The sequence below is a fragment of the Barbus barbus genome (genome assembly GCF_936440315.1).
Source record: "Barbus barbus genome assembly, chromosome: 2".
NCBI classification, from domain to species: domain Eukaryota; kingdom Metazoa; phylum Chordata; class Actinopteri; order Cypriniformes; family Cyprinidae; genus Barbus; species Barbus barbus.
In genome coordinates, this window is record NC_136730.1 from 6,715,586 (window position 1) to 7,003,943 (window position 288,358).

Sequence of the window (288,358 nt, forward strand, 5' to 3'; positions counted from 1 at the left end):
AAAAATGAAAGGAAGGAGAAGGGGGCCAGAAAGCTTGTAAGGGTTTATCAAAGAAGTAATTTTAACAGTAACAGACAAGTGTTCCCACACAGGTCAGAAAAGACGGCTGGGTTTACCACTCTGCCAAATGCTTGTTTATTTCGCATGCCTTCATCTAAAAGAAAAAAATTGATGGAAAAAGACTTATGATTGGCAGTGGTAACATTTTACGGTAAGGTTCCATTTGTTAACATTAGTAAACACATTTAGTATTATGAACTATAATGATCAATATTTTTACAGCATTTATTAATCTAGGCTAATGCTAATCTCTACAAACAGTACACATTTTTTACAATTCATGTTGTATAAATTAACATGAATGTGGTATGATTGAAATAACAAAACAATGGTACACTATATCATTCAATTTTTGTAAATTAAAAGTAGGGTATGTGATTTTGGTGAGGCAAACAATAGCAAGCTAGCTTTGAAAGCAAGCTCCCCACTCTCCCTGAGTAATCACTTTGCAAAGCCATGCCTCCCCCAAAACACATGAACGCACTCAGGAGACTAACCTGTGACACGATGAGAGACGGCATTGGTGGAGGACAAAATGCAACGCTGTTGCCTCATTCACAGGTGACAAAACATTACAGTACAAAGCGCTTAATATTACAATAATAGCACCTTTCAATTGACACTAAAGGCTGAAGTACATTTAAAAAAATTATTATTTCACCATATTAGTGTTTTTGCTCTGTTTTTGATCAAATAAATGCAGTTAGTTAGTGTATGATACCCAATGCATTAACTAATCTGAACAGATTTGACAATTTAAATTTGACACCACTTTTTTTTTTTGGTAAAAATGGCTTTTTATGTTAATGGACAAATACAAATACTAAGTTATAGCATGAAACTCGCTCTAACTCATTATGACAATTACATTATCAAGTCACAGCTGATTGGTTCTGTGCTTGTGGTAGCAGTTGCAGTGCACTTCAGAAACACTTCACCTTCCCTAACTCCACCTGTATAGATCTGCTACGGGGGTTATTCATGTTATATGTGCAGCAGCAGTATTCATGCTCACAGCAGCATGTTGTGGATGTATTGGCAGTTGCAAGTCTCGGTACTTGCTTTGCCACAGTAGCAGCAACATAGCAGATGTATTCCACCAAAACCAAATGCATTAATAGACTAACACTATGATGTACATTACCATGCCAATCCCTCAGAGAGTTGTCATGACAGAACTACAAAAAACAAAACAACAAAAAACACTTTCAACTCATCTACAAATTGGATGAACCAGAGCATTTGATTAGCCATGGCTATATGAACACATCAGTGTATGTAATTATGAAAATAGATAAGCCACAATAAGAAATGAGATCTAATATAAAAGAATATAAATGAAAGATTAAAGTAACACTGAAGAACAGAAATTCTCGAGGTTATCAATGAACACACATTTCTCAACCCTGTCACCCGCATGAGTGCCGCAGCTCAATCAGTCCAGAGCTCATACTGTATGCTTCACAAGCAATTCTGCATTAAAGATCTTGGGCAGTCGTGGCCTAATGGATAGAGAGTTGGACTTGTAACCTGAAGGTCGTGGGTTTGAGTCTCGGGTCCGGCAGGGATTGTAGGTGGGGGGAGTGAATAACCACCACTCTCTCCACCCTCAATACTCAATACCATGACTGAGGTGAGACCCTTGAGCAAGGCACCGATCACCCAACCGCTCCCCGGGCGCCGCAGCATTAGCTGCCCTCTGCTCTGGGTGTATGTTCACTACTGTACTTGGATGGGTTAAATGCAGAGCACAAATTCTGAGTATGGGTCACCATACTTGGCCACACACCACTTCCCTTTCCCTTTCCCCTTCCTTGTAGTCTCAGAATCAATAATTAAAACTTCAGCTTAATTAACACCAATGGAGACAAGATGAGACCGTAATCACTGAAGTGTCAGAATATTCACTGGAGTTTCTCAGAACTTAATAAAAGTAAAAGGTGTGAATGTGTGTATGTGTTTAAGTTGGGCAAGTAGTATTCCCTTGCCTTCATCTCGACAGCAGAAGGCAAATGGTGTGTGCGTGAGTATTCTCTGCGGTACGTCTGCTGTGACTCAGGCGATGGAAGCAACAGAAGGCAGAGGCTGACGCTTCATGTCTCAGCACCCTCTCCTCGGGAGGATAATAAAGTTTTAAACTCATACTCAAGCAAGCAGGAACTAATGAGCAGTACAGACACACAGCCCTACTCAGCCTCAGACTTTACATTCATACCACACCAAATCTACCCTGAACATCTGTAAATAAATGAGAAGATCCTCTGATGCTCAGCGGCCTTGGTTAAACTCGTTTTGTGCACAAAATATCTTAATAAAACCCTGCAATTCATCATTTTAATAGCATAATTCATGTTATGTTGAATAAAAACTGTTATTTTCTATCATGTTATTATTAATTTTTCCCCCCATTTTCTGAAGAAAATATTAGAGATGCTTGCCCGTGCCACTATGCTAAGGTGTTCTGCTAGGGCAGGCTTTGTTGTAATATTATTACGATGTAAATGTTATTACAGTTGAAAATAAATGTTTTCTATTTTAATATATTTTCAAATGTCATTTATTCCTGCGATAGCAAAGCTGAATTATCAGCAGCCATTACTCAGTCTTCAGTGTCGTGATCCTTCAGAAATCATTCTGTTATGCTGATTTGATGCTTAAGAAAAATGTCTTATTTCTTTCAGTTGAAAATGGTTGCGCTGCTATATATTTTTGTGGAAACTGTGATTTTCTTTTTCAGAATTATTTGACTAAGAGAAAATTCAAATGGACAGTATTTATTTGCAAATAAAATGTTATGATTTTACGTCTTTACTGTCACTTGACGTTTTTGCTTTAAAAAGTATTCATTTTAATAAAAAAGCAAAACCTTGCTGAGTTCAAAATTTGTAATGGCAGAGTAGCATACATTTTAGTTATTATATACAATAACAATAACAGTAAATAAAAATATCAGCGCTGTCAAATGATTAAATCGCAATTAATCGCATTCAAAATAAAAGTTTTTGTTTACGTAATATCTGTGTGTGTACTGTGTATATTTATTATTCATATAATACATACAAACACATTAAGTATATATTTTGAAAATATTTACGTTTATTTATATTCAGATAATTTATTATATATAAATATATTTAATATATAAACATCACATATTTTTCTTAAATATATACAAGCATGTGTTTGTATTTATATACACATAATAAATATACACAGTACACATACATATATTACGTAAACAAAAACTTTTATTTTGAATGCGATTAAAAAACCCAGCATAAACAAAAATAACTCAGTGTACATTTAATTATCATATGGATAGCCTGAATAAATGAAGCCCTATGAAATGACAAAGCTATATTAATGGTGACTCGCACATTGACTATAATGGAAAGTCCTGGAGGAAATGCTGGAGAGTTACATCAGTCAGTGCTGGCGAGATACAGATAAGACAAGGTATGAGTTTATCCAACAACTGAGTAAATGAACTTAGTAACTACAGATGGGCTGACAGTGATAATGATCGAAATGGCCAGGCAGTAGAAAAACAGAGGAAATGTAATTCAAATAAGTCCCATTTTGTCCCCTAGGAGAACAATGGGAAGAGATGAGACTGCCAAAAGCAAGCAATCACAGAGAGAGAGAGAGAGAGAGAGAGAGAGAGACTGCATGAGAGTAACCTACAGAATCACATCCCAGGACAGGGAGAGATGGGAAACATCTCAAATCAATAAACTTTAATTGCATTCAGTAGAAAAAATGACCCACGTCACTATGCCCATCACTAATGCCTTCCATCCTTTTCTTATCTTATCTCCATCACATGACCCCTGACCACCAATCAGGGCCCACAGCAGCTGGGTAAATGTAACTGTATAATACAAGACAAGCTGTTTTTAGACTCTAAACACACAGAAGAGGTTCTGCTTTTTTTTTTATCCATTTTTATAAATTACAATTTTATAAATGAGTAATGTGAAACAGTCAACATAGGCTGCCACTCTATGTATCCTTACAATAAATACATTCTGATACGCATAAATATACATAGTATAGATTACTATAGAATACTTATATTTTTTATAATTTTTAAACACACACACACACACACACCTACACATACATACATACATACATATATTAAAAGTTTGTGGTCAGTGATTTTATGAAATTAAATAGCTTTTATTCAGCAAGGATGCATCATAAACTGATCATCATAGGAGACAGTAAAGATTTTACATTCTTACATCTTATCAATGCTGAAAATTTTATATTGTTAAAAAAATCTATAGCTTATTTTTTTTTTTTCAGCTTTCCCATCACAGGAATAAATTACATTTTAAAATATGTGACCCTGGAGCACAAAACCAGTCTTCAAGTCGCTGGGTATATTTGCAGTAATAGCCAAAAATACATTTTATGGGTCAAAATTATTGATTTTTCTTTTATGCCAAAAATCATTAGGATATTAAGTTAAGATCATGTTCCATTAAGATATTTTGTATATTTCCTACTGTAAATATATCAAAAGTTCATTTTTGATTAGTAATATGCATTGGTAAAAAATTCATTTGGACAACTTTAAAGGCGATTTTCTCAATATTTTGAATTTTTTGCGCCCTCAGATTTTCAAATCGCAGCCAAATATTGTCAGATCCTAACAAACCATGTGATGTATGCATCTCAATTTTGGAAAATTGACACTTATGACTAGTTTTGTGGTCCATGGTCACATATATTAAAACACCAAACAGTTGTTTTTGCAATAATACATTACAATATTACAGTTCGTACTGTATTATTGCTCAAATGCAGTCTTGGTGAGCATGACTTTGCCATTTATTTATTTTTTTCTTCAATCTCATCATACTGCATTATGGGATTGCAGTATCAATGTACAAAAGATACATGTGGCACAGCCATAGATTTTGGCTGAGTTTTAGATGGCAGTGTAATTAAGATGCCTAACTTCTGGAGCAGTGCCTGTGATAGCTTAAATGTTCACTAGATGTTGGAACAGAGCAAAAGTGTGACTGTAAGAAATGTAAAGATCTAGAAACAAGAAACACACATGCATAAAGTGTAATACCAGCACAATATTCCTCAGGGGAGGCTGAAGGACAGTGATTCATATCACCTACAAACTTTCTTGAAAGGAAAAAACTGAACCTTCTATCCAACAAAATCTAATGAAAACTGTGAAGCAATGATAAAACTAAAGCAGAGAACCACTGAGTAAGAGAGGCGAGACAGAGCTAAATAAGGTTACAAGGGGAAAAGAAGACAAAATTACAGTACAAGTTCAAGACTCATGGAAGAAAGCCTCCATGCCTTATGTCTTTTTGTTTTCATAGCAAACAGAGGGAAAGTAAAAGAGAGCGATGAACGATCTTCTCTTCCCCTCAGACCCTCACTATTAATACATGTGCATCTCTAATGGAGATAAATGTACACCAGTAAAAGAGCAGGGGGGTAAAACTGAGAGAGAGAGAGAGGAGAGAGAGAGAGAGAGAGAGAGAGAGAGAGAGAGAGAGAGAGAGAGAGAGGGAAAAGAGACGGATGAAGGGGGGCTGGGTGGAAATAGAGAAGGATGAAAAATGGATGGAGCGAATTAGTTGAGGGAGTGAAAGAGAGAAACATTGCTGTGGAGGTGGAAAAACACAAGTATCTCCATCTAACATGAAAGAAAAATGACAAAACAGCATGTGAAAAAGATGTGCTCTATATCAGAGATGTCGCTTGACCTGTGCTAAAGAGGCACAAAGATACAGACAATCAGTTCACTTTGACTCTATAGATTATGGGTAAATAATAGACTAGATATAATAAATGACAACACTATTCAAATTTTATTTAAATTTAACATTTATTTGAGATACACACGGTAAATTAAATTATATTTAATTACATCCCTAGGTAAACATTTATTTCATTATCAATGTCCCTCTGTTTTAATAAACAGGCATACAGTACAGCTCACAAATCATATGAATATTTGTCCACACTTAACTTATCTCAATACGGACCTAGAAATGGTTCAAATAGGTCTAGCATATGGACACAGAAAATAACAGTCCTTGATCTTAGAAGAGTCAGTATTTGGAGCTATAGGAATAGAGGCAAACTATTCAAATACAGCACAGGAAAATGAACTACACTAATATTGGCCAAGTAATTTGATCTCTGTGAGCTGAGTTAAAGTTACACAGTGGCCTAATTACTCAGAATGCCCAGGGCTCAGTTCTGGCCCAGTCCCCTTTACCTGGAACAGGTAACAAAGCTGGCACTCTGTGGCTAGACAAAAAAAACAAAAAAAAAAAACAGATAGTACTAATGGCCTGTTGTCAGCATAAAGAGCTAAGGCAGGCCTAGACAATGCACCTGTATTGCAAGATTGGAAATTTGCTGCAGAGTTATAAGGTGTGTAGTCCAAAAAATCTGTTTAGGATGAGGCTGGCAAGAAACTTCTGCACTGTGTTACAAAGAAACATCTCTAATTACGAGAAGAAATGCCATTTGTTTGTGAGTAGCATGACGCCAAACATGTTTTAGTTACAAATAACATTACCCACTATATGAAACAAACAATTAAAATGCAAGAGACATCTCTTATAATGAATTTGCAAGTGTTGAGTAGACAAATATATATTCATAATGTCACAAGCTCTGTACTTTTATCCCAGGTGTTGAATGCTAACAGTTTTAAAACACGTTTTGGAGTTGTTTGGATGGGTTCTTCAACACCTATAACTACTGTTACTGAACATTCAAGGCAGTTGCAAACAAATGAAGAAGTTTACCTGTTTGGCAGTGAATGTGGATGTTTCTTCACCAGTGTCATTGGTTTGATCCCCAAGGAATGCATGAACTGATAAAACACCTTGAATGCTATGCAAGTCACTTTGGATAAAACTGTCTGCCAACAAGTAAATGTATATGGACAAAATTAAAACCTTGAAAGATTGTAAAGCAATTTTGCACACAACCCAATACTGTGAGTCCAACCAATACTGTGAATTCGATCAAAGTATTTCCTTAAGTTTTTTGTTAAGCTATTAAAACCATAGCACAGTAATGCTACATCTCTAAGAACTAAGAATCTGAAGACCTGCAATACTCTGATTTCAGTTTGCATTTATTAATTTAGCAGACGCTTTTCTCCAAAGTGACTTGTGAGGAATAATACAACAAAAACCATTCATCAAAAGGAAATAATAACATTAACAGTACTTCAATACAAAATTGTCCAGAAGTGTACAAGATAGTGCAGAGATCCAACTACAAAGATATTAGAAAACAGTTCAGTTAAAATAAAAGACTATGAATGGCTGTGAACTGAGTACTTGAGGAAAAGTTGTTTTTTTTTGAGAGCTGTTCTAGTTGAATTTGGAAGATTGTTTCACCACTGCAAAACAACTCAGGGCTGCATTTACCAAAAGCATTGTAAGCCTAAGCAAATCAGAAGAGAGGAAAGAAAAAGAGAAAAAAAAAAATAACAGCACCAATGGTCTCTACAATCTCACAATTATTTTGGGAATTGCACCCAAGAACATTCATCACCACTGTTTTCATCGTGCAACTTTTTTTGTCAGGTTCATATTTTTTTCATCATCAAAATTAGAACTGATTTGGCCCCTGGGCCTTCAGTTTCTGTTTAATGACTCCACTACATCAAGGGAAGGAGGGGAGAGAGATCACTGTCATTTATATTAATTCCATTAGCATCACACATCATGCCGAGAATACTGAAACAGAATTACACTAGCAGAATGACAAAAACAGAGACGTCCCTCCCCTCAGTGACCCTGGAGGATCAAATCTCACATCTGTCCCCTGCTCAACCTTGAGGGGGATGAGTCAAGTTGCAGGTTGCAGTGAAGAAATGTCCGGCAATAGCAATGTTACCATGGCAATGGCTGAATGATTGACAGACAGGCAACAGACAGGATGTGAGTGTCCCATTCTAGGAAATCCCCTCGTGCCTGATGTGTAATCCTCTTTATGAAACAGGACAGACTGCTGACGTATCAGTGAGACCATGTGTGTGTGCGTGTGTCCAGTATGTGGGTAAAATATGAGGCTGCAACTTCATCATCTTTCTCAGAAGTGTCTGAAGCTCTTCAGCATCGGCTTAACATCATTCATTCATCCATCCATCAACTACAGCTAAAGTGCCCTTCAGCCGCTGCTGTGCTTATGAGCTACACGGCCTTAAATTATTAAACACTAGACATCATATGCAATAAGAATAACAGACAAATTAATGTGCACTAAATAAATTTGTATCTCAGTATAATGATGTACACTCATTAGTCAATCTCAAAAACAATCAACCTCGAACAAGCACATCTTGACTTGTGATCAAAGATCAGCTAACAGGAGTGTGAGTGTCAACGGAGATGAAATTGTGAGGAGATTTTGTCATTTGGGGGTATGCAATGTCAAAATGAAGGACAGCAAAACATGACCAAACCACATTACTAGGGATACATAATGTAGCTTGGTAAATTCACATCCATCACTCGAACCATCAGCACTGGAGCTCCTCAGGGCTGTGTACTCTCCCCACTGCTTTTTTCCCTCTACACTCACGACTGCACATCTAAAGACCCCTCTGTCAAGCTCCTGAAGTTTGTAGACGACACCACACTAATCGGCCTCATTCAGGACGGTGACGAGTCTGCTTACATACAGGAGGTTAAGGAGCTGGCTGTCTGGTGCAGTCTTAACAACCTGGAGCTGAGACAAACTGTGGAGATGATAGTGGACTTTAGGAGAAACCCCCCTGCTCTCCCCCCACTCACCATAATGAACAGCACTGTGACTGCAGTGGAGTCATTCAGATTTCTGGGCACCACCACCTCCCAGGTCCTGAAGTGGGATATTCACATTGACTCCATTGTCAGGAAGGCCCAGCAGAGGTTGTACTTTCTTCGCCAGCTGAGGAAGTTCAACCTGCCACAGGAGCTGCTGAAACAGTTCTACTCTGCCATCACTGAATCCATCCTCTGCACTTCTATAACTGTCTGGTTCAGCTCAGCGACCAAATCTGACCTCAGAAGACTACGGAGGGTAGTCCGGACTGCTGAGCGAATCATTAGTACAACCCTCCCCCCTCTCCAAGAACTGTACTTATCCAGAGTGAGCAAAAGGGCTGGTAAAATCACTCTGGACCCCTCACATCCAGCACACTCCCTCTTTGAACTGTTACCGTCTGGTCGACGCTGCAGAGCTCCGTGCACCAGAACGACCAGACACAGGAACAGTTTCTTCCCTCAGGCAATCCATCTCATGAACACTCAACAATAAACGTGGAACACACAACTATAATACATTATCCATTCACCACACTCACTAATTTTATCTTTATTTTCTCATTTCTAATTTGCACATACTTGACCTGTACATACATGGTTGTCTATATTATATATTGTGTTTTTGCCACTGTACATTGCCTTTTGGTTAATTGTTGTTATTCTTTTATGTGTCCTGTCCTGTTGCTGTCTTTCTGTTGCACTGTGGAGCTTCTGTCACTACAACAAATCCCTTGTATGTGTAAACATACTTGGCCAATAAAGCTCATTCTGATTCTGATAATGTCTTAATTCATCAAAAATGTTAAAGCAAGATAATTATGGTTGGGGTCAGTCTAGTTAATGCAATTTTATATTAGGAATAACACTGTTCCAAATGTCCACTAGTGAGCGCACTTCTATTAGGGCTCCTCTATAATTTAATATTACAAAAATCACAAATTATAATATTAGTGGAGTAATTTGAGGGGACGTTTGAATGTCTTGGTACATCTGCCTTTTGCTTGAAAGACAGCAGCGCTCAAGCTGGCATGGACGCCACAAATTTGTGCAAATCCATGTTATCCCAGATTTATTTTATTCCAGAATTAACATGGTAAACACCACAAAGTACATTTGATTAGCGATGTAGAAATTGTACAGAATCTTCTTTCTTCTGCATTTTATATAACTTATCTTGGTTAAATCCTAAAACTTAATTTTCAAGTTTATAAATGACAAGAAAATAACAGATTTTCACTGTGGAGTCTTTTGGAATCCACGGTGCATACATCTATATAGAAATACAGAATAATGTGTTGTGAGACTGAGCAGAGATATGGCAGTTACAGTGACATCTTGAATGGGTAGAGGAAGAAAGCTTGCAGTTCAAGCTAACACTTTGTAGTCAAACAGCATCCTCTGTTGGACCAACATTGTATTTCACAAAGAGATGGCACCAAAACTTCCAAGACTTTTTTTTGTAGGATTATTCTGCTAAATCTTATTTAGTATGCCTTCAAATTGTGAAGCCCAAATGCACTTTGTTTTTAGGTGTGATACTTGCAAACTTTGACTCCTAGCATGTTTTAGTCCAGCATACAGGTAGTTTTCCCATAGTCATAGACACACAAAAATGTATTTGTTAGTACAAAATTATATATAACACAAAAATATTTAACCAGGCTGAAATTGGTCTTTAGTTACAGATATCTTTGAGATTTGAGATGAGCAACATTTATACATATTAAATATAAACAGTACAAATTCTCATAGATGTAATGTTTTATTTCATGCTACGACCAGCATCATCACACATAATTACACAGAGGGCAATTGCCCCCCACCCCAGCACACAGAAGAAAAATAAAATAAAATACAAAAGCCTTCTGAGAAACATTAGAGAAATTATATGAAATATATAAATATTTGGTACCATTTAAATATGCATCATTCCATTTAGGGAATTTGAGTTGATGACAAGATTAACTCAAGAGGTAAAATAAGTTGACATTCATATTTTCTTTTCCACTTGAGGGCAAAAAAACCTTTTGTACACAACAGCATGACACAAGGGACTATGCTGTCAGATAATGAAACACTGGTTCCACATCATTAAAAAGTTGGGAAAGGAAAATTATGTGCTGTGGCTTCCTTCAGATATTTCACCTGAAATGCATCCGGAACATTTTATCATGCCCTGAGGCAGGAACATTAATTTTTTCCCCAATGAATTCATTGTATAAATGCTCTCGGTAATGATCACAGACATGGTAGGCCTTAATATCTCATTCATAGAGATGATTCCGAAGTCTTGCATAGTACCACTGTTCATTCGATATCAGGCATTGTGCTAAGCAATGGTCAATATATGCAGAAAAACATTTAAAATAGCATTACAAATATCGATTCAAGCATTTTACAATATTTAAACCTACTAGAGAGGCTTTTTAAGGTATACAGTGTCAAACCCTGACAATATACAATAGAGATACATCCGGTTTCCTTCGTGACATTTAATCTAAGCAATCAGTCTTTTAAACTCTCTTTGGTGTCTTTTCCTTGGCATACAGCAGACATTATGTATAATAGCCTACTTGTATCATGTGCAACCCTACACAAACTCTTTTCAGTAGCACATCTCCTGTCTCACATATTGGAATAAGTAATCCACTAGAAAAAGCCTTTTTCTCGCCATTTTGCTGTCATTCAAAGGCAACGCTGTTACTGATTGCTCTGTATTTGCGCAGCAGCCATGTCAGCAGCACACACGAATGGTCTGCCAACTCCCACAGGGCGCTAATGCGATTTATGCTGAATACACATGTAACATTGTTCTTTAATCCTTGAGCACAGTCAAAGAGGTAGAGATGGATCAAGAACAGCCAGAGATGGAGGCCGATGAAGAGGGAAGGATTTAGGAAGAAGACAAAGCAAAAATGAGTGAGGGAGAGCAGATGTCTACAGTCCCAGGAGTCCCATTGGTTCGGCCTAATCTATCCAGTGGATGTCGTGTTTGACTTTCTTCATCCATCTCTGCCTCCCACAGCTACCAATGCAAATCTGTAAGAGCGAGATACTGTAGGACCCTTTCACAAACACAAAAAACACTGGGATGCATTCCTCTGTCTTTTTACACGTTCCTTCTTATCCTTTCTCTAAACTTCTGTTGCCTGCTGATCTTTCTTTCTACTATTCCAGTACATAGTGCTGGCAAACCTTTATCACCACAAAATCCCACTTTCCAAAGCATCTTCCATATTTTGTTTTATCCAGACATATGCAACAATGATTGACAAAGAAAAGCCCTTAGAATAACACTAACACATACTGCTTATTTAGGTGCAGATTAGAATCCAAACAGGAACCAAGACGACAAAATCTGCATCAATCAGTGTTGTCAGTTTAACCTATGACTAATCAACTAATCTAACACGGTCTCTGAAACTTGATAGACCATCACCTGCATCTAACTTAAGAATAAAAAAAAAAAAAAAAAAATAGCTTCAAACAGCATTTGTTTAAAAAAAAAGATTTCTACAGGCTGTACAACAGCTTCTTATACATAAAGGACAAGGCCTAGATTTGCGAGTTATGCCTCATGTTTCTCGCTTTCTGTTTTTGTTGTTTTTGACTGTAGAACAGCTCTAGACTCACCAGTTAAAAGAAAAAAAAAAAAGTACCTGAGAAAGGGAGCAAGCAGGGTAACTGACAGACTAAAGAAAGAGAAGATTATGTGATCAATAGTCGCAAACTTCTCCACACATACACCAAATAAAATTACATTCAATTTCATCATAATATACCTTGGCCTAGTTGGTTTTCCAGTTCTACTGCCTTCGGGATTTACTGTGGAACACAGCAAGAAAATACTAGTTTCCTTTCTCAGTAGTATTGAGTAGCAAGCAGAAAAAAGAACAAAAAAAAAAAAAAAAAAAAATTTCCTTAGGATGCGACTGAATTTCGATTTCATATGAGTCGAATAACTAAAATCTATCCTTCCCCTGTTACTTTTGTTTTCCCTGACATTGTGACACCTGTGAAACTCATACAATCCCTCATTGGAGTGTCAAGCAACTTTGATTGTAGTCAGCCTTGTTGAGACAAACAGAGGGAAGAAACCCCTCTGTGAAGACTCTGTTTTACTATTTGGTAATACCGTAGCACAGTGACATGACTATGTCTTCTAGAAGTTCTGTCATATAGGGTTTCTGTACCCTGGGCAGTGTGTAAACCAGCTCAGTCCACTCAGTAGAACTTGTCGTCAATGCGGAAATGGGGGCGTGTAACGTCATCTGGGTTGAGGAAGACTGAAATAGACTTGCCAGGGTTTTCTGTCACCAGCTGTTGTAGTCGTTGTGCTAGCCGGTCATCCTGTGGTGATCCCGCACCATATCCATGGGTAGGCGATGATAACCCATGGCCATTGCTCGCAGCTACTGCGGCCTCACGTTTGAGCTGGCATGCCTGTTGTGCCTGCTCCAAAGCGGCTCTTAAGTGCTCTGCGGGATCGGAACGTAAATGTGCAAGTTTTCGTGCCACTAAAAGAGCAGCACGGTCCGTAAGGTGCTCGAGCATGTTGCACTGGGGGAGGAAGTAATTAGGACAGTTTTTGCTCAGAATGCAGTGAGCCAAGTCATCAAGTAGACCAAGAAAGAGCCGTGCAGGAGTCTCATGATCTGGACAGCTAAGGTAGGTTGTAGGCAAGCGATCACAAGCCCAAAACATCAAGGTACGTAGGTGGTAGAGGCTAAGGCCGGTGCGAGGGCGAGCTAATAGTCTTGACAGTATAGCTTTAGCTGCTTGGAAGGCTTGTGCCATTGGGTAGGGCACGCATTTCTTTAGCTGAACCTCACTGCGGGAGAAGGCAAGTCTCCATTCGCGGTCAGGTCTGGTTGAGGGGCTGGCAGCTGGAGAACAGCAAGGAAGCAAGTAGAACCCGCTGATGGCCTCCTCCTCCGTTATTTTGCCATCCCAGAAATGGTTGGTCGTGAGCCAACCCTGTGCGACGGCCGGCCAGCCACGAAACGACACCACTGGAAGCAAGTCGTAAAGGATACGGCTAGTTCCTGCAGTGAGAATCAGCGTTGTTAGTGGACCATTCCGCTCCACACGATCAGGAACAGGAATCCCTCTTTGAGGATTTCTTTTCAACTCTTCTACCGCCGTCCCAACTACACTCCAGAACCAGTCGGCGACCAGCAATGGAGAGAAGTAACATCCATCTAATGATTGAGTAGGCAACAGGGATGGGATTGAGCCTCGTACTGCTTCAGTTTCTTCCTCCTCATCTTCCACATCTTTATTCTCTCTATTATTCTCATCTTGACAGCAGATACTCCAACGCGTCAGCATTGTAGGGTCGCAGAGGCGCAGGCTCAGCCAAGAATGGCATGGTGGGGAATGCCGCATGTCCAGAGTCACAGGCTGATTTCGGTCATGCAGTTTAAGAGCGGGCACCAGTAGAGTGAAGTCCAAATCAAAGTCAACACCTTTGGCGTAGTCGCCTAGGTCCTCTGGGTTAAGGTCGAGAACACCTTCCCTGGCTCCACCTGACAGCAGCAGGTATTCATTGGCAACCGGCAATCGCTTGTCTACCTTCTGCACCAGGCCTGTGGAGATGAAGAATATTTATGACAAAAAGAGGTAATATCACCTGTCTTTAAAAAGACAAATGGAAGGGTGGGTAAACATTGAATGGGAATGACTGAGGGTACGTTATCACTTTTGTAAACAATTTAAAGGGATAGTTAACCCCAAAAAAATGTCATCAATTACTCACACTTATGTTGTTCCAAACCTTTATGAGATTATTCTGTTAAACACAAAAGATGTTTTGAAGAATGTTGATAGCCATTGACTTCCATGAAAAACATTGGCTACTGTCAACTGTTAGGTAACCAGCATTCTTCAAAATATCCTCTTTTGCGTTTAACAGAATTGTGTTTAACTTGAGGGTGAGTAATTTTTGAGTATACAATCCCTTTAAGCTGAAAATGCTGGGAAATTCTGAAAAATAAAACTTTGTTAGTGGCTTATAATGTCTATTAGTTCTCCTTGTGATCACCTGCCAAAAAAAATAAACTATTTCCTTACATTATTGCTCCCAAGGAAAGTGCACTAAGAATAATCTTCACCCTACTAATGAGGAAAAGCAGCACCTGGCCGAACTTCCAGTTTGTGTCTTGCTAAACGACCAGAGGTGAGACAAAGGGCAGAAACATTCTAATGTGCAGCCCTATGGCACACAACTGATTAGGATGCAGGACTCAATTTAAAGAAAATTCCTTGTGCTTAGATACATTTAATTCTTTTAAATCTATAAGAATATAAGCCTTTTGAGTAAACATGGGAGATCATTTATGCAGAAACCCACTACAACAGCTTTTATTGAATGAACCATGTCAAAGAGCAAGAAAGGTCACTTATCAGGAGTCATAAATCATATCATCAGAAATACACCTTTCAGAATACAATCTTGAAGCACAAACATATATATAAAATATGCAGCAAGTGTTAAATAATTGGTTTCTGAAATGAGTATGGAATAAAATCAGATAAAAAGAAGGGAGGGAAACAGAGGAAGATGACACTTTTCCTAAGACCGTAATCTCCCTAAACCTCTTCTCAGTCTAAGTCAGATAATTCCAGCTCATTCAAAGTGAAAGCTATAAATTAATAGTCTCCCTCAATTCTGTTTTGCAATTCAAGCCATTGCTCTTTTTTTGTGGACCCAGATCTTTAAAGTCTTTAAAATGAACATTTAAAATCTCCAGTGGAACCTTTTTAATGAAAATTAATGTCTTGCCTTTTAATATTTTATGAAGGCAAAAACTGATCAACACATTTCTTTAGGATTATTTACTACACACTCATTTAATTTCAATCCACTGTAATTAAAAGGATGCTTTTACAATTACAGAATACTGTAAGCATAGCTGCCATATGGATGTTACTTAATAGTGCTTTAATGACCCATAATCTGAAGCCAATCATTCACTAGGGAATTAAGTAAAAGAATTGTTGTCTTTCTGGGGGTGTTAAAATCATGTCGTCTAACACAAACAGCAACGGCTTTACCAATCACCAGTTTGTTTATGCAAATTAATTCATTATGTTCATTAGTCCCTAAGGCAAAAGCCATTAGCACCAGGTGCATTTCACTCATCACTTACATTTACACATTTACATTTATTAATTTAGCTGACGCTTTTATCCAAAGCGACTTACAATTGCTATATATGTCAGAGGTCGCACGCCTCTGGAGCAACTAGGGGGTTAAGTGTCTTGCTCAGGGACACATTGGTGTCTCACAGTGGATTCGAACCCGGGTCTCTCACGGCATGTGTCTTATCCACTGCGCCATCACCACCCCACTTCCTCATATGGTCACAATTATTGACCACTTGAAAAAATAAATAAATAAAACCTTCAATAAGAAACATCACTCTCCATGACAGATGCCAAAGGGAAGCTGGTTAGCATATATGCTTACTCGTTATATACCAGTGGCCAGCATGCACTGCTGTCAAAGCATGATTAACACATAGGCCTACAAGAGTTTGAACCCATCCACCTCTACGGGACATTTGTGACGTTTCTAAGTTAAAGAACTACAACATGATTTAAATGACACAGGATGCAGTTATAATAATGCAACATAGTCTGTCTGTCCAAGCATACACGACACAGACACCTACACTATCATTTTCCAATTAGCGTGTATGATGGATTAAGCCACACTATAGTTGCATTAACTTAGACTAGTGTTTACATGACATTTTAAAAAAAGACTAATTTGTCTGAAATTGAATGCATAAAGGCCATGTAAACAGGTCTGTTTGATGCTGACAGCAGCACAGAAATCTTTAAAAAGATACACTGCCATTCAAGAGTTTTGGAACTGTATGATTTTTAATGCTTTTTTAAAGATATTTGTTATGCTCATCAAGGATGTATCTATTTGATCAAAAATACAGAAACAAAATGTAATTGTGAAATATTACTGCAATTTAAAATAGCAGTTCTCCATTTTAATATACTTTAAAGTATAATTTATTCCTGTGAAGCAAAGCTGAATTTTCAGCATCATTACTCCAGTCTTCAGAAATCATTATAATATGCTGATTTATTATTAATGTTGGAAACAGTTGTGCTGCTTAATATTTTTGGGACCTGTGATCAATTTTAGGATTCTTTGAGGAATAGCTGAAGAAAATTCAGCACTGCATCACAGAAACAAAGTATATTTTAAAGCACACTGAAATATCTCCAAACCTGTATGCACTTCTCTCCAAGATGATATTTTGAGGAACACTGGGTTCCAAACAATATTGGATCCCAATTGACTTTCATTGTACTCTTGGCCAAATAGAAAAAATTGATGCTGTAAATGAAGAGCTATAAGATTTTTTTATAATTCCTTCATTTAACAGCATTTCCCGAGATAAATAGCACATTTATAAGATTTCAATTTGGTCTCAAACCTAGAGGAAAACCAACATGACTACACACAAAGAATAATACATGTTTTCACAATTTGAAAATTGTTGACGGTGTTTGTTGCGGGGACTCCGTGACCTTCACTCCAGGACAACGAAGTTCAGTGCTTTTTGTTTTTCTACAATAGCAATGATCCATTTTGCCCTTTACATTTTTAACACCGTTCCAATTTAATTAGTTCCTCTGGGAGAAATACGTTTGCAGGATCGTACTGAGTCTAGATTGTACAGAGTCTAGAGAGAGGCTGGCATGCAGATGGTATGTTAATGTTTGCAGGTCATGGAGGTGTGAAAAGAGAAATAATGATGATTGCTAAAGGAAGCAAACATCAATTGCAATTTAAATCAAGGCACTTGCTTTACATTAATCTATTTGGGTCTTCTGAAATGAATTAACATCTAAATCCTGATGGACAGGTAAGGGTCATCAAAAGATGATTTTTTTTTTATTCATTTGTAAGGAGAATATTCCAAATGAATGCTAAGGAGCACCCCGCCTAGCATAAAAATAAAAAGCTGTCTACCCATCACTCTCAGCAGGTGTGTGATGGATGTTGCTTTGAAAATGTATGCATATTTTTGGAGAGCGAGAGATAGAAACAGCGAGCAAGAAAAATAAGTAGGCTTTTGGCTGAACATCAAGGGGTTAAAGCCTAGAGAAAAAGGGAAATGAAAGCAACAGGAGGCAGACAAAAAGAAACATAAAAGTTGCACTGGCAGGATGGCAGAAAAAAATCATCCATGTCAGTAAACAAAGGTCCAAAAGTAAACCAAAGTACTGGAAGATTCACACATAATGCAACATGCGAAACAAAACCAAAAGACAGCTAGAGGCTGAAACTTTCTACGTAGGAGAGTGGCGGGTAAAAAAATAGCAAATGATGGAGGAAAAACAGAATGAGAGAGAAAAAGAGAGAAAAACCTAATCCAGCATTTGACAGGATTATGTGATGCAGCTCCAGTCATGTTTTAGAGAACAATGCACGTCTCCCTCACTTGCATCACACAAAAAAAGGCCAAAAAAGAATGACATTTAGAGTGTTTACACTGTAGCGGGGCAGAGCAAGTGATTAGAAAAGGGTGCTGGGGAGACCTGGTGGGATGTACCGAGGTGGAAAAAACAACAAACAAAAAAAACAAGGGGAACTAGAGACATCTGCTGGACAAACAGCTTCAGTCTAGGTTTGAATCAGAGGCCTGGATAAATAAAGCTCATCAGTATAATGAAAAGGTCCTTTAAAAAAAATGTATTTCTTAGAACTGCCCCTATATGCCATATTCAGTCTTTCACATCTGTTTTATACAATTCACACTTGCTATGAACATCCTAACATCCTGAATGTAAAAAGAAATATGATACAATTTATAAAACATTATTAACTTTATACACAGATAGATAAATGGATAGTTAGCTGGACGATGGCGTCACTGAATCAATGATGATAATTGAGTGTTTCTTGCATTATCAACACTATTTTCCTGTTTTAAGGCCCGTTCACACAAAGGACGATAACTATAAACATAATGATAATACAAAAAAATATATATATTTTTTAAACACTTACACCCAATCAGAATCCATCCTGCTATAATGAGCTTGAGAATTTAAAGCAGCAGACTATAGTATGCACGGAGAATAAACAACAGACGATATAGTTCACTGGTGTGGAAGCTAATATAGATATTGCTCTTGGTGTGAACGGGGCTTTGCTGCTTTGACACAATCGGTACATGATTAAATAAAAGTGCCTGTATATAGCCTACACACTAATTTGCCATTTTTGAATTTGTCCTAAAGTTCACCATGCTTAAATGTATAACATGGAGGTTTTATTTTGCTGACTTTAACCAGACAGCTACAGCAGTACTTTGGAGGACAGAATAAACAAACAAACAAAAGTTGTAAACACTGTGGGTTTCACATTATTTGTGTGTTTACTATGATATCCTCACCCAGCATATTAAAGATGAAGTCTTTGGCCGTGTGCACCTCGAGTGCGGTCTGGTCTCCAAACTCGCCCTGTTCCAGCTGCACCAGCTCCTGCACCTGAGCCGACAGCTGCTCCAGAGTCGTGCCCGAGCGGAAGTCCACCTCGGACACCCGCTTCACCGTCGCAGCCGGTGCACGCGGGGCCACGGCGCTCATGAGCGTCTCCATTGAGCATTACCTGAAAGAAACCACATCAATATTACCAAACTGTAACAAAATCATCTCACTTATGATTAGTCTTAAAATAAAGGCTTTTTACTTTGCTAACTATTTGAGTGTCTAGATGTGGATTTTTTTTTTTTTTTTTGGTATTTTGCAATAGGATCCACTTTTCATTTTTGACATTTTAATGATTAGTCTGAATTATTTATTACTTGTATTAAACATTTCTCACCATTAAATGATAAACACACTAACTGCTGATGCAGAAACAAAACAGTATTTACTCAGTACCACTAATTACCCAACTCAAAACTCAGATTAATTTTTAATACCTCTTAAATAGTTAAACGCAGGTTAGTTATTCATAGCGGCTGAAGCGAAATGTGGGTCAGTGGGCAGATTAATCAGCTAATTAGCCAGCTAATGTCTCTCTAGCGAAACAACTGATCCACTTGGCAGGTCATTATTATAAACATAGCGACACCTCTGAAATATGTCATCTAAGCAACAATTCCCCATGACATGTGCTGTGTGAGAGGGAATAGGTTGTTTTCTTGTTATAAACGAGCATGAGATGCCTGAAGATCAAGCAGCCCAAATGAGCCGACTAGCAGGTGTGGAGCGAGCTAACGTGCTAACCAGCTAAACACCTCTAGATTCAGCGATGACATTCGTTGTTTATAGTTTACACTTACACACACACCCGGTTTACCGCTGGCTCGGCGTGCTCTGCTTTAGACCCCGGGTTGTTTGTAGTGATTTCTTTTCTGAAACAGGATTTCAGCTCGCGTCATTTCCAACAGGTCCCCTGCGCGCACCTTCCCACTGGCAATAAATATTCCCGGAAATTATGGACCTCCACCGAGGATCTTGGGATTAGTAGTACTTTTTTAACGAGACGCAAATGTATCCACGTCATCAGCTTTAGGTGCAATTATACAAAAGAGTAAACTAAGTGCACTATGTCTCACAACAATCATTCGCAGCTGTTGGTAAATTATATTCTGTAAAACGCGATTTAAATGATACGTTTTCCCCCTCTTATATTATAAATCTATTATAGGCCTATTATATTAGCTGTATTATATTATATTATTATTTGGCAAGAATATAAATTATCAATGCAACTCCTAAAAGGCTGCTATATATATTTTTTTTTTTTTTTTTATTAATTATTTAATTTGAAATGTAAACTTTTTTGAAAGACATTTATTTTATGAAAGATTTAAAATCAATTATATTGCACTTTCTATTCTTCAAAAGAACCTTGATTAAATGCATCTCAGTTCCCCCAAAAAAAGCAGCACAGGGGTTTTTAACATTAACAATAATAACAACAATAAAAAAAGTTTCAGCATTAGAATGGACCGTGTGACACTGAAGACAATTCAGCATCGTCATCCCAGAAATAAATTACACTTTAAAATCACTGAAATAGAAAACGGCAATTGTACAAATATTTTACATTATTACTGTTTGTCTTAAATTTTTTTCAAAAACAAAAAACCTGAATGCAAAATTTTGAACAGTGGTGAATTTGTATCTGACTAAAACACAAACAAAACTACTCCCTAGAAAAATGCACAAATTATATTAACTGTAATTATTTGATTAAACGATATAAACCAAGTATAACTTCTGCACTAATATATGTGATTGCTTTAAGGTGGCTGAATGTTTTCCCCAAATTTGGAGTTTTAGGTGGACTGAATTGCTTTGTTTGTGCAACCGGAGAAAAGTTTGAGAACCGCATATATGCCCTTTAGAGTGAGGGAACAAGACAGACACTGTGGACTCCAGTCAAATGCTCCCCTGACTCCTTCTCTTCTCAGCTCTAATACTATTTTCCAGGAGATGAAGAGTGATCAAAAGATTTTCAAAACCCTCGCCATCTCTTCCCGTCCCATTCCGACCCCCTCTGCTGTGGTGTCACCTTGAAATACCTCCCCTTTGAAGCAGCATCTGAGAGGCTGACAGCGGAGATAATTGATTCCGTGGAAGAAACGGAGGAGGCCAAAGACAGCGAGGTGCTTTAAATTCTTCACTTCTGCAGCATCATCCTCTCTGCACCATCCCCAACAGCTCTACACCTTCTAATTAACGCCTGAACCCTGTAATCTGATACGCATATAATTATATCTTAATTTATAATACAAAACTCTAATGTATTCAGTTCTTTAATCAAGCTTTTGTTCTAACACAATCCACTTGCCTCTCACACAAAACTGCATGGCCATATTTATGGCACAAAAAGGCTGGACGGCAGTTCAAATGTGATTTTAATATCGAAAAATGTTAGTGACAGCTTTTGAAGCGCCACATCAGAAAGAATGACAATCTTTTTGGTGCAGGGTTAAAAGGAGACTGACATGAAATTATATTACCAATCTTCTCTGGGATGTGCTGTTATGATTGACGCCTCAAAAAATGGGAGCGGGAAAGCGAGAGTTTAGGCAATCATATCAGTACGTGTGGGCATTTCATTCAAAGTGAAAAAAATCCTAACCTCACACACCTTCAGACGACGTCGCTTTCGACAACCGGGGTCGCTCTACATCAGACTGGGAAATGAATTGGCACTGCCCACACAAGCGAGGGTAAATGCGAAATGTCAGTTGGTGTTCAGGGGAGGAAGTTAAGCCACATGAATACAGTCAAAGAGAGGCTTCAACTCCCATGAGTCGCAATTAACAGTACCTACCTCACTGCCACTGACCGCTTCTTACCCAGTTGAAGCAAAACCGAGTTAAAAGTTGCTTGCCCACAGCGCTGCCCCTTAGATGCTGGTTCAAACACAGAAAGATCATCCAAACACGATGAGAATTTAACGACCGAATGACCACAGGGCCACTGCAATGTATTGGTTGCTTTAAACATCGATTTTTACTGGCTGCATCTATCCAGACAGAGCCAGGGAGGAGACACTTAACACGGCCTCATGAAGCAGAGCGCGATACGCCTTTATGGATTTTAACGAGGAGACCCTGATCTGACTTCAGTAATGAGCGACTGGTAGAATTCCCAACGCTACTGAAATGTCAGGAAGAGGAAACAAAGAAGAAACTTTTCAAAAACAGGCTTCGATTTGGAGATGCCAAAATCAGATCTAATTATAGGCTACATACATAACTGAAACTGCCTTTATATTGTACGGTCCTTCGTATAAGCATGGATGTCTGTCTTTTTAGAAGCACAGAGAAATTTCTTATTCTTCCATCAGGATAGTGAAGAGGAGACTAAAGTGGTTTGATTGCCTTGCCCTGATTTGCACGGCTCTGCTAATAGCCCAAGTTAATGAGGGTTTTACGAGTGGTGTGATCACTTTATTGGGACGTGCGGCATCAATAGAACCCTTTTGCCTCAATAGTGTTGGCTTATGAGGCTGCCCTTGCAAATTGACCCGAGGATTTATAAAGCAATTTTCAAATGTCCCCAACCAAGCTACATGCAGACAGTCACAGGCCCTAGAATTAGAACCTCATTGGATTTCACTTTTCATTTGAATAAAGATAAGTTTGGACACTAGAAGCGCTAAAAGTGAGGTCGCGATAATGAACTGCTTTGTACTGTCATACTTACAGGATCAAAGCCCGAAGGCTATTGAGAGCTTGACCTGGGAGAGCCGTTCAGAGAAACATTTCCTCCAATATTAGAAGGTCAAACTGGCAATCAGCTTTGCAGACAGCTTTATTTTTTCAAACAAAGGAAAAGTACGTACATACACTTTCAAGACATGAACAAACCCAGAGTGTGACTCATTCACTCTCAGTAATAAGCCATAAAGGAAAGCGTCTCAAAAGTTTTTTTTTTTCCCATGCTGATAAAATAAAGATGCCTGTGACAGTGTGGAGAAAAAAATAATTATGTTTGATCCCAAGGCCTTATCATCCCTTTCCAGACATGACTGAAAAGGGGTTAGATAAGATGTGAAATTCTCCACCCCTTTCTTCTTCACTCACCCTATAGCTCCTCTTTTCATGTTCAAATGACAAAACAGAACATAATCGCTGAGAATGTGAAAACCACATGGGTCAAGGTCTGCCAAATGGAGTCAAAGTTTAAAGAGCCATCGCAGCCCAGCCAACGATGAGCAATGAGCCTCCTATTGGTGCCAGCTTGCTGAAGCTGGGGTCATTGGTTAAGGCCTGGTGGTAGAGGGGTCCACAGAAGCAGCCCATGCCAGCGAGGAGGACTGCCCCCGCCTTAAAGAAAAAAAAGAAGTAGTATGTGTTAAGTTATGTGACTGCTACTGGTTTGTTCCTTATCAAAGTCATTTGGTTCTCAATAAAAACTCTACTTAAGCTCTGGTGCTTTATTCAATTCATTTAAAACCAACAGACATTTTGTTCCATGGAGGTCATCAAGTAAAGTACAGCATTATGATTATCATTCTTCTACTACTCTATTCAGTTGCTTTCAGCCTGACAATAGTCAAAAGGTCTTTATTGTGGGAATTTAAACATGAAATTAATATAGTTTAAACACTACAGTATAGACTGATAATACATGCAGACAGGGTATCAAATAGGGTGATATCAGTGATGTTCAATCAGTAGAAACTCATAAATAAGTGACATTTGATGATGCAACTGACATGCAGCTCAGGAGTCAAAGAGTGGCAGGTTAACATGGGCTGCATCTAACAGCGCATACTTTATACACTATATAGCAGGCAACTAACTGTTTACGAAAAGAGTTGAATGTCCCAAAAATAGTATAGCGGGCAAAATAGTAGGCGAAAAATACCCCGATGACTTGCTAGTTCTGGTGAGATTCTGAAGTGCACATCCCGATAGACACTTTACTATCCCATGAGGATTTATGAATAGCAGTAAAGTGACTTATTCTGATGACATTCACACTACACACATTCATACCACCAAACAGAACATTTATTTTGCGGCAGTGGACTAATTACTTTCTTAAAAGAAGTACCTAATCAGAGAATATGCTATTTCAGATGCAGCCATGGTCCAGTTTTGCCTTGAAGGTGGATGCCATATACACCCTTCTAAGGGGGTGAGAGCATATTTCTCTACTGATGTACATTTTAAAGTATCCAAGCACTGTAATTAAATTATTTATTTTTTTGTTTCACAGAAAATGTAACAGCATACAGGTTTGCAATGACATTATCACAATGATATTATTATTCACCATCACAGATAGATTACAGTTTAACGATGCACAAAGTGCAGGGGACTTGTATCACCCTGTCCCTAAAGGGATTTATTTTATAATAATGAGCGGCTGACTGCGCATTATCCTGCTTTTTTAGAAGGCTACTTACCAAATAAATGAATAAATAGACATGATATATTGATCTGAGATATCTAATATTTAATAATGAGAGAAACAAGAGACCGCAGAGGGATAGAAAACAGACAGACATAAAATGCTGCTATTAGGAAATCGGTTGCCTGGGACAACTGCTAATTTATATGACAATTAAGACAATATTACATTGCAGAATACTGCCACTGGCGGTCAACAATAAAATATCTCAAACAGCCATATATTTGAAAGGTATAGTAGACATAAGGGTTATAATGTAAAAAAAAAATGAATTCAGATAAATTTGAGACAGTTAGGTGACTGAATTTACCTATATTTTCATGATATCAGTAATTACATTAGTTATCATTACTCCCAATTTCCGTTTAGATCTAAAAATGTTTATGTTAATGTAAGAATGATGATAAAAGGTGTTTACCAGAGCAGGTTTTCTACAGCGAGCAGCTCCTAACAATGCCAGACTGTGGTAGATGTGATACTTGTTTGCTGTATCATACAACTGAAGAGACAAAAACAACAGAAAAAAATAGAACATGGGCTAAAATTTTGGGCTAAAAGTGTTGGACCTTATCCTAAAAACCCCCAAAAACAAACAAACAAAAAAACCACTACAATGCATGACATTCATAAGGTTTCCTCTGTTTTAAAAGTCAGTAATGTAGGTTATGTAGTGAAAATATTCAGTCTATTACTCCCAACCCCATACTATGGAAACCTATTTCCACCAAACAAGAAAAAAGAAAACCATGCATTGCTAAATCAGAATTACATAAGAAGTTGACATTATAAGATAAGAAGTCATAATTATGATATAAAATAAGTCATTCGTGAAATATAAAGTAACAAATATTACATAAGCATAAAAATTACGATATTAAAACCCCTTAACTGTCACCGTCCCGTATACCTAACTTTACTTCAATATATTACCATTAAATCCTAATCTAATCATGACAAACTATATATCATTGGAAAGGTCCAAGACTCCTAAATAGATATTTCACCACTGTTTGTTATAAAAAATTATGTAGGAGCAGTAATAGATTAATTTATGACAAGAGCGCACCACAAAACATATACACCATAATAGGAGCGCTGACCTTTGACACAAAAATTCTATTAGTTTCCTTTTTTTTCCTATCACATGTTTTAGTAATCATCATATATTATATATCATTTGAAAGCTTAAAATCTCAAAATTCATCCTGTGAAAACCGTTTTGAAATCGGATATTGCGTCACCATAGCAATGGTACTTTAAAATCTTTTAGCGGGCTCCTGGTGGTGACTAAATGTATTACGGTCTTATAGAATCACAACTTTTTATAATCTTGACAAAATACATATCATCGGAAAGGTCTGAGTCTCAGGATTCCATATTTGGTGGTTATTTTGTGATAGGAGTAAGAGTGAGAGAGAAATTGATCCATTTGTTACAGAAAAGTGCATAACAAAAACTTCAATGGGGTTTGAATGGCACCCGGTGGCTGTTTGTGGTATAACGCCTAAACAAAATTGCATAGTAACCTCAATTTTTTTTATATCAACTTCAAATTTGGAACACAACATATTTAGACATATGGCTTTAATTTTATGCCAAATCTGGATTAAAATATATTTTGTAAAATATTTATTTTATATAATATATAATAATAATAGTATCGTACATGTTATTTACAGTAAATTTAAACTTTTATAACTTTTTTTACTTTAGTATTTTGAAAATATTTCACTTCTGCAATAATCTGCTGATTGTCTTCTTTAAAACGAGACCAATCTTAGGTCTGTATTCAAAAGCATTCATGAATTATTACAATTTAACTTTAAATAGTGCACTTTCAAAAAGTTTTCAAAAAGGGGGGGTGACAGTTAGTCATAACTGAGTTAAGTCATAATTTGTCACAATTATGACAAACATTCTTTTTTACTTAATGTCTTAATTATTATTAATAATATTTTTTTTTTTCTAATTTCGAGGAAACGGACTTCCACAAGGTCCTGTCTATGTAACATTACAAAAAAAAAAGTTTTCCATTGAATAATTTTGACCAGATGAAAAGAGTGGCAAAGCAACATAACATAATAGCCAAATATACTCACCTCTCTCTGATAATCACTCGCTTCACTGTGTCTGAATCCTGCCCAGGAGAGAAAGACACGAAAGAGTTGCAAAAAAGCTTTATAAAACTTTCAGAAAACGCTCATTGGCGTGCGCTCGGTCACGTTCGACCTGTCAAGGTCCCAGTGAGTAGTGTAATACTTTTGAGGCGTCTTAACGTAGCAATCGCCTGACGAGACGCATCAGCCAAATAAAACACAATCGATCAGAAAGGAGACCTACCGTGAGCTCCATATGCACCTGCTGCCACAGCAAGAGCTCCAGAAATCCCTGCTACCCTCTGGACCAGCGAAGCAGCGTTCATGACTCCTGAAGTAACCAGGGAACAACTGTAAGCGCATTCAGGAAACTGATGTCATTACGGATCTAACAGGAAGAATGGCGCTATCTACTGGTAATTATGAGCGTTGAGCCAAGATGGCGTTCAAAGGCACAGTTTCACATCACGTGAGCGTTCCGATAAAGCTTTTCAGTGAAGTGACAATGAACTAGTTAAGATCAAACAAATTACACAATATGGTAAGTGCAACAATTTAAATAGAGTTATTTGTTTAAAATAGTACACTTTGCGCAAAGGTGCTTTTTCGTTCAAGGTCACAGAAACACGTAGGCCTTAATAACAATATATATATTTATATATAATTTTCCCTCTTAGATATGCAACCCCATCTTTTAAAACCCCGACATGCGACTGCCGTGACCCTCATTCACTGTTTCATCAAACAAGCTACCTTGGCCGCCGAAAGCCGCCGCACGCATAATGTGGTGCGTATGAATTATTAATAATCCGCCATTTCACTTCAAAAAAGTTATTAAATCTAATTCTCGTGGTTCATATGTTCGTGCACATCTCTATATTCTAGACAAAACGCAGACTTGTTCATGCACATTCTAAATCCAGAAAAATTATATGAAACCAATTATATTTTCTTATGAATATTTAGTCTTTTTAGAGTACGGTTTTAATTTCTCTGTTCAACTGTTGGGGGAATAAAGCCATTTTGGAGCTTGTTTAGAATTTGTCTCGGTGTACTAAAGCAGGCACGATGGCTTTTAGTGTCCAGTGAGGGGCGCTATTTTACTTTGACTGTTGCTAAAACGCAGTCTTTCAAAACTCTGCAAAACTTTTGGAGGTGTACAAAATAAGCCCTTAATATCTGGAAAATTACATTTTTAAAAAGCCTGTCCTTCTGTAAAAACAAGGTTTTGGTCCAAATTTGTGGTGCACACAAAATAATTAACCAAACCACAAAACAAAACAAAAGTTTTAGGCCCTACATTTGCATTTGTGCAACAGTGCTGAGGTAACGTAGGATGTAAACATTCTAACTGCTGTCAATTAAAACATTTCCATGCCTTCTGCACTTTCCATATTCTGTTTACACAAGTGTACGGGAGTTTTGAGTAAGGGTTATATTTAGGTTTGAAAATATGTATAGTTGGCCTTCAGTATGTATATATATATACAGTATATGGCATTTTTCTTAGAACTTTCCATTGTGTTTACACTCAAATCATTTAATTTTTTTTGTAAGTTGTTATGTTGTTGTTGTTTTCCATGTGATGGCGGTTGGCTGGTCCCTGTGATGTAGGTGAGTTCATATTTTACTGTCCTAGTGGTAAGATTTGGTCCCCAAAATATAGGCAAAGCCTGACCCACTTGTAGATGAACCTCTTTGGTAGTATTAGATGATGTTTGTGTGCTTGTGTCTGCTTTATCTGTGTGCTAGTTTGCATACTCTTGTTTAGCAAATTCTGTACTGTCAAGTACAGTTCTCTTAACAGGCTATATAATGTTCTTTGTGCGTGTGGGAGCGAGGCAGTCAGGCGGATGCAGAGAGTTGTACAGTATGTGTTTCAGAGTACATTAAGAGACTACACCTGACAGTCTGTTCCAGCGAAATGGCTTTGTTTTCTCACTTGCGCTATTTAGCCACTAACAGTAGACAAAATGACAAGCAGAACAGCACAACTGTGAAACATTATAGTATTAAAACCACATGCACTTGATGCAATGTGGCTGTCTCTGTCAAGGCTTTCTAAAGCAAACACTAGTTTTCACTGAAGCAATTCCTCCTGCAGTCTACCCACGTTTTTGCCAGGTTTCATCAGAATCCACATCTGACAAGGTCATTTCTGTTTGTTAAAAGTTTATTTGGATTCTCCCAAAAAAGACCAATGCAATAAAACACTTAGACCTTCAGAATGATTGATGAAACCACAATATGTCCAGTATTGCAAATCTGCTTTTTATATACTTGTCATCAAGTTCTGTAAATCATCTGTCTTCTAATCAAAAGGCAACATGTTGTTAAAGAGAAAGTTTACCCAAAAATGAAATTTGTTACCCTGAACCGCAAAACCAGTCATAAATAGCACAGGTATATTTGTAGCAATAGCCAACAATACATTGTATGGATCAAAATTATAGATTTTTCTTTTATGCCAAAAATCATTAGGATATTAAGTAAAGTATATGTTCCATGAAGATATTTTGTAAATTTTCTAACCGTAAATATATCACAACTTAATTTTTGATTAGTAATATACATTGCTAAGAATTTCACTTGGACAACTTTAAAGGTGATTTTTTTTTCAATATTTAGATTTTTTTGCACCCTCAGATTACAGATTTTAGATTGTTGTATCTCAGCCAAATATTGTCCTGTCCTAAAAAAAACACACCTCAATGGAAAGTCTATTTATTCAGCTTTCAGATTTAGAACTCAGATTTAGAAAATTGACCCTTATGACTGGTTTTGTGGTCCAGGGTCACATTTTTCATCATATTCTCAACCTTATCATGATCAGAATGAGCTTTATTGGCCAGGTATGTTTACACATACGAGGAATTTGTTATTGTGACAGAAGCTCTACAGTTCAACAGAAAGACAGCAACAGGACAGGACACAGATAATAATAAAAAATTAATAATATACAAATAGGCAATGTATAAAATAGCAAAATATATAATAGACAATTATGTGTGTACAGGTCTGATATGTGCAAATTTGAAATGAAAAAAATAAGTATGTGTGGTAAATAAATAATGTATAATAGAGTTGTGTGTTCCACGTTTAATGTCAAGTGTTCATGAGATGGATTGCCTGAGGGAAGAAACTGTTCCTGTGTCTGGTCGTTCTGGTGCTCAGAGCTCTGTAGCGTCGACCAGACGGTATCAGTTCAAAGAGGGAGTGTGCTGGGTGTGAGGGGTCCAGAGTGATTTTACCAGCCCTTTTGCTCACTCTGGATAAGTACAGTTCTTGGAGAGTGGGGAGGGTTGTACCAATGATTCGCTCAGCAGTCCAGACTACCCTCCGTAGTCTTCTGAGGTCAGATTTGGTAGCTGAGCTGAACCAGACAGTTATTGAACTGCATAGGACGGAGTCAATGATGGCGGAGTAGAACTGTTTCAGCAGCTCCTGTGGCTCTATTCTATTCTATTCTATTCTATTCTTCTACTTTGATTCCATGACCACACTCATGTATTCCATTTTAACAAGTGGTTATTGTATTGTGCAACATTTGCAATGTATATTCTTCCTTTGAAAGACATCCTCAGCATTGTGAATTCCACAATGCATGCATAAATCTTCATCCTTCAACATAGACAGCTTTCTCAAATGCAGAGCTTCAATAATAATGAGGTTCTCTTGCTCAATCTGTCTTTGTGTGCAAGTGCGGCAGGTGTGTGAATGCAGCCCCCTGTATGCTGTTAAATTATAAAGAGCCCTCGCAGAGTTCAGCAGACAACCCTGACCTCCGGTAACAGCAGGTTTGAGAGAGAGCACCACATGAGTTCTGCAGCAGAAACAACATGGTGCCAATAGCTGATTCCGAATCAGTGGATTGTTTTAGCACATGGTGTGTGATTGGCGTAGCTTTGGTCTGAGATCAGCTTTCTTGGTCTATTGTTATGTGGAAATTGAGGGCTTGAGGATGCACTGTAAGTTTTGCAAACTCTTACTTTTGCCAAGTCAGGGAGTGTCAGAGCAAGAGAAGATACCGGTTATCAGCAGGGATCAAGTTGTTGATAGATACTTGGCTGTCTTTATGACTCTGGGCTTTGAGCTTAATACCACACAAACGTCTGTCTCTTGAAACTTTAGTGGTGCGAAACAAAAGCTGATGAATCCATAGTAGCCTCTTGGCTTTATATAGTGGTTTAACGTCATCTTGCTCACCGCTAACATTTGCACTACTAACTTCAACTTAAAGGGTCACACCAAAATGACTATTTTGGTTATAATTTATCCTTCTGTTATTTCAAAACTGTAAGACTTATTTACTTCTTTGGTACACAAAAGAAGATATTTTGGAAAAATATATTATTTTGTTCATACAATGAAAATAGCTTTTAAAAGGTCTTAAATTTCTGTTTATACAGAAAATCAAAGGGGTTCAAAACAGCAACGAATTATGAATACTGTTGGCTCTGTGGAGAATTGCTTTTGTTCCTCTATTGTAAGTCACTTTGGCATACAGTAAATGCATAAAGGTAATTGTGCAGAATTTCTTCTTTTGTGTTCCACAGAAGAAAGAATGTGACAGATTTTATTTTTGGGTGAAATAACCCTTTAAGATCAATTGCCATCATCAGTGTCATGCTGTCAATTTCCACCAAGAAAATCCCAGGAGACCATTCCATTGGCATTCCCATTAGTGGTGTGTGTATAAAGACATTGCTGGTTTTATTTGCAAGTTTGTATAACACATTTATACAATGAATGCAGGATCAGCATTCATGCTGACATTGTCAAAAATCCAACTTTGCTAAAACAATTAACTACTTTTTTGGTTGTCTGTGAAGAAATAAATTGTCTACCAGCAGGGAATAATTGGGCTATGTGCACCAGCCAAACCTTGACCCCTTGATTGCTACAGAAAATCATTTTGACCCGTCCTTCATCTTGTAGAAACAAAGGAAAATCATGTTTACAGTAATGTAATTATGGAAGCCTTGTAAACTTGATATCTTATTACGGATGAGAGCAACCTTAACCTTTGCTCAGAGGCTTTGTACAAAGATAGTTTATGAAGATTTAGACGGTTTATGGAAATTTGTTTTTAAAATTTAAATCTTTCTGGCCTTCCCTGTAAAATTTGGCCTTCACAAGCATTTAAATTATGCTGGAGATTAAGGCATGCACACTGAGTGCATTGGAGATTCCGGTAATGCACTCTGATCGAAGTACTGAAATGCACCGTTTGCACAAAGTGACTATATGCTAGCGGTAGTCAAAGTGTGAAATAGGGAGATGTTAGAGACAGCAAGAAAAAGATAGGGACAGTGATCAGCACAGTAATTAGTAAAGCTCATTAGTCTCATCTCCATCCTGCTTCAAAGGCAACTCATGCAAATTGACAGGATTTAACCACCAGCTCCGTTTTGAAAAGTTCAGTGGTGAACAGACCTGTGGCGCTTAGCTGCTTAGAATGCCATAGGAATGTTTGTAATTAAAGATTTTACTAGTTAATCCAAAATGTTCTCTTCTTTTTCAAGCTGATTTCTTGGTTGTTTTTGAAAGAATTCTCATATACTTACTAAGGCTGGATTGTTTTGTTATCAGAATTAATGTATTGCATTATTGTTGCTATGATGAGAATTTTCAGTAACAATCACTTCTTCAGTGACACATGAGACTTCAGAATTCAATCTAATGTGCAAATTTTGTGCTTAAGTAACATTGCTTAGTATCTGTGTTAAAAACAGTTGTGCTGCATAATATTTTCATGGAAACCATGCTAATTTTTTCAAAATTATTTGATGAATAGAAAGTTCAAAAGAACAGCATTTATTTGAATGGAAATCTTTTGTAACATTACACATGTCTTTTGATCAGTTAATGCATCCTTTGTGAATAACTGTGAATTTCTTAAAAAAAAAACTGCATATAAAATATATCTAGACACACTACAAAGAGGTCCAAAAGGCACCTTTTTATTCAGTTGGTGATACAGCAGTCAGCCAGCTGTGGTCTCTGTAGTGACAATTTCCTATTGCTATGCAACCCGTCTTGTGGATCTAAGGATATTTGGATGGGCTCCATGTGACGCTCTCCTCATACTGAGTGACCTATCTCAGGGCTGGGATTCTTAAGAGGCTGTTTGCAGGAGGCCATCATTTACATCATCTGACCAGCCTCAACCTGTGCTGCACACAGAAATAATGATGTCCCTGTTGAGTTCTCACCATCTCTAAGATAAATTCCAGTAGAATCTGAATTGATTTTTCAGAGATGATTGATGGGCTATGAGGGTCTTAAGAGAACCTCTTGAAGTTCAGATGCAGCCTCTTAAGTAAGATGTCATCATCGTTTGGAAAAAATAATAAAAATGAGAGGCGCCTCTCAGTCCCTTTCATCCAAGTATAGTGGCTTTCATTAACAAGGTTAATTAAAAGAGGAAAAAGATGCTGTATTGTTTCCTGGGGCAGTGGGCCGATGTTGGTCATGAGGATGTAGCTAACATTGTCCATGAAACATTCACATTCATCCGCATACACATTCATACATGCATATATGTTCATACATATTATATATACATGCAGACGACCCCCTAAACACCAACCCTATACTGTATCAAAACACACAAACACCCAGAGAGGCAGTCACGGATTTGGAGACAGACTTTAGCAGCACTGCTGGGCAACAATCAACACCTTGTTTATTCTGATAAAAAGACGAAAAAGGGAGAAGAACAAGTTCTGCTGATTTTCACTGAGCCCCCTTCAGGGCGCTTCCCACTGCTGTTCGTCCCTGGCTTGTTAAGCTGGTTCCGTAATTGCACTACAAAACTCGAATAGAACTTCTGCTTCTGTAAAAACATCCATCTGGATAGATTCACATCCTCATAAAATTATGTTTGAGAGTATATTTTGCACCTTCAGCATCACTAAGGCTTGTTTTGTTGCACAGCATCCTGCTGCTAGACTCTGCTAGACTGGTTTATTTATTCTGCTCAGCAGAGTCGCACTCTTCACCTGCAGCATTGCACCCTGGAGGCGTACTGTACATTATATTGCATATCATATATTGTATTTTTGTGTGTTGTTAAACCATCTATTTGGTTAGGCAGGTTTACTGTGCCTTTGGAGCAAACCCTATAGTCAAATTCCTTGCAAGTGCAACATTATTTGGCTTATAATCTAGAATCATGATTCTGACAACCCAGTCTAACATGAAAACGTATCTATTTTACAAGGTGGCAATTCTTTATGAATTCCTAAAATGTGAATTGTACAAAAACCAACAGTTCACCAAAGTGTAAAAAACTGGCATGAGATTGTGTTGGATTTGGATTCATTTACAAAGCATATTGGCTGTTTATTAGTACTTATAAAGCACACATTAATGCCTTATTCTGCATGGTTTCATTCTAGATCCTTTAATCCGACCCCATACCTAAACTTAACAACTACTTTACTACCTATTAATAAGCAGCAAATTAGTCTATTGAAGGGAAAGTCGTAGTTAAAAATGAAGTGTTCCCTATTCTAAAGTGTTACCAAGATTTTTAACACTACCACCTTAAAAAAAAAAAAAAAATCCTGTTTTACTTTCATTGTAATAATTTTAGCCCATTTGGACATCATTGTACAGATATCACTGTAAAAAAATAATTTCTGAAGTTGTAAATTAAACAAAGATTACTGAAATATTACAAGAATGCAATTTCATTCATTCAACTCAAAGTTTCACATTTGCTTCAACATGTTACTTGCTGTTTCTTTGTAATTATTTGTGAAATGTAGTGGAAAAAGTGAAAATATTTTCTACACCAATTTTATGGATTCAGAAAGTGTAAAAAAAAATATATATATATATATATATATTCTTGATAAATGAATCAGAATCACTATTCTAGTTTATTAATCTAATTATTAGCCAAATAAAGTTACAACTATGTCATCTGAGCATTTTTTGGGTGAATAAATTCTGCCATGATCAATAGAAAATGTGCATCTCTTATAAAGAAATTCCATTGCCTTTATGTAAGCACTAATAACATTAATTGCACCAGACAAATATAGCGCTGACTTTTATTAATGAGAGTCTTTGTTAATTAATCTATAATGAGCCTAATTTACATGGAAAGGATATGAGCTGAAAAGAATGACAATGACCCAATTTAAATATGCTTGCCGCAGTGCTATACCAGCACAGATAACACCTATCATTTAGACTGAATGGTTAGTGAAAAAGACTTTTACCGTAGCATTATTTTACTGGTTTGTTTGAGAAGGCCAGTGTACACTTCTGGCTCAACCAGTGTCATGAGTTTGGGTAGTGGAACTACTGTTTGGACCAGTTGTATTTACTGCTAATAGTGACTCATGCAATACACGTTTCAACTTTAAATCTAAGTTTAAGGTGTTTTATCTTTAAATAACATTACATATTGCAATGTGTGATAACATTATCCTATCATGCAAGATGCAGGTTATCCTATTTGGCATTCACAGCAGACTACATTCGGAGATAACCGTAATATCTGTAGCTAGATAAATAGCCTATCTGAAACTGCTGGGCAAAGTCAGAGGGATTGGGGCTCTCTCTAAAGAAATATTTACATCTTAGAGGACTTATGGCAGATTATTGTTTATTGTGCCAATGATATATCAGTTTCAACTAATCTTACTTCATCTGTCTTTAGTTTGTCCTGTATATTTTTATCTCCCTTTCCCTTAGATCATCCGCATTTCCTTTCATCCCTCCATGCATGGATCCCTTTGGTTTTTTTGTCTATTTAAATAAACGCAGCGTTGAAATCATCGCTGAGTTTGTCATGATTTATTTTAGGCTATTGCTTCATTATTTAGCCTACTCTGAATTCTCATTTGCATCTTTAATATTCTGCGAATGCATCTGACTTACAAATGCACTGGATGAAATAACTAACTATATAAACAAATAAATAAATGATTATGGTTAATTACCATAGCAGGATGAGCTGACTTAATAACCTGTGAAATTATGCTCTATTTAAAGTGGAGCTGTGTGAACAAACGCACACCAAAAGACAGAAATGGTAAAACAATGTGCAGCATCCGTTTACGCCGTCATAAATTGGAACGAAAGCAGGAGACAAGACCAGTCATAATGATTAGCATCAGCCAGTATGTTAGAACATCACGGTGGTGAGATCAAACTCTTGGTTCCTGTTTCTTCAGAGAACTGGTATGGAGAGAGTTCCCTTCATGGAAATATCAAACAACCATATTTCCTCCTGCCTTGATTTTTTTCTTTAACAAGATATGTATGATGAATAATTCATTGAACCAGGGATTCTTCCCCAGAAGGGGAAAGTATGCATGAGGGTGTGAACATGCGCTAACATAGGTGCACGTACACACACATAGACGCACAATATTCACACCCACATGTACACACACACACACACTTTCATTCATGAAGAAGGTAAAGTGTATATAGGAACGCAGACTCACACTGCGCATCCTAACCCACCTCAAAAAAATCTGATTCCATCTTTATATCTTTTTGTTGTGTTTTTAGGAAACATCTAACCATCTGCAAAACAAGCCATAAGAGGATAGAAGAAGAGAAACAAACAAACAAAAAATAAGTAGGAAGGCCTCAGAGTAAATGATTTAAAAGTTAATTATAACTTTGTAAATTCATAAATTGTGACTTTATTTCTTGTGATCATGATTTTAAATTTCACAGTTGCAACTTTATATCTTGTAATTGTACATTTATATCAAAATTGTGACTATATACCTCAAAAGTGTGACTTAATTTCACATAATTACAACATAATATCTTAAAATTGCAATGTTATATCTCACAATTATGAGTTTATATATAAGAATTATGAATTTACTTTTCACAATTTCAACTTTATATCCCACTGTACATTTATACATCAAGATTGAAACTATTAGTTTATAATATTATATAGTGTATAATATACACATATTATATTTGGAACTTAATATCTTGTAGTTGCAACTTTGTATTTCACATTTATTTTATATCTATCACATTTAGTTCATATCTAACATTTAGATTTTTTTTTTTACTAACAATTGTGACTTTATTTCTCATATTTTGACTTTGTGCCCTGCAATTGCAGTTTTATTTCTTGTAATAAACTAGTCTCGTGGTGTTTTCAGACCTTTGTATTGGAACCTGCCATGTGTTCAGAATTTTTTAATGTTTTCTGGTGAAAGCGAACCAAACCAAGGAAAATGTATAACGTTGTAACAATGATATACAGATCTGAAAAACCCATAAATGTGGCTGACTTTTTCTTTTTTTTAATCTCACAATTACCTGCTGTATTTATTTACTGGTGGAAATAGCTTCCATAATTAAGACACTTATTTTAAGAGTCTAATTTTCTTAAAGCCATTTGTTCAGAACCCACACAAGAACTCATTAAGAAACCAAAGCATTGCTCATACTGTATGTGGAATGAATACACAAGTCACTACTGCTGTACACCCTGCTGTCTCACATAAATGCATATTTGGTATGAAAAATGACCATGAAAAAGGATTTTCCTGTCTTCCTTTCCTTTCTTTATCCCTATTTATCTCATCTCTCTTCTGTGCCTCTCTACACTTCTCCATTTTCTCTGTATCTCCTTCTCTTATTCCCCTCCATCCTTTACTTTTTTCCTGTGAGTGTATATTGAGGGCAGGCGGATGTATCTGGTATCCATTTCTCCTCAACTAACTCTGTCTATTTTCCTCATGCCAGATCTCATATGGGCTTCAATTATGAACACATGCCAGGAAAGTGCGAGACACACGCACCCATGCACTGTAGAAGCGTGTCCCACCTCGTCCTGTTAGAGCTGCTATATTAATCTGTTTCTTGTCATGCAAGCTGAGAAAGAGGAACAAAGAGAGAATGGCAGGAGAGAGAGGGGGACAGCGGGATGCCAGTTTTCTTGCCTGTGGTGACTGCCCTGTGACCCTGCCAGGTGGTACTGACTCATGGACACCTGATGGCTGCTTGTTTGAAGCTAGTGGAACTGGCCTCAGACTGGCAGAACTCAGACGAATGTAACTAAGATTTAAGAAGTACAGAGAGGAGACATGTGCTCACCCGGCTAGAGATTGAAGACTGGATTGTTGCCAAGTACAATGTGTTCCTGGACATTTAGTTTGTCTTGAAATTTCAGCAAAGAAACTAACCCAGTGTTACCCATTAACCAACTCTTAAAATAACAAGGAAATTATACTGTAGATCCTAAACCGATCCCTAAAATCTGATTGGTTGATTCAAATGTTGTTCCAGGACCTACGGGGATGATGATCCAGGAACATGTCCTACTTGGCAGAATCACATTAAGATCAGACACCCTTAAGACCCCACAATAAAATGTCTCCACTCTCCACTATGGTTTTGTCAATCCAACTGGCCTCGAATGTAATGAAAGTTATGTATTTCCAGCAAGATAAAAGCACGAGTGCTGTTTCATCCAGGCTCTTGTTAAGAAACCCATCCAACTGCCTTGGAGGCTACTGAAACTATTATAAGTTTTTATCTCTGATTCTACCAGTGTGCAGTCCAGTGTCATGAATAAAGGCCTGTTTGCACCAAGGGTAATAATTATAATGATAACAATATATATTAAATTTGAGTAATTATTCAAATTTGATGAGAATAGTGGAGTCCACATTGCAGCTATAATGATATTGTTCGAATCACTTCCAGAACAATGTTCTTCCAGCTTATTAATGCTAAATAAAAAGAAAATAATCATCTGAATCTGATATAAGAGCTCAAGCATTTAAAGTGGTAGCTATGCCATAATTGCAAGCATGCTTACAATAAACAGAACTTTAACATGGCTTGGTGTGGATGCTAATATTTTTAGCTAAAATAGCTGTGTCCCAGTTCAGGGGCTGCATCCTTAAAGTCACAGACTTCCATGTCTTCAAAGTCTTGTCAAGGCCATGTCTTTGAAGTCCATGAAGTTCAAACCAAGCCTTGTTGATAGTCTAGTCTATTGAGAATTGCTCGTCACTTGGCAGTTGTGACAGTGCAGTTGACAAGTGGCAGTAACGACTGTACTGAACTTTTCTCATAGTGATATTCAGCTGACAAAACAGGATTCACATTGAGTTCCATAGATATTTTAAAGAATGTTGGAAAAACAGTAGCCGTTGACTTCCATAGTATGGGAAAAACATAACATAACTTTGATTACAGCATTTTTCAAAATATGTTCTTTTGCATTCAACAGAAGAAAGAAACTCATACAGGTTTGGAACAACTTGACAGAATTTTCATTTTTGGGTGAACTATCCCAGAATCAGTTATGCAAACTGAACTATGCAGACAATTTTTGCTGTAAAGCAGCTCTGAAAGACAGTAGTGTCATTATTTATCTCAAGTCAGTTCAGTTTTGGTTCAGTGTATATATCCATAACCATTTGAAATATTGTATCAATTTGAAATAAGTTTAGTTCCGCTATAAGCAGATCTACAAAAGGCAACAATGTTGATATTAAGTTCAAGTCAGATAAGTGATGATTCAAATCAGTTTATTACCAGTGTTGATGTTGAAAAATGTGATTCAGCTGTCTTTCTGCCAATGAAAGCACTTTGGTTTCCCTGTAACGACATACCAATAACCACTCAAACAAAACCTCAGCATTCATTGAACATGGCTTTTTGGTTGCTAAGATTTAACACCCAAGCATTGCGACAATGAGGCAAAGCACTGTTTAAAATCTAGCTCTGATAATACAAACATACATGTAATTAGTAAACCCACAATTAAATCATAAGAACATCACTGTTACAAACAAAATTAAACATCGACAAATGCGCTACATTTGTTTAACATTCTGGTTAATTATAGCATTTCATCACACATGGTCTTACTCTCAGTATGAACCCAGGCTTCATTAACGTGTGTCTCAAATGCTCTGACATAAGTTTCCATATTTATGTCATATTAACGCCATGCCATCTTTCTAATTTTATCAGTCGCCGGCCAATTTACATTCATTAAGCACGCAATTCCATTGTGTACGTCATACGCAGCACTGAATGCTTCTTGACAGATGATGCTATACTTATGAGATGCTCAGAGTTTTGACAGGCGTCACCCCACCATTCAAATACTGTGTGAGAAGAGACCTGTCAGATTGTCTGTCTAAAACAAATTTGCCATCAGCAAGGTAATGAAAGCCTCATGAAGTTAATGTTTAAAGATAGATTACATTTTCGACCGCCACCGTTCTTTGATGCGTCACCACCAACGGGGTGTAAAGAGGAATTTAGTCCCGCGTGTTGATGGGAAAGTGTGATGCTCACACATTCGAACACATGCAGGTCTGGATGTGTGATCTTTATATGCCTGTTCATGTTCTTTTGCCAGCGTATGTGTGTGTACATGTGATACAGCCCCTTGCATACGCTTTGACTCAATCGCATTTGTGAGGCATTTGAAGCGTGACTGGTGAACATAGACAGAGGGGTGAGAGTGTTGTTCCAGGGAGCCATTGCTTATTGAAACTGAAAGAAAGAAAAACAATTCCCCGGTGTGTAGGAGAACCGACTGCTTTCACAGGATCTCACCGCTTCAACAGTACATGTTTTGTTTTTGATAAACATGTCGGATGGCAGATAATGTGGAAGGCGGTGACTAAGTGGATTGAAAACTGGTCCCAGACGCCCGAATAGGCCTAGCATTTAATCTGTCTTAAACCTTGAATTCATTCTGCAATTGATGCTTCTTGACTTCATCTCAGGGGTCACTGAACTGTAGTACAGGGAACCCTGTGCTCTGCCCCCCAGCAGCATGATAATTACATCAGTGATAGAGAATGTCATCCCATCTGAATGTAAATGCTATTACTGTAAAGTGTAATAAAAAATCTGTATGGGTGAATTTCATAAATAAATCAATGAATTCATATTTCACCTTGAAATTAAAATGTAAACATTTTTGAAAATTATTATTTTACATTATTTTCATTTCAATATATATGCACTTAAATTTATATTTACCAGAATTACCAGAATTATATTTTTATAATTGTATTATTATTGCACAAAATTTCCATTTCATAATTAAACCGCTATACCTTAATGCTGCTAATAATAATAATAATACTTTACTTGAATTAAGTGCATTTCTCTGTACTTTAATGCATACAGATGCATTTATATCTACCAGAATTCTTTCCACAATCATATTTTTAATATATTTACATTTCATAATTAAATTACCATACCTTACTACTACTAGTACTAATAGTTAGCATTGTTTTTGTTGTTGTTATATTATTTTTGATTGTTTTTGCATTACATTTTATTTGATTTACAGACAATTATTTGTATTGCAGGGAGATAACGCCAAAAAAGCAACAACAGCATAAGAATCTTAATGGCACAAATTCTTTTGTTTTTGGGGTAAAATATGACATGCATATGTACTTGACAGATCTACACATACAGGCAATATTTTGTATTGTGAAGATTTCCTGTATATGGTAAGCAATGTATATACATTTAGTGTTTTGGCAATCAGTTGCCAAATGTTGCAAATTATATTTGTCAAAACACAGATGGAAGATCATAATGACTTAAAGCATCCAAAAGACCCTGCCCACCGAGTCTATAAATTCAATATAGCTTATTACTTTACCATTGTATAAGAGCAATGATGATTGTATACAAAAATGCTATTAGATTACAATGTGAGCATGAAGCTGGATGAATTGTTGAGAGTACAATCTGTAGGAATGTGTGCATGCGTGTTTGAAGCATCTTTGTCAAACAAAGCCCCCTCAGCCTCTGGGGGGTTGACAGCAGCAGAGGATCTTATAAGACACTTCAAAGATCCTTCTCACTGGTCACTTACTGAGAATGAGACAGATCAAACGTCCCTCAGTAGAAATGAGAGCGAGAGAGAGAGCATGGCAGAATATTTCTTTATAGTATGTGCAAATCCCCCGGGGTTTCCTGTCCTGTTGTAGATGACCCCCAACAGGCAAACACTGTGTATGTGTGTGCGATGTGTGTGTGTTGCGAATATCAAAGAGGTCATGTGGCTACATCAACTCTAGCTCTGTACATATGTTAGTCTTTCTGGTGTGGACCATTACCTTTGATGGCTGATTCTTATCCACTGAGAATTGCCATGCATCCTCCGCTCTGAACTCTCAGTCTTTGGTTCAGTGCAGTGGACATGTGAAATAAAGGTGATATGTCTCAGGGACATCAGCTTTGTTTCTGTTTCGGACAGTATCTTGCTTGTCACCATCTTGAGTAGTGTCGTCAATCATAGTCCACCTCCCCCTCCCCAACCTAATTGCTCCTTTCTGTTCACTCCCTTACATCCATCTAAAACCTTCCTCCCTTTTTCTCATCCCTTGACTTCCATGTTTTTCTTTGTCTTCATCACTGATAATATGCCAGCATGACTGTTAAAAGATGCTGTGGCAAAACGCCATATCAGTCATTATAGAAATGTTACCAAAAACGGGAACGCAAAAGATGGATGTTTTTTTAGCTCTGTTAAAATGCCATTTCTCCAAGTTATTCTGGAACAAATCAAGCTTCTGAAAAAAGTTATTTCTTCAAATATAGTCATTTTTGGATGAAAGAGCTTTGGAAGTTAATGTTCAGGTTTTGTTTTTTGCTTTAAAAACAAATATGGTGAAGGTAAATGGGGATGATTTTTGGAGGATTTAAAAGCAGAAATTTAGAGCTCATAATTTTGTCAGAAGACTTATTCATTTCTTTATTAAAATGTGTATTGTTCGAGCTGTAAAGCATTTTTACAGTTGTTGTAGGGTAAACAAAGTTGTACACCGAATATAACTTTACACTGTTTAAATGTTAAAAGCCTAAAAAATATATGTGCCTGCACATGCGAATCGATCATAGATGATGAAATCTAGATATAGATACAGATATAGATTCTGCACACTACTCATGTTTGCATCATAACAGAAATTTGAATGAGCAATGTTTCAGTCAATTGGCCTTCCTCAGGCAAACCTGAATAGTGTGTGATCTATATTATGTTTTTTTTTTCTTTTAAAGAAAAGGAGGAACAAGTGAAAATAATTTTTGTTCTAATCAACTTTATGCCACAAGTGCTGTAAACACTTTAAATACCTTGTCAGTATTATATTATACAGTCGTTTCAGTAAAGCCACACTATTGTAATTTGTAAATTGTTAATTGGTTAATAAGTTTCCTTAATATATATAAATTAAAAAAATTGACATTCCCAAAATTACCTTATTACATTTGATCGTTTTTAGGATTTCATGTTACTTCTTATGTAGTTTACCTGATGTTTACTGCATTTTTTTGTGTGTCATTTTAGTTTGTTGCTTGTGAGGAATTTTGATTCATTATGTGCCTTTCTTTTTACCACCTGTGTTATTATGGTGGATATCATGCATGTGTTAAAGGTACAAAGCAGCAGAAATGGTTATGCAAGTTCAGAAGTATTTTACAGTTTTATACTGTAAAATTTACAGGTTGCTCTGTAAAGTTTTTTATTTTTTTTTTAAACAGAATTTTTCTTACAGTGCATGCTGAGTCTGGCTTCCACACTGTAGATAAATACTTGTCTGTGGAACATTTGGGGAAGTGCCTCTGTTGTTTTCTAGTGTGTATGGTCTTGTAAGGTGGGATACTGTGGCAAGGCAGGCCAGTAAGTGCCTCCCTCCTGCTGTGAGAGGCAGGAGGAATGAATCCCTCTTCTGCCCAGAGCAGATGTTTCCGGTGCTTTAACAGATTTAGACACACCTGCTGCCTTCAGCTTCAGTTCAAATTAAAGTGAGACCGGTCTGCATGAGTTTAAGATCTCCTGAAGTTGTTGTCTGGAGACAAGTTAGAATGTGATCTATTTCTGTGTATCTAACTGGATGCGTTTCAGCTGGGTCTCACTGACGCCCATGGTGACGCTCATCACATCATTCTGTAGAGCAGAATTAGAAAATAGATATTCCCACATGAGTGCTGAGATTTTGCTTATTGCTGTCTCTAAATTCCCGTTTTCATGAGTGTACTGCAGTTTGTGCAACTGGAGCAGAATCAAAGATTATTAGATCATTATTTATCAAACTGCTTCTTTCTCATTATAATAGACTGATGTTAAGTGATTGTGAAATAATTTCATGTCATGTAGTTTACAATTAGAGTCTACTGAGTTAATTTTAGCTGTGCAGAAATTTAATGATTAAGTAATAATAGATTGTGTTTCCTTTCTTTTTTGTAAATGTAAACAAACATCTGACAGTCTTATAGGCAGGTCGTTGTCAGGTGCCATTTGTGAGCCATGGTACTATTTGACTGATGTGAATTTTATTATAATTTTTTTAATAAAATATACATTGTTTCAATGGTTTATTACAATATCAACCAGTTTGCATGTCCTCATTAATCACTATTATATTTTAATGGATTATAGAATTAGAAAAAAAGTATTGTACCCACGTTTTGCTTTTATTTAAATACATTTTACTTTATATTTTACTTTATAATTTAATTAATTATGAAATGTAATGTCTAAGAAAAAAAAATTCAAAAAGTCAATATTTTTTTCAGTGTATTTTCTGAGAAAATATGTTTTTTTAAAAATGGTAAAATATTATATCACTGAAAAAAATATGACTATATATTTGCAGTGATATTACCATTATACAAGAACAACAACAAAAAAATCGGTCTATAAATAGTGTAAGTCATTGCATTTTTTAAATAAAACGTATAGCCTAATATTTGTTTATTTACTAATATATATGCTATTATAATACAAAATTTTATGGTTACATATGGTTATTTATTTTTAATTCCTGACTTTTTAGGGACCGTTTTCTTGAGAATGACAAGTGCAATCTTTTGGGTACCAAAGATACGCGTCTCCATCAAACCAATAAGCCTTCGCACATCATGGATATAAAAGAAGATCCCCCATCATCCAGCGCGGTTAAGATAGTGTGATGGTGAGCAAGAGGGGCTTCTGCCACTTTAATATGCCCTGACGTCATTCTGATGCAAGACTGAAGATGACCTCGTGCGCGAGGAAGGGGAGAGAAATCAAACGTATCATATAGTATAAAATTCAGCCTTGGTTTTCTGGCAGCACTACGGCCGTCAGCACGCCGTTATACGCCGGGGTCTGTTAGTGCCGTGTCCAGCAGAGCTGTATCACACAGGAATGCAGGGATGCTGAGAGGCCGGCGCGTGGAATGCGCGTGTTGTCACAGCGACAGAGCAGCTTGGATACAGAGCGTCACAGAGCGCGTGAACGCGCAAAAGAGAGAGAGAGAGAGAGAGATGGACAATCAAAAACCCCACGGCATCTCTCCCATCGCAAAGGCTCCCGGAATCACGGGGAAACGACAGCGGAGCCGGTGAGCACCACGACCGCCTTCAGTAGCTGGAATCAGACGCTCGAGATGCCGATAGATTAACACGAGACTTCACTGCTAAAGTCAGCGCGTTACGTCGGCGTTTGTTCCCGGAAAACCGAAATAAATCACCTCAAATACGTTTAAACGGAAAGAGAGTGTTGATTAGACTCATAGAGGGGGAAAACGGGTCATAGAAGTGAATTCGTGTTTGTTGTTTCGTTTTTCCCCCATATGCGCTATAATGTGAGAAGCCGGCGGTCGTTTCCAAACAAGCTTTTCAATGGACAGATCCAACTAGACTTCATTTAGACGTTGTGTTGATCGAACTGCGCGCGTAAACAATTCTTCACTATTGAAATCGTTTCCTCTGAATCTGTCCTATGTCTGGGTGTTGAAACCGTGAAACATTTCCTGCTGTTCTCGGACAACGGAGAACCGTTTGGTTTATCCCGAGCTCAGGCTGATGGAATTGCGCTGAGCAACGCTTGAGAAAACGAGGAAATACCCACAGAGCTACAATATATAGACCTCTGATTTCTGTCTGCGACTCATTCCCAGGTAAAGGCACTTCTATGGAAAATATATTATAAATTCAACTCTTTCTGCTCTTGCTGTTTATTAGGCTGTTGTATAGTAAGCGGGGTTTCCATTTGGAAAGTACATAAAATGTTGTTGGGATAAGGGGAAATAATAGGAGCGCTTTTTACCGTTTAAACTGTGTGGGGCTGCAACCTGTTCAGGAGCCTTTTCCGAAATGCAGAGCGACAGGCGCTTCATCCGCGCGCGTTTCAATTGGGGCATAACGGGCACGCGCGGATGGTGCTGTAGCGTGCATGATTGTTTGTGTCGGGATATTAAATGTGCATATTGACCCATTTTAATACTAAGCAAAAAAAAAAAATGCTTTAAATTTGTCTTTTCTTTTTGGCCAGGGCAGATCAATATCTATGTCTATATAAATTCCCTCCAATTCCAAAGCACTGTTTTCACACTTTTTTAAATTATATCTTTTCTTCTTATTATTATTATATCTCAAACATTGATGTAATATACCCACATTTATTTTCATACAACTTAGACTTGTTCAGAAATCGACCAAGTAAACTGTAAATTAATGTCATGTGCAAAGAGCAGCCTCACTGAGTTGTAACACCAGTTGGAAACATGGACTTTTAATTCTTTCCAGGAATGTATTGTGGTTAAATATACTCTTTCTGATGCATTTACTGTACATGCCATCCCATTACCCACCCCAACATTTTAATTCAAATTCAAAACAGCAAATAGAATAGGAATCCAATATAGAAATGCATAAGCTGATCAATCTAAAATTATGTTTTCCATATATTCATTTTGTTTCTAATGTAGGCTTGGATATTGTATATATGGATACCCTATATATACTGTATGTCATATCACATATATCATAGTATTCATTAGAATGATCTAAAATTCAATTCAGAATCCAGATATGAAATTTGTATTTTTCATTTTTTTCTTATAAATAAACAACAACAAAAAAGAAGCATACATGTGTTCTGTTACATGTTTGTTCATGTACAGTAGTGATTTCACCCATGTAGACAATGTACAATTTGTTAAAGTGGTGTTACAACACTGCTCGGTCTTCCCTCAGTTTTTTTTCTTAGTACATTTGAAAATGCTTTGACGTCATAAAGCATGAAAATTAGATTATCAAAGAATCACTCTGGCCCCCAGCATCCTTCTCTGTCCTCCTGCAACACCACACTTACACACACAGTGGAACATAAACCTATCACCGTATATCAAAGACAAGTAATGGCTGGTCCACTGATGTGCTGAACATCTGTCAGAGGTCGAAGCAAGAGCAGCAGTTACCACACACACACGCATAGTCTGAAAGAATGGGCCACATTTATATGCTATCCTAGTATGGCCATTCCAAACCTAGTGGACAGCAGAATTGAGAAGACACAGAAGCGCTCTGTTCTGTGAGCAGGGAATGCTGAGCTCTCTCTCTCTCTCTCTCTCTCTCTCTCTCTCTGGCCGAAATAGCAGATATGGAGCTCACTGTGTCATTTGGGAGCAGGGTAATGGATGGAAGCAACCGTGTGACTGTCCTTGTGTTGGACTGATTTGTTACTGTGTATATTAATTTTTCCACTTGCTGCAAAACTGTAGACTTTAAATTGTGTGTGTGTGTGTGTGTGTGTGTGTGTGTGTGTGTGTGTGTTTTGGACTGTATTTTATAGACTGTACCCAGACACCACCCGTATTTGTTTGGTGAACTTTTCATTGCAATCAATTTACGTTGCTGCTATAACATGTACCACTCTTCTTGGAAGACTTTCTGCTAGATGTTGGAACAGGGCTGTGGGGATTTTCTCCCAATCAGGTGTGGTAGTCTTAACGAGTTGCTGATCTTGAGCAGGAGAGCCAATTCATCCCAAAGGTCTTCAGTAGTTCAGGTTTGGTCATTGTGAAGGCCACCAATGTTATTTATTTATTGATTGATTTGACACTTTTTGAATATTTTTGTTTTTGTCTTTGAAGAAAACGTTGAATAAATATAGAATAAATTATTTCATCAAATTATGCATTAGTTTAAACAAGTATTAACATTTAACAGCAGTATTTGAAAACTTGTTTTTAGAGTGTTTTATGGAAAAAGCATGACACAGTGAGAACAATGTGACACATTCTGACTTATCAGTATAAGTTAAAGTGTATTTGTTCTTTTGTGTCATTTTGTGGAGATAAAACAATAACAAATAACATTACCTTATCATATATAGTTTTTTAAAGAGAGTTTTTTTTCCTCCTTTTTTAACTTCTTCATTGTCATGGATGTCAACTAACAATTTCATCATTGATTTTGTTGATTATCAACACAACAGGCCAGTCAAGTTCTCTCATGCCAGACTTGAACCATTTCTTTATGAGCTTCATTGTCAAGCTGGAACATAAAAGCTCTTGGAAAGCACTGTACTCCGTCACAATAAGATATATATTTATATTTATGCATTTAGCAGACGCTTTTATCCAAAGCGACTTACATTGCATACAAGTTACAGTTTTTACATTTTTATCAGCTCTTGCTTTCCCTGGGAATCGAACCCATGACCTTGGCGTTGCTAGCATGCCATGCTCTACTATTTGAGCTACAGGAAAGCTACAGGATTCATCTTCACTATAGTGAAACCCATTCATAAGGCAGTTTCAACATACTTTTGGCCATCTCCAAGAGCATATTTGTGTACAGTAGTGCAATATGTGGACGTGTCATTTTAGCTTTTTGCTGTGTGTGTGTGTGCGCGTGTTAGCAGCAGCACCAGCCAGCATGTCTTGTTTATTCATGCAGAAGCATCGGATCAATGAGCTCTAATTGATTTAAATGAACTGATTAAAGACAGGGAGGCAGGAGGCCACATCATTGGAGGATATATGAGCATGTGTGCATGTGTTTTATTTGTTTGATGCCTTGCAGGAGTATAGACTCTGTGATCTCACTAGATGGAGAGCCCAAACATATGGGTGTAGATGCACACAGAAGTGTATGTGTGTGTGTGTGCTGGTCTCGTACCCTATAACAGATGGGCTGAACTGAGCCAGATAGGGAGTTGGACACCAGGCTCTTGAATCTCCATGTGTTCATCTGATAGTTACTGATTTCTCTGTAGTCTAATACTAGGACTGCGTACGCCATATTTACCTCTCGTTCCTTCACTTTGCCTGGAATCTGTTCATTCAGAATAGCTCATCGGATTCGTTTATGCTCCGATGGGGCTGTATTGTCATGGATGAATTAAGCCGGGGGATAAAAGGTGGAGCTGTCTAAAGGTCAGATTTGATGGTTTCTCCTGGTTTATGTCATTTCTATCTGCTTTTGTTGTATGTGTGGGGGCTTTCGTCTACAGAACCTATCCAGGTGTTTAGTGGTCTTGGATCAGAGAGCCTGTGTGATGTTCAGATATAAGGGATAGATTGAGGGGGAAGGTGAACGAGATAAAAGCAGTATTCTCTCACAAACGTACACACACACACCACACATCCTGGATTCTCTCTGGTCATGCATCCCAGAGCTTTAAGTCAATGCTGGCCATCATGTCACCACTCGGCAGCCATTTTAATGAGATCTGTGTCCTCACTAGGGTGTGATGGTCCTCCTGTCTCCTCTGGTTTGTGTTTCCCTCCCTCCCCCTTTGATTGTTCTATTCTTTTTGTTCACAGCACCTCACTTTTTCATAGGCTCTTGTTTTAAGGTTAGAGGAAGGTCAAATGCTCAAAAGAATCACATTCACACACACGACTGCCATGGTGTGTGAAGTATACTCGCACATCGGTGTTATAAAACAGACCAGTGAAGAGGGCCAAGCGGATTAAAGACATGAATGAAACCATTGGACACACACATAGACTTACACACACTCGCATTCACATCCCTCAGTGTGTGAGGTACCTGTTGGGTTGTAAGACTTAAAGGTGATGTGTGAAGTGTAGCAGCTCTGTAGAAATTCAATGTTTCTAAACAGAATTCTGTTATATATATTCCATATATATATATATATGCCACAAAGTTTTAGGTTGGTAAGATTTTTTATGTTTTTGAAAGAAGTCTCTTACGCTCAACAAGGCTCAATTTGTTTGATAAAAGTAAAAAGTTACAAAAATGATTTAGTCGAGCACTGAGAGATTTTCCCTCTTCTGTTGTTTGATTAATATGAATGACAGACAGCAGGAATATTAGACTGCTGCCACTTTAAGAGCTGCCCGGATCCAATGTACTGTTACGCATGTGTTTTCTTTCTCAGCTGTTTGCTTTCAATTTAGACCTAAATTACTGTGTTTATGAGGATACTTGCAAAGACACATACTAGTGGGTGTATTTAACCATTCAAGACCTACAAAGTGGCAAAAATAATCTTCAAGTGCACGCATCTCTCAGACAGTGTGCACATATAGCGAAATGAGTTCTCTTTCACTGCTGATTGCGTTTCACTGGCTTAAAATCACTTGTTTTAAACCGTTATGATTAAAAATGTACACAAATGTCAAGTTTCCTTGACACATGAGTGTGTAACCGTGATAGAGACTGTAGTCCAAAATCTCTATCAGCTGACAAATTTCTACCTGTTAATGTCATGTCTTATTGACCACTCCTAACATACATAATGAGTTTCCCATACAGTTCTACCACCCACATTGTCTCCCAGGAAATAGCTTACTTTTAGCTGTCTCTGCATTGGGATAGAAATATCTTAACATAAAAAAAAATACACACTTCACTTTTAACTCAAAGTTTATTATGGCAGATTTGTCAGCTCCCAGAGTGTGTTTGACAGGACAAATAAACCCACAATACAAGCAGCCAGAGCAGCTCGCAGGTTTTCAGGGCATGACGCTGTGAAATTCATTCAGTGTTTATAAGAGTCATCTAAAAATATAAACACTCAGGTGGGGATGGTGTTTGGTGACTTTTTTGTTTCTTGTTTGTGTTTAGAAATCTGTTTAAAATGCAGTGTTTAATTCATCATCTGCTGTTCGTTCATTCTGTCTATCTATCAAATGGAAATCGTTGCAGGTTGAGCACACAGGTGTCGCTGAAGCATCAATCGAGACGTGACTTGATGGCATCGATCCGCATTGATATTCAGTTTAGTCACCACCACGCATCACGTGACCAACGCAGCAAGGTCACTGCTCTTCTATGGCCTGAATTCCTCTTCCTGCTGTTGAAGGGATTTGAGTAAATCCGCATTGCACGATGACGCTCAGCTAGATTAGTATATTTATTATGTAAGACACGCATATACACACAGACACTTGCACTTATATCTGTAATCATATTCCGTCAAATTTCGGAGATATAAATAGAAGCATTAGTTGCCAGTCTGTCCTCGAATGGAATTCAAGCAATGAATTCACCATCAGAGCAGTGGGTTGAAATGCATCGAGTGGGCTATTACACCACTTCCTTCCTGTTCTGTCAACAAATGCACACACGCACTAAGACACACACACACAGAATGGGACTATTAAGCCAAATGGCTTCTCTTATGGTAAGTGGACTCTGGCTACTCTTGGTAGCGCTGTGAATTCTGGGAAATAGATATAGTTTGAGTATTGATGTTAATCTGGTCTGATGGACACAATAAGATCAAGATCTAGCCATTTAATTGGTACAACAACCACTTTTCTTCATATTTCTCTGTCTTTGCTCCTCTGTCCGATCAGAGTGTTTGTTTAGCGTGTGTGTGTGTGTATTTTGACCGTCTGCTGTGGATGCCTGGGTCTGTCTGTGCCCTTGTCTGAATGTTAATGTATAATAGGCGTTAGACAGCACACAGTAAGTGCCACCACCATAACGGCCAGCGATATGACAACCGACCGTCACAGGCAGGTTTCCGGGGACAATAACGAAGCACTGAACATTCTCTCTGTATTTTCTATTGCCTATTTCCCCAGCTTTTTCTCTCTCTTCCTAAAGTCAACATGAAATGACATTTGCACTTTGGGAGGGGGGGGGGGGGGGGGGGGGTATTAGATGTAGTCAAGGACCTGGTTGAACTATGAAAACAATCTGGAGGGCAGGGACAGAAAAAAAGTTCAAATTTCTGATCATTTATTTTGATGGAAAAAAGACAATTAAAACAGTAAATTTTTCATAGTATTTTTCTTGAAATCCCAATTCTTTCCAATACCTCAGGTTCTGTTTGCAATATTTTAATTTGATTCTGTGATTATGGTCTCATTCTCAATAGTGGTCAACCGATCTTGACTGATAGTAGGCACTTTTTCAATTATCGGCTTCAGCCAATAAGCTTTGGCCAATAATCTTGCTTGGACAATGTGTTAGAAGCTGGTCTTTTATTTTGACAGTGCTAAAGTTTTTTTGTTTTTGTTTTTTTTAAAGAGTTTTAATTCCTACTAAACATTTAATTTGATTATGAGAAATTAACACTGCATTGTGTTTATTGAAATAAATAAATAAATACAAATTGAGTGCCTAGTTATTGTTGGTTACAGTGTTTACTTCTATTTGATGAATATTTTTACAATTTGTGAAAAATAGGTTTACAGAACCAAAACTTTGCCAACTAAATAAATCTATTTTACTTTTTTCTATTTAATCTGTTTATTTTTTTATTCAGTTCAAATTATTGTTTCATTTATCCATTTTCAATGTATTTATTTCTAATTTAGTAAGTATCATATAAAATAAATATAAATTTAATTTCAGCAATTCTTATGCATATGTTATTATTATCCTTAAATTAAATATTGTGATTTTCACAAATTACAAATTTTCAATAATTTAGTTAAGAAGCAAGTTGTTTAAATAACGGCATGTTGCTCAAGTATAATATTATTATGTGTATTGTATCGTGAGGTAATTGGCAATATACTTTCTCAGACTCCGCTTTCTTTTAGCTTCACTCGCTCTTTTTACCCCCTCTCTTCTTCTGTGTCTAGAGGCATTTCCACGCTGAAGACATGACCGTGTGTCTCTGGCTGGCTGGTTATGTAGGTTAAGGAGGGCGACGGATGCATTGAGGACTGAGCGCAGTGCTGCACTTTGGGAGGATGATGTGATGGCTAGAGCCTCTCTCGCTTATTCTTTGTCTCTCTCTCTCTATCTCTCTTTCTTTTTTCTTCCTTAGAGCCCTGCTGGTCCGAATACTCCTCTGCAGTGCAGAGTTGGCCACTTGACCTGTGTCAATATTAGAGCACAGCAGCTGGTCCTAGATCAGTGCAGCAGGTGTATTGGTTGAACCTGAAGTGAAAGAAGAGAGGATGGAGTATGGAGCAGCTAATCAAGGATCTGCACTCACTCCCTGATGCACTATGTACTCTTTCTGAAAGTACGCTTTTAACCCCCCATTTCTGTCTCTCTCTCTCTCTCTCGGTCTGTCTTGCTCTAGGTGCTCTGCTTCAGACTCTAGTACTGTATGTAGCTATTCTTTACAGATGAAAGTCTTGTCATAAGTTTTTTCAAGAACATAGTCTGTCAAATTTCACCCTAACTTCAAAAGAGAAAAGAAAAATACATTTTGCATAATGTAAAGGGTTTTTTGTGCCATTAAGAATTTTTGCAAATGCAAAAACAATGTTTCAAATGGTAACTTTTTAAGGTAGTATGTGCAGTACAGTAATAAATACACAAAGCATTTAAAGATTATGATTTGACAAAACAGGGATTTCAGTGCTTAACTGAATACTGTGAATCATTTGTAACTTTTTAAAAATATAAATATTCATTAAATATTCATAAAAATAAAAATAATACAATAATAAAAAATACAATAACAATGTGAATATATTTTTAAAATTAATAAAATAAAAAATGTTCTATTGGTTTGAGGTTGATCTATTACCTGGACATAGGAATGAGAGCTAAGAATGGTGAAGGATTGCCAGTTTGTTTTGTCTTTTTGTTCATCCTTGTTGCTGTTACAATCAACGGTGAAAAAAAATCCACACTGAGCAAAAGAGACAGAGGGCAGGATTCAGAGAGAAAATAGGAGGGAGGGAATTAAGTGACCTCAAGTCTCCAATAAAAAAAAAAAAAAAGCATGACACGGTTTTCTTGGCCGATTCAGCTTGAGTTGTTCGTCTCTTCCTTCTCTTTAAGCACTGGGCGTTGTGTTTGGTGCTCTGCCATTTTTTGTGTGAAACCGTGGCTTTTTCAAGATTCATTAATCAGAAGGCTCTTTCTTTCCCTCAAGGCCAAATCAATTCAGTAAAAGAGCATTGGAAAAAGATAGGTGGATACGGTGAGTGCTTGTATAGATGAGTTGGCATCAGGTTAAAATCACTTCACTCGCTAGAGTTCAGTTCTAAGTATAGTGTGTTAATTGCAATATCAATAGTTGCTGAATTCAGAAAATATAACAACAGCCATTTGTCTCTTTCGCTGTTTGTACATTTGCTTGGACACACAAAGCTGTGTTGTGTAGGTGGATAATGCAAGTTTGTATGCAGTGATGTCTATGAAAATCTGTTGGTTTTTTTCAACAATGTTATTGTCTGCCAGGTGAGTGTGATTGCTTACAAAACAAAAGCACATTATCATTAGCAAGCACCACTCTTAAAAAGGGCAAAAAATCCTTTCCTCCCCAAAAAAGCCATTTTCCCGCACTAAGAATAATGGGCACCTGGCAGTTGGTTGTGGTGCATCAGATATTGCAGCTTGTTCTGCCAGCACCACCAATTTCAGAGTGACAGTCATTTGGGTATTCACAGTATTCAAAGTGTGCTGCATCAGAGACAGACACGTTAACAGAGGACAGCGGAGGATGTTAATGTCACTCACTGACAGGCTCATGGGAATGGCACATAATATGTTGCAGCTTTTTTTCTTCACAGCACATGTCACTTATGCAAACCCACGGCTGGCTAAAACACCAGAGACAAGGGGAAGATATGAGATGGGCAAGAGTTTTTGGAAGTGGGAACGGAAATTACGTTTGAGCCGGGGAGGGTGGAAACAAATACAAGTCAGCAGATTTATTTTTTTTGTGAGGGAACCATATATGTTTTCAAGAATCAAGCTGATTCTTTGAAAATCATGCCTCTCGTCTGTGAAAAGAGGAATCGTATGATCTTGATAGTCTCTCTCCTGCTGTAAAAAAGTCAGGCTATTTTAATTACTTCCTTAAATTATTTTAAATCATAGTGGTGCCAAAGTTACAACCTGCAGTGATAAGTACATTACAGAGTTTTGACCTCATTTAATGTAAAAACATTAAATCAATTTGGAACCCTTTTAATTGAGTAGAAGTGTCAGAGATGATTGTGGCAAGTTAAAGGTGAAGATGGAAAGGTTTATAACATCATGATGAAAACATCTTTGTATTGATCTCGTTTTTGGAGGGAATATTTTTCTTTCTCTCTCACACACCTTTATGTTTATTTGAATTATTGAAACCTTGCCTTATAAATTCCTTGTTAGTTAATCACACAGAGTAGGTTCATGCATCAAGGAAGCACAGAGGCAGCCAGACTTAATGAATCATTTGTAAGCTTTTCTTGAAGCCCATCAGATGAAATGTCAGCAGTTTTAATATTAATTTCAATGCCAATACGGCCAATGTAAACAACGTTGCAATTACAAAAGACTAAATTTCCCATGACCACCCCTCATTCTTGCAGCTTTTCTTTGCTCTTTCACCTCTCTTCCCTTGTTCACACCGCTCAGTCGCTCGTCTTAATTAACCATTGATCAGCATGCTCATAAATTAGGCCTCCAGAGAAAGGCTTTCTAAGCCTTCTACTTCATCCATTGTTCCCTGTAATTCAATAGACGGGGCTCGAGCTGCTGCGTTTAACCACAGATGTGTCATTTTTAATGGACCAAGGGACATTTTTCACTTCCTTAACCTTTTCTTATTGTCTTTTTAAAACCTTGTTTGTTATTTGTAGATGTATGCACTTTCCTTCAGGGCCATAAAAGGTTAATCAGCAGTGTTTTCATTCATTTCTTCCACTGGGATGGGGGTTGAGGTTTGAGGTTCAGTCTAATTAGGATAGACTGGTATCCCCCTCACCCAAACCAGCTCGCTTCCCACTTAACTATTAGCAGATTCTTCACACACACACACACACACATACTAACACATACACGCTGTCAGAACCTAATGAGCCAAGCTGGTTGCTAAATGGATCAGGACCAGGAACATGTGTATGTGGGGGCAATCAGCAGACATGATTTAGTGGGGCGAGGCCTCCCTGAGCCGTCGAACTCCGGGTTTAATGCTCAGATGTACTCAGAGGGGACTACAGCCCTGTGAAGCACATTAGCATGTCAATTTCACCATATCTCTAATAAGCTAAATGCATCACGGTGTTGCTGTGATGTATAGAGGAGTTATTTTGTTCAGTTCCGAAGGGGAATCTTCTAATGGCGGTCCGTTGCCGTTGTTCAATGAGGAAAATATAATGAGTCAGGCATCCACATCATCTGTATCACCTTGCTGTAGTGCACATGCTGGAATTTTTATTTCCATTTGTTTCCCTCCTTTCTTCTGCAGAAGGATGTTATCTGGTGTACAAATGAGGGCTCATTGATAATTTTGTAGCTCCTCCGAGCAATTGTTGAGTTCTTGAGTGTGTAACACCACGCTTCAGTTATAGAGTAGTGATATTCCTTTAAACTATGAATAGACTTGTTTTTTTTCCATTTATTACTGAGTATTACTGAGATTATAGAGGAAACGTGTTTTTTAAAATGTTTTTCTGTTATGTCTTTTTTCCCCCCATTTAATGAAAATATAAAGTGTGCGGTTGGGCAACGGTTCTGATTTAGCTTCAGGACCCAAATATTCCATTGGTCATCAAATGGCAATCCAAAATTACATAGAACAAAATTGTTTATCATGCAAAAAATGTAAAACAGGCTACTGAAATGTATTAATTACACTGTAAAACAATCTGTAAAATTGACAGTAAAAAACGGCAGCTGTGTTGCCAGAATTTTTTCTGGCAGTTGGCAGAATTTTACCGTAAAAAAATACGGTAGCAACATTTTCGGTTTTACAGATTTAACTTAAATTTACTGTTAAATTTCATTAATTGAAGTGCTGAAATCTTTTTTTGTTCCTTTGTAATACACTGATAACCACCAGAAGCAGGTGGTGATGAGAAAGTCACGCGATGCACCAAAGCCCATCACAAGCAGCTTTTAAATATTATGGAAGGTGTACAGTGTCATTCACACACTTGAATATGAATGATGGCCTAGAGCACATTTATATTAGGTTAACGCTATGTGTGTGGGATCCGCATTACAATAAATCCTCACCAGTCTACATCCGAGATAGATGCAGTTATAACCTGCAAATTGAAGGCTATTTGACGTTTTAAAATGATCTAACGGGCGATGCTGCTCCGATTCGTTGAACATTGTTGTTGATCAGGATTAAACGGATGTCGCAGTCATAAACTTGTTTTAATGAGTCTCATAAACTTTTTTTAATAAATCGCTTATGCATTAAATAGCACAGATACAGAACAGATTAAGTTAAATATGCTGATAGGCTATTGTACAAATAATAAAATGCTATAGACTGCGAATAAGATTTCAGTTTCACAAATGTCTATAGCATATGCATAGGATAGTGAATTATTTTTAACATGCAATGATACAAAATAAAACCAAACAATATTTGTAATGAAGAAAAATATTTAGACCAGTAAGAAAGAATGTAAACCCACAGCACACTCAGCAGCACGCGCGCGCCGAACACGCTAAATCTTGCTCTCTGCATGAATGCAGCGCAGATAGACTCAAGACACAAGTTATTTGAAACACATTGAATGTTTAAATAAGATAATATTGACAATGAACATTATATGACATTTGACGAGTTTTGACGATTTGTCCTCCAGTCCGCCTGTGCATTTCTTGCCCGCACAGTAGGCTCATATCTCCGCGATGTTCGCATTGAGAATGCAATTTCTTACATGTTAGAATTAATTAATTTTTTAAATGATATGATATGGAAAGCCTGAGACAGATCTCAGCCGTATAGCCATACACAGACTATAAGTTATCAGCAAAGAGGTAAACATGAGTGCCAGTATGCATATGATTTAATATGTAACGTCCATAATGGTCACATCCGTAACGCATTTTTATGGTGGATAAGAGCAAAGAATGGAGATGAACTGTTGATCATAATTAGCATGGCCATAAGTTAGCTTTGTACAGAACGTTTCAAGTTAACTGCATTAACAATTACTATAAGATATAAACTTAATCTTTAAAATGTTATGGACGTGACACAGCACTGAAGCGTCCAGACCTCATGAATCTAGCCAGAGCCGATCCTCCCTATACGCAGAATACGCCAGCTGCGTAGGGCCCCCGAAACACCAGGGGGCCCCCTTGCTCTCAAAGATGTTTTAATTTTCGTTTCGTTTTTGATTTTGGCCAGCGGTTATGAAAACATGAATGATCATTTATTTTAATGTGGTGCACTGCTCTCTAGGTAAAAATCAGCCAAATCATATAACGTGAATGTCGTACAGTCTCTTGCTCTTACTTAAAAAAATAAAAAATTAGTTGAAAGCATAACGAGCCGCGCAAGAGGTACTGTTTCTCGAGCGCTTTCCGCGAGCGCGATTCGAAACAGAGTGAAACACAGACAAATGTGTTTCATCCAATCATTCATCCCCTCATCCCATAAACCACCCAACCTGATTCTCTGGGAATGAACCTGTGAGATGCATGTCTTGATTGCAATGAATGTCAATATACATGGGTCTCCCAAATGCATATATAATAATTTTATTATTAACTATGAATGGTTATTTGATTAGCTACATTTAATCATTTGTATTCAGCATTATTTTTTTCCCTTCTGTCCTTGACCCCATTGGAACAGACCAGTTGAGAACCTCTGCTGTCGCGTATGGATATTTTGTCTTCGCAGTGGTTGGGTTCTGGCAGGTGCAATGGAAAGCAAATCAACACCATACACTGGGTGTACATGCACATTTCCACCTATTTGATTGATGGTGGGGGCAAAGAAGCTAAATGAAATCTGTCAAATTAACTTAGTAACACAGTTTTAGTTGTTCAGTCTCTCACTTTCCTAGACTCACAGAGTGGAAACCTCATGATGTTATTGTACACCATGTAACCAGACGCAGCGCAATAAAGTGGCAGGCTGTAAAAGCTATATTTTCCATGAAAATCATAGTTTTTGTCCTAACCAGCCATGACTGCATCAAGCGACAGAACACTTTGTGAAATCCCATTGGATGAAATTCCTCTCTACTGCATATTAAACATTAAAAATATGTTCAGATCACCTGTGATTATATTGCATCGTGCAGCACGTTTGCTTCCAGTACAGACAGACAAATGACTTGTTCCTGGAACTTGTCACTTCGCATCTGATTAGGACATGGTGTAACAATCCACCTTAGATGCTGTGAATGAGGCTGTCAGGATGTTGAGGATTGCTTTAGTAAAGCCTATTTCAGCTTCTCTGTCTGTCACTTCACCTGATTCTCATTTTCTCTATCTTTCTCACCCCCTTTCTCTTCATCTCTCTCCCTTTCATGTGCCCTTCCGAAGCTCGTGTTAACTGCCTGGAGAGTTGTCCGTGTCTCTGGGGAGTACTGTTCACTCTTTCATTCTTGTTTACTGCCGAGGCTACGGCAGGGCCACTCTCCCTCCATTACTAGATTGCTGACTGCCGTCAAAAAGGCCGAAAGGTTGAGATCTTTCCCACAGATCTGCAGAGATATTTCTGCAAGCACGTGCTATGGCTGGGGTGCCCATCCACCATTCTTAGTTGAATTGGGAATGCCTTTCAATCCCTGAATTTTAACAGCATGATGTGCAATTGCAATTCAAATTTGAATGTAAGGAAGTAGATTTAAAATTAACCGAAATCCTTTAAACTGTATTTTTTAACTAGATCTAGGAAAGTAAAGTTCATCAAGGTCAAACCCTGAATGTTGGCTTGCCAAATATTGTTTTAAAAGTTTTAGGTTTGAAGGTTAACATGCTTCACAACCAGAGAGACAAGCTGCAGACCTATATTAAAACAGACATAGTAGCTCCTGAGAAGCATTCATGGTGTTACTGTAGTCCTGTTTGGCAGTGGGAGGCCTATTTTTGAGGATCAGGTATAAGGTGACTATGAACATATGGCAGATAGGCTGTTAGTCACAGGACAATGCTAAATTTGTAGACCGTCTGCACCAAGGAGGCTTAATGGGAACCAACCCAACACTGCCACCTACAACATAAAAGTACGAGGGGACTGGAAATTTGAGGCTCTATTCATCTCTTGAGAGCTTAACTTTACTAGACAGCCTCCGTTCTGCTGTGTCTACACATTCTGCCTTCTGTCTTTCTTTCTTCACAAGCAACATTCATTGTAATGATGTATGAATTGGATGTTGTATTGTACTGCAGGGCATTGGACAGTGAAGTTTCATTTGCTCACATGAATCTATATTACAGACCGCCAACCTGGGACAGGATTATAGCACATTGCTGTCAAATGAAAAAAACACTGGAATAAGATTAAATGTGACTGTGCAAAATAATAATTTTTAAAGGTAAAGTGGATTGTTATAAAAGACTGCAATCCTGATGATAGTATTGAGGAGGAGAAAGTGCTATTTCACTGTTGTATCAAATTATCAAGCAAGGACAAATACCGTTTTTTGTAGAGCTTTGTAGAGTCAATATGCAATCAAATTCAAAGATATGTATTTTCTTATCACACATTTCCGGTCTTATTGTGAATTATTCATAGTTGCATGTTATTACAAAGGGAGAAAAACATTTGTCTATGTAGTATTTCAACAAAATATAATACTTTATTTTTCCACTGACATCACTTACATTAACCAGCAGCCAAGTAGTTATTTGCTTTAACAAACTGACAATCAGATAGGGGTTCATTCTGGGATTAAATTGAAATTGATTCTTTGGGGATAAAATCAAGTTCAGTGCTACTTTTTCTTTTTACTTTTAAAACCATTTTCACTCATAAATATGATACATTCTAGAAGTAAAATGGGTTGTGCTGTTTAATGTAAAGTGTTTTGAAGGTGTAGTGCATAACTTTTCTTTAAAAACAGCCTTTTCTGAACACATGAAACAAATCATCATTTTGTTATTTATCTGTAAACACAATTATATTTCTAATTAATTACAAATTACAATTCCGTTAATACCGTTAATAATATAGATAGATAGATAGATAGATAGATAGATAGATAGATAGATAGATAGATAGATAGATAGATAGATAGATAGATAGATAGATAGATAGATAGATAGATAGATAGATAGTGTAGTCTTATTTTAAATGGCAAGAAAGCAATGGAAATATGTTGCAGTATGACAACACTGTAATGTAGATTAATATCAACAAGTTTTGTTATAATTTAAAAATAAAGATGATAAAGCATGTTTATATTGTATTTAAAAACTGTATAAAATATTTCTGATCTCTCTTAAAATAGCTTTATACAGCAGTAACCACATTTTAGCCTGAAGTTCTCCCTTTCTATTTTTAACCCAGCTTGTTGTTCCCTCACTGCTTCATATTCACAATCATACACCATTTTCTGACCCAAGAGGCACACACAAACATGCGGGACCTACCTCACAGCACTCTGGCCTTTTTCCACCAGGCGATATGGACACTCTAGGCTGTCATTCAGCTCAGAAGGTGGCTGGCCAGAGGGATTGTGGGTAAAGGAGCGCTCCCAGGCGGGCGTCTCATCTGTCATCCAGTGCATGTCAGTGATGGACCGAGTGTGTGTTGCCATACAATCGCACAGGGTGCATGTCCCATTATACTCAACATCAGCACACCCTACACAGAATAAACAGCCCGGCACTTTGATGAAGAAAAACGACAGGCACCCTGGAGTGAGAGCTTTAGAAAATGAATGAAAAGAGGGGGAAAAGGAGAGATGGTGGAAAGGGGAGAAAGTGCTCAGCACCAGGGGTTTTTATGTAAGTTGCTTTGGTACACAAGCACTTTCTAGGAATATAAATGTAAATGTTAACATAATCTGCTAGGCAGAAGTGCATACACATAATGCATGCTAAACGTAGTTTGTGGTGGCAGATAAATGCCCCCACACACACACATGCAAGCTGTATGTAATTGGAAAATGCTTACACATGCTTGACAAAACCTGGCCTGCACACACACACACACTGTCTCGCACACCCTCGAGGGCATTTTAAATATCTATGCGGTTGACTGTGCCATAATTGTTCAGTGATACAGGTGTTATTCGCATTGCCATGCAAGCTAGGGCATCTCATAGAAAATGAACAGTTTGACAAGAGCATGATGATTCGCCTGCGGTTGATTGGCACTAATTATCCACGTCTCTCTTATTTGTTTATTTATTTTTTTTCAAGCTACTCAGGCTAAATGCACCTGCCAATCAAAGCAAAATAACACCATTAAGGCATTTTCAGTTGAAGCGTGTAGGTCAAGTAGACCATGTGCTATGAGAGCGTTTTCATCTAAACAAATAGTCACAATCAGGCCCTGGCACAATAGAACACAACATAACCTGTAGTGTGGAAAAGGCCAAGTGGGAGACAGTAGATTTTGGAAACAATTTTTGGTTACACATGCAGACAAAATATACATTTTTAGTACCTTTTAAAAGGGTCCTGCCCCAGTGACAGTACCTTTTTTTTCTAAGATCATATGACTCCCCATAGATTGAAACCCATACATTCAGAGGTCCCATACATGCTCCATCTATCAAAGATCTGTCATATAAGTGAGCAGATTTGCTTGGGTGATCATCGGGGCAAGGCGACTGTAATGTCACACAAGATTAAAGGAACTTGGGTTGCATAGAGGAAGGCGACTGCTGCTGTTTGTGGTGGTACGATTTGTGATAATATGGAATGAAAGTTTGCCACCATAATGTCACATTTCATTGCAGTTTGCTAATGAATTATATTCACACAGCAGATTCTGTGCTAAAATGGACTGTATGTCTGCCTCCATGACACTGGGGTAAAAGCAGGGGTCCCAATCTATCAGCCCACAGGCCACGTTTGGCCCACAAGATTTAATTTTATTAGTTCAACTTTAAATCTAGGCTTTAAATTCAGCTGGTTGGTTTCACAGAAAAAATATATATACAGTCGTGGTCAGAATTATTGGCACCCTTGGTAAATATGATCAAAGAAGGCTCTGAAAATAAACCTACATTATTAATCCTTTTGATCTTTTATTTAAAAAAAAATAAATAAATAAAATCTTACCTTTAAATTAATTTAAAATGGGGGAAATATCATTATGATATAAATGTTTTCTCTAATACACATTGGCCACAATTAACGGCACCCTTTTATTCAATAATTTTGAAACCTCCATTTGTCAGTTTAACAGCTCTAAATTTTCTCCTATAATGCCTGATGAGGTTAGAGAGCACCTGACAAGAGATCAGAGACCATTCCTCCATCCAGAATCTCTCCAGATCCTTCAAATTCACAACTCCATGATGGTGATATCATATTGTGAATATGATTGCAATTTAAAATAAAAATTTTCAATTTTAATAAATGTTTTTTTAATTGTATCTTATTCCTGTGATGGCAAATCTGATTTTTCATCATCCATTACTCCAGTCATTAATATCACATTATCCTTTAGAGATGATTCTAATATGCTGATTTGGTACTTAAGTAACATACTGTAGGATATTGTAACCCCACATTATTATTTATTATTTATTTTAGCTTTTAGGGAATCACTCTTACGAGTCGATGGTCATATGATTAATTGCTATTAATCAGAATGTCCAACTTATACCAGGTTAACGATACCTTATTAACAACTTGTCCAGCAAGTATTAAAATCAGCACGTTTATCTTTTAACCATTGTATTTATCTCATTCGTGGCCAACGATAAAATAAACCAAATAGTTAACTTTAGTTATCAAGCTCATGAGCATAGGTAAAACGCGATCTTTTGGCAAATAATTATGATCTGCAAAATCACATAGCACAGACAAGAGATTTCTTAATAAAATCAAAGTTTATTCACTACTCTAACACAATACTAACTAGACAACACAAAACAGACGATTTAAACAGACATACATACAGGTAATGAGTTGTTTGTATCTGAAGAGAGTCTTAAGTTCTAATGCTCGTTTCAACCTGAGGGAAATCATAGGCACAGAATTATTTTATCTTTACTCTTAAAAGACAAATACCAGTTTCAGCCAATTTAAGAGATTCTGCTTGCCTTACTGTTTCTTCAGTTGTTTCCGATCGAACTCAGTCTTTTCGGTTGAAGACGTCTCTGCTGAAAACCTGGCTCTCAGTCGAGATCGGTTCTTTCCGGGTTCGCGACGGACCGTGCGCGGATTGGCGGCTTGGGAGGTCGCCGTCACGAAAACACTCTTCAGTGGTTGGTTGGCTTCGTGTTGACTGGATGACGCTCTCAGGAAGTCTTTCTAGTTCTTAGCTTCAGATGTTAGTTTCTCTCAAAGTTTAACTGAGTCTTGGTCTCAGTTGCAATGCTCCGCCGTGATGTTCGTGGCCAGAAGCGCTCTGCAGTGCGTGAGCAGAACGAGAGACGAGCGAGGCGAGCGTGAGCCCTTCCTTTTCAGTTTTCAACTCCAACACAAACTTTTCAGTTGCGCATCTGTTTTAACGGGCCGATTTGGGATCCGCCCACGAGAGTTTATACCTATATTGACTATAGTGGTTTTGTTTTCGAGTATAATTTGTTTCAGTATAACTTTATACTAGTTAACTACTTGTTAACTAGTATAACTTTGTTCCCTTTTAAACTCGTTTCTAATTCAAAGGTGTGGTTCTCTTTGTTAGATATCACCACAGAAAAACAGGCGCGTTTCCCCCCTCCTTTGGGTCGTAAAAGTCTTCTTCAGCGATTACTTTCTTGACTTACGGCGCTCAACGGAGTCAGATTCAGGGGAGTCTCTGGCGCCACGTAAATTAGGATCCGGGAATATGAGTTCTGTTTTCTTTCAAAATGACAAAACGGGAATTTTGTCGAGCTGTTGGAAGAGATGTTAGTGAGGCCAGCAGGGGGTGCTCACCCTGTGCTCTGTGTGGGTCCTAACGCCCCGGTATAGTGACGGGGACACTATACTGTCAAAAAGCACCGTCTTTCAGATGAGACATTAAACCGAGGTCCTGACTCTCTGTGGTCACTAAAAAATCCCATAGCACTTCTCGTAAAGAGTAGGGGGTGTAACCCCGGTGTCCTGGCCAAATTCCCTCCACTGGCCCTTGTCTATCATGGCCTCCTAATAATCCCAATACACTTGATTGGCTCTATGACTCTCTCTCCTCTCCACCTGTAGCTGGTGTGTGGTGAGTGTACTGGCGCTGTTGTGCTGTGGCTGCCGTCGCATCATCCAGGTGGATGCTGCACACTGGTGGTGGTTGAGGAGAGACCCCCCCACATGATTGTAAAGCGCTTTGGGTGTACAGCAATACACAATAAAGCGCTATATAAATGCATCATTCATTCATTCATTCATTCATTCAATTTTATTTCGCTAGATCCTGGTTTTATGGTCTCAGGAGATAAGGGAGTTAATTCCAGAAGAGCCAGGCTGTCTGTTGAGTTAGGTGTGTGCGTTCAGACTAGGGACCCAAGCACTACAATACAATAACTTAAAGGGATAGTTCAAAAAAAATAAAAATCTGTCATTAATTACTCACCTTAATGTTGTTCCAAACCCGTAAGACCTTCCTTCATATTTGGAACACAAATTACGAACTCGTTTTTTTTAAGATAAGTGCAAAAGACACTAAAAATACTCTGTTGATTTTGGTCACACAAATAAGTGTTATACATCAATCGAAACTGTTAAGTGTCTACTTTTTTTGAGTACACTCATGACTACAACAAAACTTTGTGGTTTTGGGGAAAAAAGAAAACAAAAAGGGTGCGCTCTCTGTCTTCTCAGTCTCCGCGATCTGTTTATAGTAACGCGTCACTAAAATGAACTGTAACTCAGCAAATACTCAACACAGAAACATGAGAGTTATCTCTATAGAAAGCCTGACGTGTCTGCTTTCAACTGAAGTAAGTGTTGTCGAAAACAAATGTTCTGTGATAAAGTAATCCGTATGAAACCGACACGATGTTCAGTCTGTCCAGTCTAACTCATTATTTCTAATGTGATCCCGCCCCCTCGTGTTCACATGTAAATAACCACGTGACCCGCGCGCGCTTGGAGACGCCCAACAAAATAAACAAACAGTCATGAGACTCTGTTCATCTCTGCTACTGTTCGTTTCTGGAAGAAGCCGTGCTGAGTAAAGGCTGGATTTACTTCAGAATAAGAGCAAGAGTTCATCCAGAAGACATCGATCGATCTGATGAGTAAGTAATGCTTCTTTTTTGCATTAGTTAGCGTGTTATTGTGACAAACCTGAACGCATTTAGTTGGGTTTTTCCCAAACGACAACATGATGAATGCTACGCATCTAAGAATGTTTAATGTTCACAAATAGATTTAATATCATGCTAAACAATAACAATTAGTTTCTCAGATATAAAATATTTTTTATAGTACAAATTACATCCTTTTGTAGTTCAGAGCATACTTGAGTCTAGTGCTGCAGAATCATAACAGCTGCTATAAAATCATGCATACTAGGCTGTATGACTACAAAATCATAGTTGTTTTTTTTTTTTCTTTTCCCAAAACTGTTGTTTTCATGCTCTATATAAAACAATAAAAGTAATATGAGAGTAACTTACATTGTAACATGATGAATGCTACGAGTCTAAGTATGTTTACAACATGTTTATTATTAATAGCCTACTCTGTTCAAAAATAGATTTTAATAACGTACTAAACAATAATAATTAATTTCTCAAAAATAAAATGCCTTTTTTTGTGTACGATAGTACAAAGCATGAATGAGTCTATGCTCACAAATGTTTTTTTTTTGGTTGTTTGTATTTTATTGAATCAGGTACCTGAACCACAGATGAATCCTGATGACTTTCTTCAAGATGTTTTCCTCTGAGATCGCTGTACCAACATCAGATGGTCAACTACACTGATATTCTATGGTAAAACAAGATCCTTGACTACTGATTATGTTTTTTTTTCTTCTTGAATCCATGGAAATAAGTAAATGTGAGGTACTTGTTTCACTTGTTGAACAGAATCTGTTGCAGGAATGACTCAAAGTCTGTTCACATCTCTGTGGTTAGATCAGTGTGCACAATAATGTGTCTTTGACCTTCATTATGTATGTTTTGATTATACTGTGTTGTAAATAAAATACAAATAATTTAAAACCCCTATTTTTCAGTCTCCTCACACTCTCTTACCTGCCTCAGTCACAGTCACACTAATGGCCCATTAGCAGCCTTTAGGGGAGGGCCCTTTGTCTCTCAGGTGAAAATCACTTAATATTCAAGGCTATTACCACTCCCTCGCATATTGGCTTTCCATCACAAAACATATCTTTAAAAATTTAAATCAATATATTGTTTTCTGTGAATAAGCTGAAGGATTTTCACATAATTGTGAAGTAAATATTCTAGCCTAGAAGACTGATTACACAAAAGTCTTATTCAGGACGATTTAGTGTGGGTTTTATGGCCTTATTTCAGCTACATTTTTTTAAGCACAAATATCAGGGCATGTCAACACATCTCAAGGGCCCCAAAATTACCTCAGACCCCAGAGGGTTAAGATATTTTTGATGAAATGCAAGAGCTTTCTGACCCTGCATAGACAGCAACACAACTGACACATTCAAGGCCCAGAAATGAAGTAAGGTAGTAACACTAAACTTTTGAACAGTCACAGCCATATCACCCAGCAGCCAAAGACTGGTTGATCACTGAAGCTAAGCAGGGTTGAGCCTGGTTAGAACCTGGATGGGAGAGACCTTCTGGGAAAACTAGCTTGCTGTTGGAAGAGGTGTTAGTGAGGCCAGCAAGGGGTGCTCGCCCTGTGGTCTGTGTGGGTCCTAACACCCCAGTATAGTGACGGGGACACTGTACTGTCAAAAAGCACCATCTTTCGGATGATACATTAAACTGAGGTCCTGATTCTCTGTGATCATTAAAAATCCTATGGCACTTCTCGAAAAGAGTAGGGGTGTATCCCCGGTGTCCTGGCCAATTTCCCTCCTCTGGCCCTTTTTTTTTTTCAACTCAAGTCTGCTTTATTGTCAATTCTTCCACATGTACGGCACATACATACAGAGAATTGAAATTGCGTTACTCTCAGACCCTTGGTGCATACAGTTAACATTAAACGCGTTCAAATACAGATAATACAGTTTAAACATGTGTACATACAACTATACAGCTATACAAATGAGGACATTGTAGAAAAATAAAGAAATAGATAAAGTGGCATAGGGCGCATAGAGTCAGAATTCAGTGTTGCATGGGGTAAAAGAGGGGGGGGGGCAAGGACGGGAGGGAGTTCAGCTTCCTGACAGCCTGATGTATGAAGCTGTCCTTCAGTCTGCTGGTCCTCGCCTGGAGACTCCGCAGTCTCCTCCCTGATGGCAGCAGACTGAAGAAGCTGTGTGTCAGGTGGGTGGGATCACCTGCAATGCGGAGGGCTTTGTGGGTGAAACGGGTGCTGTAAATGTCCTGGAGGGAGGGGAGAGAGACACCAACGATCTTCTCAGCTGATCTCACTATTGCAAGCGCCATACCACACAGTGATGCAGCTGGTTAGGATGCTCTCGATGGTGCCTCTGTAGAAGGTGCACATGATGGGGGCAGGGGCTCTGGCTCTTCTGAGTTTGCAGAGGAAGTAGAGACGCTGCTGTGCTTTCTTGGCCAGTGCTACAGTGTTGTTAGTCCAGGAGAGGTCTTCTGTGATGTGCACACCCAGGAACTTGGTGCTGCTCACTCTCTCCACAGTTGATGGTCAGAGGGGCATGCTGAGTGTGTACCCTCCTGAAGTCAACAAAAATCTCCTTCGTCTTCTCCACATTCAGAGAGAGATTGTTGTCACTGCACCACCCGGCCAGGCAGCTCACCTCGCACCTGTAGTTTGTCTCATCTCTGTTGCTAATGAGACCCACCACAGTTGTGTCATCCGCAAACTTAATGAACAGGTTAGCGTTGTGTGGATCTCCTCACACTGTCCAGGGACAGCGTCATCACCTGGTCGCCGGGAGGAGGTGGAGTCTTCTGTGCAGTGGTGCTCTTTTGTGCCTCAAAGCGAGCAAAGAAGGCATTCAGCTCGTTCAGCAGGGATGGTGCTGTCACAGGTCTGTGGTGGGGGCTTGTAGTCTGTAATGGTCTGTATCCCCTGCCACAGGCTCAGAGTGTCTCTGCTGTCACTGAAACAATGGGCTATCATCCTGGAGTACTGTCTCTTGGCCTCTCTGATGCCGCGGGATAGGTTGGCCCTAGCTGTCTTCAGGCCCTCCTCATCTCCAGCTCTAAAGGCAGCGTTCCGAGCCTTCAGAAGTCTGTAGACCTCCCCTGTCATCCACGGCTTCTGGTTGGCCCTGACAGTGATGGACTTTGTGACCGTTACATCATCAATGCACTTGGTGATGTAGGCAGTGACAGTCTCCGAGTACTCTTGGAGGTCTGTAGTGTTGTTGTGTGTTGCAGCCTGTTTAAACATATTCCAGTCAGTGGTGTCAAAACAGTCTTGAAGTGCCTCTGACGAACCTTTCCGGCCTGTTTGTGTATTGGTTTGATGACTTTAACGAGCGGTCTGTATGCAGGCATTAGCATGCCAGTGATGTGGTCTGAGGCTCCAAGGTGGGGGTGGGGGAGGGCCTTGTAAGCTCCTCTCTGGGGGGTGTAAACAAAGTCCAGGATATTTTTTCCCCTTTTTGGAAAGTCTATGTGTTGATGTATTTTTGGGAACACACTCTTTAAGTCTGCGTGGTTGAAATCTCCAGCCAAGATGAGAAAAGCATCTGGGTAGGCTGTCTGCTGCTCACTGGTGTGCTGGTACAGATAATTTAGTGCCTCACTCCTGTTGTTGTTGTTGGAGCTGGGAGAGATGTATACAGCAACGAGCAGTATGGCTGTATATTGCCTCGGTAGATAGAACGGCCGGCACTTAATAATCATAAACTCCACCAGGGGTGAGCAGTGTTTGCAGACCACAACAGCATCACGGCACCATGCATCATTGATGTAAACACAAAGCCCGTCGCCACGGATCTTACCTCCCTCGATGAGAGCTCTGTCAGCTCGATAGCATGTTAGCTGGTCGAGCTTTATGGCGCAGTCCGGTATGCTGTTGTTAAACCATGTTTCCGTAAACACAAAAACACAACAGTCTCTTACAGTCCTCTGAGTAGAGCGGAGTCGTCGGATGTAGTCCAGTTTATTGTCCAAAGAGCATACGTTTGCCAGTACGATGGTGGGGATAGCTGGCTTGTGTGGGTTGGCCGCTAGCCTAGCTCGGATACCTCCGCGCTGAGTTTAACTCAAAAAATGTGATTCTGCCGACATCGAGCAGAAACTCACGACTGTATGCACGCTTAAAGACAGGTAGACGAGACGAAGATGTACAAAAACATTGTGACTTACAAGACAAAAAACACGAAAACACCGTTCTGTCGGGAGAGAGAGAAGCCGCTGCGTCTGTGCGCGCCGCCATTTCCAATGTGAGGGCATGTGTCCACATTGGAAATGTGTCCACACATGCCCTTGTCAATCATGGCCTCCTAATAATCCCCATCCACTGAATTGGCTAAATCTCTTCTCTCCACCTGTAGCTGGTGTAGTGCGTAGTAGGCCAGGACACACACACAAAATAATTTCAAGACAGCACATTCCTTAGCAGGAGTTAAGACTTCCACTCCCAGCATCTGCATTTGACTGGCTGGCCGATCTCCTGCCCTCAGGAGACCTCTAAAACCCAGGATAAATTTGAGGGAACATCTGAAATGGATTTAGAACAGAACCTTCAATGTTGTTCCTGACTGGTTTACCATAAATAAAAGTTGCATAATCAACAGTACAAAGCATGTGGCATCTGGAAAGGCTCCAGCACAGACCCTCCCTGATATCTCCTGATCGTTTAACGCAGTAATTCAGTGTTGGTATCAACAAAGATGATGGTTTTACAACAGACGTCCGAGCTAAGAAAATCACCAGATCTCCATCCGGAATGACATTCCCATGACCTCCCATTTCTCCCCAGCAGAGAAACGCGCCTTTTCTTCTTATTGGCAGAACAAAGAAGATCGGACCTTTATAAGTGTTCCCAAAAGGACAAATAATAATCGCTGCTGCTATTAAAGCAATATACTCAAAAGCAATATATACAATATATATTCAGGTTGTATTTTATGAAATTAAATTAAGCTTGCTTTGTTATTGGAATCTATGTTATTGCTGTAATCTCTTGATGTCTAATTTTTCCCGATCACTATTGTTTAGTTTCACATGCTTGGTGTGATTATTTAGAATTTAGGATCGTTTAATCTATGCCTTAACCGCGTAATAGATAAAACTGATATATGTACTTTGGGTATGCAAAATACTTGGTGTTTGATTTTGAATGAAAGTTAGTTGCGTCAGCAATAATTTGGTGTGGATGAAAGTTGACTTTTCTCATTGTAATGTATGATTAAAACACTTATAGGAATCTGCTAGGATATGTTCTTCATTTTATGAAATAAGTCAGCAAAGGATTTACGCACGGAAAACTGAGCCATGTGGGGTGGGGCTCCGCCCTACAGAAACACTTGTGATTGGATCAAACAGAAAAAGGGGCAGACTGAAATCAGCCCAATAAAGACAGACACCCAACTTTGGTGTGTTGTTGCTTGCTGCTTGCTCGCGCGCTGTTTGAAACTTCGGCTCCACATCTGATTAACATCTGTTAAGCGCTTTCAGCCATATACTATCTGGCAAGGATCCACACATGCCTTCAAAGTTCTGACCAAAGAAACTTTAACACCTGAAGCCGAAAGAACTCTAAACAGACTTCCTAAAAGCGTCATCACGTCACAGAGAAACCAACCAATTGCAAGAGAGCATACCCAGTGACATCATGCAACGACGAGTTCAGCAGCCAATCCGCACCCGGGGTTCCCTCAACCAGGAAAGGAACGAAACAACTCAGAGCAAGTAATCAAATAATTCTCCATAATTCTGCTGGAAACTGGTTGCATTCATATTTAAGAGTAAAGATAGTAAAGTTCCTTGCTTGTGACTCCCTCAGGTTGAAGTTAGAGCATTCTTGAAAATGAGCATTAGAACCTTAATCTCTCTTCATATCAAAACAATTCATTGCCTGCAGCGTGTTTGTGTGTTTGTGTGTGTACGTATTCTGTTTTGTGTTATTTTAGCTTAGTATTATTGTAGAGTAGCAAATAAACTTTGACTTATAAAGAAATCTTTTGTCTGGTGCTATGTGATTTTCAAGTCTGAAACTATTTGCCAAAGATTGCGTTACCTATGCTAAAATTTACCTATGCTAAAATTACCTATGCTAAAAATTACCTAATCAATTCAGTATTACTGTGGCCACATGAATAATCTGAATTGTTAAAACATACTGGTTGCAATGCTTGCTGGACAAGTCGTTAATGAGGTATCGTTAATAAGGTTGGACGTTTTCATTAATATCCATTAATCAAACGAATATGAAATCGATACGACTCGATTTCCAGAAACTAAAATTAAATTAATAGTTCTAAAATTACTACACTGGTGTGTGTGAGTGTATTGGCGCAGTTGTACTGTGGCTGCCTTTGCATCATCCAAGTGGATGCTGCACACTGGTGCTGGTTGAGGCAGTGTTGGGTTCGAGTCCACCCAAGTTCTCCCGAGTCCAAGTACCCAACTCTGAGTTGAGGAGAGAATCCCTTCATATGATTGTAAAGCACTTTGGGTGAACAGCAGTACACAATAAAGCGCTATATAAATGCCTAATACAAATAATTTTTTAGGCCTGCAACCATGCAACACTGTGTCCCAAATCGCTCTCTTGTTCACACATTCACTATTCCTTACATAATGAATGCCACTATACAGTGAATAGAAAGCAAATTCAGACATAATTTTTGTGCACACTGGATGCAAGCAGTGCCAACAATCTCAGATGTCACTAATCCTATATATAGTTAAAGGCTGTGAGTGGAGACCTCCACCTGGCTAGTGGCTCCCAGGTAATGCGTGAGCGTGTGACCCTTGTTTTAAAAGCTCTTAAGAGTTTCCCGGTATTTAATTTGATGTTTATCTTTGTCCTCTCTCACTATATTGATATACCAGTCAAGCAGCAGTGTAGTCCTCGAGTTTAGTATCCAGGAGTGCACAGGAGAAGACATTTAGCATAGAGAAACTGCTACCGCATAATAGAATTGACACAAAATGGCAATTCACTTCACAGATCAATTGTTGAAGCACGCTAAAGTAAATGCCACCCCCTGAGGTTGTTTTAGTTTTTCCAAGAGCTATTCAGGATTGGAACTTGCTAATAGCTTGAGCATACCAGGCCTCCAGTGGTAACGCACCATGCAGAGGCCCACCAATAAATGAATCACGCACACTAAATTAGCATCAAAATTCTCCTACTCACTGCGATAAACTGTTTAAATTTCATCACTCTGAATACGCCAAAGGCTTCATGTCATTTGTGTCTAATTTTTTAAAAATTACATTGGTCAAATGTGATTTAAGGAAGCCGGTTTCCCAGGGTGCTAGAGTGGATTGCATATGAATTTAAATTGGGTTGGCGCATAGAGGTTTGGTTTCAGCTATTAGAGAATGGAAGTAAATGTGGAGGTGGAATGGGAAAGGATTATACCCCCTTACCATGACCTGTACGGAGAGAGAGCGAAGGATTGAAACGGGGGGAAGGAATGTGCAGAAAGCAAATATAACGGATGAAGTGAGGGGAGAAAGAGAGGAAGATGTGAAGCTGAAGGTTACAAGTGGGGTGTTATACGGTAATGAAAAAGGGTTTGTGGGGAGAGCTGAAAAGAGAAAAATGTTGAAAGAGAGAAGGATGATTTCAAGCAAGAACCTGCAAATGAAAGACCGCGAGAGAAAGAGATTATAAAACAACAAAAAGGATTATGGCGAAATGAAGAGTAGAAGGAGAGGAGATAGAGAGAGACAGAAAGACAGTGGACTGATCCAATCTGAGTTAATCGGGTCTGTGGCACTGGGGGTTATTCATGAGCGATTGGGGGAAATGAGACGAGAGAAGTTTGAATCGCCATCGATTGTTACGTGAAGCACCCCTCCCTTATAAGACCATTTTATACAGTTACCTCCGCTCATTCCTGTGGTTTATAGCCTCCTCAGATTTGACCTTGGCCACAAGAGAGAGCCTACAGTCATGACGATAAATTTTACTCAGTTCAGTACTGAGCCTTAAAAATGGCCATTTTGTCAGCTGGAAAGTTATTTTAAGGTTTGGAGGTCAGCCTTTGGTTAATGCAGGTTTTGTGTCGAGCAGTGCTTTGAAGTCCATTTTCATGCTGTAAGACTTTCACACAATAAGGTACAACGAAATCGCTCTGTACAAGGGAATCTGTTTTGCCGAATCTGAACGACTAATAGTGCGTGTGATTATTCGCTGTGTTTGAGTTCATTGTACAGAATCTGTTTTTTATGTATATAATTTCTCTCAGGATCTCATAGCTGTCAGGCACCTCATAAGGCACAGCTCGTCTTGTAACAATACGCCTTATTTTTAAGGAATGATATGAATTTGAACAGTCCTGCATGACATGAATGGTAATAATGGTTTGATGTGTAGGGCTACATCATGATATGAAGCTCCACCTCTGCTTATTTTGAAATTGGTGACTGTTAGAGTAGGACTAAGAGCTCTTTTGATCTGTTATTACCTGACCGAGGCAGTGCGATTAGAACTGGGCAAATGAGATAGAAGCCAAGGCCAGAACCCTTAAAATCTCAAAATTTGATGAACTGTAATTATTATTTCAGTTATGGTGCTTTAATTTAATGAACAGTTAAGAGATTTTATGCTGGCATCAGCTATGCAAGACTCTCCAAAAGTATTAGACCCCAAAAATTATTTGGCCAATTGAGCCTGTTTTGTTTTGTTTTACTTTTAAAAATGAATATCCAAAGAATTTCATTGCATCTGACAACAAAATATTAAACTAATTGCCATATACATACTGTTCAAGAAATTAGATTTCTTAATTTCTTGTAAAAGAAATTAATACTTTTTAAATTTTTTGTTCAAAAATGTAAAGAACAGCATTTATTTATATATATAAAAAAGCAAAACAAAATAATAAATGTTTCTTAAATTCCATTTAAAAATGTATTAAAATAGTAAAAAATTATAAAAATGACATTTCATACATTTTAACCTTATTTAAGTGCGTCCGCGTGTAAAATTTGGGGTCATTGTATGCACTTCGCTGTTGTAAAATGACTGTTTGTTTCAGATAGTATTGGATAGCATAGTATAAGATAGTATTGGTTTAGTGCCTGCAAATGTGACAGCCTAATCGTTGACAATCTTTGATGATTGATCCTCCATTCAAACCTAACCATTTAATCTCTTCCTCATCAATTCATCAATTAAAGAGAGCACATGAGCAGTCGACAATGTCTCGGAGTCATGGTGTCTCTGGAGAGGACATGGACAGCTGCAATACGGCTGCTGTGTCTTGAGCAATATTGGCTGGGCAATAGCTTCTAATTCATTTACAGAACATACAAGATTTGTTTGATTGAAATAACATTAAGTATATTGCTCTTTTGTTCCTGAGACATTATGATTACTTTATTAGACATATAAACCTTTACTGGCGTTTTGTGCATTGGGGTATTTCAAGTGATGCAAGTAAAGCCATTAAATTAATTATCTGTTCCCTGTAATTCTTTATGAAGTTTTGATGAGGCAATGGCACATATGGCACCAGAGGAAATAAAAAAGACCCCTCCCCATTGTCTCATGATCCTTTTTTCATTTTCTCACTCCCTACTGTGCACATTCTTTTGATCCATCCCTTCATCTTGTATTCAGAAGATTTTGCTATGTGGGAACAACAGAGATTGCAGCATGGAGGTCACGGCCCACAGCTATCCACAGGTAGACCAGAAGCCATGGGAGCCAGGTCGATACAATCACGACTCAATTAAATGTGAAGCATAGCGCTGTGTCGGCCTAAATACACACGCTATGCATTTAGTTCCTCTTGTAATTGAAGATAGGGGCAAAACTAGCCTGGCCACTTTTCAGAAGTGATGTCAGCAGGTGTGTGATGTTCATATCCATGGAGTCAATCAATATACAGATTGAGAGTGAAAAATGAAAATATTTGAGCGAACTAGACTCAGTACCGAGGAAAATTGTACTGCTCAGTGCTGTCTCTTTCATAGCTCTAGAGAGGTAACTAAGGTCTCAGATGTGGTTCATATCAGCTTTACCTCAGATTTTACTTCTAATATTCATGTACCTTTTAAAAGGTAATGATATAAAATAAGACACGGTTTAAAACTACACTATATTGGGATCAGATATGAATATTTTTATTTAGCAAGGAGGCATTAAGTTTTTCAAAAGTGACAGTAAAGATTTTTACATTGTAACAAATACATAATTGTACATTGTAATATTTTTTCATCAAATAATCCTGAAAAAATAAGCATAGTTTAAACAAAAATAATAAAACTGTTTACAACATTGATAATTATTCATTGATAATTAATTTAATCACAGGAATAAGTTACATTTTTAAATATATTAAAATAGAAAACTCTTATTTTAAATTATATATATATATATATATATTTAAATTAAATAAATGCAGCAAATCTTACTGACCCTAAACTTTTGAACTGTAGTGTAAGTTATTAGATCAATGTGGACAGTACAGGCTTAATCATAATATATTTGATGAGAAATAGTTCATACTGAGATCTCCTACTTTCGATTGCATACAATTTGAGATTATGATGATTTGAAGCTGAAGAGATTCTCTTTTATAAAACGGATAGTTCCGGTCCTTGATTCTGATTGGTTAAGCCGCGTTCGAAGCTGTTGTAAATGACTCTACAAACCTACACCTTTGTTTACTTTGTGTGTTGCTTGGCTAGACAAGCTAGACAACAATTAGACAAAATAGAGACGATTGATTACGTTAAGACAAGAATAATGTCTCTTATAGAGGTTTAATAAAGCAATAAGCCCCAAGAAGCCATGGTTTACAGTGAATTTATACCAGCTAAGGGGGTTTTACCAACACCCCTTAGCTGGTATAAATTCACTGTAAAGCACAGCTTCTTGGGGCTTATTGCTTTATTAAACCTCTATAAGAGACATTATTCTTGTCTTAACGTAATCAATCGTCTCTATTTTGTCTCATTGTTGTCTAGAATAGTTACAATATTAAAGATAGCTGAACTGTGCAAAAAAAAACTTTTCTTACTTAGATTTTTTGTCTTGTTTCTAGACAAAATATCTAGAAATTCTAGAAAGATCTAGAAATATCAAGAAGGATTTAAGAATTATTATTCAAGGGAGTAAAAATGATTGTCTTGTTTTCAGAAAAAAACAAGTCAAAATTATGCGAGTTTTTGCTTAGAACAAGCAAAATAATCTGCCAATGGGGTAAGCAAAATAATCTTGTTTTCTGTTTGAAATGAGATTATTTTGCTTGTTCTAAGCAAAAACTCGCATAATTTTGACTTGTTTTTTTCTGAAAACAAGACAATAATTTTTACTTTTCTAGAAAAATTCTAAGTAAGAAAAGCATTTTTTGCAGTGTGATTCCCCCAACGCTTCCTCGGGGAAACTACTTCCATGATTCTTGTTTTAATGTAAGCATTACGTTACATCGCCCTTTGGTCTCCTTTTTGTCTCATTGCTGTCTATTTGTGATTTGTAATCCCCCCTCCCTTCCTGGTGGAAACTACTTCCATGACATATGCAAGTTAATTTATTAAATAAAACGTAATTTGATTACATTTATTCCAATTTGCTGGTAACTGCAGCCGCTTGACCCAGCAGTCATTTTCCTCCTCAGCGTGAGGTGTTATTTATTTCCTTTCATGAACATTTCTCTCGCCCCTGTTTTAAACACTGCGTGATCAGAGCTCTTCCTCTCTGTCCTGAAGGGTTTCTCAATGGGCTCTTCAAAGCGCTCTCGCTTCCTCCGAGTGTGAGATTTCAAATGGTTGGGGGGGTTAGGTTAAGATGACAGGTGGGGTGAAATGTTGAGAAGTGGGTATTTATCCTCTCTAGCGGTGATGATAATTATGACCAATTGACATCCTCCGTTCCTCTGGAAACCATCCTCTCCAAACCCTCGCGGAGGTTAGTGCTTAAATCGCCTCATTGACAAGCTTCTTCCGAAAGAAGACAGGTTGAATTACATCAGCCGTTTACAGCCTTGTTATTTTAAAGTCTTCAGATGGGATATAGTCTTTTTGCGCTTTATCTGAGATAACCATAACGTTTCTTGTCAAAGAGAGAGAATTTCAAGGTTCTTGCAGAATCTCAAGAGCAGAAACAGTTACTGTGTGAATGTGTGTAGACACAGTATATATAAGGTAAAAAGCACATGCGCGCGCACTAAGAATTTTAATTACTAAACAATGATCACACAGCTCAAAATAGCCCGTATTATTTAAAGGCCAAGGTACTTGACCACAAGTTCTTTTTTTCTGTTTTTTTTATCCCTCCTCTTATTTATATTTCTCATTCATTACTGCTGTCTGTCAGCACCTGTCATTGGATTCCTCCCTGTCTCTCTCCCTCATATATCTCTCTCCTACCTCATGCACTGATGATTTAGCCAGTGATTTTTCCTCAGTAATGCAATAGAGAACGTGGACTGGTGATTATTCTGCCAGCCATATTGACTCAGCAGCTAGTGCTCAGAGGTGTGGTTTAAATCAAAATAGCCTGTTACTGAGGCATCACTGCAGGACTCCACCTTTTCATGAAGTCCTCATTTCATGCCTTATTTTCCTCAGTCTTTTTTATCTTTTGCTGTAGGCAAAGACTTTTTCTGTGCTTGGTATCCAAATCTCTTTACTTTTTTGAAAATCTCTGTCATATTCAATTAGGTTGGATTTTTTTGATGTTTCGTCCATTTCTCACATCACTCCTATTCTCCTGTGCCATTTTATGTCTTTTCTAGGGTTATCATGAAGTTTCAGTATTTGATAGCAATACCAGTGAAATTTCATGATGATACCAATACTGGATTTAAAAGCAACTAATTTACTAAAGTGGTCAACCAATATATATGGGCAAGACCAATATTTGGCCAGTCAATTTTCCTATTTGGCCGATGTGTCAGAAGCGAGACTTTTATTTTGACAGTGCTGAGAAAGCTCCCACCCTCACTGCGTTAATTATGAAACTAATAAAAATAACAATAATAATTACTTTTATTGTTGTTAAATTAATGATAAATATGCTTATAAATAATTACAACTATATAATATATATATATATATATATATATATATATATATAATAAATTAAATTAAAACAATGCCATGTAGCTCAAATATGAATTAAATATTTCTAAATTAAGTAAATACTGCAGTGGATGGTTTTCTCTATGTCTTGTTAATATTGTTAGACAGCAGCATGTCTAATACATGGCTGTATTAACACCGCAAGGCCTAATGCACAAATCTGATGTTTTAATATTTCCGTACATTCATTTTTGCATTTCACTATCCTACATATACCCTAGAAAAAATACTGGTATTGTTACTTTTTTTGGTATCTCTACTTTATTCTAAAACCTTCTCTGTCCAGTATAATTCCTTTTTTTTCCTCATGTTTGTTCAGGTGACCTGTCCTTTTTCTGTCACGGTTTCTGCATATTTTTCTTTCTTTTTCTCCTCTTTACTGTGCAAAAGGGGTCAGTGCCAAGAAAGCTGTGAGAAAAGCGATTAAAGAAAAAAGAGAGAAACTACATACAAAGTAGGAAAAAGTCAAATCATAAAACGCATGGTTAATGGTTAAATAAATTTGTTGGAGCTATAACAGCTGCTAACACATAAGCCACTCTATATTGTTTACTGTTGGCTATTTTTACTGTGTCATCTTAGAAACGCTATTTAAGTGATGAAATGGATCTTTCATCACTTGAGATACAACCTGTTTTCTCCACAGATTAGCTCACACCCCCTTTTGTCCACCATCTGCTTGCATCTACCAAAATGATGCTATATGTTAGTATAAGATAAATGCTCATGATGATTTATGGTAAACCGGTAGATGTAAGTCTGAGAAATTATGTAGCGGAAAGAGGAGCTTCTGGGACAAAAACCAACTGTGATGCATCTCAAACAGTGGAATCTCAAACAAACAGTAGTCACAGTGAATTTTGCTATTGCAATTGTTTAGTCTGAACGATCTTAGAGAATTGGATGTTAGATTTGAGTTATATTGACAAGATGTAAATCAAACTCAAGTCACAATTCAAGCCAAAGTCAATTGACCTCATATTTATTTGTTTTCTCAAGTTGTTCACTGACTGTTTGCACATACTGTATATTAAAACTTACAAAGTTGCAGTTGTTGATATTTTCTATTTGTGACTTTTCAAAGACAATTCAGTAAATTACTATGCACTGTTTGATATTCATAAGCACTCCCAATCCAGTTTAACTAGACATTAAATGTGCTGAAATATAACTGTGGCTTAATTACTTAAATTTAATCACTGTAATTCTTGTCAGCACAAACATGCCTCCTTTCTTTTAAAGTTAGAAAAACTCAATATTTTTATACCACAAATGCTGCCCGTGGACTAATGCAAGTAAATAAAAATTCATTTAAAATATTTGTTTGTGTACATTTTTTCAATTGATTTGCCGTGCAAATGGAGTTTAGCACAGATTTTTGTGGGTGCTTGTTACTTGATTTACATAATTTCTCTACCAATTTGGCCAGTAAAATGTTATGTACAATGTGTGCAAATAAACAGAAGCAATTCCTTGTCGGTGAATTCTCTCCTAAGTGCTTAAATGGATTAATTTATAGTCAAATATCCTGATCTTTGAAATGAGCAATGGGTCTGGTGATAGAGATTTGAATCAACAGGAAATTTGAATTTGGCTTGATTATTTTTGACACATAAAACCAATTATTTGGCATGAGACTTGAGTTTGACTTGCAGTTTGGAAAGCCACAACTTGGTTACGGCTCTGTGTTATTGTAAGTGTGCCCCTTGCAGCTCAGCTAAGCAGATGAGTCATAATTACAATTAAGCCTAAATTGGCTTTCATTCCCCCTATACTCAGAGCCGCATGGTGCAAAACAAGCCCAAAATGTCACGACTCATGAATGTGAGAACATTTACATAAATCTGCATAAATTTGAACATCATCACACTGCCACACATTCCCTTCCTGTGGCACTACAGTAAACATCACAGTGTGTTAATCTCAGTTCCACTGCGTGGGTTTTCCCAATGATGATGTGAGATCTTAAAGTTATGTTTGAAATTTATTTTTGTTGTTGTATTTCCCTGGTAGTTCACTTATGACGTTAGTCATAGGTTTGTGCACCAAAATCAGTCATACTCAGACAGAGCAACAATCCTAACTCACAGTGACTTGTGAGCTTGCGGTCGGGCTCAATATATTTGGCACCCACTTGTTCCGTTGCAAAGCTGGATTTATATTGTAATGGGTTCACAAAACAATCCATGCTGAAATGTGCTACTCAAATTGTTAATGTTAGGGTTGTTCATGTTGCTCATTTCTAACGTTGGGATCTTTTTAAAGGCCAGGTTCTTGCAAGCTAGGAACATCTAAAGGTTTGGAAAAATTTCAGACATTTGCACCCTTATTGCTAGTTCTGTCAAGACAACTCTCGGAGAGTTTAGCTTGGTAATATAAATTGGCAATTTTAATGTGTTTGGCCTTGGTGGAATAGATCTGCTATACGCTGCTACTGCTGTGGCAGAGCAAGGACGGGGACCTGCTACTGCCAATACATCCACAGACATGCTGCTCTGAGCATGTAGGAAATACTGCTGCTGCATATATAACATACACAAAATAACCCCGTAGCAAATCTATACAGGTGGAGCTGGGGAAGGTGGAGGGGTTTCTGAAGTGCGCTGCAACTGCTACCACAAGCACTAGCCAAGTATCTGAATTTTAAGCAGCAAGCTCATTGGCTGCTGATGTGAAAAGAAACCAATCAGCAGAACGATTATGTAATTATGTCAGACTGATTTAGAATGTGCCATCTAGAGTTTCATGACAGAACTTTGTTTTTAAATACCAGTTTACTTATTGCTCCAGTGTCTGTATATTATAAATGTGCTATTCAAATTGTTAATGTCAGGCTTGTTCAGGCTGCTCATTTCTAACATTGGGATCTTTGGCCACAGTTTCTTGCAGACTACAAGGTTTGACAAATTTTTTAACATTTTTGCCCCTTATTCCTACTTATGTTTTTTTTTTTTATGTCTCTAATTTTTGTGTATTATATTATTCATTCTAATTCCTCGTTAAAGACCTTAGTGAGGTCAGTGTCATTTAATTTTTGACAAGAATGAAATTGAGGGATAGAAGTACATTGTGTTTAATAGGCTGAACTTTTGTTGAACAACATACCACTTGTTCATCTGACTATACATCTTTTCAAAACAGTTTTATAAACCATTATGCCATTCTTTAAAGCCCTGTATTCATTTGTGTAAAATTCAATATGGCACCTACCCTGACTAAGGTCTATTAGTTTACCATGACTGGACATACTACATCGCTCAGTATTGAATAGGACTTGTTGATGTGCTCAGTAAATGTGGGTGATCAGGTGTTAATGTTTTATCCTTCTGTCATCTGAATATCTGTTTTTTGCTGCCCCTGTTTTCACAAATTTTCAATAAAAGTGTAAATGTTGTTGAGTACAATATGTTTATTTTGCTCTTTTCATCATCTGTGTTCTCGGAGTGGCAGTATTTCTTTTGATTCAGCATGACTTACATTATTTTAAATCACACTGGCTATCCAGTCAGAGCTACATTACAGAGCAAGACTCACTTGCAGATATTGTAGATGAATCTTTGGCTCCTGGATTGCATCTGAAGGATAACATAGAAACTGTCTTAATGTAGCCCTTCCATTCTGTTTCCATTTTCCATTTACCAAGACCTTCTCAATAACTATTACCTGTCTTTCCGCTCCACTCTTCCTTTAATCTTGGCCCTCCTCAGCCTGGCTCCTAAAAAGCTCAGATGAGTTCTAGAGAGGTACCTTCCTCCCTTTCAACTCTGCAAGGTGTGTCTTCTGTGTGTGTGTCCTCTAATACCTGTGTGCACAGGGGTGTTTCATCGACCACGGCTGTGGCTCAGGAGAAGCGTCTGACGGAATAATGTAGGGAGAGAATTGAATGGAGTGGGGTGGGGGCATGAAGGCCTAAAAATAGATAGGAGGGCCAGTCGCTTTGAAATGGAGACGAGTAAAGACGCATCTGCTGCGGCAGGTGAGAGAGACATGTAAGAGAGAGTGTGAAAAAGAGAGAAAAGGGGTGACGGCAACAGAGAGAAAGAGCAGGACAAATAGTAAGAGGAAGGGTGAGTGCTGTTAGGACAGATTTTCCTCTCACCGTTATATTTAGAAGAAAAAAAGTGCAAAATAATTCAGGAATCTAAATATAAGTGTATGTGTATATGTGTGTGGGGGTGGTTTACTAGGTTTTGATTTATCATTGCAAACAGGTTTCTGACCAGTGTTGTTTTAGTATTATTTATATGCCATTATAGTATTAATATTTTGATTTAGCTTTTATTTTATATTTTCAGTTTTAATTTTTTTGTAATATTTTAGTTTAATTATATACATTGCCCTCTAAAAGTATTGGAAAAATAAAGACAAAATTGCTCTGTTGGCTGTGGAGTCAAGACATTTACAAATATGATTAAAAGACGAATATGAGGCAAAACTACAGAATGTCACATTTTATTACTGGGTGATTCAACAAATGTGTGTTTTACCAGCTAAGAAGGTCAGCACTTTTAGAGTTTCATCCCTCTATCTGATGTGAGCATAAGTATTGGAGCAGTTGCCTCACAGGTCTTTCTAAGTGATCTGCTGTGTCCTGTTGCATTAATTCTTCAGATATTAAAAGCAGGGAATGTGTTGTATCAGTTATATCCATTACTTCTGTATTCTGAATCCTGCAATCGATGATGACACACAAAAACCAGGATGAAAATTAAAGAACTGACTTTGAGAGAAAAGCAAGCAATTTGGATGCTAAAAGAAAAGAGTAAATCAACTAGAGCTACAGCAAAAACAAAGGGTATGGAGAAATCAAGAGTTTGGAAACCACCCGCAACCAACAACTACCTGATCGGCTGAGAAAACAACAGTAGTTGATGACAGACAAATCATAAAAGCTGTGAAAATGAACCCTAAAAGACATATCTGTAAAATCACGAACAACTTCCAGAAAGCTGGGGTGATGCTCTGACAATTTACTGTCCTCAGGAGACTTTGACACAGAATTACAGATGCTACACAGCAAGATGCAAACCTCTGACCAGCACCAAAAATAGAAAGGCAAGATTAGAGTTTGCAAAAAAGCACAAAGGTGAGCCAGAAGAGTTTTGGAACTGTGTTTACGGACCGATGAGACAAAGATGAACCTTTATCTAAGTGATGGGAAAGCAAAAATGTGGAGAGAAAAAAAGGGAACTGCAATGATCCCAAGCATACAGCCTCATCTGTAAGCATGGTGGAGGTGATGTCATGGCATGGGTATGCATGGCTGCCTCTGGAACAGGCCCTCTCAACTTTACTGATGACTTAATATATGATGACAGTATCAGAATGAATTTGGAAGGGTACAAACCCATCTTGCCTACCAATATTCAAGAAAAATGCCACCAGATTCATTGGGAAGTGCTTCATATTGCATCAGGACAATGACCCAAAACTCCCTGCCAGTTCAGTCAAGGAACTTATAAGGGCAAAGAAATGGAAAGTCTTAGATTGCCCAAGTCAATCTCCAGATTTAAATCCTATTTCACCAGCGAGAAGAGAGTAAAGGCAGAAACTCCCCAAAACAAGCAACAATTGGAATTGGCTGCATTAAAGGCTGGGAAAAGCATTTCAAAGGATGAGACCAAGAGTCTGGTGATGTCTATGGGTCACAGACTCACTGCTGTGATTGTGTGCAAGGGATCTGCAACTAAATAATAGCTTTTAATCTTTTATATCTGCCTTATGTTCAACTGTCCCAATACTTATGCTCACATCAATGAGTGGATGAACTCTAAAAGTGCTGTTCTTTTTATTTGGTAAAACATATGTGTTGAAACGGCTAATAAAATGTTATATTCTGTAGTTTTGATCTTTTAATCATATTTGCAAATGTCTTGACTCCACAGCCAACAGAGCAATTTTGTCATTTCTGTTCCAATACTTATGGAGGGCACTGTATATATAGTGTTAGTAGTTTTAGTACTTCAGTGTATTTTACTTCTTTCAGTTTCCAATGCAACATTTCTAATTTTCAGTTAAGTTTGTCATATACATTTTTTTTCTTTTTTTCAGGTTTATTTCAATTTATCCATTTCAATCCCAAAACTCGGGCTATTGGTTGAGTTACTGTTGCTGTGTTGGGTAGGTTGGGATGCTCATATGAAGACGCATGTTTGATTGCATTACAGAACCACATTGTTTACATTTCTGTGGAATCATCTTACAAACAGCTTACTTGTTTTGTCTCTGCAAAATAAGCTGAGATGGAAGAAAAACATCAAGAAAATGACACACGTCAGCTTTAGGTTATAATGCCTGTTTGTGAGGATATATTAGTCCAGTTTTGACTGGTTCTTTTTGCTCATTTAAGCAGGTTTCTTGTCATGAGCTAAATGCATTAAGATCTTTTTATATAAATTCCTGGTTTATTATTATTTATGTTCTTCAGCTGGTTTGGAAAATGCAGTACAGGGAAACTCAACCCAAAAAGTAATTAAAACAAATCATCATTTACTCAACCTCATGTTCATATTCTAAACCTGTATTACTTTTTTCTTTGGCAGAACATAATATAAGATATTTTGAATAACGCTGGCAACCAAACAACATCGGAATCCATTGACTTCCATTGTATGGACAAAAAAAGAAACACTAAGGCATTTCTCGAAATATCTTTGTTTGCTTTTCAGCAGTTTTGGGACAACATGAGTGTGAGTAAATGATGACAGATTTTTCTTTTGAGTATACCTGCAACATCCTCATAATGAGATTATTTTCAAGTGAAACAATATATTCTGGACAGCAGGGGGGGTTAAAAAATAAGAGGACTTGGTGATGCCAACCAGAAAAAAAGGCAGACTAAAATATTATATTTTCATTTAAGATTATGAAGACGTTTTTCCCCCTTTGTACATTAATGAATCACACAAAACAAGATGAAAAACAAGATGTGTATGAAAGCAAAATAATTTCATGTTGACTTTAGGGATGGATCGCTGTGGCTGATTTATTTAACTCTGTCTAGCAAATGCAGATTTACTTGATTTAAATAGTCACTCACTGCTATATTTGTCTCTCGTGATTCTCAAATTTGAGGTCTGTTATGTATGTGAGAGCTTTTCCTTCTGACAGATGTGTTCCCCTACTTTTAAAATGGCTGCTACATCTTTATGTGTATGGGAAGTGTGTGTGTGTTCTAGTGCTTTATATGGAAGTAATTTTTTTTGGTAGCTACTCTCTGGAGGCTGAGCTAGCAGGTGCTACCTATGCACACAGACTTTCCCATAAATCCTTCTTTTGCTCTGTCACATTCTCAACCACGCGAGCATGCACACTGCTGTCCGCATCCTGCTGGAAATTAAAGAAGAGGCTTTCTAGTGTCTTAGTGCTGCAGAGACAGTGACGGGTTTATTAAGAACACTTGAGTGATCAGAAGCAGTGATCACACACAGCCTTTCACCCCCCACACTCACAGTTACTCTCCCTTACACTGAAGTATGCTTAAATGTGCTCCCTTGAGTATGCACTACACAACAACAGCTGCTTCAAAGGTTCAAGGGTGCTCACTGCATCCCAGAGCCACTGTCGACAGACTCAGATATTCAAACAGTTAAAAATTCACTTCTTTCTTTTTTCTCTGGCCTGATGTTATTCTCTCCGCATCTTTTTGTTCCTACTTTTCCTTTGAGAAAATGATATAGAATCAATTTCGGAGCACTATTGCATTTGTGACCTTTAAGCAAAGAAACAAAACAAAGAACGAAAGCGAAAAAAGGAATACGGTTATTATTTATTTGTTTATTCAACATGTATAGAGCTCAACACAGAGCAGTGCTTCATATAAAAAGATGAAATATAATGTCTGTGTGTGTGTGTGTGTGTGTGTGCTTGAGAAAGGCAGAAATTTTGTTTACAGAGTTTATTACATATAGATATGCATTCTTCACCCATAGACCCGGATCTACAAAGAGTACATACAGTGGGTACGGAAAGTATTCAGACCCCCTTACATTTTTCACTCTTTGTTATATTGCAGCCGTTTGCTAAAATTATTTAAGTAAATTTTTTTTCCTCATTAATGTACACACAGCACCCCATATTGACAGAAAAACACAGAATTGTTGACATTTTTTGCAGATTTATTAAAAAGAAAAACTGAAATATCACATGGTCCTAAGTATTCAGACCCTTTGCTCAGTATTTAGTAGAAGCACCCTTTTGATCTAATACAGCCATGAGTCTTTTTGGGAAAGATGCAACAAGTTTTTCACACCTGGATTTGGGGATCCTCTGCCATTCCTCCTTGCAGATCCTCTCCTGGATAAATAATAATATTAATAAATTAAATACTTTCTTTGCTCGTTGTCGGAGAGTTTTTTATATCAGACTACAAGACAGTCACATCCAGGTAAGCCATTATAGCCTATTTTTATTTGTTTTTAAGTATTCTACTAATTTCTCCTACAAATTCATTGAGCCGAAGCATAAACTTTAGCTTGTTTTGTCAGAGAAACTCCTCTCCCACTCCGCTACCGCTCGCTTCGTCCGCCATTACGCTCTGCCGAAAATAATTATGGGATAGGTAGGACGGGAAAGGATCCACCACACCCATCCTTCCAATTCGGGGAAAAGGAGGACGTATTTGTGGGCCGCATTTGAAGGATCCTACGAATTTGGACAGCCTTCGTCGTGGCGCTGTGACGTAACAATGAGTACTCCGAAGGATGCAGACCCTGAATTTGGACACAGCCATAGTCCATGTGACATCAGTTTCACAGTTGCTACTGTGAGGAGTAAAGGAACGTGGAGATGAAGGAGAAATTCGTACAGTCTTTAATAATCCAAAACCAGGGGTAACACAGGGCTGGCATGAACACAAATGGACGACATCAGACAAAGGAATCAGGGAACAGACAACACCTTAAATACACTGGGATAACGAGGTAATTAATGGGACACAGAGGGAAAAACTGGGTCATGGGGAGCACATGGGAGAAAACACAATAAAACAGGTCCATATTCCTGACAGTCAGGGGTTCAACCGTAATTTTACGAAGCTACAAAAATACATTTTGTGTGCAAAGAAAAAAAAAACTTCATCTCGTCTGCTGTGGCGCACCTCCATTGTAGAAGGAGTATCAAGGTCTCCTTGCGTGTTAACCTAAGCAACAGCACCATGTGCATGCGTCGTTTACATGACGCGGAAGCAAGCGCATGCATCATGATACTCTCCACAATGGCGGTGTACCACATCAGACAGGATGAGGAGGAGAAGAATTGTTGACTAAAGCTGTTATTTTGGTTTTCTTTGCGCACAAAATGTATTCTCATAGCTTCGTAAAATTATATTTGATCCGCTGATGTCACATGGACTATTTTACCGATGTCCTTGCTATGTTTCTGGACCAGGGAACATTGCAGTTGTGTTTCTGTCTATGCTGGGGCTGAGAGCTCTTGGATTTCATCAAAAATATCTTACTTTGTGTTCCAAAGATGAACGTAGGTCTTACAAGTTTGGAAAGACATGAGGGTGAGTAATTAATGACAGAACTTTAATTTTTGGGTGAACTATCCCTTTAATTTTTTAATTCTAAAATTGCAATAAAATGGCATGTTATGACATATCATTCTGTCATTATTTACTCACGCTCATATTGTCCCAAAACTGCTGAAAAGCAAACAAATATATTTTGAGAAATGAATGAATCACAAACATTTAGGATCAATATAAGTACATTTGTGGCTCCTTTGTACAGATGATCAGATGGCCCTGCTTCCACTGAAGCACATGATGCTCTTTGGATCATTCTCATACTAGAGAACATGATCATCGGGTTTTACACAAGCTTGGAGAATGTATGCAGCTTCAGTGCTTCTGCATGAAAGCAAACTGTTATAATGTGTACCAAAAAAATCTATTAAATTACAAAAATGCAAAATAGAAGCACTTCACTAGTGGTGTCAGACATGCACCCCATTGTATCCACACACACATAGATGAGCCTGTTCCTCTATCATCTTTTATTAAAGACCGCTCGTCTATTTCAAGCACAGCTGTGCTCTGTCTATTTGTGTGTTAGCGTACTTTTTGAAAGCAGTGAACTCTGCACAAAAAGAATCACTGCCAAGCCTTCATTGCATGCACACACACATTCAGTACAGTAACACATCCTGGGGCTTTCCATACATGTTTGCACTCATGTATGCCATCACACAAATCTCTGTGATAAAAGAGTCGTCTATTTCACATGTAATCCACCACAATCCACTGCCAATAACTCGTATCACACACATCAGAGATCAGACCAGATGAAAGCCAGAGAGTAAATGCTAAGATACAGTCAGTGGGGCGGAAAGAGCCAGATTCAGTGGAATGGAGTGGAATGGAGGAGAGTGCTTTGAGTGCACACACACACGCATGCACACGCACACAAAAATATGCTTTTTTTATCATTCGCTCACTACACTGGCCACCAAATGGGGATGTAAACCTGTTGTATGTTTGTGTGTGTGCAGGTCTGATTTTCAAAGTGTATTTTATGCTTTTAAGGCTTGTGTGTATGTGTGAACTACATACACACAAGCTTTTGAAGTGTATTATTTCCTCTAAATGCTCGGGTGGCTGCTGTGTGTGTGTGTGTGTGTGTTTTTTTATGTGTTTTCTGGTACTTAGTGGCATTTTCTTCAATGGGTCTTTAATGGCTGTGTTGCCATGGCCACCCCCTGTCTGCACGCTCAGAGCAATGGATCTTTTGTGCGACCGCTGAGAAAACAAGCCATCAGAAGACATTTGCACACACATACACACGCACACAGTCTAAAGACTAAATCAGGGCTCTCCATTATCCATCAGTACAATGATTATGCATTTAACTATTGTAATTGTATAACTCCGAAGCATCTGTACATCAGCAACATCTCGGTGGATTATAGTTACAATTGATCTAAGCACGCCTAACATTTTCCATGATTTCAATTTCCCGATCAATGGCGGAATCCTGTCAAAATATAAAATCAATCGTCGTTGTAAAGTACAGCCAAATGGGTTTGTAAATCACACCCGTACCCTGCGACGCTCAAATTGCGGACATGTTGCCATCTTGAGTGCTTTGTGCAGCCCTCGGCCATTTTTTAGGTAGTTATTTCCCTTTTTTTCCTCACAATTTTATGGAGAGACTTTAAATTTATAGTGGCTCATTATTTCGGAGGAAGTTGCCTTCTATAAAAGTTCTTGTCTTTGTGTACTCCGGCATGAATCAGGAAGAAAGCCTGAGAGAGGGAGAGATATTTTAATATTGTGTAGACGGAGTGTTTGTAATGACATTCACAAGTTGTGTTCAGACAGGATCTTGAGGGAAAAGAAAATATTTAGAGAGTAGCGTCTTGTGCTTCTCTTGAAATAGGCCATCTTCAGTTACCGATTTGGAAAAACACATATGCTTTCGCACCAATTTGCTAGCTGACGAACGAACGCCAAATACCATTAAAGCTGATACACAGGCTGGCATTTCATTACACGAGGGCTTACTTGTGCGTATGCCTTTGATTTAGTTTAATATAATAACACACTAGATAAAAAAGCCACAAGCACTGTGATCTATGGCCGCATGCATCTGAACAGCAGCGTGCATTTGTCTCAATGATGCCTCCTCTTATTTAGAGGGAACTCCAGTGGGCATTTTCCCAGCTGTATGGAATGAACGGACCAGGGTGCCATCGCTACAATATGTGCCAGGCCTGTGCCAGAAGTTGCCTTCTGCGAGTGTAATGCTTACTTTTACTAGGCAGCTTACAGATAACTTTAGGTCTGGTTGCCAGACTTTTGGTACTGTGACTAGAGTTCTCTGTTCTGTTTCATGGCTGCCGAAAGCCAAAGTGTCAAACTTTGCAGTAGAAATGGCATTTAATAGATGCTGTCTTAAAATTTCTGCTTGTCATCTGAAAACTGTGCGCAATAATTATAAGTGACGCTGAGTTTAGAGCTAGTTTTGAAGATGTTTTTGAAAAACTTGCTTGAAAAGGTTTCTAATCAATCTGCTCTTCATCTAATTTAGGAACAGAAATTGCTTCCGTTAAATGACCATTAAAAGAAATCAATACATTTATTCAGCAAGGACACATTAAATTGATCAGATATTTGCTGTTACAAAACATTTGTATTACAAATAAATGCTGTTCTTTTGAACTTTCTAGTCATCAAAGAATCCTGAAAAAAAAAAATATTAAGTAAGCACGACTGTTCAAGATTGGTAATAATGAGAAATCTTTCTTGAGAACCAAATCAACATATTAGAGTAATTTCTGAAGGATCACTTGAAACGGAAGACTACATTAGTTATTGCTGAAAATTCAGCTTTGCTATCATAAATTAATACATTTTCAAATATTTTAATATTAAAAACTGTGATTTTATATGCCAAGTTTCTTATATGCAAATGTATAGCAAATATATAAAGTATATAATAAATATATATTATATTTATTTTAAATATTCATAATCAGCCAAAAAAAGCGGAAATTCTAATATATAGGTGACTTATCATTAATCCCTAAAATGAATAAAATCTTGAAAAGTCATGATTTTTTTTTTTTTTTCTAGTTATGTTCGGCACTAAATTTTTCATTAGCTTGAAATTGCTCTGTGTGAATGCAAACTCTATAAAAAGATTTAGAAAAATCCTTATCCAGTAATCACAAATGACTGGAAAATGTCATGGAAATGTCATGCAAATACACTGGTCAAAAGGTGTAGGAACACTGTTTTCAGCACAGATTTTTGGACTTTTATTGATGGCTGGAAGAATTCTCAAATAATAAAAATATTTAATAAGCAAACAAGATATGCACATGTATAGAACTGTATTTTGCGTGTGTCGTGCAAGCCTGTGTATAAAAGTTTACTGTACTTTTGCTAATACCCAATATGTTCTCTCTCTCAGCCTCATCCAATCTCCCTTTCTTTTTCCTTCCATCTCACACCTTGTCTCCTTGCTTGTTCTCCAACTGAATAAATTTGCAGTGCTCATATAACTCGAGGCCACCGTGTGTCTTGTCAGCTCTCAGCAGGGGAACATCTATAATATTACACCCCAGCGCTGCACTCCTCAGCTAAACCATGTCAAAGCGCCGCTCTATCTAATAAACAGATGTCTTTATTGATCTGAAGTGCCTTATCCCTCTCGTTCCCCATGCACTCAGCTGAAAAAACTTTGTTAGGAGGCAGCGATAAGTGTCACGCAGGCTTGGGTTTTCATATCTCAGTTACCACAGGAGACTAGAGGGTGTACCACCGAGGTATATTGAAAGGTTTTGCATGGTCAGAGGAGATGACGAGCTAAGAACTTAATAACTCTGAGTGCGGTGTTTGTGTGCATGAGAGAGGTAACTGTTTGGACAGGTGTTAACAGAACAGCAGGCTAGTGATGTTAAATTGTGTTTCATGAACTACTACATCTGAATGGGTCATGTTTCTATACATTTACAGACTATATATCATCTAAAAATGGACACTTTGACACAGACCTGTTTTGACATGTAACATCTATTCTGATGCATCGTGGTCTCTTCCTGAGGGCAGTTGCCATAGTTTTGCGACATTTGGGCAATGCAATCATTTGTGTGTGTGTGTGTGTGTGGCTGGCTTGTAAAGAATTCAGAAATGAACTGAAAATGACTTTTAAAATCCAATTGAATTCCTGAATCTGAATTGAGGATATGAATTGAGGTAATAAACTGGATGCAGAATTGCAGAATTACTTCTTCAAATTAGAATGTCAGGTAGCAGAATTTAAATGTAATTTTGTAACTAGAAAAAACATATTTTGTCAAGACAAGGATGGATGGATGGATGGATGGATGGATGGATGGATGGATGGATGGATGGATGGATGGATGGATGGAGAAAATTCATCAATTGTGAATTAGCATTTTGAATTTGAATTTTGAATTTACACAAGCTTTGTGTATAAATAGCATCAAACTATGAAAAGGTCATTTTTTAAAATGCGCTTAATTTACCAGAATGCATTACATCTGTTGAATGTCTTTGAAGTACTATTCAGCAAGTCCTCTTCCACTTATTTCAATTTCAGCAAACAAGAGAAACAAAGCAATTCATAAAAATAAAAAAAATACTACTTCAATACTACTAATTCTGAATGTGTGTATATGGTATGGATGGGGAATCTGCAGTATGTAGGAGAGCTGAGGTGTTCGTCCAAGTCCGTCGTGATCATTTTAGAACCCTCAAGCACTCCTAACAAATTTATATCTGACCTTGGACGGCACATCTTATCATCAGTTTAATGAAGCACCTGCAGTCCGTGTAGACTCATGATTGAATGGGGAACATGATTCCTGGTCATTATGTTTAAATACTCTGACTCTTTAATGGCGCACGTTTATTACTGATTTGGGAACTGTGTGAGGTCATTATTCAAGACGTTAGTGAAATCTTGTCTTTAACACGACAGAGACTGAGCAGGGGCTGGTCATAATGTTTTGAGCTCTGTTAATGGAACAAGTTGCTATCAAACAGCAGGGAGATCTATTGCACATGGCGTTGATGAAGTGAAACCCACATTTATCTCAATAAGGACTTATCATTGATGTCTATTGTTCTTGAATTATTCACAAAAATGTCCAATCCAAAAGTGCAGCTTTTGGCATTTTTAGAAGTGAGATCTGTATTGAGATCTTTTCTGAAACCCGGGAGCTTGCCAATTTCTGAGCAGCAGCAAAAGTCTTCATTTGATCTTACTGATTTCTATGAAAAGTAATTGAGACATTACAGCATTTTTCTTCCCTATAGGAATGACATGAGATAAGCCATCTGAAAGGTATAGTCATTTGATTTATACCATTATTATGTCAGACCTTAAACCAGGCTGGTTTATGCTGGTCTATGCTAAATGGTAATTACACTTTTTTTCAGATGTTGTTAAATTTAGTGGATATTTATAGCAAGAAGTATAGCAAGGTCAGAAACACACACTAAGAGACAAACAGTTAAATTCTAGAACAATTAGTGTTTGTCCTTATTACTGATCTGAGACGAAGGTATCACACATACAAATACGGCACAATTTATAACAATTAGACTCTGCTGTTATTACTGATCCGTGACCAAGGTGACACACGCAGACACACGCAATGCCATCAGTTGATTTCTCCGGTTCATTTCAGTATCATTAGAAAGGCAGAGGTCGTTACCAAGTTTAATTTGCCATGATGATGTTTTGGTCAGCAGCAGAAAGAACATTACCAGGGGTGGAATATGTTCATTTGGATTTTCTAGGTTTATCTAAAACACTGTGCTTGCTTTGTATTCACACCATGTGCATGTGTGTGTGTGTGTGTGTGTGTGTGTGTGTGTGTGTGTGTGTATCACACTCACCATGTGTTAACACTCCTCAGGCATGTGTGGGTGTCTCACTGTGGAGTTATAATTTGAAACAAGCACCTGTTCTATTTTGTAAAGATGTTTTTTTAAAGAAACATTTTAAATATTCTAACTGACAATAAATGTCATTAGATGTTGATAAATTGCATTGTGACATCTGAAGTGAACTTAGTCTGTTAGGATATTGTGAGGAAGGAATGTGACAGCAGGGAACATTCCATTTTAGAAGTTTTCTCAATTTTATAGAAATTATAATTAAAAATAAATCAGCACTATTCAATGTAAAGATAATTTTAATTGTATTTTATAATTTTTTTGTTATTTAAAGTCTATTTAAAATCTATTGTAATGGATTTTTAGAAAATTAATTTTAATGAATCAAACCCAGTATATAAATATTTACATTTCTAGAAATTGTATGAAAAAATTAAATCAACATCATTGTATATGTAAAAATAATTGTAATGATTTTTAGTGATATGCATATTTTTGTAAATTTTGAATTCAAAGATGCTTTTATTTAACTACATTTTTTAATAGATTAGTTTAAATGAATAGGAAACGCAGTATATCTGTTTGTTCATTCATTCATCCATTTGTTCATTTGGAAAATTTAGTTCATTAGAAATTGTATGAAATTAAAAATCAACACTAGTGTATATGAAAATACTTTTAATTATTTCAGTTGCATTTTTTTTTATTTTTAAATGTATTTATTTTATAAGCTTTTAAAAATTAATGTTTTGCAGATTTCTGTGTTTAGGGCACTTCATCAATGGGAACATTTTTCATGAAATGCAGTGTTTTGTTGATACATTACATTACATTTCCTTGCTTCTTTACTGCCAATGAACATGTTGAATCACATACAGACAAACACACAAACATATACCTTCCAACCTTCCACTCACATAAAGAAGTCAATTTATCAGATGTGTCACAAGCAGTAATAAAAAGGCTGCTTTCTGTCATTTAGCCACACGCTTATGTGTGTGTGTTGGGGATGTTTGTACACTTCACATCCACACATTGCTTGGCTCAGAGATAGTGAGATGACACTGGCATGCCTCTCTCTGCATACATTTCCATAATCAAAGCTAATATGGCTGCACACAGTGTGTATTTTAAGTTTATATGGATGTGTGTGTGTGGGGGGGGGGTTAGATTGTGTGGGAACCGGAATATTAATCAGATGATAAATTGAAAGCATGTGTACAGGGTATACGTGTTGCGGTGAAGATGGAGCATATGAGATATGAGAATGCGTGTGTGTTTTTGTGTCGGCTCATCCGGTGCTGGTTAATAGACCGTTTACTATGAGCGTTTGATCCCAGCAGAAACTGAAGGGCCACAGCAGCAGCCAGGTCGCAAGAATTATGAGACACCGTCGCACCAGGTGACAGTAAATCCTCCTCACTCCACACTGCATGAGTTTAGTATCGCAGCCCCTTTTAAGGGAAAATTACCTCACTGATATTAAAATCTAAGTGAGATGACACCCCACACAGGACAAATAGCTCTCACAGAAACTAGTTCCACACTAAAGCGCTATTCAGACAGGATTAATTTTCCAAACGACATTTGAGTTCCAGTTATTAACACATGACGTCTGTGATGTACTGCTTTGGACGTGATTGAAATCTCTAGGGGTTTTTACACTGCACTTAACCCTGGATTATAGTCATTCTAAACTCAACTTTAACCTCAGCTAAAGATAGCACTGCTTTTTACTCAGGTTTATGAAACCCTGCTCCAGATCTGGATTAGCACTGCTTTTGCACATGCTTTGGACAGTTATGAAAACACTGCATGTTGTAGAAACGGTTGTTTCAAGGTTTGAGGGAAAAAATGTCAAATGGTGATGGAAAACCCATAGTCAAAAAAAATTGATTCCTTAGTCAGGTTAAAGGATTAGTTCACTTTTAAAAAAACTTTTGCTGATAATTTACTCACCCCCATGTCATCCAAGATGTCCATGTCTTTCTTTCTTCAGTCGAAAAGAAATTAAGGTTTTTGATGAAAACATTTCTCCATAAAATGGACTTCATTGGGACCCAAACGGTTCAAGGTCCAAATGATAGTTTCAGTGCAGCTTCAAAGGGCTTTAAACGATACCAGACGATGAATAAGGGTCTTATCTAGCGAAACGATCGGTCATTTCAAAAATAAATAAAGTTCAGCCGTGAAAAGATCAACCGTGACCTTTTCAACGTCATTGCGTATTACGTGACGTCACGAACGCGCATCACAGAACAGAGCAAGGCCAGCATTTGTGCTTATAAAACTTAAACTTTTTTATTTATTTTTGAAATGACCGATGGTTTCGCTAGATAAGACCCTTATTCATATTCTGGTATCGTTTAAAGCCCTTTGAAGCTGCACTGAAACTATCATTTGGACCTTGAACCGTTTGGGTCCCAATGAAGTCCATTTTATGGAGAAATGTTTTCATCAAAAACCTTAATTTCTTTTCGACTGAAGAAAGAAAGACATGGACATCTTGGATGACATGAGGGTGAGTAAATTATCAGCAAAAGTTTTTTTTAAAAGTGAACTAATCCTTTAAATGCAATTTAACACAGATGAACACGAGGCTGTAAGGGATAGACTCACAATCTTTACAATGCATGCGCAGCTGCACTGTATCACATTTTTGCCAACTTAAAACGGTTTTATTGAGTATTTGTCGAAAGCCTTATCAGAAAGACGGCTGAACAATTGGTGTGTTTTTAAACAACAGTACAGTCCATTAAATGAACTTAACTTCTATCTCTCACAGCCTCATTTTCATTCCAGTCAAGAATTAAATATGGCTCTACCATGACCAAGGTCTATACGAGGATGCCTAATGTTAGAGCCGTTAATTAAACAAGCTGTGTGCTGCATTTGTTTAATCAATGACAATGACACCACAAATATGCAAATAAGAGTGTTAACCCAGGTTTTAGGAACATAAAGTGTGAAATGTCAGATGCCCAGGATTAACTGATAACCCCAGGTAAATTATGAACAAGTGTGAAATGTGAAAAAATATAACCCTAGGGTTTAGAATGACCCAGGGTTAAGTGTTAAACTCACTTGTGAAAAGTTCTACTTTAGTTATTCCTAAAGTGGGACTGTTTGTTGTCGGGATATGGGTGTTAAAAAGGTCATGTGCTCTGGATGTGTGCATCATGAAACCAATTGAAAAAATAAATGTATGTTATAGAATTATAACATTATGTATATAAATAAGGGGAGGGATTCATCAAAATGTGTAAAAGTTGGCCAAAAGGTCTGTATCTATAAGGTTTATCAGGCAGTTACTCAATGAAGGTCCAAATAGAATCGTTGTGAGAAATGAATATACCACAATCCTATATAATTGGGGTAAGATTTCTCAGAGGACCCCTGAGTAACAGTAGGTAATTTGCTCTATAATTTTTCTGAGGTTGTGTAAGTAAATCACAGATATGTTTAATTGAAGCGGAATTAAAATTACAAAGTACATCTCTAAAACACAAATTAACCTGACTTTCTCAGTGACAACTAGTAGCATCTAAATAAGGCTTATAAAGTTCTTTGCTTAAGAGGAAAAACTTTTTTAGCAAACTTTTTCATGTTTGCTGTGAGGCATTAAAAATAAATAAAGAGGAAATGTTTGTTGTTTTAAGGTTATTCTTTCATACTGTAATTCAGAAGACTTAATAGAGGTTTCAGATATTTGTCATTTAAAGGCTTGAAGTAGTTCAGTGTTAAAAAAAATACATTCTCACTACTGTAAGACAGGTGGCGTGTTTGGGACACCTGTAAAAAAATATATAATATTTTTGAAATTCCCACTGGTGCCAAAATTACACACCTTCAGTGGCAGTTTTTTTCTCTGTTTTTACTAAATTTCTTTTGAAATGCAAGTAACAAAACAAAAGAAACGTATATTTGTTGATATACAGAAAGAGTGTTGAACTATATAAGTAATTTGGGCAGCTTCGTTCTTGGGAGAATTAGCTGACAAATGTTCATACTGAAACATCATTCTTTTGATTGCAGAATTTAGTCTTGTGAAATATGAATATAGCAAGTTGCACTGTTTATATTCTCTTTTTAGATTCAAAAGTCTGCATTTGATCTCCATTTAATCTCATTACTATCTAGGTGAAATAGTGACTTTTTTTATTATTATTTTAAATTGCATGAGATCCTTCAAATTTGCACAGTTTACATTTGGCAGATTCTTTTTTTTTTTGTCCAAAGTGACTTACATTGCATTCAGGGTACACATTTGATCAGTTCTTGCTTTCTCTGGGAATCAAACCAGTGACCTTGACTTTTTCTAATGTCGTGCTTTACTGATTGAGCTACAGGAAGATTTGAATCCTGAATCGTTGAATGCTGTAAGATCTGAGCCTTGTCGTACATGGGTTTGAGAGCTGCAGTAATCTGTCTGGCAGTAGATAATAATATATCTAATGCTTGGCCCAAATAATTCATTATTTTCCTGTCTTACATTAATTATCACACAGTTAGATGTGTTAAAGATTATTAAGCTAAAATTTAGTTTAATATATTACGAGACTCCTAAGGATGACCTCTGTTAAAGTCATTAGATGACTAACACAGTTTTCCCTGTAATGCGGTACGGCATGTGTTGTGTGTTTGTGTGCATGTGTGTTGATTACTTTGGGATTGTGTTGCTTCTCAGCTCTCGCTAGTGTCAGTCAATAGCACAAACTAAGACTCCCTGGTGGCCAAAAGGCTGGCAGAATATCTAAAAACATGTCAAAAAGATGAGCAACACCATGAGCCATCGCTCCCCCCTCCTTTTCTCTCACATCCACATGCAGACACGCGCTGGCATGAATATTATTCAGTGTCAGATTGAGTGAAGAAATTACGTGATGTCTAGATGTATGATGATGGCATCCCTAGTGTCACACAGACACACACGCACTCTGCATGTTTACTTCCAGGCTTCTGGCAGGCATGTTCAGGGGCAAAGGTCATGGCCATGTGGGCTGTTGCCATGGTGGTTAGCAACCATTGCTGTAGCGTTGAAACCGACTTTTCCAAGCTTAGACTGGCGTAATTAATATTGGCTTGAACCCCTTGATGATGACGCTGTCCAACCCTGTCTGGCCCAAGGCAGCCTAGCGGCCCTAGAAATTCAAAACACAGCCTGTGCTATTTGCAAGCTGGAGCGGACAGACTACGCTCTGTTTCTCTCTTGCTCTTTCTGTTTGGTTTATTTAAGGAATCCTTTTGTTTTAATTAGAGCTGTCAATCGATTAACAATTTCAATTCAGCATATCACATGATATGCTGATTAATCAAATTAATTGTAATCGCATACATCTTCTCGTTTGGCTCTGTTCGAAGGCGGTCGCATTTTTCTACCCTCCCTATCCTGAACTTCCCTGCTTGCTCTCTCGTATTGTCTTGTCCTTCTTAAGAGACTCTCGCTGCACTATTTACAAAACCGAAATTATGGATCTGATCAACTGGTCTCTTAACGCAATTGACACCATCTTCTCGACTAGAAAATCGGGATCTGGAGAACCGGAATGTCCTGCTGGGACGTTTGCTGCTGGCTACACGATGGACGCATGGGAGAGATGGCGGGTCGTGTGTCTGGCGGCTCTCTCCGTGGAGGACATTGAAGACATCTTCTTATTCGGAACCATGATAACTGGGTTTCTGCTGTTTGGATTAGGTGTTGCCCTAAACTATCGGAAAATTAAGGAGACGGGACTGGCTATCCAAAACCTCTCAAGGCTGCCCGTCATGATTGAGGCTGTTGGCAGAGCGGTCGCCTCTGAAACAGAGACGATTAACCGAAATATGGATTCGATCACGGCTAAGCTCTCGGCTTTGGAAAGGAAAATTGATGGACAAGGAGATCAGAATGGACAATGAGAATAGCTGTGAAACCAGAAGACAGCTGTTCGCCCAAAGTCAAAACAATCTTATCTCTTTCCGGCTTCCCAAAACAGAACGGCTTGGCAAGGCCGCTCTGGTATCAACTCTCCTGTGAATACTGCAGGAAGACGCTCTTTCTTCCCTCCCCCATCAAACACCTTGTTATTGTCGGGTGCTTGGGCTCTGGCCAAGGTCGTTTCCATGGCAATTGCTATGTCGCACCACAACCTGCGAACTGAGACAACTGGTTTGGAGTACGGGCGCAACGGATTTCAAGGCATACGAACTCACACGAACTTACACATACACACATACGCTCATATATACAGATTGTCATCCACCTCCCTACCCCCATCCCACGCCTTCGTCGCTTCATCCCGTCAGTTGATAACGGGTCTGTGTTCGCGCTGTAATGGCTGCAGGCCGGATGGCTGTTTCGTCTGAATTGGATTTTCTATGCAAGTTATGTTCCTGTGTTGACTGTGCTCTATGCTGAGGTTTTTGTCTGTTCTCACACTGCACTCCCGTTCAGGAGCGTAGTGTGAGGACTATTTTTTTCTCCTCTCTTTCCTCATGTTGTGCTGTATTCTCTTCTTTATTGCATTTCGTTGCCTTTTACCTACATGTGCAATGAAAATAAATTGAATCCAATCCAATCCAATACATAAATATTTGATGAGAAACGCTCAAATGAAGGTAATTCTTAAGACATTCCGAGTTTTTTGAAGTCAATATATTTTTGAACATAAGCCTCTCCTACAGTCCAGAACAATCCATTTTGCAATAAAAGCTTCACTCCTGCTTGGCTACTGTTGTTAACTTAGACAAACTCTACAGAAAATCCCATAGGAATCAAGTGGAAATTTCTGTAAACTTTGCGAATTTCAGTAAAATGTGCTGATAAAGTGGTAAAAATAGTTTGGAAACTCTTCTTTCATGGGCTGGAATGAATTGTGCTGTTGCAAAGCATTTTACCTGGTGTTTTTCTTTAAAAAACAATTAATTAATTACACAGTAACATGATTAAAAACTGCAAATGACTAGACATGTGATCCTCTGTGTAGACTTACATTTGAAAAGAGGGGGAAAATGGCAGAAAGCAATATTTTATATGTTCAAAAGGTTGGGGTCAGTTAGATTTTATTTTAAGAAATTAATACTTTTATTCAGCGAGGATGCATTACATTGATTAAAAGTGTATGTAAAGACATTTATAATGTCATTATAATATATAAAAGATTTATATTTCAAAGAAATGCTGTACTTTTGAACTTTCTATTCATCAAATAATCCTGAAAACCAAAAAATCATGGTTTATTAAAATATATTAAAATATCAAATTCATAATAATAATAAAATAATCTTATATTGATGATGCATAGTTTACATAGGCAAGCAAATGAGGCCGGGAACATGAACGCAGTCTGCTTAATGGTTCAGTGTATCCTTTCTAATGGTTTTCTATGGGAATCCATCTAACGTGAAACTTTGCATATTGCGTTTATATTCTGGCTCATCAATAAGGTGTTTAGTGAATTTCGCCTTTTAATATCTGCGTTTTACTACACTACTACTTAATGCAAACTGCATAAAAATAACTGGCGGTCAGTGGAGCAAAGCTTCGTTTCTATAAGGGTGTGACGTCACGTGAAAACTATCAATAGCATATTGGAATGATTTCTGAAGGACCATGTGACACTGAAGACTAGATTAATGGCTGCTGAAATTTCAGCTTTGCCATCACAGGAAGATTTATTGTTAATAATTAAGGTTTATGTATAATTGATTACACTACTGTAAATTAACTTAATTGACATTTGTAGTTTTACTGCTTCCCAAATACTTTTTAATGCACAGCAGGGCTTGAGTTAAAATCAGTTGAGAGGGGTTGTTGTTTTGAGCGCGAGCACCCTGTGATCATTCCGTTAGTAGATGTATGTAACTAGGGCAAGTGCTGGTGGGGTGGCTGCTTGATTCTCTCTGGCTCTATAGCAGAAGCTGTAATGGAGCGATAGAGGGATAGACGTGACGAAGACATTGATGGACTGATGAAGAGCACTGTTCTTTTGTCAAGAGCAATGAGCGTTTAAAGCTCAGTCAGACACCTGCTCATGTCACCTGTGCGCTGTGATTTCTCACTGTATATGAAAATGTTTAGGTTTGTGCATTCAGGCGTGGTTCCATGGAAGAGTTCACATGCAAGATGTTGAGATTCATGATACCGGCTGTATTTATTCGTGTGTGTGTGTGTGTATCATTTACAGGCACATATGTGAAAACATTATCTCGCGGTTGTGGTTGGGGTTTATTTCTACCTGCCGGGAGTACAGGGCTGAACAGAATAATAAGTTGATTTATTTGAAGTCCTTTTTTAGAGCAAGTCACTTCACTCAAACAGCCATCTTGGCAACTATTTTCTTGTCACGCAAGGTTGGCTTCTTCCTGCTTTAATGGGATGAATACCAAAACCACCAAAACTATTTGTCAAATCACGAATGCAAATCCAGTCCAGCTAATGCAAAATGTGTTCTAGAGCAAACAGACCGATGCCTAAATTCTAAATTGGCTTTTTAAATTTAAAGACAGGGCTTCATTTTAGGGGTCGACCGATTATCGACCTGGCCGATTATTGGCACCGATATTAAGCATTTTTATAATAATCGGCATCGGTCATTTTCAAAACCGATGTGCCGATAAAATTATTTAATTATGAAACGCGCTATTTGGCTCTGATGCAGCCTGTCGGAACTCACCACTCTGTGGCCTAGAGCAGTCTCCGCCCACCGCGCATCTGATTTGTTGAGAGTCAGGAGTCTGACCAATCAACGTGGAAGACTAAAGGCGCTCTCACACCGAAAGCGCTTGCTAACTGGTGCTGCTTCATCATGCATCAGTTCTCTCTCAAAGGCAGCAGCAGACGTTGCTCAAGTTGCAATAAATTACAATCCACTACGCTGAAGTTGTAAAAACCTCAATATTATCTATTTATGGTTTCCGAGATGGGGGAAACGCAGGGGGAATCGCGGAATCCAGTCATATAAATGGAATTTACTGTATAACGCGGAGTCACGGAATTAGTCAAAGTTTGGATGAATTAATCAAAAGTAGGTCAGTACACTTAAATCGACTCATGATATGGACTATCTGTAAACATTAAGCTGCAAAAAGACTATTTAAATATGAATTCTGCATGTTCGGCGTGTCTCTGTATATGTGAAAGGCACAGACACGCGGTTTTGACACACACACACACACAGACTGGAGTGCGCGACGCTCGCGGTGTATTCCGCATCTGCCATGTCACTAAATGAGGACATAAATACATGAACATCATCCCCAGAACTGCTCTGAGAGTTACTTCATGAGCATTTGACTGTTTCGTTTGAGTAAAACGATCATCATATCATAAATAGGCTAAAGAAACTTAAGAGGTCCTGACGGCAACCCGCCAAATTAAAAGTTCGGTTTATTTACTAATGCTACTACAATTATTACAACTTTTGTTTAAAAGAACAATCACACAATACGCTATTTCTTACATGTTTTAATTTTAATAGTAAACCCATTTGTTTGCCAAAAAATAGAGTTCAACTCTCATTTGATTAAAAGATAAATTAAATTAATGTTTTATGCCTTCATTTGCACTGCTCTGTAAATGAAAACTAATGGAAATTACTGTCACATAGGCCAAGATTAAGTTACTGTCACATAGGCCAAGACTAAGATACTGTCACATAGGCCAAGATTAAGTTACTGTCACATAGGCCAAGATTAGGATGATGGAAATTGGGACATTTCAATAGGCTATTGAACCAAGTGAGCCTATAACAGGCTATTAGTGTTATAGTTTCATTAAAATAGTTGCGGTCTTCTTCGCAACTTCTACAATGGAGCTATGAAGACAATTAAATTATTTACACTTATTATATACATTGCGCTTTTTAAATTAATCAACTGATGTGCATTAGATGATGAATTGAATAGTCACCTCTTGTAGGTTATGATTTAGTCAACCGAAAATAATTAATGAAGAATTATGAGAGGTTATGCTATTACACATACATTTCTAACATGTAAATTATTGAAGCCAAATACTTAATTTCCCCAAGCTGTTTAGCTGTAGTATTTAGTATTCATAGGCTTAATCATGAAGCACACAGTGACCCCACTTTTAACTCTCTCTTTATATATTACCCTTATTGTAGATGGATGCATGGGGGAAGACAAGAGTAAGAAGTGCAACCAACACTAGGGAAGGCCGGTTTTGTCAGAGCCCTTGTTATTCTTAATTTTGACATTCATTTTCATTTTTACACCAGACATATATATCGGTTCAATATATTGGTTATCGGTCTACTTGGTCTGTAATAATCGGTATCGGCATCGGCCCTGAAAAACACATATCGGTCGACCCCTACTTCATTTTATTCAGATCCCAAACTGAGTATTGTGATTCATTTCCTATTATTGGCCTGTTTTCTCTTCCATATACTGTCTCTCTAAATGCACTGGACATGAAACATTATTTCATTATTTTTCATTATATTAGAATAAATTTCTGCATTTTTTGAAAAATCATCTAATTGTAAATTATGACATTTTCAAGTATGACAAAAGTATGATAAAGAGGATGTTTCTGTAACATTGGACACTTGTTTAAACACATTTGATCTTTTTTATTTTCTTCTTCATCATCATCATCTTCCTCTCCTCTTCCTTTTCTCCTTCTTCATCTTCTTCTTTATTGAAACAGACTTGGTATGTAACGTTTTTATTTTATTTTGGTTACCTTTTTATGTATTTTATGTATATATAGTATAGATGTTATTGTTCCAGACCCAAACTTTCTATCTTCAATTTTGAAAGCCTATAATATTCATAAAAATGTAACTGATTATTTTTCTAACTGATAATCTAAACAAAGAATAAAATAAACATAAATGATTCATTTCTATACATAATCATTCATTTATATGTACAAAAACATTTTTCAAAATAAAGAGAAGCCATCTATTTTATGCCATAGATGTTTAAAATAACTTTTCCACTGCATCATATCCATTGCAGAACACTATTTTAGGTAGAAGTGTTATGAGAGAGTTTTATATCTAAAAGTCTGAATGGTATGTTGTTCTGTTCTGTGCTTCATGAGTGATGGTTAAGATTTGTGTGGGTTTGCATGTATATGGGTATCAGTGTTTGTGAATATGAATAAGTACACATGGAACTATACAAACATTCACAGAGCAGTTTGCTTATCTAGCATATCTTGTGAAAGCTGTTTTCCAAGGAACACCTTGACATGGAGACCAAGCGCTTCATGAATGCTGAGCTCAATTTTCAAGGTATTTAGACTGAGATTAATCTGATGCTTTTTGAATGGATGCTCTGGTTCCCCAAACACTGTTTCAACCTCATACCTCTCCTGTGAAGTGCTCAGAGCAGAATACGGTGGCCATCATTTGGCGTCATAAATAGGATCTCTGACTTAATGTGCTGTTGGTGCCACTGCTGTGCTTTGCCTTTGCCACGGGCACACACAAACACTGACATACACATGTACACACACACACACACATACACAACTCCAGTGTAATGTTCTCTGCCCAATCCCATATCCTGCTTCATCTTTAAGTTCGTCCAGTAATCGTTATTGGCCATGGTATTTAATTTGTGTAGCGGCAGCTGATATTGTGTGGAAATGGAGGCTGAATCACAGGGAGTGTATTGATGTGATAGAGGGATGAAGTGACAAGGTGTGGAGGGAAAACCGACAAGGATAGATGGAGGAACTCGACAAATAAGATCTGTTCCAAAACCTAGTGAGCTGCCTACGGAGGCAGCATTTTAAGGCCTCATAGGCAAGCTTCCAACAAGAAGGCTGCTGAAACAAAATTATGCTGCCTTCTAAAACACCCCATTTTTTGCCAAATTCTAAAGCAACATTGCATTTATGCTTCACCGAGAATGCAATTGCAACAAGTCCTGTGAAAACAATTAATCTAACATGGAGTACAATCTGAGACATGTATTCATTACAAATAGGGGTGGGTGATATTCTAGTAGACATGATAACATTTAACAATCGGTTTAAATTTTAAATTATCATCTCTTGCAGATATGCTTATGTGGCATTGCAGTGTTGCTTTGGCATGAAATTTTATCCTTTTGTATATGGTTTTAAACCTCGTCATTTTAAACTTTCAAGTGATTTTAAATAACTGTTGTAGCTTTAATAAGAATCATTGTGTATTTCATTCACATGAAAGCTGTGCAGTGTTCTATTTTACATATTACAGTTTCTGTAAAATTTCTTACTTCTTATACCTTGATTTTTTTTTTATTTCATTCTATCTTTGTTTTGTTGTATTTATTGTGTTTCTTTTGTTCTTACTTTATTGATGACTGTATACTTGTTTAATATGCTTGAGGACTTTTACTTATATTATTTAGGGTAGTATTGTGTTCGATCTATAATTGTAAAATTCCAGTGTCATCTAAAATTTTGGCGCTGTAACAACCATATTTCTAGCAAAAAAAATCTTTTTCTAGTCCCCTGTAGGCTTTTTTGATGAACCACAATTTTTATGACAGTTCCTGTCTATATGAGGTTCAATTCTAGTTAGAATGCATTAATAATTTAATATTAATGCAGTTGAAGACGGCTCCCTTTGTATGTGGTGAGACAGCTATGTTGAAACAGATCTTTAGTGTAAAGGAGAGAATTTGCTGCATCTCAAAGCATGAGCATGATGCTCGATGCTAGCAATGTCAAGGTCATGGGTTCAAATTTCAGGGAATGCATGAACAGATAAGATGTGCAATGCAAGTCCCTTTGGATAAAAAACATCTATTGGCTAATGCACTGTGTGTGCATGTAAATGTGAGCACACACATACACTTAGCAAAGATTTATGGTCGGGGTGTCTTTTCATAGCTTTTACATTGCTTTTATATCAGTCCCATAGATGGAGAGGAGAGGAAAAGAAAGAGAAGATGAAGGGAGTGTGAAAGAGGGTGGGAGGATTCTGCTCTTTCACTGTTACAGCCCCACTCCTCCCCTTCTCTGCTCCCCTGATTATGCTGTTGCTGAGGGTGTAGAGCACATCAGTATTGCTTGTATGGTACTCAGACCTTCTATGGTCGGTTCTCTTGCTAATTTTGTCCAAGAATACACAGCATGGGATCTGACATTTCAAATTTACTTGCTACTAAGTGTCTCAAACTACATGAAGATTTTTGTATACTACAGTTTAGGTTTGGGTTTAGTAATATTTTGAATGTTTAAGAATGCTGTCTCTTGCTCTCAACAAATCTGCATTATTTGATCAAAAATATTGGTTTAATCTATTTCAAAATGATTTTTTTCCTGTAATGGCAAAGCTGAATTTTCAGCAGCCATTAGGCCATGTGTCCACCAAAGCGTTTTTCAAGCATATTTTTTTTTTCAATTGGGAGCAAAGGGAGTATTTAAAAACAGCAACAGCATGACGAGGTGGTGAGTGTCTACTTCACACTGAGTGCTGCGTGCTTGCATTTTATTTTATTTCTGGTTGCTGAGAGTTGAAAAACATTGAACTTTGGGTAAAACGCAGCTCTCATCAATGTCACTTTTGGACCAGCTGTCCAATAACAGTGAACAGACAGAAAGACGGGACAAATATCACCGATCTTTGCTTTTACAATAGTAGCTTAAATACTGATGGTCTTAGAGTATCGATGTCAATGCCAGATGACATCTCCAAAAAATATAAATATGAAAAATATTGCTCTGAGGTACATTTTGTTCACTATGGGTCTAAATGCTGTTTCCAAAGTGCTCTCAATCGCAGCTAGGCATTTTCAATAGAGTGCCTGCTATTTTCAGATGGCTAAAAATGCTGTGGTTGGCACATGTTGTTACGCCAGTCTTGCAATCCTTCAGAAATCATTCTAAAATTCTGATTTGGTGCTCAATAAACATCTTTTATTTTTATAATTTTCAATGTTAAATAAATTTTCTTTTTTTTTTTTTTTTTCAAAATGACCCCCAAAATTTGAATGCAGTGTATGTTCTAAATGGCTGATTGTTGCATGCTCAGCATTTTATTTTAAGTGTATAGACAAATTACTTGTCACTAGAAGCTTGTTAGCACCTAGTTAGGACGTACTGTGAGACCGAGACCGTACAGCACTGACTGCAACAGTAGCAGCAGCACTGCTTGATACATGAGAAACATCATTTGCATCAATTTCTATTCACTTTTCATACCATCTGACAGATAGAAAGGGAGAGAAAGAAATAAAGGGAAGAAAAAGACTATATCAGCCACCAAATAACTGAAATTGAGAAAAGCACTCTAAAACAGCATTACCATATTTTTTGGCGTAGTTTTGCATATATGTTCACTTAAAAATGCACAGATTCAGGCACACTCACATGGTTATACACAAACTTGGTCATTCATCATTGATAAAGGACTCAGGCTGTGAGCTACCCTGGGGCCTAAACAGTGGCTTACTCACACTGAGAAGTAGAGAAAAAATCTCTATCTCCCTCTCGCTCGTGCTCGTGCTCTCTGTCGCTCTGACACACAAAACCCATTTATCATTGATTTTATATAAGAGTGATTGGGATGAGATTCTCTTTGGCTGTTCTTGATGTCTATTCTAGTCTTCTTTCTGTTGGTTTTCCTTCTTTTCTCTCTCTGTTCTTGTTTGGAGTTTCTCTGTATAGGAGAATGCATTGTAATTGACTAGAGGGTGTGGGCTCTGTGGGCAGCACACGTGTTGAATATGCAACGGTTACATCCTCACTTGCTTTTGAATATTAATGAAGGAGAAATTGTGGTGGCCGTTCTGCCTTTTTTAGGAACTGTTGTGCTGGTGTCGGTCTTTGTAATACAGTAAAAAGACTAGAAATGTAATGCCAGTTTAAAAGAGACACACAAACACTTCATCAGGCAGTGATTAAGCAAATATGAGTGGTGTGTGAGTAATGGTTCTTTCTGATTAGCACAGTGCGGACTGTCGCTGACCATTCACAGAGCGGCAGTCTCCCGGCCCACATTAAACCCCTGTAAATATTTGCTTTTAACTCTTCTTCTTCTGTTGTTTCCAATTTTGTGCTCTGGTGGGCTGCGATCACTCATTCATTCCTGTGTATTTGTTTGTGTGTGTGTGTGTGTGTGTGTCCCCTATGATTGGACGAAGGTTATCCTCCTCATTTCTCTCTCTCTTTCTCTAAACTGCTTGTGGGGAATAAATAGAAAATAGTTTGGGAAACAAACTATAAGGCCAATTCTCTTCTGGAAAAATAGATTTTTGAATCTTCTAGATTGTTTAAGATGTATGTACTTTATTGGTGTGACAAATGACTGTGTTAAGTCATTTGTGTTAAATACAGACACAGGTTGCAATTTTGTGTTTGAGGGGCAAGAAGTAGGGGCAATATGATCTCATTAGTAATCATTTTTATATGTTTAAACACTGAAATGTGAATTATAAATGTATTGACATCATCTAAAATGTGCATCTCTCATATGAACAGATTTAGAGATGCACAATTTTTTACTAATTTAGTTCATAAAATATTGAATTGATTGAATTAATAGGCTGAATTTATTGTTTTTGATGGGGGGGATCTGTGTAATAGTATAACTATTGCCGCGGTCCTTACTCGCCCCGCTCCAAGCAGGATTCGAACCACGGTCTCTGGCGTGGGAGGCGGGCGCTCTAACGAGGAGGCTAAGGTCCATGGCCTCTAGTGTCAGTCGCTAGAGAGCCACTTGAGGTCAGGGAGTAAGGTTTAACCTGCACAGCACTTACCCGCTGACCTCTGCTATACACATAAGTTGTATAGTTATACATTTTAGATTATGTCAATACATTTATAATTCACATTTCAGTGTTTAAACATATAAAAACAATTACAAATGAGATCATATTGCCCCTACTTCTTGCCCAAACACAAATATAGTTGTATAGGGGGCAGTCACTTAATGGATAGAGAGTCAGACTTTTAACCCGAAGGTCGTGGGTTCGAGTCTCAGGTCCGGCAGGGATTGTAGGTGGGGGAGTGAATAACCAACACTCTCTCCACCCTCAATACCACGACTGAGGTGAGACCCTTGAGCAAGGCACCGGACCCCCAACTGCTCCCCGGGCGCCGCAGCATTGGCTGCCCACTGCTCCGGGTGTATGTTCACTACTGTGTGTACACTTGGATGGGTTAAATTCAGAGCACAAATGGCCGCACAACATTTCCCTTCCCATATAAGATTTTTTAAATATATTTTTAGAAAGACGTTTCTGATGCTTCCCAAAGCTGCATTTATTTGTAGTACAAAAAATATATATATTATTTTGAATTATTATTTAGTTGTACAATTTAAAAATTACATTCTAAAATATTAAATGGAAAACAGTTATTTATTCCTGTGATGGCAAAGCAGCAAAAAATAAATAAATATTATTTTGAATTATTATTTGTTAATAGAATTTGTTTTAAATACATTCTAAAATATATTCAATAGAAAACAGTTATTTATTCCAGTTATATAGCAGCAATTTTCAGCACCTATTATCTGCTTTCTGTTTTTGCAATGCAAAAGATTTTACTGTCACTTTTGATTAAATAAATCCTCCCTCCTTAGTTCTTTCCAAACTATTTGAAATATGTATTTAAAGTATAATATAAAAGATTTGTAAATATTTGTTACATTTTTAAAGCTGCACATATGTAAATAAGTTTTAGATTCAAAATAATCAGTCAGTTTCATAATTTGCTATGTGCACTGAAGGTAGCACAGAACAAAATAAAGTACATCAATTCAAAGAAGAAACAATAGACTCTCTACGAAAAACCTGAAAAACAAAAGAGCATTTAAAAATAAAAATAACTCATATTACAACCGTTAGTGATAATTATAGGTCTTTATCTCTCTCCCTCACTTTTTCAATTCTTTCAAGCCCATTATCCTTCTGTGCTGTCTTTTATTCAAAGATCAATGGACAGTTAAGGGGGACAGAGACATGAGATAAAGTGGGGGTAGAAGGTACCGACAGGTTGTGAATGTCTTTTGACCTGACCGTCAGCAGTTCTGCTATCAGTTGGCTTACACACACATACACACATACTCACACACACACGACATAACTGATGTCATCTCCCAGGGTGCTGAGCAGGTCTGAATGAGGGCGCTTCTCAGAACCGCCCTTGCACACATCTGTACTCCTTTATGACACTCGCTGCAGGTATCTGCTGTCTCAGACACAGACAGGCCTGGTGCCAGTGTCTCCAATTCACACCTCACATTTCCCCCTTCAGATAAAGTGAGAGAGCGTGTTCCTTTATCTCTCTCGCCCATTTTCTCTCTCGTAGCCTGTTTTGTCCATCTGTCTCTCTCTGTCTGTTTATTTCTCCTATTCATCATTATCCATCACACCCGGAGGGCACACAGCACGGCCACAACTGGCCAATTTAAGCCTTGTAACAATGCCAATCAAGCAATTAAGACCCAAACAACTAATGCCAACTTTGTGCTCGCTCCGGTCCTGCCGCTCTTCTTACTCTCTTGCCCCGGCTGCAGGGGCATCAGCTGCTGCTGGACCCATCCAGTCCTCTGATTAAACACAGCACACACTGGCTCACGATCAGGGAGGTGACAAGCTCATTAGTCTGACATAAGCCTTAATTACTGCGGCGGCTGATTCTAGATCAGCGTGGAACGGAATAGCAGATGGATATGTGGGAATGGCATCGCATGGGAGCTGATTGACATATGTGATGAACTGTCAGAGGGTAAATGCAGCAGTTCAGCAGGGTTACGAGCCACAGGACCCTGGTGTGGGTTCTCTAGCATGCGTCATGAGCAGCTTAGGGAAGCTAGTTTGGAAAATGTAGCCTGCTAAGCTATTAGCATCCTGCAGAGTAGCTAAATACAGTCAAGCTGCACTATTGTTAACTAACAAAATGAAGCAAATGCCACCTTCATGTCAAATGGTGGCTACAAGTATTGTAGGTGGTGCCAATCCAAAAGGGCTAACTTTGCATCAAATTGAAAAATTATAAAATGATTTTTTTTTGCCATAGAATTACTTATGCATTTTTTTTAATTGATTAACGACTATTTAACTGAACTTTAAAGGCATTGTTCATCCATTAATGTAAAGTCTTTCATCATATTACCAACTGGCTTTCATTGAGCATTTCATTATTTATTATATTTAAAAAAAAAAAAAAAAAAATCCTCTTTTGTGGTCTGCATGAAGGTTTGTCACCTCATAATGGTTTGGAACAACACAAGGATAAATAATTCAGATAAGAAAGGTTTTGCTTAAGCTTTATTAACATTTTTGTTAACTGAAATAAACTATAAATATTAGGAGAAAAATGTAAACTTAAACACATTGGCAACTAACTAAAGTACTAAAATTGCTAACTAATAAAATTTACAAAAACACATTAAAATTACTAAAATTAAACTGAAAAGAAAATACAATAACAGCCAATTATTTTTATAACCTAACCATTTATTATAGTATTTTGAGTTTTAATGGAATTAACGGTTGCAAACAGATTATTAAAAAATCTGATTCTAATTATGTTTGGAGGAGCTGTGTTTCTTAAGTTGTTGCTTGGCAACAATACAGTAAGTCTGCCCCTTATATTATTTGGCAGAGCACATAGTTAATTCCTATTTTTAATATTAATTGCATCTGTTTATTATATATTGATGTCTCATCACATTGCTGTTTATTGCAAGTAGAAAAGGTCTGCTTTAATAAATTGTTGTTATTAGTAGTAATTGGCAATGATGACTGTACAATTAATTTGTCATGAATTGAAAAACAAAGATTGAAATTAAAACAAATAATAAAATGTGTTCATTTTTCAACCACAACTGGTGCAAAAGCAAGCATCACACATAAATACATACAGCTAATAGAAATAGCAAAAACACTTCCATAGTGTGTTAAACAGAAATACCTAAATATTTATTTCAATGACATAAGACATAAAATTCAGTGCATGATAAGTGAGTAGAAGAAGTAGAAGAGGCACATCTAAATGTATCTCTCATTACATGAGAGAGGGAATAGATTCCCGGAGAATGACTTTATTGCCTCAGTTTGCTCTGTTGTAAGGCTGTTTGCCCAATACGATATGACATAAAAACAGGCATGTCGTGCAACACTGCTGGCAAAAATAGCTTGTTATTTGAAAAGCTACACAATTTTGAAAACAGCCATACTTCTGTCACGCTACTGAGAATGCAGTTTAGTTATTAGTGTCGCTACTTTTAGTTAGTTCCGAAACACTGATCAGAAGCTAGCCATGCTCTCGCTGTCCCTTTCCATCTCTAATCTCTGTCATGTATTTGCCCTAATCTGTCTCATGCTCTCCAGTGTTCACTAAACCCGCCTTTTCTCCTCATCAGTTAGGGTTTATTATTGTTTAAGAAGAGTGTGTTTGTTGTGTGTGACTATATGAATGTGTGTGTGTGTGTTTGTGTATGCGTTGTGCAGTATATTTGGTCTCTAAGGTTTAATTAAAGAGCAGCCAGAGAATCCTGTCAATGGTCCCAAGACTCTCCTCAGAACCCTAGAGTCATCCTCTTCTATTTTACACTCCACAGAACACACACACACACACAAACAAACACACAGATGGCCAATAAAGTAACAAATTATAAGAGGAGTAATATTGAGAAAGATGGTTTTCAGCTTTCAGGTTTCCCTGTTTTTACTAACAGGTACATTCCTGCTATACCTAAATTGAGGAAATATAAGGATACACCAGACTTAATATAATATTTTGTGTGTATAAGTATGTATAGGATTTAATTTTATAATTATGTTCCAATATATTTAGTAATATAGGCTAAATTATAGGGGCATGAGCATGTACTGCATATCAGGAATGAGTCACCCTTTATTGTATACAAAGGCTAAATGCATATACATATCTTATTATGCAACATGTTATCTTCATTGAACTTCATTTACATAAGGGTGGGAATTGGATGCAAACAAAGCACAGTACTTAAATTATGTCTTATAATGAAAGCGGGAAGAATTACGGTGTAATAATAAGAGGAATAGGCAGCTCAGCTGTTTTATTCCTTTCCCATTTCCGTCTGACCTCCTTAAATACCACATTACATATAGACTACTTGGGGATTTATACCATAGTTGCTATTGGATTTTTACAGCATTTATCCGTATTTAAAGTGCCTGTACAGGCCCCTGAGCAAAATACCTACTTTGTCTTCACACCTCTGGTTTTCTCTCTCTCCTATTCCTTTATCTTTCTCTCATTCTTATTTTTATTCTCTCTCCAATCCATAGTTCTCAAATTCAAATAGCATTATTGGCATAACAAAAAGAAAGACACACACGAGACAACGACAGCGCTGCACTAGAAACGCTAATGGCCACATTAAATGAGACTATTATAGGATGGTGATAAAGTAATATCACTGGAGGAGTCCATTCAGCATGATGATTGTTGCCACATTAACGATGATGGTGATGATGATGTCGGTGATGATGATGAGGAAGCATTGTTTTGCTTTTTAAGTAGCTTGTCATGCACATTTACTGCACCAAGGACGTCTATAATACCTGCAGACAGCTCTCTGTTAGCATTCCCATTCCTCCCAAGTGCTAAGTTTGAAATATGCCAGATTTTTTGAGCCAATCACCTCAGCTCTGGAGTCAAAGGAAATGACGTCAGTGTTGAATCCATCTGTACAGCAGCCATATTTGGTGTTATGATTCAATTGAATTTTCTCATTCAATTTTCAATCTGTTTCTTCTCCTACCTTTTGTAATGTTTCTAGTCTGCTCCTATTTGTGTCCTTCGGTGCTGTTATATATGACATTCCTGTCATCACAGGAGTTGAGATTTAATGCCTCTTTTTCCATTAGTTTTAAAGTTCACTGGTTATGCGTGACCTTTTGCCCTCCATCTTGTCCGGACTTCAAATCTAAACCCACATTAAATCCATTCACATCACATAAATCTCTCTCTCCTCTGTTTTAGCTCTTGGCTAAATGCTAACACCATTTGAAATGAACATCAAAGTTTTAAAGCATCAATCAGCTCTCTCAGGCGATTAGAGGCTTTAAAAAACAAAAGATGTGTTCACGGCAAAATGCGTCGGTTCTTAATTAGACTTCATATCCGCACAGATGATTTCATTCAGGATGTGAGAGCTAAAACATCTATTTTTAGTTTGTTAGTCACAAATGACTGATAGAGGCTCTTTGTGTGGGTGTTTTCAGGATGTTTTCCTTCACATCACTGTCTCCCTGTCTCTGTCTTACTGTGTTTATGAGCCTCATAATGCCCTGAAAGAGTCGTCTGAGCTGTCATTTGCCTGCAGTATTGCTTTTTTCCAGGGCTTAGACGTAGAAGCCTACAGGAGGCACTGTAACTGCTGAGTCATTGAATGTTTCAGCTTTATATAGCTAAATACTGAAAACCATCAATGTTTGATGGGAAATGTTATAGCTTTGTCATTAAAGACCTGGTCTAGAAACTAAAAGGTTGTAAGTTCAAACCACCTGGAAATCCTTCATTTTTCACCAATCCAGCAAGATGCTTAATGAGATAGTTCACCTAAAAATGAGTTATTCATCCTCAAGAGTAGATGCAAACCTGTATGACTGCACAACAAAAAAAGAAGATATTTTAAAGAAAGTTGCAGCAGTTTTTGGACTTCACAAATGAAGCTCCATTGTGCATTTGTTATTAGTGTACTGATGCATGGGTCATTACTCACACAGAATTCGCTTTCAAACCATGCAGCTTTCTGTTGGTCAACATGGTGAAATCCGTGTGGAGAACTTTTTTACCCTCACACAAAGATCCAGATCACACACATTCCTGTTGAAATGAATGCCAAGTTCTGTCATAAAACTCTAGATGGCACAGGCTGATGGGTCGTTAATGCAAACTGATGATATGAACAGCGTTAATCTACTTGCCACAAGCTGATTGGTTCATGTTGCATATGCAGCCAATAAACTTGCTGCTTTACTTTTAAATGTCTGGTTTGCATCCACTAGAGCAGCTGAACCCCTCTGAAACCCTCCACCTTCCCCAGCTCCACCTGTATAGATCTGCTATGTGTTATTTTATATGCTGCTTGTACAGCAGTAGAATGTTCTAAATACTCACTGCACCATATCTGCGTGTGTACCGGCAGTAGCAAGTTCCTATACTAGCTTGCAGCAGCAGCAGCAATAATCTACAACTGCAGCAATAACCAACAGCAGCAGCGTAGCAGATCTATTCTGCCAAGACCAAATACAATAACATTGTCATATCCATTACCATGCAATCTTCCAAGAGTTGTCAGGATAGAACTGGATTTCGTGAAATGTTGTTGAGTAAATGCGACCACACCTTTGCAATGAAAATCAGTGGGGTCCAAAACAACCATTGACTTTTGTTGTAGACACAAAAACACTGAGACATTCTTTGGATTATCATCTTTTGTGTCACAGAGGAAAATAGATTAGACAGGTTTGCAATGACATAAGGGTTTGTAAATGATGACAGAATTTTCATGTAAACTATCCCTTTTATCCAGGTTGCAGCATTCAACATTGTACAAATCCATGTGACTGATATGTGCATGCAAATGGTAGCAACTTGCACATTAAACTTTAATCACTAACCCTTACGTTTTTGTTGTTCCTGACAGGATCAGCAATCATCTGCGTGACCTTTTAACTGGCCCAATGAGGACGGCTGAGGGAGATGGAACGTAACAGATTTTCCTTCTTTACTCTCTACTGCATTTCCACGATAACCCACCAGGGCTGAGCACAACCTCAGCCCCTCGTCCACCCCAACCCTTCCACAGTCCCCCCATTCCTGTCCTCCCTCTTGCTCCCTGAAAGACTAAAACAAACCAGCAGGACCACTTTTTCTTGTTCTGTTATAATAGTTTAACTTTCCTTTTGCCCTTCACCCGTGACAAAGCAAAGCGGAAGTCAATAAACCGGCGAAGCGAAGAAGGAAAAAACAAGACAGTCATGTATCTGCCCCATGCCTGCAAACGTTATTTGGGCAATGCCCGCAATTCAGAGGCCACCCACACAATTACTCTCCTCTGGTTGGCACTCTGGATCACCTTGGCATCGTGTCAGCGCATTGATCCCGGCTCCAAATATCCCACTGTCACCACAAACTATGGCAAATTGCGCGGGATTAAAAAAGAGCTTAACAACGAGATTCTGGGTCCCGTGGAACAGTACCTTGGCGTCCCCTATGCCACACCGCCAATCGGAGACCGTCGTTTTCAGCCATCGGAAGCTCCTGGGTCTTGGCAGGAAGTGCGGAATGCTACACAGTTCGCCCCTGTTTGCCCACAGAACGTGCATGGTGTTTTACCTGAGATCATGCTGCCTGTGTGGTTTACCGACAACTTGGACGTGGCCGCCACCTACATTCAGAATCAGAGCGAAGACTGTCTCTACCTCAACGTCTATGTGCCCACAGAGGATGGTGAGCGTCTGACACAACACAGCAAAGTATTATGGTTATATCTAATAGGGGAGTAGAGTGCAACAGTGTCCATCCACATTTTCAGCAGCCTTGGTACAGGAAGTATTTTCCCATAGGGATTTTAAAAAAGTCAAGGAGTTATAAGCCATGAACAAAACCAGCCAGCTACGAGGTAAATCACAACATTGACAACTTATATTTGAAGCAAAAAATATAATACTTGAAAATCAGACAAAAAGACAAAACTTTAATAAGGGAAGGAACTGCAGTCCCAAAAAGCATTGCAAACAAAATAATCTAAAGAGAAAAAAAGATAAGTATAGAACTATTGATGTTGATTATAGATATATGAGCATAAACAAATAGGGAGACTCACCCTAATATTACATCCTCAGTGCCTTTTGGGAGTGGGCAGGTGCTAAGAAATTATTTTTGCACAATCCTCTTGTTTGGATTCTCTGATTGGTGGAGATTTTTTTGCAGAATCATAGGTAATTTATTCAGTTAACAACCTCATAGCTCAAAGTAGGTCTGTCTTCAAAGGCTTATAAGTTATCATTAAAGAACATTTCCCCTATGGAGAAAACTTTTTTACTTCTGGAACCTGACTGCTGCATTCTGTTGAGTAATGGCACCTATAGACATGCATTTACATATGCTCTATAGTATATGCTACAATATTTCTGGATAGTTTGCCCAAAAATAAAAATTGTTGTCATTTACTCGTTACTTTACTGTTCCAAACCTGTATGACTTTGTGGAACACAAAATAACGTATTTCAAACAACGTCTTGTTTTGTCCATATAATGAAAGTCAGTGGGGGCCAGAATTGTTTTGGACCTCACTGACTTTCCATGTATGGACAGAAACAGTTGAAACCTTATTCAAAATACATTTGTGTGTGTGTGTTCTGTGGAAGAAAGAAAGCCATACAGATTTAGAATGACGCGAGGGTGAGTAAATCATGACAGAATTTTCATTTATGACTGGACTACATCTTTAACACTACAAAGTACCATATAGTGAAAATTAAATCATTTTCTGCCTTTGAACTTTGGTGCAGCTTTACAGACCTTGACTAAAGACATGTCCTTGCCTTTTCCCAGTTATGATCAGTCCACTGCACTCTGGATCAGGACTTGTCAGGAATAGTTTACCCTATGATTCACTTAATGAGTGAGGCCAGCTGGAAAGACGAAAGCTTTCTGGGAAATTACTTACGCTCCAGTATCAGAGATATACATTTACGACAAATTGGGGTAAATTGATGGAGAATTAACAAACCAAAGAAGTGACTGACTTTTCAGACTGAGGTAAAACCCCTCAACATTTGTCTTTTTTCTTCTCCTCTTTCAGTTCTTTTTTGTCTTTTTTTTCTTTTGAGAGAGAGCAAAGTGGACAGACACTCTCAGAGGATGGAAAGAGCTGATTTGCGAGGAGGTATTTTTCTCTCGCAATTAAGGTTCCAGCCGCCAAGTCGCCCAGAGAAACAAATTATTGACATCAGCAGTAATTTGCAATCTCAGACCCCTTTTTGCTCCTTTCCTCTCAGTTTTTACCACTTTTTGGCAGCCAGTGTAGGTGTTTTGTGTTTACAATGGTAATTGTCTTATTTAAGCAATTCTATCTAATATGAAAGAGTGCTTTGTAATTTGAAACCCGTGTTAATGAGGAAAAAGCCATCAAACTTATTGCCTCAGTATGTGCACTATATACATGCCAACACATAATGCCTCAGTCATAGGACATCAGCAGTATATTCCAGCACATTGCAGTCAGACTGAACATCTGCATAGGCGTGTGAGTGTTTGTTCACAGCAAAGATGCCAGTGTTGTTTTCTTGTTTTTTGACACCATCAGCAATGTGTCTCTTTTCCTTCCTTCTTTCTACTTCTCTCTCTCGTTCTGTCTTCCAACACTCATTTTCATCCCGCATTGTCTCTTTCTCTGCGCCATGTGTCTTTCACAAAGCCCTCTGCAAATCTGCTGATTCCTAGATTCCCAAATGTGCCAGTTCCCATTTTCCCAAATCCCCAAATTCCCTTTAATCCACTCTCCCAAGCCGGCTCGCAATCCTGCGCATCAGAGTCGCCATTTAGAACAAATACGTTATCCAATGCATTGTGTTTCCGCACCAAATGGTGATTAATTCCTTAATTTAGAGCATGATTAAGCTGTACATGACTATATATAAGTTCAGATCTAATAAAGGAGCTCCTTTGTTTAGTTTTACATATGTAGAGCAAGTCTGTGCCTTAGAACTGCAGTAAAGATATACAGATTTATTATTTTACAGAAGTGTATGCATGCTGTGCTGCAGTTGATCCATGTGAAAGTTAGAAGAGGGGGTGGACTGGAGATCAAAGTTACTACTTCAGTTACTATATGCGGGGATCATCTTGGCCCCAAACTGCCCCGGGCAACTTATACAGCACTATATAGTCTCATTATTTGTCTCCCTTTGTTCTTGTTCCTCTGACTATATATAGTGACATCTGTTATAGCCTCTTTAAGAGTAAACCAAAGCAGAATTCTGAATTCTCAGATGCCACAAGATTTAAATATTTTATGTTTTTACAGGATGGAATTGATTTCCGTAATTCCATAAAAACGTTTTAATGTTTTGAAAGTAGTTTTGATCGGAAATGTATACAGCAAAAAAAATATTCTGAACTTTTCTTATTCAATATATTTTAAAATGCAATTTATACCTGTGATGGCAAAGCTGATTTTTCAGCATCTGCTTCAGTCTTCAGTCTCACATGATCCTTCAGAAATCATTCTAATATGCTGATTTGGTGCTCAAGAAACATTCCTAATTAAACAGTTGTGCTATTCACTGTTTGCGTGGAAACAGTGATGCATTTTTTAAGGATTCTTTGATTAAGAAAATGCTCAACAGAACAGTGTTTAATTGAAATATAAATATTCTGTAACAATGTAAAAGTATTTACAGTCTCTTTTGTTGTCCTTGTGGAATAAAAGTATTAATTTAATGTCAAAAATCCCAAAACCCAAACTTTATTTTTTTTGCCGTTATCTGTAGCAGTCATTAACGGCATGGATATTTTCCTATTTTTTCGACAAACAAATCTGGTGCCTATTATTTTTATTATTAAAAGCCTAGTTATTGTTTTGGATTCCCAAATTGCTTTTCTCTTTTTCTCTTGTTCTCGTCCGGTGGTTATGGCAGAGCTGAGTAAGCCTAGGGAGAAGGTAGCAGGACCTGTGGGAGTTGTTTGAAGGCTGGAGGCGGATGGTCAATCAGAGGCATGTGTGAGCAGGACAGATGAGTTGGTTTTAGCATAACTGTGTACTCTGCAGCCCACCTGATACTGTCACCGGCCTGTCTACTCACTCTTCTCTGTCAAATCGATTTGACTGAGAGAGAACACAAAGCCTACAGGATTTTCAATTTTCTTTAATAATAAATTTATAAATTGATGGAATTAAGGAAGTAAAATCTGAATAGACTGGCTTTACACAAAGCAGACATAATATGATTCTTCCTTAAAGGAGCTACAATAACATACCATATATTGAAGTATCCCAAAGGCCAAGGAGGTAGAAATGAGAAATGGAAGAAAGAAATAAGGGAACGCTTGAACAAAAGATGAAATTCGAATAGCTCTCTTGTTTTCTATGGGAGGGAAATCAAAACTGCTTTGGAGAGCACCTGAGCGTTGGTGTGGAGGGCGTTTTTTAATTAGCTCCTGGAAGCTCTGAGGTATTCTGAATATAGACAGACTGTTGCAGGCCCCTTTGAAGTATTAGAAGCCGAGAAGCACAAAAAGAGCTCTGTGATGCATGACAAAAAAAAAAAAAAAATATTCCAACAGAAGTTTACAGGCTACAGCTGGAGTGTTTGAGATTTTGACTTTTAACAGGATCGGTTGAGTGTAACTCGGAGGTGGGCTGCTTTTAGCAATGGCATCATTGTCATATTATGACCAAATTAATGTTTAGAGGCAAAAAAATCATTTAGCCTTCTTTCCCCTGAACTACTGTAGCTTGTTCTTTTCCATAGTGTTTCCCTCTTTCACAAAAGGAAAACCAAAGGAAGGCTTCAATTTTGCAGCAAGGTTAAACCAATGGAATCAGCCGAGGTCAGATTCTCAGCTTGGAGTTTTTAGTGGAAAGTAATGAGAGCAAATTGGTAACTTTCCAGCTGAGAACGTGTGCAGGCTTACTTGAAATCATGTGTGTGTGTGTGTGTGTGGAAATCCCAGAGCAGAGCTGTTATATTGTTAGACTGCTGGGCCATGAGATTTGGGGAGGAAGTGTGTGTTAATGAATGTGTCTATAAGGCTGTCAGTTTAAGAGAATAACAAATACTGAATTAAAAGAATGAGATAACAGCTGATGGACACAAGAAAAAGTATAAGACGAGACGTGAGTAATAAAGATGTAAAGTGCAAGAATAAAGAGTGAATATACTGCAAGCGAGACTGAATAAGCCAAGTAAATGAGAGAGATGCAGAGAAATGGAAGGAAAATGGAGAGGGAAGGAGATGATAGCAGATTTGTATGGATAGATAACGCTGACACAGAAAGAGGGTTTGGCAGGGGAAGGGGTCGCCTTGGCAACCCCTCAGCTCGTCCTGCATGTAGCTGTCAGGCAGCACGTCAGAGCTGTGTGAGCGTGTGTGTGCATCCTTGTGCGTTACCACTAGACTCTCAATGAAGAAATTAGCTCTGCCACACACTCTATTTATAGCCACAGAAGAGAGAACCACTTGAGAGAAAGTTATTAGGTGTGTGTGTGTGTGTGTGCGTGTGTGTGTGTGTGTGTGTGTGTGTGAATTCTTGACGTAGGTCATCGTTGTGCAGATGGCGCAGTGTGCCGGGCCGTGCTTTCTTTCTTCCTCTCCTCTTTGCCTCACGCGGAATCTGTCCTCACATCTGAACAAGCTAATTGGTTTGACATCAGTTGTCGTCGGAGGTGTTTGTACAGTTACAGGCAATTGATGGAAACGAGCTTACTAAAGATCCCACTGACTTCTGGGACTGTTACAGAAAGTGTCGTGAATGAATGGACTCTAATAAACATTAATGTCTAATAGACATTAATAAACACATATAGATTAGATCTCTAAAGAAACTGTTTTCATGACTGTCTAATTGCTACAGATGTAAAATGGGGGACGTTATTTACGCTAATGGCTAAATGCTGTTGGAAATTAATAGTAGTTGACCAATTTTTTTTTTGGGGGGGGGGGGGGTGCTGATGCTAATAGCCAATATACATATATCAAACTTTTTAATTTAACAATGGCCTAAGCATAATAACTGCTGCAATTAAATTTGTTTAATATCCATTGATTATTTAAAAATCTATTAAATCTAATATACTTTAGATAGCAACTTTTTGACTCTTTAATCTTTTTATGATCATCATGCACATATAACAGCACGGCCAGGCTCTCCGCCCAGCCAATTACCACGATCCACGTCACCTGAGTTCTGATCACACGCACCTGCACCCCATCACCATCATCACCCAGAACCACACAAAAGCACTCACCTCCAGTCACTCAGTGTCCGATCTCGTTAATCCAACGTGGACTCCATTCCTGAAAGCCAAACTCGATGAGTATTACCTCCTATACATTACCTGTTGTACTTACCTCCTGTTCTCCGTCCCGTTGTCTACCTGTGTCCAGATTGTTCCTCTCCGTGGTCAGTTTCTCAGTCACCCCGATCCTCATCGGCTGCTCCGCTCCTCGCTCCTGGAAAGCACAAAGACAACACTCAGTTCCTTCCCCATTGGCATCCCAAGCCTCCTCTAAGCGGACTCTCACCTCTCATCCCCAGCCGCACTCATCCACTGCACGATCTCTGCAAATAAAGTCACTGTGTGTTACACTTACCTCTGTGTCCGGCTGCGTCCTTAACAGAAGATCGGACCAACACCGTTGACACGATGAGCTCGCCGGATCCCTTCCAAGAGCTTGTGGACTCGCTGAAGAGGTTCCTTACACAGTCTGCGGCTCCATCACCACCCTCCACTCCGCCAGTTCCGCCAACCGCCAGTTCTCCTTCGCCTGTGATGTTCGCCAGTCCCATGGCCCGACCAGCGCCCTACTCTGGTGAGCCCGAGGAATGCAATGGTTTCCTAATGCAGTGTTCGCTCACGATCAATCTTCACCCTCAGATGTTCACCACGGAGCAATCTAAGATAGCGTTTGTGATCACCTCCCTCTCCGGACCAGCACTGAAATGGGCAGAGACGATCATGACTCAGGCCGGCCCCGCTACTCAATCCTTCGCCCAGTTCACAGCCCATTTCCGCGAAGTATTCAGTCACTTGCCTGGGGATTCCTCTGTGGGCGAGCAACTGTATCAGCTGCGACAGGGCTCTACGACCATCCACGAGTATTCCCTCAAATTCCGTACCCTCGCAGCCGCAAGCGGATGGAACGAACCCTCCTTATTGACTGCTTTCCGCCAAGGCTTAGATCCACCAGTCCGCCTTCAACTCGCCGCCTATGATGACACCTACGGGCTTGAGAAGTTCATTCAATTGGCCATTCGCTGCTCGAATAGGATGCATGCATGCCGTTCTGACTCCATGGCTTCCCCCATCTCAAGCCCTCCTTCCTCCTTCCAACCTGCAACCAGGGACCAGCCCGAGCCCATGCTCACCGACTCCTCCCGCCTAACACCGGCAGAAAGACAGAGACGTTTGCAGGGGGGCTTGTGCCTATATTGTGGAGACAGCACTCACAGGATCCAGGAATGCCCTACCCGTCCTTCTCGTCTCTTGGTGAGTGGTATTCGGCCATCCTTCCCTAAGATGAAACCCTTAACCACTCAGGCTCAGCTAACCGTTGGTACCACTTCCCTATCAGTCACCTTCCTCCTCGACTCCGGGTCAGCGGGGAATTTCATCGCAGGGTCCCTCTGCAAACAGCTCCAGCTCCAGACCCTCGCCACAGAGACCGCCTACCAAGTTCAAACCATAACAGGTAAATCCCTTTCACGTCGTCATGTGAGACGCTGCGTTGGGCCCCTACAGTTGCGCATAGGGATGTTACATCATGAGACAATTCACTTGTTGGTTCTGGAGGAGTCGAGTGTAGACATCATCCTAGGCCTCCCTTGGCTGGTTAAACACAACCCTATCCTGTCGTGGCGTACCGGAGACATCCTAAAATGGGGTAACTGCTGTTTCCCTCAGTGCTTCCCTCAAATACCTCGACCCTCTCCAGGAAGGCCCATGCCCTTACCACTCCACGCTACCACCATCGAGAGCCCTGTCGCCCAGCAGTCAGTGGATATTCCAGCCGAGTACGCCCAATATCATGACGTCTTCTGCCCAAGGAGAGCCTCCCAACTACCACCACATCGGCCATGGGACTGTGCCATCGACCTACTTCCGGGTGAGCCAGTACCGCGGGGCAAGATTTACCCGCTCTCATTACCAGAGCAGAAGGCCATGGAGGAGTACATCGAGGAGGCTCTGAGGCAAGGATATATCACACCATCTACCTCCCCTGCTGCTTCCAGCTTTTTCTTCGTGGCAAAGAAGGATGGAGGTCTCCGACCTTGCATAGATTACCGGAAACTTAACGATATCACCGTCAAGTACCGCTATCCCCTTCCTCTTGTCCCAGCAGCCTTGGAGCAATTGCGCGGTGCCGCCATCTTCACCAAGTTGGACCTCCGCAGCAAAACAGCTTTTGTCACGCCCACCGGCCATTATGAATATAGGGTTATGCCCTATGGGCTCGTCAACGCCCCCTCCGTGTTCCAGGGATTCATGAATGAGGTGCTCCGAGAGTTCCTCCACCGCTTCGTCATCGTCTACATTGACGATATATTGATCTACTCTCGGAGCCGGGCCGAACATCGCCAACACGTTGCGGAGGTCCTCAAGCAGCTTCGCAAACATCATCTCTACCTAAAAGCTGAAAAGTGTACCTTCCACCAACCCTCCGTCCACTTCCTCGGTTACATCATCAACAGTGGTGGCATCCGCATAGACAAGGGGAAGGTGGAAGCCATTTCTTCCTGGCCACTACTCCAGTCCATCAAAGAACTCCAACGCTTCCTCGGATTCGCTAATTTCTAGCGCCGCTTCATTTCCAATTTCAGCACCGTCACAAGAAGGTATCTTACCCACCGAGATAATTGCAAGTCCCATCCAATGGTCCTCTCCACCAGTAGCCTCAGCCACTCCACCAGCCAAAAGCCAAAAGCCCCCGTCATCTTCCAGCTGGTAAACTACTTCCACTTCCCACACCTAACCGCCCCTGGTCACACCTAGGAGTGGATTTCATCACAGACCTACCTTCCTCGGATAACTGCACATGTATTCTAGTCATAGTGGACCGTTTCTCGAAGTTCTGCCACCTTATTCCGCTCTCAGGTCTACCCACTGCCCTCCAAACCGTCGAGTTACTCTTCAACCATGTCTTCAGATACTACGGCATCCCTGAGGACATTGTTTCCGACAGAGGACCGCAGTTCATCTCGAGAGTTTGGAAAGCCTTCTTCTCCCTCCTAGGTGTGACCGTGAGTTTGACCTCCAGAAACCACCCACAGTCCAACGGACAGACTGAACGCAAGATCCAGGAGATTGGTCGCTTCCTGAGAACCTTCTGCCATAGCCACCAGAACTCTTGGAACCAGTTTCTCGGCTTCCAGCCCCCTCTATTTCCATGGTCAGGAGAACCTTCCGATGTTCCCGCAATCGATTACTGGTTCCGAGAGAGCGAGAGAGTCTGGGACGCGGCGCACCATCAGCTGCAGCAGGCAGTGCGCAGGCAAAGGATTACAGCAGATGCCCGACGCTCTGCCACCCCCACTTACCATCCTGGGCAGAAAGTGTGGCTGTCCACCCAGGACATCAGACTGCGCCTGCCTTGCCGAAAGCTGAGTCCCAGATTCGTTGGCCCCTTCACCATCCTCGAACGCATCAACCCAGTCAAATACAAACTTCAACTACCACCACAATACAAGATCCACCCGACCTTCCACGTCTCACTATTAAAACCCTTCTCTCCTCCTGTTTCCCCAGAGCCTGGTCCGGTCGAGGAACCCCCTCTCCCTCTCGTCGTGGATGAAGGCGCCATCTACAGGGTCCAGGAGATCTTACATTCCCGGCGCCGTGGTGGTAAATTAGAGTATTTGGTCGACTGGGAAGGCTACGGCCCCAAAGAACGCTCATGGGTTCCTAGAGAGGATGTTCTTGACCCGACGCTCCTGGAAGAATTTCATGCCACTCACCCAGAACTCCCAGCCCCACGGGGTTGGGGCAGACCACCACGACGCCGGGGTCGGCCCTCAGGAGCGGGTCGTGGAGAGGGGGGTACTGTAACAGCACGGCCAGGCTCTCCGCCCAGCCAATTACCACGATCCACGTCACCTGAGTTCTGATCACACGCACCTGCACCCCATCACCATCATCACCCAGAACCACACAAAAGCACTCACCTCCAGTCACTCAGTGTCCGATCTCGTTAATCCAACGTGGACTCCATTCCTGCAAGCCAAACTCGATGAGTATTACCTCCTATACATTACCTGTTGTACTTACCTCCTGTTCTCCGTCCCGTTGTCTCCCTGTGTCCAGATTGTTCCTCTCCGTGGTCAGTTTCTCAGTCACCCCGATCCTCATCGGCTGCTCCGCTCCTCGCTCCTGGAAAGCACAAAGACAACACTCAGTTCCTTCCCCATTGGCATCCCATGCCTCCTCTAAGCGGACTCTCACCTCTCATCCCCAGCCGCACTCATCCACTGCACGATCTCTGCAAATAAAGTCACTGTGTGTTACACTTACCTCTGTGTCCGGCTGCGTCCTTAACAGCACAGAGTACATGTGTTTTTATACAGGAAACAATGTTGGGCCTAACAGCTGGATTTGCTGAAGTTTGCAAGGTTTGTGGAATTAAATATTTAATAGGTATTCAAAGTCTTGTTTAAATGATGCAAATGTGTATTTTCTGAATGCCGACGGTATATTAAAAAAAGTATTATTGAGTTTGCCTTTCTTTTACTAGACAGAGAGCTCCTCCACGTCTGTAATTTAGGCACTAGGCTTCTCAGTGCTTCTGACACTTACACGCCACAAAGAAAAACACATTGGCTAATGCCGATAATTACAAAATGACAGATATCTACTGATGTCTGGTATTGGCCTTTGTGATATATATTGGTCTGCCACCAGAAATTAAGTAGAGATTTGGTGTGAAAAGTTGAACGAATAGTTAACTCCAATAATTTTCTCACCATCATGTCATTCCAAACCCTTGAATGGTGTTGAAGTTAATAGTGATGCATAGCGTGCTGTCAAGCTCAAAAAATAAAGCTAAAAAGGCACCATAAAAGTAGTTCACATCAGTAATGTTTTTATGGTTTAAGTTGACTACAGTAATGACAAGAATATTTTCTTCTTCACAGAAAAATAAGTTCATACAGGTTTTGAACAAATAATGACACAAGTAACTATTTCTTTAATAACTACTTTAAGTAGTTTCTTTTTCTTGGGTGGTAACAGGCTTCAAAATGCCTCCCTCCACCTTTCCTCTCACTCATAGAGAAATATGGAAACATACACATATGCATGCATGCAGAGCCATTGCCCTCTCATTTCCTTTCTGTTTCTCTTTCCCTCTCTTTCCTCCTGCTGCTTTCTTTCTCACTTGTTTCTTCTCTCTTTCTCTCCTTCTCTCTTTTTCTCTCTCTCTCTCTCTCTCTCTCTCCGTGTAGCTCAAAGGGCCGTCTCTTCAGTGCCTGCTGCAGCTTAGGCAGCAAGTGGCTGTGAATACAAATTAGATTCAAAAACAGACACACACGCATACTCACACGCCGGGCTTGTACCTCTCCTGGTGCTTCAGAGAAGGATAAATGTGGAGGTAGAAACTGTGGGAGAGGCAAAGAAGGAAAGAGCAATTGGGGAGAAAGATGGTATAAGGTGAAAATAAAAATGGATTGGAAGTTTGAAAGTACGTGAACAGTGAACCAGTCTGACCTTTTATCAGTTTTTACTGTGTGAGGGGGAAAAAAAAGATCTGGTACACGTACCATAGGCAGGTCCAGGCATAGTTTTTTTTGCCATTTACTATGCTGATTTAGTGAGAAAATCTGCAGATTTCTGTGGAATAGAGGTATTGAAAGTGTTACTGGGGACACAGCGAGAAGAGAAGAGAAGAGAAGAGAAGAGAAGAGAAGAGAAGAGAAGAGAAGAGAAGAGAAGAGAAGAGAAGAGAAGAGAAGAGAAGAGAAGAGAAGAGAAGAGAAGAGAAGAGAAGAGAAGAGAAGAGAAGAGAAGAGAAGCTGGCGTGGTGGAACATTGTCAGTGAAAGTGACATGTTGTATTTTGATCCATGTGATTAGCGGCTGCTTTTGTGTGTTTTAACAGGATTACAGCAACGTCAGCAGGAAAAGGAGAAAAACAATAGTCACTTAAAATGAGCTAGATTATATTAAATCAGCAAGATTAGCCTGGATCTGTCATGTGTGCACTCATACACACAATCTCTCACATTCACACACAGACACACACATAAAAGTTATTAATAAGCCTCATAAGTCACTATGGAGTGTTTGACTTAGCTGTCACAAACCATTATTGCAGAGTAATGATTGTTGAATGTTTTTGTTGAAAAGACACTGTATGATTACAACCAACAGCATTTTCCTAATCTTGTCTTAAGTATTATGCAAGATATTAGAATCCCATATTAATTATGAAAATATATATTAATAATTTGTTCTTTGAGATTAATAATATTACTAGATTTGTACTCCAACAAATGCATTTGTCTCACAACACTATTATTTAACTACAATGCAATAATTTAAATTGTTCTTTAAAAGTGAACAGTGGCATCACATGAAATATACTTTTTTTCCTATTGTAAATATATTTTTACCAAAGTGACAATTTTCACAGCCATAAATATTTCTGTTTTTATAAATAATAATCTTTTGTTTTATTTGAAGCCATTTATATTTTGTATTTTTACATACCTCATATCGTAATACAAACAGCATGCCATATGTCACCACATTGAGGTAAAAGTCGGTGGGTGTTAGTCCTGACAGGTGTTTTCTTCAAATTTGACTTAAATCATGGATGCCCAGTCCTGCTCCTGGAGGGCCTTCATAATTAAACACACCTGAACCAGCTAATCAAGGCTTTCAGGATTACAAGACACTTCCAGGCAGGAGGTGTTGGAGCAGTTTAGAGCTAAATACTGCAGGAAGGTGGCCCTCCAGGAGCAGATTGGACACCCCTGTCTTAAAACGTCTTAAATCCTGCATTATATTGCAGTTCTTAATAAAGTTACTTGCCAACTGGCCTTCAATTTATTCACCCAAAGCCAATTTTAACTTGCCTTTGGCACTTGGATGGTGTTCATTTTCGACCCTCAACTCATGTTTTAGTCTCAGTGGCTGTTAAGAAACTAAGAAATGTTTCTGATAATGCTACCGTTCAAAAGTTTTTAAATAATAATAATAATAATTCTTCGTTACATTTATATAGCGCTTTCCTGGGTACTCAAATCGCTTTACATGAAATCTCCTCAACCACCACCAGTGGACCAGTAAATGGTTTTGATAGAAGTGTCACCTGCTTATATCAAGGCTGATTTTATCAAATATACAGTAAAAACATGCAGTTATACTGTAAATTTTTAATACTGTATATAAAATATAATTTAATTATGGCTGTGCTGAATGTTCAGCAGCCATTACTCCAGTCTTCAGTGTCACACGATTCTTCAAAAAAAAAAAAATTCTAATATGCTGATATGATGCTCAAGTAACATTTCTTATAATTATCTAAAACAGTTTATATTTTGTTGAATATTTTTCTGGAAATCATAATACATTTTTAAGGGCTGTTTATTAAATAATAATAATTCATCCTTGCTGAATAAACATTTGTGACGAGTCGGCTGCCTCCCCCCTGTCCATCATCACCACCCCGTCCCATATTCGCCGCCCTTCACCAGGCTCCCGACAGGAGTGGGTGTGTGAGAGAGGAGGGGCGCTGAAACAGCCAGGGCTGGCGGCGTGTGATGAGGCGCACCTGACGTGAATAGAGCCTCATCATCGCCGCCGTTAAATGCCGAACGCGCCTCTCCTCGTGAGACCGGTCTCTCCCCCGTGCATGCACGCTGGTGTCCTCGTGGGTCCAGGAAGGGAGCGTCGAGGAGGACTGCCGCACCCGTTAGGCGGCTGACGGGCCAGGATGCCGGGCCGCCGAATCCCCCAGAAGCGCCGGGATGGCCGAAGATGGACGAAGCCGCGCAAGAGACGCCGCCGCCACTCGCTCCCGGCCCCGAGAGGGGAGCGCGTGCGGCCACCGGACTCCGCCCCTTCCCTGGACCCTTCCCTCCTGAACACTGCCCTCCTGCACAGCCCCGCAGCACAACGAGGACACCAGATCCCTGTTTATTTTGGACACTTTTCTCCCCCTTTGGACACTTTATTTTGATATATTGTTTAATAAAAACCTCTCCGAGGCTTGACGCCACGCCCACTGTGTCTGTCGTTGGCTCCTCCCGCCACAGTGGTGGAGAATGCGGGCAGGCGGAGCCTAGACAGCGCAGTTGGGCAACATCTGATGACGTCATCCCCTCTCGCTCGCAAAAAGCCGTGGAACCCGCACGGGGACAGAGGAACGACGGGGACAGCCTCCCAGCCACCAAAGGGGTAAGTGACGTTCTTTCTATTGGTCATTTACCGTGTGGCTGGTTGAGGCTGACAACTAATACCCGGTTTCTCTGTCCCGGTTCCGGCGCGGTGCGAGAGGGAACGTTGCCCGGAGAGGAATCCCTGCCCCGCCCACTCCGACCGCTGGAGCCTGGTTGAGGAAGGTAGCACTCCTGCGTGGGCGGCGACCCTAGGACGGGGATGTCGCTTGGGGGGGGGGAATGTGACGAGTCGGCTGCCTCCCCCCTGTCCATCATCACCACCCCGTCCCATATTCGCCGCCCTTCACCAGGCTCCCGACAGGAGTGGGTGTGTGAGAGAGGAGGGGCGCTGAAACAGCCAGGGCTGGCGGCGTGTGATGAGGCGCACCTGACGTGAATAGAGCCTCATCACCGCCGCCGTTAAATGCCGAACGCGCCTCTCCTCGTGAGACCGGTCTCTCCCCCGTGCATGCACGCTGGTGTCCTCGTGGGTCCAGGAAGGGAGCGTCGAGGAGGACTGCCGCACCCGTTAGGCGGCTGACGGGCCAGGATGCCGGGCCGCCGAATCCCCCAGAAGCGCCGGGATGGCCGAAGATGGACGAAGCCGCGCAAGAGACGCCGCCGCCACTCGCTCCCGGCCCCGAGAGGGGAGCGCGTGCGGCCACCGGACTCCGCCCCTTCCCTGGACCCTTCCCTCCTGAACACTGCCCTCCTGCACAGCCCCGCAGCACGACGAGGACACCAGATCCCTGTTTATTTTGGACACTTTTCTCCCCCTTTGGACACTTTATTTTGATATATTGTTTAATAAAAACCTCTCCGAGGCTTGACGCCACGCCCACTGTGTCTGTCGTTGGCTCCTCCCGCCACACATTTATTTATTTATTAAAAAAAATAAATCTTACTGGCAAATTTGAAGCAGTAGTGTATATATCATACGCTGAAATTACACCATAAAATTTATGAGATTTATGCTAAAAGAAGTTAAATTATCAAGCAATACAAATGCAAATACATTTACGGTACATTCTCTGAATACATAATACACAATATCTTATGCAGTTTTACTTTTCAGATATATATTGATCTTGTTTTAAGGATGCTTACATATTTTAGTTAAAAGATGATCTCTGTGAAAGTGAACCATTTAAGTACATTATTTCTTAGATTATGATATTAAAGCAGTCATTATAATGAGCTCTTGGCTCATGTCAGCTGGATGCAGGATTTGAAAAGTGTAATGTCAGTCTTATGACAGCTCTCTGCAGTCTTTATGACTGAGCAGGCAGATATATCGCCGGAATCGTGTTTCTCTGGAGACCTAGCTTTAATTCCATGCGGCGGAGGTTACCGGGGAAACAGTTTTAACCTTCATGCTGTCTGCACCTCCACCACACCTAAATGTCATCCCATCCAGCCCTGCTCTGTTCAAATACTCCTCTTTTCACACATTCACTCCATCCCAGTCACCTTATCTCTGTGTGTCTCTCTTTCTCTCTATCTACACCAAACACTCCTTCCACTTTCATTCAGCGTCCTATTTTTCTCTATTTATCATTCATGCTCTCTTTCCCTCTCCAAATCTAACATATTACCTTTTTTTTTGTATGTGGTACCATGGCAATACTGTGGCTTTTTGGACACCGTAATAGTAATATAATAGGGTTATATAAAATCATTTGCAGCAGTGGTCCTTAACCCTTTTTCCAATACAATATTTTGGTTTAATTATTGATATATTGAATTCATTAACATGATTAATTATTTTAATATATTAAATTACTAAACCATGATTCATTTGGTGTTTCCATAAGTTATGTTCTAATCCAGAACTGTATGTTCTTCAATCATTATGGGAGAAAATAACAAATATTTCATAATAATAATTTCTCAATTTAAGCCCCCCTTGGTAGTTCGATGAGACCCCCTGAATTGAGAACCACTGCTTTGGAGTTCAGTGTAAATATCATGGCATATAAATATGATAATCATTCAGGACCATGGGTATATAAAGACACTTTTCCACCTACACTGTGTCCAAAAACTTAGGCAGCTGACTTGTTGCCTTGCTGCCCTGTTAGGCAGTGATTTTGCAGGCAGCATTTGCGAACAAAGGTACATCCTGAAACTGATTTCAGAAAGGCTTCTGAGAGAACATAATGATCTACTACAAAAAAGAGAGCTTTTTATTACAATACTAGTTTCTTGCCTTTTTAGCTTAACTGTCACAGCATCGAACACACAGGAGAGTGAGATATTATAGGCAGGAGGATACATCAATACTGCCTTCAAAAATCAATCACATGAAGGTGTCTCAGTACAGGATGTCACACAATCACATGATTTGGACATGCCTTGTTGCCTTCTTACCTCCATATGTTGCCTGCGGAGGTGTAATTTTTCTGCTTTTTGGACACAGCCGGAGTTTTACTTCCAATCGCGCTCCAACACACCTGGATGTAATTTTCGAGTAAAACCAAAGACCTTGATTAGTTTATTCAGGTGCTTTTAATTAGATTTGGAACTAAACTCTGCAGTAGTCAAATGTTGTAGGAGCTACTGAAGAATTGCTTTAAGTGATCAAATTCCCATTTATTTAGCCTCCTTTCTGATATGTATATCCAACCAATCCATTAATTTTCTAATTGGATATCAATAAAATCCTGTATGTTTTCCTTATTGAATATCCAGTTTCACTCAGAAATAATTTTTTTAATCTAGTTGTTAACATTTCTCATTTTCTCTTAGTTTAACTTGAAACAACTAAACCCTAATTCACAAGTTCGCCTGCCCATCCAGTCCTGATGGTTAATGGTAAACAAACTTGGCTTGCTGTCCTCAATGGAGGCTCGAACCCGAGGCTCGGCTTGAGCTCCGAGTTCAAATCCCCCCATTGCGGTACTACCTAGAGGGAGAAAAACAGAAATAGAGGAGGAGATGGGGAGGTGGAGGGATGCCAGAAGAATTGACGCTGAGAAGGTGCAATGAGAGCTGCTTATATGTGACCCTGGAGCACAAAACCAGTCATAAATAGCACAGGTATATTTGTAGCAATAGCCAACAATACATTGTATGGGTCAAAATTATCAATTTTTCTTTTATGCCACAAATCATTAGGATATTAATTTAAGATCATGTTCCATGAAGATATATATTTTTCCTACATGCATTGCTAAGAACTTCATTTGGACAACTTTAAAGGCGATTTTCTCAATATTTAGATTTTTTTTTGCACCCTCAGATTCCAGATTTTCAAATAGTTGCATTTCAGACAAATATTGTCCTAACAAACCATACATCAATGGTAAGCTTATTTATTCAGCTTTCAGATAATGTATAAATCTCAATTTCAAAAAATTGACCCTTATGACTAGTTTTGTGGTCCAGGGTCACATATAGGGTCTTTATGGTGATTGACAGGACTGAATGATTAGGCTCCTCCCAAACCTACGTTTGTAATTTCATTAAAAACTATATAAAAACTTATAAAAATGGCAAAATTCACAACTAAATTACTAAAACTTGAACCAAAATAAAAAATGGACAATATAAAAACTAATTCAAAATTATAATAAAAACTGTAATTGTATCTCAGTGATGCTAAATACTGGTACATATTTCCTCTCTCTACCAAGAATCTTCCTCACCAATTTATCAAAGCGAAAAAAGCCCTCAACTCATAGATCCATGCTGGACTGTGGCAATACTCTGTTTAATACAAATGCCTCCAATGCTAAATCTAATTCTCATTTACATCTCCCCATGTCGTATAATAGAAGGTCGCACACCAGGTCGGCAAGGCATCTTTAATGCTATTAAATAGAGCTAAATTATATCCAGTCTATCAAAGTCACTTCGGTGCTCTCTTTCTATCTCCACTCTAATTTCTACCCATTTCCACTCAGGAGAAGCTGAGAGGCATGAAAACATCAGGTGGAAGCCATCTGGCTATCTCATTCCTCTTTCAAGCTGATTTTCTGAATCATATTTCTGTAAAGAGGGTGAGCCACAGGTAGCAGATTGAACTCATATCCCCCCGTTTGGGATATCAGAGGAGAGGGTAGATTCCTGCTAGAATGTTCCGGTCCACAGACACCTGTGGTCGGCCTGATTACGAGCCCTGACATCTAACACTGAGGGAGTGTGTAATTCGACTGGCATCTGCTGATGAGGCTTGCTGTGTGTGTGTGTGTGTGTGTGTGTGTGTGTGTGTGTGTGTGTGAGTGAGTGAGAAAGCTCATCCATGCAAAACAGCGACCTTGTGTAACTCCTGCGTAGCGTTCATCTACTTTCGGTCACGTATACACACATACTAACACTTTGACACACATGCAATCATGTGCATGCATGCAAGGCATGATTATTTATGTCATCCATTCACACACATACAAAATGATAAACAAATTGCCTTGCAAAAACGTTCATACCACAAACATCTCAACAAAAACAGATAAAGCATTAACCACATTCACACTCGCACAAATACGTGCATGTGTGCAAAAGCAGAAGAGCATCACATGCGCACGTTCTTACGTAGGCCGTTTGCTGGTATCAGCTGCCCTGTTAAGGCCAGAGGGCACAGGAAGGTCAGCACCTGGAACTGGGGCTGAAATAATAGATTGTGTAAGCACCAAAGAGAATAGAGAGGAGGTAGGCTTTAGAAAAAGAGGTTATGAGAAGAGAAATGATGAGGAGAGATGATCAGAAAACAAATTGGATGGGAGGCGTGCAGCAGAGGAGAAAGAAAATGAATATGAGAGAGGCAAGGGACGGTCAAATGGATTGGAGGAGGATGAATTTGGGTGCAATATCTTCATCCAGGTAAAAATCAGAGAGTGGAAAGTAGAAATGAGCCTCTAAGATTGGGTGGAATTGATTTCGGAAGGTTGAAGGGCCATCCTGAGACAGCAAGTCTATATAGAGAGAAATTATAATGATGAAGAAATTAAGAAAATGGCTCAGCTGTGTGTATGTGCCTTCAAACATTTGGGGTCTAAGAAATTGATACGTATATCTAGCAAGGATGCATTCAATTTTAAAAGTAAATATATTTGTAACAAAATAATTCTATTTCAAACAAATGCTGTTCTTTTGAACTTCCTATTCATTAAAATATCCTGAAAAAAAAGTATGGTTTCCACAAATATGTTGACAGCTTTCAGCATTGATAACAATAATAAATGTTATCTTGAGCACCAAATGAATTTGTTAAAATCATTTCTGAAGGATCATATGACACTGAAGACTGGATTAATGGCAGCTGAACGTTCAGCTTTGCCATTAAATAAATAAATAATCAATTGATTAAAAAAAAAAAAAATTATAAAAATTAAAACACTTTTTTCACAACAGGAATGAGCTGCCCTTTATTGCGTACCAAAGCTAAATTTAAACATATCTTTTAAACAATATAGTATTTTTTTTAAACTTAATTTACATAAGGATGGGAAATGGATTCAAACTAAGCACAGCATTGAGTCTGAACAAAAATGGGAAGCATTATAGTGCAAGGAATAGGTAAAAGTCAAAATTTTATATAACATTCCCTCCTCTTTTGTAATGCTCACATGCAATAAATCAGCCCTTTGTTGAATCTCTTTAAATTTGGCTTCCACATCCTGTCATTACCATCAGGTTACCTTCTGAAACCAAGTGTCCCATCGGGTGCTCTCCTGTCATCGCAGAAAATGGAAGACAGTAGTGGACTCACAGATGCTTCTGTGAACTCAGTGGCAGATGGCACTTCCTGTTTGGCTGGACTGCCTCTCTTGTATGTTTGACTGACATGATATTTCACTCGGTCAACGAACACACACATTGTCCCCCGATTTTACTCTCCATCTCTACCAGAGCGAAAGTGATCTGACCTGTCTTTCTCTCACACATACATGCACTCTTTTCTTTTTCCCTCTTTAAAGTTGAGAAAGGACAGCCATGTCCAATAGATATCTATCCCTCTCTTTTCTGTCTCTCTCTCTTTGACAGGCATTTTTCAGGTCAGCTCACACAGAAAGAATTCTAAAAGGGGTCTAAAAATAACTTTATAATGCGTGCGCTGACAAAAATGATTTGTTTCAGGAAGTTACACTCCTTTCTATGTTTTCACTTCTATCTGCACCTGTTTGCAGTGAAATTTAGAAACCCAAGATTCTATTTGGATTCAGCAAAGTTATATTAAATTGATCAAAAGTGACAGTAAAGATATTTAGAATGTTTCTATTTCAAATAAATTCTGTTCTTTTGACCTTTCTATTTATCAAAGAAAAAACATGTATCACAGTTTTCACAACAATAATAGGCCTACCTGTTTTAAACATTGATAATAATAGATATTGTTATCTGACCACCAAAAATGATTTTGGGGATTTTCATGAAGTTCCATTCATTTATACCATCTATCTGCATTGCAAATGTAGAAACCTGAGACCACTAGTGAAAATCTATAAACAACAGTAAAATGTATTAGAACAAAAACATGTCTTTGTTTTTAAAATGTTTTGTTTATTTAGATGCTGAATCCCAGATTGTCATTGTGGTCTCAGTCTTTTGAATCAAGACTTTCAAAGGTGATATGAAATGAGTGCATTTTTGATCACAAATGTTTCAGAACACTTCCAGGGTTTGTGAATAAGAGATGGTTGATTTGAAAGTTTTATTTTTGTGCTGTGTTTGTATATTAAGGCTAAACGCCACCGTTTACACACAAAGTGCGAGTGTGTGTGTGAGCACAGCACCCTCTGTTTCCGTTTCCGTAGAGGGTGTTTGAGCCGTGTTTGTGTGAGAGCACGAACACGTGCCTGCTGTGTTATGCCCTCCTTCCCTCAGGTCCTCTTCTCTACCACCTCTCACATTTTCAAAGCGAGGCGGATGATAGGAGCACGAGGAACGACGGGGGAGGGAGGGGGGACCAGGCTGGGAATGGGAATTCTTGTTTTTCATACCTCAGAGGTTAATTCCTGATTCCTCCTCATTGATTTTTCCTTCATCCCCTGAATCCAAACAAGCCGTCAGAACGGTATCAAGTAAAGCTGGTGTAAAAGAAAAGGCCTGCGAGCCGCAGGAAAACAATGGCGAGAGATAATATTCACAGAACTAACATCAAACTTCTTTGATCTTGTAGCCGATTTGTGTCTTTCTTGTTATTCTGTGTTTATGATGCTTTTTGTTGTTTGCCTTTGCTTTTGTATTTTGTCACTTTTGAACAGAATGAGAACAATAACCTCTTGCTGATTTCTTGTTTTTTGCTCTTTCTTGTTTTCTTTTTTGATTTTTCTCTTGCCACAGTAATCTTTTTTTGAATTTTGTCTTTTCTCTTTTTCCCTCCTTTTTGTCTTAACCCTAGGTCCACTCACAAAAAAACACGATGAATCAACACTGAACCGGCCACGAGATGAAGGTATTTTTGTTGCATGTTTTTTCTTTTTTCTTGTCTTTTTTTTTTTTTTTTTTAAGTCTCTTTTTGGAAAATTAAAAAGCAAACAACCTTTCTTTGGTAGTGATGAAAAGTATATGAGCCTCTTGTGCATATATGTCTGTGTATGTCTGTGTGCAATGAGCGGAAACTTTCTCGTTTGACTTTGGAGGGAGACGTGCAACTTCTGAAAGTTGAAGATGAAGACAGAAAAAAACACTGTATCTTCATTAAATGAGAGAAGAATAGTGGTTTTGAAATGTAATAGTGCTCCGATAGTGCTGTCTGAAGCACAATTTTACAGCAGTTGCTTTATGATGTTTTTCAAGACTCAGAGCGATTATTAGGCTTTAAACTGATCTCCAACTCTCACGAAGACAAAGAGGTGTTTTCACCGTGTTTTGTCAGTGTGAATAATTCTCTGGATGCGGTAGTAAAGACCAGCCAATAAATCTAAGAAATAAAATGCTACGGTGGGGAGAAAAGCCAGAAAAACACAGATACACACACACATGGATCAGCACATGTTGTCACCTTTTATCTTGGATATTACTGTAAATGTTCATTTTTTGAACTCCTTTCTTGAGAGCAGTGTGTGGGTTTTTTTGCCCTGATGTTCTTTCTTGTGTTTACGAAGGACTGTTTTTTCTTCATCTTCTTCTTCTTCCCTCTCGATCTTGCTGGGGTTTTTTGTTTGTTTTTTTTTTACCCATAGTTCTTTGGGAATGTGAAAAATTGGGATTGGAAAAGCTCAAAAAATTACTTTTCCTCATGCAAATTTACACTAATTGGTTTTATTGTATTGATAAACTGCTGGTTGGGTCCTTGAAAGCTTGTGGCCTCTCTAGAACTGAATTATTAACCCATTCGATTGTAATTAGTACTGACTAACTCATTAACTATAACCCAGTCATTATTAGTCTTCATTACCACTTTATTAATAGATTATGATAATAAGTGTGGAGATGAAGAGCAGCTAGAAGGATTGATTGGGAATGTCCATCTGTCTGTCCAGCTGTCAATTCATAAATAAAGTATCAATTAAATTAATGAATTAAATTAGTGTGTACGTTATATAATTGTATACTTTATTTAAGAATTGTTTTACCAAATAAGGAAGAACATTTTGCCAGTTAGGTCTGTGGACATTTTTTTTTTACAAATAAATATACTTGATTTACACCTGGACAAAATTGTCCACAGAAGTGGAATAATCTGACAAAATGAGGCTGTCTTCAATCGGAAGATTGAACATATTTGACATATATTTTATGTGGCATTAAAATGTTGAGATTTGGGGTTTTGTTGGTTGAGGTTTGTCCTATAATCAACATTGGCCTTCATTTAGCTACAATAGGTAAACGTATGTGAGTGTTTGTCAGGTGTTTATGGGAAATGCTATTTGTGAACATGGCAGTGTTAAGCTGCTGAAAACAGGATCGATTTTTTGCTGAGGGAGAAAGGGTGACATCTGAGCGCGAGTTTGTGCATGTGTCTGGGTGAGTGAGTGTGTGATTAGTGTAAGCTTCAGCCGAACGCTGGGTGTCGAGACAAAGGTGTGTGTCCACCTGAGCCCAGCTCATTATTCAGACTTTGAGTCACATCATTATCAACGTGAACACACGCTCACACACACTTGAAATTTACAGCTTCATCCTCGCTTTCTCCCCTGTCTCTCACGCTCCATCTGTGTCACGCACACTTTATAAACTGTTCAGCCAGACAGCGTCGAGCACGACCTCTCACCAGTCTATCAACACCTCAGTCTACATCAGGTGGATTGAAAGGGAAGACTTTAGGACCCTGAATCCGTGGACTCCTCACCCCTGTCCACAACAGGCCTAACTGCTACAATACAAGCCATCAGTTTAGGGGTTATGCTGTTCATGGCTCACCTCACTCAGGGTCTTTCCTTGTAGTATATATGAGACTTATACAACAGAGCAGAAAGAAAGTTGGTGTTTTTTAGATCTATCTATCTATCTATCTATCTATCTATCTATCTATCTATCTATCTATCTATCTATCTATCTATCTATCTATCTATCAAAAAGGTTAATCCAATTCCCCAGTTCATTACTACTGTCTATTGACAGCTTTGGAAATGCAAAACACTATTTTTTAAATTTTAAGTAAATAATGTGAGAAATAAGAGATAAGTCTCTTTTACTGTCATTAAATTATAAAATTAGCACAACTATTCAAAAGGTTGGGGTCAATATAATTTTATTACAACAATTTTGTTCAGCAAGGGCACAATAAATTCATCAAAATTGAGATTAAAGACATTTATAATATTACAAAAAAAAAAAAAAAAAAAGCTTTGCCATCATGGGAATACATTATATTTTATCAAAATATTTCTATTAAATTAAAAAGGTTATTCTGAATTATTATAGTATTTCACAATATTTTAGTTGTATTGTATTTTTACTGTATAAATGCAGCTTTGGTGATCATAAGAGACTAAAATAATAAACAAAAAAATTAAATACAATTAAATAAATATTGTATATAAAATTTTAAAAAAAATCTTACTGATTCCAAACTTTTGAATGCTAGTGTACAAATTTACAATAACAATTGACACTGTTTTTGGACTCATCCATTGAAAAGCGATTTTGTTTGACCACTAACTGGTATGGTCATTCGGGAAAAAAAATCGGCATGACTTAAGAGTTTACTGCTAAATTTCAATAAAGCTTTATCGTTTAGTAGAAATTGGTTCTGCTGTTCATTGGTTACTGAACAAGTCTGTCACGGATGGTTACCCTGATTTACAAAACACATTAGCACAAACAAAACTACTGCAGCAACAGCAATCAGTGGCTGATTGGTTGAGGGAATTAACACGCTTCAAGCAGAGTGCTACAGCACAACTTTGTGTAGTTCAGCCGAACAAAGCTAGATTGGGGTTGTGTGTTTGACAGCTGTTGTATCTTAACTTCTTGATGCAATTTGCTGGCCATTTTTTATATTTGTCAATATGACAGAATTCATTTTCTAGTGCAGTTCATTGTCACTCGGAGCCTCACATAAATCAGTCACTATTATAAACAGTATGTCTCATAAATATGATAAAGGAGAGTGACCAAAAACAACATCAGTGTTGTATAATCATACATCATGGGGAATGATGCATATGCTCAAAAGTTGATTCTGCACAGCCAAAAAAATAAAATAAAACTGCATGTCTGTTCAAGATGCAAAGAGTGACAAGCAGTGTTTTAGTTTAAAGGGATTTTTCACGAGTTGAAATGATTCTTTAGGGTCTTAAAGAAAAGTCTATAACATACTTTGGTTACAATTTCGCAATGGTAGTGTAATTTCTTCCTTCCCTTTAAATGCTAATGAGCTCTACTGACCCCGCCCCTCTCTTCCATGGGGTTACTAGCCGATCTCATAAGACTCTAAACTTTAGTCACGGAACTTGCTAAGTAGCACATTATTAAGAAAGGCGATTAACGTGATACTCACTTCTTCGGTAGGTGAAGCTGCATCACGAATGATTCGCGCGAACATAAATACATTTTTGTAGATCGGGGCGCATTCCCTTCAAAACCAAAGGTAATCCTATGCGTCTTCAGCGGCTCAGATGTGTTAGGAGTAAATGACGACTGCTATGTTCATTATTACTTCTAAGAACAAAGCACCTCAATAGAAGACATCCTTGTCTACCCCTGCTCTGGCTTTGAAACAATGGCGGACTGATGACAGCTCACTCAGGGCGGGTCTGTGCTGAAACGCCAGTGTCAATCAACAATTGTGGGAGGGGCCTGGGTTTCTGTGACGTCACACAGCCAAGAATCTGTGAACCGATTGATTTGAAAAAGGGGTAATGGTTTATCTGGATTTTTAAGAAAAACACTGGGTGGATTTTTATCATTGTAGGGTGGTTGTGTAAACACACTGCCAACACACATTTCAGTGCAAGTTGTATAATTAATTTGTATACTGTTATATTATTAAATAATATTTTGAATTAGCTTTTGTTTTTAGTTTTCATTTTAATTTTAGTTTATGTGCTTTATTTTTCTATTTAGCTTTCATTTTCATTTCAGTTTATGTAATTTTAGTTCTTCAACTTAAAATTATTTAATTTAGTTGCATATGCAACTTTTATTTTATAGTTTATTTTATATTTTAAGTTTAATAGTCATATTTTAAGTTAATAATTTATATAATACAGGTGCATCATGAAAAAGTTCATTTTTTCTTGTAACTTATTTCAAAAAGTGAAACTTTCATATATTTTTGATTCATTACATGTAAAGTAAAACACTTGAAAAGATTTTTGTTTTAACTTTGATAATTAGAGCTTACAGCTCATGAAAGTCAAAAATCCAGTATCTCAAAATATTTGAATATTTCCTAAGATCAATCAAAAAAAAAAGGATTTGCAAAACAGAAATGTTCAAGTTCTTTAAAGTATGTTCATTTATGCACTCAATACTTGATCGGGGCTCCTTTAGCACAAATTCCAGCATCAGTGAGGAATGGCATGGAAGCGATCAGCCTGTGGCTCTGCTGAGGCACTATTGAGCCTTCAGCTCGTCTGTATTGTTGGATCGACTGTTTCTCATCTTTCTCTTGAAAATATCCCATAGATTCCATATGGAGTTCAGGTCAGGCATGTTGGCAGGCCAATCAAGCACAGTAATATCATGGCCAGCAAAGCCCTTGGAAGTGGTTTTGGCAGTGTGGGCAGGTGCTAAAGTCCTGCTGGAAAAGGAAATCAGCATCTCCATAAAGCTTGTCAGCAGATGGAAGTATAAAGTGCTCTAAAATCTCCTGGTAGACGGCTGCATTGACTTTGGACTTGATAAAACACAATGGACCAACACCAGCAGATGTCACAGCACCCCAAATTATCACTGATTTCAGAAACTTCACACTGGCCTTCAAGCAGCTTGGATTCTGTGCCTCTCCAGACTTCCTCCAGACTCTAGACCTTGATTTCCAAATGAAAAGCAAAAATTACTTTTATCTAAAAAGAGGACTTTGGACCACTAAGCAACTATGGAAGCAGAATAATAACAATAGTTTTTGAAACATAAAGCATGCTGAATTCCACAAATCTAAAAAAAAGATGCATTTAAATTAACAGTGCTTGCATTTTAATGCCTTGTATTTCCAGGATTTGCATTTTTAGGTCCTGAAATTGAACATAGTTGTTTATTTAAGCTGTGAATATTTCAATTCAAAATATTTCACACACATTTTCGTAATTAAAAAGTCAATAATTCATATTCACCTTCCAGAATTCACTTCCAAAATATTCAGTCTGTTTAATAATACGATGTATGATATTCGACAGGCAAATTTCAGTCATTTTATTTCACTTTCCAAATTCGCTGTCAGAAATTCAGTGGTTAAAATTCGGCAGAAAATTCAGCATTGCACATCCGGGACCGCAGGAATAGCAGTAGAGCACCGATGCATGATCTCCAGCTGATGTCAGCCGCTCACCAGCAGGTGGCGCAAGTGGCTGTTGATGAAGGACATATGTGGATCAAGTCATTCATTTACAAAAACTGATTTGCAGAAATGAAGCAAGTACTAAGTAGAAGTTTTGATTATCGGGTGCGTTTAGAAAAAGCTGATTGTGTGTATGTTTAATTCAACATGTGTGCTGTTTCCCGTAGCCTACATGTAAGCAGCTTTCTCTACCACAAACGACATTTAATGCTCTTTTACCCAACGCTGAAATACAGAAATAACATTACATTTGACCTTAAAAATCTTGCAGAAACCCTGCCTGGAGTGTGACGTATGAGGGGAACCCTAGTATTGCAGCACAGCGTCACACAAGCCATGATACAAAGCTACAGAAACTAAGCAACCGAACGCAATATATGTCTTCCTCAGATGTAATGTTATTTCTGCACCTGTATATATACATATATATATCTAAACATATAGATTTACTTGTTTATTTACTTGAGCTAAAAGGCACATCTGTCAGAGTTTGCCTCCAGATTTAGGCCTAATTGATAATATTCTCAATATTTTTTTATATTTGACATCTAAGCTGCCTACTAAATACAGTAGCAAAATGTTTATGCAGCATAATATAAGCTACAAAAGAAGTAGCATAGTTTAAGTTTACCTGTGAAAACTAAGTTTGCTGTTGTTGACACCTCGTGATGAGATGTTCTGTAACCTCTGCAGTGTTCAGGACTGCACATACATTCATCATTAGAACTGTAGTGCCACAGAACTGCCGACACACTCCTGCAAGCAATAGATTTGCTGTCGACCTGAAGGCACACACAAACACACACATACACACAGTTCCCGTTGGGTTTGATTGTGTGACACAGACTGCGATGTGTGTGTGTGTGTGTGTGTGTGTGTGTGCATTCATGTTGTGTCTGATGAAGGTGCTGAGCTGGAATCACCTAGAGAGCGATCCGTCATATTCTCTTGCACTTTGCCGATCCCTCACTCTCTCTCACTCTCTCAGTTCCCTTTCAAGGGAACTTCGAACTGCGTCCTCTAGAGGTTGCTATGGGGAACTCCATCTACGTGACCCGTGTCTGAAGCATATATATAAAAACACCAAATATTGGCCGGCGACAGCCTATGACGTCACTTCCGGTGCGACCACAGTATAAAAGGGCGCCGGGAGAAAGCGTCATCCTCTTCTTCGTCTTCAATGACTGTTTTGTTTGAAGCGTGCATCTTACGAGATAAGTATGGTTTACTTTTGTAATGCGAGCACTAGCAAGGCGTTAAGAGATGTGTGCATCCGTATCCACGTTATCTGATGCTTGATGACTCACATGATCTTTGCGTCTTTTGTTTGCGCGCTGCGCGTACTGCGAGCGTTTTTCTAAAAGCTCTGCTCTCGTCTGTCTCTCTTTTCGAGGAAAGAGGGGCAGCCGTCTGCTTCCCGCGGTTCAGGACCCTCCGCTGCTGAAGCACAGAGGAAAATGAGCTCATGGGGTTTGCAGGTGGTTCTCGCCAATGAGTTATAGAAGAGGTTTTCCTTCTCGCGCTCGTCAGTCGCGAGCGAGGGTGAGCTGTTGGATGACAATGACGCGATTTCGCTGACGTCATCTGAGAAAAAAAAAAAAAAACGCTGGAATGGCAATGCATACGCAGCAGCAGGTCAGGCTGTCGCCTCATTACACACTATGGCAGTGTTTCAGGCATACCAGGCTGATCTGTTGAAAGACCTGGATAAAAGGTTTGTAAAAAAGGTATAAAAGGTTTGTAAAAAAATATATATATACCTGACGAGGTTGCTGAGCTGTGCCGCACCGCCGATTTAGCTCTTTGAGCCACTAAGCAGGCCGCCTCTGCTATGGGCAGTTCTATGGCGGCCAGGGTGGTAACGGAGAGACATCTGTGGGTGAACCTGGCAGATATTGGGAAGAGAGAGAAGGGCTTTCTTCTCAATGCTCCGGTTTCGCCTTCTGTACTTTTTGGTACCTCCGTCGAGTCAGTGGTTCAAAGGTTTAGGGAGGCAAAGGCGTGTTCAGCGGCTTTTAAAACCTTCATTTAAACGAGAAGGTCCAGGTTTGAGATGGGCACAGAATCAGATCAGAGATGGGCACAGAACGCTAGTGTCGCGTCTCGCGCCCTTCCCCGCCTGCGGGTAGGGCTTCAAGGGTGGCGCGGGTCAAAGAGAGGTAGCAAGACCTGAGGGAGGTGGTCCGGACGGGGCGTTGCAACGCTCTCGCCCAGGCCAGGGTAAGAGTTGAACATCTCTCCTTCCCTCAGAGGGCCTGTACATCTAAAGCCCTCATCTTCCCCTCTCTAATTCCCCTTCAACCTCAGTTTTCTACCACCTGACCGAGGTTAGGTGAGCACCTCCTGCGCCCTTATTTCAGCCCCTACACTGGACTGTTCTTCTGCGTGGGATCCATGGATGGGTAGAGTACGATCCAGTTTTTATCAGATTCACTGGTATGTGTGTTTTATACCATTCAAACTACCTTTCTTCCAGTACTAAGCAGGCTGGTATCAGGTGTGGTGCTGAGCGACTTTATTACAATGCTTTGGCTCTGAGGAGCAGCATTTTCTAAGTCTGGCCCTTTTGTTCTTCAAACGAGGCCATAATAGGTGCATAGAGGTTTAGCTTAGAACTGCCCACCCTTATTAGGGTTTTAAGTAGCAGTTTCCCTGAGCCCTTGTTCCCTTCTGTTCAGCTACCGATTACCCTGATACTATTTCCAGCAGCTTGTTCGGGTTGTTAGGTATCCCTCTGTTTGTAGGTCGAGCTGGCTTTGCTCCCCTCGCCTAGAATGTGGAGGGTTATTTATGAGCATGCCGCTCCCTCCTGAGTGTCTGAGCTCTCATGCTGAGAGTAGATTCTCTGCTCTCTAGAGCTTTATCATGGTAGAGCTAGTTTTTGCTCCCCTCACTGTTGAGGGTCACCTTGAGTGTACTGCTCTCGTATGAGCGTGTGAGTTCCCTCTTTTGCTGTAAGTAGAGTTCCGCTCCCAGAGCTTTGTTACTTAACAACCTGCTCCTCGTTGCTGCTGTACCCCTCCGAGCTCTACCCTGTTAGTTGAGCTGGCATTGCTCCCCTCACTATAGAGGGTTGCCTATGAGCATGCCGCTCCCTGCTGAGCGTCCGAGTTTCCTCTCATATGAGAGTCGAGTCTCCGCTCCCAGAGCTCTGTTATTCAGAAACCTCAGCACGTCAGGCCTTTCTTTAGGCTTCCTTGTCAGGTTGCTCTCATAGTTGTTCGAGCTAGCATTGCTCTCCTCACTTTAGAGGGTTATTTATGAGCATGTTGCTCCCTTTTTGAGCTCTCTTTGTTGGCTGAGCTGGCATCGCTCCCCTTATTTAGAGGGTCACTTATGAGCGTGTCGCTCCCTTCTGAGCGTCTGAGTTAAGCTCTCTGCTCTCCAGAGCTTTTTCTTGGTAGAGTTAGCATTGCTCCCCTCATTTTAGAGGGTCATCTATGAACATGCTGCTCCCTCCAGAGAGCATCTGACAATACGGTTTCTAAAATCCATATTTGGTAAGTGCGCACGCTAGTCTCTGTGCACTTTTCTAAAAACCATGCTGTGGTAAGAGCGCACACAGAGTGTTTTGCGGTCTTCTCTAAAATCCTGTATGGTATGGGTTACGCGCTGAGGCTTCGTGCCCATTTTTTGAGTCGGTTAGGCCCGTTTTTCACCTTGGGCCCCACTCTACTTATATATATGTGCTGAGTATCCTCTCTGTCTTGGTAGAGCTAGCATTGCTCCCCTCATTTTAGAGGGTCGCCTGTGAGCATGCTGCTCCCACAGGAGCTCTCTTTGCTGGTCGAGATAGCATTGCTCCCCTCATTTTAGAGGGTCGCCTGTGAGCATCCTGCTCCCTCTGGAGCTCTCTTTGCTGGTCGAGATAGCATTGCTCCCCTCTTTTAGAGGGTCAGTTTTGAGCATGCCGCTCCCTTATGAGCGTTTGAGTTCCCTCTCATGCTGAGAGTTAAGTTCTCCACTCTCCAGAGCTCTTTCTTGGTAGAGCTAGCATTGCTCCCCTCACTATGGAGGGTCTCTTATGAGCATGCTGCTCCCTCACGAGCTCTCCTTGTTGGTCGAGCTGGCATTGCTCCTCTCTCTCGAGAGGGTCACCTATGAGCATGCTGCTCCCCCCAGAGAGCATCTGATAGAGAGAAACGTTATTAAAATCCATGTAATGGTAAGTGCACACGCTAGTCTCTGTGCACTTTCTGAAAGCCACGCTGTGGTAAGATCGCACACCAAGTGTTTTGCAGTCTTTTCTAAAATCCTGTACAGTATGGGTTACGCGCTGAGGCTTCGTACCATTCTTTGAGTTGGTCAGGCCTCGGTTTTCACCTTAGGCCCCACTCTACTAATGTATGTGCGGAGTATCCTCTCATGCTGAGAGTTGAGTTCTCCGCTCTCCAGAGCTCTGCCTTGGTGGAACTAGCATTGCTCCCCCTCATTATAGAGGGTCACCTATGAGCATGCTGCTCTCCTTTTGGGTCGAGCTGGCATTTCTCTCCTCTCTGTAGAGGGTCACATATGAGCATGCCGCTCCCTTATAAGCGTCTGAGTCCCCTCTCATGTTGAGAGTTAAGCTCTCTGCTCTCCAGAGCTTTTTCTTGGTAGAGTTAGCATTGCTCCCCTCATTTTAGAGGGTCATCTATGAACATGCTGCTCCCTCCAGAGAGCGTCTGATAATACGGTTTCTAAAATCCATATTTGGTAAGTGCGCACGCTAGTCTCTGTGCACTTTTCTAAAAACCACACTGTGGTAAGATCGCACACCAAGTGTTTTGCGGTCTTTTCTAAAATCCTGTATGGTATGGGTTACGCGCTGAGGCTTCGTACCCATTCTTTGAGTCGGTCAGGCCCCGGTTCTCACCTTGGGCCCCACTCTACTTATGTATGTGCTCAGTATCCTCTCATGCTGAGAGTTGAGTTCTCCGCTCTCCAGAGCTCTGTCTTGGTAGAGCTAGCATTGCTCCCCTCACTATAGAGGGTCACCTTTGAGCATGCTGCTCCCTCACGAGCTCTCCTTGTTGGTCGAGCTGGCACTGCTCCCCTCTTTATAGAGGGTCACCTATGAGCATGCCGCTCCCTTCTGAGCGTCTAAGTTCCCTCTCATGCTGAGAGTTAAATTCTCTGCTCTCCAGAGCTCTGTCTTGGTAGAGCTAGCATTGCTCCCCTCATTTAGAGGGTCACCTATGAGCATGCTGCTCCCTCGCGAGCTCTCCCGGTTGTTCGAGCTGGCATTGCTCCCCTCGCTATAGGGTCACCTATGAGCATGCTGCTCCCTCCAGAGGATTTGGAGAAACGGAGTTTGCAAATCCATGTTATGGTAAGTGCGCACGCTAGTCTCTGTGTGCTTTCTGAAAGCCACGCTGTGGTAAGATCTCACACCAATTGTTTTGCGGTCTTTTCTAAAATCCTGTATGGTATGGGTTACGCGCTGAGGCTTCGTACCCATTCTTTGAGTCGGTCAGGCCCCGGTTCTCACCTTGGGCCCCACTCTACTTATGTATGTGCTGAGTATCCTCTCATGCTGAGAGTTGAGTTCTCCGCTCTCCAGAGCTCTGCCTTGGTAGAGCCAGCATTGCTCCCCTCACTATAGAGGGTCACCTATGAGCATGCTGCTCCCTCACAAGCTCTCCTTGTTGGTCGAGCTGGCATTGCTCCCCTCTCTATAGAGGGTCACCTATGAGCATGCCGCTCCCTTTTGAGCGTCTGAGTTTCCTCTCATGCTGAGAGTTAAGTTCTCTGCTCTCCAGAGCTCTGTCTTGGTAGAGCTAGCATTGCTCCCCTCGTTATAGAGGGTCACCTATGAGCATGCCGCTCCCTTTTGAGCGTCTGAGTTTCCTCTCATGCTGAGAGCTGAGTTCTCCGCTCTCCAGAGCTCTGCCTTGGTAGAGCTAGCATTGCTCCCCTCACTATAGAGGGTCACCTTTTGAGCATGCTGCTCTCTCCAGAGCATTTGAAAAAAACGATGTTTACCAATCCATGTTATGGTAAGTGCGCATGCTAGTCTTTGTGCACTTTCTGAAAGCCACGCTGTGGTAAGATCGCACACCGAGTGTTTTGCAGTCTTTTCTAAAATCCTGTATGGTATGGGTTACGCGCTGCGGCTTCGTACCCATTCTTTGAGTCGGTTAGGCCCATTTTCACCTTGGGCCCCACTCTACCTATGTATCCCCAGTGATACTACTTGAACAGGGGCTACTACCAAGGATCTGTTGATACAGTTCCTTCAGCGAGCTCTTGTAGGAGCAAGCAGTAGCCCCTGGGTGACAGGCCAAGCTTAGTTACTATCCTAAGCGCTTGGTCGTATCCCCTTAAAGGAATCCCTTTTCTGATTCCAAGCCTTGAGCTCTACCCTGGGTCCAGGAGGTCCAGCCTCTATCATGTGAGTTCCGGGGTATGCAACTCAGGCCTTTGGCCGAAGGGGATAATGTCACTGACAGCCGTCAATTCATCCCAGGGACAACTCCCTTATCCTTTTGGTAGAGTTGATGCTTAGTGCTCGCCTTTGTGGAATGGCATGCACTCCCCTCAGCATGGCGGCGTGGGTATATCGTTCCCCATAGCGACCTCTAGAGGACGCAGTTCGAAGTTCCCTTGAAAGGGAACATCTCAGGTTACGTATGTAACCATGGTTCCCTGAGAGGGAACGAGACACTGCGTCCTCTAGACTTTAGGCCATGCTTCGGATGCATCTTCAGACGAAGAAGTGGATGACGCTTTCTCCCGGCGCCCTTTTATACTGTGGTCGCACCGGGAGTGACGTCATAGGCTGTCGCCGGCCAATATTTGGTGTTTTTATATATATGCTTCAGACACGGGTCACGTAGATGGAGTTCCCCATAGCGACCTCTAGAGGACGCAGTGTCTCGTTCCCTCTCAGGGAACCATGGTTACATACGTAACCTGGGACGTTTTTCTAAACAAATTTTCTGATCTCTGTTCAAGGACAAATTGTGGTCCTGCAAGGCCCTGGGATACCAACCTTTTGGAGCCCCTTTTTTGTCATTTTGAGATCAGTAAAGTGAAATTATAAGCCAAATGAAAGTTGAAATTGTGAGATATAAAACCACAAATGCAAGAAATTCTTGTGCACAGCCAACTGAAAAATAAACACATTTATGTCACAAATTTAAGATGAGAATCAGTGGTATTTAAACACCATATACTGTTATAGAATTTTGTAATATTTTGAATTCTTTTTTATATTTTTTTTGTTTTCTTTTTTATTTTCTTTTGTTTTAATTAATTTGTTATGTGCTTTTGGTTTTTCTATTTAACTTTCTTTTTTTAGTTTTTAGTAATTTTAGTACTTCAACTTATTTTATTTTAGTTCAAAAATTCACTTGAAGCATTTAAACATTTTAATTTACATTTTTAGAGTTTAATTTTTTAATTTCACCCATTTGTTAATAATAATAATAATAATAATTAACAACTTTTTGGTATCGACAGAATTTTAATACCTGTAATCCTTTACTTATTTTCTCTGTCCTACAGTTACTGTATCTCTCCTTTCCTGCATCCCTGTCTGTCTTTCTGTGTGTGTGTGTGTGTGTGTGTGCGTGTGTGTGTGTGTGTGTGATGTATTTGCCCTGTAGGCATTGATTTGTGCTGACGTTTAACTATTCGCATGTTCTCTTTCATTAGCCCTACCTCCATGATCCCTCATCCACAGAGCGCCGAGCCCTACAGCACCCCCTAGGGGCAAACAACACCACCTACACATTACACTGCAAGACATCATCTACGGCTTGTTCATTTTGCAGGTTAGACGATGTAAAGTAAAAAAATTAAAAATAAACTATCGAGAGCGAACAAAAGTGTTGAATTGGAAAAATGGACCGACAGGAACATTAAAGGCAGAAATAACAGAATAAAGGGAGATATTCACTTACCTATACAACCATTAGAGTAGAGAGAGAGAAAGAGAGGTATGTCATGTCAGATCTCTGTCTAAGAGAGCAGGTTAGAGCTGGCAGGGAAAGAGAGCAAGTGTTGATCAAATCACAGTGACATTGTAATTGAATAATTCATATTAGAGTTTCACCAGTGAGCGTTTCAGTAGATATTTTCAAAGACAGAAACAGCAGTGTACTCTCAACATCTCCAACATTCAAATGTATTGATTAGTAATAAATATGCTGGGGCACAACCAAAGATATTGTGTTGCTCCCACTCTTGGCGTCGCTGATTCCTTCAGACTTTCTTTTATTATTCTCAATAGACACCTTATAATATGCTTTATCTCTCTCTGAAGGACACACATCTCGATTTTTATACTTTTAGAATTTATTACTTTTTACGTTTATTACTTTTTTCAATATTTTCAACATTTAGAATGACAGTCATCGAAAACATTGTTATAAAATAAATAAATTATTATAAATATATTATTTATTTTATTTAAATCATACATTATTTGATATTATTATTAAAATTATTTAATAATATTTTAATACTAACAATAATATTTTAATAATATTTAAATTTTTATTTAAATTATTTACTATAAAACATTCAACATAAATGATGTATAGAAATTCATATATAGGCACTTTTATTTGTCTATAAAACTACTTTCAAACATTTAAGTATATAAGTATTAACTATTATAGTTCTAAAAGGTCTAAAAATATTTGAAAAACAATTTATTCTGACACTGTATGAACCTTTGAATTTAGTCAGAGATCACTTTTACACTACTTACTATCTGCTATAACTTTTAAAATAACAGTCATTAAAACTATAAAATAACTGTGTGTGTGTGTGTGTATACATGTTTTTGTGACAAATGAGGAAATAAATTTGTATAATGACACAGGTATAACACAGGTATTACAAGGTGAAGATGACTTTTCAGGACATTGACCCATGTCCCCACTTTTCAAAACGCTTATAAATCATACAGAGCAAGTTTTTTGGGGGGAAAGTTGAGTTTAGGTGTAGGGCAATATCACATACAGTTTGTACAGTATAAAAACCATTACGCCTATGGGATGTCCCCACTTTTCACAAAAACAAATGTGTGTGTGTGTGTGTGCGCGTGTACCTGCTTAACTGTTTTCTGGGGACAAATTTGTACCAAAAAGTGAGCTAAACCTGACAAAATTTCAAAAACCTCCCTTTGGGGACTCATTTGTAAAACTGGTGTAAAAATAAAGTAAACTGTTTTGTTTTGTTTTAAATTGCAAAAATGCAAGAGTCTATAAAATCTATAACTATATAAAAACAATAGAAGTCTATGTAATGTCTCCATTTAGATAAGTAAACATGCGTGCCATGCATTGTTGGTTTTGTGTGTGTGTGTGTGTGTGTGCGCGCCCGTGTGTGTGTGTGTGTGTGCGCGCGCACACACTTCAATGGGCCTTAAATTAAAGCTGGAAATTTTAAAAGTGTGATCAATATCTGTCACTTTTTCCATTGAGAACTACAGTGTTTGGGAAATGTCTTTAAATGACCAGTCTTTTCACTTAATAAAGCTCATTTACCCAACAGTACATGCAGATAAGTTTTCTCTGAAACTTTTTTCTCATTTCTCAATACAGAGCTAGTGAATCCTACAAGTACATTCATGGGCTCCAATCACATGGCTTGAACAGGATGCTGTGTTTTTTCTGGTTCACCAGTCAGCGATGCTTCTCTCTTGTCAACAGGCCAGACAGCGGTACTCTTCACTGCGCTTCTCTGTAATCTAAATGAGAGGAGGATGGAGATAGGTTTAATGAACCTCATCCAGTCAAGCGGCCCACCATTCAGATTCCCCCAGAATTCACTGCCAATTAAATGGGGCTTGCTGGATGAGAGGAAGTTTATGGAGAAAGGGAAGACAGGGAATTAGCGAGGTTAAATTAGGACACCCTCTCAACGCACACACACATTCCCACAACGACTGCCAGGAGAGTCCAGTCTATTATTGTTGGTCTTGCCATTATCCTGAAATAAACAAGAGAGCATGCAAGGGAGAAAGAGAAGAGAGAAAGTGGGGGAAGAAGAAGGAGCAGAAGAAGAATGAGGGTGAAAAATAATGAGCAAGAAAAGGAATTGAAAAATGAAGCCTTCATACGTGCTTTTTTGTAATAGTTCATGTGTGCTCAATTTGGGTGGGTATTAATGTGTATGGTTGTTATTCACGGTTGAACAACTTCTGCACAACTAGATCTCAGTAATTGATCCTCTTTAAATAAAAACAAATCAAGTCAGCTCAATTTAAGCATGCTATTTTGGAAGCCCAGTAAGAAGTCAAGGAGAGAGAGCAAAAGACGAGTGCCAAGTGATAGCATGAGAAACATTTAAAATGGATAGTTTGCCCTATTTTTCTTTATATGAGAATTTTATGAAGAATCTTTATGCAGCTCATAGTAAGTTCATAGAAACCACATGAACCAAAAATGTCAACCTCCAAAATCAAGCTCTAAAAATGACCAAAAACACAGTAAAAGTAACACAAATGTGGTCCATATGATTTGCGTGCTATATAAGTCTTCTGAAGCCATATTGTATCTTTTTTTGTGGAACAGAATGAAAATAAATCATTATTCACTAATAATCCACCGTTTAACTCAAAATAACGTTTGTTAGTCGATTAGAGTTCAAAGATTCAGAGATCTGATTCTCAAATGAACACTTCACAAAGGTATGATATGAATTTTGTGGAATTATTATCATATAGACTCATTTTATAGTTTTTTTTTTTGCATTTTTAGAGCTTGACAGAAAACTGGATGTGAAAAGAGGAGTGTGAAAATGATCCTTATATATTCCACAGAAAAATATAAAAGCATATGAGTGAATAAATAATGAAATAAAGTGGTATATAATAATTATTTTGAATGGTGCATATTTTTAAATACAGAAACGAAGGGGGAGGATGTGGTGAATACTGAAAAATAAAAATGTGGGGAAACAAAAGTGAAAACAAGTGTACAGAAAGAAGTGATGGAGTTCATAAGTCCAATAGTAAGATCAAAAATAAGATGAATAGTCCTCTTGTTTCTGTGGCTGTATGAGGAGGCCATGGGGATGAAAAGATAGGGAGGGCTTTGTTTCAGAGAAAAACCCTTCTCTCTCTCTTCTTCACTATATTTGACCCCCTCCCTCTTTCTTCAGTAGCAAGAATGTTATTGGGGATTCTTCTGTCTTGAATTCAGAGAAACTGAGATCACATACAAATAGTGCTGCTGTGCTTAAATGAGTGTAAGTGAATAGTTCAGCCCAAAATGAAAATTCCATCATTTTCTGGAGCTTGACATTCATTAGTCAATGTCTAGTTTAGTTTTATAGAAAAGAGCAGCTTGTATGAGTGGCATGAGGGTGAAGAAATTATGCTAGAACTTTCTTTTGGGTCTTTGCATGTAGAGTAAATGTACGTGACATAAAAAGGTTCATGTGTGCCATCTGCATATGTGCATTTTAAGACAGCATGAAGCATTCATAACCCCTACTGCAGACTCGATGTACATTAAAGCAAGATTTTTCTCTGTCTCCATCCTATCCTTTCTGAGTGCTCTTAACGATATTGATCCATGTGTAAGAGACACTGAGAGACGGTCTGACTGCAGCCTGTTGTCTAAGTGTTGATTGTCAGTCTCTCAAATGCCCTGTTTTCTTAACACAGTCTCATCCCAACTCGTCACATATTGACGCTTGGTTTTTGCGTCGCTTTTTGACGCTCAAGGTACCCCTTTCGCGTCACTTTTCGACGTGAAGGGAAGGTAATTTTTTTAAATAGGAAACACTTAGCGTGTATTAATCATTTTTAAATAAATTATGCCAGTACTTGCATCTGCCTCCTATATCTTGCGTTTTCTTCACAGATGGTAGGTTTAGGGGCAGGGGTTGGGTAAGTCACTATTTTGACTGTTTACATTCAAAAATCACACCTCTACATATATGCAATAATGCCAACCTTATTATGACGATAAAATTCCCAATAGCGCGTTAGCATATGGACGCCGAAAAATTACGCTTCCCTTCACGTCGAAAAGTGACGCTAAAGGGGTACCTTGAGCGTCAAAAAGCGACGCCAAAACCAAAGCGTCAATATGTGACGACTTGGGATGAGACCGGGTTGGTTTTCTGCTCCTTCAAACCCCCTCCACCTCACCAAAAGCTCCCTCCTGTAATCTCTCTCTGTCTTCCTCCTCTCATACTCTTCTTCATTCTTTCAGTCGTGTGGTGGATCTTCTTTTATTCCGTGTAGCGATGTGACTCAGAGATTGAAATAAATCAGAGTTCATTTCCACAGCTGTAATAGTTGAGTTTTATGTTGATTTGGCATTATGGTTTTTATAACCAAGAAAAGTAACTCTTGCTTTACCGTCTGCAAAAATAGCAGCAATCTCAGGTAATCCTCTAGAAAAGTATGACAGAAAAACAGGATTTTGCCATTTCTGGTACCATACTGTATTATTAAAAAATATGTTTATGAGGTAAACAGTAGAACATGATTCCAGCAACATCAAGATCATGGGTTTGAACCAAGTACATGCTGGCTATCTATCTATCTATCTATCTATCTATCTATCTATCTATCTATCTATCTATCTATCTATCTATCTATCTATCTATCTATCTATCTATCTATCTATCTATCTGTCTGTCTGTCTATCTATCTATCTATCTATCTATCTATCTATCTATCTGTCTATCTATCTGTCTATCTGTCTGTCTGTCTGTCTATCTCTCTATCTGTCTGTCTAGTAGGTCTATCTATCAGTCTGTTTAACTTTTTTCCAACCACCAAACAAAATCAAAATTTCTTCAATTAATATAATTTAAAATGTAATTTAATTTTATTTGATCTTAAAGGGATATTTCACCCAAAAATATTCACCCAAGAATATTCTGTCATCATTGGTATCATTTATGTCTGTCTGTCTGTCAGTCATTCTTTCTATACCATCTCTCTTTTTATCTGCCCATCCATCCATCTACCTTTCTTTTTGTCGGTCCATCCATCCATCTTTCATTTTATTGTTCCATTCTATTTTTCATTCTGCTCTGTCAATAAGGTTTATAAAAAACTTTGTCAAGCCAGCATACATACTAATAGACTATGAGTCTTTTGCCCTGTCAATCAAATTTGTACACAAAACCAAATTACCACCCCACCCCAAAAAACATTTCACATTTATATGTTCAAAATTTTCAAAAAGTTCAAAAGTTTTTTGGAATTTGCTCTAGTAAACACCAAATTTACAAACACTAGCTATGATGGCATTCGGTAGCCAGCCTATCGGCCGAGTTGTCTCAAGTGAGAAATATGCCATTGTGTTTTAGCACCAGTTTAATTGGATGTGGGTGACAGGAGAATAGAGGAAGGAATTGTCTATGTGGCTGTGTCTAATGGATTCAGAGCTAATTAAGTTCACACAAGAGATAGAGGCTCCCCACCATCAGAGGGACATAATGGCAGAATGTGTACGTGTTTGTGGGTTCACCCACACAAATGCGAACGAGCTGAGCAGTAAACACAAGTTTGTTTCTAATCACACCATTGTCTCCGTTCTGCATGAGAGGATCAGAGGTGAGCAGCAAGCTCCTGTGGGCCTCTCTATCTGAGTATGCATGTTTCTTTGTTTTGGGCTTTTTTTAGATCGTTCCCTTTAACGCCCTCTCCTACTTTCCTCAGTATCGGGCCTCCCTTCTAATCTCCGTGTCTTTCTTTCTCTCCCTCCATTGAGTGTGTTTGCAGACCTACTCGCCCTCCCTTTGTATGCCGATTTTACGGTATGTTTGCGGTGTTTGAATGTGTGGACGTGAGGACACCAGGGGGCAAAATAAAAAAACAGGTTGCTTTGGTGGTTATAAGACAGAACACATTGAGACTTGAAATGAATCTATTAAAAGGGTTAGCGAGAGGCAGTGCGGAAAAAGAGCAAAAACAGGTTGGAAATGAATCATGATGAACACAGATCTACAGTACTGACTGATTGTTTGAATGCTGTCTCTGGGGGCATGTGATGATGTGCATGGGCAGGCTCCAAAATGAACACTCGTCAAACAATAAATGCAGGTAATAATGGCTTTGGAAAGTAAATATTAAAAAAGTTACTAGCCAATTAGCCAGTAGGTGCAGCAGCAGCAGCTTCGTAGCAGATCTATTCTGCCAAGACCAAATACATTAACATTGCCATGCAAATCAGTCCGGGAGTTCTCATGACAGAAATATTTTTAAACGTCAGAAGTTTATAGATAGATAGACAGACAGACAGACAGTATTCTTTAAGTATTCTTTGGTATGGAGTAAATGATAACAGAATTTTCATTTTTGGGTGAAATATCACTTTAATGAAAATACAGTTTCAGGAAATATTTTCCATTGGCAGGTTTGATGACGGCATTCATTTTGGACACCAAGTGCATTTTGGAAAAGTGTTCTGGTTCGACCATGATTGAAACAAATTTATGGATCACGTGACAATTGGAATCTCATGTTACTTGTCTCTCCAGTCATGTATGACAGCAAATGTCTGTGTGTGTTTTATGGATGAATAAGTCAGTAATCCTTCTTGACTGACCGTCTGTTTGATGCTCTACTTTAGTAACGCTTTGGATACATTTGTGTTTGTGTCTGTGTTCGGTCCTGCTGCATCTTGGAGCATCTGACTTTATCAGTTATCTGCTTTAATGAAATCGACTGAGATTCAGGTGGTGAAGGTATCAAGGGGTTAGAAGTAGTGAATGTATGTGTGTCTGTGTAATAGATCTCCATGGCAACAGTCAATGGGAGCGAGTCACATTGATGGAATGGCCTCTGTTGGGTAGATGGGGAAATCAAATTGAGGCAGTTACTATAGCGACGCTCCATTGCAGCTGCCTCTGCATCTGTCTTGGTGTGTGAGTGTGAGTGTGTGTATGTGTTGTTATATCTTGAGGAGTAAGAGCTCATTGGTGTCTAAAGTGACCTAACAACTATCTATTGACACTCAAAGGATCCAACCATCACCCTCAAATAAAAAAAAATATAATAAAATGTGTAGTTTCACAAAGTGACTCATCATTTAATCTTTCTGTTGCGCTCACTTAAACAACACTCTCTTTCCCCTCATTTTGACTTTTTTTAGACATCCGTGACCGCAGGAAGAAACCAGTCATGCTGTTCATTCACAGTGGCTCTTACATGGAAGGAACCGGAAACATGTTTGACGCCAGTGTGCTTGCGGCATATGGGAACGTCATTGTAGTCACCATGAACTATAGGCTGGGAGTTTTGGGTAAGTGTACTTCATTTATTTTCCCATTAACTCTTCATGCATGTCTGAAATGTATATGTTCAACTCTTCATGAAGGCACAGCACTCCATATGGCAGATCAGATCATTTCTTATTTTATTTTGGGCCTTTTCACACATGTTTATTAGGGATGGTAAGCATCTGTGCATCGGCATAAAATTTAAAAATGCAATGCATTGATTTAAAAAGTGTGCATTGGATACATGTTGGGATTTGTCTCACAAAGTATCATTGTTGCAGCATAGGCTCATTGGAAATACATGCCTTTGTATACATTTTTGCAAACCTGAAAAAAACTGCAGTGTTCCAAAATGTTCGAATCACTGCAGTTTCCAGTTTAAATGAACACTAGAGGCAGTAAAACTCCAATAACTTTTATTCCTTTTCACACAAAGTATGATTTACAGGTACAGAGTTTTGTTTTATAATTTTCAAACAATTGCTTGCAGAATATTACGTTGTGACTTCAAAAACAATTTTAACATCCTTTGTGGTTCGAAAACTTATATTTTTATATTAAAAACGTGCCACGGTCACGTATTGAACGTGTTATAGCACCACTCTCTGGACATTTCACTTTGAAATTGCTGCGAAACGTGCTGTGAGGAACATAATGGATTTGCTGAGTTGAATCGAAATCACATCACACTGCATCGTTATAGAGGTGAATCGTATCGTATTGCATCCTTATCTGCTTCATATCTTATCTGTCATTAATGTATTGTATCGTCGGCCTCGTATCGTCTCGGCCTCAGTTATGGAGATGCACAACTCTAATGTTTTTGGAGGCGGCTTTGGGATTCATGTTTTTAATTTATTTCATTTCAGTGAGTCAGTTCATTTGGGCATTTGGAAGGTTCATGTTTTGTGTCAATCATGTACATCAAGCAGAAGTTTTTGTCTGATGAACCAATTCACAGTATGTTTATATTAACAGTATGTCAATGACTAGAAATTGTTTAGAGAAGAGGGAATGAGATGAGCATTAAATGCCAGGCAACATTTCCAGCTACACAACACTAATGCGGGGGCACTTTTAGCGGTCTGGTCAAGATAGTTAGCTTTTAGTTAATGGTTAAATCTGGGTGAATTGAGCCATTGATTTTCTACAGAAAAGAGCACCAGCGGATCCCACTGTGCGCCAATTACAGGCTATAGGTCAATTTCTGCTTAATTGGTTTTATTATATAAGAGTCACTTAAAGTGAATCCTGGATCAGAATAGCTCCCCGGGGAAGCTACCTGCTATTGTCATTAGACTGAGTTTCTTCATTAGTTTTGACCGCAAAGCTGAATACGCATATAGTTCAGAAGTGTGAGAGTTTCTCAAGGGGTAATATGAGGTCTTATGAAAGCGTTTTTGAGTTAAAGTGCTAAATCCTTTCTCATTTCCTCTCTCTTTCTCTCTTTTATTATTTTACAAGACTGAAATATTGAAGAGTGATATATTCATGCAGATTAGCTTTGGCTCTGACGGTTTTATTGGGCCACAGCAGTTAGATATATATTTTTCCATTTCTTACTTTAACTGCCCAGAGCGGGGATAAGGCGGCCATTAGATTTGCGCTTAATAAAAAAAAATGAAAAGGAAATAAAAAAGAAAGGCGCTTGAGATGTTCAAAGCATTACTACTAAACTGCAGAATGGTTGGTGCCAGTTTGTATTCGTAAAGCTTGTAATATATAACATACACAAATACAGCTGAAGGGCTGAGGCTGAGTCAGATGGTTCTAAGGCCCTGGGTGTGGTGCTTTAGCATTTTGACTTTCTCTGGCATATTAGTGCGTTATGTACTTGGCTCTGGAGCTTAGTGCAGACAGTGAAGCTTAGAGGTGTCAGCCTCTCAGCTCAGTTCTTCCTGCCATGCAAAAGAGAGTGCTTATGTTTGTTTGTGGATGTCTTTCTCTCACTGCCTGTTTGTCTTCTCATAGACTCAAGACTTTCCCCTCTAGATATAATGCCAAGCACAAGGAATTTAAATTGAGGCAGAGAGAGTGTGTGTGTCTAAATTATTGATGAAAAATGTCTGTCTGGTGTGATGAGCAGTGAAGCCGCAGTGGGATTAGTGGTGACCTGTTTATTTAAATAAAAATATAATATTTGAATGGTACCAAAACTGTTCACGGAGCATTGCTAAAAGTAGAGACACTACTTGATAGCTTGATAGTTGCTAAGCTGTTTTCAAACCAGTGTAGCTATTTCATTTGTGACCCTGGACCACAAAATCAGTCTTAAGTGTAAATTTTTTTTAAATGTACACTTAAGTAAATAAGCTTTCCATTGATGTATGGTTTGTTAGGATCTGACAATATTTGGCCGAGATGCAACTATTTGAATATCTGAAATCTGAGGGTGCAAAAAAATCCAAAATATTGAGAAAATTGCCTTTAAAGTTGTCCAAATGAAGTTCTTAGCAATGCATATTACTAATCAAAAATGAAGTTTTTATATATATTTATGTTAAGACATTTACAAAATATCTTCATGGAACATGGTCTTTACTTAATATCCTAATGATTTTTGGCATAAAAGAAAAATCGATCATTTTGACCCTTACAATGTATTTTTGGCTATTGCTAGAAATATACCCCAGCGACTTAAGACTGGTTTTGTGCTCCAGTGTCACATTTAAGCTATTTTTGGTGACATCGCTACATTCCGCTTTTTTAATACCACATAATTTGCACATTGATCTTTTTTATATGCTCTCTTAAATGGTTCTTTCTCTCATGTAGTGGTGGGAAATCTGAACTGCACATTAAAGTTTAGCAAACTGATTAATTTGGTTAATATAAAACAAGTGGTTCACTTTTTGTGAACCAGTTTGCATAAATTAGGCGGTTCTTTTTTTACGGTAGCTAACATTTTATCTTAAACTGTTTCACTAAACTAAATCACTGATTTAATTGAGGCCCTGTTCTAAAGTTCTGATAAGATTTGTTGTTTGTTTGTTTGTTTCTTTAACACAATATTAGGTAAACCTTGTTATTCATCACTGTTTTCAACTGAGTTATGGAATTTGGAGTGTTTTCTAGTTGCATTGGTTGTATTTAATACAAAATTATCATTTCAAGTTTAATACCCATATTGAGATCACTATTGTAAAGACATTTAAAATGTCATAAAAGATTTCCATTCCAAATAAATGCTGTTCATTTGAACTTTCTATTCATCAAAGAATTCTGTATCAGGAATATTAATCAGCACGACTGTATTCAACATTGATAATAATATTGTTACGGGTGTTGTGCGAGGCAAGGAGCGCACGACGAGCAGAGACGATTAAACAGTCCTTTAATATATAATCCAGGAGCAGACACACATAGGGAACAGCACACACACCTACGAATGAACTAATAACCGACAATCAGAAATACTAACACAGGAACTTATAAAGGGACAGATAACGAGGGCCGACAGGTGAACACAATGACTAATTACACAACACAGGGAAAACTAGGTCACAAGGGAAGACAGACATGTAACAGTTCGCCCCCTCACGGAACGGCGCGTCCTCGTGCCGAATTCCAATTGAGGAGGGAGGGTGGGGGCTCTGGAGGAGGGATTGGAGCAGGAGAACAAAGAATCGCCACATACAACATAATGAAAGTCCATGGGGGAGTGGAGGGTGGGAGGAGCCGGGGGGGGGCCAGGAACAGGAGGAGCTGGATGTAGACCCAGGCCACAGTCAGGATGATGGCCCCCGGTGGAGCCGATGGAGGGAGGAGCCATGGTGGCAGAGAGGCTGACGACTCCAGGGAGCCGACCGACGGCGGCGGAGCAGGTAGGGGTCGAGCCCGAGGCGGCGGCAGAGAGCCGAAGAGCCAGGGTGACGCCGAAGATCCGGAGGTCCAAGGCGGAGCAGATGGCTTCGGCGACCCCGGCGCAGGCAGAGATCCAGATGGCCGCGGCGGAGCCGGAGCGACAGAGGACAGAGGTGGAGCAGGAGGGAAGGAGGAGCCCAACGGAGCCGGAGGGATGAAGAGACGGGGCGCAGCCCAAGGTGTGTAGTCCCGAGGTGCAGGTAGGGGGACAACTGACCAATGCGGAGCCGGAGGGACGAGAGAGCCCGGTGGAGCTGGTGGGCAGACGGGATCCGGTGGAGACGAGGGAGCTGGAAGACATGGTGGAGCCGCTGGGTCGCAGGACTGAGGCGGAGTCTGGGTCTCGGAGGCTGAGGACGGAGACGAGGGATCCTCCAGACTCAACGCCAACAGCGCTGGAGATCGGCAGACCATCGGCGAGCCCACGCCACAGATGGTGAGCTGAGGGTGAGCAGAGGGGCTGACGAACTCAGGCGATGAAGGTGTTGGAGTTGGGACCAGGTCAATAAGAGGCGGTGGGAGAGGGAGGTTGGGTGGGATAACTTCCCAGAAATACAACACAGGAGATGGTTTAATGATGAGTGTGTCAGGGTGAAAGTTGATGAGGTTTTCCAGGTCCAGTTCATGCTCACCCCCAGCGGTGGCGCCGTGGGTGGGGCGTTCCATCGCCCCCGCGATCTCCACAGCTTCATCCACCGTCGGTTGAACTGCCTGCTCTCGCACCTGGTCAGACGTTTGGGGCTCGGGCTCAGGGACGATCGGCAGCTCTGTCGTTCCTGATGGCGATGGCTCAACGACCGCGGCCAGCTCTGGCTCTCTGTCTGCGGTGGGCTCGGGCAGCTCCGCGCTGCGGGGTGGTGGAGGACTGGGCACTGGGTCCCGAGTGGGACTGGTGTCATTATCTATGATGTCCACGATGAGGTACGAACTGCAAGACACCAGCACCCACTCGATAAATGCGGCGAAGCTCTCTCGAGGACCGTCCCCGGACAACAGCGCACGTGTGGAGGTGTTCAGTCCAGGTAGAAAAAACGCGCAGAGGCTGCTGTCCGGGAAGCTAGTATGATTAGCCAGGAACACGTAATCCTCTGTGTGGTCCTCGAGAGAGTGGTCCCCCTGCTCCAGCAGGAGGAGACGAACGGCAGGATCCATAAAGACAAAAAATAAAACTGGAAAAAACGGGAAACAAAACGGGGGAAAAACATGCCGCAATCTTACTGTTTTTGTCGGTTATTCTGTTACGGGTGTTGTGCGAGGCAAGGAGCGCACGACGAGCACAACACAGGAACTTATAAAAGGACAGATAACGAGGACCGACAGGTGAACACAATGACTACAACACAGGGAAAACTAGGTCACAAGGGAAGACAGACATGTAACAAATATGAGCACCAAATCAGCATATTAGAATTATTTCTGAAGGATCATGCGATACTGAAGACTGTAGCAATGACATAATATTATAGTTTTACTATATGACGATATTATTGTTTTACTATATTTTTTATTAAATTAATGCAGACATGGTAAGCATAGGAGACTTCTTTCAAAAACATTATCTCAACGCCTTTAAAAAAAACCTCAAAAACTTTAGTGAACGATAGTGTATATAAAAGTGTATCCCCCTTCATGGGTTCTTTAGTAGCCTGTAGTTTAGCTAAGTAATTATTTAAAATGCAATCTTTACTTTAAGTCATTATGTTAGAGTCAGAGTGCCATACCTGGACCTCAAGGACACCTGGTGCATGCAAGTCTCCACAAAGGAGAGATGTGATGCAGGATTTATAGCAGCAATGACAGGACACAATTAACATCAGCACATCTCATCATGCACTGGCAGCAGTGTTCCGTTGTCACGTCCCCTCCTCTCTTCTATCATGAGCCTGGATGAGGGCCAGCAGTATGAGCACTGAGGCGACAGTGATTCAAGGAATTGCAGATCCTCTATCATCGCAGGCCGTCATCTGAAATGAGAATGAGTGACGTGACTCAAACTATAATTTAGATAAAACCATTGGCCTGCACACAGTCTGTCACTTGTTCAGTCACAGATGCTTTGCTCATTAAAGTTATGGACTCAATTTATAGTCAAACCACATACAACTGAAAGAATTCGATTTCATTTTTAGACTTTAGGAAGATTGCATAATTCTTTCATTTAAAGGTAGTATAGTTGCACGGGTCATTTGAAGGTTGTCTAGATCATTTGAAGATTATATAAGCCACTGGAAGATATTTTTAATGCTTCATAGCTGCCAGAGATCTTTTGTTATAGACATAGTGTTATGCTTACTGTCCAGGGTCATGTATGCCCTATAGTCGTTCGACTGGTTTTGTCAAGTGTCTGAGGGGCGAACTGAGATTTCAAAGCAGCTACTGACCAACCATTGAATCAGTACATTTTCACAATATTCTGATATATCTTAAATAGCAATAAGCACAATGGAAAAAAAAAAACATTTTCAATTAAATAGTCAATAAAAAACATTGTTTATCTGAATTAATCATTAACACTTTACAAAAGGTTGAATTTGTTAATAATAGGCAGTGCATTAGGTAAAATGAATGAGAATATATTAAATTGGTTAATGTTAATTGTACATATAAATTTTTAACATTTTAAAATATAAAAAAATATATAAATTATATTTTATATATAAGTTGAACTATTATGAATGGACATGCAATATATATATATACACACGTGGTCAGAATTGTTGGTACCCTTGGTAAATATGATCAAAGAAGGCTGTGAAAATAAATGTGCATTGTTAATCCTTTTGAACTTTTATTTTTTTTAAATCACAAAAATCTAAGCTTTCATTGGAGAATAAGAATTTAAAATGGGGGGAAATATCATTATGAAATAATTTTTTTTTTCTCAAATACATGTTGGACACAATTACTAGTACCCCTAGAAATTCTTATGAGTAAAATATATCTGAAATATATTCCCATTCACAATTTTGAGCACACCAGCGTGATTATGAACATGAAATTTTCCAGCCAAGGCTTCCTGTTTCACAAAAATATAAATAGGAGGGAAAACAAAACAAAGGCCAAATTCCAAATGAATCACCCATCACAAGGAGTAAAATCAAAGAATATAGTTCTGATGTGCAGAACAAGATTATTGAGCTTCACAAATTAGAAAGTGGCTTTAAGAAAAGAGCTAGAGCAGTGAAAATTCCTATTTCCAACATCAGAGCAATAATTAATAATTTCCAATCAACAGAAAATGTTATGAATCTGCCTGGAAGAGGACGTGTGTCTATATCGTCCTAATGCACGATGAAAAGGAGAGTTTGAGTGGCTAAAGACTCTTCAAGGATCACAGCTGGAGAATTGCAGAAAAAGGTTGAGGTTCGGGGTCAGAAAACCTTAAAAAAATTATCAAACAGCACCTACATCACCACATGTTGTTTGGGAGGGCTTCCAGAAAAAAAATCAAGAAAAGAAAATGCTTTCACCAAAAAACAATCGCATATTCAGTTGTCAGACACGACTGGAACTTCAAATGGGACTGGCTTCTATGGTCAGATGTAACTAAACAATTTGCTTTTTAGCAGCAAACACTCAAGATGGGTTTGGTGAACACATGGATAAAAAGTACCCCATGTGTACAATTAAATATACTGCTGTATTTTTAATGTTGTGGGCCTATATTTCTGCTGGAGGTCCTGGATATCTTGTTTAGACGCATGGCATGGATTCTATCAAATACCAACAGATAAAAAATCACCAAGAGACTGACTCTGTTAGAAATCTTATAATGGGCCATGTTTGGATCTTCCAACCGGACAATAATCCAAACACAAACCTAAAAAACAACACAAAAGTGAGTCACTGGGCACGAAACTCCTTTACTCTTTTGGCTAGTATTGAATAAAAGGGTACCGTTAATCCAGTGTCCAATGTGTATTAGAGAAAAACATTTATTTAATTTTTTTTTAATTATTTATTGAAATTAATTATTATATATATAAAAAACTTTATTCAGTCTTTATTCAGTAGGTATAAACTTTATTCAGTCTCAATTGTTCAATTCTGGATTAATGTTATTTCTATAATCATATGTTATGGAGTATGTAACAATTGTATTTCTATGTGATTTCACTTCCGTTATTCATTTGGCCTGTACTGTATTGTTTTGCATTGTTAATTTATGATTCTTAATGCATTAACTAGTGGTTACGAATTGAGCCTAAAGTGTTATAGAGTATAACTTAAGTTAGATCTGGTAGTCTCATACCTGTATTTACCTGAAAACCTGAAATACCTGAAACCCTCTTGGATCAAATTTAGCTAAACTAGAGTTCATCATTTTTATAACATCTGTCACATAATATATCTCTTGCACAATCACAAAGACACACATAGTGTCTTGGGGGAAAAAGAAGCGATAGTTATAAATTCCTTATTTACACTCATGTCTTTCTCTCTCTTTAGCCTTTCAGGTAGTTCTGCCTGTCTCTTCTTACCCTGCTGCAGGTTTTTCTGAAGAAAGCCTAAGCAGACTACACCACCATTCATCATTGCCTTGACACCATCACTTGTTCATACATCTTTTTCCCCTCCTGCTATACTCTGTTTTTGCTCTGGTGAGTGGTGAGCTGCAAGTAGAAGTGCCATCTTCATATTCCCCAACACAGCCATGCGGCTGTTTTTTTTTTTTTTCACAGCATCCCCTGTTACCGTGACAGCGGTTGCCGTGGAGGCAATGATTTAGGCTTACCACTTGCACTGCATCTTTCTGTGGCTGACAGGGAAAATGGTGTCTCGACCCCAAGCATCACACGCTGGATATCACATCAGTACCTATACAAAAAACATTTCTCAAATCCAGGATATTTTATTCAAGCATTCACTCTTGTTCTTGTTTGTCTATCTTGATATCTAACTGGATCATTCTCTCATTTCTGTTTGTCTCTTGCTCTCTCTCTGTCTGGAGTGCATTTTGAAAGGAATTCATCTCCCTTTGTTAAATATGTAATGGATAAATCAGGTGCTCGCAAATTCATTAAGAGCTTGACCTTGGCTTTGCTGAAAGAGAGACAGAGATGGAGAAAATGTAAACATTAAATACTGAAAATAAAGTGAAGATTTTTGGAGGAGAGTGGGAAAGACTAAATAGATTTTAAAAAATTACATATTGATAGGGAGATGCTTCATGGCAAAAGATGATACCATTTCTTACACTTTGTAATACTTTGAAGTACTATGGAGTATTATGTTAAATATGGTAGTCATTCAAAACTATGGTACAGTACTTATTTGTAAGGCTACATTTAACATAATAATAACAGGCTGAAAAAAATAGGTTGAATCTCTGGAAATCATGCTAGTGTCACACATTAATAAAATCAGCAGAACAATACCATTATGTAGAAATACTTTTTAGAAATGTGAAAGCTTGACAATAAACTTCAAATAAACAATATACTTTATAAAAAAAAAAGTCTATAAAATTAAGGTAACACTTTAGTTTAGCAACTAATTCTCACTATTAACTAGTTGTTTGTTAGCCTGCATATTACTAGCATATTGGCTGTTTATTAGTTCTTATAAACCACATATTAATGGTCTATTCTGCATGACCATAATTTAGATCCCTTAACCCGAGCCACTACCTAAACTTAACAACTACCTCGCTAACTATTAATTAGGAGTTTGTTAAGGCAAAAGTCATAGATTATACATAGTTAACGGTAAAAAACTGGTCCCGTAGCTAAAGTGTGAGATACAAAAGGCATGTAGTATTCTTAATTTCAACATTTACTAATACATTATTAAATGAAAAATTGTATCTGTTGGTATTATTTAATTAACATGAGTGTAACAGATGGTCCCCTGAACGGCAAATTGTAAGAACCCATTTTCTTTTTTTTGTAAAAAATTTAATCCAAAATCCAAATAGTCTTGACCAGAAACAGATTTGACTTGGCATGAACAGACTTAACTTGAACAGACTTGACTTGGCATGAACAGAAACACAACTCACCAACAGCAGGTTACACAGATAATACTCGACAAGAGACAATGGCAACATGAGGGCTATAAATAGCAAACAATAAGGGTCACATGACACAACCCAACCAATAGGAAACCAGGCACATGACTAAGACAAAAGGTGTGTTCGACTTGAAGCAGCGCTGCAGAGAATGATCAGCGTATGACATCAAAGTACTGCAAGAGCGATAAGAGAGCCGACAGATGCTTTCGAAAAGCTCTCGCGGTACTTTGATGTCATACGCTGATCATTCTGTGCAGCGCTGCTTCAAGTCGAACACACCTAACCAATCACAACATGACATACAGACAAGAGTAGCACATGACATGATCACATGAGGGGCAAGGAACACATGACAGGAACATGAGACAAGGCAAAATAAAAGACCAGAAAACCTAAACAAGAAACAAAACCCAAACCCCACGTTACAATGAGATAACATGAATTAACAGTGAATAGTTGTTTTGTTCATTGTTAGTTAATATTAGTTGATGCATTAACATTAAGTAATGGGACCTTATTATGTTTTTAAATAATACAGTTTTCACCATTAACAAATCATTAACTACGACTTTTGCCTCAATAAACTCCTAATAGCTTAGGTAGTTGTTAAGTTTAGGTATTAGGTAGGATTAGGGAAGTAGAATATGGTCAAGCAGAATATCTGCTTTACAAGTACTAACAAATGGATAATATGTTAATAATAGTAATGCTAATAAGCAACTAGTTAATAGTGAGAATTGGTTCCTATACTGAAGCATTACCGAATACTTTAATGACAATGTAAGTTTCCTTTTCCTTTTCTTTTAATTTTGGGGTAAAATATAACCTGGAAATGTTCGTGACATGTTTTATGAGATTCACTACCAGATAAAGCAGAACGAAAGGCTGAAATTTGTATTGTGTTGCTTAGAACGGCAATTTTAGTGCTGTTATAGAAATCTGCTGCTGTCTGTCACACCCAGACTGACATTTACTCAACAACTAGAAGTTTATGAAGAGTAATGACATTCATGGGGAAGGTGGAAGCACTGATAGTTAGTGGGGGGTCTTATTTACGTGTGAACGTGTGTCCTGACAAGGTTGAGGGAGATATTAAGACATGAACGAAGAGCCAAACTCCAAATCCTGACCATCCGGGCAGTTTCCATAGCAACCCAAGGCAGAACAGATAAGCAGAGGCCTCTTGACTCCAAGAGTGTGAGTGAGGGAGAGAGGAAGCGATGGAAAAAATCAAAAGAGAGAGACTGAAAGATCAGGGAGGAAAAATAATGAAGGAGACATAGATGGAAGGATGACATAAATAAGTGGTCTGATCTCGAAGCAGTGAGTTGCACTCCTGCACACACACACACAAATACATTACTGTTTATGTAAGAAACACATTTCTCATCATGTGTTTCATCCATTTATTTGGGTTCCTTTTTTATTTGCTCTTTTGTCCTCATCACAAATGTTCTTGCAGTCTCTCCTTTTCCCTTCATTATCTATTGCCTCGTTTAGAGATTAACAGCGCTGATGGATGTATTGCACCTTAGACATGTTTTCTATAACTTCCTTCCTGATCCATTATAGTTGGAGATAAGTTTCCTCAAGCTTCCGACAGACAGGAGAGAATTCACTCGGATTTGAGCAACTTTGCTTCAAACAGCTGACACAACTTTTGTGCTTATAGAGCGAGTCTGTGTTCGGATGTTGGAGTTTTCCACCTGACAGGTGCTTTAACCTGTGGGAATTACAGCTTTGGATTTTAAGTGGGTACAGAAGGAGAAAGGCCCATATGTATCAGCCATCTATGGGTTTGACTGACAGTTGAATTCAGCTTGTCATCGTATGGGGATTTTGTAGATGAATTGGGATTTAGAATAAACACAGACCCTAAAACAATACTCTAGCTATTACATGTATACATGTATGTATGTATATATATACATATATAGGCCTATATATTTTTTGTACCCTATATATTATTTTTTTCGTGATCAATTTTCACTGTTCTTTCTGTTACTCATCGAAATTCAGTTTTAGCCTTTTTTGACATGTCTGAACACATAGTGATATGTCAGGTGATATGAGTCAGAATGTTGACCAAATGAGCACTAAAGCTCAACATGTCAAAGCATGTGTTCTATGCTCAGCCATGGCTATTTATATTATAACATAATTTAGTGGCTTTATAAGCATCACATTAATAAAAAGCTTTACTACCTTAATGAAATATCAATATCACTTATGTGATTGTTTGAGATAGATATGCCAAAATAAATACCAAAAGCAATCTATTTAGTTAAATTTCAGACAAAATATGTGAAAATTGAGTAACTGACACTGATCAGATTAACTGTTCATTTCCAAGTCAGTAGTCTTTATCTCACGCAAAGAGAGGGAAACCTGCATTTCCCAGCATTTTTTCTTTATATAAGCATACAGTTGTATAAAGAGAGTAAATGTTGAAACTAGGTGCATTTTGTGTGTAGTCCTGGTATGGGGATGAAGTACGTTTGTTATGGGGATGAAGTATACCAGTCAATTTTGACCTTGTAGGGACTTTTTTTTTTTTTTTTTTGGTTCCCATGCGGAAACAAGCTTATAAATCATACAGAATGAAGTTTGTACAGTATAAAAACTATTATGGCTATGGAATGTCCCTATAAAACCCAACAAGGCTGTTAATGTTTAATGTTTTGTGGGATTAATAAACTTTAACAGAAATAAGCTTTCGGTTATGTTTTGGTACTACCGTTATGTTGAAAAGTAGAGCTTGTGGTTGTGTTGAGGATGGTGTACATAAGCTGCATATAACTTTATTCTAAAATAGTTTTTAAAAGCCCAACTCCCATAAATATTCCCATAAATATAGTTTTTTAAATTGGTTTGCTCAAAATGATTTGTATTACATTTAACTGGATTGGTTGTATAGTGAACTAACATTTTGTATGGTTTTTACCTACATTAATTATTCCATTCATACAGTATATTTTAATGAATTCACACCTTTAAAATTTAAGTCTATAGAGTGTAAGAACAGAGTACAATATATAACAAGCTCATATATGGACTGTATTCAAGGTAGATGGCATATTTAATTTTTTGTGATTGAAAAGGAGTATTGTACAGTCTATTCAACAGCGTATGCTGTCCAAAGCCACGGCTGATTTTCACTACCCATGTTTTTTTGGATATTTGCTGCGTGTTAAGCTTAATTAATTCGAATGAGCTAATGCAACACAGTTCTTTTATCAAAACTTAATTGAATCACATTTAATCCATTTTAATTTGTAAATTAAGTGTAAATTAAATCCTTTTGTATTGGGACTACATTAATATTTTTAACAATTAGAACTGCAATGTTAAAATGTGGTGTAATTTTATGTGATTTTGAGGAAAACTCTTAGTGTTTAAAGTTATTTTGTGATTTAGAAAACTTCTGTTATGAAGTTACCATTGTGCTGAAAAGAGACTACTAGTTCATTTTAATTTTGATCCAGTAAGTCTAAATTTATTGGGTTTACTTATTTTACAAGAACTTCAATTAGGCTTGTTTAACAAAACATTATTTTCCATTAATATTAATGGAATTGTTAGAGAAAGTGCTGTTAATTATGTGGAAATCTTTTCCTCAATTTTACTAAGTTAATTAAAGTTCATTTAATTGGAATTTTTGTAAAGGTATACACAACAGCGCAGCCTTTTGAACAGACTGTACATCTATTCACACTGACTGGACTGTAGGCAGCTTTGGCCTCTGTCACATCCTCTCTGGACAGCAAAACTGGGATTTTTTGAATCCTGCTGCTCTCTTGTCATCTCGTCTTATCTCTTCTCTTCTGTTTTGAACATCTCTGTAGCATTTTAACTACGCATACACACAGGGCAGCATCAGTAACACTGATAATGGCTGTCAGGCTGATTTGCATAAGCTGAAGGACAGGTGGAGGATGTGACCGGTGGCTAGTGTGACCGGATTGATTGACAGCTGAGGGCCGCCCCCTGCCTGACAAAACATATGTGAATGCAAGATGTAAAATTGAGATAAAAAAAGCATTTTAATAAAATATTAGTGTATTTGTGGAAAAGATGCCTTTCTTAAAGCCCGAGGAATACAGGGGAAATGGAGATGAAGTGACAGGGATGAAGCTTTCTTTCCTTACATTAGGCTGCATGTACTGAAAAAACATGAAGAATCAGTAGACAAGTCTTTTATCAGCCTGTAGAAAGAAAGGTAAGACGATGTATACAGCAGCCCCAAGAACTGATTGGATACTTAAGCCACTTTCCAAGTAAAACATTTGACAAAATGATGTTTTGGTTAGGTTTAAAATTATAAAACTATTCATATTTTACAACTGAAAAATTGAGAATTCTGATTTACTCACCCTTATTATGTTCCAAACCTGCATGACTCTCTCTTTTTCACAGAACACAAAAGGCTTATTTTTAAAGCATTTCCTAGCCGTTCTTTTTCATATAAGGACATTAATGAGAACTGGGACTGTCAAGTTCCAAAGTGACTCATGCTCTATATTCAAAGTTTTCTGAAACATATGCTAGCTATATGATGAACTATTCCTTTAAAACAAAAGGTCTATGGAAACTTTATAAATATCAGACTTGGGAAAAGTTTAGTTGTCCCCATCTCTATAGTTAATGTGATGACTTACTAATTTTGCTATGACACATGTATGAACTTGAAGTGAGCCGCCACTAAAAATCATTTTAATGGCCAGTTGGTTAAAAGCAATTACAATAAACTCAAGCAAGGTTTATATTTTGCATCAGTTGCAATGACAGGCTTTTTGTTTCTTTTTGTGGCCACTGTATATATTATACATAGTTGACACATAGCATGATATTTTATTATCAAGATTTTAGGTTGTAATTTATATGAACGTGTAAGTATCATTTTTTAATTACCTTTTGACCTGTCTATTTAGTCTAAATATCCCATGTCTCCCCCAAAAGTATTTCATGTCACCCGCCCTTTACATTTATAAAATGATCGGGAAATGACCATTTTTTTCCTCCCTCCGTTTTTCTTGGCTTTGTGCCTCGATATCCTCCATCTCTCTCCATTTTAAGGTCATAACGGTGGAGATCAGCTGCCGCCCCTCCCTCAGCTCCCATTTTCCTTGCATGCAAATTAGATCGGAAGGGACTGCATAAAGCCACAATTACTGCAGGTTAAAGACACACACACACACATCTCATGGATGACTGATGGAAAGTAGCATATGGGGAGAGAGGGGGTGGTTTAAGGTTCATTTCAGGCTGCAATTTGGTGTAATCAGGTTTGCATACGCCATATTGCATGTGTTTAAATGCTTAAGGCTACAAACCCATGTGCCCTAGCGCACCTACCCTACATTCGGTGCAAAATTCCACATTTGCAAGCTGCTCATGCTAATTAACTCATTAACCAATTAACTGGTGCATTCTGGGGAAGCAGCCCATTTCCTGTCAGCGTGTTTTCACGCTGGTCTTGCAGCCTCAGGGGATGGTGATATCTCTGCCAGTCTCCTTTCATTCCACTGTCTTGCACTGAGTGTTTAATAAACCTCCCACACTCTGCTGAGCAGAGACAAAGACCTCCACCGTTATTATCAGTACTTATTTATTCCAGCAATGCTTTTCTATAGAAGAGGAATTTGGGAGGGGTGGGGGTTTACACCCGAACCGTCCTCTTCGGTTTGTGGTGCTCAGCAAGGCGTACTCCTTGTTTCACTCTTCTTCAGACATCACTGAAATATCTAACAGCAGTGTTCCACAGTCAGAACTCAGAGACTAATCGAAGGCTTCGGAACCTGCACACCTCTAGTGCTGAGCCAATCAGGTGTTCCGGAGCCCCCGTGTCGATGTGGGATTGGACGGGACAGTGCTAGAAGTCAACATCTGAAATCTGAAATCAACGTGTTTGTTTTTCCCATCCTTAATGCAGACAGAGTAGCTTTTTTGATAATGAATTCTAGCCTGCGGCTTCTGCATACAAACAGTTTAGAGTAGAAAGAGACCGGCTAGAATCAGCAATGAGATGTTTGGCTTTATAAGTCCGGGCTGATCTCATTTGTTTTCTTTTTTTAATTCATCTACCTCTAATTGTAATTATTCAATCCTGCTCTGCTCATCGTGATGCTTCCAAGTTTGCTTACTGAAACAACATTTGTGTTAATTGCTTGAAATAAGCAAATTTCACAGGAAAAAAAAACAGAATAAGACTTACAGAGAAAAACAGACAGACAGATAGATAAATCTATGCTTTTCTAGTTAAAAATAGCAATTAGATGAATTTCTTTTATTTGAATTTATACTAATATATATTGAATTGGAGTTTTAAGGGCATTCTAAATTCAATTCTGAATGGTCCACCCTGACTCATTGAGGTTGCACGCAGCAGTTGATGTGATTTGCACAAGTGCTTGTGCCGTATGCATCAGGTGGTCTATGAGCGGAGGTCGGTGCATGAGATCATTAGAGAAGCAGCTTTGATTAAATTTAGCTAGTATCTAGAAGAGAACTGCAGTCAGTGCAGACCTAAGTGGTTTTTTGTATGTTTATTTTGTTGCTTGACCATTATAGGATATTCAAGCATGTTACACATTTCAGCATTCAAAATCAATCAACATGCAGCAAACTGCTTTATTCTCAAATGTTTCCCTCTGAGGGTACCACACTGAGCTGTGTTTACTCACGTAAAGAAGCCATCATGTCATCACAGCCTTGTTCACACAATCAATGTGAGTTAAATTCAACAATGAGAGCTTTATTAACTCAAACATGGCAGCCAGCAGCACAGTAGCACCACTATGCCATTCTGTTCTGATCTGTTTGCCAAATGCCCTGAGTTTTTGAAAATTAAGATAATTATAATTACTTTTAATAATTAATTTAAATAATGTAAAAATAAAATTGAAAAAGAAGTTAGTACTAACACTGCATTTATGTAACATTTAATGTTTTATTTTTTTCCCAGTTAAAGTGTCCAGATCTGTATGTCTCCTTCTTCTTTTTCTTCTTTTTCTCAGCAAAAAAGTATTTGGACACACCTGTCCTAACATAAAAATCAAAAGTGTAGTTCATTATCATTAAATATGTTCTACAGAGTGTGACGACCAGAATGTAACTTTTTGTTTTCATTTTGAACTGTCGTATATATCTGTTGCTTGAAGACTACAGACTACTATATTATGATTGAAAAGTGTACTTATGCTATATTTCTTTCAGATAAATGGTACTTATTTTGTTCATTTGATACGTCATTTTTAAGTGTCCAAATCATTTTTGAGGCCGCTGTACAGTATATATGCACGTGTGTATATATATATATATACGGGCACAAGAAACACTGATGAAATCAAGAAAATCTTTTTATCTGAGATGCAGAAGTAAAATATGACTTTTTTGGATTGATCAAAGGTAATTTGTAATATCTGAGGCAGAAAAATAACATCCAAAAGTCCAAAGGCGTAACCTCAGATATGAGACTTTCATAACTGGAGACATGGGAGTCCTGGCTGGCTGACTGTGTTTGTGTGAGCCCAATTAAGACACTCTTGCAAGCTGACAGTTTGGCTGGATTCCTTGGATGGAGGAAGTGTCTTTTCATTCCCGCATTTCTCTTGCTTCACGTTGAGGTTTGATTTTGTTTAATCAGTCTGGATTTGTACCAAATTTAGCATTTTTCATGTGGAACGCGGAACTAGCAGAACAGTTACAGATCAAATCAAAGATCTACATGCGGCTAAAGAAATACACATGAAGTATGGAAGGAGGAAATATTGGTTCGCATTTGCTTAGCTGTCTCATTTGATACATTTGATAACTCTACCGCACTATATACTGTGCTGAATTAAAGATGTAGCTTTACCTCATCTTTCTTTTGTCTCTCTCGCCCATTCTATACCTTTGCACATTTACACAATTGTTTTTTCTGTCATTCTCATTCGTATCTGCACACCAGTTTCATTTCATTAAGCATTTCGCTGCTTCACGCTGTATTTGCTTTCTAGCATACTTTTTAAATATGCATAAATTCATATGATGTATTATTCAATATGAAGCTTGGAGTTCTGCACCCAGCACTTCACTTCAACAATACTGCTGAAATTACTCATGTGTGTCAACCCGAGAGCAGTCACTCTAAACTAATGTTGTCATTTTGTAGGATTACCTTACGGTGAACCTCAATAGGTAATGCCTTTGGTGTCACTGTTTCAAAAAGTGGTAGGGAGAGACAGTGTGGGCACTTTTCAACATAAAACTAGATTTTTTTTTTTCATAGTATTATGACGGAGCAATCTTTCCTGTCAAACAGTTGAAGTGCTCAAATGAACTTGTCACAATGAATTGGTTAAATTCATTCTTAAATTCGCAACCGTCAGCCCCAGAGTTTTTTAGGTCACTGGATAAATTCATGGGTCAGTTAGTCTTGTGGCAATATTTCTGCTTTGAATGTGAGGAATTTCTTGTTCTAATCAGTCCAAATATAACTGTAATTTTACAAACCTAAATTTAATCTCTACTTCAATGCAGCTCACCACTGTGTACACTGTATAACAAAAATAGCTCATGGATGTGTATATATGTGACCCTGGACCACAAAACCAGTCGTAAGTCGCTGGGGTATATTTTTAGCAATAGCCAAAAATACATTGTATGGGTCAAAATTATCCATTTTTCTTTTATGCCAAAAATCATTAGGATATTTAATAAAAGATCATGTTCCGTGAAGATATTTAGTGAATTTCCTACCGTAAATACATAAAAACGTAATTTTTGATCAGTAATATGCATAGCTAAGAACTTAATTTAGACAACTTTAAAGGTTATTTTCTCAGTATTTAGATTTTTTTTTTTGCACCCTCAGGTTCCAGATTTTCAAATAGTTGTATCTCAGCCAAATATTGTCCTAACAATATTTAACAATAATCCTAACAAACCATGCACCAATGGAAAGCATATTTATTTAGCTTTCAGATTATGTAGAAATCTCAGTTTCAAAAAATTGACACTCATGACTGGTTTTGCGTTCCAGGGTCACATATATACACATCCATGAGCTATTTTTGTCATAGCACAGAACTCTCAGTCCCCGCTGAGCATAATTTGATCAAACAACTTATTGTCCACTCATGCAATCACAATAAAATGACATTTTCCGGCAGAATGAAACAATGAAAACAATTCAGCATACAATATATGCAGGAAATTTCTGCTGAAGACATGTTTCTCACACCAACACACATAACACTATGACAAAAGCAGTATAGAAATAAATTAGTTTGGGATATGCATTCGGAATAATGTACCGTTAGCTAGTGATGTCATAGTTAACATGATCACCAACAACATTTGCATATCCAACTCTGTGTTTTATACAACTTTTTACTACTTCGCATGTTTTTTTTTCTAACGTTTAACCCCCAAGTGCTGCGATTGGCCAATCAGAATGGAGTATTTCAGAGAGCTGAATAACAAATTAGCTAATTTCATTAAAGTCGTCACTGTTTTGACTGATGACACTCATACCTATGCTTTATTAAAGATGGTAATCAGGAACATTCCATTTTTCCCATTCAAAAGATCAGTCCACAATGAATACCTCACAGGAAATTCGCTCGAGCTCAACCATTGAACAGATTTCATGACCAGGGCAGGACGTGTTTACTGACCAGACAGAACAAAGTACCATGTAGTCTCTGGAGTTCTGGCTCCGTCCTTCGTTCATTCCTTCCCTCTATTCCTCTTTTCCATGCACTCTCACCCTGGCTGACAGGTCCAGGCCCGTGGCTGTTATGACAACCTGTCAGAGTACATTCACAACACTCTCTCTTTTTCTTTCAGTGTCCCTCACCAGGAAATCGTGTTGTTCATGCTCTCTCTCCGCTTGTTGTACTTTTCCGTCCCACTCCTCCTCCTCATCCATCATCCTCTCGTTGTCTGCTTTACTTCCGTTCCCCTTGTCTCAAACATTAATAGCCACCCGTCTATCCAAATCACCACAGCAACATCTGTCTCCTTTAGCTCCTCCTATCTCACCTGTTTGCCGTTTCCTTTTCCCCTTTTGCGTTCCTTTATCCCTTCTGTTTTCGGTGGTTAACGTCCCTAAACCCCAGATTCATTCATCTGTGTCTGTCTTTCTCTCTCATGTGTGTGCGCTCTCTTTTTTCTCTCTTTTTCCATCTCTCCCTATTTACAGGTGTTTCTTCAACAATGGTCACGTTTGGCCCTGTGGACTTAATAATCTTTTTTTTTTTTAACACTATTTCTAGTTACATTTGTCAAATGTAGACATGCATGCCTACAGAATTAATAGAGAATTGTTTTTTTTTTTGTTTTTTTTCTGTAATTCTTCTAAATAAACAAATGTCATTTCTACATCACAAATTATATATTTTATTAGACAACATTCTGTGGTAGAAGTTACAGTTTAAATTGTAATATTTTTGGAATACAATAACAAACTCTTTTGCTTTGCTAAGGCTAATTTAATTTCATGTTCACCCTTTTTCATTTTTCACACTTTTTACCAAAAGTGCACTTCATATACAGTATGATATTAGGAACAATATACTGTTAAAAGTTTTGTCTTTTAAAAGAAATTGGTACTTTTATTAAGCAAGTATGCATTCGCATTCAATTTATCAAAAATGGCATGCACAAAAATATTAAGCAACTGTTTTCAGCATTGATAAGAATAAATGTTTCTTGAGTTTAAATCAGTATATTCCCTTGTGAAAATAAAGTGTTCCTAATTGTACTGAACGTGCACTTTTAGTAATTCTAAAAGTACACTTTTTTTAAATGTGCTTGCAGATAATATATTACTTTTATGTAAAGAGAGAAGACTTTCATGACTGTTTCTTAGCACACTTAATAGCACTTTTAAAAATGCACTTTAATAAAGTGTAAATAAGTTTTACTTAAAAGCGACATCGGATGCCCGTTTCCACAAGTTAGTATGATTCTTTTGTGTATTCGTGAAATGTCTGTAACATACTTTGGTTAAAATTTCTCAATGTACACCCTTTTTGCAGTGACCCATTTCGATGCATGTCTCTTTAAATGATAATGAGCTACTGCTCACCCCACCCCTTGCTTCCATGGGGCGTGTCGACACAAGACGCATGAATTGCTGCATTGGACTCCATATATGGCTTTGTAGTTCTGCAAAGAAGTATGCTTAAGTTGATGTGTTGAATAATATATTAAAGCCCATGTAAAACAATTGATTCCAGTTTCCAGAAGTGTGTGGTCCAAAAGTACGTTTGTTAATGTATTTTCAAGTCAAGTCAAGTCAAGTCTGCTTTATTGTCAATTCTTCCACATGTGCAGCACATACATACAGAGAATTGAAATTGCGTTACTCTCAGACCCTTGGTGCATACAGTTAACATTAAACACGTTCAGATACAGATAAATACAGTTTAAACATATGTACATACAACTATACAAATATACAAATGAGGATATTGTCGAAAAAAATAAGAATTAGATCGATAAAGTGGCATAAGGCGCCTGGCAGATAGAGTGCAAAACCAGTTAAATAAAAACAACACTGTGTAGATATATTTGTAGTGCAAAAGAGCTTATCAGTCTGAGGACATTGTAGAAAAAAAAAAAAAGAGAGATAGATAAAGTGTATAAGGCACATGGCAGAATAGATTGAGAGCAAACCAGTTGAATGTACAAAAACAAAACTGTGCAGATTTGTTTTGTTTTGTTATGAGTGTAGTGCAAGAAGAGCTTATCAGTCTGTTAAAGTGACAAGTTGAAGTGACTGTTCGGATAGATTTTGTCAGACTATCCGAAGAGGTAATTTGCAGTCAATGTTGGATGGGTAGTGATCAGCCAATGCTGCACAAGTGACAGGTGCCGGTCACAGTTTGTTGGTCGTGGGGGGGGGGTCCTATGTTGCTGTGTTAAATGGGGGTGAAAGAGGGGAGGGGGGGCAAGGACAGGAGGGAGTTCAGCTTCCTGACAGCCTGATGTATGAAGCTGTCCTTCAGTCTGCTGGTCCTCGCCTGGAGACTCCGCAGTCTCCTCCCTGATGGCAGCAGACTGAAGAAGCTGTGTGTTGGGTGGGTGGGATCACCTGCAATGCGGAGGGCTTTGTGGGTGAGACGGGTGCTGTAAATGTCCTGAAGGGAGGGGAGAGAGACACCAACGATCTTCTCAGCTGCTCTCACTATGCGCTGAAGTGACTTGCGGCAGGATGCGTTGCAAGCGCCATACCACACAGTGATGCAGCTGGTTAGGATGCTCTCGATGGTGCCTCTGTAGAAGGTGCACATGATGGGGGCAGGGGCTCTGGCTCTTCTGAGTTTGCGGAGGAAGTAGAGACGCTGCTGTGCTTTCTTGGCCAGTGCTACAGTGTTGTTAGTCCAGGAGAGGTCCTCAGTGATGTGCACACCCAGGAACTTGGTGCTGCTCACTCTCTCCACAGTCGCACCGTTGATGGTCAGAGGGGCATGCTGAGTGTGTACTCTCCTGAAGTCAACAACAATCTCCTTCTTCTTCTTCATATTCAGAGAGAGATTGTTGTCACTGCACTGCATCATTTTAAATGTGTTGTAATGTATACTATTATATACTGTGTGGATTAATGCACTTGACATTTTTTTTCTTCTAAACTAAACTAAACTAAATACACTTGCTTATACAGTATACTTTAGTACAAACTGGTTAAAAGTTTTGTCTGTAATACATTTGGTGTTTGTCCTTACATGCTAAACAATTATTTCCTGATAGTAAAATTTACAGGAAACATTTATTAAGAGATTTATTTGACAATTTAACATAAAATGCATATAATAGAATGAAATACTGTTAAATGTTTGAAGATGAGGAAAGTAGATGCTTTGAATTGCATGTCATTAGTATTGTGCACTTCAGAATTAATATCTGTAAAGTCTAGAAATTGATTAGATAAAAAAGCAAGTTTATAGCATTTTAAAGTATATTTAAATTAAAATTCATGATAGATTTTCATGGTTTAAGACTGAAAGTCTGGGTCTGGGCAAAAATTAAAAAAATCCATAAAAATAATTACTAAAAGTAAATAATAAAGCCATAAAAGGATTATAAATTTTAATGTGCAAATAAAAAAAAAATTCATCTGTTAGTTTTATGAAAATCAATTCCGTTGACATAAAATCTCTTTATGAGCTCATTAATTTTTTTTTTTTTTTTTTTTTTCTCTGTTTTATAACACTCGCCGTCTCTCTGGTACCTCTCTCACACCTCTGTGACTCTCACAGCACTGAGTTGAACGCTGCTGGTTCAGACCTGCTGTAGATTCGCACCCTCACAAGCTGCTGCCAGTGCAATAACCATGTGCAAACGCTGCTCCTGAATAAAGGCTGATCTCTATTGAACCAAGACATATTCTGAATGTGAGAGTGTCACAGGCAAGTGAGCCTTTATATATGTGCGTGTTACTGGCTGGTGCAGACAGCAGTAAGCTTTTGTCCGTCAGCTTCTATTAGCCGCTGTTTAGTGCTGGCCCTCATATTCAGTTAGAATGAGTGACAGCAGGAGTGCAGACACACACACACACAGACTAAATCCTGGGTCCTCTACACACTGTCCAGCATTAATGTACTCTTTAGCATTTCATTCTATTCATCCGTTTCAGTCACCTGACCTTTTTTCCTTGTAGCCTCCATATATATGACCTTCTTTGTGTGGGTCAGAGTTGGAGTACTAGAAAATAACTGTAGGGTTTTTAGCAAGATTTCAGCTTAAATAAATAATGCTTCCATTTTTGTCCAAAAAAATTCTGATTTCACATTAAAAAAACAAAAAAATCATAAAAAAAAGTCAAGTGTGTGTGCATTTGCTCACATTTTGTGTTTGTATAAATGTTTCCTGACAAGTTAACAAGGTTATCTACAAGATGATCTTCTAGAAAATCAATGGAGCCAATCAGATCACTGAAATGTGATTGGTGAAAAGTGCTTTATACCCACGGTTATCGCTCTCCAGGTGGGAAAGTGATGAGGAAAAATACAGAAAATAGGTTGAAAGGTCAGATGGTTTTGTTGTACTTGAACAAAGTTATTAAGTCACAGCGACCTGGTCGTGACCGTGCATTTAGATTCTTATGTCACCTCTGTGTCCCTTGTGATTGGACATAAATAAGCAGAGAAGGAGAAAGAGTGCGCTGAGGTGATTGACGAAAGTGAATTGGACGGGTTTGGAAAGTGCCAGGGTTGCCATTCACCACCTTATGATTGCCTTCGGAGCCCTGAGGGAACAAATCGATTTGAAACACACACGTGTCTGTGTGTGTTCCAGCTGAAATAGTGTTCACGTTTAGATGCTTGTGTTATCACTGGATCATTTGTGTGAATTTAACTGCTTTAGGGGTTTAAACCTGGCTCAATGAATTATTAAAAAATCAGGTCTGTATCACCTTTGTTCTTTGTACCATCTGTCAACTCGTGTTCTCACTAACCTGACAATTACAGTAGCAAAAGCAACGGGGTACTAAATTATTCTCTTTAAATGCACTTGTCTTACACACATACTCTATAACACACTTACTTTCTTAACAGGCAATTGTAACAGGCAATTGTAAATGTTTGTAATTGCAATACACCCAGTTACATTTGAGCAAACCTGATATCATTGATTCAACACGGCTGAATGAAATATCGAATAATTTTCACTTTTGTATGATACTGATTATTTTATCAGTCAGATGTAATATGTACTTATGCAGAGGTCTAAGTGGAATCTACACTATAATTTTGTGGAATGGGTTAAACCCATTTTTTTCAGAGTCATTTTTTTTCCTTTCAGTCACGAAATTAGTTCAACCAAATAAAATAAAAAAAATCGGAAAATTTAATCACCCTCAGGTCATCCAGTATATAGATGAGTTTGTTTCTTCATCTGAACTTTTTTGAGAAATTTCACATTACATCACTTGCTCACCAATGGATCTTCTGATTTAAATGGGTGCCGTCGGAATGAGAGTTCAAACATTTACAACTAATTTACAACAACTCCAATCTGTCAGTTAACATCTTGTGACGCGAAAAGCTGCATGGTTGTAGTAAATCCATCATTCAGATGTTTTTTATTAGGAGTCCTCTATCCATACTATTGCTTTCTCCACATTGAAAAGGTTGTCTTGTCTGAATCAGTAGAGAAATATCACAGATCAAGTAAAAACAGTCCAAAACATTTCTAATGATGGGTTTGGTTACTACAAACAAGCGATAATCGATGGACTGGAGTCGTGTGGATCATTGTGATGTTTTTATCAGCTGTTTGAACTTTGATGTAATTAGTGTCACAATTGCTCCGTTTTGTATAGTTCGCTACCATGGTCTTTAGTACCTAAAAAAGAGCAATCTGTTTACATTTTCATTCATCTCAGTGGCAGTTCCCGATGCAGGACCCCAAGAGAAATCTTACTGGATATTCCTGAAATCACATTTATACATTACAACCTTTTTTGTGACATGATCACATTTGTTTTTCTCATGTAGAGAGAACTTAACTGAGCATGAATCTATAGGTTGTTTATATTTGAAGATATATTTTAGAGCATCACAATTGCATCTGGTCTCCCGTACTGATTTATGAGCTATTTGTACATGTAACATTGAACTGCACTGCTTTCACAGAGAAAGTTTGTAATGTCTGCACAGAAGGTCAGTCTGTTTGTTTGAGACCACTTTTTAAATGCTTTTTCCTATCCTGTCAAGAATCAACGCACAAAACAGAGATTCACGTATTATTTTTCCCTTTAATAAATTTATAAACTTCAGATAAAGGGCAGGTCATCTTATTTCTGAGAGTTTGAGAGATTTTATTGGCAGGAGATAGAAGGTCACTGTGACCTGGAGCACACAAAGACTTTATCAGCAGCTGGTTAAGGTTAGAGAAGTGTTTAGTGAATTCACATTTAATGAGACAGGAAGCCAAGAGTCGAGAGTTAAAGAGAGTATGGTGTGGTCCGAAACATGAGTGTGGATTTGGCTATGGCAGTAGGAACATGTCCTTAAAAGTCAAGAGATTACTGAAAACATTTGTACCAATATTTCATCCTTCACAGAATGTAATAAACTTAAATGTGTAATATACATATTATTAAGGACTCAGTTGTGTGTGTGATTAAAAGGGGTAGTTCTCCCAATGAACATTTTCTCATCATTTACTCACAGTATTGAGGTTCCAAACCTGTTTGACTTTTTATATGTGTTATTCAAACAAGCAATTTAGTGGGGTCCGATCTTGTTTTGTTCACTGAACAAAAGTACAGACACATTTTACAAAATATCTTCTTTTGTGTTCTACAAAATTTTCACTTTTTGGTAAACTAACCCTTTAAGTTTTCCCAATGCTGGGTGCATTCGCTCTCCCACAAACTCCCACAATCAATGTGGGCACATCAGAGACGTTTAAATGTGTGCTCTCCATTGCACTATTCTCTAAAAGACAGCAGTGCAGAGAAAATATTGGCTGAACCAGCAAGATAGAGCAGTGAGAACTGAAAGTTTGTAGAACTTTAATCAGGAATTCATATTTTACTAAATATTAAAACTATTAATGAATCATGCACTATAAAATTTCAAATTTTATAGGACCTTTTTTATTAAGTCTGGACAAAGTAATAGTACTTCGGACTGATCACCTATACCATTTACTGTTAAACACATCTGTATTTGATTGATGTCCCTACCAGCCTGGAATAAACGGTTGAGTGTCTGGAGGGACAGACAAAATTGCTCATGAGGAGGGTAATATTGTATCCTCAAAAGCATTATTGTGACTTGAACTATGTGTATGTTTTTCTCTTTGCGCTTGTCAGGTAATGGGTTTTCTTGTGTGTTTTTACACATACATTGTTAATAATGTACTTTAAATAAAGGCCTTATTTGTATGCATGCATGATCCATTGATCCTGCATTTTGCCGTATGTTTTTAATCCCCAGACGCACGGCGCTTGTATATTCATGCCTCTGTGAATATGTGTGCCAGATCCATATTTAGAACTGGCAAGAAGTGTTGAGGCCGCACTCTTTTTTCTCCCTTCCTCATTACTGCACTCCCATTCCCGCTTTCCTGCTCTCTTTCTACAATTATAACGGCCATTAATTATGAATCCTTCCATGGATGAACAGAGCAGTTAAGACGGGCGAAGGAGAGAGAGAAAGAGTGAGAGAGAGAGACTAATGCTTTCCCGTAGATTCATCATTCTTAAATGGTTACCATGGCAAGAAATCCCAGCCTGTATTTGATGCTGCCTGTTCATCTACGAAAGCAGAAGATTTAATTTTCTCTTTATTAATTCAGGTTGCTAACCAATGGAGCAGGAGGGGTGTGGGGGGCATGCTTTCCGTATTTCCGCATTATTGCTACTAATAGTAATAACACTGATAACAGGGAATATGTTTGGCCTCTCAACCTAAAGCCAGAACCGTTTTCTCAATGTGGATCATGTGGTATTGAACAACCGCTAAAAGACACATGGAAGCAGAATGTGTTCCTGGGGAAATGGGAACAAATTCCCAGGGTTTTTCACTGTCAAACAGCTGTGAAAAGAAGAGGTTTTAGTCAGAGAATGTGAAATCGGAACGAGCAGCCGGGAAGCACATTTCTGCCATTAAAGTGAAAAAATGATCATAGATTGCCTCTGAAATAGCCTTTTATGCCTCGCAACATGTTCCTTGCATACATATTTGGAGATATAATGTGCAGTCTTGATTACAGTAGGAAAATCATATTGTGCTTTTATGTCTATTTAAATGCACGGTCCTACTGATTATGTTCCTTAACCAACATGGAAGGTCATGTAAACACCTTAAACTATGTTATTTAATCAAGGAAAGGTCAAAAATAGTTTAAGCAAAACACGATTGGCACAAAGTTTTGCCCATTACCCCAGTTTCGCTCTGCAGGTAAACACCTTGTGTGCATGTCTATTTACGTTTACTAGAGAAAAGCCCAATGATTTGAAAATCTCATGCACATGCAGTTCATTCCTGTTGTTGGGTTTTCGTAATGAGCTAATTTTTGATAGCTTTCAGCATTTCGTTTTACATGTAAACAATATTCACAGATGGCAGGCTGGCAATATTACCGTGTCTATATGGTTCAAATTACACAATGATTTTCTGTTTTGAGGAACATATATTTTATGGCATTGTGTATTATAACACACAAAAAATATGGAAAACAGACTTGCATTTAATTACCTTTTGTACACTATAACGCATAAAGAACAGCTTACTCTCTCTCTCTCTTATCTGACCTGCCTAACACCCTGTCATATTGGTCTATCCTTGCATGAAAGGCACTTTTATTAAGAACAAAATACAAATTTTCTCTATTTTCTTGATATTAAACCTCTTTTTGTAATCTAAATTCTTACATGCATTTTCTAAACATTCACACATACACACACACACACACACACATGTAATTTATGTATAATCCTAATTAATATGTATAATCCTAATTAATAAATTTTCCTTGTAATGAAAATTCAAAAAACCTATTGTTATATGTAGCCTAATGTTTGGGACACCGTCTATGGAGGTTTGTTTCACGCGTCTGGAATTGCTTGACTAACTTGTAAGTGTCTTTCATTTCAAGACAATTTTGCTGCTTTAATAAATGGTAATTTTAACAGGCTTTAACAGATTAGTTTCACATATTTAATTCAACAACACAGTTGCAAATATATTCATGAGATACAATTCCACTTAAATATTACGAGACAAAATTTTCGATAAAAGCTTTCTTTTCTAGGCACATTTTGTTCTGTGTTCTGTTTTTGCATACATTTGCTTGACCGGCTCATGTCAATAGTACAGCTCTATTTTAGGGGAATTATACTTTTAAGTTTAACATATTGTGAATTGAGTCGCTGGCCAGGATAATCTGTCGCTTGTCTACTGCCCTTCGAAGCGTCACTATTTGAATGCATTTGTTTGTTGAATTAATTAAATATTTGTGTAGTTATCATAAAGATGCAGTATCATTTGTCTTTACTGAATATCTTATTTCAAATTGGCTCTTCCTCTGCAAACATGTTTGTTTGTCCCGGCTGACAGCTCCATCAGATGGAATGTGCTATTTTGGCACAGACCTACAATCGAACCCTATGAAGAGAACAAGACTTTCCCTCTCACACCCTCAAATCCCAGATGTTTCTCTTATTAGCTAGCTGTCATCCACATCTCGTTTCTCCGAACCAAATCGGGCACTCACGCAATGTCATGTGCAAATGGGCTGTGCCAGTTTAAATAGCACCACCCTGGTAACATTTGGGAGGTTATAGACAAGCAGCACATAATGAAATTAAGTTAAGAAATTAGCTCCAAAAATGCAATTAGTACATCTATTATTTGGAGGTTCAGCGAGAACCTATCACTTTGAGTACTTATGAGCATCGGTCTCAGGAGAAGGTGCATTTGGCCTCAAACACTAATTTGTTGGCTTAAAGGAATATTTCACACTGAAAGGAAAATTCAATCATCATTTACTCACAAGCTTTGTCTTTGTTCTGTGGAGCACAAAAGAAGATACTCTAATAAAATGTCTCTGTTTTTGTTGATACGTTGAATGTCAGTGGGGTCTAGTGTTGTTTTGGACCTTGACTTTCAGTGTATGTGTGAAAACAGTAGAAACATATCATTTGGGTTTCAGAGAAGAAAAAGTCCTACAGGTTTGGAAGAAGACAAGGGTAGGTAAAAAATTACAGAATTTTCCATTAAATATCCATTTAACACCATGTCCCAGCAACCTTTTGGTCTCTAATTGCTCATCTAAGAAATAAGGAATTTACAGAATAGATTAACAACAAATACCTTTTAAGATGTTGTGGTATAAACTACCAATTCAGCAACAACATCAAAAAAGATAATCCACATAAGAAAGCCAAATGGAGTTGACCATTTTAGGGCATCAGAAAAGCAGTTCCTGGAGTGCATTTAAAACACCACAGCAGTTAGAGATGCACATGAATCCTTTGAGGCAGAAAGGGGCAATCAAGCATGTGAGAACGCACCCAGCCGAAGGTTACGACCCCTGGCAGGACACGAGCCTTCATTTGGATTGGACAGATTTTAGCTCCTCTTATGAAGGTGGGATTAAACTTGTGATTTACTTACCATAAGACACCTAAGGGGCTGCAGAGTCAGGGCTAAAATATCAAACATCAGCACCTATTCGATTAAAGCATTTTCCCCTAATGGTTTGAGTTTGCATGTGTTTGATATTTGTTGATCGCTTTGAAGTCGTTTTAACCCCTGAGGAGCAGCTCTGTTCATATATATGATTCTCTTGGATAAGCCAGAAACTAGTGTTTCCTCTGCAAAATCGCATTCAAAATGGCATTACCTGTGATTATCTGCATGCTACATATGCTCTAGGTTAACTCTCGCCATGAAGTGAATTATGACTCTCCACAATATCGCTCATTTGCAATGTCCCGAGTCTCTGACAGAAGTGACAAATGGCCATCTCAGAGCAGAGCCCCTCCACGGATAAATCAATTTCTGACTTATTGCCAGTATTTGCATATACCACTACAACTTCCTCTCTGTCTGAGGGCAGCCATGACTGGTCCAGCTCATTAACTTGCCAACTCATTTGCTTTTTTATTTCTCATTTTTCTCCATTTTACTAATTTTACTCATATTGTTAGCCTCTCCATTCATTTTTGGCCCTCTTTTGTTTCTTTTTCCATTTCATTTTTTCCATCCCATTCTGTAATGGCAAAGGCCTGGAGATGGAGGCTGTTGTTGTGCAAAAATATAGTCTGCAATAACTAATCAGAGCATTTGGTATTTTTCTTTGCTCCCGTTGGCGCTACAGATAAGATATTATTCAGCACAGTGTGTTTCTCTCTTATCAACATATTGCAACACACACACACACTCACACATACTCCTCAGAACTAGGACTGCAGATCTGTTGGGTCTATTGTTTAATACTGAGATAAATAGACATGTTGTTCCATACGATGTTAATGTTTCTGAAATGTTGTCTCAGTGTCGAAGATGCCCTTGATGCACAGGAGAGTGTTGAGATGTGTTTGAGATTTGCTTATCGCATGATAGACGATAGCATGAAAGAAAGCCGAACAAGATTATGAAACAACTGTAAAAAGTGGGATAGGATGACAGAAAGAGAAGAAGAAATCTTTTCCATCCAACTTCCATTATCAGCAGCTCTTAATGTGGTGTCATCAGCAAGCTGGTAGGCAAGTAAGATTTAAAGAGAGATTAAACACACACCACATACTCATCCAACTCAAAAGTGAACCAGATTGCAGTATGCACCAAAATTTACATATTGAACTGCCAATGTTTGAAAGAAATTGAGAATGTTTACCGAATATAAATGAAGTTTTTTTGGAAGCAGCATGTTTAGTTGCTCCTGCCCATCACGATGATTGAACTGTAATTTACTTTTTTCCCCCAATTTTGTCAAAATGCTGTAATACTGAACTTCTCACAAGTCAAACCTGTTAGTCCACTTCTGCATTACTCTTACAGATTATCAGAATCACAAAAGTATGTAATGAAATGCATTGTTGCTGCTTCTCAACACAGATGACTAAGTAGTTGTTCATGCATCATCTGGAATCACTTCCAGCTAGTCAGCATTTAAGACCGGAGAGCTAAGGCCAAGGGATTTTGAGCCTTTGCAGGAATTAATCCATATTCAAATCAGTTTATGAATATGATGAGGCAGGCAATGTCGCCATTGGCTGGATAAGGCTGTCTGAATGCAGCATGGTAATTAGGAGGTGAGATAAGATCATGGCCACCAATCTCCAGCTATTCATCCCAAACCCACTATTTCGGCTCAACACCGAGATGTGTATTCACTAGCTTACAGCTAGTAATAATAATAATAATACCGATAAAGTTGTTTCTGAGAGTGTTGTAAGATGTATACATGCATAAAAGGAGCGTAATGCAAGGGATGCAAGGCAAGGGATGATGAATGTGTCCATATTGCTCTCTCTCACACATTGATTGGGTATTGAACATATGAAGCCTTTTTAATCCTGGTATAATCAGTGCCATCAGCATATTTAATGATCGTATCATAATTTTCTCATTATAATCAGAGCGTGATTTAATATTTTGGTGAAAATGAGATATTCACAGTACTAATTAGTGGAGTAATGAGTCTCTGGTTTGAAAAATTAGATTGATGGAAAAATGTTGAATTTTTAATTTTCATAAAGTAGAGGTTGGGAAAAAAAATCAGTTTTATAAAGTATGAAGTGAGATCCATCATTTAGAAACGCAATATTATTATCTGTGTGTGTGTGTGTGTGTGTGTGTGGACAATGACAGATGGAGCTCAAGAGAAGGACATATACACACACACTGCTTGTCAAATACTAATAAACTACCCCAGAATGGTGTCACAGACTCACAGATTTAGTTATCTGAGACGCATTTGTGATGCACAGATTTTACCACACTCCTCCTTTTCTGAATCTTTGCTGCAGAGTTGCTTGCTTCTGATTTATGTCAATATGTTTTCATCCCAGTTTTGACTTACTTTCAGTCCTCCTGCGGACCGCTCTGTCACATTTGCTCTCCTCCTCCATCTTGATGAATCTTTCTCCATGTTTCTGTATCTCCTCTGTTTAATCTCTCCAGGTCTGTGCTGATTACCTGAAGCAACAAATTAATGACAGTCTAACCCACAAACACAAGTACCAGCACATAGCCATACACTAACACTCTTCAAGAGAGTTAAACGTAATGCACCAACACACATGCACATGCTGCATATACACACTCACAGGGAGATAAAAAGTCACAGACAGAAGGACAGAGGCAGATGTCGACAGAATTGTCTCAGCACAGGCGAGTCTCTTTGCAGCAGCTTTGGAAGGTTGCCAGGCAACAGTGAACTGTGGCAGCCATGACTGGCCTTGCAGCAGCAGTGGAACCCTGTGCAGTAACCTTGATCATTTAACTGTATATTGGCGGTCAAAAGTTTGCAGTAATTACGATTTTTTAATGTTTTTGAAAGAAGTCTCTTATGCTCACCAAGGCTGTATTTATTTATAGTGCCCCTATTATAGATTTTTGAAAATTACCTTTCATGCAGTGTGTAACATAGCTCTAAGTGAATGAAAACATCCTGCAAAATTTTAAATCTGAAAGTGCACTGTGTATAAAGTTATGTTCTCTCAAAAGAATCAACTCAGAATCACGAGTCATTTTTAAAACAAATCCCAAGCTGTTTCATGTTGACGTCAACATGAAACATTAGCATATTGCCTGCCCACTTGTTGGTCTGAATGAAAATGCAAATTCATTCTTTGCCACTAGGTGTTGCTTTTGGAGTGGTTAAAAACCAGAGATTATCTTACTATAGGGAGATGAGGGTTTGTATTATTTACTATTGGAGAAAGCGTATCAGCTAACTTGGATCATGTGTCGCTTAATAACCAATCACATTACAGCCTTGACCTCACTGAATTTCAGTCAGAGTTGTGCAACACTCAATCGCCGTTTCTGGATCCCATAGGAATGAATGAGAATTGCCGTAAACTGAATCCCACCTGTCGCAAAAGTCAGTGACTTCTCTTATAAAACAGCTTTTTTTGTGTGGTAAACTCTAAAAATAGTTCAATCCAAAAGTATTGTTTAGTGTTGAAGATTAGCAGATAGGCTGTCGATTCATTAAACAAGCTGTTTCCTCTAAAAAGCTGTTTATTCAGTGTAGTGAAGCCTCTTCTCCATTGACATCCATTCAAAAAATATGGCCTCCGGTCTCCTTTCCCACGTATTGCCAGAACAGAAGCGTTAGCTTTAGCCGTTACTAATAATGGTTGCAGGCTTGCCTTCTAGTGGCTTTGCACAAACGCTGCTTTATCAGGTATTACAGGCATGATGAAATGGAATTGAGACCAATTGGACCAATCACCACAGATTAGCGTCAAGCAAAGGAGGGGTTTGGAAAAATTAATCATTAAACGAATCGTTTGGGAGTCCTTGAGCAAATATGGTAACAATAAATGCATAAGACAATTTTTTTGACATTGCATGCATGTCGACCTGTTGTTGGGGACTCCCAAAACCAAAATATGAATCTTTCATTACCCATAATAGGGGCACTTTAATATCATTACATTTATTTAAAAATATTTAAAAAGATAGAAGTCATTGCTCCAGTCTTCAGTGTCACATGATCCTTCAGAAATCATTCTAATATGCTGATTTGCTGCTCAAGAAACATTACTTATTATCAATGTTGAAAACAGTTGCGCTGCTTCATATTTTTTATATTTTCCATATTTTTGGAAACCATGATACACTTATTTAAAAGAAAGAAAGAAAAAATAATAATGTTAGCAAGGATGCATTTAATTGATCAAAAGCAGCAATGACATTTATAACGTTACAAAATATTTCTATTTCAAATACATGCTATTCTTTTGAAATTTTATTAATCAAAGAATACTGAAAACATTATCACCATGTCTAGAAAAATATTATGCAGCACAACTGTTTTTTAACATTGATAATAATTAGAAATGTTTCTATTATTATTCAGCAAATCAGCATATTAAAATGATTTCTGAAGGATCATATGAAACTGAAGATTGGAGTAATGATGCTGAAAATGTAGCTTTGCTATCACAGGAATAAATAATATATTTAAAATATATTAAACAGAAAAAAGTAATTTTACATTTTAATGTTTCACAATATTGCTATTTTATACTGTATGTTTGTGTGTGTGTGTGTGTGTGTGTGAGTGTGTGTGTGTGTGTGTGCTGTATGAAGAGGATGAATGTTTTAGCTCTTTGTCTATCTGGGACTGTTTCTCTAACAGAGGAGAGGGCTCTTTACACCTGCCCAGTAAAAGTCTCTGCATCATCAAATAAATATGAGAATATCTCTTTCCTGCTGTCTCTTTGTCTCTTCCTCCCTGGGTGTTCTTCTCGCTCATTCTCCCAGTGAGCATCTGCATTTTCCATCTCTTACTCATCCCTCGTTTTCCAGAAATATGTCTAGCACTGTTACCATTGCATCATTGTTACCCTTTTGTTACTGATACAATTACTTTGCAGTTATTCGCTTTGACCGCTACCATCCGTGCAAAAGAACATCAGCCTGTTTAAGAGGGGTTTGGGGCACTTCTCAGCTGGTCAGACTGAGAGGCCATCTTGCCAACCAACTTAACACCAACTTGGCAGCCTAGGAGAACCCATTAACATTTTTAGCCTATGTTTTTCAGATGAAATGGAAAGAAGTTACAGGTCTCGTTCTCACATTGACAGATACTAGCATTATTGTGTGTAGATCCTGAAAAGATTGAGCCGGAGCCTTCTGAGTGTGTCTGTATTTGATTGTGTCTGTTGTCTGTTAGAAATAGAGACAGAAATTGTGCATAACTGTGTGTTTTCAGGTAGCACTGGTGCATTGCGCTGTTCCCTACACACACAGTGGGTAAACACAAACTCGAGTCACTCCCAGAAGCCAAACTATACAAAACCTGCACACTGCATAACAGAGAGAGAAGGAGAAAAGAGAGACGGATGCACATTAAAGGGAAAACGTGTTTTGAAAAACCCCATCAAAAACTTCCTTTGCAGAAAAGTGCATGCAAATTCAGTCTTACGCTTCTCTCGTTCTCCTTCACCTGTAGAGCAAAGTCTATACTCAGTGACATTTAATAGTCTCAGCTTCAGATGGATTCACTGGCCATCTGCTCCATAGCGCACTTCTGAATTGGAAAGCAATTCAAATTTGAATGGCTATTCAGGAGTACTGTACGTGCATGAGTTGTGTGGGTTTTTTTATTAGTACACCTAAAAACTGAAGAAGTCATGGTTACAAGGTGTACTGGGATGAAACTACAAGAGCATTTGAGGATCAAGTGCCACAGTTTTGCATTAAATCTTTAAAAGATATTCAGAGTTTCCTTTGAGGCACTTACTTATCCTGAAACAGCTATGTTATGGCATGTCTGTGCAATATTATCTACAGTACGCGTAAAATAGTCTATACTTATTACTTTTGGTCTGGAAGAAAATCTGATCTGCGTCTGTATGCATTTTCCACTATTTTTTACAGCTTTTTGCGTTCAGCCGTTCCTTAAGACTGTCATGCTGCAATTTAAATTGATCAGCCTATTATTGTGATATCATTTCTTTCAGATAAACGCAGATTACATGTCAGTCAGATGCTATCCTTTTGTCTAATCAGACGGTTCTTTATCAAAATAGGCAACCGTGTGAACCAGACTCTTTAGCATCTTCCAAATCAGCGCTCTTCTTGCTAAGTAGTATTTTTCTCTCTTTCTCATCTGGTTAGACAGTGTAAAGTATTAACTTAAAAATATGAAACTGTGTGGGATTCTAATCTGTATTTATGAGCCATTTGTTTTTATAGATGATCATGGTAACACTTTAGAATACTGTTTCTTACTTACTGCATAACTAATAAGGAATTACTGAAGAACTAACAGGTAATGATTCATTAACACTTAGCGCACTACTGTTAACTACTAAGGAAGATGTGTTAACTAATCAGTATGTAATACAATTTTATGATTGTGTTAAGTAACAGTTAGCTAAACAATAACTAATGTATTCTGTCACACCTCCTGAAGAACTACTATTAATTATCTACTAGTTAAGGTTCAATAAAAATAATTATGAAGTAACTACTAATGAACAGTCATACACAATTACATTGAGTTGTGACCCTTTCATATAAATGTTATTAGTAGTAGTAGCAGTATGAAAATGCAATATTAATAAATGCAATAAATTTTACAGAGGTTTTGCCTGTATAGTGAATTGTTTTGAGTTTGTTTTGTAAGAAATCAGCATCCGATAGGAACCCCACCACCTCTCCAGTGCCATGCGATAACTTACCTTAGTTTTTATATTTTATATACAGTACTGTATGTGTGCCTCCTCACCATATACCATATTACTATTAATTCAATTTCTGTATGTAAGACAAGGACTGAGGGAGAGTGAAAATACAGGTAACCCATTAGTAATTAATAAAGCATTATTAGATAATTCCGCAAGAATTACTTAGAACCTGAAACAGTATTATAAAGTGAAAATATAGGGAGCCCATTAGTAATTAATAAATAATTATCAAATAATTATGCAGGACTTATTTTGAACCTGCAAGAGTAGGCCTATTCTAAAGTGAAAATATAGCGAAACCTTTAGTAATTAATAAGGAATTAATTATAATATGGGCCAAAACAAAAATTTACCATAGGTTGATCTGACTTTGTGCACTGATTTCAATCGTTTATAATAAAAATGTGTATACTCGTGGATGACAGTATACTTTTGCCAGTGTGTATATATATATATATATATATATATATATATATATATATATATATGTATATTAAATATATCCATTTCACCCAAAATGTCACTTACGCCCTTCTGGTTCTCACCCCTCGTTATGTACAATTATAGTAATGAGTCCTTTTGGGTGTGCAGCAAACAAAATGCATATTTCATTTCCATTATAGGCTAATAATAGTATTAGTGGACTGTAACAAAGTTGGTACTATAGTGTCCTTTTACTCAAGTAATTTAAAAAATTAATAGGCCTACTTATAATTTTACTGGAGTAATATTTTATTGGGTATCTGTACTTTTGCTCAAGTACTTGATTTGTGGGCCACAACCTGATTATTATAGTGACTATTTGCGTATAATTGTTCAGTAGTAGTTATTTCATAGTTATTTTTATTGAACCTTAACTAGTACATAATTAATAGTAGTTCTTCAGGAGGTGTGACAGAATACATTAGTTATTGATTAGCTAACTGTTACTTAACACAATCATAAAATTGTATTACATACTGATTAGTTAACACATCTTCCTTAGTAGTTAACAGTAGTGAGTTAGGTGTTAATGAATCATTACCTGTTAGTTCTTCAATAATTCCTTATTAGTTATGCAGTAAGTAAGAAACAGTATTCTAAAGTGTTACCATGATCATTTATAAATGTCAGGCAGTTGCAAAATATTATGAAAGTTTTGTGAATTCTGAAAGGCTCAACAGTAGTCCAGGCATTGTGTGTGAGTACATATCTTTCTCTTTCTTTCCGTGCTGAAATATTCCAAATAATGAAGAAAAACATTATGGCATTAATGTATAATTTATTGTATTCATTTATTTATAGTGTGAGTTATGAATGCATGAGTCCATCACTTTCACTCCCATCATAGAAACTCTGGAAATTTTGACTGGCAGATTTTTTTGAGGTAAAGAAAAAAAAATGTACAGACAAATAGTAGAGTTATATGGCTTTATATGTGATTGTGGATGGAAGGATCAATGGCATGTAGATATAGGATTGTAGATATCCTATGTAGATATGTATTAAAAAAAATGTTGCTATATTTTAATGATGATTAAGCATATTTCCTTCCCAAATTCTCATTATCACAATGCAAAAAATTACTGTTCACATATTAACATATCATATTGAAATGAGAATAAAATAAAAAAGTTTTCATTTTACATCCATTATGGTAAAGAGAATTGTTAACACAAAACAATCCTAATTCAACTAGAAAATGTGAATTGTTGCATTATTGTAATATTATCTTATTAATATAATTCTTGAATTTTACAATTCCTCTATGATTTTGGGGATTGAAAATGACCCAGACTTTCTTGACAGGTTCACCTGAATATGTCAACACAGTTTTGACCCTTTGACTTTCCAGCCAGCGTCTCCAGATCCTCCACCTTTTTACACCAAACAGATGTAGCCTCATATTCTCGGCCCCCTTCATTTCATGCTTATCAGCATACACAGCTTGTTATCAGACAGATTTATTCAAATATTCGCCAAATTCGGCACAAACGGCTGAAATCTGCGGCATCAAAATGAATTGTAGTTTATCATATAATTAGCATTTTGTAATTATGCTGCAAGGCAAGAAGGCAGGGGAGAGAATGAGAGGGTATGAGTGGAAAAAGATTTGTTTGAGCGTTTGAACCACTGTTGGCCTGAGTGTCATGAAAGTAAAGAGAAAGAGGAGGGAATATTCAGAGCTGTGGGAGGAAACGCAGCGTGGGGTCACAGGAAGTCATGCAGCCACTGAAGCATGATGCTGCCCGGACACTCTCAGGGAAGCGGTCACGCGGGGTCAGTCTCACACATTGCGGAACAAAATGTGACAGTAATGCACAAAAGTTCAGAGGAGATCTACTAAAAGTACAGAGTCAGGATGTTAAGAGATGGTATTTATGGTTCAAGCGCCATCTGTTAAACACAAAGGAGCCAGTATGTTAATTATTAATCATTAACCATCCTCTGTTACACCCACAGTCATCTCATCTCAAAATAAAATGTATTATTTAATTTACTGATTCACAAAAGTTGCCATTTGCGTCCAGCCTTTTATTGTTTTCAAGTCATTCTTAGCAAAGGATCAGAACAGTCAGTGAGGCCTATCTATCTATCTGTCTGTCTGTCTGTCTGTCTGTCTGTCTGTCTGTCTGTCTATCAGCCTATCTACCTATCTAGTGAACGTGTTTTCATCAAGAGCAAAATGTTCCTGGAACAACATTCCAAGCAACCAATCAGAATTGAGGGATACGTTTACAGGAAATGTCCGTTTTAACCTTACAACCAGTGTTAGGTGCTTCTGCACCCTTGTTATTCAACTATCTTTTCCCTCTGATTTTAGGGATAAATTAGTAGGGTTAGTAGGGGTAGGGTTAAGTTTAGGGGTCGGGATAGCATAGGGTTATATATATATATTTATTCTATCTATTTCTGTTAATATTTCTATCTGTCTGTCTATTGTTTTTCTGTCTATAAAGCCTGAAATTCAAGATTTTTAAAAAATGTTTAACTTTACAATAAGCTTTGTCAAGACAATCTATAAAATTAATAGTTATATTAATTTCTTTGCAATTCATTGTAATTCTACTTTTTTGCATTCACATTTAAGTTGCAGTTCTGCATCCTGTCTCAATTCAAATTCAGGAAATGAATTTACATTTCAATTCCATGCTCAATTCAGTACTGAATGATGCCCAACCCTGACACACATACACACTTTACTTAAACATTGAGCACATCTGTTCTTGAACTGTGCAAGCCTGGCAGATTGTGTTTAAATAAGTGTTGTTTTATGTGGAGTGTGTGTTCAAATACATTATGCCTTCACTCTTTTCTAAAGCTCTGATTCTGCACATGGACTGTAGCGGCCCCACTGGCATTTAGAGCACCTGTGGAGGTGTGTGTACGAGCGTTTGTGTGTTCTGTGTTCCATCGTGCAGTGCTGGACTACAAATGCCCACTGTCACCCCTATTTCACTCCCCATTACCCTGGGCAGGAGGGCCAGTAGAGTGTGTGAGGGCACAGCAAATGAGAGTAAATGGAAGAGGGAGGGAGAGAGAAAGATAACTACAAAGAATCAGACACAGAAATAGAAAGCAAAAGTAGATCCCACCCCATTATTTCGGTCCATATCGCGTTCTAACGGAGTAGTTATACAGATCCATGCACACATCTCTGTGCTTACATTCATTAAACAGTTTCTATAGCCGTCCCATGTGTTTATCCCTTCCATCTGTTGTTGCATGTACTGTACAGTATGTGTGCATCTGTGTGTGTGTGTGTGTGTGTGTGTGTGTGTGTGTGTGTGTGTGTGTGTGTGTGTGTGTGTGTGTGTGTGTGTCTGTGGCTTTTTCAGTCTTGTCCCTGCAAGCACAGTGGGAATCACACCAGAGAACTGTGAGCAACCACACACACACACATACATATAAACACCCACTAGCGCACAGTGTGTCGTTACTAAGCATTCATGTATTCAAAAAGCAGCAGTGCATTACTCCTGATGTTCAAGTTATTCAATGCTGCGTGAGCGTGCTCTTATAAATGTGCTATATATAGGCCTATATATTTTTAGGTGCATTGTTGTTACATTGCCATTTATAGCGCCAACATATGGAGCCAGTCAAATGATGCCACACAGATGGGCAAAATAAGAGCATCTAAGTCATTCCTGTTATGGAGTGCCTTTAATGTTGTAATTCAAGGAGGAATTTAAATAAAAGACTTTACCAAACTTTCAGAAATGTGCCCTGGTTAAGCTCAGACACTTTATTTACTATAACATTTTACACCATTACAAGACTGCAGGACAAAATGAAATCTGACAGGATAAAAAAAGTTCTAATTTTAGCCATTGTTTGGTGAGTGACTGAGAATTATAGCTTACATGATGGTGTTGACTTGATATTTTTAACATCTTTTGTAATTATGTTGTCATTACTGATATCTGTAGTTGTATAAAACAAAATAAAATGCTTAAGTGTGAAGTAAACTAGATAATGCCTCAAAACATCATGTTTATGCTGCTGTTTTACCGTGTGAAATTATATTGTTCCTTCCAGAGGATGATGTCTTTAAGCAACTGGCTTATATAAAGAGAAATTACAAAAGACTAACAGGATGGAAAGTGATATTAAGTGATAAAATGATTAACTAAATGAAAATGCCCAAGAAAACATGTTTTGTTTGAAACAATGAGGGAAAGGGAAAAATTAAGAAACACCTGGAAAATGTATTAATATATTGCCTATTTTTACATGTCAGAAGTTTAATATTGTAGCACCCGGGGATATGGCAAACACAGCAACATCTGCTCAAAGAAGTAATGATTTAAAATTCACCCCATGTTCCCTTAGTTGTGATATTGTGAGAAATATTATCGAATGTGATTTCCATCTTTATAAATGGTGTGTTTTATCACAAAAAAAAAGAAATGGTGTGTTTACTGTTTTAAATCAATTTTACTGTTTTATATAACTGATGATAACATGAAAATGTGCATTACTGTTGGAATGAGCCATCAGTTCAATCTGTCGGTTTCCTATTTATTGGTTGAAATACTTGCAGATTTTATACAGACATGGTTTTTTTTTCTGTTCAAATCCAGACATTTAGAAAACGATCCAAAAATGTAAAATGTCAGAATGGGTATCATTTAACATCATGATGATATAAAATAATTGGTTGTGCTGTATTGCAAATGCAAATGATCTCTTTAAAGCCATTATAGGAAATGTCACCTAAGGTCCTCCGTGCAGTTCAACAGGCAATGTGCACATATACACAGAGACACACACACACACACAGCCACAGAAGCTAATCAGAAAAGTGGGATCCAAATTTCTGCTGAGGATTCTTTTAAAAACTATTTTACAGTCGTACACACACACACACACACACTTCACCTGGATATTGTGGCTGACAGCGCCTAGAAAATAATGATAATTAAAATAAATCTAAAGCAGAAGATGTTAAGGGGTGAAATCACAGTAATGATCATGGTGGTTTTAATGGCTGCTCACAATGCTTAGGCCAAAAAACAATTTAACTTTGTTATTTTAAGGTTCACAAGGAGATTTTGAGGCCAACAGACATGTTTGAGCAAGAGGTTGCATTATACTGGCAAATCATTTGACTGCTGTGAGAGATCTACTAAAGGTGGCGTAATAAATAAATCTAAACAGCCGCAGATAATCTCATTTCCGTAACTGATGTGATGTCTTTGATGTGACGTTTTTGCACAGTCTATTTTGATGCTCTTTGAAGAATAATCCAAATATCTCTGTGCATTCTGCATGTGGATGTAGACTGCATGCTAATAGTGTATTGAGGGGTTGGAATTGATTAAAAATTGTCATAATAATGGTTCACTTTGGGAGCAATTCACTAAGAATTAATTATGCGCCGCTGTTAGCACCGTTTATTTCATTGTGCTGTTTAAGTTGTTTTAGCACCCAATTCACTAAAGAAATTATACAAATCAAGCAATGGTATGATGGCTCCATCATTTGATAATGCTCATGCTAAACTTGAATTTATGCTTTCGATTTGAATCGACATGAATTAGACCAAATTGTTTCTAAGGCCTCAATTCCAAGGACCTTTGAATGAAATTCTGTGTACATCATACATAAAACCAGTTTTATATCAATTGTCAAAATTTAGCATATTAACAGTTGTATGAATGATTTGCAGAGAAATTCATTCTGCATGTGGTAGAATGTATTTAATGTCTACAATGTGTTTGTGGTTGATGGAGGACTCTGTGTTTGACATATTCACTTTCTTTCAATACATTGTGAAAATGTAAATATCTACATGTAATGCCCACCTATAATGGAAAACATGGTGAAATATTGTAAAAAAAAAAAATGTGTGTGTTCATGGTTATTTTATTCATTGCAAATGAGGATCATGTCAAGTCACAGCTGTCATACTGTCAAGCTCTGATCTCCGTGATATATAAATCTACATTGTTAACTGTCCTTCCACAGCCATAATCTGACCTCTCTTATCTCTCGTAGAAACCTCAGACTGTCACACAGTACTTATGAATTCAGGTAGTGTCATGATATTCACAGAAATCCAGCAGAAAGGTCATAGGTGAGAAGAGTAAGAAGAGTTTAGTGTATGTGCTTATGTATTTTTGAGAAGTGAGAATACAGCCGACTGAAAGCTGAAAGATGCATTTTCACAGGCAGTATATGAATGTATGAAGGCATCAAGGCACATCAGAGTTCAATGTTTGTGTAACGTTCTGTCTACTAAGATGCCATCACCTTTTTTTCATTTTTCCTAGCCTATAATAAGACTGAGAATAGCTTCTGACAGAGTGGTTGAAATCTGTAAATTAGTTTATACATTACTGTCCAAAAGTAAGGGATTAGTTAAGATGCTTTCTTTATTTTTGAAAGAAATTAATATTTTTTTAGTGTGGACACGTTCAGTGGCTCAAGAAATGACAGAAAAGACCAAAAATATCGTTGCTAAAAAAAATTGGGTTTAAAAACAAACTAAACGAAGTTTTTTGAAATTGTAAAAATGCAGAAAGTCTCCTGTGAAGGCTAAGTTTAGGTGTAGGGTAGGTGTAGGGCAATAGCACATATAGTTTGTACAGTATAAAAACCATTACGCCTATGGGATGTCCCCATTTAGATAGCTAAGTAAACGTGTGTGTGTGTGTGTGTGTGTGTGTGTGTGTGTGTGTGTATGTGTGTGTGTGTGTCAGACTTTGATCAGTAAAGTTCCTGGTGACTTGGAGGCAGATGAAACAGTTTTTTGGAGGCATTTTTCAAATTAGAGCACCCACTCACTCACCCTCTGTCTCAGCCATGCCTCTCTCTCTCTCAAGCTCTCTTTCTCTCTCTCTCTCTCTCTCTCTCTCGCAAGCTCTCACTTTCATTCTTACCCTGCTGTTATTAGACATTTGACTAAATAGAATTAGTGGTCAACTGCCAAAACTGATGACATTATTGCACTCTCTATTAAGGATGGTAAGATTTACCGATTCGCATCGACTCGCAAAGTTAACGATGCAATACATCAATTTAAAAAAGTGTGCATAAGATACAAGTTGTCATTTGTATCACGATGCATCGTTTCTTACATATTTGCATAGGTAAAAAAACTATTTATTTATATATAATTATTAGTAGATGCACTAAAATAATTTGTGACCAATATTTTGGATTTAGATTGATTTCTCCTCTCCAAACTGTTTCTCTAGCGTGTTCTCTCATCACCATTGCTGCTACGTAAATATGACATATCGCAACACTACAGAGACCGAGGCATTAGAAGTCAAAAGGCACTTAAGTTAATTTGTATATGATTTGCTGTCTGGTCGAACCAAAGAAGTAAATGCGAACTATCTGCACCCTATTGAATTGCATAGCATTATATATGTTTTTCCTTTGCATCATATTGCATTGAATCACATTGTGTTGAATCAAATCGAAATCGGATCACACTGCATAATAATAGGGGTGAATCGTATCGCATCGCATCGCATTGGTAGCTGTTTCATATGTGTCTTTAATGTATTGTTGGCATTATGGAGATGCACATCCCTACTCTCTATCAATTATTTTAGTATTTGTATATGCTATATAGTATTTATTTAAATTTTAAAATGTAGTTACATTTTTTACATTTTTGTTTCAGTTTTAGTAATATTTTAATGTGCTTTTGTCATTTTTATTAGTTTTTTATTCTCATTTATTATTTATGTCATTTATTTGTTTTCGTTTTAGTCATTTTAGTATATATAGTAAAATCAAGTTTTTCATAATATTTATATTTCATAACATTTATATTTTATTTTATATCAGCTGTATTTCAATGGCCAAAAACAATTTGTAATAGTTTTAGCTAACAATTATATTACTGCTCTCCATTAACAAATCTGTCTGTATTTTTTCCTTTCACTCTTTCTTCTATCTCGCCTCTACTTTACTACAGGTTTTCTTAGCACAGGAGATCAGTCTGCTAAAGGGAACTATGGCCTGTTGGATCAAATCCAGGCCTTACGTTGGCTGAATGAGAATATTGGACACTTCGGTGGCGATCCTGAACGGATCACTATCTTTGGCTCTGGGGCTGGAGCATCTTGTGTCAACCTACTCATCCTGTCCCATCACTCTGAAGGTAAGACAAGTGTGTGTGTGGGTGGGTGGGTGGTTGGGTGGGTATATTAATGCTTTAACAGACTAATATTATCCCTGCACAGGTTTCCATCTCATTATTAATGCTGTATGTGTGTGTGTGTGTGTGTGTGTGTTACCTCACAAAATGTCTTACCGTCCTGTCCAACTGTGTTCTGTTGCATTGCTCGTCAAAAACATCCACCTTTACCCACACCATCTTCATCATCACTGTCATCCTCACCTAACATCAGTCCTACAGCCCTCAACTGTCAATCACACCAGGTAAGTCATGACAGTTTTTACCCTGGAGAAACCAATCATGTTATGTCCCTGTAACGAGGCCAATCCAATGGAAACAGGAAGAGATAAACAAATAAAGGTATCTAGATAAGTGTTAAAGGGATAGTCCACCTAAAAATGAAAATTCTGTCATCGTTTCCTCGCCGTCATGTCATTCCAAACCTGTATGGAGCACAAAAGAAGAATAATGTTAGTAACTGAACTCTTTCAGTCTCACTGACTTCCATTCTATAGACAAAAAAAAAAAAAGTAAAAGGGGATCAAAACTGTTTGGTTATCATTCTGCTAAATATCTTGTGGTTTCTACAAAGAAATTTATACAGATTTGGAATGACTTCAGGGCGAATAAATGATGAATGTTCATTTCTGGGTGGACTATTGCTTGGATAGAGTTCACTGAAGTGGAGCAAAGAAAAAAAATTAGCGAAGTGATTTTTTGAGCACTAAATGTCTGTTTGTGTGCCTGTTTGGACAAGCTAGGTAAAAAAAAAAAAAAAGCACAGGCATTTTAGCAGAGACAAAGCTACAGTAGCTCCATATTGATTTCTCTGGAAAAGGTAACATGCTCTTCAATAATTAAAAAGACAGAAAGAATGGTAGGAGGGCAGAACAAGGAATAAAACGAGGCCTTCTGTAATATGTTTCTACTCTTCTCTTGAGAGTAAGAAAAAGGCTTTGTGTGTAAAGTGTTTGTAAGTGAAAAGGCTACAAGAGAATAATAGATTTACTGTTATTATTTCAATGCAAGATGGAATTAGTCCAATGTTATCTCAATAATCACAAAAAAATGCTGTTTGTTCCAAACGCAATCCTCATTTTCTTCTGTTCTCAGTTTTCATTGATGCAATTCCAGCTGACACTCTGTTAAGCACGACTGGAATTGACATCAACATAATTACATCCAATTAACAATCTCCGGATACACTGGATATACAACATAACATTTAAATAACCATACTACAGCATAGTACCGTATCATGTTAAATGGGTAGCTGACAAGAAACACTTAAGGAAAACTGACATGTTCTGCAGTGTGACATGCTAAACTCTATTAAAAAATGTCTTTTAAAGCATTTGCTAATTAGTATGCATGTAGCTTTTATGATCTCATATTATTTTAGAAACTACATGAGATAATTGTAATTAAGTCAGCACTATTGGAAATGGTGTTAACCACTGGCAAATTATGAAAAACTGACAGTGACCAGTTACTTTCCATAATTTATGCAAATATATTTAAAGGGGTCCTATTATGATCTTTTACAAAGTCTTGATTTTGTTTTGGGGGTGTACTAGAACATACTCTCATGCTTGGTGGTTCGAAAATCTAATTATTTTTCGCATAATTTACATTATTACAATACCGCTCTCCCCAGCCTGACACAAACGGCTAGGGGTGGGCGTATCGATGCTAATATCGATAGTATCGATACCAACGTTGGTATTGGTATCGGATCGATACTAGCCTGATAAGATCGATACTTTACGTTCATTTTTTCTCGTATACACGTAATAACATTGCTTAACATTACATACAACACAGTGTAGACATATCTGGGTGCATATGCCGCTCTTTTCACATCTCTTATGCAAACATTGCTGCTGCGCTGTGTTTGGTTGTCATGCCATCACGTGACTCAGCGGCTCCGAGCGCGAGCGGATACAGTGAGAGATGGAACGGAACTCCGAGCTACAAACGAAATGAAAAGGAGAGGAAGGAAATCCTTCACATAGTGCATATTATACCTGTATACCGAATTTGTCCTTTTTATACAGTATCACTGTAAGGTGTGGACTGAGTTTAGCTTGATAAAATTATTTCTTAATGCATTAAGACACTTTAAATTTTCATTATAACGGTTTTCTATGGGAGTAAAATGCTTAACATGTTGTTTAGCATGTTTGCATATACATATTCTGGGCTCAGCTGCTTGCAACATATATTTTATTAACAAGCTGTATACCGAATTTAGTCTTTATTTATTTATTTGGTCTTTATCACTGTCTTCCTCCATTCATTAATTGCACCATATTAAATGTTTTTATATTGCAATTAGAGAAAATTAAATTCAACATGTTGCATTCATGTTCTGGGTTCATCTGCTTACCTGTACATACATAGTAGGCCTATATATTTTTATAAACCATACCGAATTTGGCCTTTTTATATCACAGTTTTGTTTTATTGCGATAATAACAAACAAATATTACAGTATGTAACAGAAAATACAGTACGTACATAACATACTAAAATCCTTTCAATAATAAACGAGTTATGGTTTAATAGTTCTTTTTCATATCAATGTCTTCATTCAATAAGCCACTTGCGTTAAATTTTTCTTTATAATGTTTTTTTATGGGAGGAAAATACATAATGTGAAAACTTTGAGCGTTGCTTTCATATTCTGGGCACATCTGCTTACTTGTATATCCAGTTTGAAACATTAATAAGGTGTATACTGAGTTTTGTCTTTTAATATTATGTTCTTAATTTATTAAGCCACATTAATTATTTTTATAACTTTTTTCTTTGGGAGGAAAATACTTAACATGAAACTGTTTATTGCTTTCATGTTCTGGGCTCCTCTGCCTGCAAAGTCCTTTTAGAAAGGCAAATAATATCCACGTAGCTTTAAGGTGAATATAATATTAGTCATATCAACATTAGTATTGTTAATTTTTTTAATTGTTGTTGGTCATTTAAATTTGTTTTTTTAAATGACAAGTATCGGTATCGGAATCGGTATCGGTGATACTGGCCCTGTAACCAAAATTTGCAGTATCGCACACCCCTACAAACGGCTCGATTAGTTCCGGGTTTGATGAAGGCCCGCCTTCCGAAAAACTAAATGTGTTGTGATTGGTTAGCTGTCCCAGTGTGTTGTGATTGGCGAACAGCTTAGACGGTGTTTCAGTATTGCCCCGCCCCTTGCCAGAACAGCAAGTTCTTCAATATTGCCATATCAGTTCTAGTCTCAGCCTCATATGTCACGTCCACGGACCGTTGGCTAAACGTCTGATGCATATGGCTCACTTTTCTGGAAACACTTCAGGAATGTCGAAGTCGTCATCTGACTGGTTGAATTAAACCGGATTTCCGGGAGACACGAGTGTCGCGTTTATTTCGGTCCTCCGGGAAACAACGATGCCGTGGCGCCAAACCCCCTCACAAAGGAAGAAATCTGTCGTGTTTACAAATGTGACGACGAACGCTTATCAGGTCAACTAAACGCTGGATTTTCAAAAGTATGTGAAATATTTAAAGTTCGCGGCCGGTCTGTTATTGTGGTGACATTTCCACACCCCTAAACGTGACGCTATGAACGAAACAAACTATGTTGTTTGACATGTCGGTCAAACGGCCTCATGGGTGGGCCTTGGCCAATGAAACCTGCCATAGAGTCCAGACCTTCAGCCATCATTCTGAAGTTCTGGCTACGCGAGACTATATCAATTCAGACCTCGAGAATATTGAGCAAGAGGATCTCGCAGAACTTTTGCACGCAGGGATATTGCAAGGCATATGAAAGTGGTATCGTTGTTTTGGTTTTTTTGGCCTAAATCATGTTTTAGATAGGATGTCAACAACAGCTTAAAAATAACTGCATTGACTATGTACAGATAAGTGCAACGGTAATATGTATTATGTTTATTGTTCTTTAATCCTAACCTTATAACATGAATTGCACTGAAACTGTTATACACTGTAAAAAATGATCGTGATTTTAACGGTAAAAAACTGTGAAAATGCTACGGTAAAAACCTGTTACATGGTTAACGGAAAGTTCCTGTAAAATTTACAGGGAAAAACCGTAAACTGACGTTCCCAGAATTCCCTGCGTTCCATTTCAATTTCTGTTTGAATTTGACGTTTTTTCTTTGAAATAACTATGTTTCTTCTTAGTTTTTTCTTATCAGTTATGTTTATTAGGGTTGTATGTTACATCTAATGTTGTTAAATTAATGTTTATAGCATATTTCAGTTTAAGGAGTCTCACCATGATGGTGTTTAGTGGTTGTGTGAATGACACTGTGCACCTTCTGTATATGCTATTGTTTTAAAGTTGCTTGTGATGGGCTTTGGCTCATCATGTGACTTTCCCATCATCACTTGCATGTGGTGGGTATCAGTGTATTTCAAAGGAACAAAGCAGATTTCAGTACTTTAATAGATTGGTATATTAAGATTATATCAATTAAAGAAATTACGGTATTTAACTGTAAATTTAAGTTAAAACCTAAAACGTTGCTACCGTTGCTACGGTAGAATTCTGGCAACCACAGCTGCCAGTTTTTTACCGTAAATTTTACGGAATTTTTTTTACAGTGTACAGTTGAATTTATTTATACCATAGTCCCACAGATTTACACTATTTGTGGCCATATATATATATATATATATATATATATATATATATGCAAATTAATTCTCTGCCAGCGGGAGGCCCGGTAACGCTGTACACAAAGCAGAGCTCTGCTCACAAACACTGCTTTATCAGACATTACATGCAAGATGAAATGAAAATGACATCCAAAATGTTCTGAAAACAGTTGGTTTCCATCAGAAATACAGTGATATAAAAACACCCGCACCGGGTTCGGTTTTGAAACATGCAGTGCTTGACCAAGCGTTCTCCCCTCCCCCCAACCAGTCGAATTTCTGACATCACGTCACAAATACAGGAAAACATCTTTGTAGTCCAAACGAGCCGTTCGCTGTAGTTCTTGAAAAAGGATTTTTTTTAAACGAATTATCTCCCTTTGGAGCGGACTTTGAGATTTGTAACGTTTTGTAGATCGTTTTATGCCCAAACATACAAACTACACACTGACTAAAATTCAAAAAGTGAAAAAGCATAATTTAAACCTAAAACTTAGATTTTTTCAAAAAATGTACCCTTATATGTATAAACCAGGTATATGATGTATGCTGGTTTTCTTCTGTGTAGTTAACAGCTTGTTATTGCTCCCTCCCGCCCCAGGCCTGTTTCAGAGAGCCATTGCTCAGAGTGGTTCAGCCATCTCCAGCTGGTCCATTAGCTACCAGCCCTTGAAGTACACTAAGATTCTGGCCCGTAAAGTGGGATGCACATATGGAGAGACCGCAGACCTGGTGGACTGTCTCCGCAGGAAAAATTTCAGAGAGTTGGTGGATCAGGACATCCAGCCGGCCCGCTACCACATTGCATTTGGACCAGTGATGGACGGAGACGTTGTGCCAGATGACCCCGAGATCCTGATGCAGCAGGTGATATTGATATTACTTTCATTTGTGGGGAAGGTTTCTAAAACCTATGTTAATTCAGCATAGTCTATCTTTCCAAGCCAAAGATTAGGTTCAAACTATTTCCAGTAAACCACCCAATCAAATCTTAACGAGGCTTCAAGCACAGGATTTTGAATAAAGCTTAGTCAGATCTACTTTTGTAACTGCAGACTAAATGTTCCATGAAAATGAGTGACACCATATACTTTTGATATGCCATCATATACTATCATGTTATACAACAATGTCATAAATGTGGGTGATTCTTCACTTAAAGTCAGTAAATTCTTAAATAATTTATACATTTTTATTTTAATTTAATTTATACTTTTTATTAATAAATGATGTTCATAATCTTTAAAATGTTCACTTCTTATTTCTCATTTATTAAAAATAATATATGTAACAAAGACCAAAATAATGGGGTGTTTATGGGTGGAATTTCAGGATTTTCAGGTCTCATAAAAAAAAGTGCAAAGTAAAATTGCCTAGATGTTTTATAAATTTATTAAAGTGAGAAATGTATAAAGTCTAGATATAGGAGACAAGCCTAACATGAAATTCAGGAATATTTAATTAAAGATACATGACCAAGTTTAAAGCTATTATAATCTACCCTTTAAAACTAAGTTCTAAGTTACTTAAAATCATTCAAGGTAACAGAAGTTGAAGAATGCCATATATGGAAGAAATTTTTCCTACTGGTTACTTGAAATAAATTTGTCTGAGGATGTTCAATCCTTTCTCCACTAGGGGGAGTTCTTGAACTACGACCTTCTGATTGGTGTAAATCAAGGAGAGGGGCTGAAGTTTGTGGATGATGGGGGCACTGAGAGTGAAGAGGGCATTTCAGCTGCAGCTTTTGACTACACCATCTCCAACTTTGTGGATAACCTCTATGGATATCCTAAAGGTAAGATCTTAAGTCCCCTTTTATTTTACTTGTATTTTTCTTGTCTGTTTAACAATTATCATTAGAAAGTAAACATCTAGATTTCTATATCATCATATTTCATATTAAATTGTGCCAGAGTTTGACAGTTTTGTCAGGGTGAAAAAAAAAGATTAAATTATCCTGAATACAGGTGTAATGCTGGATGGGTAAACATCATTCTGACTTTTATTGAGGGACAATGCTGAGTACAACAATAAAATTGGTACTAGGTATTAGGTGCTGTTTTAAACTTTTTCCACCAGAGGTCGATAAAAGACAAGCAATGTCCATCAGCATGCTATTTTATGTGACTTCTAATGTGGAGATTTTATGTCTAGTATTTAATGTCCTATGGATGTGAGCTATTAAGTATTGTTGTTTTTACAAATAGCATGCATTCATGGGTGAATTTTCTCCAAGTTCATAAGACAAACATATTCATATACTCATTTAAATGCTCTTGTCTGTTCTTTCTTTAATGTAATTATTATCTATCTTTCTGTAGGTAAAGACATCTTGAGGGAGACTATTAAGTTCATGTACACAGACTGGGCAGACCGAGACAATGGGGAAATGCGGCGCAAGACTCTCCTGGCATTATTCACTGATCACCAGTGGGTGGCGCCAGCCGTCGCTACTGCCAAGCTCCACGCAGAGTACCAGTCTCCCGTCTACTTCTACACCTTCTATCATCACTGCCAAACAGAGACTCGGCCCGAATGGGCAGACGCTGCACACGGGGATGAGATACCATATGTGTTTGGTGTGCCCATGATTGGAGCTACAGACCTCTTCCCTTGCAACTTTTCCAAAAACGATGTCATGCTTAGCGCTGTGGTGATGACATACTGGACCAACTTTGCCAAGACTGGGTGAGTCTCAGTATGCTAAATATTGTCTTTATTTCTGTTTAAATAGCTAATTATAGTCATAACACTATATTGAAAATAACACTATATAATGAAATTTTTCATCAAAAATGGTGCTGCACAACAGAATTTGGATGCTGTATAAATTAAAACATGGTTGAAAAAATATCTTGGTTGTACAATATTCTTTAAAATTAGGCAATAAGATTACTTTGAGAAGTAGCCTACATTTTAGTGAAAAAATAATATTCAGTAGTCAGTTGAAGTGGATCAAAAAGCTCATCAAATTTGTCCTAAGACAAGAACCCATTTTGGTTTTAGCTTTTAGGACAACTTTGATGAAAGTTCAAATGTTCAACTTCAAATGTTGACTAGTGGATTTAAAATACATTTATTTCATACTAAGCATAGTTCAAATCTATTACCATATTTACTGACATATCGCTTGAGACTTACTGATATAAAAAATTATAATTAAACTGCAATGCACATTTCTTATTATTAAGCATTAAATATGTTTTAATGTCACTATTTGTGAGGATTGTATGATCTTTGATTAATATCGGTCTTTAAATGCAAGATATTTAAGTGTCCCTATAGTATACTTGCAATAGTTCCACTTTGGCACAATCAAATATACTTCAGTATATCTTTCAGCACAACTTCTGCACAATTAAAGTGCAAAAGTACAAAATTAGTCTTTCCAATTTAGCAGGCTTTACCAGTTTAGTATACCAAAAGTACAGTCGCAGGGTGTTTTTATTAAGCACATAAATATGTACATGTATTTGTAGTATACTTAGCATGAGATAAATGTATATTTTTTACTATGGAATAGTATAATAAATTTCTGTCAAAAATTTCAGGGTAAGCCAAACCTTTATTTTGGCAGCTTGCCAAGAAGCCTTTGAGTTTCAGTGTTCTAGATTGTCTAGATGTTGGTTAAATATTGAAAATTTCTAAAAAAAAAAAAAAAACTAAAAAAAAAAGTATTATATTGTGATTTTTTTTTTTCAATAAATATCAAAATCTGTTATCACCTGGCCCGAATTCAAATTGCAGTTCTGTATCCTGTTTTAAATTCCAATTTGATTTAAAAAGGCTTCTCAATTAAAAAAGTCTTAAAGTTCTGAGTGGCTCACAACATTGGTGTGGAATTCATTAATGGCCAAATAATTCAAAAATAGCCTTTTGACACAAGATATCTGTTTTCTTTAGGGACCCCAACTTGCCTGTTCCTCAGGACACCAAGTTCATCCACACCAAGCCCAACCGCTTTGAGGAAGTGATCTGGACCAAGTTCAACTCCAAAGACAAGCAGTATCTCCACATTGGCCTGAAGCCTCGCATCCGGGACAACTACCGAGCAAATAAGGTTGCCTTCTGGCTGGAGCTGGTTCCTCACCTCCACAACCTTCACGAGGAGGTCTTCAGCACCGCCACAACCCGGCTGCCTCCAGGAACCGCCCGTACCCCACACTGGAAGGGTCAGGGACCCCGAACGACACGCCATCCCATCCCAACCTTCCCTTCAGAACCGGACCCAGACAGCTCAGAGCCTCCTCGATTCCCTCCCTTCCCAAGTGACACCCGGGACTACTCTACAGAACTGAGCGTGACGGTAGCTGTCGGCGCATCGCTCCTCTTCCTCAACATCCTTGCCTTCGCCGCACTTTACTACAAACGCGACAAACGGCACGAAGTGCGGCGGCACCGCTTGTCCCCGCAGCGAGGCGTACCTGCTAATGACTTAGCACACAGCCAAGAGGAAGAGATCATGTCCCTGCAAATGAAGCACTCGGAGCACGACTCCCACCACGACATGGAGCCGTTGCGACCGCATGATATTTTACGCCCCGCATGCCCACCCGACTACACATTGGCATTGAGGCGGGCACCCGACGATGTTCCGCTCATGACCCCCAATACTATCACCATGATTCCCAGCACCATTACTGGCATGCAACCCCTCCATGCCTTCAACACTTTCCCTACAACCACTGGCCACAACAACACCTTACCCCACCCTCACTCCACCACCCGTGTATAGTAGCGCCCACAAACGAGAGGACTAGCTCTCATACATATCCAGTTTTCTCTCTCTGTCCACCTTTTCAAGCTCCTAAACTTAAGAGGCTCTCGGTTCAGCTGCCTAGAGCAGCGACTGCGCATCCTGTTGGCGTTCTTATAGACACAATCAAGGTTTCGTAGAAGTTGTACACACTAGAGGAGCTCTGTTTGTAGACTCAACGGTGAGCAACAGATTTGGTCGGCCTAGTACTGGATTCAACTTGCTGTTTGTTTTTACACATTGTTCTTAAAGAAATTGACTAAGCTGATCCGATGTCATGAGGGGAAATGATGACATTTACTCACTTTTCTTCTCTCACTAAACTGGCAGAGTGCAGATTTCATCCATCCTTTTTATCATCCTCCTTTGTTATTCCATTACCAGCCCATTGCTCTCTGTCCGAATACGTCTGTGTCCTTGGATTATGTTTTACATGAATAATAATAATAATAACAATAATGCATTTTATTTAATGGCGCCTTTCAAAACACCCAAGGTCACCTCACAAAATGAAAAATACAAATCACAGCATAAAACAAAAACACACAACAAACTCTATACATATACAAGTCAAATGCAGTAGAGACTCAATAATACAGATCATAAAAAAGCCTGTATAAAGAGATATGTTTTAAGACGTGTTTTAAAAGTCAGCAAGCAATTGCTATTGCGAATATCATTGGGAAGGGAATTCCATAGGCGGGGGGCAGCATAGCTAAAAGATCTGGCACCCATGGTAGTTAGTCGAATCCGAGGTACCACAAGAGAAATTGAAGATGAGGATCTAAGAGCATGTGAAGGGGTGTAGACATGAAGAAGTTGATTAAGGTATTGAGGTGCAAGATTATGAAGTGCCTTGTAAGTAGCAAGATCTTAAACTCTACTCGATACTTTACTGGAAGCCAGTGCAACTGCTGAAGAACTGGAGAAGTGTGCTCATTAAAAGGTGTTCTAGAAAGAACACAAGCTACAGAGTTCTGAACCAACTGGAGCTTATGTAACAATTTAGCAGGAACACCAGTGAAAAGGGCATTGCAGTAGTCTATACGTGAAGTAACTAAAGCATGAACAAGAACTGCTGTATTACTGGTAGAAAGAAAGGGACGGAGACGGTTAATATTACGCAAGTGGAAGTATGCAGTCCGTGTGATACTATTAATTTGAGTTTCAAAGGATAGTGTGCTATCCATGACAACACCCAAACTTTTAACCTGTGAAGAAGGAAGTATTGTATTATTGTCAATGAACAAAGAAAAACAATTAGATTTAGACAAAACAGATCTAGTGCCAATAAGTAGGGCCTCAGTTTTGTTGCCATTTAGCTTCAAAAAATTTGCTGAAAGCCAATGTTTAATTTCAACTAAACAGCTAGATAAAGATGGTGGTGGAAAAGAACCAGTGGGTTTGGCAGACAGGTAAAGTTGGGTGTCATCCGCATAACAATGAAAATGAACACCATGTTTCCTCAAAATGTAACCAAGAGGAAGTATATAAATAATAAAAAGAAGCGGGCCCAAAACAGAACCCTGGGGAACCCCAGTGGTAACTGTTGATATTCTTGATTTAAAATGTTTTAATTGAATACACTGAGTACGTCCAGAAAGATACGACCTAAACCAAGACAGAGGAGTGCCAGTGATCCCAATAGAAACCAACCTGTCGAGAAGTATCTCATGTGAGACAGTATCAAAAGCAGCAGTTAAATCAAGAAGGACAAGTATGGTTAAAAGCCCAGAGTCAGCTGCCAACAACAGATCATTAGTTATTCTAACAAGAGCGGTCTCAGTGCTATGGTGAGGATGAAAGCCAGATTGAAATTGTTCAGACAAATTATTATTAGAGAGATGTTCTTGAATTTTAATTGCAATACACTTTTCTATTATCTCAGAGATAAATGGTAAATTAGAAATTGGACGGAAATTATGAAAGTTAAATGGATCAGCCCCAGACTTCTTAAGTATAGGAGTAATAATAGCAGATTTAAAAAATAACGGTACAGAACCAGAGACAAGTGAAGCATGGACAATTTTAGTAATCAATGGCAACAAGGATGGTAAACATGCTTTTACTAAAGGAGTTGGTAGAGGGTCTAACTGACAAGTTGAAGATTTAGATCTATTTATCAGACCCACTATCTCCGAAGCAGTTGGTAGTGCAAAGGTAGAAAAAACAGAGTGGGGGGGGGGGGGGGGGGGGGGGGGGGGGTGCGTAAGAGATAGACTGACAGGAATTATGGTGGAATGTACTATTTAGTAATTGCTGATGTACATTTTTAACCTTAGACTCAAAAAAAGTAATAAAACGGTCACATAAATCAGTGGAATACATATCAGATGGCAAAGAGTCAGGAGGTCGCAAAAACTTATTTACCATCGAAAAAAGAAATCTTGAATTGCCATTGCTGACTCCAATTATGTTGGAATAATAATCAGATTTAGCTTTGAACAATGCATTTTTGTAGTTTTGAATATGTTCAGCATGCATCTCTTTATGAACAGTAAGGCCAGACCTGACGTACAAACGCTCTAACCTACGACCTTTAGTTTTAAGTTCACAACACAGGGGCATTCGATAAAAGGCGGAAGCTGGATATGTTGTGTTTACCTGCAGTCTTGTGTCAAGTATTAAATCATACCTTGTAACAAGAGACGCAGAGCATGAGAGAAAAGGACAGCGTCTGACAGAAGACGAAAACAAAAGTGCCAACATCCTCTCTTTTTCTCTCGCTCTTGCTCTGCTCTGTGCGTGTCATTTTATCACACATATTTGACTTGGCTATGTGTTGTTTCTTAGGAAGATTTTTGTATGTATAAATATAAAGACATATATATAAAAGAATGATATAAATATATATTTACATGGATTGCTCGGTGGGATCTATGCATGAAATATTTTAAAGCACCAAGAAGGACACTGAGCTGTAAACTCCCACAGCTTATTTGCTTCTTTTTTTTTTTTTTTTGAAGTTTGCTTGCTTAAAATGCCTACAGAAACCTTCTCTGCAGTGGTATTTTCATCAGTATTAGTCCAAATGTAACATCCTCCTCAGTCTGAACACTCTATAGGACGATATTCTCTCTCCGCATCCAGAAAGAGAGCTATTGGCCATATTCTTTTAAATGCTTTTTGACATTCAGATGCAGGTGTTGGTGCTATTATGTGACCATCAAACATGTAGTGCTCTCTACTAGAGCCATCTGTGATGGTCCGGACAGTTGCAGAAATACAGCAAATAGCGAATGCACATGTAATTTGCATCTCTTTTATGGGCCTCTGACGGTTATATTTCTCAAATACAAATGATTTCTCTCTCTCTGTGGCCTCTCTTGTTCTATCTCTGTCCTTACTCTTTCAGTTCAACATCGTTTGGTTTTAATAAGCATCTTTTTGTGTATTTGTGCATGTGCACACATAAAGAGTGTGTTTTCTTGGCAATAGCTAGGTGTCCTGTACATTTGTGTTAATGTAAATGTGTGAGGTAAGAGAATATGTGATAGAGAGGCACAACGAGAGAGAGAAGTTTTTTTCAATCCTCATAACACAGAAATCTCCTTCATCTGTGGCCCTCTATCATTCAGGAAAACCTACATGGTCATTTTACATACAAAATAGTTAGGAGGAGGCTGGAAGCACTCCTAATATCAGTTTGACGTGTTTACCCACATCTCTACATCTATCTCACATCTGTCTGCACTGCACATTTGACCTTTTTGACGAGGTTATGACAAGCACAGCAAATAGTGGTGGTGGCAAACCAGATCTATGTATAGACAAATCTTACAGATTGTTTCTTCAGAATACATGTTCAGGTTAAAGAACGAATGGCTCAGAATCACTGGACAGTAACTGCTGGATTAACACAATCACTTGTGTTCTCTTCATGCCTTGTTCTGCCACTGCTGTGTGTTACGGGAGGATGACGGTTTGTGTCAGGAAATGCGTTTGTCTCACTGTTGGCTCAGTTTGCCAGTGTATTGAGTCTGAGATGCCCAGGACCATTGTGATGGAGCAAGAACTAACACCAGTATGCTGCACAATGTACTAAACATGAACAGACTCTGAGCAAACATGCTGGAGGTTCCGTCATGAAAACAGAACTTTCTTCTGCGGTGTGGACTGAAAACAACAACAACTGGACAATAAACGAATGGAGATTGTAACAAACTTCAGTTGCAGGTCTGATAGTGTAGGTTGGACCTGTGGATATGTACCATCTGTGGACTTTTGTGTGGTTGTAGGTATAACTGAACTCCATTTTAAACAAACTATGAGGAGTTGACTAGAGCTGCGTACAAAACAACCTCAGTTCTAATAATCGATGCTGTTTTAAGAGATGAGTTCCGACTCTTTTGTTATTTCTCTCGTTTGTTTTTGTACGCTCAACCACTAGAGTGTGATGCTGTGGTACATACAGAATAAAGACTCTACATCCATTACGAGCCATTCATTGGGTCTTCAGTAGGCGTACAGTGAGAGAAGGAGAAATAGAAATGAACTGTACATTTTTAAGTGTAAGAACAAATCAACTGAAAATATTTGTAAATATTCAGTTACTTGTTTAAATGTTTTGTTTTTATTTTCTTTTGGTTTTGGTTTTTCTTTCTGGTCGAATGAAATTTGAAACATTTTGTGACCAGGACAACAGGTGCAAGTTCTAATTCAGCCACCAGCAAAATTGATGAATCTCGTTCGTTAAATTCACTTTCTGCGGCTTGATTTAGTTTTGAGATCAGAGGATGGAGATGATGCATTGCTCCTATATTTGAGCATAAAGAGATTATGTAGCATACCAGTGTCACTTGAATCATCACAGCTAGTCATATTTCTGCACAAGTATGATTGGCTGTTCGTTTCAGATACAAAGCCTGCCAGTTTTCAAAAATCTTTAATATGGAGATGGGCTGGAACGTCCAGTTTATTTAAGCAAAGGAAGCACTGGAAACCATGGTGGTTATGAGAAGTTTTTCATCTGCCATGAATTTCTTGTAGCATTGAATTCTTACCAAAAGGTGGTAGAGATTTTATGAAATATCTCAAATAGGGGAAAGTATTGTTTTATGCTCACATTTGTACACTTTAGTACACATTTAATTATTTTTGAATGAATTAAGCATCTAGTGAAATAATGCCAAATTAAAGATGGCATAAAGAGCGCACGAGGAGCTCAGTATGTCAAGTCTGATGGTTTAAAGATAACTGAATAAATGAAGCACATGTTATTCCTCTATGAAAATACACACATTTTACTGGGTCCTAACACAAATTTACACCTGTTGCCCTGTTTTACTATATATGTTCAGAATCAGAACGCCACACTTGTTGAAGAATAAACATGTTAATAATGGATTTTAAAAAAGAAAAGGTAAAAATATATAAATAAGGTGATGATATTTCTCTTTATTTAGAAGTTATTACACACTGTATGCTGTGACTCTGATCTGGGGAACATTAAAGAAATTCATAGCCAGACAACAGACTCTTGTTTTCTTTTAATCAAATTACTAGTCATCTAAATAACTTTAATTAGAATAAATTGACTGCAATAAATTGCTATACCTGAAGTGTATTTCCCAACAACAACCGTGATGGAAATGCCTTCTTTGACCAACAGACATTACTGAAAATGTAGTCTTATTAACAGAAGGGTTTATAAACACTATTATAGGAAGATAAACATGTTCACTAGTGATTCGCTCATTTGTCTCCAGAGCAAATTAGAAAAAAATGTTTGTTAGAGAAAGTTGTTGTTGTTCTTATTTTTATTGTTATCTATTCTAAGTTAGTGTTGAAGAATCAAAGAATACTTAAAAAAATCTACCAGACAGCTAACTCTGTTTAGTTGATTTATTCAACTCTGTTTGCTTTAAGTAAAGAACAATGTATTACTGAGGCCTAGATATCACTTGTCACTGGGGTGAAAGACTATTGAAACATTACTGATGTGTCAATTTTATTTTAGAGTCTAGAAACGCTAACAGACTGTGGTACAAATACAGACAAGAATGATACAAACAGTCAAAGTCTCAGTGCTGTGGGACTGTTTTATCAATAAACGACTGCTTGGACAATTACATTTGAGAACCAGAACTAACTGTTAAATTTTTATAACAATTGTTTTATCATCAATAAGACTGGTGAGTGATTATTACTTATGGCCATGTTTGTTTACACTGAAATGCAGTATGAGGAAGCAGTAAATATATTTCTAAAATAATTTCTATTAGGCTGTTTTTTTAATGTGATTGTATAAGTGTTTTGATTAGAGATATAACTTTTATCCTAGTACATCTGTGATTATTTTGATGTTTTTTGACACTACTGTGTGATTAAAAAGACTGTTTTTGAAGCAGTTTCCTTTATAGTCTGTAGGTATTAAAGACAACTACATGACAACCTTGACAGCATAATCAACATAACATTTGCATTTAATCATTTACCAAGTACTTTATTCCAAAGCACAGATTTGTTACACGGGTTACGTACGATATGCAGTCAAATATATCAACTCTTAAGCAATCATTTTATATTCATAGTTTAGAATTCTACTTACTGTAAACACAAAAATGTTAATGTAGTATATACTTTCTACAGTGCATCTGCTTAAAACAAAGGAGAATGGTAGGAATATACACTTTTAAAACAATGTTTTTCCATTCATTGACAATCAATAAAAATGCAATAATCAGTTTAAAAAAAAAGACCACTAAAATGTAATCTTTCATTTTCTATCATAGGCACAATCAGCACTGGTTCCTAGAAATGTCAGCTGAAGCATTTGCAAGCAATCAGTAGCATTTGTGTTGGTGATGGTCATGCTATACCTATACAATTATTTCACATTTGTGTTTTATAGGCAGTGCTGCCCAATCACTAGATCAACTATTGAGAAAGAAAACAATTATTTGATGCTGAAAGACTCTTTTAAACTCTTCTCTGCTTGCTCCATATTGATTATTTTCCAAGAAAGGGGTATATCAGCTGGGCGAGCATTGCATTCTTCAGCAAACTTAGTGTTGAAACGGGCCAACACATATTTCCAGTAGTCTGAGGCCTGTATGCTAGCGTCGGCAGGTATGTGCCAATCTGGAAAGATTTCTCTATATCTTTTGTAAGAATGGTACTCATATTTAGTCTCAAAACACTTGAATTGTTGTTCACTGTGGACATTTGTTGAGCAGATGTCTGTCACTAGTTTTTCATTGCTTGCAAAGATGTAGAATCCAAGTCCCTGAGGTCTGTGAATTGAAGCACAGTGGTCAGTGTGGGCTTCTCCACCAGCCTCACATGGAGCTTTGCAGAATGGACACTGTTTTCCACATCCAAACACTCGCTTGAAGAGCTCATTCTGGGGTTTCATTTTGAGTTTGGACAGTTTCTCCTTGATCTTGATTTTCTTCAGTTGTTCCTTCAGTGTCTGCTCCATCTCTTCAACAGATTTAGTTAGCCAGCAGGCAAATGGCTCTTGGGATGCATTGTTTAAGACCATTACTGTTTCTAGCGCATCTTTGGGAATTATTAGCTTTTGTCCAAGCTTCCTGCATATGCAGTGTATGAATCCTTTGATGCCATCTTCATTTGTTTCATTCTGTGCAATTTTGACAGCTTGTAGTATCTCCATGGTGATTCCTCTAAGGTGACGTTCCTCCAACTCAGACACTTCATGGTGATTCGAAAACTGTTTGGTGATTTGATCTGATATCCAGCCCTTCACAAAACGTTCATAAGAGGAAATGTACTTCATATACTGTTCAAACGCATCTTCTCTGAGCAGCTGCTTTAAGAGTGTGTACTGAAAAAATCCACGAGTGCTGAATTGAAATGCATTTTTACCCTGAATCATTTTGTCAACAATGTCTGGACCCAAGGAGCTGTAGATGAATGTCTCAACTGCAGGAATCAAGCAAAGCTTAGTGAATTCTTCAGCCTTTCTCTGACACTGATCGCGATCATGGAATAGGTCTTTGAAATCATTGTGATATTTCTCTTTATACTGACCAAGGCATCTTCGTGGGTCTTTCTCCTTAATGAAACAATCATGCATGTGTTGAAATTCTCTCGCAGAAAACCCACAAATGTGCAATTTGAGAGACAGTTCAAATTCATCTGAAAATCCGATATTCTTGTTGAATGTCAGTTTGTCATCAATTATGTTTATGATTTCCTGAATGTAGGTGTCATGGTAATCTAACTGTCCCTCTGTCTTTTCCTGGACTACATGAGAGCATGTGTCTATTATTTCATCTGCCAAATTCTGTAGCTTCACTGAGTTGTCACTGATGATACGTTTAAACAACTCCTTTATGAAATTTTCTTTGGTGACTTTGAACACCCCTGTGCCATAATTTTTCAGATTGACTTTCATGAATTTCTCTCTAACAGAACCTCTCTTCTGTTTCAGGTTCCTTTGAAGTTGGCTGAAAACACAATCAAATATATTTTTTTTCTCCAGTCCATTAAATGACAGCTCGTTGACAGTTTCTTGCCATATATGTTCAAAACATTTGTCAAGCTCATTGTCAGTCATATAGGCATCACTATTTGAGTATTTGTTTTTCCGTAACTCCTCCAGTAGGCCCAGCACCTTTTTCTCCATTGTGTCAGTGAATGTTTTCTTGATTTTGTCCAAATTAGTCATTCCTCTCCTGATTTCCACTGTTCTTTCAAGCTGTGTCAGCAGAGAGCTCTCAGTTTCCCTTCTGAGAGATTTTACACTGTTCATAAAGTCTTGTTTGTATTTTTCCACAAGACAGACATGACCCTCTGTTTGTTCAAAGTATTTGGACAGATGTTCCATTGTGGTATTTTCCAATGAGTCAAGCTTTGTGACAGCTTCTTGTTTTAGCCCAAATAAAAGATCGTTCATGTCTGATTTGTCTGCTTTCAGTCTGAGTATCTCAAAATTTGACACTCTGGTTTCAGCTCCTGTTAACCAAGAGTGCATATGCTTCTTGAAAGACCATTCCCATTTATGAAATTCTGTGCAAAGTCTCATGTATGCATCAGCCACCAAGCTGTTTCTGAAGCTAAATATGAAATTTTCATATTTGACTGCATTCCACAAGCTTTTTGTCCACTCCAAAAATTCTGTTATGTTGTTTCCAGACATTTTGAGTTTGCATTTTCCAATTACATCAATCATGTTCTTTTTAAGATCATAGACAGCCTCAGAGTAGCCGGCATTCACTGGTGCCATTGGAGGACTTCCATGCCAGAGTCCAGGAATATACCAATTGCAAGTCTCTGGATCATACTCCATCACATCAGTAAACATTTTATAATCTTCCTTGTTCTCCATTTTAGCAGCTGCCTCAGTCATCTCATTCAGCTGCTCCAACAGAAGCTTTCGGTCTCTCATGTTCTTGTCATGGGCTGATACATCAGCAACATTTTGGTGGACAAACTGGCATTTAGGTTTTTTACCTATTTCCTTCATTCTAAGGAAAGCATGGACAACAATCTGTAATATGTCCTTCATCTCTGTGGAATTCTCCATTGCGATGTTGATGATTGTGATGTCACTCAATCCAACAACAAGTGTGGCTAATTCATTGTCATGTTCATGGCTATCATCTAGTTTTGCCAGCTCTGGAGATTTCAGACCTTCGGTGTCAATTATCACTAAATAATCACAGCCAAGTTTTTTCTTGATGTCCTCTTCAACTTTAATCAGCTGCATAAAAGCTCCTCTGGTGCATCGTCCACTGCTGACTGCAAACTGAACTCCAAACATGGTGTTCAGCAGGGTGGACTTCCCTGTGCTCTGGACACCTAAAACTGTGACTACCATGATTTTATTATTTGGCTGCACCAAAGAGTTCAAATACATAAGCACATCACTAACCCATGTGAGAGGAATATTTGATGCATCTCCATCAACCAGTTCCAGAGGGAAGCCATCCAGCATCAGCTCAGCACATAGGCGGGGTAAGTGCAGCATCTGTTTACGTGATTCTAAGTTTTCTGGAAGTGACACCGCAGCTTCATAGAGTTGGCCCATTTCACGCAGAAAGTGCTCTATTCCTAAAGAACTGTTAGAGATCTGTTGGTCAAGCTGTGCGATTTCCTCTTTATTTTCTGAAAATTGTTGGCACTTTTCTTTGTACTGCTCTCTGAGGCTGGAGAGGCTTTTTCGGGAGAGATTGTCAAGGTTCATCCGCATCCACTTCAAGAAGTAGGACCTCTCCTGGGTTGAGTTTGATAGTGCACTAACAAAGCTGGACATGGCCTCCGAGATATCATATTTACTCTGCTGTTTCCTGAGTTCTTTCTTTTTAATCTGGAGATCACTCTTGTATGTCTCTATGTTTTGATCACAAGCTTTCCGGAGTCTGCATTCCTCTTTTTCCAGTTTTGCCAAATCTTTCCAGATTTTACCCTGAAGGGGAAGCTGTGTCTCTTTGAACTGCAGTGTGTCCTCTATATTTTTTGTTAAGCCATGCGCATTATTTTTTGCTCCCTGACATTCCTGGATGTCTTCATCAACTAAAATTCCAAGTTCATGTGCTATGGTGTCCATTCCCTCCAGACGCGCTTTGTTGGAATGATAATTAATTATTTGATTTACTGAAGAATGCAGATTTTTAACAAAATTTGCATCATTTTGATTGGTCTTCAGAATGATGTTGTTTTTCTTCAAACTCATTTCAGAGGCTGTCCTTTTCAGCTGCTCTAAATCAAATGCTTTTTGTACATTGCCTACTAAAAAAAACTGTGCTTTCACATGTTGGTTGGTGAGTAGCTTGTAGTTTGTTTCCAGATTGTCAAAGAACACAAAAACTGCAGTCGAGGTCTGACATAAGAAGGAGTATTGTGTTTCAAAGGCTCCGATGTCACCTCTTAAATTAGCAACAGCCACGGGTTCAGGAAAAACATCAATGTTTTTGTTTCCACAAGGCAGATACCAACTCATCTCCACTAACCCATTTGATATCTTTCTTGGAATGTCTCCGCAATCCATATCACGATGTACAAAAGTGTCATGATACTGCTGAGGGTTGCTAAGCAATTTGTTTAAGATCTGAGATTTAGAAATGCTGCAATCACCAAGTCTAACAAAAGACACAAGGGGGAGCTCAAAGTGAACAATTCTCTCCTCCACAAAGCCTCTTGAGTCTGACAGGGAATGAGGTCTACATTTTTTCACAATATCTCTCATGGCCCAAAGCATGAACGTACACTGTTGAGTGTCAGAGTTTGGAAGAAGCAGAGGAACAGAGAACTGACACATTGACATCTTTGAGGCCATTTCCTGTTGGAGGAAACCATCTGAACAAAGGAAAAGGGCGGACATTATGTCTAAAGGGTTTACACTGCTATTCTGATCATTCAGAAAATCAAATGTTTCATTGTAAAAATCTAAGCTTGACAAATCTTCACTCTCATCAGATGAATATTTGACATCTCTTGCAGTCACATTCACCATCATCAGTTTCTTCAGGAACAGCCATGGTAAGGATGATTGAGACTGGGCTGGCTCATCTATCACTGACCTCTTCTCAATCTGCAGCACATCGCTGAGTTTGAGTTTGTTTGGGTAGTACTTCACCAACCCCAAATCATGTAAAAGACTCTGGATGTTTGTTTCTGTTGAAAAATAAAAATCATTTGTTTCTACTCAGTTCACATTTTTTAATCAATATCAATGTTTGTAATGAAGTTTGCTATATTATACTAACTGGTTTGAGCATATGTGACTGCTTCTTTACTCCTGTTGCCATTTGGAAGCACTTTAGTAATGTGAAAAGAGTACTTCTTTCCAGGACTTAGGTCACAGAAAGCCACAGTTCTTGAATCTGTTATCTCTTCCTGAAAGCTTCTTCCATTCTGGCTGCAAGCAACATGAAACGTCTTCTCCTCACAGTCAGATACATCCCAAATAAGAGAAACTGATGTGGTGCCCACACTCTCAACCTTGAAGTTTTCAGGTGGGACTGGCCCTGCAATGAAAACAATATAAATATTTATATTGTTATTTATTTTCCTCTTTGTTTTGGTCAGTTATAATGACAGACTGTAACACAATTCTAAGCTCATACTGCATAGACAGACTGAAAGATAATTACTGGTGCACGCAGTCACTTTAACTCCCACACTGCGTTCTCCATTATCTGATATTGAAACAAGGTTGAAAGTGTACTCAGTCCCTGGGCACAGATCTTCCACCTCTATGGTTGAGGAATTTGTGATAGTAGAGATCTTTGTAGATGTGAGACTGTCGTAGGTCAACTCAAATGTAGATATGCTGTCTGGACTATCCCAAGCAAGAGTAACAGAATTGGTCCCAATAAGCTGCGCTGAAATTTCATTTGGTGCAGGGATATCTGTGGAAACAAGACCAATATATTTTTATGAATAAGAACTGATTGGTTTATCAAAGTCAGCAGCCTATATACAGTACGCATTCACCAATGCTTTATATGTCATTCAATAACAGATATTTAAGAAAATACAAAACAATTATCTCTGCCTGTCTGATGCAGGTAAGTTGGTGTCTTCTTTGTAATAACATGCACTCATGCATTATGCAAAATAAGAACAAAAATGTGATTTAAGAAAGAAAACTGGGTTCTTATTGACTTCATTCAGAAAGTAAAACAAAATATAGTAATGATCAAATTTGCTATATGTATTTTCCCACAGTATAAAATAAACATTCATTTAAATTGTGGTCAATGCAGTCTCCAAAGATGCAAATATGTTACTGACACAAATTGTGTTACCTTGTAACTTGGAAAAATCTTCCTTTTGATATGACTCAGCAGCATCTGCTCCTGAAGTAAATGTTTGTTGTTCATCTTCAAGGTATTCACTAGCATCTGCAAATTCCTTAATTTGAAAGATTTTAAAGCATTAGTGGCATGCAAACTCAGGTTTGCCAAGACTAAATTTGACTTATGCTATTAAGTGTATGCAACTCTCAATGCCTAATATAAGACACAAAATTTGCAAACAAATCTGTTTTGTAAAAGTAAGAGGAAGAGATGCTTACTTCTTCCTCACTGGGGCAGTCCATTCCAACTGCTTGTGAGTTGACTGAGACTCCTATAAAGAAAACTGATCCAGTTATAAATTAGCAGACTATACGTGACGTATTGTCAAGTATGGTGACCCATACTCGAAATTGGTGCTCTGCATTTAACCCATCCAAGTGCACACACACAGCAGTGAGTAGTGAACAAATGCACACACACACACACACACACACACACCGTGAGCACACACCCGGAGCAGTGGGCAGCCATGCTGCGGCGCCCGGGGAGCAATTGGGGGTTCGGTGCCTTGCTCAAGGGCACCTCAGTCGTGGTATTGAGGTGATTCATTATAACATTCATTATAGTTGTTAAATGATTAATAGTGGCTTCGTTTATTTACATTAGTCTACAAGTTTACAAAGCTTTATTAAGGTAAATTTCCATTTGCAATGGGCACGTCACCAATATTTTTGATATTCTCGATGCTGCTCCCCTGCACTGTACCGCTCTGGGCTGCGTTTCCCAAAAGCATCGTAAGCCTAAGAGGAGTTTTTACACGAAAACAAGCCATGAAGGCTACTGGACCCGGAAATAACGTCTCTACAGATATTATATATTCAATAATATCTATTATTATTAGTATATAGCATGTATTAATATTATTATTAAACTATTATATTATATTATATTATATTATATTATATTATATTACAGCAGCCTATTATATTCGAGGCTCTCGAGCTATCTGGAACATTTTAATAAACGAGCGTGTACTATTATGGGGCCATTCTATAAATTGACATCTCAGCACTTGACAAACGGATAGTGACTAAGTAGCACTTAAAGAAAGGCTACGTGCGATTGTGTTAAGTGCATTTTTTGGGAAACGCACGTGAAACAATAACGAACGTTCGTAAAATGACTCGTAGAAAACGCTCTTAAGCGCTAAGATCAATCGTTATCGAGAAACCAGGCCCTGTTTGTTCTTAGGATGACAAAAAGTCTAAAGTTTTTAGGTTGGTCCGCCTCCGTGCTCGTCAATGTCAAAATGAGGTAGCCAATCAAATCAAACAAATCCTTTTTTTTTACAGTCTATAATCGGAGCGCGTAACAACCCCATGATCGTGGGTTCGATTCCCAGGGATAGCATGAACTATATATATATTTATGATATATTATAAAGTAATACATTTGTAAATATTAATAAGCAGGTGTGATACGTTGGTATGGCACCACACATGTTTACAGCGACACAACTGGATCGTGAAGCCATCCCTCTGCGAAACGCAATGAAACACCAGCGGAGCAGATCCGCATATATGTTGTCTTTTGTTGGGTAATTGACGCATGTAACAGACATTGGCTATTTTTTCACCACTCTGAGTTGTAGTCTATTATCATTACCTGTGTCGGAGAAAAATCTAGATATTGTCATATGCGAAAGATTATAGCTGAGTCTGAATACAGTAACAAATAATAGGCAAGACAGCGATTCAGCAAATCTTGTCGATTAAAGCTAAAAATACTTACAATTGGTTATCCACTTGTCAAGTGGAAGAAAACCTCTGCATTTCAAAAGAATCTAACCACGCCTGACAAATTTATACCCTGTACAAGTGAGGGACTCAACGGGCTAAACCATGTAGGCAACTACTATTAAAAATGCATTGCGAGAGCGTTTGCCCTCTTAGTGCAAGTTCTTACAAAAACATTTGCTTACATTGTCGTTGTCTCCGAATTATCTGAAGGCTCAATATTCTTTACGTTTGCGCATAAACGTAACAATAACACATTTTCAGTAGTTTGGTCCAAACGCCGAAAATGAAACTATGATTTACATCTAAAACGAAACTCATGGAGAACATGGCATTTCTGATAAATACATAGAGCTGGTTAGCCCAAATATAGCCTTTTTTAAGATTCGTATATGAAAAAAAGTTTAGGCAATAGGCCAATAGTTCACCCAAAAATGAAAATTCTGTCATTACTCACCCTTATGTCGTTCCAAACCCGTAAGACCTTCGTTCCTGAATATACCTGACTTTGACATTGTTAATGTGTAACTGCAAACATATTTTGTCCTGTATCTTTGCAAAAAAGAAAAAGACATTACATTTTCTTTTTAAATTCAGTTTCATCCAAATGGAACCAGAAAACTATGTTTTAAAAGTAACCCGAGAGTACAAACTTGAACTGTTTAGAAAAAAATAATAATATATGTATATATGGGTAGATGACAAATAAAAATTGGACTGTGTCCATTGGTGTAACATAGCAAAAATGTAGAAAAAAACTTAACATGCAAATAACATGAGAAAAATGTATCTTCATTCTTAGAGTTCTTAGAGTTACAAAAAAATATGAGAGAGGTTATTCTTCAGTGTTAGAGGGTTTTTTCGTCACACCATAGGACACATTGATAGGTCAGCTACCCATATATATATATATATATATATATATTATTATTATTATTGGCAATGTCAATTCATAAAAATTAAATTAGCATAATATCAATTCTTAACATAATTTAAGAGTAGCGTTTAGTGGGTTCATCTGCTTGCCTGTATGTAGTGTGTTTTATTAATAATAAATATACTGAATTGTCTTAAATGCATTAAGTCACATTAAGCATCTTTATCATGATTTTCTATGGGAAAACATTAATACGTATCGCGTTATGTTCATATTCTGTGTGGATCTGCCCACCTGTACATAGTGAAGTGACATGCTGCCAAGTATGGTGACCCATACTCGGAATTCGTGCTCTGCATTTAACCCATCCAACGTGCACACACACAGCAGTGAACACACACACACACACACACACCGTGAAAACACACCCGGAGCAGTGGGCAGCCATTTATGCTGCGGCGCCCGGGGAGCAGTTGGGGGTTCGGTGCCTTGCTCAAGGGCACCTCAGTCGTGGTATTGAGGGTGGAGAGAGCGCTGGACATTCACTCCCCCCACCTACAATTCCTGCCGGCTGGAGACTTGAACCCGCAACCTTTGGATTACGAGTCCGACTCTCTAACCATTAGGCCACGACTTCCCCCACCTGTACATAGTTTGCATCATCAAAAAGTTGTATATTAACTTTGGTTTGTCAATATCACTGTCTTAGTACATTACTTAGTACAATCCTGGTAAAAAAAAAAAAAAAAATCTGGCGGCCAAAATTTGCCTTCCAGGTGTGCATTTCTGCAGGTAGTGTATGGCATCACGTGAAAACTGCAAATTCCATTATTATGCCAAGCCCAAGATGTATTCCAAAAACACATGGTAAGAAGAAATTGTATGGTCATTTCCTGTTTAAATCAATTATGAGACATTGCTAAATTATTTTGGGAGCCAGATTCCTTTATGAGCTGAATCTGTGATCGTTCAGTCTGTTCTCAAAACCTCCTAGTGTTCCATTGGTCAAATAGCTTTACACAGTATGGCAGGGTAAAAAGGTTATGCTTTGCATATGGTGGCTTTCACTCTTCCAGGTTATCAGTCTGGCTTGGAACACCATGGAAGAACAGATGGATCTGCCTGTCTTTGCATTTAAAAACTGGAAATTTTGTTACAAACTCTGATAACTTAGCTTCTCACTTTCTGATGGCTCTTTATAAGATTTTTATCTTCAGGCTTCTTCTGTTGACAGGTTTGAGATTGGCAGGCGGTACGGTCTCTGACAGCTTTAAAGAATGCAGCCAGTTCTTCTACATGCATACAGCACCCACAGGTATCCGAGGGGGCAATCTGAAGAGGATATGCCAACGCTACGGAGATAAACTACATTATGCCACACTGTATGACAGCAGTCGTCGACTGGCACTTTATTCAGCTTACACCTTCAAAAAGACAGACGGACAGAGGAGGATGGACACACCCTGGATGTATGAACCACAGGTAGCAGAGTACCTTAGTTTTGTCTCTGGATAACAAATTAAAAACAATAAATGAATAGTAGTTTGTGTATTTTATAAAATTTCAAATATCTACATTATTTAAACAAAATAGTCTTTATTTTGACAACAGACAATTCATCACATAACACCGAATGGTACTGTCCATATAGCTATTGTTGTTGTTCTGTCAATATGAGTTTCTATAGCCTATGGTTTTTGATGTCCAGCTGGTTTCTGCTGATGAAAGCGGAAACATGAGAGAGTTGCCCTCTAGTGGTGAAACCAACCAACTACTTGAGGAGAGCCAGGCTGTGTTAGCAGACTATGTTGATGCGGTGGAGTACGAACGTGGCCCACTTAACCCTGACCAGCACCAGGCGGACAACCAAGACAAAGCAGCTACCTACACACTCACAAATGTGGTACCTCAGATCACAGACTTAATGGAGGGTACATGGGCCATTTATATCGATACGGTGCGCCGCCGCTTGAATAACTTCTGCCATGGTGCTGCCTATGTGGTGACTGGGGTGACTGTATCAGGGGTGACCATCCAAAGAGGAAGAGAGGACCGCATGGCCGTCCCAAAACACTTGTGGTCCGCTTATTGCTGTCCACGGTTTGATCGAAACTCACCCTATGATGTACGATACATGTTTCCCACTTATGCATCATATGCTTTGAATGAGATAGTGGGACACAGTGTTACAGAAGTGCCTTTGAAAGCTTTAGAGACCTTTCTGAAAAGTCAGACTGGCATGGACAAAAGCGTGAGCATCTTTTTCAAAGACTGTCTCACAGAAAATACACATACCAATACGAAGTGATTGAAAGCAACTCAACACTGTAAAGCCTGACATATCAAATAATTGTCTGAAAAATCTGTTCATTTTAAAAGGAAAAATGTATTGAATCTTCAGGAAAAAAAATGTGCAGATTTCAAATGTTTTATGTGTTTTTCTATGTATAGTACTGATAATATGGAGCTCACAGGAATAAAAGCTCACAGTGTGGAGGAATAAAACACCTCAATTGTATACCCAAACTGAGCAAGAATGTTCATTTTGATCATGTTGATATATTTTAGCATTAAGAAGAATTTGTGAACATTAAATGTAAGCATCTGTGCAATGATAATGAATTCAAGAGCCAGTCAAGAGAATAATGTAAATAAACTAATAATTGAATTTAATTTAAATGCAGTCGGCCAAGACTACACTACCTGAGAAGTTAATAAAGTCACCTATCAGACTTTGTCCTACTCTTTGGAGATGATTTCCATATTATCATGCCACAAGTTGTGTGTTCATGACTTTACATAGCCTGTATTACTGCATTTAAATATCACTTTGTTGATATAGTGTGTGTATATGAATGTGAATGTATAGATGTTTTAACTGCTGAAACTGTGAACTGGTGACTAATCATATAGTTACAGTCTGCTCTACTGTTGGAAGGTATGTGTAAGAGTTGTTGCCACTTTTACTGAACTGAGTACAATAGGTGTAACATGGAAGGATAAGTCAATTAACAATCCATTAACAATTTATTCTTCGCTCATTTACGAAGAAAACATTTGTCTAAAAGTATCATTTAGTTCTTTTCTATTACATCCTAGTCAGGCTCAGGTTGATGGCAGACCAGAAAACTATATTCAACTTTAAGGAGCCAATGAACATTAAGCCAGCAGTGAGCAAATTTACCTTGCTGATTTGCATGTATATGAAGATAATGGCACGCTGAAGAAGGTCTTATCAGTTTTGAAGTTTGTATTATTGTAGATCAGTCTATCCGAACATGGTTTTGCATGTACTTTGTACTCTGCATTAGAATTTTCAGTGGCTCTCATTTTATTCTCCCCCTACCAGTGAAGAGTCAGTCAATTTTAAATGAGATAAAGACAATCAACTGGAGACTAAAGTGAATAAACCAGCCACAGAAAAAGGAGCAACATTTTTTTCTTTTTTGTGATACATTTTACCAAGAAGAAAGACACCAATTTAAAGTCTTTAGGACAACATGAAGCTCACGGTCTATTGCTGGTCCCGGTTTGAAACCTTTCTGATCCCACTGATGTGTTTGGTATTAAGAACCCAAGCCGGAGTGGTGGATGACTTCTCCCATGTAGATCGCTGTAAGGATTTTCTTTATATGGGCACTCCACCACGAGGTTACCTCAGTAATTCCCTAAAGAAGATTTGCCAGCGCTATGTGGACAAGCCTCGCTTTGTTACACTCTACGACCCCAAAAAACACATCCCCATCTATTCAGCATACTCCTTCAAGAAATCAGATGGGGAGAAACGAGTAGACATTCCCTGGATGTTTGAACCGCAGGTGAGAGTGTGCTAAGAATAACATATTTTGTATATTCTGTATACATAATTGTTCAAAAGTTTGAGGTCATTTTTTTTTATTTTTTTTTAAGAAATTATTGTTTTTATTCAACAAGGATGCAATAACTTAATACATAATTTGTAATGCAAAATGCAGTAAAATGTTATTTTATTATTATTATTGTTTTTATTGTTTGACTGAATGGTTCTTCGTGGAACCAAAAATGGTTCTTCAATGGCATCGCTGTAAAGAACCTTTTAAGCACTTTTATTTTTAAGAGTGTAAAGCAGCACAAATTTTTTCAACTTTGATAATAACAACAACAAAAATGTTTCTTGAGCACCAGAAAGCAGCATATTAGAATGCTTTCTAAATGATCGTGTGACACTTAAGACTGGAGTAATGGCTGCTGATTTTCCATCACAGGAATAAATTACATTTTTCATATAAAACTTTTACTAACATAAAAATAAAAAATATCAAAAGGCAACCTGGGCCATTCTTTCAAAAACATAAAATCTCACTCCTCAACTTTTGAATGGTTACATGACTTAGCAATAAGTAAATAAATAAATAATCAGTTTCAATGTTAAAATGATGTTTCTCTCCTGAAATGTTTAAATGTGATCTGGGTATTGTAATCATGACCTTTTACAAGGGTGCTTATTCGTCTTTCTCTTCTTGGCTCTGAGAATCTAAACCCATCTTAACCTCATTTTCATCACCTGCATTTCTCATTTTGCACAGCTGGCAACTGAGAAAGGAAGCAGTAACATGGAACCCTTTCCTCAGTCTTCTGTAATGCACAAAAACTTTGAAGACACGCAGGCCGTGTTAGAAGACTACACTGATGTAGTGCAGTATGAACGTGGCCAAATGAACCCCGATGAGCATCAGGCTGACCCGCTGGACAAAGCTGCCACCTACACATTGACCAATGTAGTTCCCCTGATAAGGGAGTTCAATTTTGGTCCCTGGAGCACACAGGTAGAGGTTACCCGCAAACGGCTCAACAATTATTGTCACGGAAAGGCTTATGTGATCACTGGGGTGACAACATCAGGTAATATGATTCGACGTGATAACCTAGATCGTGTCGCCATCCCAGAGTTCATGTGGACAGCCTATTGCTGCACAGATTACGATCACAATGCTCCCTATGCAGAGCGGTATAAGTTTCCAGCATTCGGCGCCTACGGTCTTAACGATCGCGTGAACAATCACATGGTGGAGGTTCCTATCAAAAATCTGGAGAAGTTTCTCAAGGGCAAAATGGAGGTGGACAAGAACTTCCAGGTCTTTTACAGTGACTGTGTGTCAGATGTGTAAAGATTAGAATTGGATAATGAACCAATCCAAGGGGTTCATTATTATAAGAATTGCAGATATTACATTAAACTTAATATCAAAAAAAATATGCATTACATTTGTGTATAGCTAATGAATGGTAATGTTTTAATTCATCGAATTATAGGAATAGTTCGCTCAAAAATGAAAATTCTGTCCTAATTTACTCACCCTCAGGTCGTTCCAAACCTGTTTGAGTTTATTTCTTTTGTTGAACATACAAGAAGATATTTTAAAGAATGTGGGTACCTCTTGACCATAGTATTTTTTCAATACTATGGACGTCAATGGAGACCTGCAACTGTTTAGTTACCCGCATGCTTCAAAATAACTTATTTTATGTTCAGCAGAAGAAAAAAACTCATACAGGTTTGGAACAACATGACGCGGAGTAATTTGAGTAATGAATGGTTTTCAGTTTTGCATGAGTTATCACTTTAAGGCATGTAAACCCCCCACATCACACATTAAAGTATACAAGCTGATATAAATTTCTTTGGGACATACTTTTTAGAGATTAACTACATCTATGTGCTAAAAATTTCAGCAAGACAGCTTAATTTCTGGTCCTCATTTATGATCTTTTCCTTTATTAGAGCCTATTGATGTTGGTGTGTTGTATAACATGCTGTACTTCCCCATCTGTAAAGCTAAAGCACATTTTGGGTAAAATAATCAGATTAAATGACTATAAATGTAAACAGAACAGACAAACTTCAGGATGCTGTTAACACTTACAAGTCTCGTCTGTGAAATAAATATTAAAATAAAAAGTCACATGTGGTTCATTTATCAGTTCGTTGTCATGCTATGACATTCAAATACTACTTTGCTCTTGCTGTGACAGCTTTGAGGCACATGTTAATGCAAGAAAGAAATGAGCATGGATGTCAATTCAATTTTTATTAAGTAATTTTATTCATGTGATTGGGTGAAACAGAAAATGACTAATTCTGCCATTTAACGCAAAAGAAACGGTGCATTTTATATAGTCCTTGTTCCACCCATATCTCAATGCATATTGTAAAAATCCTCACATACAGATTACAGACAAGGTGAGAAAGACCAACACAGTCACTTCTTAGCAGACAGAGGGAGACAAAGATTGTAGAAAGAGCACTGATCCAAAGAACCAACTGCTTTCCATGAAACCCAAGCTTGACTTTGCAATGACTTTTTATCCAAAGGACAACCAAAGTAATGAGGGTCCATAACAAGCAAGTAACTCCCTCGTTTACCAGAGCACACACCTAAGATCCCCTTAGAGGAATTGTCCCTGTCTCCTCCCATCATAACAGGTGACCCACGGGTAAGGAAGTGGTCATGAAGATCTTCCACAGCTTGATCAAGCTCCTTGCCATACCGCACATGCACTATGCGGCAGGGAACATCATAGAGCTGGTCAAGAACAAGACTTGCCTCAAATGTCCCAATCCACTCCCTGGATCCCAGGAATGCATCAGGTTTGTCCCCTATTTCCACCAAAGTTTGCTGTATTTCAGAAAGACTGGGTGGGTGTCTGCGGCTCACACTGAGAGGTTGATTAAAACTCAACCATGAAGCCATGGTCTGAATAGTCCTGTATCCACAACCCCAACCTCTGTCATCCTTGCCATCACAACCATAATGATAATAGAGGCAATCTCCTGATATCACTGAGCATCTGTCACAATCTGGAGATGGCTGAGGTAGCCCGTCATGTGCGTTCTTTACTAACGTATCCTTCCATGTTTCGTTATTGGCTGTCATCAGAGTTTGTCCACAAACATACCTACCCCAATCTATACACTCAGTTTTCTTATGTGCCCCTGTTTCCATGTCTGGACGTGTATATAAGCGCCGATAGCTACCGTTCACACACTCAAAATGCGAATGAACGTTTCATCTCGACACAGACGTCCATCTATGAAACACTTCCCTCTGGTGTATGAGCTCGTTCTAAAACAGTTCCGCCTCAAATTCGGAATTTTCCCGAATGGTTTCTGTTTTACGCGGTTTTACACTAATAATGGACATTAAATAAACAATGAACAGCGTCAATAAATACAGCTCTAGGTATTGTAAAAATAACAAGTAGCCTACTGCTGGCTCGGTGTGCGAGACAGCCATGAGATTTAAAATGAAACGTTTTGGACAATTGTTGAGAGTGGATAAAGAGTGATACCACTAAAAATAGATGTAGGAGACTACAGTTAACAAAACAGGAACGCATTTATTTGATGTTTTGTTCTGTAAAGGGAATCATTGTTTAATTTGTTAGTTATTTGATGCACTGGCTGCCTTTATTAGGTAGTTGTTGATAAATAATTGAAGTTTCTTTTCTTTTCTTTATAGTATGTTTAACAAAACGATATATCCCCTAATTATGCGGGCACTATATTGCCACAAGTGTTTGGAGCGATATCGCCAGTTCATCAGTAGGGGGAGCCAGTCCTTTGGGAAATATCATTAGATCCATTTGACTCTGGCTTTGGAGAGCACTGCTGGCTTTGGCCAATGCTATTAATAAGGTAAGCTACGTTCTGTTACATGACATATGTTTATTAATTAAGTAGAAATTTTGTTTGTGCAGTAAATGCCAACCTAGAGATGAACATTCTGTGCATTGAATATGTTGTATCGTAACTCATGCATCATGTTTCAGTTGCTAATTGATTGTCCAAAGATCATGTGTATTGAATAAAGCTGTAGGGAATAATGTACTTGACATTTTATTTGTATGTTTTATTATAATCTTAAAAACATTTTGATTGGACCTTACAGTCTTTTTGTTTCCTTATGGACAGAAAACAAATGGTTTGGTAAACACAGCTGTTTTTGACCTATTATGTATGTCAAAATGTACCTATTTTGCTGCATGAGGCACTTTATGCATGATATGGCTTTTTGTTCTTTTTATCACTAAAATAAACATCCCGTTTTACATAAAAAATGTCCCATGCCATTACCATATACAGTAGGCCTATTGTGAAGTGGTAGACATTTGAAGCTGGGCGATCCAGCAACTAAATATTTATTTTGAAATAAAATACAGGAATTAAGGTTACAATATTACACACAAAATTAATGTTACAGTTTATTAACAGTTGGCTTTAGTGGATGCACAGAAGATCCATTAAACTGAAAGGGATTTAAACCATTACTAAAACAAGGTCAAGACACAGCAGGTAGATAATAGAAACACAGAAAAACATGCATAAAACCAGATCACAAGGTCAAAGAATAGACTATGATAAACAATGTGTGATAAGGGATACGTGAATGCTGGCCTGAAATTGAATGTTTTGACTTGAGATAGAATAAAGATGAACACTTAAGATCAGACACAAATCTGGAGATGGAAGACATTCCAGAACGAACCTAAATATCAAGCCCCTGATGCAAAATACAGTGGCTAGAATGGAAAGAATAAAACCCTGTACCTAAAGAGGTAACACTGTTTGTGGGCGTGTAGTTATGCTTCAAGCTGGACACAAGACTGTACGGATAACTGTAGGTGAGTGGAGGCTGGCAGTGTCAGATCGAATTGCACAGTTACTGCATCCAACTTTTCTGAGATTTTATTTCGAATGTGTGCATTTTTATTCCTTAAACATTGCATGCAAATAGCATACAGGAGTTACTAACTTAAGTGTTGCCACTTTTTGAAAATATTTGTTGCCAAAATCTTACTAAGCTCACAGGTTTAACATTGTTGTTGATGCGTATTGTGAACATTTATGTAATATTATATAAGACACTTGTGACTGCATTATTGGCTTCTCTGTTAGCTTCAGCAGCGGTTTAATTACTGCTGTCTTCATTCATGAAATGACCTTAGGATTTCTTTTTGTCCACTGGCAAGCTGTCGGTCATTCTCTAAATGGTTTAACTGTGAATTTGGCATAGTGACATGATTAGCATGCATCTGCTGTTTAAGACTGTTCAACAGCCAGAACAAGGAGTACTGATCTAACAACAATAACTATGTTAGCGGTAGCGGATTACACACAAGCCTATCAACTCATTTTAAAATGTTCTTTTGTTTATTGGTGTTGAACGAAATGCTATGTGACTTTATGCACAGCATGTTTTTGACTAAATGCTGTTTTGTGCTAACTGAAAGTTTTTTAAAAAAAGGTCCAGTGACTCTTTGACAACTGCATTTTGCATATAATCAGTATAATTGTACAAATTGCAAATAATATGCATTGGGAGAAAAATTAAGCTGGTGAATGATGGTTGTTTGATGTCAAATGACACAGGACATTTATTGAAGACATTTTGTTTGAATGAAGAAAAATAATGATTTAATTCTGAAATAGAGAATGTGTATCGCTTAAGTTGAAGAGCTAAGATAATAAAGACTTATATTTCTATTTCTATTGTTTATGCTTGAGAGAGCAAAAGCCAAAGCTAGAACTGTCCTCATATGCTTACAGCCAGAAAAAGCTGGCAGTCTATCATTATAAAGTGCAGATTTTATCAGTAAATGAAGCTCTTTCCACTCTATTAAAATCCCAACACCTCCTAAAGAGCAATATGATATTTATAGCTGAAGATGAAGGGGTGAGTAGCAGGGTCCAGGGCGAGAGGAAAGGGTCTTCCTGAAACAATCAGTCAGGTTGTTTAAAGCAGTAGAGCCACCAGCAGGCTGTGTGTGGGAGAACACTGCCAAATAATCTGGAGGTTTCCTCTTTTGGCCTGCAGACCCTTATATTGAAATAGAGTTGGAGCTTCATATTGTTATGCATCCCTATGTAAATTAAAACCATCTAAATTTAAGTGTCACACGATCCTTCACAAATCATTCTAATACTTTTTTACAAGATTATTTAATGAATAGAAAGTTAAAAAGAACAGTATTCATTTGAGAGAGAAATCTTATGTAAAATTATAAATGTGATTTTTAAATGACACTTTTCATCAATTTAATGCATCCTTGCACGCTAAAAAATGCTGAGTTAAATACAACCCGACGCTGTGTAAAATATGGACGAACCCAGCGAATGGGTTACACATTTAACCCAACTGTTTGTTGTGTTCTGTCCAATATTTACCCAGCACTGGGCTGTATTTAACCCAGCATTATTTAGACTGTGCTAAATATAAAACTAATTTCTTTTCATTTCCTAATCTGTGGTGAAAGTGAATGGTTGTATATCACCGTGTTCATAAAATATTAAGAAGTAAAAGCTGTAAAAGAAGTAAAAGCAACAATAAATAAATAAATAAAGTTTGGAATGGCTGCTCAACTTTTCCATCACAGGAATTAATTGTATAATAAAATGTATTAAAATAGAAAACAGTTATTTTAAATTGTAAGAATATTTCACAATATTAACATTAGTAATATTAATAATATTATAATATTGAATAATAATATAAAATATATAATATTGAATAATTGTAGTTTTAACCATTGTTTACTGCATTTATTTGACCAAAAATCAATTAAAATACTGAAATATGATTAAAATTCAAAAACTGTTTTCTATTTTAATATATTTTAAAATGTGATTTATACCTAGGATGGCAAAGCTGAATTTTCAGTAGATTTTACTCCAGTCCTTAGTGTCTACTGTGCCCTTCAGAAATTATTTTAATATGCTGCTTTGTTGCCAAAAATATCTTACTATTGTAAGTGTTGTAAAAAGATCAAATCTTACTGACCAAAACTTTTAAAGTGTGTGTGTGTGTGTGTGTGTGTGTGTGTGTGTGTTCCATGTAAGGTCTATAAAGAGAATCACTAACAGGGCAAACGATCTGAAAGAAAGCTTTACCCATTATTCAACTCAAGATTATTAATTCAGGATGCCTCTTATTCCGAAACAATAACTTCCGACAGGCCACCTTAGTGGCTCCGACCTCCCCGTCCCCTATTCTTTTATGAAAGTTTCCTGTCTTATGGCGCGCCACTGGACCTCAAACAAGGAGCCTGATCTGGCTCTCTTTCCATTCAGGAATCAAGAGAGTCATTCTCTATTTACTATGCAGATCTCCCTCTTATTGTCACTCGCTCTCTCTCCTCATCTCTGCATCGCCAGCTTCTGGATGTCTTTGTTTGCTAGTAAAAAGGGGAGGGTGTCCTTGGGTCTTCCTCCCACACATAACCCCCCTCTCTTTTCTAGTCATCCCAATTTCAATGACAGGGTCCAAGCCTCGGAGTCACTATGCCGAGACTCCCCCGCCCTCGCCCCCTCCCCAGCCATTACACATGTTCCACAGCACGTACCTTGTCTCTCTTTGCTCTCAGTTTGGCTCAGGCAGAGCAAACAGTAGTTTGATCAAACAAGGCGGCAAATGATTTAGAAAGATTTAGAGCCATGACAACAAACATGGTGTCTGTAGGCAATACAGAACTTGTCTACGTGTGTGCAAACGCCTTATTATTGTGATGTTTACTAAAACAGAGGAAATAATACACAGTGATACCCAAACAGTTTTTATAATTTTGTGAGCTGCAGAGCATGACATCTATCACAAAGAGTGTAAGCCATACAGAACTTGGCTATGTGTGTGTGCAACCAACTTAGAATTCTTATGTGTATTGAAACAGATGAAATAATATACAGTGATTGTCTAATATCTCTTGCAAACAGGTAAAAATATTAGAAGCAAATATAGAGAGATATTAGAAGTAAAACAGCAAAGAGGTTTGTGATGATATTTTATAAACAAGGAAAAAATATATTCTCATATCTGTGGAAGCATTTAAACAAATAGAGAGACTGTTTTATCGATTATCCTAAGAATTGAGAGGAGTTGGGCCTCATGAGTACATATATACTTGGAATCATATACATTGTACAACTGTTGCCCTAACAACCTCTATTCTGTCATGCTTCAACAAACAGACCTGAAAAAGCACGTGAAATGCATGTGCTGCACCTAAAAAATGTATTCTTCTGTTGATACACTAAAAGGAAACTTCTTTAAGACTGACTACTGAAACAAACATATATATCAGCTTAGTATTTTTGGCTGTAAGTTTTAACCTTTGTGCCTTAGACAAAATCCATAGAGATTCTCTCTTGTGAATGCCCTCTAGAGATGTATAGATAAACTTTATTGATCCTTGAGGGTAAATGAATTAGCTTTGAACTCTGTGCAATCTTTGTCTTCTCAGTGACTCAGTCTGATTTCCTGGATAGACTCACTTTACCTTCCTAGATTACACTATTTTGTGCCAATTACATTTAAACACATTTGAAGTGTAATATTCCTAATGCTATTTGTGACCCTGGACCACAAAACCAGTCATAATGCCCATGTTTTTGAAATTGTGATTTATAAATCGCCTGAAAGCTGAATAAATAAGCTTTCCATTGGTGTATGGTTTGTTAGGATGATATTTGTTCTATTTGGATAGGACAATATTTGGCTGAAATATAACTATCTGGGGGTGCGAAAAAATGTCCAAATCAAGTTCTTAGCAATGCATGTTACTAATAAAAAATTAAGTTTTTATATATTTATGGAAGGAAATTTACTAAATATCTTCATGGAACATGATCTTTACTTAATATCCTAATGATTTTTGGCATAAAATAAAAATGTATAATTTTGACCCATACAATGTATTGTTGGCTATTGCTACAAATATACCTGTGCTACTTATGACTGGTTTTGTGCTCCAGGGTCAAATTTGTCCATTTACCAGACAATATAAAGTAGTACTGATACATTTTCTCCTTAATTTTAGATTACACTTGAAAGAGCCAACATCTGAAACAGCTTCCAGAGATTCAAAATTTGGTCTACATTTAACATTTCAGTAAACTTTTCTGAAACAAACCTTTGTTTTTTTCTTAGTGTGAAGAACATTTTAATAATCTAAAGAACCGTTTTGCCACTATAAAGAACCTTTTGTGGAATGGAAAGGTTCCATGAATGTTAAAGGTTCTTTGTGAAACCAAAGATGCTGTTAAAGAACTTGTATGTATCATGGAGAGCAATGAAAGTAAACAGATTATGCGGTTCAGGGTGGTTCAGTGTTTAAGTTCCCCTGGTAATTAATTAATGTAAATAAGAAATAATACTCTAAACAAAATCTGTAAAAGGCCAAATATACATCATTTGAAGGAATTTCTCTGTATTTATTTTTTAAAGGTTTCACTAATATTTTGAATTTTACATTGCATTGCATTTTGGTTTAGAGTTAATATAAATGTCTGTAAAATTAATGGATGATGTCCCATGTACTTTTTTTTTTTTTTACAGTGAAGGGTAGAGTTCATGTGGTGGAGGGATGCTGGAATATGCTGCTAATAAAGTGACTGATGTATATATCCTTATTGTGATTAACTTTAACTTAATTTTATAGTTGCAAAATAACCTCTGAATGTTTTCTTTTTACCTGAAAGTTACCTATTTATACTTGCCTTTTAACATCTCTGAGGATAGTCCCCCTGGAGTAACTTGGGTGGTTGCAAAACCAAAGTATCCTTGTTGGCTTGAGATCTAAGGTGCAAGGTTACGAATGATATACAACCTGTTATCTATCTATATTTGTATGCACATATATTTAAACATGACCTAATTCTAAGTAATTTAAAGGTCTGTTGAATTAATGAATATGAAGAACTGCTTATCAAACCCTAAACAAAAGTACCAACCTGGGGTAGAAACAAGCATACAGGAACACAGTTATGAGTATTGTTTCTTTGTTGCCTCTCTTGTCTGGAAGTATACAGTGGAAAATGCAGTTACAAGATCATTGTAAATTGCCTTGAGAGGAAGCCGTCCTAACCCTTTTTGGTGCGCTATTTACTTTGAGAAAACAGATATTATGTGAGTAACAATGAAAGACTAATCCCATTCCAAAACAGGAAGTTGATCTGATAACTATCACGAGACTGTTATATTTGATTTTTATTTACAAAGCCATGGATTGAAAATAAATAAGCATTACGGAACCGATGAGTGCTGACAATACCTTAAAAAGCCTCGGTTGCAATTAATGGGCAATAGACGGAGCTATGGACGAAACGGAGAGGATCCTGTAAGGACTAGATTCTGAGATGCAGATAACCAGTGAGTAAATTAAACGGCCTCAGACTCTTTTTTTTTTTTTTTTTTTTTTTTTTTTCCCATTTTTCCCCTTGCTTTAAATCCCGTCTGAGGTTTAACATTTTGTAGCTGTCTCATGGGAGACGAGTCCACTCTCCACCTCTTGCTGAACATTAATGAGAGAGGTCCACCTTTTCTGCTTAATCGCGGTGCACTTTCGTGGAGTGAGGGGCAATTTACATTCATAGAAAGCTTGCCAATAGGGTGCTGCAAAGCCCAACGGATCGCAGTACGTGCCTCGTGGGAAGGGACGGTGTCATTGTATTTGATCGCTTGTGTGTCCCACAGAGTATACTTGGAAGCAGCGCGTAGGGCTGGATGCGTCTGTGCTCGAGCCTATCCATGTCTTTTGTGCCACCAGTTGAGCTGTCTTTGCGCGATATTTGTCATTTTTAACCATGTGTTTGAAAAATGCCAAGTTGTTTTGCGAATGTTTCACGGTTCAGGTAAGATACTTACGCTTTTATAAAACTGATTGTTACTGTCTTAACGTACATTTAGCAACACAAGTGGAAATTGCGTTTTTGTTGTAAAATTCATACTGGATGCAATAAATAGCAAGCAATAGGCTACGTTAAACGTTTAGTGTTTAAACCGCATACATTGAGAGGAGAGGCAAAATACAAACAGTTACAGATCATATTTTGACGCTGCGAAAGTGCGTGGGGTAGTTTATGACTGCAATTATAATATTGTGCATTTAAAAATAATAATGATAATATTAGTAATAAATTGATTTAAAACTTCGATTCCCATAGTGATCAGTCACATCACTTTTTAAAGGTATTATCGGCCAAGGAAGTTAGGCAGATTATTTTGAGCTTTCAGCATTACTTGCACTCTATTTGGGTTGGACTTTCCCATGCATGATCTGGCATCTTTATTAAGCATGAGTTTTACATTACAATGAGCGCTGACTCAGTGTAACATTGCTGCATCATCAAAAGTTGACAATGGACTAGTAATTTCTGTTCTGAAAACGATACAATGACTTTGCAGAAAAAGTCCAACACATGGCTTCTCCAATGATTTAACCTATAAGAAAAAAAATGCAATGAGAAACATTGTAGATCAGGTTTAATTGTAGGTTCCTGATTGAGCTCTTCTTTGTTGTGTTACTTTCTATAATTTCTATTGCCAAAATACGCTTAAAAAAACTTCAAATATCCTCTTTTATTGATGTAGTGGGTATGTGTTCACACAGTCAATGAATACATGCTGAAATGTATATTTTTAGGTCAAGGTCCTTGGTTTTACCAAGGATAAGACTTGCCAGTGTGACAGTGCTCTCTCTTGCAAGGCAAAAAATAGACTCTAGTTGTTGGCATTTAATGTTGGCACTTTCTCTGTTACCTTTAACATTGGCTAAGATCCTAACTTCAAGCCCTTAAAGTCATAGACACTCAGTGTAGTTGGCTGTTCCCTCTGCTGGAGACTAAGGCATGGGATATAGTATCTCCCCTCTTCCGGTTGCAATCATTTACTCATTCGGAGGGATAAGGTCAAGTTAATGCAAGGGTATGTCAGCATTCTTCACTGAATGACTTTGGGGTTGATTTTCTTAAAATCAACCTACTGCTTCTTGACTTTGAATCTGAGACCCTGCAAGTGAATAATTATATATTTTCATGGCCTAATGGTTGTAATTCAAGGTTTCACTCTTTTATATTTATATTATATAATTTATTATATGTTATAACTCAGTAAATAATGTACCATTCTAAAATTTGGGGATCAGTTAGTTTAAAAAAAAATCTTTAAAAATTATTATTTTTTTTTTACAATAATATTAAGTAGAACAACAAGTTTTTAACTGTGATTATAATAATCAGAAATGCATCAAATCATCAGCATATTAGATTGATTTCTAAAGGATCATGTGACACTGGATACTGGAGTAATGGCTACTGAAAATTCAGCTTTGTCATCATAGGAATAAATTACATTTCAAAGTATATTAAAAAATAAACCAGTTAATGATTCACAATATTACAGTTTTTACTATAGTTTTGATTAAATAAATGCAGTGTTGGTGAGCTTTTATGTTTTTGAGACTTCTCTCAAAAACATAAGTCTCACTGATCCCCAAACATTTGAACAGTAACTAAAACAAATGTATGTATGGGGGAAGGCAACAGCATCCATGCATGGTGGTCTCTAAGTGACCTTGTAGCTGGGTCACTGTGAGAGATGGAGATGGGGGCTGCCTGAAATAAATAGACCTCTATGCTCATATAATTAAATTACGTGACTGCGAAATGCTGGAGTCTTGGTCAGACGAATTATAGATCTAGTTCCTGGAAAAACTGTTAGAGATGGTCTGATTACATGGTGGACGTGCGTTCTGTAGCATTCAGTTCTTGGATTTTCGACCAGGTCATACTGTCAGCAGAACTTCTGTTGCCTTCATCACAAGACACCATTCTCTGCCAAGATCAGCAGTAAAGTGATTTGTCAAGCTGAGGCCAAAAGAGGAATCTCATCCGTTTGTCTCAAAGTCTAAAGAAAATTCTGATCATTGATGTTCTACACCAGGGGTGCCTAACCCTGTTCCTGGCGATCGACTGTCCTGCAAAGTTTAGCTCCAACTCTAATCAAACACACCTGCCTTTAATTTTCACACGATCCTGAAGACCTTAATTAGTTGCTTCAGTTGTGTTTGATTAGAGTTGGAGCTAAACTTTGCAAGACAGTCAATCGCCAGGAACAGGGTTGGGCACCCCTGTTCTACACTAAATTGTGACCCAACCTGGAGTTCTTCATAACATGTGCTCAACATCAGAGCATCTCCAGAGGGTACATCTGATAAGAGACTTATTGCGTCATAGCCAGCTAAAGATGAAAGACTGCATTCAAAATTTTCCAATAAGACATAAATGCTAGAATATCACATGACTAACTACATAGGATGAATACTTATTCCTGCTATACTTATCTGCCCTAAATATACACAAGTGTGGCTTAGGAAGCAATAGGAAGAAATTATAATTACCATTTGTTGCCACTGCAAATATGTATTTTTATCGTTTCATGACTCAGACCTTAGGTTTCACATAATCTGACATGCATGTGATAGAGGATTAGATGCTGCAGACCAGACATACACAAACACTCTTTCTGTGTTATCTGTCTCTTTATTCCAGATAGACAGAGGATTCAGCATTGTGTGGGTGTCTTTTTCTTTATGAATAGAATTTTTCTGCTTTTTTCAGGGCGTAATGTTGGTGACTGGTTTCCTGGTTATGATATTTGTTGGTTTTTAGTTGTTGTTTCTTTTACAGTTAATGCACATTCAGACAGAGAATGCAATAAAATGGTTATTTACAGCATGCACATGATGGAAAACTTTCATTTTTACAAATTGAGACATCTTAATGTTGTATAGCAACAAAGAACAAGAAGAGTGGCACTTCATATTTTAACTGGAAATCATTGAATCTAAAGACCAGGTCACACCAAAGATGATAACTGTAACTATAAATATTTAATAATGGCTCTTATTCTATGAGAATAGTGAAGTTCACACCATAACTATAATGATAACGACACAGAAGAACAACATCATTTGAATCACTTTCAAAATGATTTTTAGCTGATGCATGATAAAATATTAAGCCAGTCAGAATCCACCATGCAGCTTGAGCGTTGAAAGCAACAGATTTGACTGACATAACTGAAGCATGTCCATATAACAAGCAGAACATTTTCGTGCATTGGTGTGGATGTTAATATAGTTACTGTTATGTTTGTAGTTATCATTTCTTGATGTGAACATGTCTGAAGACAAAAGATAGTATAGGGCTGCATGAACCGATGCTGGAATACAGATAGGATGGTTGAGTTACAGTTTCTGTGTTCATCTATTGGCTAGGAAAGGTGTAGTTCAAGTGCCAGGTGAGCAGAAGTACTTCATATTAATACAAAATCACTTCATGCATTTCTTTACCTAAACGTAGCAGTGCTCCACCTTGTGGCAAGTCTTGTTACCATCCGTTAATAGCACATTTGCTTTAGTCTCTTTAAGATCACATCAAAGTCAGGTTTGTTGTTACTTTTAAGTATTAAGTGGTATTGTATTTAGTGAGTATATACGCCCGTAATTATTTGATAATGTCAAACTGATATCAAGTACAACCCCTGTGTTATTAAACATAAAGCATAATTAAACTTTAATTACAAATTAAACTAATGTAATATTTGTTCAATTATGACTCAAAGCAATTCATTGTTTTTTATTTATGAACATTTAAATATTTTATATTGAACTATTTTATTCATAATACACTTCCTTTTAATTTTGTACAATATTGTTAATATTTGTTTCTCTTATATTTGTTGTATTGCATTTAAATGTCTTGAAGTCACTGCTGTGTCTGTATAAAAATGACTATGGTAGGAAGGGGGTTTGGAGAGTGGGCTTTGTTAAATCTGATAGCCTGTGGGAAGAACCCATTCTGGTTGTCTTGGCTTGAGTGCTGCTAGTCTCTTGCCAGATAGTAGCAGTGTAAAAGTCTTTTTTTTTTTTTAAATCTCATCCAAAGTATGAATTTGTTTTAAACTGATCTTCATTTCTTCTATGCGTGCCAGGACTCTTTGCCTTACTGCTGATGGTGCTGGAGTGGACCCGTCCAGGCCTGTCCTCCCCATTACGCCCCATCTGTGACCGGCGCGTCCTCGACCATTTCATTAAGGAGGCTTGGGATGCAGAGGCTGCTATGGTGAGAGACATACACATAATGGCTGAAGCTGTAATTTTATAAACGCGTTTCATTGTAATTCCAAGCCATTTTCTTGCATTTCATCTGTGCAGTTCTTTAATCTTACGCATGCATCAGGCAAACATCTTTGCAGTGTCAAGTTAACATTTACATACATTTACATTTAGTCATTTAGCAGACACTTTTATCCAAAACGACTTACAAATGAGGACAGTTAACATTAACATGTGTTAACGTGCAATCTGTCCTCTTCCTGTGTGCCCTCTCCCAACTGTTTTTGAAAACTAATGTGCTTTGTGAAGAACTCCTTACCCACTGAATATCACATGACTTTGAAATAAGGTTAAGCTGGAAAATGACAGTTGTCTTCTGTAGAGCTGCTTTATAGCTGAATTTCATAAATGATGAACTCTGCAACACTGTTACTGAAATGAATTGAATTTAAATGAATTGAAAATAATGACACTGTTGCCTTCTGTAGTTCTGCTTATAGCTGAATTAAGCTCGTTTCATATTTTGATTAACTTTGCACAAGCTGAATCGACATTTAACTCACTTGAGCTGAATACTGATAATTCAATAGTTGAATTATGTTTAATGAGCTTTGCTATTACTTACACTGTCACTGAACTAAGCTGAATCAAAACTGAACTAAACTGAGCTGAATAATGATGCTGTTGTCTTTTTGGTGCTGCTTTACAGCTTAAATTGTATTGGTTTCATAATTTAAGGGGTTTGCGACATTAATACTGTTATTTTCTTGTGCAGTACTGTGATTTTTCCTTTGAAATGCTGTATTAATACATGCGACTTAAATGTTTTTGCTATTGCAGAGAGCGTGTAAGGATGCTTGCATCATTGCAACAAACTTCTCTGTTCCTCTGACAAGAGTTGATTTTGATGTCTGGGAAGCAATGAATGTAAGATGTCCTGCATGTTCCTGCTGTAAAGATTGTAATATAATATAGATGAAAACCTTGAATTAATAAATAATGTGGTTAACGTATTCCTTTATGAATATATTCTGTATGTCACTTCAGATAGAGGAGCAAGCTCGGGAGGTCCAGTCAGGCCTACACGTGCTGAACGAGGCCATCAGCTCATTACAGGCATCTAATCAGACTGACGTGCTGCAGTCCCACATAGATGCCAGTATTAGCAACATTGCCAGCATCAGACAAGTGCTGCGAAGTCTCAGCATACCGGTGAGATGCACAGGTCTCTTGGAGAAAGAGAAGTCTCTTAGGCTTGCCAGGGCTGCAGTTATTTGATCAAAATAGATTAAAAACGGTTATGTTGTGAAATGTTATTACAGTTGAAATAACTGTTTTCCATTTTAATATTTTTTAAAATGTTATTTATTATGTTTTGGCAAAGCTGAATTTTCAGCAGTCATTACTCCTGTCTTCAGTGTCACATGATCCTTCAGAAATCATTCGAATATGCTTATTTGTAACATTTCTTAATGTTGAAAACACATATGCTGCTTTCTAGGTTCCTTGTAACTTTGTGTTCTTGTTGAGTAAACTTTTGAACCATTGTTGTTTTGGAACTACGTTATTCATTAGCATAATGGTTAAGAATATACACTTAGAACCGAATTTATATATACACGCATGCATTTGGCAGACCCTTTATCCAAAGCAAGTGTACAGTGCATTTAAGCTGTACATTTCATTCAATATACGTAAATTACATCAGCTTATTTGTTTTCTGAGAATCAAACCCTGTGACCATCATGCTCTACCACTCAAGCTACAGGAACAGGAAAATGGATGTTATGCTAATCAAGTGTAGTGTACTAAAAACTTGTCAACTTCAGGAAGAAAGCGTGTTCGTCACTTTACAGTGATTATGTCATTGTGTCGCAGTGCTAGATAAAAACAAGCAGCGCCTATAAAACTACACTCTCAGCTTAAAAAAATAGAGTCCAATGTTAATATGAAGGAATTTTCTGTATTGAAAAGTATTTTCCCATGTTTTGAAGTTAAGCAATTTTATTGTGTTGTGTTAAAGGAATAGTTCACCCAAAAATGAAAATATGCTCAGGACATCAATGACACAGATGAGTTTGTTTCTTTATTGGAACAGATTTGGATAAATTTTTGCATTACATCACTTTACATTTAGTCATTTGGCAGACGCTTTTATCCTTTCTCACCATTGGATCCTCTGTATAAAATCCTCTGATAAAACCCCATTCACTGCAGAGGATTTACTGGTGAGTAAGTGATATAATGCTGAGTTCCGATGAGGTCTGAGATTTGAGTACATTTTCAACAAATTAAAATTTTTGTGTTAAGCAAAATGAAAGGAATGCTCTGAAACTTAATGGAAAATGTTCCAGCAGAAAATTACCAATAGTTTTCTGTTTTTCTACAGAGTTTTTCTTCCAGTCGGTACAGAGACGTTATTCAGAATTTAAAAGCATGAATATGAGTGTCTGATATGTAAAGCTGTTACACAGTATTAGTTACACTGCATTATTACATTCTTTAACCCATTTACTTCTGTCTCTCAGGAATATGCACCTCCTACCAGTGGTGGTGAAGACAAGGAGATGCAGACAGTATCCTCGATCTCAGAGCTGTTTCAGGTCCACATCAACTTCCTGCGGGGAAAAGTGCATCTTCTGCTTGCCAATGCACCTGTCTGCCATCAAGGTGTCAGCTGATAGACAATTTTGAGCAAGGGCCAAACTAATTGGAGCTCCTCAAATCAGGAGGCAGGATATGGGCTACTACAAAGGATACGTTGCCGAGATTTTAATGGCTGAGAGTTGTAGCACTTTGAAAGATTTACTCACAAAAGGAAAAGAAGACATCCCCCAAAATGCCAAGCACCCCCTTTGGCTGTCTTCTCTCTCTGTGTTGAGTATTTGCAGACCCACCTGCGTTACCTGGCAAAAATCAACCAGACGCAATCATGAAATCACTCCTCTTTCCCCAAATGACTGTTGGCACTTGCCCAGCTGAACTGGGAAGGTTTATCTGGGACTTTTTAAGTGTTTTGTATTGCTTATGAAATTGTCATTATTTATATAGATGATACTTCTTAGAGCTGGAATCACTTGCTTTTGCAGGTTCTTTTCTGAAGCTATTCAAGTGAAGACCTTTCTTCCTCCATTTACTGTGGCCTCAAGCACCTCCAAACATTGAACTGTTGATAGAGAAGTCTATTTATCAATATTAAATATGCACTGTAGGTTTTATATTCATTTCAGTGTTACGTTTGTGTGTGTATGAATGTGTGTGACTTTTGTGAATGCTGCAGGGAATGTTTCAAGCGTCGGGGAGGAAGGTTGTAATGCTGAATTCGTACGGGTCAGTTGGGGTGAACAGGAAGTAGGACTAGATTGCTGCTTGTGTCTGGGGAATTGGAAGCTTTCGTGAGAGCTGATGGGGCTCTGTGTTAGCTCATGTCTGAATTACGCGTTCTTGTGCAGATAACGTCGCTGCCAGGAAAAATATTGATTAGTGTGTGTATGACGAACATCCTGGCCTGCTTCCACTTCATGCACGACGCTGCATATTTGCCTTTGGGAAATGATCGTAAGGTTGACATTTTGTTTCTCTTTTTATCTTGTGTTTTTCGTAAATAGCCTGTTTTTTTACATCTGTCAATCAGTCTCTTGTCTAGATGCAACAAAGTATGTCTGTAGATGTTTTTTCCTGTTGTTTTGCTGTTGTGTGGTTCTTTAATCACAATGTCATTCGGTATTCAAATACAAAGTATTATTCTTAGCTAAAAAAAAAATAGAACTGTAAAAACAAGGAGAGACGAAGTTTTTCTTTTTGTCTTATGAAAGTATCTCTGCTGAGAATGTCAATACACTGTTCAAATTCAACCTTGCTAACCTTGCTAACATGCCATCTCCATTTCCCACTCAGAAAGTATATTACCATTTTTATGGCATCTGTGCCCCATATAATAGCCACACACTTGTTGAAAGCAGACCCTTGTCAAATCTGTCATTATTACCCAATAGTATTTTACAGAGGAAAAATATGTATTATTCTTAAGTTATAACATTAATGTTAAATAATATAATAAATAATGTTATTTACTACTATTAAATAATATATGTAAAATAATTTATCCTTAAAATAGACTATAACTATAAACACAGAAAGAGGAAAACAGCAGGTAGGTCTAACAATGTGTTTTTACTTTCCATTTAACTAAGCTTTAAATAACAACTGATGCATGATCTTCTGGTTACAAGTTCACTATACAAGAGAAAACAAGTACATAAACTTACTTCTGTTTCTGAAGGTGGGAAAAACATATGATCTGGCACATTTCCTTTCTACATTGTTTCTCAAATGAAACATTCAAGAACACCACAGAAATTAATTAAATTAGCTTCAGGCTGAACCAGAATAGAAGTCATACCAAATAAAACAGACATTACCTTTAAACCACGAATATTACATTAATGTATATGGAGTCTTTTAAGTAATCATTTGTTGAGTTAATACTAATACTGGCTCTAGGGGTTGGGATAAAACACCTTGATGTGTATTGCTGAGTTATTACGGGTGCGCGTCAGCGGCTCCCCCGCCTCATCCGGGTCATCGGGTTCCAGGTCATCTATGAGCTCTACGGTAGATGTGTTGGCCGCTAGCTGCAGCGCACCCTGGCTGGACGTCTGGAGCTGCAGGGCGATGTTAATGGCCCGGTTGATGGCCAGTCCCAGACCGTGGATGCAGATTTCCCTATGAGCGTCCAGAAGTTTCTGACACCTCGCCAGCTGGGCTTTGAAGTCTGTTTTCATGTTGACATAGACGTCGTTCCGTCGTTTGGGCAGTTTGCGAGGCAGACGCTTGCGGAGGGTGTACTCCATCGGGTCCATCTCAAGGGTAGAGCCCTCTGGGGTGGGCAGCACCATCGTGTTGTGGGGTACAGAAGCGGACACCGGGCTGCGTGGCTCGGCCATATTAATTCACTGGAAAAGCACTGTACGTTACCAAAAGAACAAGACATCGTTAATCAACGTTTAATGATGATCCGGGGGGTTTTCAGCGAGTGAAAATGACACACAGCAGACCTGTGTAACATTACACTCATAAATGTTCTAAATTGGCACTAGCAACTAAATATATTCACTTATTCATTATGTTTCCATAGCAATTGGAACAAAACTGCAAAATTAATGGCAACTGATTCATTAGTCTTTTTGATTCACTTAAAAGAACCGACTCATATGAGTCAATCGCTTCCGGAATCGAACTACAACAGTGTTATTGATTCGTTAAAAAGAACCGACTCATCATGTGAGTCATCGTTCATGAATCGTTATACACCGGTCGATCGCGCTGTTTGTTTCACTCTACATCTGGAGTTAAACAGGAATAAATTAAATACTATTACTGTTTTTCGTTCCATAAACATTCGGTGCTGGCATTTTTAATGGAACCTGTTTTCGTTCCCTTGAAACAAAGCCATTACCATCATTATCGATATGCTACATTCATTTATATAATATTTTTGTTTCTGAGCGTGTGTAGTACCTTGAATTAGATGAGCTTGTTTTTCGGCTGTATTATAACTAGCTGGTTTGTCTTCTCTCCCCATGTACCGGAAGACCTCTCGCTTACACAGGAACTGATACCTAGTAAGCCGCTCTGTTTGATTACATAATACATACTGCTTTATTCTTGGATGAAACATTTTTACATTTTGTATATTATATAATTATAAATTAATCTCAATAAAAAAATCACAATAAAATAAACTGTGTCTGTGTGTCAGTGTCAATTTAAAAGTGAGCATAGCTAAAATGGACAATCATAGCGTCATGAGAGTCTTTTATTTTGAAATTCACTCAGTTTAGCGGTGTTGTGTGTATGGAGTACGTTCACTCAGCGCTGGATTACTATAAGCGAACTGAACTGTATGAAATATCTGTTTAATTTGTCTGTTTTTTAAATTCATTGTTTATCTAGTTTCATTCAAGCCATGTCAGACACATGGAGTCACATCCAGGCGCACAAAAAGCAGCTGGATTCCCTGCGAGAGAGGCTGCAGAGGAGAAGAAAAGACACAACTCAACTGGGCATCGGTGTGTTGATAAACTAGGAGATCTGCAAATTTATTAACTGTAACATAAATGGCATTTGATTTATTTGTTTAAAAAAAAATACTACCTGGATATGTAATGAGAGTCGCCATTACAAACCATGTTGCTCATACACTCAGCATTATTTGCTTGATATCAAATGCTGAATATAGAGACCCCGCAGGATTCTGTCAGAAGTGTGGCATCATGATGCTGAAACTGTAACTTTAAATGCATGCCAAAGGAAGAATGCATCAGGTTTCAATCAGGTTTATTTTTTCAATAGTGATATTAGTGGGTCTATGGTGCCAACTACTGCATTTGCATTTTTCCAACAATTAATTGTGTTTTTTAACAGAGATTGGAGGTGTTGAGGGTGGGTCCGCAAGGAGCGACAGCCCTGGACCGGCGCTACAGAGTCCTCCGCAAGTGGAAGTTGAGCAGCCTCCAGATCCGGAACTAGAGAAGAGGCTGCTGGGATACCTGTCTGAACTGAGTCTTTCTCTCCCGATTGATTCCCTAGCTATCACCAACCAGCTAAACATAGTAAGATCTGTGTGCATGCTTGTGTACACTACCAGCCAAAAACCTGGACATATGTACTCATTATTACTTTCTCCCGCATTGGAGAAAAAATAGTAAAGTTGTTCAAACTGTGAAGTATATACACTATATTGCCAAAAGTATTGGATCATCCCCTTCTAATGAACATGTTTGGCTACTTTAGTAATTTCTATGAGTACAAATCTTAATGTTAAAGCATATAATGATATTCTAGGGAATTGTGTGCTTCTAATTTTATAGCAACAGTTTGGACAGGACCCTTTTCTATTCTAACATGACAGTGCCTCTGTGTTTAAGGCACGGTTCAAAAAGACATGATTGATTCAGTCAGTGTGGAAGAACTTGACTGGTCTGCAGAAAGCCAAGTCCTGATCCCAGTTGAACACCTCTGGTGTGACTTTATATGCAGACCTTGAGCCAAAAACTCATCACCAAACACCAATGACTTGTATAGATACTATAAGGACAAAAGTGTTGGGACACCCCCTTCTTTAGAACAGAAAAAGGCACTAACAAAACAAAGATGGAAACATAATTCATGTATTTAAAAATTGTATTTCCATCTCTGTTGCAACAGTTTCGGGCGCGTCTAAAATCACAGTACCCTTATGTACAAGTCATTGGTGTTTGGTGATGAGTTTTTGGCTCAAGGTCTGCATATAAAGACACACCAGAAGTGTTCAGCTGGACTTGGCTTTCTGCAGACCAGTCAAGTTCTTCCACACTGACTGAATCAATCATGTCTTTTAGAAATGACTAAAGTAGTCAAACATGTTCATTAGAAGGGGGTGACCCAATACTTTTGGCACTATAGTGTATAAGGACAATGTGAAACAAAAATTGTCACATTTATCTAAATGTATTGTGAATACTATAGAAATATTAATATCTATGTTCTGTCTTTCTGTCCTTCTCACTCTCCCTCATTTACAAATTTGGTTCAGTCTGAGTCTGTAGTTTCCCATGCCTGCATCCAAAGTCTCCTCCTCAAATTTTCTGCCCAAGAACTTATTGAAGTTCGTCAGCCGTCCATCACTGCCTCCTCATCCACTTCCTCCTCCACCCTTGTCACTTCAGTCGACCACACCAAACTATGGGCTATGATTGGCAGCACAGCCCAGCCACAGAGAACTGCCATTAAAAGAAAAGGAGATGACATCACCCATCAAAAAAGAGCCCCAGGCTCTTCCCCTTTGCTTCAAGCACCATCTTCACCTCCAAAAAAATCCTCTGCTTCACTGGGTCCTGCCTCGAACTCGCAGCTTACTGGATCCTCTGGGGTTGGAGGGGGCGGGCCTGAGAAAAAAGGGCGGAGCAACAAGGTGCAAGCATCTCATCTGGACATGGAGATTGAGAGTCTACTGAGCCAGCAGTCCACCAAGGAACAGCAAAGCAAAAAGGTATAATAATTAAGTTGCAAGTCAGTAAAAGCCTTGTGCATTTATGTGTATGTGGAGTCTGATGTATGTATACTGGTACCTCAGGTGAGCCAAGAGATCCTAGAGCTGTTAAACACCAGTTCGGCAAAGGAACAGTCAATTGTGGAGAAGTTTCGCTCACGAGGCAGAGCTCAAGTACAGGAGTTCTGTGATCATGGGACAAAAGAAGAGTGTGTGCAGTCGGGGGATACACCTCAGCCCTGCACCAAGTTGCACTTCAGGTCAGTTCACAAACACTATAAAAAATATAATTAAAATAAATAACCATATCAATAAGAAAAATAATAGTCTATGAGCTAACTACTAATAATTAGCAAATAGTATAATAAATAGTTAATAGTAATCATTTTTTATTATTGATTATGATAATATTATCTGAACATATTATAAACAAATAATTTTTCACTTTTAATTTGTTGAATTGTGTTATAATTTAACTTTCAAAGGCGAATCATCAACAAACACACAGACGAGAGCCTTGGTGACTGCTCCTTTCTGAATACTTGTTTCCACATGGACACTTGTAAATATGTGCACTATGAGATTGACAGCCCTCCTGAAGCAGAGGGTGACACATTGGGGCCCCAGGCAGGGGCCACTGAGCTTGGACTGCACTCCACTGTGGGAGACAGCAACGTTGGCATGTTGTTTCCTTCACAGGTAAAGTATTGTACGAATTGACCTGTTTCACAGCTTCTATTAAGGTATAATATACAATAATTGACTTGAAGCTGAAATTCACTGAAACCACTATAATATAGGAATAGGCATGGTCTCTTGGGTAAGGTTGCACCTCTTCGTAAGATCCTACTCCTTCTGGAAATGTAAAGTCCACATTAGAGGCTTAGTAACTACTAGCTAGCATGAAACCAACTCGGTACTTTATTCGGATGCACCATTCGTTCTTTAGGCAGAATATAGCTAATAGTTTATAACTTATAAGCTCTGGAAAGTTTTGCAAAGTCACATAATATGACTTGTACCCTCAGTGATCTAATAGCAGCCTTCAAATACTTGAGCAGAAGTTCTGTTGCAATGCTGTGAATGCTTAAATACATTTTCATTGTAATACAATACTACTTACTCATGAGTAAAGTAATGACATATATTATGATTGATTTCTTTGATTTGCACAACATGGACTGATGCCCACAAATACACTCTGAGTTTGTGTTGAAGAATTGCTAACAAAGTAATTCATTCACATAATGTTCTCTCTCAAATTATAAGCAAGTGTAATGTCAACATTATTCTTTATGTCTAAAGGATTTAAGTCTGCCAGGTTAAACAAGAGCTTACTGATGTAATTACACCTGGTTGGATGCTTCCGTTAATATTCAATGTGTATGTAGAGTTACATTTGAGCTATGTTTAATGGTGTAACGCAAAAGTAGAAGTAGTGTGTAAGTTGTATCTTACTCTTGTAACTATTCATCAAAAATAGTTTAAACTTATGTACAGCTGGTGAAACTGGCACTAGATGCGTTTCTGTCTTTTAATTGTCTTCTTTCATTCTCACATTTGCTGTCACTGTTCTTGTATTTGTCTACATATTCAAAAACAAATTTATATTAAAACTGTGATTGGCATTTTTATTTTGAGACATAACAGATATATGCCCTCTGACCTTGTCCCCTTCTCAGTGGATTTGCTGTGACATCCGTTATCTGGATGTGTCTATCCTGGGGAAGTTTGCAGTGGTGATGGCCGACCCGCCGTGGGACATTCACATGGAGCTTCCATATGGAACACTCACAGACGACGAGATGAGGAAACTCAACATTCCTATTCTGCAGGATGACGGTTTCCTCTTCCTCTGGGTGACAGGAAGGTAGGGGCTCTGGGGAACGACTGAACACAAAGCTTCTTAAGACCCTTTTATCTAAGTGTAATAAGATTTTGCATCACTTTTACCACACTGATGAATGTAAACCTAAATACAAAATGAAAATCATCTTGATTATATCACAGATGTTTTTGATATTCCAGAGTTACATTTTCCAAAAGCTTTTAACAACTTTGAACTTAATCTGTGTCTGAATACATTTTCCATTATCATATTCATGCCATAAGAAGAGGTATCTATGAATAAATGATCTGAAAAATTTAAAAGAGGTTATGTAATGCCGTCTTGGCAACAGTCCAAATGCAGGTCAACAATAGTTCATTTTCTGTCTTCGCAGAGCTATGGAGCTGGGCAGAGAGTGTCTAAGCTTATGGGGGTAGGTGATTTTACATGTGGAAAATGTAAAGTCATAGTGATCTCTTTAAGTATAACTAAATCAGTAAACTTAATCTTTTTTGTTTTCTGTCACTCAATTAGCTATGATCGTGTAGATGAGATTATCTGGGTGAAGACTAACCAGCTTCAGAGAATCATTCGTACTGGAAGGACTGGACATTGGTTGAATCATGGCAAAGAGCATTGCTTGGTATGTGTGAAAATATACACTACTGTTCGAAAGTTTGGGGTCAGTTATGGTCCCCAAGGCTGCATCTATTGAATTTTCAGCAGCCATTACTCCAGTCTTCAGTGTTACGTGATCCTTCATGCTAATAGTCTGATTTGGTGCTCAAGAAACATTTATTATTTGAAAACAGCTTAATGTTTTTGTGAATGTACATTATCCATTGTATATGTAAACTGAATATACATTATCCCCTACTTATATTCTCCTACTCTCTCTCTGTTTGTTTGTTCAGGTGGGAGTAAAAGGAAACCCACAAGGTTTTAACCGAGGCCTTGATTGCGATGTTATAGTGGCAGAGGTCAGTCATAACCATTATTACTGATAAAGCAGTGACGAATTTAAAAACAGTGATGATCAGTCCACTAAAAACATCTGTCATCTTTCTACACAAAAGGTCCGCTCCACTAGTCATAAACCAGATGAAATCTATGGAATGATTGAGCGTTTGTCACCGGGTACACGAAAGATTGAATTGTTTGGGAGACCACACAATGTGCAGCCTAACTGGTGAGTCAGACATTCAGGAACTTTTTTGATTTCCAAATCACTTACGTGGCTAATTGCACTTTTAAGTAATCCGATGTGCTGTTCTCTTTATTGCTAACTTGGTTGTTTTTTCTGATCTTTCGCACCCTGTTTTGTTTTCCAGGATAACTCTTGGTAATCAGTTGGACGGTATTCACCTTTTAGACCCTGAAGTAGTTGCACGTTTCAAGAAGCGCTACCCTGACGGAGTCATCTCCAAACCTAAAAACATGTGAGGACTGGGCTAGTGAGAGAATGTACAGCTATTGGTTGAACTCTGCCACAGGATTCACAAGTAAAAGAACAAATTTTTTATACCACTTTGCTTTTTTTTTTTTTCTTTAAATAAAAACACTGAACCACCTTTTTGTCGTCTTTCTATACAGACTGATTAGCGATTTCACAGGTAATTCTTTAAAGACAACTTTTTTTTGTTCGAATAGTATGAAAAAAGATTTTCTCTTTTTGAAAAACAGTTTTATTGTTGTTTTTTTGTTTTTTTACAATATCAGTAAAAGCAGCTGGACATGTGCTGATTTAATCCTATCATGATTTAGTTTGCTGTCTTTTTTACTTACAATTTTTTCATATAAAATTGATTTACACATTGCATACAAAACATACAAAAATATCTTTCATATTGTGATTTCAAAGGTGTAACAGTGTCTTGTGAATTCTGTTCTATTACTGGGTTAGAGTGTAAAAATCCACTTTTAACATTTAAAAAAACACTTGTTAATACATGTGCAAACAGCAAAGTGAAGAAGTCCAGACACACATCAATAGCATGTAAAACCTGTTTTTTTTTGTTGTTTTTTTTTCAAACATGTAACAGAAGCAACGAGTGGATCATGGCAAACATCTCCATTCTTTTGACTGGTTTTATACATGCAATAAGATGAAAACCTTACAATTTAGAAACTGGGCCATCTTCATGTTAATATATTAGTTGGTAAAATTGAACTTGCATAAAGTCCATAAAACAACCATCTTTTTAAAAACACTCCTCAAGCAAAATGAGTTTATGGTCAAGACATATTTCAAAAAGCCCTGAAATCTATACATAATAAAAATTAAATTAAAATTAGAGCTGTGTTGTGGACACTATGCTAATGGACCTTTATGCAGCTGCAGGGCAGAGAAAATGGCACTTGCATAGAAAGCAAAATATGCTTTAAAAAAATTCCTTTCTGTTAATGTGACAGAAAAAAAAACATTCTGTTGCTTTCACAGTACTCGCTGAATTTATGACCAGCAAGGCAAAGCGTGGTTGGTTGTATTAGGTAGACTGCTATTCATCAAAAATCCAACTGAACGAATTTATATCTGGCTCAAAAAGCCCAATTGCATTAAGATGTCAGTGTCTCAGCTAAAACCAGAATCCAGTTGAGATAATGTAGATGCATGTATAGCAGAGGCTGTGGAGGGCAAATGCTACAGGCTAGAAAAAAGCACTTACTGGTTATCATGTAAACATCACTCTTAAGAGCATTTCATATTATCCCTTTCACCAAATTACACTCAGCTGTACCATTTTACACTCATTGCTGTACCAAAATTCAGACACTTATCTTGACATTGTTTTTACAATGCATAGAGCTGACACTCATGAGTGTCCATGGGCATGCAAGGAGAGGCAAACTTCCATGCTGCTTGTTCCTAATGGCTCATTCTCAAGTTCCCTGCAAAAACTCTCCAATAAGGGACTTAAACTGGACTAGGGCTGTAAATCTGAAGTTTACTTTCAAGGATTCTCCAGAGACCGCCTGCAGAACAAAGTTAGTACGTGGCGTCCACTGCATTGATGTTACTATCCATCTGGTGTCTCAGTGAGAGCCGAGCTTTGTGGGAAAAATACGCCTGTGGGCAACTCAGACTGCTGCCGCTGTCCCCTTCACTGCCCCAGGAGGTAGTGGAACACAGCCGAGGTTTCACCTCTTCACTTGCTACTGCTGAATAACCAGAAAGGAAAACAATATAATTACCTCACTTCATAAAAAATATATAAATGTCACACCTCATAAAAATATAATAAATCTTATTTAAAAAATAAAATGTTAATGCACTTTGAAACATATATGCCATTTCAATTATTAAAGATTAAGGCCCGGTTTCACAGACAGGGTTTAGACTAAACCAGGATTAGGCCATAGTTCAATTAGGACATTTAAGTAGAAAAAAACATTTCTGGTGTGCATCTCGGGACAAAACAAACACACTGATATATTTTAAGACCAGTCAGTCACAGTGCAAGTTTATTTCAGCTGAATCAGCTCAGGCTTACATTTTAGTCTAGGACTAGGCTTAAGCCTTGTCTGTGAAACCAGGGGTATGTATATACCATGTAACAGAAGACACAGTTTTCACTGCTTGAAATTTTCATGTCAGCTTATCATTTGGCCAGATTATCAATTACCTTTCAGCTTTATCTGAAAAAGTTATAAAGTCTGAAAACATTACTTACCCGTCTCTGGAGGGCACTGTCTTTTGCACCTCTCCTTGCAGCGTCTGTAGAAAGGAAAGCACTGCAACATTTTTACACCCATATCAGCAGAGGGAGCTAAAGACAAGAGAAACGCCTGTTAGACAAGCCGACTCTGGCCAGACAGTGCTCTATATCAGCAATGCTAAATAACATTTCTAAACTAGCAAAGTGTCTATTGTTATCTGCCCTTTTGGTGCTTCTGTGGTTATTAAGGTAAACCCGCTGTTGTTTGTTCTGATTATTAGTTAAGCTATCTAAAAATTCTCCCCTTCAGTCTAATCCCATACAGCGACGTCAATGGGTAGACTGAACGGAGCCATCCGATCTAATAAATCCGTGATTGGGTATTACACGCCAGGTCAAGCTCCCTGATAGAGACGGGCAGTTTTGCCATGTTGGCGGTATTGAGAGCTCGGCTGGAAGTTTGTGAATCACTTTTGACAGCTGCTAAGCGTATTATTCATAATTCGTTTATAAACTGGTGTTTGAAGTGATTCATGCCCTGCAGTAGCTGAGTATGTGGGTTACAGAGTAGTTTACTAAGTGTATGACTTGGTTCATTTTCATCAGAAACCTAGCCAAAGACAAATACAAACATGTCATCTCAAGAGCTTTTTGTGACGAAGTGGTCTGTGCTTCTCTTATCACCTTTTGACCATAAAGCTGAATACATGCTGAATGGGATCATAAACTACAAGCTTGTGTAATAGGTCATGAGATCATAGTTGTCAGGCTTGAAATGTAAGTCATAACATTTGAAGAAGAAAAAAAATCAGGGCATGTTTTCCATGCAACTACATGTCGCCCTCACACATTAACACACAACACAAAAAAATGTTAGTACAACTGTTGTTACAGAACCATGTCACCACACGCCACTGTCGTTCATACATAACACTTTGTTCCTACCCATCCCCTCCCTTTTATTTCTGTTATGAACTCATAAATCAGAGGAGTTCTCTCATGCTATTATTCAGCTTCATTAATTTGCCTGAAGACAAAACGTGCAAAATTCTGAATATTAATTTTTAAAAGCTAAAAACACTACTGCTGATGTTTGAGTACCTAATGGCCAAACATTTAAAAAAAATGTCTTTTAGAAATCAATTGTGTTGAGAATTTTGTAAGTGTTGGAATAGCTCATTGTTGTGGAAAAATGAATATTTTCGAACAACATCCGTTCAGATCTGCCTGCAAACATATCAGCATGTTATGAGCACTTGTTTTGCTTTTTGATTTGAGTTTTAGCTTTATGGTCATTTGTAGATTTACATCTTCAGATCTTGATTAATTAAAGAGTCGAAATGATAAGAAGGAACTGCTTGGTTTAACTCAGTTTGTTTCATTTCAAGTTTCAAGCTTCTGCAAATGTCTTCTTTTCATTATAGGCATGAAGTTGCACCATTTGAGATTGCTGATAAAATTATTTGTGTTTGGTAAATTATGTAAAAATGATCTCTTCATAGCCTTCAATACTGCCTCAGATGGTTTGCATCAGTCATTGCATCAAACCATGAACCGCTGAGGTTTTGTGGAGAAAATTATGTCCCAAATATTTTCCAATACTGACGCTGAAAAGCAAAGGCAAATGTTATTCTTATTAACGTTCCCTTGGTTCTAATAAATGCATACACACGGGGAAGTCGTGGCCTAATGGTTGGCGAGTCGGACTCGTAATCGAAAGGTTGTGGGTTCGAGTCCCCGGCCGGCAGGGATTGTAGGTGGGGGGAGGGAATGTCCAGCGCTCTCTCCACCCTCAATACCACGACTGAGGTGCCCTTGAGCAAGGCACCGAACCCCCAACTGCTCCCCGGGCGCCGCAGCATGGCTGCCCACTGCTCCGGGTGTGTGTTCACAGTGTGTGTGTGTGTGTGTGTGTGCGCATTTGTTCACTACTCACTGCTGTGTGTGTGCACTTGGATGGGTTAAACGCAGAGCACCAATTTCGAGTATGGGTCACCATACTTGACAATACGTCACGACTAAAACGACTACACACACATTTCCGTCACTTCTTGTGCCAATCATATGCTATACATTTATCCATAACCATTCCTCTCGCTTCTTTCCTCCTCTCAGTCATTTTCATAACTCAAGCAAAACATAATTTATGTGGAAGCGCTCATCAGGGGAATTTAGATTCCATTCTTATTTCTTTGTGTGTTCGGTTTGTGTCGAAGTGGAAAAAGTGGATGAGGAGGCATAGGAACAGAGAAAATGTGGTGGTTTCTTTCCTCATGGTTTAAGTTTTGGCAAGATTCTTGCCCAGAGACCCAGAAATTATGTAAGTGAAATTATGAAGTGTACGATTTAGAGCTAAGTTGTTTACTAGTGATCTAGACATGCACTTATAAATGTACTACAAACAAGATCTTGTAAACGCATACACACACACACACACACACACACAGAAAATCCTCATAGGGTATGTAATCTAGATTTGTGTCCTAACATGATGACCTGCTCCATGTCATTTACCAAACATTGTGAGATGTGTTTGTGTATCAGTATTCCTGTGTTTAGTCTCTTATAGGTTAAGTACACTCTGGAGGACTGCTGCTTAAAACAGTTAAGTAATCTATAGTTACGATGCTTCATTCCACTTTACCTCCTCCTACATCCCCAGCCTCTTTTCTGAGAATAAGATACTGGCTATGCACACATTCAATTACACACCCTCAGAAACAAACCACGGCTGTCAGTTTCATTTCTCCTTAATTTAGAGCGCCACAGCATTTTTCCTGGAATTGCAGATTGTGAATTGCAGCAATGCATAGGCTGCATGCCTTTCCAATCATTTCAATCACACTGCCTTTTTCTCAACAAGCTTGTGTATTCAATAATGTCTTCAGCATAGTTAAAGGAGATAAGGATAACCTGTGAATTCCTTCTTCAAATCAATCCTGTAGGTCTAATACCAAATCTAAAACTGTGAGCTGTATCTGTATCCAAATCATAAATAATACCACTTTTTAGTATCAGTAGTTTTCAGTTTCATTCTCTTTATAATTATGTGTCTATAATTATAAGGGGCTGATGGCCCTTTTTTGGCGTCCTTTAAATAAAAATAGACTTTTGACGCTTGCATGTGATTTAGTGCTTGCAGGAAGTAGGCCTACGCTACATACATTTGAGTTTTGATGCTTTAAAAAGGTGTTCGAATCTCAAAGTGAGTTTTATGATTTTAGTTCTCGCTTGCTGCTCCCCCCACTCCAGCCTGGCTGCTCGCGCGCGCACACGCGCGCTCCCATTGAGACTTGCTATGTGTGTATGTGCAGTACGTGACGCTCGGGCACGCTGTGGTGTGACTGGGAAAAAGGGGGACGGCAAATGCATATCAATTAATTATGAAAGGATGTTTACAAGATCTCTTGTGATTTCCATATGCATGCAGAGAGGTTATTCGTGGTCCAGACGCATCATAACGTACAGAAAAGTACGTTACATAAAATCTCGGTGCAAGAGATCAGCCAGAGTTCAGAAGAAAAGTAAATCTGTTTACGCGAAAGCAGAGATACCTGAGCAGCTGAGCTTAACAACACCGTCATTGCTGTTAAGCAGTGTGCCAAGTGATGAATGAAAATCTAACGAGCAAATTGCCGTCTGAAGATTACAGGCTATTTGTTGATAGAAAATACTTGGAATGATTTATTGAAAAAATGTTTACTGTAAAAGTGTATTGTCCTGTTGGAAGCAATTACACTGTATGCTACAACCTATGGTCATTTGTTTGTTGCAGTTTTACAGTAAAATTGTGATTATTGTATGTTAAGCATATATTTTCATTAACATCTTAACAGGTTTTCTTGTTAAAATTACAAACTATTTTAACAACATATAGCCTATTTTCTTACCTGTAGCAACTTTGACATGAAATTGTTAGACACTCCCACTTCGACACACCTCCAGATTGTTTAACAACTTTATAGGACTTTACGAATTTAGTATTTACCTTGCATATGTGTATAATTCAGTGTGTACAGTTTTATACATAATATTAAATAGTCTAATCAATTGACTCACCGCTTGTTCTTTTGAGACGCACTTATACTGGCACTGTCACGCAAAGAATTCTTCAGATTCCAAGTGATAGTTGAAATGTTCTCTAACTCACTGACAGTTCATTGGCGATGACTGAACCCGTTCAGCAATGACAACATGGAAGGCTTCAGGTCTGAGCACACGGAATGTTCAGCTTTAAATAGCTTATCTGAGCAGCACGCCCTCCTCCTCTTTCTCCCCACCCTCCTCCTCCTCCTCCTTCTCTTTCACTCAGTAGCTTGCTTGTGTGCTGGCACGTCTCTAGTACAGCATGAGAAAAACATTCTCACTATTCAGGACCAATTCATTAAACTATTTATAATTTTCACACGTGCAAGATCTTGGGGTTCTCTTTTCCATTGCAACATGTCATATAGCCTAACTTAGACTTGAAATAAGTTTGACTCCTGGTTATGATATGTTGCTACTGGTAAATTATTTTTATTGTATCTACAACAACATGCATGATTAATTTAGTTAGTGGACATTTAAAAGAATGATTGGAAAACTCAAATGAAAGAGAGCAATCGATGAGATGGGATTATCATTTTTAAAAATCTTTTGTGCTGCAGTATAAGATTAAGGACAATGAACATTTTAGCATTCATGCATTAGTACTGGAAGCCATTGAGAAATTTCTCTCATGCTGTACTTCAAATTTTGTCCACAAGACCATTATTATTTTAATGTTTTAGATTTATCATAAGTGTTAAAGTGTTTAGAAGTTTTATTATTATTATTTCACATAATCAAAGTTTTATATTGTGTTTTATTGTAACCTTTTTTGTTAAACAGCAGTAGGGAGCATCCTAAACCCTCTGTTAAAAACCTGTTCCCCCATGTAAGGAAGAATGAACGTTTGTCAGGAGCATGAAATAGGATCTGATACCTCATATACAGTAAATTGAATGTTTGACTGCAGGCTGATTAATGAAATGGCGTTGTTGAGGTCAGATACCACACGATAAGAATAGCAACAGTTCAACCTTATCACAGAAGTGAGATGACACAATTAAGGTCATATTTAGTTGTGCATTATACATAGCGGGCATACAAAGAAGAACCCATGTTTATGCAAACAGATTATGGATCACTGCTTTTAGTTTTCCACTGACAAGCTAATGTAGGCTTAGTTATCTGTATACTATTGATACATTCCATTTGTTTTGCTTTCCATGAGCATTGTCTCTAAATCAGATGATTTTAAAAAGATGGTTTGTCAATTGCGTAATACTGCACATAATAAGAGAGCACCATATTTAATCAGTGATAGTGTGATCAATACCATCAACTATCTCTATTAAGTGTTTCTTACAGAAAATGCTTACTGATATACACTTTCAAAATGAGAGATAAATAAGCTAAAGAAAAAATGTATTGGAGGAACAAACTGTGCTTTTAAGCACAAGCATTCAACAAAAGTGTTTGGTAGTGCAATAGCTTAAACAGAATGACAAAAATCCTCCGCAGAAACCGAAAAATAAATGACACACCTGACGGTTTCTATTTGAGTTGGCATATGTGGAAGATGAGTGATTTAATGAGTATTTACTCTCTCATGCACACTAAAGCTGCAGAGCTTACTTGCATGCTGTTGTTTGGTATCAGTGCACAGAATATCTGCCCTAGTCTGGCTTGAATCGCTTTTTACCAGTTTTCCCACCCTGTTCTCACCCAAAATACCCCCTCCCCAAAACTGCAACCCCCACCTCCCTAATTTTGTCCCTGTCAACAATCCACCTCCCCTCCACACACACTGTTCTCTGGGGTGTGTGTGAGCTCACAACAAGGCAGCGTCAAATTCCTACATTCACATAACCAATAATGCCTATGATGTTACTTGTCGATTTTAGAGGTAATGAATCATGCAGAGAAAGACGTGCAGTGACATGAAGCTGCTGATTCTTCAGGATTGCAATCAAGTGTGTGCATGTATGTTACATTCTTAAAAACATACAAAGATAAATCCTCTTTAATTTCATCAGGATTAATCGAGTTTGTTTTAAAAAATAAGATTTTATAGAACGTTTAAACAGAATGCTGTTTTAATTTAGTAAATTCCATAACATCCCTTCATATGCTCCATCCGGTCTCATCCAGCACTTTTCTGGTCTGTTTCCTTCTGCTATTATCTGGAGCCATTGTGGAAGATAATGAGTGTTTTGTGCTTGTTCTCTGTGTCTAAATGGTGGCTGGCCATCGAATTAGTCTGGCCAGGTCCATGCCAAAGGCTTTAGTACAACCGCCTCTCAGTTTTTTTTTTCTTTAACCCTTGTGTTAGCCTGAAAATCCTTTACCTAATTTGGTGTTCCTGGTCAGAAATTACCAAAAATTATATTATTTAATTGTTACACCCTGATTGAGCAAAGTCAGTAAATTGTATTCCAATGCAATAACATTAGCTAGAGAAAAAGAAAATCCTCTCCAGTCAAAATGACCAGAACATTAGGGTTAATTATATAGAATTCAAATAAAATATTTATACATTTATGTCATTATATTTATGTCATGCAATTATGTGTATGTTCACATGTGTGATCTCAATAAGAACAGAACATCCTTTTCTGGATCACTCTGGTCTGGTTTGAACCAGATCTATACGTTAAGCTGACATAGTATGTACTAGGACATGCTGTTGTCTCTCTCCCCTTGTGGCTGAGACATATATGGCATGTTTACAATGATCAGTTTGCTGGGCAATCTGTAAGCTTGTTTTGAGATTCTGCAGACTTTATCCTAGCATGAGCTTCAAATACGCGTTTATGTGCAGGATTGGCAATTGGAGTGGAGGGCTGCTGTGGTAACAACGATTATGAGCAAATTGTTAGCACAGGGTCTATAGACGCTATATTCATAAGCATGTAAAAGTTCAGGGAGCTAATAGCAATAGACATTATTGAGTACTTTAAAGGAATCTGGTGCTCTTTTTAAAAATGCCGCTTATTCTTAAAACACAGGTTTCAATGTATGAATGTTTTTACAGCTGCAGGTTTGGCTTTCACCACCAGGGGGTTTGACTTACTGTTTTCCTTTGCGTGCTGCAAGATCCGGTTTGTTCCGGTGTCAGCAGTGAGTAGTGAAAAGAGTGAAAGACACAGGTGTCGAGTTGGAGGGAGGAAAGCAAAAAGGAACATGGTGATTTTCATCAGACTATTCAGAAAGCAAATGGAAAACAGCCAGCCCGAGGTTTCAGAGTCTCACTGCACTAAACTAGAAAATAGAAACGCAAAGACACACATACAAACACAAGAGAAAGAGAGAGAGAGAGAAAGAGAGAGATGCCTCCTGCCAAGAACACCAGAAAAAGAAAACACTGCAGAGTATTTCTGTAACCTGTAGAGGAAATATCATTCTCATGCAATCTGATGCCAACTCTAAAGATAGACATTACTCAAGTTAACAATTCATGCCACGAAACTACATTTTATGGCTCATGAGAGACAAATGTCAGCAAATTATGTTTATTGTGAAAGAGGGTTGTACTGGATGATTAGGATCTGATGATTTAGTATTCCAAAATGAAAAACGTTTATAAAAAAAGACAAGCTATTTCTACATTTCTATACATTTTCTAGTTCCATTTACACACAACATCACTTTTGATGGCTTGGATTGCAAGTTGTTAGTGTTGTGTGAAAGCTCTTATCCTGTTGTGAGGACTCCAGACTGAATCATTGTTGATTTGTTTTTGTTGTTGTTTACCTCCTCTGCAGATCTCACAGACCTCCCTCATCCTGTTGTAAAAAGAAGAAAGATCATTCTCAATATATGAAATGTATATGAAATCTCATTATTATTTAGTGTTGAGAGGTCTGAATGTTTACACAGTTTGGATTTGTTTGTCTATGATAACTGGTTATATTACAGAGTCTATTGTCCATGCTGCCAATATTCTATTTAGTAGACAGCAAAAAGTGATTTTCTTTTACATGCCAATCTGTCAGATGTAGCTTTTGTTCGAGAAAATAAACTCACAACTGTTTCAGTGTTAATGTAAATGTAAATGCTGTTATGTAAACTTTACCGATTTTTTTTTCCGGCAGTCTCCACAGAGGCAGCCTACACATCCATTCACAACCTGAATGACACAGAGTACCATCTGGATCAGAGACAGACCCAAAAGTATGGAGAACAGAACGATGTGCCAGAGAACCACATTCTCGGGAAAGACACACTTGGTCCATGTAGTCTTATCCCCCAGGTAACTGCTGTTCCTGTTACAGCAAGATAAAAAGAGGAGAGAAGGAGCTTTAGTTGAAGTGCAGGATAAGACCTCATCTAGTGGCCATACAAAGAACTGCAATTTCCCTTGCTGTTTCTTTGCATTCATTTCATTTTTCTCACCCTGCTGTATTCTCAAAGGGATATTCCCATTCACCACTCTGGACTTTGCATAGTGGCCCAACAGCCAGTGCTGCAATGGCAACACAGGCACAGTAGGCCGACCCAGCAATGCCAAATACAGAAGAGAACACAGAATTCAGCATCTGAGCAAAACAAAACAAAAAAAACATGATACATCAAATAATCAAAATATGTTACTGTATATATATAGACTGCATATAATTTATCTGTACAATATACATTTAGTCATTTAGCAGACGTTTTTATCCAAAGCAACTTACAAATGAGGGCAATAGAAGCAATCAAACCAACAAAAGAGCAACAATATGCAAGCGCTATGACAAGTCTCGGTTAGCCTAAACACTAATGAGTACATGGGGTTTTTTGGGGGGGGGGGGGGGGGGGGGGGGGGGGGGGGGGGGTTAATGAAAGAAAACAAGTAGAATAGAAAAAAGAGAGCTAGTTAAAAAAAATAATAATAAAAGAAGTAGAATAGAACAAAAAGAAAACTAGTGTTAGAGGGTCAGATAGATACAAAGAAGACTAATAGATACAAAAAAAGACAGATAGATAAAATAGAATTAGAATAGAGAGAGCTAGAGTTAGAGGGTCAAATAAAGATGGAAGAGATGTGTTTTTAGCCGTTTCTTGAAGATGGCTAAGGACTCAGCTGCTCGGATTGAGTTGGGCAGGTCACTCCACCAGGAGGGAACAGTCAATGAAAAAGTCTGTGAAAGTGATTTTATGCTTCTTTGGGATGGTACAATAATGCGTCGTTCACTTGCAGAGCGCAAGCTTCTATAACTTCAAGATTCTTCATATATATTTGTGTATATGCAAAAGAGAATGTTATTTTTGTCTTTTCACATTGTACGGCTTCACTAGTTCACTGTTTTTCTGTGTCAGATTTACTCACACGACAACGGTTTCCACAACAACCTGCCCCGCAACAGCCTTTGCCCCCGGCTCTGATGGCTGAGCAACTTGGACACATCATCTGATGAAAAAAAGTAAGTGCAAATTAACATCATCAACTGTGAGCTCAACCAGATAAGGTTTGCTGTAAAGCAGGTTAAATAATGTTTGTGTAAATTACTTAATCTATGATAAACACTTAAAAATAATGATTATTTATTGGCATCTATGATTCCATGAATAACTTTTAACATTCTTTATAGTGGAAAAATGCTCTTCAGATTATTAAAATGTTCTTCACACTGGGAAAATTAGTTCTTTAAGCAACTGTTCACTAAATGCTTCTTTGGAAAAGCCAAAATTGTTCTTCTGACATCACTGTGTGTTCAAAATCACTTTTTGGAACCGTTATTTTTAAGAGTGATTGTTTTTTTCAAAATGTACTAAATTACACAACTCAAACTACTTTTTCTGTGATATGTGTACTTGCTCATAGTGTGTTCCTCTGTAAATGCAATTATTGATTGATGTAAACATGAGCCACCTTACAAAACTTTACTCAGGATTAATCCATCCTGGTCATATCCGGGATACTTCATATACTCTCCAAAAAAAAAAAAAGGTACAAATGTTGTCACTGGGGTGGTATCTTTTCAAAAGGTACAAATGTGTACCATTAAGGTACTAAACGGTACAAATATGTACCATTTAGATACTAAAATGTACCTTTAAGGTACTTATATGCACCCTTCAGGGGTAAATAAAGCACAAACATGTACCTTTCGAAAAGGGTACCGCCCTAGTGACAGATTTTGTACCTTTTTTTTTCACGTTCTGAGCAGAGAAGCTCTGCATAATGAACCACTGTTTCTTATCACTGTATTTGCTCACCGCAGATATTTTTTTATTCCTCAAATCTAAAGTAACTTTATTCTGAATGACTAATATTGCTAATTCAACCATACTAATTCTCTTTCTTGATCGGTGTGCTATGTTTTATCATATAAAGTAAATGGCACACAAAGCCTTGTAACAGTGTGTTTGAAGTATCTGATGTTCTACCTAAATCATCAGACCAAGTTAGGCCTGTTCATTTTAGTAAACAATAAAATTCCTATTGCACATTATCAGAAAATAAAAAGGTACAAAATCTGTCAATAGCGTAGTACCCTTTCAAAAGGTACACATTTGAACCTTATTTACCCCTACAGGGTGCATATAAGGTACATATTAATACCTAAAGTGTAAATATTAGTACATATTAATATTTGTACCTTTCGAAAAAGTACCACCCCAGTGTCAGTAATAATGAATTCAATTTAACAGACCGAATTACTCACAATTAGTCCTCCACCAAGAACACCTCCCATAAGCCAGACTTGAAGGGAAATCTGGTTAGTTTCCAACTGTTCTCCATTTGGGAAGAATAAAAGTATATTGGCTATTATACACAAAAAAGCTGCGGGCAGAAGAATAAGCCCCACTAACCGTGCACACTTCCCAGTACACATTGCGATGGATGTGTATAAAAAAGAGGAGAAATTGTCAAAGGCTGTGTTCTTCTCAGTGCAGCACAGACTCTGACTGATAGCACAGAATGCCCTTTGAGACTTGACAATATTTACAGTGCTTTTATCAGTGCCATTTATGGTGGGTTAACACAACAGTGGGCAGTGGATGAAGTTTAACGTGTATACGTGTATTGTGGCTGGTTGATCAGTGTAAGGTGTGTGGGGACAATAGTTACAGTAAAGCCATATAATGGATCCTGACAGAACAACAAGGCCTGCTTTACAGCCCGTTTTATAATATCTTGTGTTATAAATGGCAACTGTATGACTTTATTTATAATGGTTTTGTAAGGTTAATGATATTTCTTCATCGTAATTTCTTTTTAGATCTTATTCATTCAGTACCATTCACTAAAATGGACTGTTTGTTGAAATAACCGTGAAAAAAAAGCTTGAAAGGACCATGACAATTAAGACAAATAACGTATTGTTTTCAGAAAAGTTGCATGGAACATAACAGAAGTGCTGGTTTTTAATGCCTAAAACACAGTGGTTTAGGTTAAAGATGACTGTTGAGGTGACTGAAGGGACATCTTGACATAAAATAAATAAATATGTACATCAAAGGTAGTCATAAAGAAGTATATTTTTCTTTGATGAATATAATAGGGTAACGGTACAACATTAAAACTTATTTATCAGTCATTCTTGAGAAGTGGGACAAAACTGAAAAAAATAAAATAAAACCCTGTACTCAGACAAATGAATCTACATTTATGTATCTTATATGTATTAAGCTAATGAGCTATGCTTTGATTCAACCTCCCAACGTTTTCCTTTTTTTATCAAAATGTGCTTTTTTACCTTGGACTGTGTAATATAATTTCAACTTAATCTTTAACAGCATTCAGGATGTTGTTAACATTTCAAAACACATTCTCATGTCAGCAGACAGATTACACTTTCACATGTGACCAACAATTCCTCAACAAACATAAAAAATGATAATGAAATATTATCAAAATATTCCTCTGACGGTGGTGACGAAAACCAGAATTTGTAGTCATTTTAACTATCAAATACATTGAATCAATCAATTACTGTATTATAACAAACACAACAATCAGCGAGTATGTTATTGTTTATAAAGCACTTAAGAATTTTGATATATTAGTGCAGGGCTGTCCAAACTCGGTCCTGGAGGGCCGGTGTCCTGCAGAGTTTAGCTCCAACTTGCCTCAACACACCTGCATGGAAGTTTCTAGAATGCCTAGTAAGAGCTTGATTAGCTGCTTCAGGTGTGTTTAATTAGGGTTGGAGCTAAACTCTGCAGGACACCGGCCCTCCAGGACTGAGTTTGGACAGCCCTGTATTAGTGGAACGCAAAATCTTACGTTAGTGACATCTGACAAATCTGGCATTTCTTTCATGGAGTTTATGTAGTAGCCATTTAGTTTTTTTTTCTGTTGATGCTAGATGCTAATGGAACCTGCTTCAGGAGAATAAAATTATCTAAATATTTCAAATAATTTCCTCAGAAATTGGAAAATGGTGTTGACATATCATGGTTGTGACCAGGAAATATTAACATTAGGATTTAAAATATTCTAAAACTATAAAACTGACCAGAGTCTGTCTGACAGTGATGTACTCTGCAGAGGAGGACTGTGGCAAGGGGGTCCTTTAGAGTGACAGCTGCCCCTGATATTCCCTGATTTTATTACATTGACAAAAAGTGGGGACACAACTTTAAAACCTTATAAAACAAGCATGTGTCACTGAAAAACAACCTTGCTTTGATATGAGATATTATTAAGTGTTGATTTTGATAAAACAAGCACTTTTTTATCATTTAAAAAAACAAAAAAACATTTTTATCCATTTTATAGCATATGAATGATTGAACCCTTCTCTGTGGACACACTGTTTTAGATGTAGTGAGGAGACAATAAGTGTCACAGATTTCACATAATAATGATAAAATTAAACTGAAGGGGATAATTGTGTTCAATGCATTCTGTTATTAATCCCCATAACATTTCAAATTGAAAATATTTATGTTTTAAACCTGATAGCAGTTACAATTGTTTTGTCCCATGACTCAAGAATGACTCTTATACATTTCCAATATCAAAAAAAAAAATAAATAATAATAATGAAGTGTAACTATTCAACTGTTGCGAAAATTAAAATACTACTCTTTGAAACTAAATGCTGACAAAAAAAGTGCATTTGTAATTTTTTAAATATTTGGCCTTGTTGGTCGTGTAGTCTAGTCTAGTAAATCTGTCGTTAAGGGGCGCACGTGAGTTTGTTTAGACTTCGCGTGAGGATTTGCATCGATGAGCGTAACACGTTTTAAAACTGCTCTGGTTTGAAGTAAGGTAAGTCATTTAAAACAAGTTTTGTGTAACATTAACCGAAAGTCAAATGTTATTTGATATGTTTTGTCGAAGATTTGCTCTCAATCGGGTGTTTTTCCGATGTCGCTAGTTCAAATTCAGGTAACGCCATCCAATTAAGTTAACATGCAAGTTAGGACAAGTTGTTTGAACTCTCAAAACTTACGAGTTTATAACATCGAGGTGTTGTTTTTAACTGTTGCGTTATCTGACATAAAATATGTGGGTTGCTGAATGACATTACCTGCAAATTCAGTTATGCAAGTAACTAACGTTAGCATGAAAATGAGTGCGTTAGCCTAATGGCCTTTGACATTTTCGCTAGTTGTGCTGCTAAACTTGTACAGCTAGTTGAGTACATTTCTAAATATATTAACTGGAAGATACAAAACTGGTTGTGCGTGCATGTAGTAAATTTAAGATGAAATGTTTGTAAAGTTTAGTTAAAGTTTAAAGTTTTAAAAAGGTTGAGGAAGGAGACACTGCGTGTACTTATAGGTGGTTTATCATCAGAAAAAGCACGATGTGTGTACTTATTCTAGTCATGGTGTTGTTTTGTATATAGTTAGTTCCCCTATAAGTTATTGTTGTTATTTATGTCTTATACATTATTTTTTTTTTTACCTGCGTCATCGATGAGCTGTTTGGAGGGCAGTTATTTTTTTATCCACTGGGGGGCAGACCCTTTCCGTGTTTGAAGGCAACATTTCACGTTAACTGTGAATTTAACCTATGCTGCCATGTCCTAAATGACTTTATTTTCATCTGTGTTTGATACTTTTTATGATGACAACAGCGTAATTGTATTATAGTCCTGGAATTGCATCCGTGTTTCTGATTGGCGAACAAGTATCTCATTGTAATACACGCTCGTCCTGTCAGCCTTTGTTAAAGAACCTACTGATTTTTAAAAACTAAATGATATTAACAAGTGGTGATATGAGTGTGTTGTCATGAAACCAGTATGTACAATAAGCTTTTAGGTTAAAAAAGAAACAATAATAAAATCCTCGCCGTCGTCTTATTTGCTGTGTCAAAGAATGTGGTTCCTGCTGTTGATCATTTGTGGGTATCGCTTCTCGGCCTTTTGGCTAAGATCAAGTGTAGTATCTGTTCTTATCAGTTTAATATCTGATACGTGCCCTACCCGGGCACCATATATTAAATTGATTTTTGGAACAGGGAGATGGAATAGGGGCTTGCTCCGTCCACTCCACGCATCGACCCGGTATTGCAGTACTTCCGGGAACGGTGCACCCCCCTAAAATGGTTAAGAAAAGAGTTATAGCGGATGTTAGCTAGCGATGGTTGCGATATTATAATATGCTTAACAGCGTGGTGTATATTTATCATCGTGGTGGTGGAATATGCTTTAGCTCTGTGTTTTACTGCTTCCGCACGGCTTCTTTCATAAAGTGCAAGCTTTACAGCGTTTGCAAAATGAATAAATGTGGTGGTCGAGCGGACGCACGTTTCTAGTGTTTCAAGAAGTAGGATGCTGTTGCTTGTGTCATGCTTCTGCGAGCGAGTCCTTTGACAAAATGATGAAATTAATGTTCTGGTGCTTCGGTAGTTGTTTCATGATCTCGTTGCCTCAGGCATCTTGCAGACTTTTGTCTGTCACTGTGAAAGCTTTATCCCTTCTGTCTGGTATCCCCTTAAACCACATTGCAATGGGATGAAAATAGGGATGGGCTATATGGGAAAAATATCATATCACAGTTTTTTTTAAGAAATATCACGATTCACGATTTTATCACTATTCTTTGTCATGTTGGTTTTATTATTTTGGTTTTACAAGTTGTCTGACCATTACAGCCAAACTAGACAGACAAAGCCTTTCAAGGTAACAAAAAACAAAAAAAGACATGGCAGATATTTAGGCTAAAGTGGGCGAAGATAAAAATCTTTGTCATCTTATCTTTCTTATTAAAAAAATAAGAACAAAGATACACATAATATACAAATAAAACAAACAGTGCTTTATTTTCAGGTACAATAGGTGTATTTAGCAGGAGCATTCAATGAAACTGAATGAACAAATATAAAAATAAAACGCTAGATAAACTGATTCCCAGAGCTGGGTAGTAACTGATTGCATGTAATCTGGATTATGTAATCAGATTCCAAAAATTAAGTACTTGTAATCAGAGTAAATTACATTTTAAAATGCTCGTAATCAGACTACAGTTAATTTTTTTATGGATTACATATTATTCACACAATAGCAATAAATTATTCATAATTCATTGATTCTCCTTAATTTCTCTTTTTCATCTTTTAGATTTTCCTTTCTAAAATAGCCTACCGATTATATACGCATTATATATGTATATGGGTACTTGACAAACTCTAACATTGACAATAAACCTCTCTCATGTAACTCTAAGAGTGAAGATACATTTTTCTCATTTTATTTGTATGTTTTTTTTGTTTTGTTTTTTCATTTTTGCTGTCACACCATAGGACACAGTCCAATTTTTATTTGTCAGCTACCATATATACTCCAGTTTTGTGGATATTCACACACTGTAAAAAAAAAAAAAAGAAAAAAAGTTGGACCAATTTTAAGTTGGCTCAACTCTTTTTTTTTTTTTTCTTTTTTTTTTTTTAACAGTGGATCAGTCATTAGTCAGGCGGCGACAGTGTTTGACCACTGGATTTACAACAATTATTTCAGTTTTAAGTAGTGTTTCAAAATTGCATCAATTACTGATGAACACATTCATTTTTATTTTTATTATTACTCTGTAGGTTTTTTAACCATGTCTTATTAATTATAGGCTAACTAATTAAAATGCACATATTCACATTATTACGGTTTCTTTGATGTTGCTTAATGATCACACGGCATCTTTTTTAGTAAGTGTTTTATTTTAATTGTTATTTTAAAACAAAGACTTTAGAAATACAAAGACGGTTCACTCCTATACTTATGAATAGGAGAAACTGCAACGCGCAATATGGAGAAATAGTCCCACCTTCTAAATGAAAGAGCCGAATTTCCCATAGAAACCAGTCAATGCACATGCGCAGTCTTAAGCAGGTTATGACTCCGCATGCGCATTGGCTGGTCTAGCCTGAAAAATAAGCTTTTTAAACGCTATTTACAGATAACGTCTGTATTTCTCAAGTGCACGATACTAATAATTTCTGCGAAGAGAATAATCCCCTAAAATATAGCTTCCCTGATTCTAATAACTTTTTACAATAAAGTGATTCACAGTTGAGCGTTATCACTAGTCAGGAGCGACACAAAACCAGAAGAATGCATAACAAGTCAGCTTCAAATTCTTCCTGCAATATACAGGATGCCAGCATTTCATTCTTTCTGCATCAAAACAGAATAATAATGACTTACAATTTAAGTGGTACAAATATGTATTTTTTATACGTTGCACAAAAATGACCATTGAATGATCTGAAATTATGATCGGCGAGTGAGCTGGATTTTAGTGAACAATCAGCTTGGTGAAATTAAAAAGCCTACATCTCCGCGATCGTCTGTTTACCATGCATGACTGCTTCAAAAACATCAATTAAACTGAAAATAACTACTTTAACGTTAATATCCCTATGAGGGATGACACACAATAATGTACTCATCTAAACTGAATCCAGAGCAATAGTATATTTAGGCATGCCATATTAGTCCAGAATAGCATTGTTATATTATGGTATAAAAGTTTTTGCAACCAGATATCGTATAGGTAATTTTTATCTAGGGGTGTGCGATATGACGATTTTTGATCGTGGACGATAAAAATGTCTCCACGATCTGCTTTTGAAGAAATATCGTAGTATCGTGCTGCAGCGCACATTATGTCAAATACAGTTCTGGCTCCTCCGTCTCGATATACTGTACAACACGACATACAGCATATAGAGTTACTCTGACAGGACACTGCAGTTATTCGCGATCGCAAAAGTACATTATTTGCACACAAGCCTTGCTGGTGAAATGTTTCATTCGCGCTGGTCTGACGTGCGCTTTTTCTGAGCGCATACACCTGAAGCACGCACACTAAAAATCCTGTCTAACAGCGCCTGATTACTCAACTAACTTATTTTTTGCGCTAATACTGTCAAAACACACAAGGTTTACATACAGACTCAGTTGGTTATCTCTAAAATAAAAGTAAATAGTTAAGAGAGAAACGGATGCGTGCCTGTCTATTAGATGCGTGCAGCTCTTAAAGAGACAGGACACTAAACATGCTGTCGACTGTCATTAAAGGGATAGTTCACCCTAAAATTTAATTTCTGTCATTATTTACTCGCATGTTGTCCCAATCTTCTATTAATTTCTTGTGCTGAACCCAAACTAAGATATTTTGAAGAATGAGGGTAACCAAACAGTTGCTGGTCCACATTGACTTTGATAGTAGGAAAAAAAAATCCTGTGGAAGTCACTGAGGACCAGCAACTGTTTGGTTTTCCACCTTCTTCAAAATAGCATTTATGTACAGCAGAAGAAAGAAACTCATTCGGGTTTAAAACAACTTTTGAGTAAATGATGGTATAAAAATAAAACATTATGACAGAATTGACAGACAGATGACAGAATATTTATTTTTGAGGGAACTATTCATTTAACGTTAACAAAACAAAACGCAAAGAGAAAAATCACTCACTATTCTTGACTGAAAAACTTTAATACAGTTGCTTTAGGAATCAGTCTATCTAGTGTTTTATTTTTATATTTGTTCATTCAGTTTCATTGAATGCTCCTGCTAAATACACCTATTGTACCTGAAAATAAAGCACTGTTTGTTTTATTTGTATATTATGTGTATTTGTAATGTGTATCTTTGTTCTTATTTTTTAATAAGAAAAATAAAATAATGACAAAGATTTATCTTCGCCCACTTTAGCCTAAATATCTGCCATGTCTTTTTTTGTTGTTGTTTTTTGTTACCTTGAAAGGCTTTGTCTTTCTAGTTTGGCTGTAATGCTCAGACAACTTGTAAAACCAGAATAGTAAAACTAACATGACAAAGAATCGTGATAAAATCGTGATATTTCTAAAAAAAAAAAATCGTGATATGATATTTTTCCCATATCGCCCACCCCTAGTTGCCTCTAAAATTCAGTCGCAAGTTTGTGAAATTTGTTGGCGCCCTTTGCTCTAGTTTCATGGAAGTGTTGGGCCCTATGAAATCCGTTTTATTTTTTCTCAAATTCCGTTTTATTTTTTTTCAAATTCCGTTTTTTTTTTTTTTTTTTTTTTAGCCCTTTCGGATTTTTCGGATTTGTTTGTTTTCTTTTCACTTCTAAGCAGTATTGACCTTTAAAAATTCAGTTACACAAACTCACAATTCAGCTTTTTTATTTAAACTGTTAATAAAGCACATTCAAAATTCTCCAAAATTCAGCCAAATCTCTGGCCAAAAATAACAGTAACATGAAGGTAACAGTTACAAAGTAGGGTTGATGAATATTAAATTAAAGAATAATTGTAACCATGCTGCAGGGAGACAGAAACATTGAAACAACGATATGTGCCTGTCAGAACGCCAACACAAAGACATATTACAGTCAATTAATATGTCAATATTACAACAAATAAACAGTCATATTACATTCAAAATTGTCCTATATGTGCTGTCACAGAACGAAACGGCACAAATAATTGGGATGGAGATGGGGTAGTGCGAAAAAAAACTTAGCGTGTGTTGATGTGCAGCCTAGAGTTTTCTTGAGCCGCTCCCGCTGAGTGTCTGGCCATTACCGCCCACTCCTGCAACGTGTGTGTGCCGCTCCCGCAAACATTCTAATATTGTATATAATTTTCGCGCTATTAATAAGTGAAATCACATCTGAATGAGCGCTCGCAGTTCACTTTCACTTTCGATTACACGATCACGCACACTCTGTGTAAAGTGAGCACATCTTTACAGTGCGTGAATTAGACACGTTGATATTCTGATCATATTTATTTCCAAGAACATTTTACAGATTCCAAACCACATCAATCTTATCAGGAGCCGCTCGCTTCGACATTTTTTTCCTTGCGCGGGAACGTAAGGACGTATGGTTACTAGGCAACATGTTTAACAATGCCATTTGGCCACGGTTTAGGTAGAGACCTTTCTACGTTTGTTGTTTTAAACTGAAAAAATGAGAGAGAGGTAAAAAAAAAAATTATTTAATGTCAACAAAATATATGCATATTCAGAGAATTCCGTTTTCATGTGTAAATTCCGTGATTCCGTCCGCGTTTTCCGCATCACGGAAATCATAGGGCCCTATGTAGGCGACAGCTTGTTGTCAGTTCCTGTGTTGCTTACATCATGCTTTCCTTTTAAAAATTCTTTTGATAACTGTTAGTTCTTTAATATCTCATCATACATGAAACTTCAAAATGAAAATTGTCTGTGGTTTTTTTTTAGCTTTGGTTTCTATACTCTGATTGTTGAGTTCTTAAAATTATGATTTTAAACATCTGTTATTCTATTGGCTGATCGACTCTTCTGTTGCATCATGGGAATGTTCTCTCTGTAAAGTATCATGATATTATGTTGTTAATGGCTAGATTTGCAGTGAAACCTTCTAATAACAGGCGAAAAGATTCTGCCTTTTTTTATATCTTTAAATTGTGTTTGATCTTTTGTAGTAAAGTAACGTTTCATCATCACTTAAAATAATGTTCCCTTAAGTGCTCCCCCTGCAGGGTCAGTGTAGAATTCATACTTACCTGGCAGGGGAGATACCATGATCAAGAAGGTGGTTCACCCAGGGCGAGGCTCAGCCATTGCACTCCGGTTGTGCTGACCCCTGCGAATTCCCCAAATGTGGGAATCTCGACTGCATAATTTGTGGTAGTGGGGGACTGCGTTCGCGCTCTCCCCTGATTTTCTGGTTAAAAATAGAATTGTAACGTTTAAGGAATTATTACTAGTTTATAAGGAGTTTATCATTTGTGTGAACAAGTTTGATCAGTATGTTTGATTGTGATAATACAGTGGATTCAAGATTTTTATTTGTCACATACACAATTATACAGAGTATAACCAGCAGTGAAATGTAGGTCAGGTCCGCTCCAAGGACAGTGCAATTATAAAGTACACAAATATTAAGGAAAAGAAAAGTGGAAAAAATTAAATAATAAAATAAAAAATATAAATGTGCAGGTCAGTATGTTGTTGACTTAGTAATAAAGAGGAATGTGCAAAAAGAATGTGCAAAAAGTTGTACAGGGTATTTAAATAGCTGCAATATGAGGTAGAAAAAATTCTGAATAGCTTATTGATATGGTGATATTTACATGGAGTCATGTGATGTTATGACACAAAGTTAGAGTTTAGGAGCCTGATGGCCTGGGGGAAGAAGCTCCTTCTAAGTCTCTCAGTTTTTGCCATCAGGCTACGGAAGCACTTACCAGATGGAAGCAAAGTGAATAGCTGGTTACCAGGGTGATTAGAGTCCTTGATGATTTTAACAGCTCTACTTTTGCAGCGTTTGAGGTAAATGTCCTGCAGAGAGGGGAGAGCAGACCCTGAGATGTGCTCAGCTAAGCGCACAACTCTCTGTAGTGCTTTGCAGTCCTGATTGGAGCTGTTTCCATGTCACACTGAGATGCACTGAGTCAATACACTTTTTATGGTCCCTGAATAGAAAGTTTTCAGGATTGCTGGTGAGACCCTGAATTTCCTCAGCTGTCGCAGATGGTACAGTCTTTGCCTGGCTTTCTTAACCTGTGTTTGGATGTGTGTAGTCCAAGTCCGGTTCTCGGAGATGTTTGCACCGAGGTACTTGAAGTTACTCACCCTCTCCACAGGGGTCCCACTGATCATAAGAGGAGTGTAGGGCTGCTGCTGTCTCTTCCTAAAGTCCATGATCAGCTCTTTAGTTTTGCTCACATTCAGAGAGAGAGACAGTTGTCCTGGCACCATGATGTGAGTCTCTCTACCTCATCCATGTATGCGATCTCATCATTGTTGGAGATGAGGCCCAGAACCACAGTATCATCAGCGAATTTGACAATAGATGTGGAGCTGTGAGAGAACACGCAGTCATGCGTGTAGAGAGAGTAGAGCAGGGGACTCGGGACACAGCCCTGTGGGGCTCCTACGTTGAGGGTGATTGAGTTTGAGGTGAACTGGCCAACTTTCACCATTTGAGGTCTGCCAGTGAGGAAGTCTTGAATCCAGTCACAGAGTGAGGGGTTTAGGCCGAGGTCTGTGAGTTTAGAAGCCAGCTTGATGGGGACTATAGTGTTGAAAGCTGAACTATAGTCAATGAATAGCAGTCTTACATAATTCCCATTGTTGCTGTCCAAGTGTGTGAGGGAAGAGTGGAGGACGTGAGAGATGGCATCGTCAGTGGATCTGTTTGGGCGATAGGCAAACTGAAGAGGGTCCAATGTATCAGGGAAGGAGGAGCAGATGTGGCTCTTTTACAAGTCTCTCAAAAACCTTCGTGACTATAGATGTGAGGGCAACTGGGCGATAGTCATTCAGGCAAGACGGTTTATTGTTCTTAGGCACAGGGATAATGACAGATTTTTTAAATGCGGTGGGAACCACGGAGGTAGCAAGGGACTCATTAAAGATGGAAGTGAATAAACCAGCGAGCTGATCGGCGCGGGACCTCAGATGGGTTATCCCATCAGGTCCGGCTGCTTTCCTGACGTTCACTTTCTTTAGCGCCCTCCGAACCTCATCCTCCGACACGGTGATTACAGGATCATCGCTGCTCTGCCTGCTGCTTCCTGACGCGCTGGTCAGCAGAGACGCCCCGCCGCCGTTGCAATCGAAGCAGCCGTAGAAGATGTTTAACTCGTCGGCTAGCAACGGATCTGCTCTCACCTCCACAGAGGATTCGTTTCCGAAGGCACAGATGGTCCTCAGTCCCTGCCACATCCGTCGAGAGTCATTGAGCTGGAAATGAGACTCAATTCTCTCTCTGTATCTGTGTTTAGCGGCTCTTACTGCGTGTCGGAGAGCATAGCACGATGCTTTGTACTCACTCATATTCCCGGTCAGAAGAGCCTCATTGTAAGCAGCGGTGCGTGTGTTAACCGCGGCACGGATTGTTCTGTCCACCCACAGTTTCTGGTTGGAGAATGTCCTTATAGTTATTGTTTCTGAAGCTTGCTCGGTTAGCGTGTTTACAAAGCTTAATGCTACATCCGTGAACTCGCTGACATCAGAAGAACTCGCCCGGAACATGTCCCAGTCGACGTCATCAAGAGCCGCCTGCAGCATAGCCTCTGAGTGGGAGGACCAGCGCGTCACTACTCTCTGCACCGGAGGATCCTGAACGAGCCTTTGTTTGTATTCCGGTGTTAGAAAAATGGCGGCATGGTCCCGATTTGCCAAAAGCCGGTTGTGAGCGGGCTTTGTAGGCATTCTTGAACTGAGTGTAGCAATGATCCAGTGTGTTTGGTCCTCTAGTTGGACAGGATACATGTTTATGAAAGTTCGGCATGACCTGCTTGAGATTGGCTTTGTTAAAGTCCCCCGCGATGATAAAGGCAGCGTCAGGATGTTTGTTAATGTAGCCGCTGAGCACATCGTGAAGTTTAGACAAAGCCAAGCCGGTGTCTGCCTGTGGTGGAATGTACACCGCAGTAACAATGATCGATGAAAACTCCCGGGGCAGATAAAATGGGCGGCAAATAATGGAAAGATGTTCCAGATGAGGCGAGCAGGAACGCGACAGAATGGAGATATTCCTGGGATCACACCATTTCTTGTTAATCATGAAACACACCCCTCCACCCCTGGATTTACCGGCCTCTGCTGTTCTGTCCGTCCGAAAAACAGAGAAGTTATCACTCGGCATTACAGCAGTGTCCGGGTCCATGGACGAAAGCCACGTTTCTGACAAACAAAGGATGTTGTAGTCCCTTATGTCCCGTTAGAAACTAATCCTGGCTCTAAGATCGTTCATCTTATTTTCCAAGGATTGGACATTTGCGAGCAGAATGCTCGGGAGAGGAGGACTGTGAGCCCTTTTCCGGAGTCTATCTCGAATCCCAGCGCGTTTCCCGCTGTGTTTCTTGATCCGTCGCCTCGGGGGGGGTTATTGTTCATCTCCGCGTTCCGAAGAATCTCCAGAGGCCATGAAGGATTCCTGGATAAAGTGTCCTGGAACAGGTTAGTTTAGCGGTTTCCAATGTCAAAAAGTGTTTCTATGTTGTAGGTGATCAGTGCCGACATGGAATGTGTAAAAAGAGAAAGTAAAAGTAAGTTAAAGCAAAATGTCAGCGGAGTGGCCTGAACGGCGTCCGAACACAGCGGTGCCATTTTGTAGAGAGGAATTGGGGGCACACTGCATTTTAAAAATATGGCCATACAGTGGGTACGGAAAGTATTCAGACCCCCCTTAAATTTTTCACTCTTTGTTATATTGCAGCCATTTGCTAAAATCATTTAAGTTCATTTTTCTTCCTCATTAATGTACACACAGCACTAGGGGTGTGCTCAAAATATCAATTCTTAGATACATACCGATATAATAAAAAAAGATACAGTATCGATATTCTAGCCCTTAGTATCGATACTCCGCCCAGCCATTAGGGGGCGCAGCGGCGCCCGCGAGTTTCAAAAAAACTCATGGAAAATGTTAAAGCAAGATGTAGCATTTAAAGGTGCCATAGAATGAAAAACTGTCTTTACCCTGGCATATTTAAATAATAACAGTTCTGTACATGGAAATGACATACAGTGAGCCTCAAACACCATAGTTTTCTCCTTCATATGTAAATCTCGTGATTAAAAAAAGACCACTGAAAAACAGGCGAATCAGAACATAACACCGACTGTGACGCAACAGTCGGGATCACTACGCCCCCAACATTTGCATAAACCCGCCCTTGTTCTAAGCCGGCCGAACCATCAGAAGCTCTGCAGGTATTGTAAATAAACAAGCGCGGACAACAGTGAAAATAACACAATAAATGTTATGTCCCAGGCCGTGCAGGGGGTGTGAAGTGCATGGATGGGTTGGTGTCTGTATTCAGAAAGGCACAGAAAGCAAATAACGCGAGCCACTAAAGGGACATGGTTAGCTCCTTGCTAGCGGTAGCCTGTTACAGTACATAAGATTTCACTCTCAGTAAGGAGAGATGAGGATGATGGCGAATGACTTACAGATCCTGAGCACCACTGACAAGCATCTGATCTTGTGAAATGTGTGGTAAGTACTGTTGCTCCATAATGTAAACATAGTTTGTGTGATCGCGTCTCTTGAAAGTGAAACTATAACGCGATCGATGGATCGTTCAAAAGCAGTTTCAATGCCTCGCATATTAATAACGGCTCCCTGATGCCTGCGTTTTATATACAGTATAATTACCCGACGATATAACTGCGAGAGAAAGTATTTAAATATATATTTTCCTCCCTGTGCTTCCTTCTTGCTGATGAGCCGTACTGTGAAACAGCCAATCAGAGCAGAGCTCATTATTATTCATGACCCTGCCAAATAAGCCAATAACAGACCGTTTCATTCTAGGGAGAAATCCTAGGGTTGTAAATGGACATGTAAAATCATTTCTGGAGATTTTTTGCCCTTACCTAAGCCACATACCTTATGTGTAGATATCAGAGAACAATTTAAAATACTGTATCAATGCATTCTATGGCACCTTTAAGTGATTTCATAGTGAAATATGTTATGGCAGTACATGGTGTCACAAAAAAGAATTATAAGAAGATTTTGTGCTTGTGTGAGCTCAGACTGTACCCTTGGAAAGTTAAATGTTGATTTGTGGTCATTTCCAGATTAATACAATTTGTGTACAATTAATCAGAGCACTTAAAGTTGCAAATATTTAAGCAAAATGCACTTTGTTATAATGCACTTTTGTCTTCATTAAATTGAAGAAAAATGCAGAGTTCTGTTTGTTGAGTAAATGTGTTCAGCATTAACTAATTGGCTCTGGCCCATGTATTTTTATTGAATCGTATCGAATCGTGTCACATTGTATCAAATCGTATCGAGACAGCTCTGTATCGAGGTACGTATCGAATCGTGACCTGTGTATCGAGGTATGTATCGTATCGCCAGGTTCTCCAAGGTATACAGCCCTACACAGCACCCCATATTTCGTTATTTCAGGGATAAATATTCATTTGTTCCTGGGACATTGTTTCATGTCATTTGTTATCAGCTTGTAGCAATTGTGAAAGTGATGAAGATATTGTGAAAGTTATGGTAGGCTTTGGAAGATCTTTTAAATGTTTGTCCTTAGTTTTCGTAATTACAGACTATCTGCCCTGAAATAACGAAATGCTTATTCAATGTTTGAAAGTATAATTTTAAAAACTTGCTTCATTTCTTCATGATAGCTGTAAATATTGTTTCTTAAGGTTCGTTCTATGATCATATATGGCCATATTTTTAAAATGCAGTGTGCCCCCAATTCTTCTGTCTTCATCTCCACTCATTGTTCTTTAGTTTATGTAGTGAGTGTGATTGTAGGACAGTTGAGTTGTTGTTGTGCTTTGACCCCTCCCCTCCTCATACTGACTCCCCCTCTCATCCCACCCTTTACCCTCCCTTTTTATCACAGCTTTGTACGCCCATTTCTTGAGCACCGGTCGTTCACACCTTAGATTTGAAGTGGGTTCAAGGAAGGGGGGTTTCATAACCCTTTAAGCCTTACCTTACCTGAGCTATGTTAACAATTGCATTCTGCACTAGAACTATTAGTTAAAAAATTAACAAAATAAAAGCTTACCATCATCAAATTTGCTGTGTCAAAGAATGTGGTTCCTGCTGTTGATCATTTGTGGGTATCGCTTCTCGGCCTT

General features: G+C 38.2%; 10 protein-coding genes and 1 long non-coding RNA gene across 22 annotated transcripts in view; 4 read left to right on the forward strand and 7 right to left on the reverse strand.

The window, feature by feature from the left end:
• Positions 1 to 10,621: 10,621 nt before the first annotated feature.
• tmem102 (transmembrane protein 102) lies at positions 10,622 to 20,520 on the reverse strand. 2 transcript variants are annotated; one of them, XM_079375695.1, is made up of 3 exons: positions 20,209 to 20,338; positions 19,307 to 19,521; positions 10,622 to 14,464 (listed from the first exon to the last, which is right to left on the reverse strand). In XM_079375695.1, the coding sequence occupies exons 2-3, from the start codon at positions 19,509 to 19,511 to the stop codon at positions 13,101 to 13,103; spliced, it is 1,569 nt and encodes a 522-aa protein (XP_079231821.1). In that variant the 5' UTR covers positions 19,512 to 19,521; positions 20,209 to 20,338; the 3' UTR covers positions 10,622 to 13,100. The 2 variants fall into 2 exon arrangements, with proteins under 2 accessions (XP_079231821.1, XP_079231820.1); XM_079375694.1 differs by having other exon boundaries at positions 10,623 to 14,464; positions 20,201 to 20,520.
• A 155-nt stretch (positions 20,521 to 20,675) lies between these two features.
• LOC306843957 (transmembrane protein 256-like) lies at positions 20,676 to 27,301 on the reverse strand. Its single transcript, XM_079375718.1, has 4 exons — positions 27,141 to 27,301; positions 26,900 to 26,937; positions 25,219 to 25,299; positions 20,676 to 23,707 (listed from the first exon to the last, which is right to left on the reverse strand). The coding sequence occupies exons 1-4, from the start codon at positions 27,220 to 27,222 to the stop codon at positions 23,564 to 23,566; spliced, it is 345 nt and encodes a 114-aa protein (XP_079231844.1). The 5' UTR covers positions 27,223 to 27,301; the 3' UTR covers positions 20,676 to 23,563.
• A 17,714-nt stretch (positions 27,302 to 45,015) lies between these two features.
• LOC306888749 (neuroligin-2-like) lies at positions 45,016 to 215,025 on the forward strand. The gene is made up of 9 exons (XM_079447180.1): positions 45,016 to 45,840; positions 117,187 to 117,992; positions 138,985 to 139,038; positions 159,588 to 159,737; positions 204,895 to 205,080; positions 210,362 to 210,627; positions 211,399 to 211,558; positions 212,085 to 212,451; positions 213,667 to 215,025. Exons 2-9 carry the CDS (start codon positions 117,521 to 117,523, stop codon positions 214,496 to 214,498), a joined length of 2,487 nt encoding a protein of 828 aa, XP_079303306.1. The 5' UTR covers positions 45,016 to 45,840; positions 117,187 to 117,520; the 3' UTR covers positions 214,499 to 215,025.
• A 5,843-nt stretch (positions 215,026 to 220,868) lies between these two features.
• LOC306887294 (interferon-induced very large GTPase 1) lies at positions 220,869 to 229,084 on the reverse strand. Of its 2 annotated transcripts, none has more exons than XM_079444921.1 (6): positions 229,021 to 229,084; positions 227,508 to 227,560; positions 227,239 to 227,344; positions 226,582 to 226,839; positions 226,195 to 226,455; positions 220,869 to 226,102 (listed from the first exon to the last, which is right to left on the reverse strand). In XM_079444921.1, the coding sequence occupies exons 2-6, from the start codon at positions 227,529 to 227,531 to the stop codon at positions 221,418 to 221,420; spliced, it is 5,334 nt and encodes a 1,777-aa protein (XP_079301047.1). In that variant the 5' UTR covers positions 227,532 to 227,560; positions 229,021 to 229,084; the 3' UTR covers positions 220,869 to 221,417. The 2 variants fall into 2 exon arrangements, with proteins under 2 accessions (XP_079301047.1, XP_079301048.1); XM_079444922.1 differs by having other exon boundaries at positions 227,508 to 227,572.
• Positions 229,085 to 236,002: 6,918 nt separating this feature from the next.
• LOC306885099 (ufm1-specific protease 1-like) lies at positions 236,003 to 236,913 on the reverse strand. The gene has a single exon (XM_079441438.1). It carries the CDS (start codon positions 236,883 to 236,885, stop codon positions 236,142 to 236,144), a length of 744 nt encoding a protein of 247 aa, XP_079297564.1. The 5' UTR covers positions 236,886 to 236,913; the 3' UTR covers positions 236,003 to 236,141.
• A 6,851-nt stretch (positions 236,914 to 243,764) lies between these two features.
• LOC306884585 (erythropoietin-like) lies at positions 243,765 to 252,601 on the forward strand. 2 transcript variants are annotated; one of them, XM_079440569.1, is made up of 5 exons: positions 243,765 to 244,082; positions 248,706 to 248,836; positions 249,670 to 249,756; positions 249,877 to 250,041; positions 251,358 to 252,601. In XM_079440569.1, exons 1-5 carry the CDS (start codon positions 244,070 to 244,072, stop codon positions 251,508 to 251,510), a joined length of 549 nt encoding a protein of 182 aa, XP_079296695.1. In that variant the 5' UTR covers positions 243,765 to 244,069; the 3' UTR covers positions 251,511 to 252,601. The 2 variants fall into 2 exon arrangements, with proteins under 2 accessions (XP_079296695.1, XP_079296694.1); XM_079440568.1 differs by lacking the exon at positions 243,765 to 244,082 and adding an exon at positions 244,190 to 244,564.
• On the reverse strand, positions 250,895 to 254,452 carry LOC306884595 (ribonuclease P protein subunit p20-like; the record flags this gene model as incomplete). 6 transcript variants are annotated; one of them, XR_013785456.1, is made up of 4 exons in its annotated part: positions 250,895 to 251,735; positions 251,911 to 251,995; positions 253,350 to 253,795; positions 254,350 to 254,452. XR_013785456.1 is itself a non-coding variant. In XM_079440589.1 (3 exons), 2 exons carry the CDS (start codon positions 253,773 to 253,775, stop codon positions 251,963 to 251,965), a joined length of 459 nt encoding a protein of 152 aa, XP_079296715.1. In that variant the 3' UTR covers positions 251,836 to 251,962. The 6 variants fall into 6 exon arrangements, 2 of the variants coding, with proteins under 2 accessions (XP_079296715.1, XP_079296716.1); XR_013785459.1 differs by lacking the exon at positions 254,350 to 254,452 and adding an exon at positions 253,098 to 253,156 and having other exon boundaries at positions 253,251 to 253,775; XR_013785457.1 differs by lacking the exon at positions 254,350 to 254,452 and having other exon boundaries at positions 253,251 to 253,775.
• On the forward strand, positions 253,380 to 260,261 carry LOC306884572 (N(6)-adenosine-methyltransferase subunit METTL3). 3 transcript variants are annotated; one of them, XM_079440538.1, is made up of 13 exons: positions 253,401 to 253,797; positions 254,424 to 254,453; positions 254,785 to 254,900; positions 255,256 to 255,443; positions 256,406 to 256,861; positions 256,946 to 257,121; positions 257,347 to 257,560; positions 258,544 to 258,731; positions 259,084 to 259,122; positions 259,224 to 259,332; positions 259,604 to 259,669; positions 259,766 to 259,878; positions 260,021 to 260,261. In XM_079440538.1, the coding sequence occupies exons 3-13, from the start codon at positions 254,798 to 254,800 to the stop codon at positions 260,130 to 260,132; spliced, it is 1,764 nt and encodes a 587-aa protein (XP_079296664.1). In that variant the 5' UTR covers positions 253,401 to 253,797; positions 254,424 to 254,453; positions 254,785 to 254,797; the 3' UTR covers positions 260,133 to 260,261. The 3 variants fall into 3 exon arrangements, with proteins under 3 accessions (XP_079296663.1, XP_079296664.1, XP_079296662.1); XM_079440537.1 differs by having other exon boundaries at positions 253,380 to 254,453; XM_079440536.1 differs by lacking the exons at positions 253,401 to 253,797; positions 254,424 to 254,453 and adding an exon at positions 254,668 to 254,690.
• Positions 260,246 to 262,450, reverse strand: LOC306884613 (uncharacterized protein C17orf114-like). Its single transcript, XM_079440625.1, has 2 exons — positions 262,361 to 262,450; positions 260,246 to 261,848 (listed from the first exon to the last, which is right to left on the reverse strand). The coding sequence occupies exons 1-2, from the start codon at positions 262,440 to 262,442 to the stop codon at positions 261,676 to 261,678; spliced, it is 255 nt and encodes an 84-aa protein (XP_079296751.1). The 5' UTR covers positions 262,443 to 262,450; the 3' UTR covers positions 260,246 to 261,675.
• A 7,417-nt stretch (positions 262,451 to 269,867) lies between these two features.
• On the reverse strand, positions 269,868 to 273,261 carry LOC306884620 (transmembrane 4 L6 family member 5-like). The gene is made up of 5 exons (XM_079440639.1): positions 273,022 to 273,261; positions 271,683 to 271,763; positions 270,767 to 270,909; positions 270,447 to 270,636; positions 269,868 to 270,156 (listed from the first exon to the last, which is right to left on the reverse strand). The coding sequence occupies exons 1-5, from the start codon at positions 273,190 to 273,192 to the stop codon at positions 270,139 to 270,141; spliced, it is 603 nt and encodes a 200-aa protein (XP_079296765.1). The 5' UTR covers positions 273,193 to 273,261; the 3' UTR covers positions 269,868 to 270,138.
• Positions 273,262 to 275,480: 2,219 nt separating this feature from the next.
• Positions 275,481 to 288,358, forward strand: part of LOC306884638 — a 113,369-nt gene continuing 100,491 nt past the window's right edge. Inside the window, exon 1 of one of the 2 annotated variants that reach the window (XR_013785463.1) lies at positions 275,481 to 275,576. This is a non-coding gene — a long non-coding RNA (uncharacterized lncRNA). The remainder of the gene's footprint in view (positions 275,577 to 288,358) is intronic. The other variant, XR_013785464.1, reaches the window with a different exon arrangement.

What these genes read in the sequence shown, in the direction of transcription:
- tmem102 (XM_079375695.1), bottom strand. Translation starts at nt 19,511, where the DNA reads ATGGAGACGCTCATGAGCGCCGTGGCCCCGCGTGCACCGGCTGCGACG. An exon ending in CTTCATCTTTAATATGCTGG is followed by an intron (nt 14,465 to 19,306) that starts GTGAGGATATCA and finishes TCATCTCCACAG; the next exon opens with GCCTGGTGCAGAAGGTAGAC.
- LOC306888749 (XM_079447180.1), top strand. Translation starts at nt 117,521, where the DNA reads ATGTATCTGCCCCATGCCTGCAAACGTTATTTGGGCAATGCCCGCAAT. An exon ending in GAACCGGCCACGAGATGAAG is followed by an intron (nt 139,039 to 159,587) that starts GTATTTTTGTTG and finishes GACTTTTTTTAG; the next exon opens with ACATCCGTGACCGCAGGAAG. An exon ending in CCTCTATGGATATCCTAAAG is followed by an intron (nt 211,559 to 212,084) that starts GTAAGATCTTAA and finishes ATCTTTCTGTAG; the next exon opens with GTAAAGACATCTTGAGGGAG.
- LOC306843957 (XM_079375718.1), bottom strand. Translation starts at nt 27,222, where the DNA reads ATGAACGCTGCTTCGCTGGTCCAGAGGGTAGCAGGGATTTCTGGAGCT. An exon ending in AGGTGCATATGGAGCTCACG is followed by an intron (nt 26,938 to 27,140) that starts GTAGGTCTCCTT and finishes TCTCCTGGGCAG; the next exon opens with GATTCAGACACAGTGAAGCG. An exon ending in GCTGTAGAAAACCTGCTCTG is followed by an intron (nt 23,708 to 25,218) that starts GTAAACACCTTT and finishes TTTTTCTTTAAG; the next exon opens with GCGGGGGCAGTCCTCCTCGC.
- LOC306884585 (XM_079440568.1), top strand. Translation starts at nt 244,195, where the DNA reads ATGGGAGACGAGTCCACTCTCCACCTCTTGCTGAACATTAATGAGAGA. An exon ending in GGGATGCAGAGGCTGCTATG is followed by an intron (nt 248,837 to 249,669) that starts GTGAGAGACATA and finishes TTGCTATTGCAG; the next exon opens with AGAGCGTGTAAGGATGCTTG. An exon ending in TGCGAAGTCTCAGCATACCG is followed by an intron (nt 250,042 to 251,357) that starts GTGAGATGCACA and finishes TCTGTCTCTCAG; the next exon opens with GAATATGCACCTCCTACCAG.
- LOC306887294 (XM_079444921.1), bottom strand. Translation starts at nt 227,531, where the DNA reads ATGGACTGCCCCAGTGAGGAAGAA. An exon ending in ACTGCCCCAGTGAGGAAGAA is followed by an intron (nt 227,345 to 227,507) that starts GTAAGCATCTCT and finishes TTTCAAATTAAG; the next exon opens with GAATTTGCAGATGCTAGTGA. An exon ending in AGTCACATATGCTCAAACCA is followed by an intron (nt 226,103 to 226,194) that starts GTTAGTATAATA and finishes ATTTTTCAACAG; the next exon opens with AAACAAACATCCAGAGTCTT.
- LOC306884620 (XM_079440639.1), bottom strand. Translation starts at nt 273,192, where the DNA reads ATGTGTACTGGGAAGTGTGCACGGTTAGTGGGGCTTATTCTTCTGCCC. An exon ending in GTTGTGGAAACCGTTGTCGT is followed by an intron (nt 270,910 to 271,682) that starts GTGAGTAAATCT and finishes TGTTTTGCTCAG; the next exon opens with ATGCTGAATTCTGTGTTCTC. An exon ending in CCCTTTGAGAATACAGCAGG is followed by an intron (nt 270,637 to 270,766) that starts GTGAGAAAAATG and finishes TTGCTGTAACAG; the next exon opens with GAACAGCAGTTACCTGGGGG.
- LOC306885099 (XM_079441438.1), bottom strand. Translation starts at nt 236,885, where the DNA reads ATGGAAACAGGGGCACATAAGAAAACTGAGTGTATAGATTGGGGTAGG.
- LOC306884613 (XM_079440625.1), bottom strand. Translation starts at nt 262,442, where the DNA reads ATGGGTGTAAAAATGTTGCAGTGCTTTCCTTTCTACAGACGCTGCAAG. An exon ending in ACAGTGCCCTCCAGAGACGG is followed by an intron (nt 261,849 to 262,360) that starts GTAAGTAATGTT and finishes CTGGTTATTCAG; the next exon opens with CAGTAGCAAGTGAAGAGGTG.
- LOC306884572 (XM_079440536.1), top strand. An exon ending in AGGAACAGCAAAGCAAAAAG is followed by an intron (nt 256,862 to 256,945) that starts GTATAATAATTA and finishes CTGGTACCTCAG; the next exon opens with GTGAGCCAAGAGATCCTAGA. An exon ending in GAGTGTCTAAGCTTATGGGG is followed by an intron (nt 259,123 to 259,223) that starts GTAGGTGATTTT and finishes TCACTCAATTAG; the next exon opens with CTATGATCGTGTAGATGAGA.